Here is a 288358-nt window from a genome sequence, read left to right as displayed (position 1 = left end):
CAACTCATTTGAACTCTCTGTGCCTCACTTTTCTAATTTTAAATGGGTATAATAATAGTACTTAACCTCAGGCTTTCCTGGTGGTCTAGTGGTAAAAAATCCACCTGCCAAGGCAGGGGACATTGTGTTCGATCCCTGGTCTGAGAACATTGCACATGCCTCAGAGCAACTCGGAGAAGGCAATGGCACCCCACTCCAGTACTCTTGCCCGGAAAATCCCATGGACAGAGGAGCCTGGAAGGCTGCAGTCAATGGGATCGCTGAGGGCTGGACATGACTGAACGACTTCACTTTCACTTTTCACTTTCCTGCATCGGAGAAGGAAATGGCAACCCACTCCAGTGTTCTTGCCTGGAGAATCCCAGGGACAGAGGAGCCTAGTGGGCTGCCGTCTATGGGGTCGCACAGAGTTGGACACAACTGAAGCAACTTAGCAGCAGCAGCAGCAGAGCAACTAAGCCCATCACCACAACTACTGAGCCTGTGCTCTAGAACCTGGGAGCCACAACTACTAAGCCCATGTGCTGCAACTACTGAAGTCCATGTGCCCTAGAGTCCATGCTGCTCAACAAAAGAAGCCACTTCAATGAAAAGCTTGTGTACTGCAATGAAGAGTAGCCCCTGATTGCAACTAGATAAAGCCCATGCAAAGCAACAAAGACCCAGAGCAGCCAAAAATAAAAATAAGTAAATCTTAAAAAAAAAAAAAACCTGTCCTCAACAGGTCTTAGGAAAATTAAGTATAAAATAGATATTAAGTGCTTAGAACAGTAAAAGTACTTTATAAGGATTTACTGTTGGTGTTATTAATACCTTAACCAGCTAAAGTAAGTTAATTTCTATCAGCCACTGTCATTGAACAGGAAGAAGAATCCTCACACTGCTGCTGCTAAGTCGCTTCAGTTGTGTCCGACCCCATAGACGGCAGCCCACCAGGCTCCCCCGTCCCTGGGATTCTCCAGGCAAGAACACTGGAGTGGGTTGCCATTTCCTTCTCCAATGCAGGAAAATGAAAAGTGAAGTCGCTCAGTCGTGTCCGACTCTTCGCAACCCCATGGACTGCAGCCCACCAGGCTCCTCCGTCCATGGGATTTTCCAGGCAAGAGTACTGGAGTGGGGTGCCATTGCCTTCTCCGATCCTCTTACTAGATGGTTAAATTTAGAAAGGGGTGACAGAGACAACTGTGCTGTGCTTAGTCGCTCAGTCGTGACCGACTCTTTTCAACCCCATGGACTGTAGCCCACTAGGCTCCTCTGTCCATGGGGATTCTCCAAGCAAGAATACTAGAGTCGGTTGCCATACCCTCCTCCAGGGGATCTTCCCAACCCAGGGGTCAAACTGGGGTCTCCTGCACTGCAGACGGGTTCTTTACTGTCTGAGCCACCAGGGAAGCCCAAGAATACTGGAGTATGTAGCCTAGCCCTTCTCCAGGGGAACTTACCAAGCCACGTATCAAACCGGGGTCTCCTGCCTTGCATGCAGACTCTTTACCAGCTGAGCTTACCAGGGAAGCCCTGGACAAAGACAACTACCACTCTTTAATCAGCAATTAAAATGTACCAGGCACTTTACAAACATTATCTAATCTCCAAGACAAGTGGTAGCATTATTGTTCCCATTATATAGCAGAGGAGACCAAACCTCAGCAAGGTCATGTGACTTAGCCAAGATGACAGAGCAGATAAGTGATAGTGTCAGGGCTTGAATTCAGGTATTCTGGTGCTGAGGTCAAATCTTTTAGGCTGATTTCAGGCTTGGGTGTCATCCTGGCCTCTGGGCTTGGAGTCTCTGTAGTGAGGGGCTATCGGAAACAGGAAGATCACGTGTCATGGACACAGTGGGTGGCCTGCAGACCACCGGGCAGTCCCAGGCCATTCTCAGGGGTCCTGGTGTCTCTGGTTTCCACAAAGGAGGAAAAGGGCCTCCTTTAAGGGCCAGAAAGGACCGCAAGGTGTTGGGGAACAAACGTCACGTCTGAGGGCAGTGTCAAGTGCAAGAAAAGGCTGAGTCCCACCCCAGCTTCAGTGGCCTTTGTCCCCATGTCTGTGGACGGAAGCTGGGAAACATCTCTCCCCCACCACCCACCCAGAGGAATGGGTCTGGGTAGGCAGACCAAATGCTAGGAGGCAACTCTGCCTTCTCAAGTCAGATCAAATCTGGGGAGAGCTAATAAGTAACTGGGCTCAGTGAGATTCAATCTGCATCACCAGGGCAACCACAAGGTTTAGTAACACAGAGACCCAAGGGCTGGAACAGCCCCCCAGCCCCAGAGCTGGCAGCCCACATTCCCAGAGTGCCAGGACCAAGGTGCGTGGACTCCATCACTCTCTCCCCAGAAGCAAGGGAGGCCCTGCCAGGTCCTCCAGCAGAGATCTGATTCCCCCCACATTAAAAGCAACAACTTATGTCTCTGCCCCAAAGTTCTTACTGGTCAACTGTACCCAAAGGAGAAAAAGAACTTGTTCAAGCCTCACTCCCCAGTCTCTGGGCCTCCCCAAACATCTACAGGCTGAGAGTGTCCTGGAAAGATGGAGGCTGCCCACTTTGTGCCAAGCCTGTGCTAAGTGCTGCCAGGCTTCCAGAGATCTGAATGCCAAAGGGCAGAACAGGAGACGGGTACAGCCGAGAGGGGACAGGGGAGGATGAAAGCCTTGGGAGGCCTTGGGGGAGGCCCTTTGAGAACCTCAAAGAGACATGGCTGTGTAATCCTGCCCACCTCCTCATCTGCCACCAGGCCCTGAGTTGGTAGTTTGGGTCTCCCTCCCCAACCTGGGGAAGTGTTCCATGTAGCTGACCAAGAGGCCGTCTGGCTGGCTGTGTCAGGCCCTATCGGCCCACCCTGCTTCCAGCAAGGCGCTCTTCCCACAGAGCCTCACCCACGTGGCAGGCAGGCAGCTGGCAGCTTGTTTTATGAACATCCAAAATCCAAGGGGAACCACAAAACCACGCTGGGCTGCAGACAACCTTTGGAGAAGGAGGCTGCCGCTGGGCTCTGCCCCATACAGGGCATTGGTGGGATCCACTTCCTGTTCACCAGGCGCCTTGGCGGGCCAAGTCTCAGCATCCAGCCCTGTGAGCTGGTATACCTGCTTTCTCACCAGGTAGCAATAGCATAGTAATGAAAGTCGCTCAGTCATGTCCGACTCTTTACAATCCCATGGACTATACAGTCCATGTAATTCTCCAGGTCAGAATACTGGAGTGGGTAGCCGTTCCTTTCTCCATGGGATCTTCCCAACCCAGGGGTCAAACCCAGGTCTCCTGCACTGCAGGCAGATTTTTTACCAGCTGAGCCACGAGGGAAGCCTTCTTACTGGGAAGACTTGAGAATCAGAAACAGTGGAGGGCAGCAGAGGTGGGTGGCCCATGACATAGCTCAGAGGGTCAATAACCAAAGGAGACCACCTGGAACCTTCTCAACTATCTGGAGCCTTTTCATTGCCTGTTACTGAGGAAAGGAGTCTGGGGACTCCGGTGGCTAAAGGATGGTATGGAGGAGGAACAGGGGCAATGGTACAGAATTTCCTAAAACTGGTATTTTCTACTGAACAATAAATATGTTGAGGATACTTTTCTGTGTCAGGAGATGTAACTGCACTGTATCCATTTTGTACCTTTTAATACAAAACAATACATACTTTCAGGTGGCTTTTTCAAGCTGTTCAATTTAGAGGGTATAGAGATGGATGAACCAAAAAAGTGTTACGGCTTCTCACCCCTCTTGCTCGATTGTAGTCACAACAGTGTCACAGGTCTTAAGACTGTAAGGTCTTGTTGTTGTGTTGTTCAGTCACTAAGTCGTGTCTGACTCTTTGTGACCCCATGGATTGCAGCATGCCAGGCTCCTCTGTTGTGAGGTCTTAGCTAAGGGCGACCTTCTCCTGAGTGCCTCTCCCTAACCACTTCTCACTGGTCCTCTCTCCTCACTTGTCTTTACCTCTGTAAGGTTTTCTTTTTCCTTTCAATTACTTTATCACAATATTAACTAGACATTTTTTTGATTGTGTATGGACTTTGTCCTCCATTAGATTATCAGCTCTATGAGCTCAGGTGTATTCTAAGCACCTTGCATAATTTTAGTTGAGTTCTTAATAATGAGCACTTTCTCATAATGAGCACATATTGAGTATTTAACTCATATTTGTTGAATGAATGAATGAATACTAAGTTGAGAACGAGATGCCAAGAGACATAAGGTGTGCTCCCTACTTTTAGTCTTACTATTGGGGGAGTAAAAAAGATGGCTGTGTGGAAAAAGGTAACCAATTAATGAGAGCATTTAACAAACCAACAGTCTTGGAATAATTCAGGAATACATAACCAAAAGAATGGGCTTCCCTGGTGGCTCAGATGGTAAAGAATTGGCCCGCAATGCAGAAGGATACAGGTTCGATTCCTGGGTCCAAGAATGGTTACCCACTCCAGTACTCTTGCCTGGAGAATTCCAAGGACAGAAGAGCCTGACAGTGTACAGTCTATGGGGTCTCAAAGAGTCGGACACGACTGAGCACTTTTCTTTTTTTTTTTTTAATTTAATTTTATTTTTAAACTTTACATAATTGTATTAGTTTTGCCAAATATCAAAATGAATCCACCACAGGTATACATGTGTTCCCCATCCTGAACCCTCCTCCCTCCTCCCTCCCCATACCATCCCTCTGGAATATATCTACCTAAAGAAACTAAAGACCTATATATAGAAAACTATAAAACACTGGTGAAAGAAATCAAAGAGGACACTAATAGATGGAGAAATATACCATGTTCATGGGTTGGAAGAATCAATATAGTGAAAATGAGTATACTACCCAAAGCAATTTATAGATTCAATGCAATCCCTATCAAGCTACCAACAGTATTCTTCACAGAGCTAGAACAAATAATTTCACAATTTGTATGGAAATACAAAAAACCTCGAATAGCCAAAGCGATCTTGAGAAAGAAGAATGGAACTGGAGGAATCAACCTACCTGACTTCAGGCTCTACTACAAAGCCACAGTTATCAAGACAGTATGGTACTGGCACAAAGACAGAAATATAGATCAATGGAATAAAATAGAAAGCCCAGAGATAAATCCACACACATATGGACACCTTATCTTTGACAAAGGAGGCAAGAATATACAATGGATTAAAGACAATCTCTTTAACAAGTGGTGCTGGGAAATCTGGTCAACCACTTGTAAAAGAATGAAACTAGACCACTTTTTAACACCATACACAAAAATAAACTCAAAATGGATTAAAGATCTAAACGTAACACCAGAAACTATAAAACTCCTAGAGGAGAACATAGGCAAAACACTCTCTGACATACATCACAGCAGGATCCTCTATGACCCACCTCCCAGAATATTGGAAATAAAATTAAAAATAAACAAATGGGACCTAATTAACCTTAAAAGCTTCTGCACATCAAAGGAAACTATTAGCAAGGTGAAAAGACAGCCTTCAGAATGGGAGAAAATAATAGCAAATGAAGCAACTGACAAACAACTAATCTCAAAAATATACAAGCAACTCCTACAGCTCAATTCCAGGAAAATAAACGACCCAATCAAAAAATGGGCCAAAGAACTAAATCGACTGAGCACTTTTCAAACAAAAGAATGAAACTCAGCTAAATCTCACACTTTATATAATAATTTAAAATGTATCACTGATCTAAATGCAAAATATACAACTTTTAGAAAGAAACATGGGAGAAATTTTCAAGAGCTAGAGTTAGTAGAGTTCTTAGACCTGATACCAAATCACAATCCATAAAGGCAAACAACTGATAAACTGGACTTCACCAAAACTTAAAATTTTTGATCTGTGAATGACTCTGTTAAGAAGATGAAAAGACGAAAAGAAAATAAAAGAAGATGAACAGACAAGCCACATATTGGGGAAAAAATATCTGCAAATCACATTCCCAACAAAGGACCTATATCGAGAATATAAAAAGAACTCTTTAAATAAACTCAACAGTAAGCAGATAAAGGATCCAATTAGAAAACAGGCAAAAGTTTTTGACACTTTACCAAAGATTATGCGGATGGAAATAAGCACATGAAAATGTGTTCGATTGGAAAATGCAAATTAAAATCACAAAGATAACCACAAAGGTAACTAAACACAGCTAAAATATACATACCAACTCTACCAAGTGCTGGTGAGGATGCGGAACTCTCATACGCCAGTGGTGGAAGGTAAAATGGTCCAGTCACTCTGGAAAAAGAGCTCAGCAGTTTCTTATAAGATTAAACACACTTACCCTATAACCCAGCAATTACTCTCCCAGGCATTTATCCTGGAGAAATCAAAAACACTTAAGTTCACACAAGAATCTATATATAAATGTTCAAAGCAGCTCTATTTGTAATTGCCAAGAAGTGGCAACAACCAAGATGTCCTTCAACAGGTGACCAGAAAAACATCCCGTGATACTGCACACAACAGCACAGAAGCCAGCAGGGAAAGGAACAGATTCAACACTGTGAGGCGATCTCCAGCACTCCACGCTGAATTCAAAAAGCTAAGCTCAAGAGGCTACACACTATTCTCAAAATGGCACAACTACAGAGATGGAGAATACATCAGTGGTTGCCAGGGCTAGGGATGGGGAAAGGGTGTGACCATAAAGGAATAGCAAGTGTTGCTTTGTGTTATGGGACAGCTTTGTATCTTGATCATAGTGGTGGTCACACAAATTTCTAAAGGTGACAAAAACTTAATAGAACCACACACATACACAAACTGTACACACACATATACAAAAGTGCAGGTAAAAAAAACTGGTGAAACTTGAACAAAATCCATAGCCTAGTTAATGGTACTACACCAACATCAATTTCCTGGTTTGTCAATGTACCATAGCTTCGTAAGATGCTACCACTGGGGAAGTTCACTGAATGGTACAGCAATGGACTGGACTGCTCTGTGCTATTTTTGCAACTTCAAGTCTATAATAATTTCAAAATAAAAACTTCAGAAAATAATAAGTAAGGTCAATATTGGTTAAAGCTCCAAATGTGAAGAATGAATGTGAAAAGCTGTTCAGCTCCAGGGGAGGTATGGTGTTGGCAGTGGTTAAGAAAAGGTTCAAGCAATCTGGTATTTAGCAAGCCCCAACCCTGTGATGCATGCCAGGCATCATGCCAGACAGTGGGTTAATTTAAAGACCCTAGTCCTATATGGTAGAGATCACCATAACAATGTAACCAATTAAACTCCAATAAAAGAAAATATTTTTTAAAAGACCCTGGCCCTATTCTCAAGAGACTCTGAACAAAGAGGATAGGGAGATGGGGTCGGATGGGGAGGAAGTGCCTGTTGGTAATGGTAGGAGCTGGCAGACCCATCATAAGCTGGATCTTGGCCAGGACCCCATTTATTATGTGGACACCTATAGCCTCACCTCAAAGGGAAACTATCAGGACACTTCAGGTGTCAGTGCAGACCCTGTCTCTAACAGTCCTCAGATATCTAGGTATTCCCATTTCCCCAGTGCAGTGACCTCTCTGAAGGAAGGATGGGGGTATTACATGTCACAGTATTACAGGTTCTTTTTTCTGGAGACCAAGTCACCTCTTCAGTCAGGGGCTTTCAGGTCTAAATACTGGCTTAGGTCTGGAAACAGGGCAAAAGATTGTGTCTTTTTATTGGACCCCAGTCTCTAATTCATCTCCCTTTGATCTCTTTGGTTGGTACAAGCTAGATAGCACCCTTATCAACTATTGAGCTATTTGCCCCAGAAACATTGTGATATACCAACCCCCTCCATAACTTTCTGTCAGGCACCCTTTGCTGCCACTTCAGTTTTCCCAGCTGTCATGATCATTGTGGTCCCCTGGCTTCTGGAGTTTAAAGCACTGTCTCTGACCTCTATTATTTGGGAGATTCCATCACTACCATAGTTATTAGAGAGACAAAGTCTCAGAGAGTCGCTTTACCCTTAGTCCTGGCCTGTAAAGGAAAGCCATCACTGAACTCTGAGTGATGCTGGGGTTCCTCTCAACAGCATATCCTTTTCACACCTTGGCAACTGCTGTGTCCTCTGAGCCCTCCTGTGGAAGATGAGGCGGCAGGTGTTCTGGCTGTACTGAGTCAGTCTATGTCAGCATACCTACTCCCTGGAGTCCTTTCACCCCTTCCTCCATCATTTGCCATGGCAATTCTGGCAATGTCAACTTTGCTTAGCAAGGGATGGTCACTTTCTCTATGCCTCTGGAAGCATTCTAGAAGTGAGTCAGTACCATCTCCTAGGGTCCTGTGTCTCAGGAGAGCACACTAAAGTCAAACTCTTTCCTGCTCAGTGTTACATTCTGTTCCTTTGATTGACACCCTCAGATCCAGGCCCATGCATGCTCCCCTGGCCAGTTCCATCCTGCAACCCTGTGGGATGGGCCCTTTCCTCCCACATCCAGCCATAGTATCCCTCACTGGGTTATGCTGCGACTTAACTGTAATTTCAGGCCTAATGGCCAGGAAGGAAGGGGAGGACAAATCCTAGAGGCACCTGCTGCCTTCAGGAGAGAGATCCTTGCACTGCTGCCCAGTACAATGCTAGCCTTACTAGGGAGGGCTGGGCCACTTCTGCAGGCTCCGAAGGTTCAGCAGAACTGGAGAACTCACAACCTTCTGGGCCCCCACATGGGATGTCTGTATCCCACTTGTCAGGGTTCTAGGGTCTCGACTTCAGCATGATAGAAGTGGTTGGTTGGGCATTTCACTTTCTTTGAAGTTTAGCCACTGAACTAAACTGACTAAAGTTTGGGTCTTTGCCCTCTGTTGGAGATTATAACATCTTTGTATAAAAGAGAGAGGCACTTGAGCTTTCACATCTGCCTTTCAGTGCCTGTTACTGATAACAGTTGTCCATCATCTTTCTGTACAGCATCAGTGGGGCTGAGTAACAGCCATCCAGTCCCTTCATCCATATAGCTCCATGAAATCCCAACACCTCCATGGCTGCTGGTACGTCCTCCACTTTACCTGCAGGTGAGTTAACAGTGGGCACCATCTCATCCCAGGGACAGCCTGGCTCCACCTCCACTCATTGTCAGCCCTGGGATCAGTGAGGCTGCTCCAAACCCCAACTTATCGTGTGTTTTGCTGGACCATCCCCTGGACACACTGTCACAGGTGAGGTTCTTCCGAAGCAGACACAGATGTGGAGTTTGGAGTGCAAGATGTTTCTTAGTGGTCAGCATCTACAAAAGGAAGGAGGCAGAAGCAGAACCAGCAGAGGAGAAGAAGTCAAGCTGCAGTGCAGGCCTGTCCAGTGCAAGGCCAACCTGGCAGAAAGCTCTGGAGCCAATGGTGCACAAGATTCATCCCTGTCAGGCTGGAGGGGTCAGGCCTTTAGATCCTCACTTCCCTGGGCCACCAGATGTAGGCCACCCCGAGGAGGGCATGGCCTGGGGTGGGACAGTTCCCAGCAGCAGAGGTAGATTCTGAGGGAGTGAGGAGCTGGGAGCTGCCTGCTGACAGCCCTGACGCTGGACAGCAAGCAAGTCCTGCCTTGAAGGGAGACCTAAGGAATGAAGGAGAACTCCAATCCATTTTAAATGATGAGATACTTCTTCCCCCAGATTTGAAGCATGGAATTTCAACAGAAAATAAAAGAAGGGAGAGACTTGCCCAAAGGGAGAAAGTCTAGCGCTTTCCCAGAACAAGAGAGGGAGAGACTTGCATGGAGAAGCTCCACGGGGGATGGTGTCCCCTGAGCCTGGGAACGTGGTTGCCTTTAAGGAGTAGGCATGCTTGACACTTGCTATCTATTAGTTTTACTTTTTGGAAAAGTAGCTGAGACTATTGGTCCTGAACAAACCCCTCAGAGATCATATTCAGAAAGAGGCCTTTCAATAGTTCCAGGGGTGAGGGTGGGGGCCAGGGTCTGTAACACTAGCAAAGTTCTTGTGAGAGATATCTTTTAAAAATTGTACCAGCCACATGAAAAGATGCTCAACATCACTAATTACTAGAGAAACACAAATCAAAACTACAATGAGGTATCACCTCACACTGGACAGAATGGACATCAAAAAGTCAAAAAATAATACATGCTGGAGAGGATGTGGAGAAACGGAACCCTCCTACACTGTTGGTGGGAATGGAAATTGGTGCAACCACTATGGAAAACAGTATGGAGGTTCCTTTAAAAAGTAAAAATACAGTTACCATATGATCCAGCAATCCCACTCCTGGGCACATGTCCAGAGAAAAGATACATGCACCCCTACGTTCACAGCAGCACTGTTTACAATAGCCAAGACATGGCAACGACCTCAATGCCCACTGCCAGAGGAATGGATCATGACAATGTGGTACATATACACGAAGGATTCTACTCAGCCATAGAAAGAATAAAATAATGACATTTACAGCAACATGGATGGACCCAGAGATTATCATATCAAGTAATACAAAATCAGAACAGACAAATACCATATATGACTTATATGTAGAATCTAAAATATGACTTATGGGACTTTCCTGGAAGTCCAGTAATTGAGATTCTGACTTCCACTGAGTTCAAGCTGGATTTAGAAAAGCCAGAGGAACCAAAGATCAAATTGCCAACATCCGTTGGATCATTGAAAAAGCAAGAGAGTTCCAGAAAAACATCTACTTCTGCTTTATTGACTACACCAAAGCCTTTGACTGTGTGGATCACAACAAACTGTGGAAAATTCTTAAAGAGATGGGAATACCAAAACACCTGACCTGCCTCCTGAGAAACCTATATGCAGGTCAAGAAGCAACAGTTAGAACTGGACGTGGAACAACACACTGGTTCCAAATAGAGAAACAGAGTATGTCAAGGCCGTATATTGTCACTCTGCTTATTTAACTTATATGCGGAGTACATCATGAGAAACGCTGGACTGGATGAAGCCCAGGCTGGAATCAAGATTGCCAGGAGAAATATCAATAACCTCGGATATGCAGATGACACCACCCTTATGGCAAAGAACACTGAAGAACTAAAGAGCCTCCTGATTAAAGTGAAAGAGGAGAGTGAAAAAGTTGGCTTAAAAGTCAACATACAGAAACCTAAGATCATGGCATCTGGTCCCATCACTTCATGGCAAATAGATGGAGAAGAGTGGAAACAGTGTCAGACTTTATTTTTCTGGGCTCCAAAATCACTGCAGATGGTGACTGCAGCTATGAAATTAAAAGACGCTTGCTCCTTGGAAGAAAAGTTGTGACCAACCTAGACAGCATATTCAAAAGCAGAGATATTACTTTGCCAACAAAGGTCCGTTTAGTCAAAGGTATGGTTTTTCCAGTAATATGGATGTGAGAGTTCGACTATAAAGAAAGCTGAGTGCTGAAGAATTGATGCTTTTGAACTGTGGTGTTGGAGAAGACTCTCTTGAGAGTCCCTTGGACTGCAAGTAGATCCAACCAGTCCATCCTAAAGGAAATCAGCCCTGAATATTCATTGAAAGGACTGATGCTGAAGCTGAAACTCCAATACTTTGGCCACCTGATGTGAAGAACTGACTCACTGGAAAACACCCTGATGCTGGGAAAGATTGAAGGTGGGAGGAGAAGGGGACCACAGAGGATGAGATGGCTGGATGGCATCACCACTCAATGGACATCAGTTTGAGTAACCTCTGGGAGTTGGTAATGGACAGGGAGGCCTGGCATGCTGCAGTCCATGGGGTCGCAAAGAGTTGGACACAACTGAGCGACTGAACTGAACTGAAGCACTAGAGCCCTGAGAGAGAAGTAAAGCTCCCTTGATTTGAGAAGTGACTAACACAGAAAGGGATTTTTTTCTTTTCAATGTTCTTTCAGTTCCACTTGAATACAGGTAACTCAAAGCCCCCTTAGAACCCCTTTCCCTGCTTACGATACCCTTCCCGAGATAACCATGGTCAGTGCTGATCTTTCCAAATCTCCCTCTATGCTTATACCTATCTATATGTGTACAGATGGAAATAATTTTTGTGGAAGTGTTTTTTAAAACATATGTCTCCCTGCAATTTGCATTTTTCACACATCAACTGTCTTGGAAATCTTTGCCCAGCAGCAGTGTGGTGGCTTTATAATGCAGAGATTTCACAAGGTTGAAGGCAAGCTCTGGGATCTCCCTTCCCAGTGTGTTTCAGGTTAGGCTGGGACAGGGAAGTTTCATTCAGATTTGGAGGGCAGATGTCACATAGTGACCATATTCTTTTTAACTCTCAAAAGGTGAGAGCAGGGTTTTGGGTCAGGCATATTGCCATTGATCTGTTGACCTACAGCTGCTCTGCCCTCTCCGTGTCTGGCTCTGGGATGAAGGGCATCAGCTTCTCCTGAAAGAGAAGCTGGAGGTAGGGAGACTGATTTCAGTGAAATCCCGCTGGTCCTTGCCATCCCCCCACTCCCCACCCCCACCAGCCTCCGCACTTTATTTACATTGCTCCTGGACTCTACCTGCCTGCCTGGTGGGCTTCAAGCTCCTGCATCAGATGAAGAGACTGCAGCCTTACAAAGACTGTTCAACCATCTCTCCCAATAGTATAAAGTCAAATCTCATCTCCCATCTCCCTCTCTCTCTCTCATATGCACGCGCGCGCGCACACACACACACACAGGGTACTTCCTGGTGGTTCCACTTCTCTAACAAAACTGCTGAGAACACACGACTACTTCATTCTTCTTAACTATTATGGAAATGCCAGCATTATTCAACTCTTTCCCTGCTGAAGGACCTTTAGGAGGTTCTACTTCGTCACTCTTATAAATCATGCTGTAAGAAGCACCCTTTTGGAGACTTTCCAGGCAGTTCACTGGTTAAGACTCCATACTTCCACTGCAGGGGGCATGGGTTCAATCCCTGGTTGGGGAACTAAGGTCCCGCATGCTTCAAAGTGAAGCCCTCCCCCCCCCCCAAAAAAAATCACCCTTTCTCATGCCCCCTTTTTAAAATTACACCTGTGCTTATTTTTTAGGACAGAGATATGAAACTGATGACTCCAAAAGTTGACACATTTTACACTGCAGAGAGGCATCCTTTGCCTGGAACCAGAATAGGCAAGGAACATTCACAGGGTAATGTTAGTCTCCTCCCCAATAAGGATATAAAAGCATTTAGCAGCCACTGATCAGTCAAGGTGAAGCACTTTCCTGGGGTTCAGCAGTGTGGGTGGCACTAACACACACTGACATGGGGACCTGCAAGCCATGCAGTGAGCCTGGCAGAGCATTAAGGTACATCGCAAGTGTGGGAGATGGGGCTGCTGCTGCTGTTTGTTGTTTAGTTGCTAAGTCGTGTTGGACTCTTTGTGACCCCATGGGCTGTAGCCCGCCAGGCTCCCCTGTCCACGGGGTTTCCTAGGCAAGAATACCAGAATGGGTTGCCATTTCCTTCTCCAGGGGATCTTCCCAACCCAGGGATCGAACTCATGTCTTCTTTACCATTGAGCCACCAGGGAAGCCCCAGGAGGAAGGGCTACTGGTCTCCATTCTTTACTGTCCTACAGCTGCACTCCTTCTGAGGAGGTCTAGGAGGGGTGGGAGGGCAGAGTGTGTTTTTCCACCCTTGACTGTGGGCCCTGTGACTTAGATTAGCCAATTAAACAGTCCAGATGTGAAGTGAGAAGAAATCTGAAATATGGTTGTGCATGACTTGCTTTACATCCATGAAAACAATGTGCCTCAGGGACCTGCCAATCCAAGGAGGAAGGCAGACACATGGTGCAGACCTGGACTCAACCCACAGCCTGGAGCGAGACCCAGAGAGCCTGGCTTAGATCAGATGAACCCAGTGGCAAAGAGACAGCTCAGCATCACACTTTGCATCAGACTTTGTGAGCCTCCTTCAATTTGGAACAGGTCCTCGGCCTTTACAACCTAGATGCTTTTGAAGATTACTGGTCAGTTATTAGGGGGAATGTCTTTCAGTGTGGTTCTTACGATTAGATTCTGGTTACATGTCTTTAGCAAGAATACAGAGAAGTAAAGCTGACTGATATCCTATCAGTGGCACATGATTTCCGTCTATCCCATTGCCGGTAATGCTTTGATCATTTGATTAATGTGATGTCTGCCAGACTTCACTGTAAAATTACTCTGTTCCCTTTTGAAATTGAAAATGTCTTATGGGGAGAATACTTAAAACTATGTAAGTATTCATTTATAATTTATATTAACATGGAGTCAGGGTCTCCTAATTCATTCTGGGTTATAACTGATCACTGTCACTATTTATGTTGCTGTTTAAATGGTCCTAGATTTGGCCAACAGAAGCCCCTTCAAACTGGCTTCTTTGTCCATGTAACATTTCCCCATGATTTTTTGAGCATCTACTTGTTTTCTGGCACAAAAAGATGTTCTAGGCTGTTCTTGTACTTTCTGTGCCCTAATCCAGGAATCAGCCATTTCTCCAAGGAGTCCTAGTTTCTGCTGGTGGGAAATGATGTGAGCCAAAATGTGAGTGCTAGGTGTGGTCATTGCTATTGAAGTGTCACTGTCCCCAGGCCCTCAGTGGTCAGAGACAGTGGACATTTACATCTGTCTGTCTGTCTATCTATCTACCCTACCTACCTATCTATGTACTGAAAGTCATGAGTTCTGACAGATATCTCCAATTCTAGTCTAATACCACAGGGTTCACTTAAGTTTTATCCCTTCCATAACTGTTACTCTTTTCTCTGACACTGTGAAGCCTGACTCTCATTAGTCCTAATAAACCTGCTTATTTGATCACTCTGATGTTACCAATCTGTTATCACCATCCTTTCCCCCAGAGGCCCTTCTTACCCTCTGACTCTCATGCTGGGACAACCCACGGGGGCAAGTTCCTCACTCTATTTGGACTCTGATACCCCATAACAGGGCGTATACCTATTATGTATGTCTAGACCTCCCCCTAGGCACCCTCCTCTCCCACCCAGGTCTGTCTTCTGATCTTCCTATATGAAGTTGCTCCCTGTACCACTTGGACACCTTATTCATTTTGCCTCTTCCTTGGATACCTTATCATCCTTTTGGGTTCGGACTCAAGTCAGGCAGTCTTTATGAATAGACACCCTCCTTTCAGGCCCTGACTTCATTCTGGACCACAGGAACTCTCTGCAGACACACAATCATCAACCTTCCTCCGTCCTATCTAATGGCTTTGTGGGGAAAAAACAACTTATTCATGAAAGGATGAATTCATGAATTCATGAAAGGATGAATGGAAGGACCCTCTGCCCCTCTGGCTGCTTGGTGAAGAACAAACTGTAGGGAGGCATGAGTGAAAGGAAGGAGATGGTAGAGAGGCTGTTGTAACAATGCAAATGAGATAACAGAGACTTAGTAGCAATGGGGATGGGGCTGCTGCTGCTGAGTCACTCAGTCATGTCCGACTCTGTGCAAGCCTATGGAGTGTAGCCTGCCAGGCTCCTCTGTCCATGGGATTCTCCAGGCAAGAATACTGGAGTGGATTGCCATGCCCTCCTCCAGGGGATCTTCTCAACCCAGGGATCGAACCCACGTCTCTATGTCTCCTGCATTGGCAGGCAGGTTCTTTACCACTACTGCCACCCGGGGATGGGGAGAAATGGTCATATTCCAGATGTATTCTAAAAGTGAAGTCAGTAAGATGTACTGATGAAATAACCTGGGCATTCAACCAAGGATCAATTATTTTTCATATTGCTTACTAAAGGCCCTCTGGTTTCAAGAAGTAGAAACCCATTCAAACTAGCTGAAGCAAAGAAGATGAATTTAAGGATTCACGTATATCTCTCAGAACCAAAGGCAGGAGGAGAATCCAGGTCTCATGAGGGGCAGGAATCAGAACCTGGAGAATGAGTGGGATTCAGGACAGGCACCTTCCTCTCTCTTTGATTCTGTGGCCTCTTGTCTGTGCTGCTCTCTGCACATCTGCTCCATTCTCCTCTCTTGGCAGACCTCCTCCCTCTGTTCTCCATGCACAGAAGGTGGCAATGATGATTCACAGCTCCTGTTTTACATGCCCCTTTCAAGACTACAGGAAACCAACTACTGTCTGATTCCCAGCCCCCAAATACCCATGAGAGATAAGCTGAGGAGTCAAGCATCAATCAGCAACTTACCTCTTACAGCCAGGGGAATAGAGTCCCCTAGAATAAACTTGGCGCCCAGACCTACCTCTGATGAGGGAGGGGGCACTTCTCAGGGACTAGGGGTCAATGGGCAGGTCAGACACACTTTCAAAGTGTCACCTATTCATCTATTAAATGCAGAGGAGCCAGTAGCTCTTGTGCAGCACACAGAAACAGACAAGACAAAAGCCACATCTTTAAGCCAAGAATCTCGGAAGAAAACAGATATGAAACAGTAAGAAAATGATTCCAGACAGCCAGGGTCATATGGCAGGTGTTCCGAGAAGCACTGGTGGCCTTCAGAAATGGAAAAACCCCACACATCACCAGGTTCTGTCAACAGTATCTAAGTTTCCAAAACAGAGGATGGTGGGGGAAGCTGGGGGGAGGGGAATCTTTGGTTACTTTGCAGTAGACATGAGCAGCCCAGCAGAAGTCCCATTAGTTGGGCCGTCCTTGATTCAGCGGGCACTGGGCCTCTTCAGGGCTCCGGACCCCCTCAGCACTGATTTATGGCTTGTGCAGTCAGCAAATTTATACCCTCTGTGGCTTTGTTTTTATAGCATTGCTCCTCCAAGAGCTGGTTTCATACCTCAGACATATAAATCTGTTAGGGGGTGGTATATAGCACAAGAGGTCTTTCCCAAGTGGGCAAGATTTTGTTCTCATCTATAGAGTCTTTCAGAGCCCTTCTAACCTGACCCTTCCACCCCTCATCCCAAGCATTTCGGTTGTTCACTGGAAAAGCCAACCCAATCTACAGTTCCAGAGTAGCTGGAAGATGGGGCCTAGCTCCTTCTTGAAGCGCTTAAAAGCTCACTAAGCCATTCAGTTGTTGTTAGTTCACAACCTGGGAGAGTTAACTCAAATTCCTGCTGGAGTTAATCCTACCATCTCTAAGACCTTGGCTAAAGGGGCTACATGACAACGAAACAGAGGTGGAATCTTGTTCCAACTAATTCCAGTTGTCATTCAAATCTCACACGGCTAGGATCATATTTGCAGTCTAAAGCAATATGGTACTAGGGCAAAGAAAGAAGTGTCAGGCAAATTCTTGAAATTCCTGTTCATTTCCCCTCACCTCTTCCTTCTGGAGTGTTGTTTTGGTGGGAGGAGAGCTAAAGTGTTTGATGTAGGGGTAGATGAGGGGACGGTTGAAGGATATTTACTTCTTGCAACTGAACAGACCCTCTCTTTCCTCCAAGCCAAGTAGCATAACACCAACACCTTCTTCAGGAGAGAGATGCTTCTGTCAGAGGCATAGGGAAGCTGGTGCTCGTTTGTTTGTGGAAGAGAACTTGTTGGGCCAGAACAATAAAGCACTGTGACCTTCGGTCTACAATGATGATGAAAATTATTCTGTCCTGCAGGCTCCCTTTCCGACTCAGGGACCACGGATTTTGCTCACAAGGAAATACTAAGATAATATGAGTTCCTTGTTTTCCTCTACGTATTTCATTCTAGGTCAGCACTTTCCAGAGAGGGTTCCATGCAACAGGAGTTTCATAAAATGCTCATCAAAAAATAAGTTTGGCAAAAAGACAACCTACTGAGTGGGAAAAAAATATCTGCAAATGATATGACCAATAAGGGATTGATATCCAACATATATAAGCAGCTCATACAACTCAACAGCAAGAAAACAAATAACCCAATTAAAAAGCAAGTGGAAGAACTGAATAGACATTTTTCCAAACAGGAAATGCAGATGGCCGACAGGCATCTGAAAAGATGATCAACATGGCTAATCATAAGGGAAATGCAAATCAAAACCACAGTGAGATGTCACCTCACATGTGTCAGAACAGCTGTCATCAGAAAGAACACAAATAAAAAATGTTGGCAAGCATGTGAAGAAAAGGGAACCACTGTGCACTGTTTGTGAGAACATAAAGTGGTACAGTCATTGTGGAAAACAGTATGGAGGCTTCTTAAAAAATTTAAGAGAGAACTACCACAGTACCCAGCAATTCCACTCCTGGGTATATATGTGAAAAAAACAAAAACACTAATTCAAAAATATACATGTACCCCAATATTCGCAAGAGTATTATTTATAATTGCCAAGATATGGGAGCAACCTGAGTATCCATCAACAGATGAATGGATAAAGAAGATTTGGTTTATATATAGAATAGAATACTACTCAGCCATAAAAAAAAGAACAAAATATGCCATTTTCAGCAACATGGATGGACTTGGAGGGTATTATGCTAAGTGAAATAAGTCAGATGAGAAAGACAAACACCGTATGATATCACTAATATGAGGAATCTAAAAAATACAAAAAACTAGTGAATATAACAAAAAGAAGGAGACTCACAGATACAGAGAACAAATGGTGGTAGTGGTTTCCAGTGAGGAGAGGGGAGGGGGAAGGGGCGTTACAGGGATAGGGGAAAAGATTTACAAACTATTATGTATAAAATAACTATAAGGATATAGAGGACAATACAAGGAATAAAGTCAATATTTTATAATAACTCTAAATGGAGGATAACCTTTAAAAACTGTGAATGACTGTATCATGCATCTGTAACATAGAATACTACACAGCGACTATACTTCAATTTAAAAAAATCCGTTTGACTAATACTACTATTTATGATGGTCCCTCCTGGAATTAATACAATAGTGCGTGCAGTGCAAGAGCTGAGAGGTCCAGGGGTTAAGAAGCCTGGTTCCCTCTGCTGAGCCATTTCCCCAACCTCTCTGACCTGGAACACACACCTCCTGCCACTGCTCCTTCTTTATTAACAATCAGCATAAGGACACATTTCAGGAAGTGGCACTCCCTGCTGACTTGTCCAGCTGGGATTGAATTTGGAAGTCAAAAGGCATCATAAAATACTGACCTACTTGGTTCCATCTATGAACCAGGAACATTTTGGTTCTGAAAATACACCCTCTTCTATGAAGGCGGCCTCTGCATCTCAAAATAGATGAACGTGGAAATATTTAAAAAATTAAATGATTAAAAAAAGTTTTAATCAACATAAGCCTATCTATCTAATGTGGAAGTTGAACTTGACAAGCCAAGCAACATCAACATCAAATGAACATGTGGTAGATCCACAGAAGAACAAAAAATCTAAAATTGGAAACATCTCAAATTCAACATCTACCATGACCTTCTTTATCAGCTCAATTCACTTTGATTTATTCAAGAACTTAAGTTCTTTAAGCTTCATTTCACCTGTCCACCCTCCAGGGTGGTCAAGAGGCTCATAATGGAGTGTATGGCTACATTCTTATTGTACTGCAAGGCTCTGGACACCATGCGTCAAACGCGACTTGACGTCTTGGATTTCCCTGAGGTTCTGTGGCCAAGAACAAAATCACTGATGCATAGGAGGGAACTAACTCATCAAAACGAGACTGAAAAGGAGGTGGTCAAAAATGATTTCACAATCCTTGACAAACATCTACTCGAAGGACATAAAGGAAAAGACTGAAGAAGTTAGAAATGATCATTTCTCTGGAGAAAACGACTGGTGTGAAGAGGCATCTCTCGCTGCCATTGGCCATTAAGATGTAGCCATGAAGCTGGAGTTGGGAAAATGAATAGAATGGAGAGGAAGGAAAAGAGGGGCCCATCCTTTCTTGCCCAAAGGATTGTGGGGAGAAGACGTCAAGCAGAAGCATCAAGAGGTGCTTGATGTAGGCATGTAAGTCTCAGTTTTCTCTCGGAGAGGAGGTGGGAGCTAGACTGGGTGGGGAAAGCACATTGAGCAGGGGAGGTTCTTGCCCTACTTCTGATGCAGCTTCTAGAAGTTTCCAATACAGATAAGTGAGCCAAACAGCATGGCCAGAGGAGAGGGTCTGGCAGGCTGTCAGAGCTTCCTCAGCTCCTACAAGGGGACAAAGTCAGTAAAGAGCCAGGGGCTGAGGGTGGAACTCTTCCCCAGGGCCAGATGGAAAACCTGGTGGAGAATCTACCGAAGGTGACACAGGCAAGCAGGGATGTCCTACCAGCCGCTATCTGAGCTGAGCAGGAATGAACTCAACACACAGCAGACACCAAGGTGACCCAGAGAGAGGACTCTCAATCAGTCCTGTGTGACACCAGCCAGTTCACACCCACGGGCAGGCACAGGACAGAAGGAACCCTGAGTCTACACCGTGAATTCCCCTAAGACCCTCCCTGAACATCTTCCTGGACCAGGGAAAAGAGACTGAGTGAAACCTCAAGAGACTGTTTAAAAGTTCAGACTCCATCATAAGCTGCACTGGCTTTTTTTTTTCTGCCACCCAGCAGGCAGGTGTAGGGCAGGGGCTTCTACCAGTTATAGCCTTAAATATAGAAGTTGTACTTCCTCCCATTATTTTGCAGTAACCCTAAACAGGGTGTAGTCTATAAAAATACTGACTCATGCTACACACCTGCAACTAATATGTTGTCAATCAACTATACTTTGACTAAAAATTTTTTTAAATAAAGTATATTTTACTATCAAAAAGAAGCTACACTTTCTCTGCACAACTGAAAGTGGTGTGAACAAAATTTGTCTCTACTACAAACTAAGGGAGGTGTTTCTTCAAGGTTCTTCTAGAAATAGTTCATCATTCACTTTAAAAAAATACTTCTATTTCACAACAAACTGCCCAAGGATGGGTGACACTGCCAGGTGGGCAGTGCTTCTCCACAGGGCCTAAGGGAGAAGGAAGCAGAGGGACAGGTGTGAAACACTGCCTGCACTGAGCTCCATGCCCTGCAGTTCCCATCTCTCTCTGAGGCCACCTACTCTCCTGTAACATCAGCTCGACCTCAGAGGGCTCTTCTGAGGGATCAGTGAGATAAAGATTAGAAGCACTTGGGACACAGCCTGACCTCTATGCTCTGCAGTTATTTCTGCTCATGGGTAAGCAAGGATTTTTACTATTATTATTTCCATGTCTCTCTGCTGCTGCATTTTAAGGCACAGTGCTAACAAGTGACTTAAAAAAAAAAAAAAACAGAGGAACTTTTATGTCTAAAATGAATGTAGTTCATTCACAGTCATCTCCACAGGACTGAGACCCACACAATTAATAATGTCACAGCCAAGCCTGTGCCCCAGGATGGCATGAGGCTCTGCCAGGAAGGTGGCTGTGCATCCTCCAACACTTCATCCCCAGGGCCCCCACAGGGCCTGTGACATCGTGGGGGCAACACGGAAGCTCCCCAGTAGAGTCCTGCCCTGTGTGCCACGTTCGTTGGTTCAGGTTCTGACCAGCAGCTCTGGAGCAGCTGTTGTTGGTGCTGTTCAGTCTCTAAGTCATGTTCGACTCTGCCAGATTATAGCAAGCCAGGCTCCTCTGTCCTCCACTATCTCCCAGAGTTTGCTCAAACTCATGTCCACTGAGTCAGCGATGCCATCCAACTATCTCCTGGTGCAGTTTTGGTAGTGATGAATCTTCACCTTTGAGGATGAGCTTTAGTTTTGGAAACTGTGGGGTGTCTGGAGCCCAGTGGCAAATAACAAGTGGGGTAGGGGTTGTCAAAGAATGCTGAGCAAAACCATTTTTTGATCAAGCGAGCTAGGAAGCTGTTTGCAACATGGTGCCTGGTGAATGGGGAGCACTGGGAAGAGAACGTGCAGATATGTGTACACCGCTGGAGGCAGTGTGACTGGAGCTGAGGCCAGATTAGTTCTGTGGCCTTAGCTCAGGGAGGATGAGGGCGGGGGGTTAGGGAGGCATTGTTGAAGCTGCTACTGTGGAAAATTCTAGTTGCTTTATTAATATTTTAAACAAAAGAATATGTCATCATTCAGTAATGGGTATATGGGACATTTTTATATGACTGGACTCTCTCAGAAAGGATACGTCTGGGCTGGTGAGCGGGCCACTGGACTAGAGGGTCCAGGCATAGACTCTTCCCATAGGGTACTTGGTGCCTCTTAGAGCTTATCCTGTTTGCATGTTATTGCCTAATAGACAGCTAGCAACGACAAAGCAGAAGGAGGAGGGAGCAGCGTTCCTTTCCTCTACAATAAATATTTAACGAATTTTCTCTACAAAACAAAACCAAAAAAGTAAACCATAAAGGGATTAATAGGAAGGTAATAACCCCGTCGGGAACCGTTAACACATCCCAGGGTTGTTCGCCCCGCTGGGCCAAGAAGGACATTTCACTTCTCCAAACTGTTTAAGTTTGTGGTTGGAGAAAATATATACCCCTGACTTAAACCCACACAGTTTGCAATAAAGATAACCGATTTTACGATACTCATCCTGTAAGTGGATTTTGAAAGGAGGCCCTCTACCAGCTCCTGCCCTCCCTCTCATCTGGGCCTTTCGGCCACTCGGCCACCTCCTTTAGGGCAGGAGGGCTGGAGGAGGAGAAGCATCAGGCCGCATCCTCACCCACCCCATGAAGGCAAAAAACTGACCATAACCAGGAATGAAAGCCAGGCTTTGGGATTATTTGTAATTATTCCTAGGCTACCTGCAATTTTCTGTTTGCCACTGCTGGTCCTGGGATGAAGTGAATTGGCTTTACCTGAGCTGTTGGATCCCCAAGTTTCCCCCATGGTGGATTCTCTATCCTAAAGGAATGACCATGTGATAACGTACCACAAAGGAACCAGGGAGAGGACTTGTGTCCCTGACATCACCAGGTCCTTTCCTCTGTCTTCACGAAACAGCTGTCAGCACTGGTTTGGGCTCTACTCCTTCTCTAGGTTCAAGGTGAGGTTCCAAACGATGGGGCCTGTGGTGGAACACACTGCCCAGCCTCTGCCAACCACTGTGCCAGGCTCTCTGGGCCAAAGGGCAGGCATCTGGGATGGGAAAATGGCTCTGAGGAGCCAGAGCCAACGCGCCACAGGGGCCCTGCCAGGGACCCACAGACTGAAACAGGCACTCTGAACTGAGAACCCCGAGGATGAGGGTCCAGGCAACCACCCCACGCCTCCCAGGAGTCAAAGGCGAGCAGAGGAGATCCAAGAGACAGAGTCCTGGGCTCAGTCCTGATTCCAGTCCATTCCCATCTCTACCCCTAGACGTCACAGTATGTGATCCATACTAAGTTATTTTATTCCCCTGCTAAGCCAGAGTGTGTGCCGGAGTTTTCTACCTCTTTGGTCATGTCGGGACCAAGACCATCCCAACATGCTAGTGTACAAAGTCCAGGAGACAAAGCTTGGATTCAAAGCTGGAAAAGCAGTGGGAGTGATCCTGACCAGAGAGTATCTCTGAATTAAACCCTAGACTAACCCATCAAAGGCATCATCGCCAACATCTTCTTATCTTCTTTTTGCGGTGAAGTGGGAATACTAGATGGAAAAAGCCTGAAAAGCCTCTTAACAAGAGGGCATTAAATAGAGGTTTTACTCCCCTGATCTGGCTGCCTGTATCCCACTCCCTCCTCATTACTGAATGGGCTTTTCAGCCCAGCTGGTGGGCTCAGAGTTCAGGACTAGTCTCACAATTCCAGTGAAGTGTAAAATATTCTCTTACTAGGAACTGCAGAGCCTTCTGAAAACTCATCTAAGTCAGTAATGAGCCTGAAGACAGTGCAGGATTAACAAAATTTTCTCACTGACACCATGAAACCCTCTCCCTCAAAGGCAGGTCACGGGCAGCAGAGCTATTTGATAAGACCCAGAATCAGAGTCCTTATATGCCATATCTGACCCTCAGCCCCTCAAACCATCTCCCTGTTTCCTTGATGGTGCCAGAGGGATAGGACACTTGTGGGCACATCCCCAAATTGAACTCTCAAGTAGAAAGAAGAATGAAAGTCTAAAAAGATGCTCAATACCATTAATAGTAAAAACAAGATACAATTTTTCACCCACCAGATGGACAAAGAAGAAAACAACTGATGATATTCAATGCTAAGTAAGTTCGGAGAAATGAACATTCTTGTTCCTTGCTGAGGAGAGTGCATGAGGTTACAGCTTTGTTGAAGGCAATTTTGCTCTAGTTATCCAGATCAGAAATGTGCGAGCGCTTTGAGCGAACAATCCCCTTCTACAAATTAACCTACATAAACGTGTAACCAATCCCAAAAGGGGACCCCAAGAATTCCCCGCCCTCTGCACAGGCACAGAGGCCATTCCCACATCAAGAGCTAGAGCTTGTTTCCTGCCCCCTTGCATCTGGGCTTGCCCTGTGACTGGAGGTGACCAACAGAATGTGGCAGAAGTGACATTCTGGAACCCAGTCCCATGCTGTGAGAAACCCAAGCCACATGTAGAGACCACTTAGAGGAGAGCCAAGGTGCTCCTGACGCCAGCCTAGCTCAGTTCCCAGCCATCAGCCTACACCAGCAGCCAGCCATGTGAGTGACACCACTTCAGACCCCCCACCTTGACAATACCACCTAAGGTAAAAAACCACTCAATCCATAGAAACTTGAAGAAATAAGAAGCTATTTTAAGCCACTAAGTTTTAAGGGCTCTGTTTCTCAGCAATAGATTAAAAAAACCCCAAAATCCCAATATTCATTGCCATACAGAAACACTGGAGACAACTTACAGGTCATCAGTAGAAGAACGGTTACCTAAGTGACGGTCCAGCACAAAAGGAATGCTCCGTGGCCACTGAGAAGACTGAAGCCAACCTGAAAGCAGGGACGGGGGAGTCCCCCGGAGACAGGCTACTGAAAAGTGCAAAGTTCTGAACGATTATCTATGCCTAGTATAATTTTACGTAAAGTATGTATTATTTGGGTGAGTGCCTACACACCACTATTAACAGTCGTGCCTTCAGAGGAAGAAAGATGGGTTTGGGGTCAGAGAAGGATATAGAAATTTCTACCTTTTATTTCTGAGTTGTTTGTTTCTTACAATGAGCATGTACTCATGTATTAGTGTTACAATCTAATAAAAGACGATAAACAGATTCCTAGGTCTTTTCAACACAGTATACTGGCTTCCTGAAAGGTTAGGAAATGCCCAGTTTCATGCTAGCCGTCATTTCACTGAGCACCTACGTTAAACCAGGAAACCCATGTATTATTTACAATTCTCACAACAACCCATGTGGGTAGGCATTATTTTTCCTATTTCAGATAATGTGGACCCTCGGGTTCAGAATGGACACACAGCTTTCCAAGTGTCACTCCACTGAGTGGTAGAACCACTATTTGAACTCAGGTGGGTCCCACTCCAAAGCCTGGGTGCCCTTTCAGGGAAAACCGGGGCCCTGCCTGACGGAGCTGAAGGTCTGACTGGGGAAGAGGACCCACCCAGCTGAGAGGTGCTGCTGCTGACAGTGCCTGCGCCCACTGCCCTGGGTTCCCATTCCAGCTTCACTGCTGACGAGCTGTGAGGCTATGGACAAGTGACAGCCTCCTGTATCTTATTCAACCATCAAGTAAGCCCTTACTGAGTACCTCGTGGGTGCTGGACACTGTCATGCCAGCTCTCCAGCACCTCAGAAGGGGAAAACCCTGCCCTCACAGAGCTTATGATATAATATGGGAGCCAGATATGAAACAAGTAACCAAATAAGCACATGGTGGATCACAGAGGGTGATAAAAAAACTACGAAAGGAGAATACAAAAAATGCCTCAGTTTTCATGTCTGTAAAATGGGATACCAATGGTGCTAACTTCATGGGACTCTCGTGCTGAGTCTGTAAAATATTTCACGTGAGATGCTTAGTACTAAGTTGAGGACAGAGTGAATTCTGGTAAATGGGAATTATGATAAGGGATGATGATGATAAACCGTGTGCCTGAAAGCTCTATGCGCAGCTAAACTGTGTACCTGAAGGCTGTGATACAGAATTTTTTTTAAAGGGTGCACAACAAATATCAGTTAACTGAATGTAACAAAGAGGTAACCTACCTAGGCTAGAGCAGTCAAGGGGTCCTGCCCAGAAGAGGAATCACACAAGCCAGTGTTCAAAGCTGGAACAAGCTTTGTTTACAGGACAAGGGACTCCACCCTGCCCAGCGGCTGTGAAGTAGCCAAAGAGCAGACAGAGGCCAGGCAGCCTGCCCACTTGGGGCTAACATGGTTAGTCAGGGCCTTATCACAGGGCCTGCTGAGAAACCAGACTGCAACAGGCCTGTTGCTGCCACCACGGGGAGGGCAGTGCGGGTGGGGGCAGGAAGGCCTGGGGGAGCACCGGGCTATTTGTTATGGGGTGAAGAGGAAGCTATAAGTGGTCCTCTGTCCTCCATTAACAGCAGGATGGAGTCAGGCTGGAGCCGCCGGCTGCGGAATCAGCCTTGTTTTTTAAACACACATGGCTGGTCCAGGCCTTTTAACCCCCAAACACCCCAGGGTTCCTGCAGGAAGAAAACAGTAGCCTTTGGTCTAAAAACTCCACAGCTGGGGTGTAGCTTAGGGCATTTCTGTTCAGCTTAGAAATAAACAGAAGATAAGACTATTGTGATTAAAAAAAAAAAAAAAAAAACTGTACTTTATAATGGATTATTCAAAGTCAGGGAGTCTGGGCTGGTTATAATTCTTTATACTGTAGACTCCTCACTGTATATCCTGAAGCTGAGAGTGAATAATAAAAGTAGATTACTCCTGTCTGTGAAGAAATACAAACTATTTACTTCTGTCTCATCTGCCCTTTCAAGGGGAGGGGACAGGTATCCCACCCGCCATCCAGAGTCACCGGGAAGCTCGAGGTCTAGAAGCATTTAGGCGCTGCTCCTCTGGGTCTCATGTTCCTCTGAGACTTCTCCACCACACTCTTTGCTGAAGGGAGGGAGTGATTAGATCAGTGATGCTTCATGTTCTAGAGAAGTCCACACACCTTAGCACACTCAAGGAGGCCAGAGACCCCTCCCCAGAAAATCCCCACCACACAGAACTGTGCAGCATCAGGAATTCAAGGCTCCGCCTCAGACCCCAAGCACTTTGGCTCCAAGGACCCCAGATTCTGTCCTTCCCAGATCAGACTGACTGGTAAACTTCCTCCCAGCTCTCATTTTACAACTGCTTTGGTTCCATTCTCTACATGGGATAATCTTTAGCAATCAGAGGCTAATTACACAAAGAATTTCAGGGTTCAGAAACACCCAGTTGAGTGGGGAAGCTCAAGTTGTCAGTATGAGAACTGTTACAAGCGGGGAGAAGAGGGCATTCAAGCAAGACCCTGGACACCAACGCTGAACCCCAACTCTTACCCATGATGTTGGGAGGGGTCCTTAGGACACTCAAGGCCCAACATGACTGCCATCTGTCTCATGAGACCAACTGCTTGGCTGAGGAGGTACTGATGAGAAAGCCGGGGATCCCCAGTCCCCAGCACCACCATCCCCTCCTAGGGCCTCAACCTCACACTCCACAACGGGGTTCACAAGGTCACACTGCTGAGAAGGGAAGCCCTGCCTGACAGTCCAGTCCAGAAAGGTAGGGGCTCCCAGACCTCAGGGAAAGGGCAGAAAGTGAACACTTCATATTCGCCATAACTTGCATGCAGCCTTGACAAAAAACAAAGATCTGGCTGCATTGCACCCTGACCCAAGTCTTTCCCAGAGCCTTCCATTTTCATCCACTAAATTGGGGTTCTAAGCAATGCCCCCAACCTGTACATAAGAAACCTCCCAGACCTTCCAGAAAGCAATCTGCAAAGCAAAACCACCACCCTAAAGGCAGTCCCCTCAGAAACCAGGGTGATCAGGACAAAGGAACTCCTGTGAGGCAGGAAGATTAGCATCCACAAGCCTTTGGTTGGACTCAGTGGGAGCAAGCCAGTCCCAAGATGCGGGAATGATTACTAACAGACCATGTCCCAACCTTACACGTGTTCCACATCCACAAACTGGAAAAAATTAAATATGAATTAAATATTAAATTAAATTAAATATGAAATTAATTATAAATTAAATATGAAACAGGAAACGAAGATAAAAAGCTATGCACACAAATACACACACACAGTCTTCTAGTTAGCAGGGGAGGAAAGCCAGTGGTGGCGATTTTTAATTAGAAAGGAGGACTAATAGCTGCCTCCCAAGGCCAAGGCCTTCATCTGGGAAGCATAGGCCAACATTAACCCTTGTAGCCCCAGTGTAGGTGCTGTGTTATCAGTGGTCCCACTCTAGAGAAAGCTCCTCAGGGTTTTCTAAGCCTGGCTTGTTAGCTATAGAATCTTTAAGAAAGAGGAGGGAAGGCATGATGGGAGAAGCAAAGGGTCAGGAGAGAAGTGAGTCAATCCCTCCACCAGGATGGTGTGAGGGTGAAATCACCCGAGCCTAACAGAAATGGGCTCAACTTCCAGCTCTTCTGTTTACAGCGTGTGACCAGGGACTGCTTGCTTACTCCATCTTCTGGTCTTAATTTTCCTTGTTTGTGAGACGGAGATGACAGTATGAATTTGACAAAGTTGTGAAGATTAAATGAGATAATGTGTGAAAAGCACTTGTTTGTCTGGAATATTAAAAGGACTCAAACATGAGTCCTTTATAGTAGTGACAGCTACTATTAAATTAGCTGAATTACTACCCTTTAGTCTCCTCCATTGGAGAAGGAAATGGCAACCCACTCCAGTATTCTTGCCTAGAGAATCCCCTGGACAGAGGAGCCTGGTGGGCTGCTGTCCATAGGGTTGCACAGTCGGACGTGACTGAAGCGACTTAGCATGCACTGGAGGAGGAAATGGCAACCCACTCCAGTATTCTTGCCTGGAGAATCCCAGGGATGGAGGAGCCTGGTGTGCTGCTGTCTGTGGGGTCTCATAGAGTCAGACATGACTGAAGCGACTTAGCAGCAACAGCAGCAATCTCCTCCATGTGTCTGAGGCAGCCATATGCTACCATGAAACACAAGAGGATAAACTCCCTCCTGAAAGACTGAGTTCACAGTGTGTGGGAGGTGAGGGGAGAGTGAGTAGGCACTCCTTCCATTAAAGAGGGGATCGCCTCCTCCCCTCAACCCTCACCGAAGGTATAAATTGACAGCCTGGAGGAGGCTGTCCTTTAGGGAATCCCTCCACCCACAAAGCAAGAAACAGGAGCTAAAGCTCCTCTTCCTCCCGCCCCTTCCCCCCATCACTTGACTGAGTGGCATTTGACTCAATCACAAGCAACAATGTAGGTCCATTGGTTTTCCCCCTTTCTCTTCCCAAGACTATGTGAGCAAAACCAGGCAGAGGGTAATGGGCTTGGTTCTTTCTAAAGCAAAAGTGACCATTTACAAGTAATCACTATGGTCCTGAAAGAACTATTCAGATCTAAAAGAACATTTAAACAGCTAGTGCATAGAACAGTGCTAGGTACACAGCAGGTGCTCAATAAATATCTGCTGAACAACCAAATGGATAAAAGTGATCTGTCCCCACAGTGGCTACTCTTGAGGCACCCACACTCCAGTGAAAGGCACACGTGGAAAGAAATTCCCCCTTCACTGAGTTTCCAGGTATGGGTGCGTGCTCAGTCGCTCGGTCAGGTCCGACTCTTCGAAACCCCAAGGACTGTAGCCCATCAGGCTCCTCTGCCCATGGGATTTCCTAAGCAAGAATACTGGAGTGGGTTGCCATTTCCTCCTCCTGGGACAGGATCTTCCTGATCCAGGGACTGAAGCTATATCTCCTTTGTCTCTCCACTGGCAGGCAGATTCTTTATAACTGAGCCACCTGGGAAGTGCAAGGTCACAAAAAAGCAGTTAAACTCCAGCCTCCAAACTCATTTCTAATTCTATAAAATCAGCTTTGGAAAGAAGTGAGTTCTCATCTCTCCTTTCTCTTTAATCCCTTCACCTGTTACCCACACACTTTTACTAAGATATTGAACCCAAAAACCTGACACCACATAGTAGGTTTGCATTAAACACTTGTGGAATAAAAAGTAATTTAAAAATGCATTTACTGACATCAGGAGCCATATGCTGGCCCTATGCAATTGTCAGAGTAAGATGGCAGCAGAGCCTGGAGCAAGCCAGCCATGTGAGATTTCTTTCATCAGCATCTCCTACCAGATATTAATAGGATATGTATGCCTAAATGAAAGCACAAATCCAGACCTGCTTCAGGAGGGCAGCATGCTCGCTCACTCCACTGACTCAAGCCACATGTTTTAGAAAAGAACACTCTACATTATTTATTAGCAGTAGAACAGTGCCAATAATTCATATTTTGTGAGCATTTATATGCCCGGCCTCAAGCTGGTTGATTTACATCCAATGTATCCTTTCATTCTCACAAGAATGAAAGTAGGTTATGTTATTCCCATTACAGAGATCAACTGAGGCCGAGAGAAGTGAAATAATGTGCCGGAGGCCACACAGCCAGTCTGTGAGACCCCAGAGGGCCTTTCTACCCTACTTCTCAGCACATCTCTCCAACCCCTGCCAGCTTCCAAGCCCACCCAACTGCGCCCATTCCTCAAACATCTTGGACCTGTGTTCAAGCACTTTCCTTGGCCTGGAAAGCCCTTCCTGACACAAGACTATACTCAAATCCTGCTCCTTTCTGGAGCCTCCCTGGCCACACTCCCTTCGGCCCTGCCCCCCACAGCCCAGGAAGAGCACCCCCGCTCTGCTCTATGTCCTGAGCATCATGCCACAAGCCCAAGACAATCCAAGCACCGGTCCGGAGCCAGTGCCACTGCACCTCCAGCACCTAGCACGGTCACCTGCCTGCCCCCAAGCACGAGCACAGCACAAGTCCTGCAATGAAGTGAAATCACGCACGTCCTTCCCCAAATATCAAAAGAGAGAAACAATCCCCAACCCTGACCCGGGGACATGCCCTTCTGGTCCCTTCTCGGCTCTATGGGAAGGGACTGAACAACGGGGTATGGGTGGAGCCAAAAGAAAAAAAGAATTGTGCAGACTGCTCCCCAGACAGGGCCGGGCAGGGGTCCAGGCCCAGGGAGCGCCGGTGGCACCCCTCTCCCTCCCGCAGCAGGTGCCGGGGGGCAGGTGCCACTCAGGCTGAGGTGGCTCGAGGCCATTTGGGCTCTGGACAGTGGCGCCCCAACCCCTCAGCCAGAGCCGCAGCAGCAGCCCTCCTGCTCCTGCAGGACACTCCCTGGCCTCCCCTCTGGGGCTCTCCATGACCTCATTGCTTTTATCCCAAGGAAGTCAGCAGAGCAATCTACTTCCTGGGCTTGTCTTCAAGGCCAAGGGCTTTCTCCCTGTCAGAACAAGAGGCCATTCCTCAGAAGTCCCAGCTTTTCCTCTCTCTCTTATCAAAAAACTCTGAGCAGAAAGGAGCTGGTTGGGGGTGGTGGGGGTGGGGGGCGCATCTTCCCACTGAGACACCTGTAAAGGGCTGGACCCAGGACCTGGGAGGGAGGCACAGGGCTCCTCTTCCATGGAAGAGCCAGGGGGCTTGCTCGCTGTCTTCCAGCAACACAACAGACTAAAAGAACTATAGGAAATTCCTTCCAACCCCCACATTTTATGTTCTTTCTGGAGGCTAGTCAGAGACATCTAGAGTTTCAGTTCAGTTCAGTTGCTCAGTCGTATCCGACTCTTTGCGACCCCATGAATTGCAGCACACCAGGCCTCCCTGTCCATCACCAACTCCCAGAGTTCACTCAAACTCATGTCTATCGAGTCGGTGATGCCATCCAGCCATCTCATCCTCTGTCCCCTTCTCCTCCTGTCCACAATCCCTCCCAGCATCAGAGTCTTTTCCAATGAGTCAACTCTTCACATGAGGTGGCCAAGTACTGGAGTTTCAGCTTTAGCATCATTCCTTTCAAAGAACACCCAGGACTGATCTTTAGAATGGACTGGTTGGATCTCCTTGCAGTCCAAGGGACTCTCAAGAGTCTTCTCCAACACCACACTTCAAAAGCATCAATTCTTCGGTGATCAGCTTTCTTCACAGTCCAACTCTCACATCCATACATGACCACAGGAAAAACCATAGCCTTGACTAGATGGACCTTTGTTGCCAAAGTAATGTCTCTGCTTTTGAATATGCTATCTAGGTTGGTCACAACTTTCCTTCCAAGGAGTAAGCATCTTTAATTTCATGGCTGCAATCAGCATCTGCAGTGATTTGGGAGCCCAAAAAAATAAAGTCTGACACTGTTTCCACTGTTTCCCCATCTATTTCCCATGAAGTGATGGGACCAGATGCCATGATCTTCGTTTTCTGAATGTTGAGTTTTAAGCCAACTTTTTCACTCTCCACTTTCACTTTCATCAAGAGGCTTTTTAATTCTTCTTCACTTTCTGCCATAAGGGTGGTGTCATCTGCATATCTGAGGTTATTGATACTTCTCCCAGCCGTCTTGATTCCAGCTTGTGCTTCTTCCAGTCCAGCGTTTCTCATGATGTACTCTGCATATAAGTTAAATAAGCAGGGTGACAATATACAGCCTTGACATACTCCTTTTCCTATTTGGAACCAGTCTGTTGTTCCATGTCCAGTTCTAACTGTTGCTTCCTGACCTACATACAAATCTCTCAAGAGGCAGGTCAGGTGGTCTGGTATTCCCATCTCTTTCAGAATTTTCCACAGTTTATTGTGATCCACACAGTCAAAGGCTTTGGCATAGTCAATAAAGCAGAAAGAGATGTTTTTCTGGAACTCTCTTGCTTTTTCCATGATCCAGTGGATGTTGGCAACTTGATCTCTGGTTCCTCTGCCTTTTCTAAAACCAGCTTGAACATCTGGAAGTTCACGGTTCACATATTGCTGAAGCCTGGCTTGGAGAATTTTGAGCACTACTTTACTAGCGTGTGAGATGAGTGCAATTGTGCAGTAGTTTGAGCATTCTTTGGCATTGCCTTTCTTTGGGATTGGAATGAAAACTGACCTTTTCCAGTCCTGTGGCCACTGCTGAGTTTTCCAAATTTGCTGGCATATTGAGTGCAGCACTTGCACAGCATCATCTTTCAGGATTTGAAATAGCTCACCTGGAATTCCATCACCTCCACTAGTGATGCTTTCTAAGGCCCACTTGACCTCAGTTTAGGTGGCTACAATTTATTGTCCAAACCAAGATACTTTTTTAAATAAAAGGCATCAAACAGGCATAAACTGGGCCTACCCCCTGGCAAACTGGGATGTCTGGTCCTTTTATCGATATGGCTGAGGGCAGGCAACACTTCCCCAGAATTCAGGTTTGCCTAACTCCAGACCTGGAAACACTGTTCAAACTTTTCCAAAAGAAATAGCCACTTCTCATAAAGATTTTGGCCAACCACTTCTCTGAATACCATAATAAGATACATAATAAATTATGATGTAATCTGGCCTTTGCCTAAAGTCCTCTGGTTTCTTCTGTAGATGCTCTACACAGAGGTGCATGTCAAGGGCATTCTCTGAGCAGGACTGCTGCTGCTGCTGCTGCTAAGTCATTTCAATCATGTCCGACTCTGTGTGACCCCATGGACAACAGCCCACCAAGCTCCTCTGTCCACGGAATTCTCTAGACAGGAGTACTGGAGTGGGCTGCCATTTCCTTCTCCGCTGAGCAGGGCAGAACACCCACAAAGGAGAAGACTGATGACACTAAGTGGCCTGTGCCACTGAAGTCACTGTCAGTACTGTCCCTTTGAGGGATATGGGCGTCAGGAGAGGGGAGAGACAGGGCCTTTAACCAACTTTCCCACGTGGAGAAGGGGAGGGAGACTAGCCACTGATGACCAGGTAGAGTCCTTTTGGGTATCGCCCTTTGGGGTGCACCAACATGCTCCAGGGAAGTGGGAGTTGGAATAAGGGGGTGGTACTTAACTGTCCTCCCCCCGAGCAGAATATGGGCCTAGCTCCTGGCTCCCCTTTTCTCCGTCCCCCTGGCTCTACTGTGGGAGCTCACTGCAGCCCAGGGTTCAGTATCAGGACCCAGGGGGCTCAGGGCAGCCTGCCTTGATGAGCCCAAGCAGACACAGGGCACCCCTTCTGGCTCCCCTATTAGGTGAGGGAAACTCTGGGGTGCAATTCAGCAACCTCTCCCTTGTATTCCTGTATCCCCTCTGTCATGTGGGGACATCAGGAACAATGACCACCAAGAATCCTTGACCTCCCAGGATAGTCACCTCAGATACAAGTGTGTGTGAAACTGAAAATCAAAGAATCAGATGCTGTGGTAGAGTCCCTGCAGGGGAGCCTGTTTCCCCACATTCAGTCAGTTTTGCCACACCCCTGTAGCACCTGTACTCTTATATTCTACGCAGTCCACCAAAGCAAGTCCATTTTTAAACTGAAATACACAGTTGAGTCTTATACCAAACATAAACATCTATGAAATAATATTTTATAAGTATGTTTTTACATGGATAAGATACAAGCATTTAATGTGTATATGTATATATTTTAACACATGACTACTAAATTTAAAAAAATCTTTATGTATCTCTTGAAGTCATCTCACAATTTGGGAAACACAGATGAAAGGGCTCAGGGGCCTGAGCTCAGGTCACCAGCAGGAGAGGAGAGTGGAGCGGAGATGAGGGATTTATTCTCCAGGCTTCCTCCCTGTAGAGTCCTCTTGAGCTGGCCGGGCCCTCCCTCAAAGCCACAGCTCCTGGCAGGGATCCCCTGCACATACTACCCTTATCGGGGCCTGGTACCTGTTCCCTCTTTGCTCCTTGAGGTGCCAGAGTGCTTGGGAAGGCTGACACTCTCTGTTTGTTCCTCAAAGTGTTGAAAACTCACACTGTTGAAAACTCAGTTCAGTTCAGTTCAGTTCAGTCACCCTGTTGTGTCTGACTCTTTGCGACCCCGTGGACTGCAGCCCACCAGGCCTCCCTGACCATTACCAACTTGAGTTGACTCAAACTCATGTCCATTGAGTCAGTGATGCCATCCAACCATCTCATCCTCTGTCATCCCCTTCTCTTCCGCCTTTAGTCTTTCCCAGCATCAGGGTCTTTTTCAATGAGTCAGTTCTTCACATCAAGTGGCAAAAGTATTGAAGCTTCAGCTTCAGCATCAGTCCTTCCAATGACTATTCAGGACTGATTTTCTTTAGGATGGACCGGTTGGATCTCTTTGCAGTCCAAGAGACTCTCAAGAGTCTTCTCCAACACCACAGTTCAAAAGTATCAATTCTTTGGCACTCAGCTTTCTTTATAGTCCAACTCTCACATCCATATGTGACTACTGGTAAAAACATAGCTTTGACTAGATGGACCTTACTTGGCAAAACAATGTCTCTGCTTTTTAATATGCTGTCTAGGTTGGTCATAACTTTTCTTCCAAGGAGCAAGCGTCTTTTAATTTCATGGCTGCAGTGAGCATCTGCAGTGATTTTCAGTTCAGTTCAGTTCAGTCACTCAGTCGTGTCCGACTCTTTGCGACCCCATGAATCACAGCACCCCAGGCCTCCCTGTCCAGCACCAACTCCCGGAGTTCACCCAGACTCACGTCCATTGAGTCAGTGATGCCATCCAGCCATCTCATCCTCTGTCGTCCCCTTCTCCTCCTGCCTCCAATCCCTCCCAGCATCAGAGTCTTTTCCAATGAGTCAACTCTTCACATGAGGTGGCCAAAGTACTGGAGTTTCAGCTTTAGCATCATTCCTTCCAAAGAAATCCCAGGGCTGATCTCCTTCAGAATGGACTGCTTGGATCTCCTTGCAGTCCAAGGGACTCTCAAGAGTCTTCTCCAACACCACACTTCAAAAGCATCAATTCTTCGGTGATCAGCCTTCTTCACAGTCCAACTCTCACATCCATACATGACCACAGGAAAAACCATGGCCTTGACTAGATGGACCTTTGTTGGCAAAGTAATGTCTCTGCTTTTCAATATGCTATCTAGGTTGGTCATAACTTTCCTTCCAAGGAGTAAGCGTCTTTTAATTTCATGGCTGCAGTCACCATCTGCAGTGATTTTGGAGCCCAAAAAAATAAAGTCTAACACTGTTTCCACTGTTTCCCCATCTATTTCCCATGAAGTGATGCAGTGATTTTGGAGCCCCCCCAAATAAAGTCTCTCATTGTTTCCACTGTTTCCTCATCTATTTGCCATGAAGCGATGGGACCAGATGCCATGATCTTAGATTTCTGAATGTTGAGTTTTAAGCCAACTTTTTCACTCTCCTCATTCACTTTCATTAAGAGGCTCTTTAGTTCTTTGCTTTCTGCCATAAGGGTGGTGTCATCTGCATATCTGAGGTTATTGATATCTCTCCTGGAAATCTTGATTCCAGCTTGTACTTCATCCAGCCTGGCATTTCTCATGATGTACTCTGCATATAACTTAAATAAGCAAGGTGACAATATACAGCCTTGATGTACTCCTTTCCTAATTTGGAAACAGTCTGTTGTTCCAAGTCCAGTTCTAACTGTTGCTTCTTGATCTGCATACAGATTTCTCAGGAGGCAGGTCAGGTGGTCTGGTATTCCCATCTCTTTAAGAAAACTGACCCTTTGTTATACCCTTTGCAAACTATCCGGCTGAATGCACCATCTACATCCTGTCCGAACCTGACTCATTTGTGTAAACATCCTCATATAAAACCTCTCATACAAAATATAAAATTATGACAAAGGCCCCAAAAAATGATGAAAAAAGCTTAGAAACAGACAGCTTATAAAAAAAAATACAAAATACTGAATAAATGGTGGGCAAGTATCCAAAGTATTTAATGTATTTATATACATTAAAAAGTCTAAGGACCATGATACACCTTTCAAATCAGCAGATAGTAAACCAAAAGAGCCTCCCTAAGGCTGATCAGGCTGTGGAAAAAACGGCACCCCATCCTTTGCTGGTAGCAAAGAATGGTGTATAAGAGCGATTCAACAAAATGCTTAGATCCGTGAACCAGGTAACCAACTCCTAGGAATTCATTGAGGAAATACATCATAAAAATGATAAAAGGAAAACTGCACAGAGATCCTCCTTTGGACTTTATCAGATAACAAAAATTAAAAAGTGTGTGGATTCCCAAAAGAGTAGATTGGCTAAGTAAATTATGCTCCATCTCTTCCATGAAATATTATGCAGTCTTTAAAATCATAAAGACTTCTGCTGCTGCTAAGTCACTTCAGTCATGTCCGACTTTGTGCGACCCCACAGATGGCAGCCCACCAGGCTCCCCCGTCCCGGGGATTCTCTAGGCAAGAACATTGGAGTGGGTTGCCATTTCCTTCTCCAATGCATGAAAGTGAAAAGTGAAAGTGAAGTCGCTCAGCCGTGTCCGACCTTCAGTGACCCCATGGGCTGCAGCCCTCCAGGCTCCTCCGTCCATGGGATTTTCCAGGCAAGAGTACTGGAGTGGGGTGCCACTGCCTTCTCCGAAAGACTTCATAGAAATGTTTATAATGCATATAAAGCCAAGCAAAAAAAAAAAAGAAATAATACAGATACTGTGATTAACATCATGTATGAATACCCAAGAACAAAGACTGGAAGTACTTATTAGATTCAAGTGGTGAGATTATGAACATATTTTTTTCCTACAAATATTTTCTTTACTATTATAGTATATTTAATACACTGCTAGCACAATATTATTTTGACAATCACATGTAAAAAGGAACAATTTTAATTTCCAAAGTAGCAAATACCTTATGGTTAATAACTGTAGTTAGTCTCCTACCTTCTCTAAATTCCTGGTTCTTTTAACTGCTGGAAACAGAACACCATGATGTGGTGAGTGGAGCATGGACTTTCAGGTAGAGCTGAGCTCCTGGATTTAAGAGCTGTGAAGCCCTCGGTAAATTATGTAACTTCTCTGAGCTCCGGTTTCCTCATTAAAATACAGGATGATAATGTCTACCTACCCTCCAGGGATTTTAAAGGCAAGTGCCTAGTGCAGGAGAAGTGTTCAGCAAATAATTGCTACCAAGCCAGACAATCCACTGGTGCTTATTTCTACAAGTCCATTTCGGCTGACACTGTTTGCTACTCCACTTCCAATGTATACATGTCTTTCCCCCCAAACTGGACGGTGAATTCCTTAAGGGGCACCTCCTCTGGAGTTAGCCCTAGGATGAAGCCCACAGGACATACTCCATAAATATTAGGTGAATGATGGATAGATATCCATTGAGCCCACTGTTAATAGTTTGAAAGGGGCAAAAATAAAGGCTGGAAACATCTGAACATTCAGGAAGAGGTTGATGAAATCTATGATCTCCCACAAGAAAAGATTCAGGATGAGAAATAATGACACTACGCTCCCTCCAAAGGCTCTCCAGCTCATTCCAAGAATGGAACAAACACAGGACCCGGAATGAAGCCTCCCCTCCCCGGACCCCACCCAAGGACCTCGCCTGGAAGGAGAAAAGTCTGAGTCGTGGGTCCACTGCTGAGGTGGGTCCACTGCTGAGGAAGGGCTGTCAGCCCCATGTGGTGCTTCTAGCCCATTTCTGAAAACTTGAGGGATTACAGGTGAACATGGAGAAAATGAAGGGAGAGAAAATGTTAACCTTTCATCACACTCCATCTTCAGCTCCAAAGATGTCCTCAAGTCCTTACTTTGAAAACTGGTCATGAAAAGGAAAGAATCTAGCATTACCCCATCTTTTCAGAAGGCATTGTATTTCAGGGTAATCAGATAGTCCCACGCAACGAGGGAGAGCTTTTCTTTACAGAGTCTAGGTAATAAATGTAGAAGGAACAAAAAAAAAATCAGGAAATCACCTTTTGCAACACCAATGACATAGTTGGTTCAGGTAGGGATGGTCAATGGACGCACAGGTTTGGGGGGAACTAGACAGCATTCAACATGGGACCCAAGTCTCAACTCACAAACTGTTTGCTGGCAGCAAACTCCCACTGTGCCCTGGTCTTTACTCCTAGTTAGACCTCCCATCTTTCAAAAAGCCAACAGGAGGGCAAAGCAATTTTTTAAATATATATATCATCCTCTTTTCATTAAAAGCAAACCTCCAGGATGAATCCCTTTCTGGACCTCCACAGAATCCAGCTCAGAGTAGAAGGGAGAAGGGTGGTTCTAGACACACCCAGTGCCTGATGAAAGAAGAGAAAGAGACTCAGAGCTGGAGGCCAGAGAAGCCCTGCCTGGAGTGTCCACCACTGCTGGGCACCGATTTTGTGAGGTCAGCATCGTTCTCCACTCACAGAGAGGGAAACAGTCTCAGAGACTGTTAACTAACTTGCCCAGAGCCACTCAGCTGATGTGCAATAGACTTTAAACAGGCATTTCAGAAAGCAGAGCCTGAGTTCACCACCTGTGGAAGCTAATCTGCCTCTGCCCTAAAAAGACTGCAGGGCTGTCATCTCTACGTACATCAGCCCCACCCCCACCCCTGCCACAGGGCTCAAGGCGGGTTGGTCAGTTTAGAAGCACTGACCCCACACTTCCCAGGAACTCTAAACTGGGTTAGGCTCTTGCAAGGCTCAGAGGCAGGAACCCGGCCTCTGTCCTAAAGGCACTTAAATCCCTTTGTGGAGACAACACTGAGAAACGTGAAGGAGTAACCAACCTCACGCAAGGTTCCTTCCCCAACACCAGCTTTTGCACTTGCTTCCTCTTGCTACTGTGCATGTGATGAAGTATTTAGAGGATCTTTATCTCAGCAGTTGATGGCTATGGGCTCCTTAAGCTCAGGATCTTGTCTTATCTCTATACACTTAACACCTGCAATGCTGGGAGGTGTGGGCAATACTGAATGTGATGGGAAAGAGTGTGACAGATATGCAGAGATGGTCCCAATTCCCCACCTTATCTGTCCTGTTTGGGTCTTACTCCCCCCATCCCAATCATTCCAGAATCCCTCCAAGGAGCCAGGTTCCCTGGATTTTCTCCCCAGATGGAGGGGGGTGCTGTCACTTCTGCCAGAGCCACAATCAGATGCTAAGGACCTCGCAGAAATCTTTTCTGACTGAAGGTCAACCCCAGGCGCCAAGCTTTGCAGACTGTTCTGTCCTTAAGTAGGTGGGTACCTTTTCAGTGCTGATCCTCATTTTCCCCAGCCCCTGGCTGCTAGGCCATCCAATTCTCCTTGAGGGATGGGAACTCACCAGGCAGATGGGATCAGCTACCTCCCATCCAGCCCTGAGACCAGGAAAGGGGGCAGAGAGAGCAACACTCCCACCCCAGTTGGGAGAAAGCCTTGTCTGTGTGCAGAGCAACGCTGTTAAGACCATTTCCTGGGTCAGGCCTGCCCACCTCAGCATGTTCTCTGGGATCTGGTGGGAGAAGAGTGACACACAGCTTCTCGGTGCTCAGGCTCCAAGGACATGGGCTCCCCAAGTGCCCCTAAGCAGGTAAATAACCAGCCCAAACCTGGAGCCATTGGCTCTCTGTTGGAGGCGGTGGGTAGGCAAATGAAAATCTCAGCAACAACAGCTTCTCCTAAGAAAACCTCCCTCCCTCAACGTCCGCACCTCTGTAGGCTGGCATTTCATTCAGTGCCACATTTTCCTCCCTCCTTCCCAGTATGGCACTGCAAACACACAGTCTCCAGGCTCCCACGTGGCTGTAATGATTCCAGTTTTCCTCACCATAGGCTATTCACTGACACAGTTTCTAGATCCTACAATACACACATACTGCCAAGTACATTCTTGCCTTCCAAAGCCTTTTTTCATTTTGGTCCATCACGTCAAAATTATTAGTGTTATTGGCCAAATTTCAAGGCAAAAGAAAATCTGGAAAAGCACAAACCTGGAATTCTGTCCTTGGTATTTAAAGTCATACTCCAACTTTTTGAAACACATACTCAAATTTGAGATGGAACAACTCTGACGTTATGTATTTATACTCAAAGATATTCGAACTAAGAGATTCAGTTCAAAATAGTAAACACTTGACGCTGCATCCTAGCCCAAGATGCCAACACTCAGTGAAGCCTCATTAGTCCTGCTTCCTGTTGTGACAAATTCATATAAAACCCTTCTGACAGGGCTGCTTCCAGGACCTGCCCCCACCCTGCCCTGCTCCCAACACCAGTTTTTTTGCAAAGCTAGTTGTTTAAATACCACTGAACAAGGGCACTTTTCACAACTTCATTTTGCCCTGTTAACTATAATTGTTCTGTCTCTAAACCCTCCTAGCCAGAAAGCTTTTGTGAATGCTTCCTAATGTGCTGCATGACGGTTTGGGGCAAGTTCTGGCTTCTGACCAGGGCTGGAACTTCAGCTATGGCTTTGGGCAAGCAACTCAACATTTCTCGGCCTGAGGTTCCTCTCCTGGAAACTAGAGATGCTAACAGGCCTCAGGCTCCATACGTGGTTCACTACCAGTTTTGTTCTGCTCTTGTCCTGACTTGGCCGTTTTCCCTGCTTGCAATCCCATGCTGCCGAGGTCACAGATGGGGAATACGTGTGGGCGACAAGTAGGCAGGTGGTCTGCATGACCTTGAGGGCCAAGTTCCCCGGTGACCCAAGGGATGCTATTTTAGCATCACGACCCCCAGTCTGGAACAGACCCTAGGAAGGGACCGTAGGAAGGGAAGGAAGACTCCTCCTGTTCTTTCAAGCTCTTAAAGGTCTCCATTTCACTGCCCTTAGCAAACCCCCACCCTACAAGCCACATCATCCTGGATTACCCTTGGTTTCCACAGTTAACACCTGCCTGCACTGGGGAGGGCCTGCTTTGCCCTTGACCTCCTCCTGCAGGGTCACCCTGTGTTTTCTTCAAGGTGCCTTGAGCACAGTCCACCCGGTGAGGGTCCAGCTCTCTCTGAGAAACCAAAGTCTCTTTCCCTTCAAAGCAGAGGTAGAAGATGCTGAGCTCAGCTGGGCAGATTCAAGCCAGCCAACCGCTTGCCCTTTCAGCCCAAATCCCAATATTTGGGATGTTTCCACAACATTGCCTGAGTGGGGGAGAAGAGGGATGGGAATTGGGCCACAATATAAATATTCAATAACAGGAGATGATTAAAGTAAATTATGAAACAATCAGGTGATGGAATACGACCCACATTTAAAATGATACGACGCCAGGCAATGAAAAGAGATGCTCAGCATAGGCTAAAACTAAAAGCAAGCTAAAAAGAGTTCAACCTGCAGAGTCAAGCAGGTTGAAAGTTGTTCAAAAACCTTTCCCATGCCTGTGTGTTTATGCATCCCACATCTAGATACATATGAAAGAACCAAAAATACACTGGAAAAAGATGCACCAAAATGTACTCAGGGCAGTCACTGTGTGGTAGAATTGGGGGAAATAATTTTCTTCCTCTTTTTGCTTATCAACAGTATTTTCAATTACGGTCATGCATTACTTTTGGTAAGAGGAGGAAATTAACTTCAAAAGAACGTTTAGAATTGCCTCACCTCTAGTCTCTGGGGCTGAGAGAAGAGACGAAGCCTGGGCGGAGCTCCCCAAACATGCCTTCCTCTCCAGCGTGTGTCACTGGCGTTCCTTCCCAGGGACAGAGAATGAGTTTCTCGACAGCAGAGCTGGCCCATCTCAGGGCCAGGATGGTGCTGGCAGGAGTCACTTTCTAACACGTCCCGACATGTGTTTCCAGTAACGCTGTTTGTGGCCGCTTTCTTCTCTTATCGCTCCTCCCGTGACCTTTACTGGTTACAGACTTACTGGCTGGAGCCAGGTGGATTTGTTTGATTTTTGTTGATGGTTATTAGGAAGAGGAAGTGCCAGAAGGGATTACCTCAAGTTTAAACCTATTTCCAGCAGAGTCCCGGGCCTTTAATTACACATCTCAGGTCTGTTTGGTAAAGAGGTGGTCAAAGATGTGCTTTTTATCTCCCTCGGAATCTCCTGTGGCTGGCAGCGCTCCATGTGCGCCTGGTGTTCCTGTAAACTTCAGCCACGGGCTCCTGCGGAGAGGAGGGCGGCGGTGGATGATGGAGGCCAGTGAGAGACATTTTTAAAATCTCTGTACCTGGGACTCCTTGGTCAGGCCGTGCCATTTTGGGGCACAGTCAGCAGAGGAACTGTACCCCTGGAGAGCTAGAATTTTGTTGGCGGAATTAGACCTATGGCAGCTTCCGGAGAAGAACCCCGACTCAGCTACTGCTGAACTACAAGGATGAGGACAGTCAGAATGCAAAATGCCCAGGCCCAGTCCAAAAGCAGACTTCTTTTTTCTTCGTTTTCTTGCAGATTCGTTTTCACATCTTGACACTGAAATATTAACAGCCTGTCTGACCCTGGGCAGGCTGTAACCGTCTGGAAGGTACCACATCAGCTGTGGCGCAAAGACCAACGTCACTTCCGGTACAGGTGCGTCTAGTCTGAAAGACCGGAACCAACTGGTCCCCAAAAAGAACCTTTCCCACTATGACTTCTCCAGGCCGGTGAAAGAAGATAAGACTCCCAGAATCTACCACCGTCCACCCACTGCAGGCCCTCTTTTGTTTTACTTGCCCGTTGAAGGGATTGCCAGATGACAAAATTGCTAAAAATCCAAGACCGGGAAGTTTAACACATAAACTGCAACTTTATTGGGGGGCGGGGGGGAGGGCGGGTGGAAATGGGGATGCTCCATTACTGAGGGTCTTAGCACACTTTTGGCACAACAGTCAAGTCAGGAAATGAAGAATTACTCTTTAGCTTCTTGTATTAAAGACACAACACTGTAGGTCAAATGCACACAGAATTTCAGAAATAGAACTGCAAAATTCCCTTTAATTTATGGCCCAGAGGGTTGGAATTTGGGGAGGGACATTTGGTTAGAATGGAAATGGGAACAAATGGGGTTTGGTTAGAGGCCTCTTTCATTCGAGGCTGGGACCCCTTACCACCCAAATTCTGCCCCTGGCAAGGCTATTTCTTCCATAATCCCCAGGATCCCAACAGTTTCCTTTCAGCAGGAGCACACAGCATTGAGTACAGATTCTTGCCTCAGTCTCTGGAATCCTGCAACCCCCTCAAGGCAAGCTACGTATAATATGCTTTTTCTTGGCACCGCAGCCTCATTAGAGCAGTGAAAACAGGCCCTGAAAGACAGAAGAGCGTCTTCCCTGGCGTCAACCCAGCCACTTCTGAGGCTCCCAGCACCATGCTCCATGAGGTGGGCCTGGCCAGGAAAGGCTGCCTGGGGTGGGAGTGGAAAGGCTATTTTAGTTCAGTGGAAAGTTTAGTTTAGTGGAAAGGCTAGTTTAGTTTAGCAATTCTGCAGCAACAGAGACACACAGCTTTGACATCTTACATCAGGATTGTTTCAAGTATAGTACCCATACCCTGCTGCTGCTGCTAAGTCACTTCAGTCGTATCCGACTCTGTGCGACCCCATAGACGGCAGCCCACTAGGCTCCTCTGTCCCTGGGATTCTCCAGGCAAGAATACTGGAGTGGGTTGCCATTTCCTTCTCCAATGCATGAAAGTGAAAAGTGAAAGTGAAGTCTCTCAGTCGCCCCCGACTCTTAGCGACACCAAGGACTTCAGCCTACCAGGCTCCTCTGTCCATGGGATTTTCCAGGCAAGAGTACTGGAGTGGGGTGCCATTGCCTTCTCCGGACCCATACCCTAAGGGTACCTCAAATGATGTTAAGTGGGGCATAACATGTTTCATTTTAATGGTTATGTATTTATTTTAGTGTGAATTTGAGAAAAATGAAATTAGTACATCAACGGTTATTTCATGAATGTTGCTTAGAATGAGGCTAAGTGATAACAAAGTAATAATAAAAAAATTAAACTAAATACTAATTTAACAATATAGGTGATATAGAAATAGGACAAAAATCCCATGAAGCTGATGTTTAAATGACCAAAGTTTGGGACCATTCCGTGCCAGCTGACAAATTAACCAAAGTATATGAAAAGCTCAGACTAGAAACAGCTTTCCGTGATGCTAAGAGCTATGGAATCAGAAAGCCAAGGTTCAGATGCTAGCTCTATCGTTACGTTAGCTCTGTGACCTTGGACTAATTCCAACTCTTTAAGCAACAGTTTCTTCATCTGTAAAACAGAAATGAACATTCCTTTCTCATTAGATTGTTCTGAGCATTAAATGAGGTGAAATTAGTAAAGTCTTTAGCACAGCGCCTGGCATATAGCAAGAACTTCAAAAGTAGGAGTAAGTATTATAAATGTAAAGTACTCATTGCTAAAGCAGGCTACTCATCAATTTGTCCTGAAGAGTTCCTTCCAGGAAGATGCAACACAAATAGTACAGGAACGTTTAGCCCTTTGGGTCATGGATCTGCTCCCAGAGAAATATGCATGCAGACAGACATGCAAATGCCCAAACTGTATAAATTCTAAGGTATTCACGCTGACACCTCCTTTAGCCGTTTCCTGAGCTGACTGCAGACCTGGTCAGCTGAGATGGAGAGCTGGATTACAAGAGCTACCTCCACTACTTCTGCCCCAGGGAGGCCTGGCATCATCCCATTTTGGTTCTCTCTGACTGCCTCTTAACACAAAGGCTACCACAGGTTTACTCTCTGCATGGGCAGAATGCAAATAAGATCTCAAGGACCTACACACCCCTCTACACTCAGTAACTGGCTTGTTCTCCCCACCCTATCTCAGTGCAGTACAGCCTGGCCTTGCAATTTTTAACTTGGTGCTAATGGAGCTGGGTAAACTCAAGAGACCAGCAAATGTACATGGAAAACCAGGGGCCCTGATAAGCTGCTGATATGGTGTGCCTGTGCTTCCGCCAGTTCTATTTAAACACTGATAGACCCCTGCGCAAACAAGAAACCCTTTGTGCTCTGAGCATCTGCAACTGCCATCCAGAGTCCGTTCTGGACATGGCCAAGGCTCAGAGTAGGCAGAGTGGGGGTGGGAGAGAGGCAAAGCTTTCCTGCTGTTTATCAGACAAGTGCACACGGGGAGGACCCAGCTGATCTTCAATCCTAGGGCTCCAAATCTTTCTCTCTGCCGCCTGCCCCTCTCACAGCCATCTCTGAACAACTGAGATTGAGAAAATGTTTTCTAGAAAATTCACTGCAGATCCTTCAAGCAGGACATATGATGAGCTAGTTCAAGCCATGACCTATCCACATCACGCCAGTGGGTAAGAGATGACTGACTTATCTCACAAAGAAGCAAGGAGTGGGAAGCTGGTGAGTTTCCCCAAGTGCCCTAATATCAATCAAAAAAGGAGTCAAGGTTAAGCCCAGAGAAACTCCAAGAAAGTCAGATGCTATGGAGCTAAAGGACAGCAGCTGTTTCTCATAGCTGTTTGAATTTTGGTTTATTTAGCAAAAAAAGTTTGTAAATTCACATTTGGAGTTTGAATTTCTTTCTTGAATATTAAGACAATAAGAGCCTCACTCCTCAAAGTAGGGTTCTTCTGGATGGGTGGTTTGGGCATCATCTGGGAGCTTGTTATAAATGCAGAAGCTTGAGCCTCAGACCCAAACTTCTAAGTCAGAATCTGCACTTTAACAAGATCCCCAGGCAATGCATATGCCAGTTACAGTTTGATAAGCATTGGTTAGAGTATTTATAAAGCTCTTGGAAAAGTCTATTAAAGGAAAATAAAATATTATGGATTGTTTCTTTTCAAGTTTGCAACAGATTTTAACCTAAATATCAGTATAAAAAATAAAAGTTCAATGTAAAAGAATGAGACTAATAACAGAAGACCTGTTGATATAATTTGTTTTCAGTAATCAGTTCTCAAATCTAAATGAAGACATTTGCTGTTGTTCAGTCATTAAGTTGTGTCTGACTGTTCACGACTCCATGAACTACATACAATTTCTCACAAATAGCTCAATATATATATCAGTTGGGCAGCTTCAAACACCCTTCTCTGACATGAAAACAGGATTATTCTTAGCAGTCCAAAGATTATATGCTCTTCCCATGAAGGTTCACACCTGTACACATTTGGATTAGTGGCATTTTAAGAAGCTAAAAATGTACTTCAGATTTAGTATTAATGACAGAAGGCAAATTTTACAAAATCAGATTGGAAATGTTTCCATAATCAACATGGATTACTTTCAGAAAAAACGAAGCAGAGGAGGTTGAAGATGTATTGATTAGTGGCCAAGAGTGGCTGGGTTTGATGTGGAATCTAAATTTTAAAAAATGATACAAATGAACTTATTTAAAAAACAGAAATAGACTCAAGACATAATAAACGAATTTATGGTTACCAAAGGGGAAAGAGGGGAAGAAGGGATAAATTAGGAATTTGGGATTAACATATACACACTGCTATATATAAATAGATAAACAACGAGGACCTACGTATATAGCACATGGAACTACACTCAATATTTTGTAGTAACCTATAAGGGAAAAGAATTTGAAAAAGAATATATACGTAATATATATTATATGTTATACATATATAGAATATATACACAAAACTGAATCACTTTGCTGTACACCTGAAACTAATACAACATTGTAAACCAACTATACTTCAACAAACAAGAACAAAAAACTTGTAAGCCAAAAAAAAAGAGTGCCTAGGTTTGGATCCTTGCTTTGTTTGCTGTGTGACATTACCTAAGTTATTCAACTTCTCTGAGCCACCTCCCTCAGCGTAAAATGGGGATAATAAAACTTTTACTACTGAATTATTGTAGGATTAAAAGATTATTATGCATGAAAAGTACTATAACAGCACTTAGATACACAAAGTGCTGAATAAATGTAAGCCATTAAGAAGAAATTAGTATTGAAATACGGTCTTAAGACGTCCTTCTGTGTGATCTGAGAGACAAAGTGAAGGGCTTGTCCTGTCTCTGCCTGGTATTAGCTCTAAGAGCCTACAGGAATCACTTCACTTGAGTAGTAACTAGAAAGACCCACGTCATTGGTTAGGTCTGCCTCACTGGCTTAGACGGGGGATTACAGACTCCTGTGAAATGAGGTGGGGAGCCTGAGGCCAAGGTCAGCCACTGTTACTGTACCTTCAGGCCAGAATCCACTCCCACTCCAGCAAAGGGGAGTTGGCTGGAGTGCCTGGGGGCAATGGAACAGTAAGTGTAGGTCATGAAAGGGCAAGAGAATAAAAAGAGGGAATGGGGCAGGTGCGCTCCCAGGACAGGTGCTGCATCTTTGTCAGCAGTTCACACTCTTAACGCCACCAACCCAATCAACCTTGGCCTCACCGCTCTGGAGCTCTAGTCTGTTAACCTCCCTGGTTAAAAAGGGCCTCTGTTTTTTAAAGTATAAAGTGAGGATAATAGTACTACCCACCTCAAAGATCTGGGATGATTAAATGAGGTAATGTGTATAAAGAATGAAGCAGGGTACTTAAATGGTAAATGCTCCATAAATAGTACCCATGACTGTGTATCTACAATAGGCATCTGTAACATAGCAATCTTACAGTAGGTTCTATCCTTGGGGCCAAGGAGTTGGATGTGAATATTGGGTGAACAAAGAACTGGAAATGTTTTGGTCACACTATGAGTGAAAGACTAAGATTATGGGAAGTCTTTGTTATAATTGTTGCAAAATCCTAGTCAGTCTCCTTAGGAATGAAGCAGTGGAAAGAAGAGGCATTAGAAATTGGCTTTAAAGACACTACGTTTTAGGATTTATCAGAACTAGCTGAAAAGCAGGAAAAGGCAAGATAATCTCCACTGCAGCAAGACTGTAAAAAAAAAATTTTTTTTAATTGCTAACAAGCAGAATGGCTTAATAAGAGACCTCATCTCACCAGACTATCCTGGTGGCTAGTACTACACTATGTGAAAATGACAAAGCCACAAAAACAAGGCTGAAAAACAAAAACCAAAACCAAACAGTTGCTTTTAGGGGGGAGTGGGATTAGAGTTGAATTTTCGATTTGTTGATTATTTTTGCAAAATCAGGGTATCTTCTGAAGCCCTGTAAGATCAAGGCGGGGAAATGTATGATGGGCTGATAGTTTCAGGCACAGTGAGAGATGATGTGCTGCAGGGGGGTGGGGGGGTACTGAGGTGTGCAGTTGTTTTCAAGCCCTTTTTTTTTAAGCTATGCAACATTTTTGTAAACAAAATCTTATTGAGATCCCATCTATAAAGCAGATAGAATACTGCTTTTATTTAATAAATTCATTTATAGGTTCAGTTTCTCCTTATTCCACTTAGGTGTAAATGAGAGCACAAATGTGTATTGGTTGCATACACATTTCAACAGACATTTTATTTGATTTTTTAATGGTTAAAGATATTTTTAGAAGATAAAATTCCAAATAAAAACACAGAATCCTAGTATTTGTTGGAAGATGGTTCAGGAACATCGAGAGGATTGTGAAGATAAGGGCTAGGCAACTGCCAGGAGCTTTTCCATCAGGACCACGTCTTCCAGAGATGCATGCCTAAGTCATTTGTGTCCATGCAGAGAGGGGAGGAACAGTGAGCAGACGACACCCCAATGTCTTCTGTTTAATGACCAAACTAACACAGAGGGGCATGGAGAGGAGATGAGCCCATAAAGGCCTCATCTGTGCAAAGTTCCCCAGGTCCTACATGAAAGGAGTAAACAGTCAGGCATGTGGGGTGGGAGTGGATTGGCTGGAAGCATCTACCTGGGGACATTCAGGGATGCTAACTGGTGGGATTCAGGAAAGAAAATAAAGTATGTGATCTTGTTGGGTGGGGGCTCAGCAGGAAGGTGAAGAAGGCAGAGAGTAACTAGACACCATGGCCCAGGAAAGATGAGGAGGAAGGCAAGGAGATGGCTCTCACTACAGTGGGAGAGAAGAGACTTGTAGGGTTTGGGACAGGCAAAGGTAAAGCCAGGGAGAGTGATCCACAAAGACTGGGAACCTTGTTAGGGGGAGGTGCAGAGCGGCAGGTAAAGATCTGGTGAAGGGCGGGGAAAGTAGCAAAGAATTTAAGGCAAGTGCAGAAAGAAGTAAGGCGAAGGATAAGGAGTTCAAAGGATGCTTTGAAGACTTAAATCCACACAAAGATAGTGTATGGCAAATCTTGTCACATAATACAAATGGCCCGAGAAAAAAGGAGGCCAGAATTTCAGCCCACAGAACTCAGGAAAGGAAATGAGAATCAGAGTTTATTGGATTTATAGTGTTTTGATGTGACTGAGTGTTGAAAAATCGTTTGCCAAGGGGAGGGAGACTTTGGTGGCTTGGCAGTAAGGAACACGCAATGATCCCTTTTATAGTAATCTGTGAGGATCAAATGAACATGGATATAAATATAAGGGCCTACAGAAACACATGATGGTATTACCAGAGAAGCAAGGGTAAGTCATACTCTCATCTGGGCAGCAGGAGTCTAGGCAGAAAAGAGCAATCTGATTTATCAGGGATGGTCTAATGACAGCCTTGACAAAGTGAAGGAATGAGGAAAGGCAGAATTTATGAAAGCTATGTGGTCCTCAAAAGGAAATGAATGCCCAGGTTTGAACAACAGGTTTGGGCTTTTAATGTCCTGCCCTTGGATCCAGTGCTGTACCTAGCTGGGGAGCTGTAAAGAGCTGTCTTCTGGTGACTGGCTCTTTAACTACATTATCTTGTTTAGAACTAAAGTGGCCTTGTGAGAAAAGATTCTGGAACACAGATTAGGAAACCAAACTTTGAATAGGGCAAGCGAATGACCTAAGACCACACAGCTGGCAAGTGGGGAGCAAGTGGACTCATGAGCGCTTCTCCCATGGCAGTGGTTTTCCAGGTCCCGCTTCACAAGAGCCCGGAGATGCTTTCCCGCCCATCCTTCTTGGCTCCTCAGGTGGTAAGAGCCTCTCTCTGCTTGGAGGGTATTTGGCTTGAAGAAGATCTTTAGTGCTCATCTGGTGAAAACTATAGGGCTTCCCTGGTGGCTCAGAGGTTAAAGCGTCTGCCTGTAATGTGGGAGACCTGGATTCGATCCCTAGGTCGGGAAGGTCCCCTGGAGAAGGAAATGGCAACCCACTCCAGTATTCTTGCCTGGAGAATCCCATGGACGGAGGAGCTTGGTGGGCTGCAGCCCATGGGGTTGCAAAGAGTCAGACACAACTGAGCTACTTCACTCACTTAGTGCTCCTCTGGTGAAAACTAAGTTAGAAGCAGGTCATCATAGCTTGAAAAGTATAGTAAACTTCTTATACCTCTATGCAAATAAGGCAGAGAAGATGCTGGTGTATCATGGTTTCTTGCACAGGAAAGCACTTTGTCTTATGTGCTGCCTTCTCCCTCACCAGAACCTCCTTGTGCCCAGGGGCTCCCTTGCACAAATTATGGGTACACCATAGCCAACACAAGATCATATACATCATAGCCAACTAAGAGAAATGAGTATTTATCAAATGATGGCCTGAAACATCTGTATTCAAGAAGCCAGAGCATTTCCATTATACATCAGTCCCAGCAATCTACCGTACAGCATAGTGCCCATAGTTAGCAACACTACTGTGTACTTTAAAATCTGCTAAGAGGGTAGATCTTATGTTAAGTGTTATCATCCAAAAAAAAAAAAAAGATAATAAAGAGGCAGGAAGAAACTTCTGGAGGTGATGGATATGTTCATGGCACAGATTGTGGTGGTAACAGTTTCATAGATGTAAACCATTCTCCAAACTCATCAAGTTGTATACATTTAATATGTACTGCTTTTTGTATGTCAATCATATCTCGATAAAGTTGTTTATAAGAAATACAAATTTAAAATCCGGATCAAAAATACATATAATATATAGAAACCATATTTCTCAGAAGGTGGACTTTATCACTTCTAACACACAGGTGATTATCTAAATTTCATCTGTGAGTCTTTCCAAGGGGAATAAAATACGCAGATGGAGGTGAAGCCAAAGCCACTTGGTATGTGAGGACACAGGAAAGTGTCTTGGCTTCCCTTCGGGTATCTGATGTCACCAAAGCAGCGCTCTAGAAGGCCAGCCTGGGTAAACTCATGACCTCTGCTTTGCCCTTGTGTTCCTAAAAGTTTTATGGGAAGTTCACTAATAAACTAAGAGTGTAAATGCTTCATCATCAAATTAAAAAATAATAAACTGCTACTGAAGCTGACTTGCACTACATATTTTCTGCACAACACAAATACACCCAGCAATAAATAAAAGGCAGTAAAAGTATCCATGACTTGCTAATAAAACTTGATATGTTTTTAATGACAATTTTTAGTATACTGTTTTTGGATGGATCTGGCACTATTTGAAAATAAGCACCCAACAAGGACACAATTGAGATTGGCACCAAAGTAAAAACACAATAATTTGTCCTAGGTACAGTGTGTATACTCAGAGAATTTAAATGTCTCCCCCTAAAAGATCAAATTGCACTTTAAAATGGTCAACATACTTCAACCAGTGAGCAACTTGTATAAAAATGCCACCATAAAACACATTAGTCTTTTTTTTTTTCCTTAAACTACAGCCTAATGAATTTAGTTCATCACACGCTTACATAAATCCTACAGTGGAGGGGGGGAAAGAGTCTTTGAAATTTCAAACATTTTCTTCTCCCTTTCTTTCTCTTTTAAAGAAAATCTCTCAAGAAGGTATCCAACCACTTCTTGGAGACATAATCATATGTAAAAAAAAAAAAAAAAACTCAAATAAAAGAGAAATTTTTAAAAAAAATTTTAGTCACTCTTTAACTTTATTCTTCAATTTAGACCAATCCTCTTTTATAGGGGGCTCCCAGCAATTAGTTGGCAATCTTATCCTGTGAGTTTGAAGGATTAAAGCAGAAGCAAAGAACAAAAGGAATGGATTTGCTACACTCTTCTGCAGGTCTCCTCTCTTAACAAATCAGACTTCATTTCCTCCAGGGCCCTCCCTACCCACCTAATCTTTTCTTTCTTTCTTCCTCCCATGGTCCTTTAGGAAAAGGAGTCTTAAAGGTAACATCATGGAATGCCATCTTAACTAAAATCCTTCAGAATATGCAAAGGTTGAAAATGAATTTGGAAACTAGAGTGTGCTTTTTTGAGTCCTCATTTTGGGATTCTGACAAAGTACAATTTTTTGATTACTGGATCTTAAACTGTAGCAGCAGGTAAAAAGCCACCCAACTTAGGTTTCCCAGAAGTTTGAACACACTCCCTTCCTTCTTGCAGGCTATTTAGGACAGTGTTCACAGAAGGTCACGACATTAAAGACAGCATAGCCTGGGAACAGCAGACGTGACATCTGTCGAACTTACTCTTCCATCTGTCACGGACATGGGCCACAAAAAAACCTCTAGAGTTCTCAGGGACTTTCAGGGGCCTGCTAATCCATTCCTTTTCCTTTACCCTTAAGCCATTCCAGAGAAGGATTGACCCTATTTTTTAAGACCTCCAAGGAAGAGTCTATGATCACTCTTAGACAGCCAAATATCAGAAATTATTTTCCCTATGGCTTTTCCCCATGGATCTGCCAACACATTCCTTCCCATAGTGCTGCCATAAAAAGAAGAAAATATGGTAGCCATGGGCTTTGAGAAGACCTACATGAAGACAAAATAACTCTTAATTTTACTGAACAGTCAGTGCCATGAAAATACCCTAATGAAAAATTAACTCATAATTTTAAGTGTAGGTATACATGCTCTGGGCTTCCCTGGTGGCTCAGAAGTAAAGAATCTCCTGGAGAAGGAATAGCAACCCACTCCGGTATTCTTGCCTGAAGAATCCCATGCACAGAGGAGCCCGGGGGCTACAGTTTGTAGGGTCATGAAAGAGTCAGACATGACTGAACGACTAAACAACAACAATGCATGCTTTTCAGGTTTCTTCCATGAAAAGTAGAGGTTTGAGATGAGTACTTACCCATTATCCTTATTCGGAAGCTCTGTGGAACTGCAGCAAGAACCAAGCCTGACCATTGTAAATTCCACAGATGAGGATTAGAAAAACAAGTTAAGTTTTAATACCTAAATCTAGAGAACTGCTAAATCACAGAAGCATTTAAGGACAAAAATAATTGGGAGACCTACATACAGATTAAAATGCAGCTCACAAATATAGCCACAGGGAAAACAAATACAACTATCCCAAAAAGGGCTTTTCTCATACACATGACCACGGTTACAGGGACCCAGGGTTAGACACTCACTGAGCCAAACCCACACCCCCAAAAAAGAGACAGCTACTTTTGCTTCTGTAGCCCACCAGTAATCACTTTTTAAAAGAACTACACACACAGTACCAAATGATGCTAGTAATAAAAGGATTGGTGAAAATATTCATCTATCCAGTGGCTCACTTAGTAATTTATTGGCAATCCTAGTTAAAAAGCAAACTGGAAAAAAAAAAAATAACCCATGAGTATAAAACCCCTCAATGTCAATCGATAATCAGAGGAAAAAAACCAACATACTAAAATGACCAGAATGACATCTAAACCCAGTGACTGCCACATACAACCTAAGAAATGTTCTGTCAAAATAAAATGTGGAATCAGGAAGCAGATGGCAAAATTCTAAAATCTCACTTAAGGGGACATTTTAGGTATTTCGGACTCTTGTGCAAATGAAAAGAGGAATGTTTCATCAAGTGTAACTCTAGCCGAGTTATGATAATAGGTTGCTCCAATCCTCTTTCCTTGGCTCAGGAAGTAACTGGCTTAAATGGAGGAAGCAGCTCTCAGTAGGGGATGTGAATGCAAACCCTAACTAGCAAGGTGAAAAATCAGTGCAGCGCGGGATGAATTTCAGAAGAGAGGCTGGGTTTGAGTCAGAAGGCAGCACTCCCTTAGTTCTATAGTTTAGTTGATAATACTTTATGGCGAGAAATCAACTTCCCTATATCTGAGTTTTTTGTTTTGTCTTTTTAGGTTTTTGACCCACTGGTGAACCTTCCAGATAACTAATGAACAACAATGAATACGGACCTCTCAGCAGTTCCGCACTCATCTTTGTATAAGATTTAGGGAAACCGCTTTTCTCCGTTTTGTTGTCTATAAACCTGCAATCACATAAGGATGGGAAAAAGTCTGTGAAATATTTCATTTCTCACATAACTGGTAAAAACGAATCACTTGTAGAGCGGAATAAACACAACGCAGGGTTGGGAGATGTCTGTTTCACAAAACTACATCCCAGTTTCTGACCTGGATGAAATCCTGCATAAACATAAGATGATTCTCATTATTTAACACATTCTATATTCAGGTTTAATAGGTTTGCCTTTAAGTTTACATCTTACAAATCTGCCAACTGAATTAAAACTCTCAAAATCAGAATGCAATGCTTTTTGGTAAATAAAACATACTTTTAAGCAAAAAGAGGCATCAAAACAAAACTGAAGTAATGTGTCTATACTACAAGTGACAAAATCTGAGACTAACTGGAGAGCTGAGGGGACCAAAATGCCACGAAGCAGACGGGACGATTTCAAATTTCTAGACAGAGAAACTGTCTCAGGAGGACAGCTCTCCACTTAGGTTGTCCAAAGAGCAGGTTTTCTATAGGTTATAAAGCTGTACTTAAGAAAGGAACTGGGTTATCAAAGAACCCCTTTTTAGAATACAAAATCAGTTTCTGTAACTCCTTTCCTCCTGAAAGTCTTTTATTCTCGACCTGAACTTACCCTTCCCTTAAAGAATTTCGGTGTCTTTCTTTGAGATGTCCTGCATTTCAGCAGCAGAACACAGAGTCAATACTCAGAAGTTCCCTGTCAAACAGCACTTTTTGTGGGTGCTCTAAATGGGGACAACCACACAGTATAGAAAAGTTACACCTCCAGTACTTACCTTTAGTACTGGTGGTGCACCAAATGCTCTCACTTATCTCACCTTATCATCCTTAGAGACTGTAACTGCTCTTTAGGCTTAATAATGTGCAAAGCAAGAATTTTTTTAAACACACAAACCATCTACAGAAACATATTTGCATTTTGCTACACCTCTCACCATCCCTCAAATTGTCTTCAGAAAGCCTGAAAAGGTGAAAATCTAACTAGCTAAAAAACATCAGCCTAACTTGAAAATTATTAAGCTACATCTTATATTCATACATGGTTTTCCTGTATTCATAATTAAGGTTTCACAAAAAAACAGATTCAGGTAGGCAGTAGGACCCATATTACTTTTTCATAAATTATTCTCTCGTATTTTACATAAACGTACAGTTCTGTGTCTACCCTTGGCATGTTTTAAGTTAAAATTTGATTATCGGTGTTTACTAGTATTAGGAACAGGTGATTTTTCAGTATGGACTATCCAACCCCTCAATAAGCTCAGACATCCGTAAGAGGTGGTAGAGTTGGACTCAAAGCTGAGGCCAGCACTCCATTTGTTGGGTGTATTTTTCCTGATTCTTACCTAGAACCCTGACACCTCAGGCAACCGCTTACTTCATTTGGCCCTGAAATTCCTTTTCAGGAGTTCTTTCTACCTTTAAATATAGTGTAAGAATATAATGAAGGCCAAAAGAAATTTCATTTGGGTTACTAATAACCCACAGCGGGACACAGCTCAAGTCAGATAACTTTGTTTGCATCATTCCAATTGGCAACAGTAAGTCAGAGACAAGAGGGACCTCTGAAGTCATAGATGAGCCCCAGCTGTCCCTCAGCCCAAGGTCAGAGCCAATTTATTCCATAACCTTGTGCAAATAACAGTGGTTCCTCAGTATTCTCTCTCAAATAATTTAAACACTTCTCCTTTATCTGAAAGGGTTATTCTTAATAATGAACCCACCAAAGGGAGAGAGAAAAATAAAAAGTAATACTGCAGAACAAACATTTCCACCCTAACAGTGAGGACCCCAGGTAACTTATATATCTGCAAAGACTTGAATTTTTAGAACATTTAAGAGAGAAATCACCATCCTAATTAATTTTAAAGCATACCAACCTTAGGTTTACGTATAACAAAGTCTTAAGGACTTTGCAGAAATATGCAGAAATAAGAATTCCAAATATTTCAGCCCTCAAATACAAAGTCAAATAAGGCATAAGACCTAAAGAGTAAACACAAAGCAAAACTACAATGTTTTAGTTAATGTGATCTAGGGCCCGTCTATTTTGTCCTGTAAGATAATTTAAATAGCTCTCTCTGTTGCAATGTCCAAATTTATTCAGACTGTTAGAACATGATAGGCTATAAACGCCTCCAAAGTCTATGGTTGGTACAATCTAATTCAAAATATTAAAAAAATCTTCAGAGACTTTCAAGACTGTATCCATTGTAAAATATAACTTGTAAACAAGAACATGATGTTATATTACTTACTGTAATCAATAAATGAGTTAGAATAAGTAGTCTTTGAAACACTGTTCCAGGAGGCACTCAGTTTTCCTGTTTGGCTTTCAAATAATGCACACTTCTATGCATTACCTACTGATACCCCTGAACATTCACTTCCTAAGCTGATCCTGGATGTTCACATGCAGCAAATAAATGAACATTTGCAGCTATCATACCATGCTAGTGCTGGTTTGTGTAGTTATTTAACCATCTTGCTACATTTTTTCTTTATATATTAAGTGGAGGGGGAAAAAACCAAACAGCTGATATTATAAAAACTACTGGTCTCTAAATTTAACACAACTGAGACAAGAAGAGAAAATCAGGAGGAAGGAGAAAGCTTTAGCTTCACCTGGGCACTTGCTCACAGGACTTAAACCAGCTGATTGTGTTCAACTGAGAAAAAGGGCAAATGCAGAGAACATGCAGAAAACATTAGAAATAAATTATCTAAGATTATGTCTAAAAATGAAGCATAATTGGAATTCCAGAATGACTTGCAATCTCTACAACTCCTCCCTTATTTTAGCCCATCGTCTTTTGAAGAACTAATACATTTTTAGAAATATACTGAATATGATATGAAAGTAACATCCCGTGCTAAAAAAGAAAAAAACTGGTCCAAGAGCAGTTTTTGTGTTTATTGAATGATTGTGTATGTATCTATATGAATGAAGATTAGAAAAAACTGCCTTGGCAATTAATAAGTGCAAACCAAGAAATTAAATAGTAATCCACAGCAAAAGTTGCTACACAAGAGACGTTTATTAATGTTCTGTTGTATTTACAGCTTTAACATAGCAAACCAGGGTGAATTACCACTTGGCAGAAAGCACGTCACTCTACATTTATAACACATTGGTCTCTGCTAACACATTGTAAAAGCAAGTAGTACAGTATGTTAGGGATCATCTCAAAAGTTCCACGCTAATTCTTTCTTTGCTCCTAGTACCTAATCCCCTCTCTACTCCTAGCCCCTGGCCTAATCATCAGGAGACAAAAGAAAAAGAAAAAAGGGGGCAGGGATTCCAATCATATAGAAAGTGTCGAGAATTGCAATTTATTAGTCATTATGCTGCATTTGTCCTTGTCCTTTCTATTTTACACAATGACAACACCTTTACAATCCCTTAGGTACACAACACAGAATAAGGTACTGCAAAATTAGAATACAGACTATAAGAAATTAATACTTATTTTTTACCAATTAAGAACATATTCTTGACCACACTTTAAATGTATTTTGCACTATGATTTTGCTTCCAGGTGTTCACAGTACAATTAAATAAATTTCTAGATTAATTTTAACAGCAAAATGGATTATGTGCAGAAATGCAGTCATAACAAGTTTTTACTTTTGAGAAAACCCCCTTTTTAAATGGCCAGCATTATACATATCTTACACTAAAATATTTAATTCCAAATTCATTTTGAGATGGAGGATGAATAAAAGCAAGATTGCCCCCTACTGACTACAGGGACAAGGCTCATGCTATTTAAAATGACTACAAACAATAGATAAGGCATTATTAATACATCACAGACTTGACTGCGAGAGCTTTTTCAAACATTAACCACTAATGATTCAATGATTACAGAATTTTGCATTAACTATTAAAATTTTACACCTAGGAACAAATAGAGAGAAACGATCTTTGTCAACAGTACTTTATTTTTTTAAAGCAGGTGATGATTCCTCTGTGTTCCGCATCTTGATTCACTTCCTGCAGGTGTTCTCTTGCTTCTTGGGAGAGAATTCATAAATGCAGGAAGGCCTTCGCCAGAAAACATCTGCCAGAGAAGGATATTGAATATTGGAACTCTGGTTAGGTTGTTATTTTGGCTAAAAGAAGGATGTAGTCACAAAAGAAGGCAGGATGTTTGGAGACATGAGTACATTTTAACATAGCTTTAAGATTACTATACACTGACATCATAATATTCAAAAAACATTACATTTTTGGTTCTTAAAGTTATCAAGGTCTCCAGAACTAGGAAAGACTTCAATGCTTTCTCTAAATCCCATGAGGTCAGGGATCTCTCTCTCTCTCTCTAAACCTAACACACGAACAGAATTCAAGGAGCACTGCATCCCACACTTAACACCAATGGCAATGACTGAAACTTGGGGACAAAGAGACAGCAGAATCCAAATGCGTAGGTAACTTTCCAAACACACTTGAAGCTGTTTACCCTGCCAGATCTCACATGAAAGATTTCCAATAAGGATGCCAGTGATGTCATGCTATCCTTGGAGCACAGCAAAGTTAGAAAACAGCTGTAAACTCATAGGAACCACAGGTACTTCTTCCCAATAATTAGGGGAAAAAAAGTTACTGTATTTTGGGAGAGGTATCTCTGGTAGACAAAAAAAGTGTGTGCAGCCCCTATTCTATAAAGCAATTTATATGACTGACATAAATACTCTCAAAACAATGTCCATCTATTTATTATAAATGCAATTTGCATATAACACTTTGATGAATTTTTGTATTGGCATATAAACTGGTTTGGTTCTCATGGAAAAAATACAAATAACTCCCTGTATTAGTGTCAAAAAAAATACTCTAAAGAGATACATTATTGATGTATGGCAAAACCAATACAATATTGTAAAGTAAAAAAATAATAATAATAATAAAATTAAAAAAAAAGAGAGATACATTAACACTTAACAAAAGCTTATTGAGAAACTATGTCATGGTACCCTACACCAAGTGAAAGTTGGATGGGCTCATACCTAGGCCCTTCCATCTTTCAAAATTACTGCAAAAGCCACAAGCAGCCCTTTTATAGACCGATTAGACTACTGCATACATCTTTAAAAAGTTGACAAGATGCAGAGAAGCTACAACTCTGGAAGAAATCAACATATTCTTTTTGAACATTAATATTTTCCCAAACTCCAAATTCACTTGGTGTTTTGATCTGAAGCAAACCAATGATAGTGATATAAGAGCAACTCTTCTTTAGGGAGATTTCAGAATGTGCAAGGACAAAGACACAAGAATATAAGGATTCCTGAAGCCAAGTAGAACCAAAAATAAAATCTGTCTGGTAGGCATAAGACAAATAGAGATTTCTGCAATGAGGCTAGTTAGACTCATTACAAGCCTAAGTAAATTCACTTTTATCAGTTACCATTAATAAATAAAAATTGATATAATAATTACTATTAGGTCAAAACACTAGAGTTTTGCAAGAATATGAGATACAGTCCAGATAACTACCAGGCCACTTAGTTCACGCTATGTGCATGGAGATAAGTTAGTTTTAGCAGATCCCTCAAAGTCAGAGCCACCCAAAAGACACTAAAAAATCCATTAAGAGGTCCTACCTACTGTATAGCAAAAGGAACACTATTCAACATTCTGTAATATCCTATATGGGAAAATAATCTGAAAAATAATAGATATATGTGTATGTATAACTGAAAACAACACAACATTGTATATCAACTATTCTCCAGTATTAAAAGAAAATCCATTAAAAGGTCCTAGATAGGTCTACTGATGGGTGATCTCATTCATCAAACAAACTCCAAATGAAAAAGATTGCTATAGAGGCATTCACTGCTCTCTACAACTCAGGCCTGTTGAGATCAATTTGATTCACAGGTTGCTAAAAAAACAATGATGGAATGTAAACTGGAAAAGAGACAGGTTTTAGGGACTTTGAATATCACCACTAAGCTTTAGATTGGATCACTTAAGAAACAAGGGAATCCAACAGCCTACACAATTTCTTCTTGGACCCTGTGTGATTTTTTTTTTAAAGCAAAAATTCCACTGGCAATATTTTCTACTGTCTTGCTACTTTACACAGCCCAAATAAGTCAAACTAACCTGAGGTGAATTGGAAATAAAGATGTATTAAGGAGGAGGGGGAATATTATAGAAAAAAAGAAAATGAAAACATTTATCATCATATGCAAAAAAGGTAAGATATCTGATGCCTAGAATGTATAACTCACCAGATCACAGCAATTGCTATCTAATTATGAAGGGCCCCATCTCATTAATGCTATCAGGGCTTATACACTTTCTTCCCCTCCTATTTCAGAAGTAGTGAAGGTAACATATTTAAGATCCATTATACTTTGTATATATAAGTACTTTTGGAGTAGTGTTAGATATCAGGCTAACTGTGTTACCACCTTATAGTTACTATGTATAGCTAACTCCTCAATTATCTGGCGGTATCAGAGGAAGTGAAACTTGATGAAAATTTACTTTCCAGCTAACTGGTAAATAAGATAAAGTATGGACACTTTATATTTTTGACCATTTCAGATAAAGATGTTTCTAAAAGGGATATGTTTCTTTTCATACAACATAGAAGGAACATATTGTTTTTCCTGCTTCCTCATAGTCACACACCTCTTGATGCCACTGTGCCTCGCTCTAGCAGTGTCTTTTGGCTTTTCTTGCTGTGAGGCAGGAAACCAGATTTCCTGTATATGCTTAAATGAGCTCCAGAAGGGAACCCAAGAGCCACCCTATGACAGTAGTATATGAGCTTTAGTGTTCAGCTCTTATAATACCTACTATGGCTGGTAAGAAAGAAGATCTTTTGAGGGTATTTCCAGGTTTGTGTGTGTGTATCCCATATTTTGGGCAGCCTTGTGTGTGTGTGTGTGTGTGTGTACACTGTATTTTGGGCCGTCTAAATAGAAAAGTCACTATTCTTATACATTTTTCTAGTACAATGCCAGACCTTAGCATGGGAATTGAATTATTTTTATCTACAGCAAAGTTATTTTAGCAATTTCCTATCTGTGGCTTTCTGGCAAAAGTAAGCCCACAGCTAGCTTTTAACTAGTGATACCTCCAGTAAAGAAAGTAGAGGTCTCAGTGAAAGAAAATCTTCATATCTTACACAATGGTTTTCTACCACATCTTCAAGCTAAACTAAATTTCCTCTGAACTAGAGAAAGAAAACATTCTATTTTTGGTTCTGGATGAACAGTTCCTACCTGTGTCAATGAATAAAGGAAATTCAGTCCCATGGGATATTATAACTTTGTGGATTCCTTCTGAGGATACTGAAAATTAGTAAGGAAGTCATTAAAATTCTAAATGCTGCTCTAAGTCTCTAAACCCCTAATTTAGAGCTCTGAGTCCTCTAGGCATGTCAGGGATGATTTCAAATCAACTAGGATATCAAAGTCAGACAGGAAAGCAACGAAACCCCATTATGCCCTCGACTGAAACACCTCTAAGTTTCCGACAACTCCTAAAGCACTGTAATGGTTCTGACTCCCAAACACAGAGCACCAGGTCTATAATACCCCTTCACAGCTCCAACGCCATTACTGCTTAACTAAGGGCTGCCTGCTTCAAATCATAACTCTAAAGGCACGTTGTTTTACATTTAGAATATACCCATAAAACATTTCAGAAATTTTAGGAAGTCAAAACAATAACAACAAATTTTACAACAGGAAAACTGCCAAGTTCAGGCTTTCTCTCAACTTCCATTGTCACATCAACCTGTCCTGTATTAGATGCAAGATAAAGAAGGTATGCATCCCCTAAGGAAGCCAGAAGTTGCCTTCAACCAGATGAATGAAGTGACCAGACAGAGGTGTGGCCTCAGTCATTTAGAAATTCAAAGCCACCAATACACCAGACCTACAGAATCTGTGAAGGAAGGAAGGCAGAGAGGGAGGGAGCGATCTGTCCTCTCAGGGTATTGTGGGCACCAGTGGATGAGGGGAACTGTGGAGGTGGGTTCAGAAGCTCATCATCAGGAGAACTGTGACTACACCAAAGACTTAACTTTGAACCTATGGTAGGTAAGAGTTAAAGCTAAGGATCAGAAGTAACTATAAATTATAATCAGACACACAGAAGGAGAAAGAAGATGACAATGGTAACTACATAAACTACTAAAACCACACAAAACATCTGACAAGCCTCTTAAAGTTAGGATGTAACAGAAACATCACAGGGGTTAGGGCCCAGGTGAGCGTGTCAATGTCCATCTGCACCCAGCCTGTGTAACCCAATTCAAATTCAGGACACACCACCTCTCACGACATTTTAAACATGTAATAAAACATTCCTTTTCTTGGGGAAAAAAAAAACCAAAACAGTCATAAATGTAAGTGGTAATCTTAAAGACTAAACTGTCTCGCAAATAAAAGTACACACTCTTTTGAAGAAACTGACTTTAACCAAAAGAACATAGGTTCTTTACATGCTTTAACTTTATAAAAATGCCTTATGAATATACTCTACCACGCATGTATCTGAGCTTATCTGTCACTAATAACCTTTTGTTGTTTATACAAGCACATTGTACATGTATATGCACAAGTACATGTATAATGCTTAATTCAGTATCTGACATATTGAAAAGTTGGCATGCTTGAAAAATTTTTATTTCACTTATGAAGTTATCGTATTATTCTGTTGCTTAAAGACTTTCAACACCCTCTCACAACCTGGCAAATTAAATATGATAGATATTTTCTTTTCTAGAAGCATATAGTCTGAGACAACCATGAAATCTTCAAAACTGAGAATGCTACTCTGCATCCTAAGACCACAACAAATCTTCAAAATTGAAAACTCCACTCTTAGCATATGATTACTTACAAAAACTATGAAATAACCCAACAGCAAATACAGGCTCACATGGAATCAGCCTTGTGTTGAGCCAATATGTGACTGGGTTTAAAGGGCTGCTCTGTGAGTTCCACTGCAAATGAGCTTAGTGCTCAAGATATTTGAGAATGCTCTCAGCTTGACTTTTCAGCCTTAATCCTCAACACTCCTTTATGTTACAAACTGCTTCTTTTGAGCCAGCTGCATACTTCCCTACCTCTCTTCCTCTTCAACACTGCCTCAGGTGACTCTAAAAGGCTTCCCCACCCAAGTTTTCCGTATTATACTTTCTAGGTTTATCTCAAGGTTTATCTCAACTGTTACAACCTTCACAAATCCTTGCCTATGTCTCAACTAGCCTGGCTCTACCTGTCCTCAACAGTCTTAAGGAACAAAGAATCAGTTCCAAGGAGGCCCATCAGACCTTGTTACTAGAGACCTCTCTCTGGTGTACTCTTTCTCAAGATTCCCTGTCTCCTCCTTTTTGCAGCTGGTGATGCAAGATGGAGCCAGCCTCTGGGGAAACCCATGGGGGAACCAAACAGCCTTGGCAAGGCTTAGTCCTCCTGTTCTAGGCAGGGAAAAGGCCCTTTTCTCCCCTTCCTTTCTTTCCTTGGGTTTGACCCTCCCATCAGAATGGTAACATCAGGATGTGAACCTGAAGAAAATGCCCAGGAAAGTCCCTCATTGATTTTAGGAGATGGAAGCCTTGGTAGGCTTGTCAGTAGCCAAAAGGAGTTCCTCAAGTACTGTGGACTCTCCCAGCTCTGGATTTAGGGGCCCCACCAAACAGAGCTTAGTGATTAGGCCTGAAAGGTTCCTTCTCACTACTTACCTCTGGAACTAGTACAACCCAAACAGTGGCTTCAGGATTCATGATTCAAAGATTAAGGACCCTGAGTCCTAGTCAAATCTCTTCTGCATTGTCCAAACATGAGATAATGTCTCCTCTGGTAGTTTTTATAACTTGCCTTTTAAGATAGTTTTTTCATAGAAACACTCCTTACTAAACTAGAAACTAAAAGGCAAAGACTATGCCTTCCTTACTGTCTCTGTATCCCCTACCACAGGTTGTTAATATTCTACTCTAAATGTGAACAGTAATCTACCCATGCATCACATGATTACACTGGGACTGGAATAAAGTTTTTTTCTTTAATACCTTTAATAAATAAAGAGAACTCTGGTCCTGGGGAGATTTGAGAAATTTTCTGGCATCTTCCGAACTTTTGCATAATTGATAAATCCTCTGAGAAACAGGAGAAAGCCTAATTTAAAAAAGAAAAGTCAAGAATGAGTTTATAATTCGCATATTAAGCCCAGTCCCCAGAAATATCCCTCCTGATACCAAATACTTCATTTTTCTGTTATCAGAAAAGCTATCAAAACATAATTTCCTCTAAAAATTTCAAAGGATTTGATTTTACACCAAGTTTTCTATTTCTCAATGAGAACATACAATCTCAAGAGCCAAAAAAAAGTCTCTTTTGCGCATTCAGAATCTAATTTGTGTAAAAGAAAACAAAAAATAAGATGGGGCCAAACATTTACATCATTTACTTTTGGAAGTCTCACTGAGAAGCATCATCAAAACCTACTCTCCCTACCCACCCCAGGATCTTAGTTCCTCAACCAGGGACCAAGCCTAAGCAGTCAAAGTGCAGAGTCCTAACCAATGGACAGCCAGGAGTGCCAAAACCTTCTGAGCTCCCAAAAAGTATTCCAAGATAATTAACACGAAAAACAGAGAGGTTATAAACAGTGTTTTTCTCAAATAAAAAAATGTCATCCTTTCTTGTTATGGCTTCTTTTTTTTTCTGTCAACAGTACACAATGCTGTCCACTAGATGTCAGGCTGTCCTTACCTTTACAAGAATTCTGTCTCAACTCTAAATTCTATTTCTCTATTCTTAATTTAGGAGTCAGCAGGGAAGATGATGAGCTCCCTCCAGTGGTAGCTCACACACTGCTGGCCCTCCTCCTCCAGAGATGGCCCCTGGTCTTAAGACACATTTTTTTCAAATGGCTTTACAGAGCTATAATTTACATATCACAAAGCTTACCCATTTAATGTGTACAATTCACTGGCTTTTAGTAGTTAAAACTATAATCCAATTTCAGAATTCTTTATCGTCCCTAAAATTATCTGTACCCATTAGGTAGCCACTCCCCATTTCCTACCCTCCTCCCATCTCACCGGCTCTGAGCAATAACTTTCTTTTGGATATATTTTAAAATATACTCAAGCAGTGGAAGATGCTTTGCACTCAGTCAGAAATGATTTCTGGCAGCAACCAAGAGTCATCAGCACTGAGCACAGTGAAAACTACCCTGTTTGGCATCAAAATCATCGACAATACAACCTAACTCCAGTCAAAGGATGGGTGCCATGTGGGAATATAGGTCAGTTTTGCTAGATATTTCAATTTTAAAAAGGTAAAAAAATTCAGATATTTTATGTGAAAGTTCTTGGTTTTTATATGATGTGTGTGTTAAGTGTGTGTGTTAAATCACTCCAGTCTTGCCTAACTCTGCAACCCTATGCACTGCAGCCCATCAGGCTCCTCTGTGCATGGGATTTTCTAGGCAAGAATACTAGAGTGGGTTGCCATGCCCTCCTCCAGGAGATTTTCCTGACCAGGGATCGAACCCACATCTCATGTCTTCTGCATTGACAGGCAGGTTTTTTTTACCACTTGTGCCACCAGGGAAGCCCTTTTATAATGATAACTAAAAAAATAACTTCTGAAAGTAACTATGGAACATACAAGTCACAACTACAGGCTAGATGTAGCTTATGAGCTACCAGCTCATAGACCTGGTCTTTGCAGGAAACCATCCCCCCTTAAAAAAAAAACCAAAAACAGTAACAACAACAACAACAAAAGATTCTCTCTGCAAGGAGTTCCAAAAATGACTCAAACATTGGATCCAAATGTATGAAGTACATCTGAAGTCTCACCATTTTCTGCTTACCACTAAGCAGTAAGACAGCAAGAATGATCAATTACAAAGTACTATAAACTCATCTCCCATGAAACTTTAATATAGGAAGGAAATAAGCCTATTAGATTTTTTTAAATTATCTATGTTGTCAACAATCAACCTAAAATTATGCTTAATGGCTCTTCTTTGGCTTATTCAGGATTTGCTTAGACTTTAGGCTTGGGAGAAGATGAGGAGTCAGACTTTCTCTTAAAGATACAGTCTGGAGAATAAGCAAGTCAAGGAACTACTTCTCTAAAGTGACTCCCCTGTAGGTTGTTTTTTTAAATTATTAAGTTTCTCAGTAATCAAGACAAGAAGTAAAAATCACTATGTCTCTTTCCTTGGAATGCTGTGACTAAGAGTAGAATAAAATGATGCTACTGGGGAGGTAGGGGATGGCATCATGAATGACTTGTATTCTCTAAGTAAAATTTAGAGTCATCAGTGCATGACTCTGTTACCCAAGGCAAAGCAGGTAGGCCCTGAATATATGAAGCAGCTTTTGGTCATGGGCTCTACACTGTGCTAGCCAGACCCATTAGCAACCCTGGGAACCAAAGATCCAAACTGAGGAGATAACAAAAAGACCTGAGACAGAAGAAATGTTAGGATAGGAGAAAATGACGCCACAGAAGCAGAGTGAGACAATTATACCACCCTTAACAGCCACAAGATGCCCCTTCTATTTTCTTGTAGAATGATAGCAATGATGATGGTCTGATATTGTATCATACAAATTTTCTCTACAAAGAATGAGGAAGCCAACAGTATTCACCACACTGCTCATTTCTTTAAGATGTCTTGGAAAAAAGTTACACTAATAAGTACAATCTTAAGACCAACTACCTGAAATGGCCGGTATGTTTAAAAAAAAAAAAAAATCTTATTCTCATCAAGAGCAAACTAAAGAATTCTGGACAGCCAATGGTGGTTCTTCCAGAAGTTATGCAAGACAATATATTTTCTGTTTTCTACTGATATATTCAACTGAAGATAGGCCACATACACTCATGAGTAGTTCAGTAGGTAACAGTATACCTATAAGCAGTTTGGGGTTGAGCTTGTGAACCCTTTGAGGCAATAACTCACAAGGCGGGAAAAAATCTAAGGACTATAAAAAGTCATCTTATTGGTACACCCCTCTGGCTACATGGAAAATGTGACAAGTGTGTATGGATGGGTTAGGAAAAATTTACCACCACTAAGAGACATTCTATAAATATGTATGTTACTCTGATGGTGATAACAGCCTAACCTTTGACATATTTTTAAAATTATACTTATTATCACTAATATATTACTGTATAGTAGTAAGTGAGATGAAGGTTTACTAAAAGTAATTTTACTTCTAAAATTTAACATAATCTTTTCTCTCCTTTGTCTTTTTTAAAAGCACTTACCTAGAACCAGGAACACCCACCAGAGCCAGTACTGACCATCAAAATATCCAGGGAAGTAAGTGGAAAACTGAAAAATAAAGCAAAATACTTTAGAGAACCTCTGCAGATATTATTTCACATTTTAGCTTAAGAGTTTACAAAACACAAGATTTTACCTTGTACACAAATGCTGTTGCTCATTTAGTCTTACAAAAACTTCTAAAAATTTAGTCAAAGTATTTTATATAGTACAGATTTGAAATGATTACAATATTTGCTAATAAACTTCCTTTCGTGGAAAAGCAATCTTGAAATATGGTAGCTTTCAGCTTTACATACACCTTGTTTTGAAAGTGCTCAAACCTGTTTGTTTTTTTAAAAATATTTTTCCTCTTTTAGAAATATGTCTTTTTTAAAAAGAAATTTTATTTATTTTTGGCCTTGCGGGGTCTTCGCTGCTGTGCAGGCTTTCCTCTAGTTGTGAGAGCTGGGGCTGCTCTCCAGTTTCAGCACACGGGCTTCTCACTGTTGCGGCTTCTCTTGTTGCAAAGCACAGGCTCGAGAGCACGCAGGCTTCAGTAGTTGGTGGCCTGTGGGCTCAGTAGTTGAGTCTCCCTGGCTCTAGAGCACACGCTTATTAGTTGTGGCACATGGGCTTAGTTGCTCTGTGGCATGTGGGATCTTCCTGGATCAGGGATCAAACCTGTGTCTTCTGCATTGGCACACGGATTCTTTACCACTGAGCCACCAGGAAAGCCCCAGAAATATGTCTTGATGATACTTTCATTTTGCTTACACAGTGCCAAACTCAACTATATTTGGCCTCCTTTCTAATGATCCCTGATTTTGTTCCTGCCCTTTCAGCCATGCCTTGACCTTGGAAGCTTTACCATGTACATGATGATAATCCCATTCCTTTGCCAGGGACTATATAGGACATGATACTATTGTGGCCAGTGGGAACTAAGAGCTGCGAGGAAAGCTTCTTAGCTCTTAAAAAGAAAGGGAGAGGAAATAGTTTCCTTTCTTCTGCTGAGCACTGTTGTGTTTCTGACGTGATGCCTGAAACTGCCATGGCCAGCTATACCAATAGGTTGAGCCACCTGTCGGCTGTCCTTGATATCAGTGAAACATTTAACTGACCTCCATGTCAGGACTTATTTTCACTGGAAATAAAATTTCCCCAATGTTTTCTAAGCCATTTTTGAGCTACATGTTCTGTTACTCCAAAGACCATCCTAATTGATAAAAGCTGATTAATTCTTTTAAAAATTTAGTAAAAATAAAAAGATTGGTAACTACTTTGATCTTGCTTTCTGTTGAAGACTAGAGCTTAGCACAGTTTGAGCATTCAAATAGTTTTACTTCTTGATTAATAAGATTTAGAGAAGGAATGAAAAACTTCTTTATGGCTTGAGTTCATAACCTAAAGACCATGTTTTAGGAGAGTATATGTTAGTTGTCTAGGAGAAAAGCCCATAATTTTTATCAGATTCTCAAAGGAACTTGGAATTCTAAAAATGTTAAAGGCCATAGAATAAATAACTTTGAAAAACTCTATGGCTCAGTCAACACCCATTAGTTTAATAATGCCAGTTTATGATAAACACCTTGCTTTTATATTATAAAGCTAACAATGGCAGTAAACTTATCTCAAATCAGAGGACACTTTAAGAAACTAGATCTTTTACAACTTTAAATTACTTCATGCAATTCTAACTAACTGGTAACTCCTACATCACTTAAGATCTCTCTCTTATTTACTTTAGAGATAAGGGCCCCTAATGGAGTAGGGCTTGTTGAACAGTTCTGGCTCTCCAAATATCCTGGCATAACCAATGATGCTACTTACAACCAATCTTGGAAGAGAGGAAGGTTGAGAGGGAGGAAGGAGGGAGAAAAGAATAGAGGGGAAGAGAGAAGAAGGACTCAAACTTCAGCAGCATGAATGAGAGAAATGTCTGCTTTTGATGAGATACCAGAAAGTTAATAGACCCTTATTATAAAAACAACTAATTTCAGAACAAATACATGTAGTATCACATTATAAACATTAAAAACAGAGAAAGCAGCTGAACAAGGATAGATATCCTAGGGCCACCGATATTTTGCAGATTTGACTACAAAACTTGTGTGCATGAACCAACTACAACTGATCTAGGTTCAATTTTCTGAAACCAAAGACAAACAAAAAATCATTTTAAATGTTGAGATAATTCCGAAGTCAAATATTCAAAATTATTCCACTCGTTCTTCTCCAGAGACTATCACTGCTGGTGTACAACTTAACTTACCCTCACAATCAGGATCCACTTAATTAGAGAGAGACCAAATCCTGAAATGGCCCCATACCTTCCTGCAGCTGAAGTGGTCAGGCAAAAAGACAGGAAGAACCCAATCCAGTTAAAGAGGAATGCCACTGTAAAAGCCAAGAGAAGAAAAGAGGCAGGTCAGACACATCCTGTTATCCAAGAAGCAAGAGTTCTGAGGGTGCACTCTGGATTTACTTCTGCTTAAATGGCTTTCTCAAGGATAAACGAGCTGAGCCCACCCTCCACAATTCTTACCTCACCTCCCCAAAATGGCCATCCTCTGTCTTCCTCCCAAAAGCAAACAAGAAAGCACAGTCTCTAAATATCAGGTGTTTTATTATTACATCTACTGCTATACACTTTAAGAAATAACTTAATATCACCAAACTTCATACTTATGACTTGCACCCTTTACTGTATGTGTTATACCTGAGTAATTAAACATTATTTGAACATTAAATTAATGCCCCTAAATACTCTGATTCAAGTCATTCATCCTCTTGCTTCTGTAAACTTTGACAGCTTACATAATTCGTTACCTTTAAAAGCACTACATTTCCTTCATATCTTTTTAATACAGCAAATAGAATTTCTGAAATGGTTGCTCACTCCCAAGTCAGGCATATGGAAAGTTAAATGCAAAATAACATCAAGGGGGAAAAATCAGGCTGACTTTGATGTGTTAGAAAATAGAAGCATGCAAAACAGAATTCATCAGACAAAGGCATTTAATTCCTATTTTACTGGTCAAGAATGAGTAGGAGGAATGCTTAAGGGGTTCTGAAGATCAGAAAAATGAAGCTCAGCTCAAGAAAAATGTAGCATCCCCCATAACTGCTTTAAGTATATTTTCCATAGATATTCACAGAAATTGAAGACAGAGACAGGAAAGATGAAAGTGTACTGTGCTTTGAATGTGTCAGTAAAAGGCATCAAATACATATAATTATTAAAATATTATCTTAATTAGTTCTTTTAATTCAGTCATATTCACTCAGAATCTAAAGCACTCTGGTTTGCGGGAAGGGGCTCTGCTGTGTGTATATACTTACTGAAGAAAGTTAACATGAAAATCCCATCGTTTCCTATCCTCATCTGGTCAGGATCATCAAACTCCTCCCGACCTGCAAACTCCTCATCCTAAATGAAAAGAAAAGGTAAGTTCACAATAAATTATTTCCAGGCAAAGGAAAGACATCAAAAAAAATTGAGAAAGGGACAAAAGTGACTTCCAAGGGTAAAACGTACTGCTTTGGCTCAATTTAAAACTAAGAGCATTAAGCTTTAGTATATGTTAAATTTTTCATTGGTCTTCTAATATAAAATTTTTTTCTGAAATGAAAGGAATTTTTCACTTTCTAACCCAAGTTCTTTAACAATATATTTCAAAAATTATAAAGTTCACAAAGAACTATTCACTCTTCCTTATTCATACACACACACATATATATAAAAACATAAAGAAATATACGTATAAAGAAAAAGAAAATTCTCTTACACATTTGGCTTTAATGCTAGAATATCAGTAATCCAGGGCCTGTTTAGCCCAGAATATTAGTAATCCTGGACCTATTGAGAAAATACCATTGATTAGCTCAAGAGTTTTATGAAACTGACTTGGTGGGGGCAGATGGAAGAAGATACTGTGATCACATATGAAGAGTCTAACAGTGTTGCCCATGCTCAACTCCAGAACTATTTATACCGGTATACAGGTCTGAAACAACCTCACTTCCAATCTTACTGGCAGAGAGAATCCTTTCCATCCTAACCAGAAAACATAGTGTTGCAAGTCTAGAAGGAACATGATCTTGACCAACACTGACACCAACATATGTAGCCTACCTTTTTCTTTTCTTTTTAATTTTTAAAATTTATTTATTTATGGCTGTGCTTGGCCTTCGATGTTATACACGTGCTTTTCTCTAGTTGTGGGGAGCGAGGGCTCCTGTTCATTGAGATGCATGTGTTTCTCACTGCGGTGGCTTCTCTTGTTTCTTCTCTTGAGCACGAACTTCAGTGTGCGTGGGCTTCAACAACTGTCTTAGTTTGCCTGCATGATATGGGATCTTCCCAGACCAGGGGTTGAACCTGTGTACTCTGCACTGGGACGTGGATTTTTAGCCACTGGACCACCAGGAAAGTCCCCTACCTTTTCAACTAATTGTAGGTATGTGCTGAAATATTGAAAAAAAAAAAAAATGAATACACACTTAAAGTGGTAGACTTGTACACAGTCCAATGAGGGTTCCTCAAATGAAAAATAAACAAACAAATAAAGAAAACTTTAAGGAGAACCAAAACTTGCCCTACACAGAAAAGGGACTGGGACATTCCTAATAAGCTGTTAACTCATTCCCCTGAAGAGGGGAACCAAAGAAGAAGTGGAAGTAGCAGCTTCATCTAATTTACTATCTTTCCTCTAATGTTTGAAATTTATACAAGAATGGGTTCTTTCATATTTTTAAAAATAAGAAATACTTAGTATTCTGAATTCATAATAGCAGGAAGAACAGGCTTTGCCAAAATAGAAAGTAACTGTTTTGTGGGCGTCCCTGGTGGCTCAGTGGTAAAGAATCTGCCTGCCAATCCAGGGGACATGGGTTCTGGTCCTGATCTGGGAAGATCCCACATGCTGCAGAGCAACTAAGCCCATGAGCCCAAACTATTGAGTCTATGCTCCAGAGCCCAGGTGCTGCAACTACTGAGCTCATGAGCCACAACTACCGAAGCCCATGTGTTCTAGAGCCCATGCTCTGCAACAAGAGAAGCCACTGCAATGAGAAGCCTGTGCACTGCTATAGAGAGCAGCCCCCACTCACAACTAGAGACAAGCCGGCACAGCAACGAGGACCAAGCACAGCCAAAAATAAAGATAAATAAAATACAAAAAGAGAAAGTGTTTTGTGCATAACTATTCAAAATAAACTACCAAAATACATGGAAGTAATGCCTAGTAATACTATAAATGTTTTCTAACCATTCTTTCTATCTTGGTATCTCTAGTCCCAAAATTCCTCCTAAAATTGTCACCAGGTTAATGTTTCTAAAACACCATACTTGTCTTATCATACCCACACTTAAAAACTTTGAAGAATTCAGTGTGACCTACATGTAAGTCTAAATGTCTCAGCTTAGCATTCAGAAGATTCTATGACCTACAGTTCTGGCCAAACTCTTTGCTGAAGCAACACCAATCACTACAACCACAGAAACTGCCCTGTACTTGGCTGAATCACATCTGCTTTCCGAGCTTTCCCCTCTGGAATGTTCTTCTCCATCAAAACTCAGGGCCCACTTCAAATCCCATCTTCCCCATGATCACAAGGTTAAAGTCACAATTCTTAATGCTCACTGCTCTTGTGCTGCCCCTTAGATAATAGGTCTTTGTGGGCCTGTTCCCCAGCTGGACTTTAAGCTCTTGTATGGCAGGAGCATTGCCTTATACAAAGCCTTCTATCTATCCACTGCAAAATACATAGCAAATTATATATAAAAGTGTTCCATACATATTTGTTGAATAACAAAACCCCTTAAGAAGTTCTTAAATGTGTATATTTGTCAAATAAAACAGAGTTCTGTGATTAAGCCGCACTAATCTCCTGGTCTATTTCTATGGGACAGTTATCATAATTCAAGAGATCTAGAGAGTAGATACAAGGACTTTGGAGTCTAAAATGTCTGGGCTTGACTAACCTATGCTACTTATTAGCTATATGACTTTGGGCAATTTTTAATCTCTCTGGGTCTCAATTTTTGCATCTGTAAAATGGAGATAATATAATCTCTACCTTGCAAGGTTACTGTGAGGACTGAAAATAATATATACTATATATATAAGCACGAAACACAGTGTCAACCATGTTGTTTGCTTCCAATACATGTTAACTATATAAACACTGTTTTCTCTTTAGACAATGAGCTCCATGAGAGTTCTTCTTCCTTGCGCCTGTAAGAAGTGAATGCATGTCACCATGCAGAATCAGCGTAGACTACGCTCATCAACTGTAACTTCTGCCAATCAGTGGTTTTAGGAGTGTTACCCCTCATGGAAGATGTGACCTGCAAACAGTCTACCATCCTAAGGCCTGAACTTCTGGGCCTTGTGTCACTGCACTGCCCAGACTGAACTTATATTCTTATTCTTATATTTTACTCTAGCTTCCTGCCAGGCCTAGGGTCTGGAGCCCTGACTGCCCCATTTCCAGGGACTGGATGCCACTCTCCTTTCTCTCAGTATCAGGCCCAAGGTCCCACTTGTACCAGCTTCAACCTGAATGAATACGTGTGATACCACAATTGTATCACTTATAGGTCTGACATTATGAATCATGAGTGCCCAAAATTCTCCACTGGTTTTCATGACATCCCACCCCCACTCCCAAGAAGTAACATCAGGCCAGACAGAATCTGAATTCATTATGCCTCCACAGATGGCATCATCTGGATTGCTGGTGGCACAGGGTTCAACCAGATGATTGTTAGAGCCCCTCTGAGTTTAATATTATGAAGCTGCACTTATTTATTCTCTCCACAAATTCCTAAGCAGCTATCTACTTAACACCAAAATATTAAGTGTGCAGAATCAAGGCAAAATTGGTATATTCCTATATCAGCTCTGCTCCAAGATGTTTCAGCCATGAAAGGAGACTTGAGAAAGTGAAGGTAGTAGTAGAGATACAGGGGAAATGAGCTGGTTTGACTAGTGATTTTTCTGCTCTTTTATACTGTTTACCTCCATCATCTTCAGGAAAAGATAAGAGTCTATTATCCCAAAAGAAAAACGTATCTGATTTTAAAGATTAGTTGTACTTTTACTAATCAATTTAATCTAAGTAATATCACAAAGTTGATAACGCAAAGAACTTAATTCCCATAAACTAGTACCAAATAACAAGGTCTAAATTGGACTTACTCTTCCAGGAACCAAAGGGATAGTGGCTTCAGCTTTGGTTCTCTCAGCTTCATCATAACTGGGCAGTGTGGTAGCCACATTGTAAGATGGGGGCTTTGGAAACCCAGACTCGTCTTTGTAGTCAAAATATGCTGCAAAATAAAAAGAAGTCGCAATTACCCAGTGATTAGCTGAAATGAGGAAAAAGGATTTCTGCTAACTCTGGCAAACAAAAACCAACCATTCCTCTAAAATTTTGCTGTTCTTTTAGTCGCTAAGTCCGACCCTGCGACCCCAGGGACTGTAGCCCACTAGGCTCCTCTGTCCATGGGATTTCCCAGGCAAGAATACTGGAGTGGGTTGCCATTTCCTTCTCCAGGGGATCTTCCTGACCCAGGGATCAAACCCATATCTTCAGAATTGGTAGGTGGGTTCTTTACCACTGAGCCACCAGAGAAGCCCTCCTCAAACATTATATATAGAATAACTGAATCAAAAGATGCTTAAAGATGAACATGGGATTGGGAATAATTTTTAAACTTATTGGCTTTTCAATTATTTAAATTCCAGATTCACTTTACTTTCCCTGCCAAGTGCTTTTGAACACTTTTTCTGGCTCATTATGTGGTGGCTTCTCAGGTGGCATTAGTGGTAAAAGAACTTGCCTGCTAATACAGGAGACATAAGAGACATGGGTTTGATCCCTGGGTGGGGAAGATCCCCTGTAGGAGGGCACAGCAACCCACTCCAGTATTCTTGCCTAGAGAATCCCATGGACAGAGGAGCCTGTTGGGCCACAGTCCATGGGGTCCCAAAGAGTTGGATATGACTGAAGCAACTCAGCACATATGTGGTGTGTTCACAAAAACATACAATATTAATAATAGCATAAGGTAAAGTTTAAGCTAAAAATAATTCACCTGTGTGTTTGGAAATCTGTACCATGGTTTTCTCCCACTTATAAACATCAAAATAAACTTGAAAACAAGGTTAAAATTAGTATTTCATAGATTTTTGCACTTTGATTCTTTCACACTATTTTTACCATGGATTGTTTCCTATGACATGCCTAAGGTAATCACAGGTTCAGTTAGAGAATCGTTACTGAGTGAAATCTTGCCTCACCTCTTTTTAAATTTACATCTTTATTCTCACTGACTTCTATTATAATAGATTCAATATGTATTATTAGAACAGATCTATTTACAAATGGATTAAATTTTCTACACAATTTTTTTAAAACTTAAGAATTTTGAAAAAATTTCTATGCTTCAAGATTAACATTTTTTCTCCACCTTGCTTAACTATAATTAACTTCCAATTTTACTGTAGTATATTACTGAAATTATCAATCAATAGAATTCACCTCATTAACCAAAAATAAGGAGAAAAATTTATTGTCTTCACATGGGCAGAAGAAAGGATTGATAAAATCCTTTCATCTTAATTGATAAAATAAAACCTAAAACTGATTCCTTAATCTTTTCACAAATCTCTAAGAAAAATCGAGAGTAAGTATCATAATTAATGGTAAGTTATTAAAAGCTTTCTCCCCTAAGATTAGAAAATCAGACAAAAATGGCCCACTATTACCACTTCAATTCAAACATTATCTTAGAAGTACTATCAGGTTGGTGCAAAAGTAATTGCAGTTTTCCATGGTTGGACTTTGCTGTTTGATACTGGAAAGTGAAAGTCGTTCAGCCGTGTCCAATTCTTTGCAAACCCATGGACTATATATAGTCCATGGAATTCTCCAGGCCAGAATACTAGAGTGGGTAGCCCTTCCCTTCTCCAGGAGACATTCCCAACCCAGGGACTGAACCCAGCTCTCCCGCAATGCAGGCGGATTCTTTACCAGCTGAGTCACAAGGAAAGCCCTTGATACTGGAATACATTCTTAAATAAATGTAGTCATGTTATACATCATTTTACTGTGCATTTCTCACTTTGTTTTTTTGCTAATGATTTATTACTTGCTGTGTATTTTATATTCATTTTAGACTATGGAAATGATTTTAGACAAAAAGCAAATTCGAGCGATTTTCTTACTCAAGTCGTAAAGCAGCAGAGACAACTCATGATATCAACAGTGCATTCAGCCCAGGAACTGCTAATGAACATACAATATGGTGGTGGTTCAAGAAGTTTTGCAAAGGAGATGAGAGCCTAGAAGATGAGAGCAGTGGATGGCCGTCGGAAGTTGGCAATGACCAACTGAGAGGATCATCAAAGCTGATCCTCTTAAAACTACACGAGAAGTTGCACAAGAACTCAACATCCACCATTCTACAGTTGTTCAGCATTTGAAGCAAATTAGAAAGGTGAGAAAACTCGGTGAGTGAGTGCCTCATGAGTGGACCGCAAATCAAAAATTGTCATTTTGAAGTGTCGTCTTCTCTTACTGTACACAACAACAAATCATTTCTCAATAAGATTGTGATGTGCCATGAAAAGTAGATTTTATATGACAACCAGCAATGACCACCTCAGTGGCTGGACCAAGAATAAGCTCCAAAGCACTTCCGAAAGCCAAAACTGCACCAAAAAAAGCTCATGGTTACCGTTTGGTGTCTGCTGCCTGTCCAAACCAATACAGCTTTCTGAATTTCGGCAAAACCAATATATCTGGAGAAGTATGCTCAGCAAATGGATGAGATGCACCGAAAACTGCAAGGGCTGCAGCCAGCACTGGCCAACAGAAAGGGCTCAATCCTTCACAGGAATGCCCAACCGCACATCACAAAACCAACACTTCAAAAGCTGAATGAGCTGGGCTACGAAGCTTTGCCTCATCCGCCATATTCACCTGACCTCTTGCCAAGCGACTATGACTTCTTCAAGCATCGTGACAATTTTTTGCAGGGAAAATGCTTCCACAATCAGTAGGAGGCAGAAAATGGTTTCCAAGATTTCACCGAATACCAAGGCAAGGATTTTTATGCTACAGGAATAAACAAACTTCTCTTGGCAAAAATGTGTTGATTGTAATGGTTCCTATTTTGATTAATAAAGATGTGCTTGAGCCTAGTTATAATGATTTAAAATTCACGGTCTGAAATTGCAACTACGTTTGCACCAACCGAAGAATTGATGCTTTTGAACTGTGGTGTTGGAGAAGACTCTTGAGAGTCCCCTGGACTGCAAGGAGATCCACAGTCCATTCTAAAGGAAATCAGCCCTGGATGTTGTTTGGAAGGAATGACGCTTAAAGCTGAAACTCCAGTACTTTGGCCACCTCATGCGAAGAGTTGACTCATTGAAAAAAGACTCTAATGCTGGGAGGGATTGGGGGCAGGAGGAAAAGGGGACGACAGAGGATGAGATGGCTGGATGGTATCACCGACTCGATGGACGTGCGTTTGAGTGAACTCCGGGAGTTGGTGATGGACAGGGAGGCCTGGCGTGCTGTGATTCATGGGGTCACAAAGAGTCGGACACAACTGAGTAACTGAACTGAACTGAACTGAATACTAGTTGATGCAGTATGGCAAGAAAAGAGAATACAAGACAAAAGGATTGGAAAAGAATAAGTCTTAAGTCTATCCTTAATCATGGAAGACATAATTACATATGTAGAAAATCCAAGAGTATCTACAAACAAATGATTAGAATTAATATATGAATTTAGGAAAGTCTCTGAACACACAGTTAATATAAACCATCAATTATATTTTCATATATCAGTAACAAACAGAAAATAAAATTATACATGGACCGTTTACAACAGCACCAAAACAAACCAAATACCTATGAATAAATCTAATTAAAAAGATGCAAGAAAAAAATATGTAAGAAACAAGATGCAAGGTCTCTATATTGAAACTCACAAAATATTATTCAGAGAAATTAAAGAAAATCTTAATAAATGGGAGGGATTTAACACAGACTGGAAGACATAATATGATAAAGATGCTGCTGCTGCTGCTAAGTCGCTTCAGTCGTGTCCGACTCTGTGTGACCCCATAGACGGCAGCCCGCCAGGTTCCACCGTCCCTGGGATTCTCCAGGCAAGAACACTGGAGTGGGTTGCCATTTCCTTCTCCAATGCATGAAGTGAAAAGTGAAAGTGAAGTCGCTCAGTCATGTCCGACTCTTAGCGACCCCATGGACTGCAGCCTACCAGGCTCCTCCGCCCGTGGGATTTTCCAGGCAAGAGTACTGGAGTGGGGTGCCATTGCCTTCTCCGGATAAAGATGCTAATTATCTTCAAATTAATAAACAGATTCAGTGCAATCCCAACTAAACTTCCAGCAGAGTTTTTGTTTATTTCTTCCCATTTTATGGAAACTGGCAAGCTGATTCTAAACTGTAAATGAAAGCCAAGAAGTACCAAAGCAATCTTGAACAACAAAAAGATTAAAGGACCTAATTACCAGATATCAAGATTATAAAGCTCTGGAATTAAGACTGGAGTATAGGCACAAACAGACCAAAGAAAGTATTGAGTCCAGAAAACAGATACTCATACACATATATGGTCACCTGATTCATGACAAAGGTGCCACTGCAGTACAGTGGAGGAAAAATGGTCTTTTCAATAAGTGGTGTGGGACCAAATGGATATCTGCAAGGGAAAACAATCCTGACCACTACCTCATACTATACAGAAAAAAACAACTCCAGATGGCATGCAGACCTACCTAAATGAGAAAAATAAAATATCAAAGCTTTTAGAATAAAATAAGGAAAATGTATTATTGAAACTAAAGCTGCCACCTAATCCAATTCAAGAAACTTATTTTTCTCTATGTCAAAATAACTACTTTAACAGATGCACACATATACATGCATATATAATTTCCTTAAAATTTTTTTACTTTTAATTAAATCACACTAAAAATCATATTACAAGTTGATAGGTACAGTCTGAATTGCCCATAGCCACAGTAATTCTGAATATGTGAACAAAACTGATACCTACCACTTTAAGGAAAGCTTGTTTTGGCCACACCACACAGTTTGCAGGACCTCAGTTCTTCAATTAGGGACTGAACCCAGGCCATGGCAGTGAAAGCCTGGAATCCTAACCAATAGGCCACCAGGGAACTCTCCTTACTATCTTAAGTTGAGGGAAATCAAGAATATTTATATTTCCCTATTTCAAAGGATTTTTTAAAAATGGGATCCATCGATATAGACACCTCACATAAAATTTTAAGTTTCCATGAAAAGTTTAATGACAATGTTTTCTAATTTAGTACATTCAAAACAAAAATCCAGTATTTGTTTACCACAATTTACATACCACAAATTAAAACAGGTAAACTGAATATACAGAACAGTGATTTTTGACTTTTCCCCCCTACCAACATGTGTGCACCACTCTATTTCTAACCATCAGTCACGTACTTGCCACTCTGTCACAGTTCTGTTTCAGAGAATATGGAAGAGGTTCCATCAAAACTGCTCAGTTTTCAGCAATTAAAGCAGAACTGGTATCACAAAGATCTAATTACCAAAAGTCCTAAACTATCACAATTTTCTTTCTTCTCCCCCATCTCTTCTAAACATGTGTGTGAAAATTATAAAGATAATCTGGCATAGGATGGAAAGAAAAAAATTAATTAAGGAGGGTCTGAACTATGAGGAAGAAAATGGGAGACTTCTAGCTTTTTTTAATTAAGGATTTATCAGCCTTTTATTTATTATAAAAGAAATCGAACATATTATATTCCAGGTCATAGGTACTAGAATCAAAGAGCAGAACAACTAACAAGAAAACTATAAAAAGAACAAGAGAAAAAAACGTGATCACTTGGTTTCTGAATTCTATCCTTATATTAAGAGTGTTGAAATGAAATTAAGTTCCATAAAAAAGTCACATTGGAATGGGGCCTTTATCTGTTTTTCAGAACAGTAACATGAGTTTTTTTCACCTCAGGCTACACACTACAAATAATGTTAAAGACTTCTTACAGAAAGCTGAAGCAAATACCAACACCAACAAATACTTAGTAGCCAAAAGTCTCTGGCTAATGCATTTCAAGAGCTCAGCAGTCATCTCACCCTGTTACCTACCTGCACTCTCTGCAGAGATGCTGCTGTAAGGTGGAGGAGCATCCCCTGCAGCCTGTTCAGGTTCTCCAGGCTCTTCTTCATTCTGCAACTAAATAAAAATTTCACATTTTAATGCAAGCATAAGGGCAATTAGAGAAAAACCTGAAAACTGGAATAGCTTTTCTGGAAAGCTATTTGGCAGTGGGTTTCAAAAGTGTTAAAATGTGCAGATCCTTTACGAAGTAGTCTACTCCCAGGATTTATCCTAAGGAAATAATCAGAAAGAGGCAAATAAGGTAGCAAATAAATGCTATTCAGGAACAACCTAAATACCAATCACAGGGGACTTGTTAAATAAATTACAGTTCACCTCACAAAGGATTACTAAGTAACCACAAAAATGAAAATGAAGAAAATTCGATGACTTGAACAGAAAGATTTGTGTTGTACTGTTACATAAAAAAGTTAAATTTATCAAATCATGCTGCTGCTGCTGCTATGGCACTCAGTCGTATCCGACTCTGTGTGACCCCATAGACGGCAGCCCACCAGGCTCCCCCGTCCCTGGGATTCTCCAGGCAAGAGTGCTGGAGTGGGTTGCCATTGCCTTCTCCTATCAAACCATATGAATCACATAAGTTGGTTTTGAAAGACAGTTACGTGATGGAAAGCAGGTCTATGAATAGACATCTACAGTTTACATTGTTTATCTCAGGAGATGCATCAGAGGAGATTTTTTTTCCTTGTGTATACGTATGTTCTAATGTTTTGTAATGAACATCTATCACTTGTATAATTTTTCCAGTTAGAATAATAAAAATCTGTTAAGACAAAGACAAATCACAGTAAAACCAAGGTTTACTCAGTTTGCACAGATTGTATCTTAAATAATTGAGATATTTTCAAAAACATAAAATTCTACATACAATCTCTGTCAATACATCTTCCTCTTCTGTATCAGTAACTTTCTCACTGGCCAAATCTATAGCTCCAGTTACTTTACATAGCTGACACTGAAAGTGTCTTTCTGCCACTACCAATCTACCCAACTCATCTTCATAAACAAAGACGAGTGATTTAATTTTCCACTGTGACAACAGAATACAGCTCATTTAAAAGATGAACTGGCTAAGAGTCAGTCTACTGGTGGGCAGATGAGAATATGCTTCAGAGGTGATGGAAGTACTGTTTCCTGATCTGGGTGTTGGTTTTGTGGATGTCAACTCCATTCATGTTTAGTAAATGCTACGTAAATATATGCGATTTATTCAGTTTTCTGTGTCTATATTTTATAAAAGAATTTTAAAGAAAAAATTAAAAACATAAAAAAAAAAAGATTAACTGGTAGAGAACGGGAGTCAATCTATAAAGTACTAACATAGTATTTATCAGTGTAACTGACCTGGGGGTCTGGGTACCAGATGTATACCATCAAGCTATATAAAGCTGGACTTGCCTGGTGGTACAGTGGATAGGAATCCGCCTGCCAATTCAGGGAACACGAGTTCAATCCCTAGACTGGGAAGATTCCACATGCAGCAGACAACTGAGACCGTGTGCCACAACGACTGAAGCCTGCACTCCTAGAGCCTATGTTCTGTAGCAGGAGAAACCACAAGAAGAAGCCCCCACAAGCTGCAAATAAAGCCAGCATGCAGCAACAAAGACCAAGTGCAGCCAAAAAGAAAATAATAAATAAAATTATTTTTTAAATGGCCCATATCTTTTAAATTAAAAAAAAAGACATATAGAGCCAACTGAGCCAATGATAAAATACAAATCCTTCTAAACCAACTGCTGCAAAGAACTCTATCTTGAATTGAAACCTAAGAAGAGAAAGGCTGACCTGTCCTCACATGAAGCAGATATTAAATCTGAAAGATCTCAGTCTCCAATTCCCACGCTGTTCAAAATTAGAAGCAAACAAAACCTTTCTGATTAATACTGCAAAGCATGTGTGCGTTTTAAGTTGCTTCAGTCATGTCTGACTCTTTGTGACCCCACGGACTGTCGCCCACCATGTTCCTTAGTCCACATGATTTCTCAAGCAAGAATACTGGAGTGGGTTGTCATTTTCTCCTCCAGGGGATTTTCCTGACTCAGGGATCAAACCTGAGTCTCCTCTGTTGGCAGACAGGTTCTTTACCACTAGCGTTACCTGGGAGGGTAATATTGCAAAGCATTCAATTTCAAGTGAATTCTGCCAAATTTTCATCAACATCTACCATTTGGGCACATTTTTTTTTTTTTTAACACTAGCTATCTAACATTAAACTTAAGGCATTCCCAAAATAATTGCATTGTAATGTAAGATGAATTTTCTTTTCAGAAGTGGTGCATGCATGTATGCTCAATCTATGTGACTTTCTGTAACCCTATGGACTGTAGATTGCCAGGCTCCTCTGTCCATGGGATTCTATAGGCAAGAATACTGGAGTGTGTTGCCATTTCCTTCTCCAGGGGATCTTCCCAATCCAGGGATCAAACCCGCATCTCCTGCATTGACAGGGAGATTCTTTACCACTGAGCCACCTGGGAAGCCCTTCAGAAGAAGGGCTTCTGGGCAAAATAGCTACAGTAAATCCAAATGTTTCTGGGAGACCAAATCAGTAAATTATTCAAATAGAGTTCCTGGGGCCAGGTTCACTTGGAACAGTTTTAACGCCTGCATACCTCCAGACGAAGCATTCTCAGTTTACTCCCAACCTACCACTCTTGTGCACTGCAGAAAGTGCAAAAAACCCCAGCAAAAACAAAGCTGCAAAAAGCAGCAAAAGTCAGCAGCAAAAGCAAAGGCAAATAAGAGTTTTACGAATGTCGCCTTAATTTACTATAGCCAGTCATGTTCTTTATTTAAACCTAGCTTCTCATTTTTTATTTGATTTTTTTTCTATTTCTTGAGGTTGGTCAAATAATCCCGTTACCTCTGCATAATTAAGATTTTAGAAAGAAAGCATGACAATTCTAAGAAATACAGAATTCTAAGAAATAAGGAGTTTTAACACCTGTATCTGCAAGCTACGTTGCTTGTCTCCTAGCAACCTGGAAATGTGAAATTTGATCATCCCACACCAGGGTAACAGATAACAGAGCAAAGAAATTCCAAATGAGTCAGAAACCCCCATTTTCTCTTTAATGAGGAAAAAAGAAAACATTTCCAGGTAAAATTTTTTACTCCATTAAAATTCAACACTTTTGAATCATTAATTAATAAATAGTAAGTAATTATTAGTAACCAATCATACTAATATTATTTCTAGCTGAAAAAACAACCAACAAAAAGACACCTACTACGATTAAGGAGGCTTGCCGTATTAGGAAGATCTCAGGACCTCACTGTAGGGTTTGCAACTCTGACTTCCTTTCTATAATGCTGGTGATAAATTTAGGCTCCATCAAGAAAGGTGTTTAAAATAAAACACTACAATGTTGGAGAGAAAGAGGCAATCACCTTCAAGAAGTATTCAGTGACCACCAGAGTGTGAATAAAAACATGCTATACAACAGAATCCCTAGGTGTACATCTTTTTACACTTTGGGGGTATCTACTGCCATTAATTTGGTTCTGCCAGCCAAACAAGCCAGACACTCACTAACAGGGATTGTGGGGGGACTGGAAAATACTGCACTAGAGCCCAGGGATGGGGGAGCCTGGTGGGCTGCCGTCTATGGGGTCGCACAGAGTCGGACACGACTGAAGCGACTTAGCAGCAGCAGTAGCAGCAGCAGCAGAGCTCATAAGGCTGTGAGACTGGTTACATGGTTTCATAACGTATTCTTAAGGTTCTTCTTTTCCATCCTTGGAAACCTTTCCTATGCAGTCCTCCCTAACATATCCCTGGGGCTCGGGGATCCTCAGGCTCTCCCAGGGCTCTCTAAGAGAACAAGTGTCATTGTCAGTTTGAGGCTGCCACTGGAAAGATGCCCAGTCTCTTCTAGCAACTGGGTCAGTGGAAGCCTGATTACAACCTACCTGTTGCAGATTTCCTTTGTAGGGATTATGGACAGACAAGTTTGAAAAGTGGTGGGACTTCTGCCCTCTCCCTGCACTATGCTCCTGCAGGCTGCTGCCGCTAAGTCGTCTCAGTCATGTCCGACTTTGTGCGACCCCATAGACAGCAGCCCACCAGGCTCCCCCATCCCTGGGATTCTCCAGGCAAGAACACTGGAGTGGGTTGCCATTTCCTTCCCCAATGCATGAAAGTGAAGAGTGAAAGTGAAGTTGCTCAGTCGTGCCCGACTCTTAGCGACCCCATGGACTGCAGCCTACCAGGCTCCTCCGTCCATGAGATTTTCCAGGCAAGAGTACTGGAGTGGGGTGCCATCGCCTTCTCCATGCTCCCGCAGGGGAGGGTGGTTAATTGTATAATTGTGACAGTTAATAAATACCTTTGGGGCTCTGGATTCTTTTCTGTCACATAATTTTTTTTAAACAATTCTCATCAATTTTACTTATCTCCAAATAAGATTTAAACTGTGGTTTTCCCTTGGTTACACGATTACCTATACATGCCATATAAAGTACTGAGTACAAAACTGCATCTTCACTGCTGATCAAGGAATAACTGAATCATGTGAAACTTCAGATGGTCTTTCTCTTCACCACACTCCTGACAGTGCCCTCACTCCTATTTCCTGATTACTTGCATTCCTCCTTATACCATGAGCAGAATCTGTTATGGCTCCCCAGAAGATCCCTAAAACTCTTCCACATCCCCACTTTATATGGTACAATCTTCTAGGTACTTCTTAGCCTTGATTGTTGTTCACTCATTAAGTCGTGTCCGACTCTTCAAGACCCCGTGGGCTGTAGCACGCCAGGCTTCTCTGTTCTCCAGTACCTTTCAGAGTTTGCTCAAATTCATGTCCATTGAGTCGGTGATGCTATCTAACCATCCTCTGCAACCCCCTTCTCCTTTTACCTTCAATCTCTCAGTTTAAAAAAAAACAAAACAAAAAAACACCTACCAACAGGTGCTGAAATGTTTTGTCCTGTATATTAAGCCTATGAAATACAGCACAACTAAAACAAAGGATGTTTTTTCTTGTTACTACCTTCCTCTGTATCCTAGCCACACTGTTCCTATCAGAAATAAATACATGGTGTTTTAAACAACAGAATCTCCCATAAAGAAATCATACATAACTCAAGTTCTAACAGAAGCATACTTCAATTAACAAGTTTAAAGACACAAACCCTACAAGTTTAAATTATTTGAGCTCCTGCCATAGTAAAAAGGTTTCTCGCTACCCTCCCAAAAGCAGTTCTGAAGCAAGTGTTGGTAGCTCACTCATGTCCGCCTCTTTACAACCCCATGGTCTGTCCATGGAATTCTCCAGGCAAGAATATTGGAGTTGGTTGCCATTTCCTTCTCTAGAGGACCTTCTCAACCCAGAGATCAAAACCAGGTCTCTTGCATTGCAAGCAGATTCTTTATCAACTGAGTCATCGGGAAATCCCAGTAGTTTTAAAGATGAGCTTCAATTTAGAAATGAGCTGTTTTTAAGCAACAGAAGAGCAAGGACTCAGATTAGGCCAAACTAAGGTCAACATTTACAACTGTACAGGATGGCAGTACCTAAAGGCACATAAAGTCATTCTTGGATTCTCTCTACTAAGAATGGAAGAACAATTTAAAAAAAAATTCTACTAAACATCAAAGAGAAGATCAACCCCAAAACTCATAAATCCATGAGAAGAGCTATCAAAGTATACCTCATAATTCACACAAACATAACAAGTATGTGGAAAATAATGCTGAACTTATCCTATAAATCCATAAAGTTACAGTATTTTCATGACTCATTTTTTTCTTGGGTGAATCCTATTTAAACAGCAAGAAAATTCTGATAAGTTTAGATACCTCCTTTAAGTAGTAACAGTCTCAGAAAATCCTTAACTTTAGCTTTAAATGCTATTTACACTTCTAATTTTAGCGTTAATTTCTAAAACATTTACCTTAAAATGCAATATTTTAAACCTCTAATGATCAACCCACTATTTTTGCATACTCTTTAAATCCCAACAAATGAGACAGTATATTTACCAGAAAGTAAAAGCACATTTCTCTAGGTAAACCACTGGGGGTGCTATTTTACTCTGTTGTTCAGAAACAGTCAAAGTTTGTGAGAACTAAAAATTTTCTATTGTATATAGACTAGTTTTTTTTTTTTTTAATTGAAGTATAATTGACATTCAACATCATATATTAGTTTCAGGTACACTTTATAGTAATTCAATATTCATATACATTTCAAAATGATCACTGATATCTAGTTACCATCTGTCACCATTCAAAGTTGTTATACTACTACTGACTGTATTCCCTATGCTATATATCATTATATCCCCATGACTTGAACTCTGTACCCCTTAATCGTCTTCATCTAATCACCTGCCCCCCAATCCACCTCCCCTTTGGCAACCACCAGTTTGCAAATCTTATATTTGTATATAATATACTGACTATAAATTATTCCACCACCACCAAATTCTATCCATTCAAGAATAGTTTTCTACTAACTTACTATTAACTAGGGGATGATATTTATATAAGGTAATTTTGACAACAAAATTCAATAATTAAAAAACCATCTAATTTTAAAAGACATTTCTCCGAAGAAGATATATAGCCAGTATACATGAGATGTTCAACATTATCAGTCATCAAGAAATGCAAATGAAAGCCACAAGATATCACACTGCACCCAAGCATATGGCCATAAACAAAAGGGAAAAAAAATCAAAATCAAGTGGTGCTGAATATGCACAGAAATTAAACACTCATACACAAGATGGAAAATAGTTTGGTTGTTTCTCAAAATAAAGTTAAACACAGAATTAAAAAAGGATCCAGCAAATTCCACTCCAAAACATATATTCAAGAGAACTGAAAATATATCTTCACAGAAAAACTTGTATATAAATGTTCATAGCAGCATTATTTATAATAGTCAAATTGTTCATCAAATGATGAATGGATAAATAAAATCTGGTATATCCATTCAAAACGAAGGGCTTACCTGGTAGCTCAGATGGTAAAGAATCTGCCTGCAATGCAAGACACCCAGGTTCAATCCCTGGGTTGGGAAGATCCTTGTAGAAGGAAATGGCAAACCATTCCAAAATTCTTGCCTGGAAAATGCCATGGACAGAGTAGACTGGCAGGGGGTGGGGGCTACAGACTATGGGGTTGCAAAGAGTCGGACACGACTGAGAGACTAACCACACACTTTCAAAAGGATGGACAGAAATAAATAATCCTAACCAAAAAAAAAAAAAAAAACCAAGAAACAAAAACGATGAAGCACTGATACATTCTAAACCTGAGTGAACTTTGAAAACATTATGCTAAGAAAAAGGAGCCAATCACAAAACACCACATAGTGTATGACTTCATTTATATAATTTCTCCAGAAAAGGCAAATATAATAGAGACAGAAAGGCTGGCAGATGCCAAGTGCTAGGGAATGGACAAGTGTGGAGTTACTGACTGCTAGTACTATGTTTTTTTGGGGGGTGATTCAAATGTTCTGGAATTAGACAGCAGTAACAGTGGCAAAACCTGTGAATACGGTAAAAACCACTGACCTGTACACTGTAAAAAGATGAACTATATGGCATGTGGATTACAACTCAAAAAAAGGAAGAGTATTTTCTAATATTAAAACTGCAAACCTGTATAATGTATAATTTATTTAAAAGGACACTGAAAATCAACTATTCCAAATGAGTACTTCCTTGCTAAATCAATGTCTATGTCCCTTAATGGGAGGGGGTGGGTCCTGATCCCATCAATATCTTCAGAGTTTAACACAGTACACCTATAAGTGAATGGATAAAAATAATAAAGGAAAATAACACATTGAGTTGCAAACTAATCACACTTTTAAAAAATCCCCTAAAATTTTTTTTCCCTGAAAAGAAAAATATTAGGATTAGGTAATTAAAAGAGAGTTTGACCAACAATGTCTTTTAAGAGCGAAGAATAAACATTATTTTTTTCTATTGTTTACCTGAAGATAATTTAAAAAACAAATCACCACCAGATCTAGACTATCCGTAACATATTTAATGGCGGAGGGAAAAGACAAAATGCAAATCCTCTTACTAGGAAGATAAAAACACAATTAAAAAATCAAAATTCACCAAAGCAAAGGAAAAGCAAAGTAATTAGGATAATGCTTTAAATAAGACAATGGCAATAACAGATGAAAAGAATACCACAGTAAATTTCCTTAGAACGGCCACCAGTTTGTAAAGCTTTCTATTTAAAGATTTTTGTGGTTATCACCATTAACATGTATAAAAACAACTGATGTCTCGTACACAGGGTTATTGTTACCATCTTTCTAAATTCCATATATATGCGTTAGTATACTGTATTGGTGTTTTTCTTTCTGGCTTACTTCACTCTGTATAATAGGTTCCAGTTGGGGCTGGTGCACTGGGACGACCCAGAGGGAGGGTATGGGGAGGGAGGAGGGTTCAGGATGGGGAACACAGGTATACCTGTGGCGGATTCATTTCGATATTTGGCAAAACTAATACAATATTGTAAAGTTTAAAAATAAAATAAAATAAAATAAAATAAAATCCACAACTAATGTAAGTATATGATGCTATCATATACTTATATACATTAGTGTGAAATTATACATATATATATGTGTATGTGTAAACTATAAAATAACATTAAAGAAAAAACATAAAATAAAGCAAACAATGATTTGTATTTCAAAAAAAAAACAACTGATGAATACAATTTGGTTTGGAAAGAGAGAAAATATTCCAAGTCAATATTTACGTTAGTCCTTAGAAATGAGAGCAAATGCTACGAACTATGGTCATCAATTCGATGGCTTTTCTTCTATTTTTCACCTGAGGTCCAAGTAACACGTGAAGGCATACCATGGAGAGAGAAAAGAGGAAGGCAAGATGGTAGCCACTCATCTCCAACTTCAACTTTTTAACAATTCTTTTCTTTAATTAATTTAGCTGCAGCACACAGGATCTTCGCTGCAGAGCACAGACTCTCTCTAGTTGTGGCGCATAGGTTTCAGAGCCTGCCTGCTCAGCAGTTGTTGGGCACAGGTCTAGGTGCTCTGCATAATGTGGGATCTTAGTTCACTGACCAGGGATCGAACCAAGTCCCCTGCATTACAAGGTAGATTCCCAAACACAGGACCACCCGGAAGTCCCTTCAACTTTCTTAAGAAGCCAAGGCACTAGGAGAAATAACTCCTCATTCATTTAGGCACTAAACTGGCCAACTATGGCTAGGATAGTGGCACTGTGAGATTTCTGGGTGGCACCAGAAAACTGCCATCAACCTGTCCACCTCTGGGATCCATATCTTCTCTGTGCGCTGTCATGTTCCAACTCTTTGCAACCCCATGCACTGCAGCCCACCAGGTTCCTCTGTGGGATTCTCCAAGCAAATATACTAATATGGGTTGCCGTTTCCTACTCCAGGGGATCTTCCTCACCCTGGGATGAAACACATCTTATGTCTCCTGCATTGGCAGGCAGGTTCTTTACCACCAGCACCACCTGGGAAATACATTGTGAGATTTTTGGGTGGCACCAGAAAACTGCCATCAACCTGCCAACCCCTGGGATCCACATCTTACATCCAACTGAAATATTTTCACCACTGATGGCTTCATCAAGACCCTGTCAAGTAAATGGTGTCCAATGTTTCCGGTCACCTAGCTTAGGCAAAGTCTACAGCTAAGAAGGAGCCTTCCGGGTTAGCGATAAGTGCCCCCCACTCCTTATCACTCTTCATGATTTTATAAAGATTGGGGAAATACGGAACAATCACACAGCTTTCAATTAGTTAAGCCCCTCTACCTCTGAACATAACATCCTTTAAGAAGTGGCATTCAATTATGTCTTGAGTCTTACCTCTTCTCCACTTTTTAGTTCCATATGGAAACTCGGTTCTTAGTTCAGAGCTCCAGAACCTATTTGGAGAAGGAATTAAAAGTCCCAGAAAAGATAAGTTGAATTGGAGACTAAGCTCCTGGCCTGTTGTCCTTGCCTTTGACAGGACGGTTCATCTTTTGGTTACAGAATAAACAATATGAAAATAGGAATTAGACAAGAGTCATTTTAAGATGGGCTTCCCTGGTGGCTCAGACAGTGAAGAATCCACCTGCAATGCGGGAGAGCTGAGTTGGATCCCCGGATTGGGAAGATCCCCTGGAGGAGGGCATGGCAACCCACTCCAGTATTCCTGCCTGGAGAATCTCCATGGACAGAGGAGCCTGGCGGGCTATAGCCCATGGGGTCGCAAACAGTAGGAGACGACTGAGCAACCAAGCACACATTTTAAAATAATTTATATAAAATCTAGTCCGTGAATGGTAAATATTCTTTTGTGTTTTTAAAATCCTCATGTTGTCTTCTCTCTAAAATACCATCATGAAATAAAAAATGAACTCTTAATCATTCATCATTTAATGTATTAAGCAATGCTTTATGAAAAAAACTTTGTCCCAACAGAATATGGATTATAACTGGCATCTATTTAGATTTCAAGAACAATTTTAAAAAATTATTTGTTCCTATTTATAAACTCACAACAGAAATGAAAGGATTCTGGACTTGGCATACAGAACATTTCTGGTCTCCATTAAGATTTTATACACACACATATATATAACCAGAACTCTCAAACTTGGAACATAAAGTTGTAGAACCACTTTAGAAAACTGTTTAGCAATATCTACTAAAGATGAATTTATATATACTCTACGACCTAGCAATTCTACTCTAGTTATATACCCCAACAGAAACACATACATTCACCAAAAGATGTTACCAGGGTATTCAAAGAAACACTATTCATAATACTGGAGACTACTCAAATGCCCATTAACATCAGAATGGGTTACTAAATCATGTTAACTTCACACCATGGAATATCACACAGTCACATAAATAAACAAACTATAACAACATATAATATCACAGGTGAATATCATAAACATAATTATGTTGAGCAAGAGAAACCAGACACAGAGCTTTTATTGTGTGACTACACTTTATATAATAAAGATCAAAACCAGGCAAATCTAATCTGCCAGTTGAGTCGTTACCCTGGGCAGGGGCCCAACTGGAAGGGCACTTGAAATGAGCTTTTGGAGTGCTGGTAATGCTGCTGCTTGAACTGGGTACTAGCTAATGCGAGTGTTTAGCTTGTGAAAGTTCACTGAGCTACAATACACACTTATGATTTGTGCATGTTTCTGCAGATAAATCACACTAACAATTCCAGAAAGGTTGAGAAAAGGAGACTAGCAGAGGATTTATGAAACTGAGTCCCCCTAAAACTGAGTGCCTCTGCTCAGTTTATGATTAATCTCTCTCCTAAACTTTATCTATTCCTCTCAGAATTGAGGGCTATCAAAAAAAGGGGGGGGAATGAAACAAAGCGGGACCCTGTGGGGCCTTTCTAGATATAAAAGCCCCTCTCTACATCCTGTTTCTTATTTGTAGAAAGGTTTCAGTCTCCCAGATCTTCCCGAAGTTCCAAAGACCAGACTCAAGCATTTAATGATTAGGAGAATAGTCAAAGGACTCCTAGTTCCTCCTGAAGGAATATAGATAACAATCTGATGCATACCTTTGAGCTGTTCTGCAGAAACTAGTAGAGTTTAGTGACTATGACATTAGAGTTTGTGGTAGTAGACCCCAAACCAGTTGGAACAAGAAGGTTGAGATTCCCAAAATATCACTGCTACCTCACGACCAACCAATCAGAAGGAGATCCAGGATCTCATCACATACATATCCAACCACCCTCCTACCCAACACCTATCTTTAAAAAGCCTTGCCTGAAAGCCATCAGGGAGTTTGGATCTTTTGAGCATGAGCTACCCAGTTCTCCTCGCTTAAAACCTGTAAATAAACCTTTATTTTTCTGTAAACACCTGCTGTCAGAACCTCAGTTTCTGCACCACAGGAACATGCACCCTTGCTTGATTAACAGTTAATAGAGTAGACTGTCAGCCCTCTGCAGACTGGGACCTTTGCATGGTTCACTACTGTATTCACCCCAGCACTTAACAGGGAGTGGCAACAGCATGGATACTTTATTAGCACATGCTGACTAAATCAGGCACGGAGGTGTAGCTTTAACAGAAACCTACCTAAAGAAATGACAGCTAATCTTAATGCCATTTTAACTTACTAGTTTGTTTAAAAGTATTCATGCTGCTGCTGCTGCTAAGTCGCTTCAGTCGTGTCCGACTCTGTGCAACCCCATACACGGCAGCCCACCAGGCTCCCCCGTCCCTGGGATTCTCCAGGCAAGAACACTGGAGTGGGTTGCCATTTCCTTCTCCAATGCATGAAAGTGAAAAGTGAAAGTGAAGTCGCTCAGTCGTGTCCGACTCTTAGCGACCCCATGGACTGCAGCCTACTAGGCTCCTCCGTCCATGGGATTTTCCAGGCAAGAGTACTGGAGTGGGGTGCCATCGCCTTCTCTGAAAAGTATTCATATTACTTTACAAATCACCAAATAAATACAAAGCCAGGTATTAAGCCATATGGGGCTTCCCAGGTGGCTCAGCAGTAAAAAATCCACCTGCAATGCAGGAGACACAGGTTTGATCCCTGGGTCAGGAAGATCCCCTGGAGGAGGGCATGGCAACCCACTCCAGTGTTCTTGCCTGGAGAATTCCATGGACAGAGGAGCCTGGCAGGTTATGGTCCACAGGGTCGCAAAGAGTCATACATGACTGAAGCAACTTACCATGCATGCAACAAAAATAGAAACAAAGGAGAAATAACCTCTCCAATCTTTGGAAATAAAATATTTACCATAGTGTATTGGGTACAACTAGGTATTCAATAAACATTTGTGGTACATATGAAGGAAAATTGGTAATTAATCACACTGTAATTCCTGGAAAGTCTTCTGTTCTAAAAACCACCAATTGGTATATCAAAAAATGGAATTAAATTAAAATGGAGTCTAAATTAAAGAGTATAGTCAAATATACAAACCCTGAAAGTGACAGACATGTCCAGAATCCAGAGACTCATGCTAACTGCAGCCTTCCTGGCTCTGCTGGCCTCATGAGCTACCAGAGTTCTCTCAGTTATGCTTGCTTACTATCAGATGACGCTTAGAGTAGAGCACAATGGGGCAGAGATTATGGATGGGAAAAGAGTTTGCTGTAATTTAGGCCTCGTCTGGAGTTTCCCTTCTCTTGGAAGAACAATGAGAACCAAGAGGGAAATGCATTAAGCATTTCATATCTTTCCTTTTACCTCATCACAGAATGTTCTACTATGCAAGTGTGTAACTGCTTGCATTTTATAATCAACATCATTCAAAGACTTTATCAGGCCATGACTGATGCTTTTGACCTCATTAAACCAAAAACTTATCAAAGAAATGATAATCAAAAGAAGTAATTACAATCATAAGGTTCCAGTTAAAAATTGAACACATAGGTCTGTCTCTTATCCCTTCAAAAAAAGTGCAAGTGTTAGTCGCTCAGTCATGTCTAACTCTGCGACCCCATGGATTGTAGCTCGCCAGGCTCTTCTGTCCATTGGATTCTCCAGGCAAGAATACTTAAGTGGGTTGCCATTTCTTTCTCCAGGGGATCCTCCCGACCCAGGGATCAAACCTGCATCTCCTGCACTGCAGGCAGGTTCTTTACCATCTGAGCCACCAAAGAAGCCCCTTTATCCCTTCCAAAACCCTCTCAAATGCAAATGTTAGTCATTTTTTAATTTCTTTTTGCCTCAAATTTAACAAAACTTTACTAACAGGAGAGGAAGCAGCAATAAAATCATGCAAGTTAGAAGCAGGATAGGTGAGAACTTACACAGCAGACCCAAGAAACCTGAATCCTAAACCAGGAAGCAGGAAAGCAACCTCTCTTGCACTGTACCCTCTCAAGGCTTAAGAACTGGTGGCAGCAGGTACCAGAGAAAGTAAGAGTGAAAATGAGATTTAAAAGCAGAAAGAGAAGTTGGAGACCCAGTTAAACACACCCAGCTCCCAGAATCCCCATTAAGAGACTGGAGGTTTACTCTCTGGAGAGTGTGAGGCAGTAGAAGTCTGGACCAGAGACACCAGAGATTTGGATAAAGAATGGACTGTCGGAAAGGAGTGATTAAGTGAGAGACTTAGTTACTAAACCTTGGAATCTCCTAGTCTACCTCTGCCAATCAGCTCTTAGAATAGTAGCAGCCAGGCCTAAGCTCTGGGGAGAGACAGAAGAGAGACAGAAAAACACTGTCACTTAAAGAAACAATCTAGTTAGATTAAAAGGTAATAAGGCCTGTCAAGAAGCTCCATCACTCATAGTGAGCTTCCAAATTGCTCTACCAACTGTGTACTTTTAACCAAGCAGGCAAAGATCACCTACTTCTAACTCAAAGATCATAAAATACCAAAGCAAGGAGAATAAACGCAACACAGACGAAAGAATTATGCAGGAAAGCATAAACTTTAAAAAGAAAAACATTTCAATAATTTCAGAGAAACAAGAGAAAAAAATTAAAACCATAAAACATGGACAGTGTGCTACTAAAGGAAAGATTCTAACATTTACTGAGCATCTACTATATGTTGAACTCCATTCTGTCCTCAGACAGTCGTGTCCGACTCTTTGTGATCCCATGGGCTGTGGCCCGGCAGGCTTCTCTGTCCATGGGATTCTCCAGGCAAGAATACTGGAGTGAGCTGCCATTTCCTGCTACTAAAAAAAAAAGGGGAGGGGGCAATTAAAGAGTTTTGAAAAATTTTTTAAAAATATTAAAATTTTATCTAAGAGTTATAAAATTGAGACTATCCCATAGAAAGCTGAGAAAAAAGTGAAAAATATGAGATTAAAAAAATTTTAAGAATCAGTATAAAAGAGTCAAGATCCAAACAGAGAAAGGGTGGTGGGGGGAGCACAGCAAAAAAAGTCAACCAAATACTTTTTAAAATTTCCCAGAACTGAAGGACATCAGCTTTTAGACCAAAAGGGCTCACTGAGTGCCTGGCAAGACGGACGTAAACAGATCTATACCAAGGTACACAGTGAGATTTAACAACACTGGGAACAAAAGGAGTTCCTAAAGGCTTCCAGAAAAACAGAAAGTAGGTCACATTTAAAGAATCAGATGTCACAACTGGCTTCAGTCTTCCTAATAGTGGAACCCAGAAGGCAATGGAACAAATGGCTTCAAAATTCTAAAGGAAACTATTTTCAACCTAAAAGCCTAGAAATCAAGTAAGGGTACAGACTAAAAAAAAAAAAGTCTTAGATGTTCAAAGTCTCAACAACAACAAAAAAGTTTAACTCACACATTCTTTCTCAGAAAAGTACTAGAGGGTGTCTTCTATAGAAATGAGACAATAAATCAAGAAAAAAAAAAGTGTGAATCAAGGCAGGGGACTTCAATTCTAAAAATTGGAAAAGGAAGTCTTAGGATGACAACTAAACAGCAGACCTTGAAAGCAGTCTTATAGTACAGGTCAAAAAAACAGGAAAGAGGGACTTCCCTTGCAATCCAGTAGTTAAGACTCCATGCTTCCACCGCACAGGCCTGGATCTGATCCCTAGTTGGGGAACTAATACCCACATGCAGCCAAAAACAACCCAAAAAAGAGCCACACATCCCCCACCCAACAATGAAATCAATAAAATACCTGATGTTTGAACATATCAAAAAATTAAGATTAAGTGAGAGTCTGAGGATGATTCATGCCATAAGCAATTTATGATATATACCCAGAAAATTAGGCAAACAAAAAAAATTGTGGTTAACTTTAGGGAAAATAAGGTACTGTTAAGCAAGTAAAACTAATCACAGCATACAATATATCTCAGCTGTAAACATTATTATTTTAAATTACTGTAAATACTGAATATTGATCTAACTACAATATGGATATAACTATACTAGAAAGATGGACCTTTGTTGGCAAAGTAAAGTCTCTGCTTTTGAATATGCTATCTAGGTTGGTCATAACTTTCCTTCCAAGGAGTAAGCGTCTTTTAATTTCATGGCTGCAGTCACCATCTGCAGTTTGGAAGGAATGATGTTAAAGCTAAACTCCAGTACTTTGGCCACCTCATGCGTAGAGCTGACTCACTGGAAAAGACTCTGATGCTGGGCGGGATTGGGGGCAGGAGGAGAAGGGGACGACAGAGGATGAGATGGCTGGATGGCATCACTGACTCGATGGACATGAGTCTGAGTGAACTCCGGGAGTTGGTGATGGACAGGGAGGCCTGGTGTGCTTCGATTCATGGGGTCGGCAAAGAGTCGGACATGACTGAGTGACTGAACTGAACTGAACTGATACTAGAAAGGTACAGAGACAGGAAATGGAAGCATACGCAGTTGTGGTAAACCAGAGCTAAACCCTTAAATCTCCTAGTGGTCAATTTTTAAAATGCTGAAAACTGAAATCAAGAAGTAATATCTTATGGTTTTTACCTTCACAAATAATAACAAAACAGCAAAAGAAAGAGCTAAGAAACAGGCAAAAGTAAGCAGGAGACTGCTGTCTTTGGTAACAAGCCTGTAATATCTGATTCTAACCTATATGTAAGAATAACTGTATGTAAGATACGAAAACAAAATATTTAGGTTGGTGCAAATGTAACTGCAGGGCTATATTCTTGCCTGGAAAAACCTATGGACAAGGGAGCCTGGTGTGCTACAATCCACAGGGTCACAAAGAACTAGACACAACTGAGCACATACACACAAACGTAATTGCAGGTTGGGACTGTAGGAATTTTAAATTATTGTAACCAAGTTCTATATAGTTATATGTCATTATAACTATGACAAACCTAGACAGCATATTAAAAAGCAGAGACATTACTTTGCCAACAAAGATCCATCTAATCAAAGCTATGGTTTTTCCAGTAGTCATGTATGGATGTGAGAGTTGGACTATAAAGAAAGCTGAGCGCTGCAGAATTGATGCTTTTGAACTGTGGTGTTGGAGAAGACTCTTGAGAGTCCCTTGGACTGCAAGGAGATCAAACCAGTCAATCCTAAAGGAAATCAGTCCTGAATATTCATTGGAAGGACTAATGCTGAAGCCAAAACTCCAATACTTTGGCCACCTGATGTGAAGAACTGACTCACTGGAAAAGACCCTGATGCTGAGAAAGACTGAAGGCAGGAGAAGAAGGGGATGACAGAGGATGAGATGGTTGGATGGTATCACCAACTCAATGGACATGAGTTTGAGCAAGCCGGGAGTTGGTGATGGACAGGGAAGCCTGGCATTCGGCAGTCCACGGGGTCATAAGGAGTTGGACATGACTGAGCGACTGAACTGAACTGATAACTAAGTTCAAACACACCTTTATTAATCAAAATAGGAACCATTATAATCAGCACATTTTTGTCAACGAAAAATAAGTTTGTTTATTCATGTAGCATAAAAATCTGTGCTTTGGGATTTGGCAAACTCTCGGAATGCATTTTCTACCTCCTGCTGTTTGTAGAAGCATTTTTCTCTGCAAAAAAGTTGTCAAGATGCTTGAAGAAGTGGGAGTCAGCTGACAAGAGGTCAGGTGAATATGGCAGATGAGGCAAAATTTCATAGCCCAATTCATTCATTAGGAGCATTGGCTGTGTGACATGCAGTCAGGCGTTGTCATGCGGTAAAACTGGGCCCTTACTGGGCCCAGCATCTGTTGACCAATGCTGGTTGCAGGCATTGTACTTTTTGGGGCATTTCATCGATTTGCTAAGCATACTTCTCAGATGTAATCATTTTGCTGGGATTCAGAAAGCTATAATGGATCACACCAGCAGCAGACCACCAAATAGTGACCATGACCTTCTTGGGGTACAAGTTTGGCTTTGGGAAATGCTTTGAAACTTCTTCTAGGTCCAACCACTGAGCTGTTTATCACTGGTTGCATAAAATCCCTTTTTGTCACAAGTCACAATCTGATAGCGAAATGGTTTGCTGTTGTTGTGTACAATAAGAGAAGACAATACTTCAAAAGGACGATTTTTTTATTTGCAATCAGCTCATGAGGCACCCACTTATCAAGCTTTTTCACCTTCCCAATTGGCTTCAAACGTTGAAGAACCATAGAATGGTCAACACTGAGCTCTTCGGCAACTTCTCGTGTAGTTGAAAGAGGATCAGTTTCACTGCTTGCTCTCAGTTGGTCGTTGTCAACTTCCGATGGCTGGAAACTATGCTCCTCATCTTCAAGGCTCTCATCTCCTTTGCAAAACTTCTTGAACTACCATTGCACTGCACATTCATCATCAGTTTCTGGGTCAAACATGTTGCTGATGTTGTGAGTTGTCTCCAATACTTTATGACTCATTTTGAACTCAAATAAGAAAATAGCTCGAATTTGCATTTTGTCTAACATCATTTTCCTAGTCTAAAATAAATACAAAATAAACAGCAAGCAGTATCATTAGCAAAAAAATATAAAGTGCAAAATGTACATTAAAATGATTTATAACAATCACATTTAAGAATGTATTCCAATAACAAACAGCAAAGTCCAACAATGCAAAATTACAATTACTTTTGTATCAACCTAATAAACAGAAAAAAGGTTTAAAATGTGGTTACAAAATGTGTCATGAAAGGGGAATCTAGTATTCATGGGAAACTAACCAGAGAGAGGGGAGGAACTCAAACTCCCCTTAGGACAGACTACCTAAACTGAGAGGGGCACTGGGAAGAAGGCAGCATTCCAGGTAGAGGAAGAGGAGGGTTCCTGGCCAGAAAAGGTGATAGGTGATTTTTCTAGCAAGTGAAACAAGTTCCCCAGGGAAACAACAAATCATGAGAGTCCATCTCTACCCGCTTCTCCCAAGTCCTGGTCTCCCCACCTACCTCTTACCCGTCCTTCAAGGCCAAGCTCAAGCTCCATCTTCTCAGAAGCTTCCTGCAAGTCTCTGGAAGAGATGATCTCTTCCATCTCAAAATGATGCCATTTATCCACTATCTTATTCTCTTAATTAATGTAATTAATATTACATACCATAATACATTCTCAGGGATTGAAGTCATTCAACAGGTATTTAATGAATAGTTACTATATACAAAAAACTGTGCTGGTCACTAAGAGTAAGGGAAGGATGAAAAGGAAGGAAAGAAAACAAAAAAAGCAGGAGTCTTCAGGTGCAATGAACACAGACTGTGGTTTCTAACATCATTCTCCAATAAAAGGAACCAGGGTTCTTTGAAGAAACAGCTGATCCCAGGATGGTTCAGGAACTATACATGGTAAGTCTGGTGCCAAAAAGTTAAGAAGTGCTTTAAAAACCACAAAGATGGAGCTCTGTCAAAGGGATACAAGTACCAACTGAAGGAGATCCTAATGGCAAAAGCTAGAACAACCTAACAAAATAGTGCTGGCTTATAATTCAAATAACATTAATGAGCCCATACCAGTATTAATGAATAAATAAAGTAATGAAGAAGAGACAAATGTCCCATGCAGAAAAATCCCAAATAACTTAATGTAGACACATTACCCTCAATGAGGTGGTGGAACTTAACTCCCCAATCCTTAAGTATAAGCTGTACATAGTGAACACAGTGATTCCTTCCAAAAAGCACAGTACAAAAGGGGAGGGGGAAGGTGGAGTCATTTTATGTAGAGAGATTTGACAAACACTACTTTAACCAGGTGATCAAGGTCAACATCAACCATGATAAGTTGTTGATATTATGTTGACAGTATGCATTCTTGATATGATGTGATGAAAACAGCAGTTTACCTCTGTGTGGCTTCCTCCCCAAATCTAATCATGAGAAAAGCATCTAACAAATCCCAAAGAAAGGACATCCTACAAATAACTGACTAATACTTCTTAAAAATGTCAAGGTCATCAAAAACAAGGAAAACTTGAGAAACTGTCACAACCAAGAGAAGTCTATGGAGATATGACGACCTAATGTAATGTGGAATCTGTACAGACTCCTGAAACAGAAAAAAAGACATAGATAAAAATTGAAAATCTTAATAAAGTATGGACTTTAGTTAATAATTGGAGAAGGAAATGGCAGCCCATTCCAGTATTCTTGCCTGGAAAATCCCATGGACCGTGGAGACTGGTAGGTTACCATCCATGGGGTCGCAAAGAGTCGGACATGACTGAGCAACTTCACTTTCACTTACACTTAGTTAATAATAACATATCAATATTGGTTCATTGCTGCTGCTGCTGCTGCTAAGTCGCTTCAGTCGTGTCCGACTCTGTGCGACCCCATAGACAGCAGCCCACCAGGCTCCCCTGTTCCTGGGATTCTCCAGGCAAGAACACTGAAGTGAGTTGCCATTTCCTTCTCCAATGCATGAAAGTGAAAAGTGAAAGTGAAGTCACTCAGTCGTGTCCGACTCTTAGCGACCCCATGGACTGCAGCCTACCAGGCTCCTCCGTCCATGGGATTTTCCAGGCAAGAGTGCTGGAGTGGGGTGCCATTGCCTTCTCCAATTGGTTCATTAATTGTCAACAAATGTACCATACTAAAATGTTAGTGGGAAAACTGGGTCTGGTGTATACAGAAACTATACTACCTTCAATGTTTCTGAAAATCTAAAAATGTTACAAAAAGTAAAGTTTATTTAATATTTTTTTTTAAGGAAAGGAAAAAAGCCTAAAGAACACACCCCAAAGGTGCAAAGCAGTCAGGCCTCTGGGGAAAAGAATGGGAGGGAAGTCAAGCTTTCCTTTACAAGTTACTATTTGACTCTAGAATATGAAGAATGTATCTGTGTGCTATTCTGTAACAAGAAATGTGCAACGTTATTGCCACATTTAAGTACTGAATGACAAATAAAATGAAATTGTTATTAAACAGAAACCACTCCTTAAACCTTTGTACTTTATTTATTTGGCTGCATCAGGTCTTAGTTGCAGGAAGAAGTATCCTCGCTGCATTATGGGAGATCTTTCGTTGTAGCTAAGGGCTCTAGTTGTAGCCTGCAGGCTCAGGAATTTCGGTGTGCAGGCTAATCCTACAGCATGTAGGATCTTAGTTTCCCAACCAAGGATCCAACACGCGCCCCCGGAATTGAAAGGCAGATTCTCAACCACTGGACCACCAGGGAAGTCCCATCAACCTTTATGTTTCTATTCATAAACTATCCAATCTCCAGAAAGACCTCCAAATCACATTTAAGCCACTGATTAACTACCAACTGATAATACTGCAATACACAAATTTAAAAGAAAAACTGTCAAAGATTATACTAAACTGCTAGGGGAAAATATATAATACAGTAAGAAAATATTTCACTAGAAATGTTCTTAAATTTGATCAATACTGAGAGCTAGTATCTAAAACTTTAAATTGTGGTACTCAAAAAAAAAATGAGTCAGTCTAATTGTAACAGCAGGACGTGCAAAGTGAAGTCTGTTAACAGTTGGTGAAGGCAACAACATACACTATACATCTATCTACACAGCCATGAGAAGCAATTAATTACAATTGGACTGTGTAAAATTCAACAGATTCAATACATGATATTCACCAACTGCCTGGTATACTGGCAAAAGTAACCTGAGAATAAGGATGAGATCACCAAGTTGATTCTTTGCATCAATCTCTAATTAAAGTGTTAAAAGTTGTTTTATCTAAATGAGCATTATCCATTACTACAAGAATATGGTTCCACTAAACAGTTATACTGTTCAAAGATAATATAAGAATAAATTATTAAGAAACTGAAGTAATCATTTTAAAGCCCTAAGAACAAGTAAATCAGAGAATGGCACTTGAATTTCTCTAAGTCTTTCCTCTTTTAATTAGCAAAATACAATATTACTCTCATGGTAGGGTTATTTTATAATCTAATTTAATGTAGAGTAATGTTATATTGGTGATGTTCAGGATAATGTAATTTGAAGTTATATGCAGGGAAACCAATGGGTGGCATCAGTTTAGACAATGCCAGATTTTCCTAGAGTACTTCACCGAGAGTTAGATACAATGGAGAGTTGAAGATCTGCAGCTCCTGTCACTCACAAATCCTGGTTCTGCATTCATGACAAATTATACAAAAGTGCTTTCATGATGTACTTCCTCATGTGATAATATATGCTTAAAATATCATACCATTGCCTTTTAGAGTTACACACAGAAATATTTATGGATGAAATGACGTGATTTCTAGAATTTGCTACAAAATAATAGACAGTATAAATGAAAAAGTTAACTATTTGTTGATTGTTGAAGCTGAGTGATGGGTGCATAAGTTTTATTACACTAAATTTTTGTATATGCTTGAAATTTTACAAAGTAAAAAGTTGACAATATAAATAAATACTAACAAATTACTCTTAGAAGCAACCCAAGTGCTCATCAACTATTGGGTTAAGAAGACGTGAGATACAAACACACACACACACCCCCCACACCTTCTTAATATATACACACAACGGAATATTATTCCACCACAAAAAAGAATGCAATACTGCCATCTGCAGCAAGTAGGTGAACCTAGAGAATAATATGCTTAGTGAAGTCAGTCAGATAAAGACAAATACTGTATACCACTTACATGTGGAATCTGAAAAATAATAAAAAAGAATGTAAATGCCAACGAACAGACTCACAGATTTAGAAAACAAACTTGTAGTTACCAAAGGGGAAAGGGAAGCAACCACAAACTAGGGGTGTGAGATTAATAGATACAAACTACTATATGTAAAATAAATAAGCAACAAGAATATACATATACAGGGAATTATACTCATTATCTTGTAATAACCTATAATGGACTATAATCTGAGAAAATACCAAACCACTATGCTATACACCTTAAACTAACACAGTATTGTAAACCAATTACAATTTTAATAAAGAAAGAAATTACGCCTACAACTCAGTAACAAAAAGCAAACAATTAAAAAATTTGAATGTTTGAATTTGCCCAATTCAAAAATTGGCACAGGATCTGAATACACATCTCTCCAATATGTACAAATGGCCAAGAAGCACATAAAAGATGTTCAGTTTCACTGATCATTAGGGACATGCAAACCAAAATCATTATGAGATGCCACTTCACACCCAGGCTTTATCAAAAACAAAAACAAAACACAAACGGAAAGCATACGTGTTGATGAGGATGTGACAAAACTGGAATTCTTATGCATTGCTGGTGGGAATATAAAACAGTGCATTGCTATGGAAAACAGTATGGCAGTTTCTCAAATAATTAAAAATAGCAATACCATAGTGAAAGTGAAAGTCACTCAGTCGAGTCCGGCTCTTTGTGACCCCATGGACTGTACAGTCCATGGAATTCTCCAGGCCAGAATACTGGAGAGGGTAGCCTTTCCCTTCTCCAACAGATCTTCCCAACCCAGGGATCGAACCCAGGTCTCCCGCGTTGCAGACAGATTCTTTACCATCTGAGCCACCAAGGAAGTCCAAGTAAAGTGGAGTGGTAACCTATCCCTTCTCCAGGGGACCTTCTTGAAGCAGGGAACAAACTGGGGTATCCTGCATTGCAGGTGGATTCTTTACCAGCCAAGCTACCAAGGAAGCAATACCATGTAATACCAACAATTCCACTTCTGCATATATATCTAAAAGAACTCAAAGCTTGGACTCTTTTGAAACTTATTTACCCATTATTCACAGCAGCATTATTCACAATGGCTAAAATGTATTGACAGATGAAATAAAATATAGTATACACATACAATGGATATTATTTAGCTTTAAAATGAAATGAAATTCTGACACATGACACAATGTGGATGGACCTTGAGGACATTATGCTAAGTGATATAAGCCCGTCACAAAAGGATAAATACTGTATTACTCCACCTATATGAGGTACTCAGAGTAATCAAATTCACTGATAGAAAGCAGAATGGTGGCTGTCAGGGGGTTGGGGAGGGGGAAATAAGACAGTTACTGTTTAAGGGGGTAAGGATTTTCTGGAAATGGATGCTGGTGAAATTAAGGCTGCACAACTAAGTGAGTATACGAAACAAAATAAAAATTAAAAAAAGAGCCACAGAGGCGCCATTCACTCCTTCCTCCAGAATCATGACATCATTTTACACTTGAACATGCAAAATGTTTGGCCTGCCCGAGAGGAAATTCTTTCCCTCATTTCTCAAAACCTTCCTTCACGATCCTGAAAGAACGTACCCAAAGCCGATCTACAACGCCAGCAGACTACAATACAGACTTATTAGTGATGCCATAAGCAACTCACTTATTTAGCAGGCAGAGAGTCATCTAAAACAAACATTCTGCAGCCTGTTTTTAAGCAGATCCAGCAGTGTCATCATTGCCTACTTTCACTGGTTTTAAATCCAAATATCTCTAAACATATCAGGAAGTAAGTATTTGGGAAGATGCACGATATAGCCCACGATTTACTACAGTGAGGCAAACGCAGCTTGGAATGGATGAACAGGGTAAATGGCCTCAGAGAGGGCAGCACACAACAAGGTTTTCAACACTAGGCCTCCCTAGAGCTTTCTGAAAGCGCGTCAGAAGGTATGGCCACACAAGCTCATGTTTCAAATCGCAAAAAGAGAAAAAAATAAAGCCACAGGAAATTTATGAGCCCCAGCTATCTGTGTGGTCTGGGGTGATGCTAAATTCCAATTAGGGACATACTGCTCTACCAATCAAAAGACCATAAAGGCAAAACAATTGGTTGCAATTATGAATGAATCATAGTTTTCTCCTACATTTACTTCATTAGAAGACCAGCTCAATTTGACTAACCATATCAAATAGAAGTCAGAGGTCCCTTTGTGACACCCAAAAAGTACCATGCTATCAGGCTGCCTAGACAATTTAATAACATTCCATAATTCGAAAGCCTTTTAAATATGTATATTCTCTGACCAAGCATTTCCACCCACTAGAAATTTATACTAAGGAAATAGTTGAAGATGTATGTAAAAGAAACTTTAGTGATTGAAAAAAATTATAAACACCCTTAGAGACCAACAATAGGCAACTGATTAAATTACGGTCTAGCCATACAATTGCATGCTATGCAGATGTTAAAATATGAACCCATCTCATTATACAGCTACAGTGTCTGCCTTTCTACACACAGGTGCTCAATACACACACATGCAAACTTGAGAAGGCAAATGTGTTTCAGAACATGTGGGTATGTAAACACACATGTACACATATGCACAAAGTGTGTGAAAGTATCATCAGAGGCCCATAAAACTGCCATGTATGTACAAAGATGTGCCTGTGTACGTATGTATGGGTGTATAAGACAATACAAATGTATATGTATATATCTGCTAACGTACATGCTTATATTTGGGCCATAAGCCTGTGTTTAAGTAGTTGAGTGTGTATTTACCCTTGTAATCACTGCTTAGAAGCAGTGACCTTGAGCAAGTTACCGAGCCTCCAGAGAGTCTTGACTTCGTCATTTAACGTCATCTATACAACATCAAACACTGTCTCAAAGGGGTTCTGTGAGGATTAAGTGAAATAATGGATGTAAAGTACTTAGTACCATGACTGGCACAGAGTAAATGCTCAATCAATATTAACTTTCCTTATCTGGACACATACACTGATCTACCCTTGTGTATATTTACACAGCTGTAAGTACACAAAGATACACAAAATATTAACTTTGGTTATCTATAGGTGATAGGTTTTTGGTGTGGGGTTTTGGTTTTGGGGTGTTTTTTTTTTGGCTTTCGTATTTTGCGTATTTTCTAGGAATGTCAGTTCTTTTTTTCATTCTATTTTTGAAGATTTCTTCAAAACAATGATTTTTTTTTTAAGTAAAAAAGATGGCCTGTCCTTAAGATACCTCAATTTTGCATATTTAAAGCTATTAACCACTACACCAAGAAATACGTAATTTTAATACTTCACCATTTTTTGCTTCTAGCAGTATGTCAACATTACCTAATAGCTCAAGAAGATGGCAGTAAAAAGAAAAGCCTCAGCTTTTTGCTTGTTTGCTTTATCCTAGGCAGGATGAAAGAATGAACTAGATCACAATATGCGATACATGTGACCTGTGAACACCTCGGTGACAGTTAAGTGATACCTGTCATTTGTATTTTACTAAAGCAGAGAGGAACCCAGGGCCTTGCCCAAGGTCATACAAAAAAGCACGTAGCCCAGGCTGTGAGAGAATTAAGGACTAGACTGCACTGCCACAATTTGAGCGTGCTTATGAAACCAAAAAGCTAAATTCTTAAAATTAGTCATATGAGGAGTCAGGCTGTAGGAGGGAGGAAATTACAACACTGAGCTGATGATAGCAAAAAAACCCAGCAACTGGCCCCACCAGGATTAATCTACATGTTTTAATCATATTGGTTTTCCTCACTTATAAAACATAAAACTGTAGATCATCTATGATAGGACATTTAATTTCATAAAAGCACAATTCCATTTATATGCAAATTAAACTGAAAGCATCTGAAAAAACTGCACGCAGATACCTGCGATTCCAGTCAACATCAGTTAGCCACCTGGATCAATTCCCACAATTACGATGCGTTAAATACCTCTAAAAACCCTGCAAAATGTCTCCCTCGAATTTCCGAGGGAAATCAGGCTACAGACAGGCGAGTAAAACAAGCAGCTTTTTTCCCTAGGGCTTCAATTAAGAAATTATACCCGAGATAATAATCCACCCATCCCCTATACATTTTCTCCCCAGCTATGCTATTCAATTTCTTTAAACGTCATTTCCAAGCTTGGAAAACACACAGCCGGGCACACGCCCTGCAGCCTGCAATGTTACGTAGTTCGACATTTTAGGGGCATCACTAGTTAAACATCGCGTTTTCCAAATCTATTGCGAACTGGGACTTGTCCCTCGTATCATTTTGTCTTTAAATGCAAGCGAGGGGAATGGGTTTTGACGAGCAGACTAGGCTCTGAAACCCTGAGTAATCGCATCTCACTGCGGAGAGCTGTCGGCAGCAGCAGCAGCGATTTTAATCTTCTCTCCACGTAATTTCCTTTACATTTCACGTTTTTGGCTTGGTGTTTTTTTTTTTTCCCCCTTTTCCAGTGACATCAAATTCAACGTGGAAAAAGGCAAACTGAATGCCCTCAGGTCAAAGCCTCCGGAGGGTGTCGGGTTCTGACTCGGCGACCCGCCCGCCGTGGGAAATGCGGAAAACACTGCAGGGCGGAGGTTTTTCCACCGTCCGACTCCCGCCCCGCGTCGCGGAGGGACGGTCCCGGCCCGCGGCCGCCTCGAATCCGAGCCCGGGGCCCGCCCGGCCGGCCCAGGCCCAGCGCGGCCTGGCAAGCCGCGGAGTCGAGTTGGCTACAGGCGGGGCCGGAGAGGAGGCCTTAAGCGGCCAGCGGGCAGGGCCGGGCCGGGGTCGGGGGTGGGGGTGGGGGGGCACTTGGGCGCTGCTCACCTGCTGGTACCGGTTGCCGCAGGCTGGCTCCACCGCCGCCAGAGCCGCCAACGCCAACGCCATGGCGCAGCCGGCTGCAGGGAAGGAGGGCGAGCGAGCGAGCTGAAGGGGCGCGGGCGCTGCGGCCTGGGGGCGTCGGGAGGCCGACTGAGACGCGCCTCGGGTGGGTCTCGGTGGCCGCCGCCGCTACCAGGCCAGCCGCTCTCCTCGGGTAGTGAGCGCCGCCGCCGCCGCTGAGGCTCAGACGCGGCCCCTGGGGAGGAGGCGGGGACAACGACGACGACGCTGCGCCGCCGCCCCGCCCCCGACTCGCGCAGCCCGGCCCGTCAGGCCCGGCCTCGCCCGGCGGTGCAGCTGCCAGCCGTGGGCTCCGCCCGTCGTTCCGCTCCCCGAGGCTGAGGCGTCGGAGTCGGTTCCTTCCAAAACAGGTTGCAGGTCACCGCAGAGAGGGCGACGCTGATGATGGGTGCCTGGTTCTAAGCACCAAGCTTTCTCTGCGTGCTACTTTGAACCCTCCTCACACACCCCAGACAGAAGCCACAGCCCCATTTTAGAGGTCGTTGGTGCCCAGGGAGATTGACAGTCTCCCACAGCAGCCATCTGACCCCTAGTATCTATCTGGCTGCAGTATCTCAGTTCTTATCCACTTCCTTCTTGTCTGCCATCCTCCGTAGACTAGTGGTCAGTTCACTACAGGGCAGAGGCTAAATCCGGTTCAATGACTGTGGAAAGCATGTGTATTTCACCTTTCTGTGTCTATAAATTGTTTTATTTGGAACACAGCCGCTCCAGTTTGTTTACTATGGCCTGCAAATCCTAAATTACTTATTATCTGGCCCTTTATCGAAAAAGTTTGCTGACCCTAAATCCTGGAAAACTTCTTGACCCCTGGGTGATCATAATAGCATCCCCTATTTTTATGTAGTCCTTTAGTGTTTTAACAGCCTCTGTGGATATAGACACGATGTTTTCTGAACCAAAGCTCTCTGAGGTGGTGTCATGAAAGGCAAAACTTCAAAGATATAGACTTGTGAAGAGCTTTCCAGGAGGAACATATATGCAAAGACGGTGAGGAAAGTGAGAGGTTGCCTTGTGGAAGAACGGAAAGGAGGCAGCAGAAGGGCCGTATAGGAGATACAGTTATTGATGTTTCACAGATGGGGGGAGTTATGCTTGAAGACATTAGATATTTTATGCAAGAACGCAGAGCTGGTAAGGGGTAAAGTTGGGTTATAAACTCATCAAGCTAGCTTTCTTAACCATTATCATACAATCAAATTATAAACTTTGAAAAGATGACACTATTTATCTTTGAAATATTTTGGTATCTCACATAGCATCTAGCACAGTATAGTTATTGATCCTGGAACAGGCATTTGAGGTCTGCTGTTTCTATCATATCCAGCCACCTGGATTGCTTCTACCCACATGGCCAACACAGAAAAATACTTGATCTCTGAAGCTTGTTGTTATTCCAATTTCTTCTTGATTGCCCTTCCAAGTTGGCAGTCTAGAGTTGGCACTACTATCACTATTGTTTTATCTTCCAATATTCAAATTTAGGTAACTACATGTTTTAAACCACAACTGTGTGTTTTGAGCCTACCCTGAGGTCTCTGTTTGTAGGAGCCAGTCATAATCAACAAAAATTCTGTATATTTCTTATCCTCACTTCCAATTCTGTGTGTGTGCGTGTGCACATGTGAGTTGTTTGTGTGCTCAGTCGTGTCTGACTCTTGCTACTCCCATGGAATGTAGCCCACCAGGCTCCTCTGTCCATGGGATTTACCAGGCCAACAATACTGGAGTGGGTTGCCATTCTCTTCTTCTGCAGGGGATCTTCCCAACCCAGGGATTGAACCTGCGTCTCTTGCGCCTCTTGCCAGTATCCAAACTCCAAGAAGTCAGTTCCTATTTCCAAGCACTGGTCTCACAAATTTTCACTGTGGGAGAGTGAAAAAATCCAGCAAAATGCCAATCTGAGTGTTTCCAAGTGGTCTGCTCCTTAGTCTGTCCCACAAATATTCTTTTTTATCTGGAAAAACAACTTTCAAATGTAATGATGTACAGTGAATCAATCCAAACATAATCCTACCTTGTGGTCTTATATAAGGGGGAAAAAAAGTCTAATTTGAAATTTTAAAAAAATCTCATCAATGGAAAGTAGAAATCCAGACTTCTTTGCCCAGATTTTCTAAATTTACATGTAAGAAGGAATAAAAAAAGAAGATGTCTGTGCTGAAACATATGGCTATTGGAACAACAGCTGCCATCTTCATGCGTGTCTGCAGCACTTTTGTGGCTTTTGTGGAAAAGAAGTTGCTGTCCTTCTCATCTATCTCTTTCCTAAATTACTTTCTCCTTCAACAGCTATTAATATATACTCCCTGCATGTGGACATACATATTTATCATAAGGTAAATACTGGGTTTTCTCACAGGAATATTTTCTCTCAAAAGAAAAAAAAAAGAGTTGATATTCAGCTTCCAATCTCCCTTTCCTACTCTTTTTCTCATATCCTGAACCAAGATGTTTTGTGTTAACCATTAAGATATTTTTTTTTTCCTCTGAGTTCCCCCAAAGCCCTTTGTGAGTAAACTGGGAACCCCCTGGAGATCCAGGGGTTAGGACTCAATGCTCTCACTGCCAAGGACCCAGGTTTGATCCCTGGAACTAAACTCCCATAAAAGGAGCACAGTGTGGCAAAAAAAAAAAAAAAAAGAAGCCTTTTGTAAGTAAACTGAGGTGATGTGTGTTGATTCAATGGCTGGGTGAGCTGGGGAATTGAGAAATTGAGTCACCGCGGTAGAAGGTCTGCAGTTGGCAGGCAAACTGTACAGTGAAGGGAAAACTCTGAATTTCTGACTCACCGATCCATGCCTGCTGCCAGCCGAGCAGACAGAAAAGATAATCCAAGGCTGTAAAAATTGCACTCTTTGGCTTTATCTCGAGGTGTTGTCAAGAGAGTTTCCACACAGAAAGTTATTAATTTCATATTGCTGCACTTAGAAGCTTATTTCCCCACAGAATAGCAGTAATACTTTCCATGTGCAATACTTTTTATGTGAACTGCTGGCTCTGAATCATCCATCCTGAGAGAGAAAAGAAAGATTATGGACAAGTAAGAACACAGCTCATGTCTGTTTCCCTACCCCAGTTGGACAGGGAGGCCTGGTGTGCTGTGGTTCATGGGGTCGCAGAGTCGGACACGACTGAGCGACTGAAGTGAACCCCAATTTGAACAAAAATTTCCACGATATAGTCTTCTGTCTTTCACCTGAGACCTGTCCAAGGCAGTACTGAGCTCAATGAGTAACCAAGAAGGGTTTGTTAAATTTTAAACAAAGTCTCACTGGTCTAATATCTCATTTCAGGCCTTGAATATCTCCAGTTAATCTTTTCAGGGCTCCAGCTGGACAATGCATTGCCATTTCTACTGACTTACTATTTCTTTTAATTCTCACTACATCACTATGAGTTTCCTTAAGGGCAAAGGTATTGTCTTGCTATTGCAAATAAAGAAATTATTCACTGATAATTACTACTGCTTGTGGAGCACCTCCTGGGTTTTGGACCTTTTCATACATCATCTCTGATGTATGAAACATCAACAATCATCAACATTCATAGCTAGATCAGATCAGATCAGATCAGTCGCTCAGTCGTGTCCGACTCTTTGCGATCCCATGAATCGCAGCACACCAGGCCTCCCTGTCCATCACCAACTCCTGGAATTCACCCAGACTCACATCCATCGAGTCAGTGATGCCATCCAGCCATCTGATCCTCTGTCGTCCCCTTCTCCTCCTGCCCCCAATCCCTCCCAACATCAGAGACTTTTCCAATGAGTCAACTCTTCGCATGAGGTGGCCAAAGTACTGGAGTTTCAGCTTTAGCATCATTCCTTCCAAAGAAATCCCAGGGCTGATCTCCTTCAGAATGGACTGGTTGGATCTCCTTGCAGTCCAAGGGACTCTCAAGAGTCTTCTCCAACACCACAGTTCAAAAGCATCAATTCTTCAGCGCTCAGCCTTCTTCACAGTCCAACTCTCACATCCATACATGACCACAGGAAAAACCATAGCCTTGACTAGACGGACCTTTGTTGGCAAAGTAATGTCTCTGCTTTTGAATATGCTATGTAAGTTGGTCATAACTTTCCTTCCAAGGGGTAAGCATCTTTTAATTTCATGGCTGCAGTCACCATCTGCAGTGATTTTGGAGCCCAGAAAAATAAAGTCTGACACTGTTTCCACTGTTTCCCCATCTATTTCCCATGAAGTGATGGGACCGGATGCCATGATCTTCGTTTTCTGAATGTTGAGCTTTAAGCCAACTTTTTCACTCTCCACTTTCACTTTCATCAAGAGGCTTTTGAGTTCCTCTTCACTTTCTGCCATAAGGGTGCTGTCATCTGCATATCTGAGGTTATTGATATTTCTCCCGGCAATCTTGATTCCAGCTTGTGTTTCTTCCAGTCCAGCGTTTCTCATGATGTACTCTGCATATAAGTTAAATAAACAGGGTGACAATATATAGCCTTGACGTACTCCTTTTCCTATTTGGAACCAGTCTGTTGTTCCATGTCCAGTTTTAACTGTTGCTGCCTGACCTGCATATAAATTTCTCAAGAGGCAGATCAGGCGGTCTGGTATTCTCATCTCTTTCAGAATTTTCCACAGTTTATTGTGATCCACACAGTCAAAGGCTTTGGCATAGTCAATAAAGCAGAAATCGATGTTTTTCTGGAACTCTCTTGCTTTTTCCATGATCCAGCGGATGTTGGCAATTTGATCTCTGCTTCCTCTGCCTTTTCTAAAACCAACTTGAACATCAGGAAGTTCACGGTTCACGTATTGCTGAAGCCTGGCTTGGAGAATTTTGAGCATTACTTTACTAGCATGTGAGATGAGTGCAATTGTGCGGTAGTTTGAGCGCTCTTTGGCATTGCCTTTCTTTGGGATTGGAATGAAAACGGACTTTTCCAGTCCTGTGGCCACTGCTGAGTTTTCCAAATTTGCTGGCATATTGAGTGCAGCACTTTCACAGCATCATCTTCCGGGATTTGAAATAGCTCACCTGGAATTCCATCACCTCCACTAGCTTTGTTCGTAGTGACGCTTTCTAAGGCCCACTTGACTTCACATTCCAGGATGTCTGGCTCTAGGTCAGTGATCACACCATGGCGATTATCAGGGTCGTGAAGATCTTTTTTGTACAGTTCTTCTGTGTATTCTTGCCACCTCTTCTTAATATCTTCTGCTTCTGTTAGGTCCATAACCCTCAGCAAATGAAGAGATTTAAGAAATGTACATCACTTGCTCAGCTAAGGTGTTGTGGAACCAAAATGCAAACTGAGGTCTGTCTGACAACTAAACTTGAGCACTGCTCTGTGTGTGGAGGGAAATACAGGACCCAGAAGAACCTTGGAGTCTTCACAATGAGATAGAGAGGGTAGGAAACACATATTCAAGACATATTTTTAAATATAAAAATCTCAAGTTGTGTTGGCCTATATTAAACAATGCCAAGAGTTGGGGAAGAGAAGTGTGTAACCAGGTGTGATAATAAGGTAAGGATTGAGGAGAAAGGTTTTGGAATGAGAATAAGGAATGAGAATAAGGATTAGTCATGATGGGAAGAGGGAAAGGCATAGCAAGTCATGAATATGCTAATACAAAAGCTTAGGAACAGGAGTACACAAAATAATAGTAATATGGGCTAATAAATATTTGGGGCTTTGTGACAAGTTTTCTGTCACAGCTACTCCACTTTGCCATTGTATCATGAACACAGTCATAGACAATACTGGACAAATTGGTGTGGCTACATTCCAATAAAGCTTTGTTGACGGACATCGAAATTTGAATTTCTTATTATTTTCACATGAAATACAAGATATTCTTCTTTTGCTTTTTTTCAACTATTTAAAAATGTAAAACCTATTCTTAATGCAAGTCATATAAAAGCAGGTGGTGGACTGGATTTAACAATCAGGCAGTTGTCCAATCCCTAGCTTACAGTAGAACAAAAAAAAGTTTCTGTGCTAAGAACTTGAGTAGGAAGTTTAAATCACAGAGTAATGCAGAAGACCTAATGGGGAAGAAAGGGAAAGAGTGAAGAGGATGGGAATTCATAAAAAGCTTTTAAAAAGTAAATGTCTTATGCAAAAAAGTAAGTCAGAAGAAAAGGGTTAGTCAAGTAGGAATCTAACATGAGATATACTCCTGATTCCTTAGTTTACCTTCCGGCCACTAGAATGCAACTGGTTGATTCATTCAACAAATATTAATTTAGCACTAATATGGGCAACTACTGAGGCTTTCTGCCTAGAACTTGAAACTATAAAAGAATAGTTTTTAATTTATTCTCTAAAATGATATTAAGAAATGCTGCTGCTGCTGCTTCTAAGTCGTTTCAATCGTGTCCTACTCTGCGCGACCCCACAGACAGCAGCCCACTAGACTCCTCTGTCCCTGGGATTCTCCAGACAAGAATACCTAAGTGGGTTGCCATTTCCTTCTCCAATACCTGAAAGTGAAAAGTGAAAGTGAAGGTGCTCAGTCGTGTCCAACTCTTAGCAACCCCATGGACCCGTAGCCTACCAGGCTTCTCCATCCCTGGGATTCTCCAGGCAAGAATACTGGCATGGGTTGCCATTTCCTTTTCCATAAGAAATGCTAAGAGTGGTTATTTACTTATTTTAGTTAACAGCTAATAAGTTTTGGTATGTTCTGGCTTTATTTTCGTTCATCTCTAAGGATTTTCTAATTTCTCTTGTGATTTCTTGGACTCATTGGTTACTTAGAAATGTGTGGTTTAATTCCTTATAATTGTGCATTTCCCAAATTTCTTTCTGTTATTGATTGCTGATTTCACTCCACTGTAGTTGAAGAATATACTTTACCTTATTTCTGTCCTTTTAAATGTATTGAGATTTGCTTAATGCTGTGGCACATGGTCTATCCTGGAGAATGTTCCATGTTTATTTGAATGTATATTCTGCTGGTGGTGGGGGGAGTGTTCTACAGGTGTCAGGTCTAGTTGGCTTACAGTTAATTCAGACCCTCTATTTCCATGTTAATCTTCTGCCTAGTTGTTCTAGCTATTATTAGAAGTGGATTACTGAAGTTTTCAAATATTATTGCTGAATTGTCTCTCTTTTCAGTTGTGTCAGTTTTGCTTCGTATATTTCAGTGCCTTATTGTTAGGTACATAAATATTTACAGTATTCACTTATTTTTTACAGTCTTGATCTAAAAAGGATTTAAGTGGTTATGGTATAGCAAGAACTCATAGATTAGAGTAGATGAGAAAGAAAAAGCAAGACAAGAGTAGCAACATGAAATAGAATTTGCCTTCTTGTTCTCTGATGTCTCTGTGTGAACAGAGCCTGATGCATAGTAGGCCCTTGTAGGATTGAAATAACATCAAGAACGAGGATGTCCCAAAAATGAAGTAATACACATTTTATAGGTGAACCATTAATTTGGCATCCAATTATAGTGAAGATTTCATTGCTTATACAATTGATAGTAAACCTGAGATAAACAAACAAAAGATATTGAAACCAATGGAAAAATTCTCCCAAGAGCCTTCACTAATATTTAATTACAAAGATGCTAAACTGGTCTACCCCTCTGTCCTGAACAGAATATATGCTTTAAGTTTGGGGAATCCTCCCTGCTATGAATGATGCTACAGCTGGTCCATGTATTTACTGTCATACTCGACTGTGCAAATTGTGCACTGCCCCACTTCAGGAATGGCCATCCCATTGTATTCTATGCAATTGACACCCTCACCCTGCATTTGGGCAATATACAGTCTGTGCAACCATAGGAGGTGACCCCACAAAATCTTTGAGTGATCCCTCCCCTGGCAAATGGCTCACAATTTATTTAGGGGCATTGTGGGTGGCAAAGGAATGAGGAACAGCAAAGCGTCCACAAGGAAATCAAGTGACTGATCCTCATCTTACAGTGTACCAATGAATTGCATGAACTAGTTCCTTGAAGAAGAGAATAAGGTGATTAGGGAAATGCTTAAATCTCTAACCCTCAGGCTGATTGGGAGGGTAAGAAAAGGGCTTCTCACATTTCCCAGGCTAGTTGTTTCCTTACTGTGTTTAGGGAGTATCATAAGAAACACCATTACACAAGGGGAATACTAAAGCTCATATTTATGCCTGTGGTGTGTCAGGGGAGAAACAGTGTGTGCTAATTATGACAAAAAAGAGAAGCGACCTGCGGCGGCGGGGGAGGGGGGGTGGCCCTCTGGAAGACACTGATGTTGGTTTAAACTCAGCAGCAGCTTGTGGGCGTGCATGCTGGTTCCTATAGGTCTTGAGGAAACTTCCCAGGCAATTTAGAGCAGGCCTCAGGCAAAGTACAAGAGGGAATCTCTAGTTCTAAATTAGATTACGTACAGACCTGGGAATAATACCTTGGTTTTTAAGCAGTGTTGACATCCTGGCCAAATTATTCAGGAACTCCTCTCTAACATTATTCCTGTGTGGCTCTCGCCCACACCACCACATCTTCAGTAACAAAAGCCTGTAGATAGAACAAAGACAAGCCACCTTGTATGCCAAATTCCTTGCCTTGTGTCAGCAGTGCTCCAATAGGATGGTGGTACTAGGTGGGAAGATACGCTGGGAATACAGCCTTTCCGGAATTGATGATGACAAAATAGGTCACAAAACCTCAGATTTTGATTTTAAATGGTCTAACTGGCTGTCTACAGGTGGTGGAACAGAAGCTGTGCTGTTGACTCTCGAAACACCAAATATTCTCTTACCTAGTCTTTGCTTTACTTGTTAAGCCAGTGTCATTCCACTGGCAAATATGTTCAGTATACTCATCTGTAGGCCATCCAAAATACTAGCTTAAGTTCCCACTGCTGTTTGTCACCATAAAAAGTCTTCAGGCACACTTTTTATTGTCCACTGGGCTAACAAAACTCCCTGTGACGTCACTGTTCACATGAACATTGCTTTAATAACATTTATTGAGTATTGATTTTATGCTAGGGAGTATGTCAAGCATTTACATTTATTATCTTTTTTTTCCCTTCCTGACCTTCAACGTGGGATAGCTCCTCTAGGCCCTCTTGTGCCCGCGCAGCCACCGCTCCTTGGACATGGGGTTGGTCCTCCCGGCCTCCGCCCCTGGCCTTGGGTGTGGGGTTAGTTCTCCCAGCCGCTGCCCCTGGCCTCGGGCGTGGGGGCGTTGAGGGTCAGGAAGGGCAGCAGTGAGGAGATACCCCTCGTCCAAGGTAAGAGAAACCCAAGTAAGATGGTAGGTGTTGCAAGAGAGCATCAGAGGGCAGACACATTGAAACCATACTCACAGAAAACTAGTCAATCTAATCACACTAAGACCACAGCCTTGTCTAACTCAATGAAACTAAGCCATGCCCATGGGGCAACCCAGGACAGGCGGGTCATGGTGGAGAGATCTGACAGAATGTGGTCCACTGGAGAAGGGAATGGCAAACCACTTCAGTATTCTTGCCTTGAGAACCCCATGAACAGTATGAAAAGGCAAAATGATAGGATACTGAAAGAGGAACTCCCCAGGTCAGTAGGTGCCCAATATGCTACCGGAAATCAGTGGAGAAATAACTCCAGAAAGAAAGAAGGGATGGAGCCAAAGCAAAAACAATACCCAGCTGTGGATGTGACTGGTGATAGAAGCAAGGTCTGATGCTGTAAAGAGCAATATTGCATAGGAACCTGGAATGTCAGGTCCATGAATCAAGGCAAATTGGAAGTGGTCAAACAAGAGATGGCAAGAGTGAATGTCGACATTCTAGGAATCAGCGAACTCAAATGGCCTGGAATGGGTGGACTTAACTCAGATGACCATTATATCTACTACTGCGGGCAGGAATCCCTCAGAAGAAATGGAGTAGCCATCATGGTCAACAAAAGAGTCCGAAATGCAGTACTTGGATGCAATCTCAAAAACGACAGAATGATCTCTGTTCGTCTCCAAGGCAAACCATTCAATATCACAGTAATCCAAGTCTATGCCCCAACCAGTAATGCTGAAGAAGCTGAAGTTGAGCGGTTCTATGAAGACCTACAAGATCTTTTAGAACTAACACCCAAAAAAGATGTCCTTTTCATTTTAGGGAACTGGAATGCAAAAGTAGGAAGTCAAGAAACACCTGGAGTAACAGGCAAATTTGGCCTTGGAATACGGAATGAAGCAGGGCAAAGACTAATAGAGTTTTGCCAAGACAATGTACTGGTCATAGCAAACACCCTCTTCCAATAACACAAGAGAAGACTCTACACATGGACATCACCAGATGGTCAACACTGAAATCAGATTGATTATATTCTTTGCAGCCAAAGATGGAAAAGCTCTATACAGTCAACAAAAACAAGACTGGGAGCTGACTGTGGCTCAGATCATGAACTCCTTATTGCCAAATTCAGACTGAAATTGAAAAAAGTAGGGAAAACCACTAGACCATTCAGGTATGACCTAAATCAAATCCCTTATGATTATACAGTGGAAGTGAAAAATAGATTTAAGGGCCTAGATCTGATAGATAGAGTGCCTGATGAACTATGGACTGAGGTTCGTGACATTGTATAGGAGACAGGGATCAAGACCATCCCCATGGAAAAGAAATGCAAAAAAGCAAAATGGCTGTCTGGGGAGGCCTTACAAATAGCTGTGAAAAGAAGAGAAGCGAAAAGCAAAGGAGAAAAGGAAAGATATAAGCATCTGAATGCAGAGTTCCAAAGAATAGCAAGAAGAGATAAGAAAGCCTTCCTCAGCGATCAAGGCAAAGAAACAAAGGAAAACAACAGAATGGGAAAGACGAGAGATCTGTTCAAGAAAATTAGAGATACCAAGGGAACATTTCATGCAAAGATGGGCTCGATAAAGGACAGAAATGGTATGGACCTAACAGAAGCAGAAGATATTAAGAAGAGGTGGCAAGAATACACAGAAGAACTGTACAAAAAAGATCTTCATGACCCAGATAATCACAATAGTGTGATCACTGACCTAGAGCCAGACATCCTGGAATGTGAAGTTAAGTGGGCCTTAGAAAGCATCACTACGAACAAAGCTAGTGGAGGTGATGGAATTCCAGGTGAGCTATTTCAAATCCTGAAAGATGATGCTGTGAAAGTGCTGCACTCAATATGCCAACAAATTTGGAAAACTCAGCAGTGGCCACAGGACTGGAAAAGGTCAGTTCATTCCAATCCCAAAGAAAGGCAATGCCAAAGAATGCTCAAACTGCCACACAATTGCATTCATCTCACATGCTAGTAAAGTAATGCTCAAAATTCTCCAAGCCAGGCTTCAGCAATATGTGAACCGTGAACTTCCTGATGTTCAAGCTGGTTTTAGAAAAGGCAGAGGAACCAGAGATCAAATTGCCAACATCCGCTGGATCATGGAAAAAGCAAGAGAGTTCCAGAAAAACATCTATTTCTACTTTATTGACTATGCCAAAGCCTTTGACTGTGTGGATCACAATAAACTGTGGAAAATTCTGAAAGAGATGGGAATAGCAGACCACCTGACCTGCCTCTTGAGAAATCTGTATGCAGGTCAGGAAGCAACAGTTAGAACTGGACATGGAACAACAGACTGGTTCCAAATAGGAAAAGGAGTACGTCAAGGCTATATATTGTCACCCTGTTTATTTAACTTATATGCAGAGTACATCATGAGAAACGCTGGACTGGAAGAAACACAAGCTGGAATCAAGATTGCTGGGAGAAATATCAATAACCTCAGATATGCAGATGACAGCACCCTTATGGCAGAAAGTGAAGAGGAACTCAAAAGCCTCTTGATGAAAGTGAAAGTGGAGAGTGAAAAAGTTGGCTTAAAGCTCAACATTCAGAAAACGAAGATCATGGCATCTGGTCCCATCACTTCATGGGAAATAGATGGGGAAACAGTGGAAACAGGGTCAGACTTTATTTTTTGGGGCTCCAAAATCACTGCAGATGGTGATTGCAGCCATGAAATTAAAAGACGCTTACTCCTTGGAAGGAAAGTTATGACCAACCTAGATAGCATATTCAAAAGCAGAGACATTACTTTGCCAACAAAGGTCCGTCTAGTCAAGGCTATGGTTTTTCCTGTGGTCATGTATGGATGTGAGAGTTGGACTGTGAAGAAGGCTGAACACCGAAGAATTGATGCTTTTGAACTGTGGTGTTGGAGAAGACTCTTGAGAGTCCCTTGGACTGCAAGGAGATCCAACCAGTCCATTCTGAAGATCAGCCCTGGGATTTCTTTGGAAGGAATGATGCTAAAGCTGAAACTCCAGTACTTTGGCCACCTCATGTGAAGAGCTGACTCATTGGAAAAGACTCTGATGCTGGGAGGGATTGTGGGCAGGAGGAGAAGGGGTCGACAGAGGATGAGATGGCTGGATGGCATCACCGACTGGATGGATGTGAGTCTGGGTGAATTCCGGGAGTTGGTGATGGACAAGGAGGCCTGGTGTGCTGCGATTCATGGGGTCGCTAAGGGTCAGACACGACTGAGTGACTGAACTGAACTGAACTGAACTGATTTTTTTTTCCACCTACAGTAAATACATGAGGTAGAGTCTATATCCATCTTTTCTATGGATGAGGGAACAAGTTGCCTGAAAATTATCTTGCCTGTGTGTGTGTCATAGAAGACTGGGGCTAAAAGGACTTTAGAAATCATTTGACTTGATGCTTCACTTTACAGATGAGGAAAGTGAGTTCAGAGAGGTTAAGTCCTATGCCCATAATCACATAGCCTGGAAGTGGCAGAGCTGATACCCGATACAAGATTCCTTCCATGTTGGAACTATACTATCTACCATTTGGGGTTAATACACATCACCTTGGCCTCTCTGTGAGTCTGAGGCCCAGTCTTTTGTGATTTGAGAATTTGTGCCATCTCCAAGTGTGCTGTCATCATGCAACCAAATATGATTCAAAACAAGGCTGGGGGCGGGTGGGGGTGGGGGGCGTTTTGTTCTCTCTGTGCATCAGATTGATGATGAAGTCAAACTTCATGACTCAGAATACGCAGAAGCTCTCCAGCCCTTAACAACTTTCCCCACAGGAAAACTGCCAGGTGCTTGGTTACCTTTTGAGTTCTTTGTGGGTGGCAGAGAACGCCTCTAAAAATAGATTCGTCCTCAACTCTCCCAGAAGAGGCTTGCAGCCTAAAAATGTCACTCCCTTTTCCCTTCCAAACACAGACATCACTACCCCAGGTATAGCCCTTCCTTACTAACCCAGCAGCTGCCTAAACAGAAGCCTGCCTCCCACCTGGAGTCTAGATTTCCCTTATTGGGGAAGGGACAAAAATGTCTTGAAAGCAGGAGGAAACAATCTTTCACATGAATTTTGGCAAAAACTGCTCTTCTAAAACAGACAGATTTCAAGGAAAAAGGTGTGGGTCTCTGGCTTAGTCTTTTACCTCCTGAAGATCAACTAAAAGGGAAAATGTATGTAAAAGTGCTTTGTGAAGGCAATGGCACCCCACTCCAGTACTCTTGCCTGGAAAATGCCATGGATGGGGGAGCCTGGTGGGCTGTAGTCCATGGGGTCGCTAAGATTTCAGGCACGACTGAGTGACTTCACTTTCACTTTTCACTTTCATGCATTGGAGAAGGAAATGGCAACCCACTCCAGTGTTCTTGCCTGGAGAATCCCAGGGACAGAGGAGCCTAGTGGGCTGCCGTCTATGGGGTTGCACAGAGTCAGACACGACTGAAGCGACTTAGCAGCAGCAGCAGTAGCAGCAACCTGCAAATACCAGGGACTATCATGGGGCCCTGCCTGTGTTCCCCGCAACTTCAGATCTGCAGTGAGTGGAAGAAATGACTTCTCTAGCGATACCTCTGGTGAGACAGATTTTCCAGCCACAGAGACCCAGGGAGTTTCCCTGGCCTGTGCTTTCGATGGCTAACTCCTTGTGTGCTGAGATGAGATTAAGACCAATCATTGCAAAAAAGCAGTCCTGAGGCTGGCTGATGCCAGCTAAAACAGGGTGCAGGCGGCCGGAAGGAGTAAGAATGAACTTCAACCAACCAGCAGAACTGAGGAGACAGGGAGAGAGCCTTGCTCAGCTGTGGGCAGACCTCCCAACTGAGTCTCTGCTGCTGCGTTAACCTGGAACTGGTCTTAATACAAAGACGTGTTTGCTAGCTTCTTGCCAGAAGCATGTGATGCTTGAGCTCCATGGAACACCTTGTCATGTTAGAGCTGTTTTTGGTTCTTTTATTTTATTCATGTATTCATTTATTCAGTAAATAGGTTGTTAATTCTTACTTCATGGGCAGCTTTCTCTGTTTCAACAAACCCTTTCATTTCCTGCCCACATACAAAGCCCACATGCAGTGGGTATAGTTGAAGGTAAACAGGTTTTGTTTAAATAAAAAAGTAAAGATGTGCTCTGACCAGCACACCCAGTCCATGCCACCTTCCTGGCCCCCACACCATACACTAGAGGTCACTTGGGGGTATTTTCTGTGTTTGGGAACCACTCAGCTCCTGGAAAGCACAGGTTTCAGAATGCCATCATACTCTATTTTTTTTTTTACAGCATCATTACAGTATTTGTTGGGCACTCTTGTACATAGCTCCGTGGGAGATTCTGCAGGAATATAAAAGCAATAACAACAGCAGCAACACAAAGATATATCACCAAGAACAAGAAGTGTAGGGATTTCCCTGGCAGTCTAGTGGTTAAGACTTCGTCTTCCAATGCAAGGGGCATGGATTTGATCCCTGGTCAGGGAGCTAAGATCCCACATGCCTTGCGACCAAAAACCGAAACATAAAACAGAAGCAGTATGGTAGCAAAAGTCAAAACTTAAAAAAAACAAGAAGTTTAAGATATGGCTCCCTGAGCTTTAGGTACTTAGAATGGGATACTCAAAGGTAGACGAAATGCAGTGACTCATGCCACCATCTGCAGGCCCAGACAGTTAGTGACAATCAATTCCATCACTCCCACCAAGGTCAACACAACTCAGAATCCTCAACACAGTGCTCTGAAGATACAACCCATCCACCTCCTTTTTCCACCCCTGTGTTTCTGATCAAGTTCAACAAGAGTTCAGGAGAGGAAGAAATGATGGTATGTGCTAGAATGGTTGGGAAAGATACCACAGGGGAGGGAAATTTTAGCTGTACCCTGAAGGACTGATCCAATTTGAACAGACTGAGTAAAAGAAAAGAGAGAGGAAGGCTATATGCTGTATTGAAGTTCTTTGCATTTTTTAAAAATGTAGTCAAATCTGTGTCTCCTTAAAAAAAAAACAACTTCTTGCTTTAATTTAGGAAGATCTTTCTCACCCCCAAGATCATGAATACACTCACCTATATTTTCTTCCAGTACCTTCATGGTTTTCTTTTTAACATAGACCTATCTGATCTAGTTTAATTTACCTGGGAACAAGGAATACGGTAGAAATTCAGTTATTGTTGTTGGTGGTGATTTTTAAATGGCAAGCTAAAATCTCATACCATTTTTTTGAATAATCATTTAAAAATTCTCCTTGAGACTTCCCTGGCAGTTCAATGGTTAAGACTTCCAACTCAGGGGGCACAGGTACCATCCCTGGTCAGGGAACTAGATCCCAGGTGTTCTATGGTGTGGCCAAAAAATAAATAAAATTTGGAAAAAAAATGTTTTAAAACATCTCCTTTATACAAAATCCCATTATATACATACACTTATTTCTGAACCCCTGGTTCTTTTTTCAGTCATCTATTCAAATGCTTATTGTTAATTCTGCGTTTCAGAAAACTCAGTTCACAAACTCAGCACACAAATTAGATAAACTAAGGAGATAGGATTCTTCAAGCTATAGATAGCAAGCTACCCTAATTATCCCTGAAATGATTCAATTTTTCAAAAGCTTAAATGTATACATCCCTTTTAAATGTAACAGCTTTATTAACATCCAACGCGCATACCATACACTTCATCCATTTAATATGTACAATTCAATGATTCTAAGGATATTTGCAGCATGAAACAATTTTACAACATTCTCAGATCTCTAGTCCTGTGCAACCATTATCTATTTGCTGTCTCTACGGATTTGCCTATTCTGGATATTTCATTACAAATGTAACCATACAAATGGAATCATACAGTAAAAGGCCCTTTATGTCTGGCATCTTTCACTTAGCATGTTTTCAAAGTTTATCCATATTTTAGCATATATTTCTACTTAGGTTTTTTAAATTGATATATTTATATAACATGAAGTTAACTTTTTAAAATGTACATTTCGTACCCTCACTATGTTCTGCAACCATCACAACTATCTAGTTCCAGAACATTTTCACCACCCCAAAAGGAAACCCTGTACTTAGTAAACAGTCACTCCTCACTTCTCCCCCACCCCTCACAGCCTCCAGCAAACACTGATCAACTTTCCATCTCTATGGATCTGCCTAGTCTGGACATTTCATATAAATAGATCATAAATGTGACCTTTTGTGACTGGCTTCTTTCACTTAGCATGTTTTCAAAGTTCACTCATATCATAGCATGTGTATCCTTACTTCATCTCTTACTGTTAGTGAATATTCCATGGCATGGACATAACACAGTTGGTTTATCCATTCATCTGTTGATAGACATTTTGATCATCTTCACTTTTTGGCTATTAGGAATAATGTTGCTAAGGGATTCCCTGGTAGCTCAAAGGGTAAAGAGTCTGCCTGCAATGCGGAAGGCCCAGATTCGATCCCTGGGTTAGGAAGATGACCTGGAGAAGGAAATGGCAACCCACTCCAATATTCTTGACTGGAAAATCCTATGGATGGAGGAGCCTGGCAGGTTACATACAGTCCATGGGGTCACAAAGAGTCGGACACGACTAAGTGACTTCACTTTCATTTTTTGTGTGTGAACTCTGCACTTCTTTTAAAAGGGGCATTATCTTCTGTATAAAGTCCTATTAAAGTGAAAGTGAAAGTCGCTCAGTCATGTTTGACTCCTTGTGACCCCATGGACTACACAATCCATGGAATTCTCCAGGCCAGAATCCTGGAGTGGGTAACCTTTCCCTTCTCAGGGAGATCTTCCCAACCCAGGGATCAAACCCAGGTCTCCTGCATTGCAGGCAAATTCTTTACCAGCTGAGCCACCGGGGAAGCCCAAGAATACTGGAGTGGGGAGCCTATCCTTTCTCCAGCAGATCTTCCCCACCCAGGAATCAAACTAGGATCTCCTGCATTGCAGGCAGACTCTTTACCAACTGAGCTATCAGGGAAGCCATATAAAGCCCTATACTTTCTTGTCATACTAATCCCATGCACCATCTTTTCAGGATATCAAAAAATTTATTTCCCCTGAGCCTTGTTTCTTTCCTTTGGCTTTCAGGTTCCCTGACTAGGGATCAAACCCAGGCACACTGCATGGAGGTGCAGAGGCCTAACCACTAAACCACCAGGGAATTCCCTAGCCTCATTTCTTTAAAGCCAAATATAATTTCATTAGCAGAGGCCTTGATCTTGTCAGTCTATGCTAATCTGAACCACCACTAAGCAAAGGAGATTTAAGAAAGTAATTAAGAAAACTGCAGTCTGGTGAAGGACATGGCTAGGTGGATTCAAAAGGATATGGTGATAAAGATGGGGATGATGCTGAAGTACAGTGTACAGACTTACTAACACTACTGCTTTTAAGTTCTTTTCTTTGCAGGAACAGGACCCAGGTACCTTCATTCACTTATTTATGTACTAGAGATTCAAATTTTAAACTAGCTTAAACATTCAATAGGTTTTGCCCATTAAACCTGCTATGAGCAGGATTGCCATAGAAAGTTTCGGGGAAAGAAATCAAACAAGCAAAACAAAGGTAGACACAGTTTATTAACAGAACCACTCTTCCGTTAGACTCTTAAGTGCGTAAAAACAAGGGCTGCATCTTTGTGGTGGGAGCACTATAAATGTACTATATTTGTTAAGAGATAAATGTACTATATTTGTTAAGAGATAAATGTACATTTATGAGCACCATAAATGTACTATATTTATTAAGAGAAAGAATGAGAGAAGGTGCATCTAGAAATAAGATTTCTAGCCTTTGTCCCATTCACTTACTCCCATCATGCTGTTTATGCTCCCCTGGAGACCCTGGCTTCACCCAACTCTAAGGGACAAATCATGGTCTCTCCAAGGCAGGGGAGATGCAGGATTATCTCTAGCATTTTCGGGAAGGGATGGGGCACCCATAGTAGAAAATCAAGCAACCCTGCTGACTCATATCTTTCAACTGCCAATTTTGAAAGGAGAGGGATTTTGTTGTTGTTGTTATCCTTTGCTGTTAGTACTGAGAAACAAAAATAAAAGCAAACAAGAGTTTAAATACTAAATCAAATCGACTTGACAAAATCCCAAAGGTGCCTCTGGAGGTGAACAGACCTAGCCTTGTAAGCTCCCAAACCTCCTCCCAGGGCTGCCTGACCCCTCGGTGCTGGCTAATTGTAGCTCTGGGAGAAGCAGGATAAACAGACCACTCAGTGCTGCTATATTAAGCAGCACTAAGTCCAGTTAGTCAGTGCTGGCAGCAGGCAGCGCAAGAAGCACCTTCATGGTCCAGACAGCCATGTACTCCACCAGACACACTGAAGAAAAGCTGCAGCAAAGTCCAAAAAGTCCCTTTCAGGAAATGCCTCTTTGCCCTTAGTGAAACCTTGGCAGTCTTGCCAGGCCAGAGGTGACATGTTGACCTGGAAGTGCCTGAAAAATCCCACAGTACCTCAAGTTGAAGCAGCAGTCACGCTGCATCAGTGGCTGGCTCCCTTGCATTACTGGCAATCAGTTCAGATGTCACCTCTTCAGAGGGGGCTACTCTGGTGCCTCACACATACCTGGAGACCCTAGAGATGAAATCGCTGGCTCAGCTCACACAGCACTCTAGTTGGATCTCCTTCCTGATCAAAGAAGCTCACTAAAGATGAGGGGTATGGCAGGGCCACTATCTGAAAGGGGGGTGTTGGCCCTTTTGATTAGTTGGTATTCAGGTTTTCTCTGGCTTTAGCTCCTATTGGCGTGAAACAATGGTGATTTTCACCCTGTCCTAAAACAAACAGAGCTGTGACTTATGTTTCCCAGTGTTCACTACTAATTTCATGCACCATCGGGTTTCGTGTTCTCTCATGTTTCCATTAAATCTAGATTCTCCCCCTGGGATGTTGGCACATTGTGCGGGGCACATTGTGGTGAGCACATCGTGATGGGCTGGCATGCTGGGTGTTGGGAAGAGGCTAGAACTAACTTCAGGAGAACTTGTCCCTCAGCGACATCCACCCATGAAATCTGCCCTCCTGACTCCCACCCTCACCCCCAGGGCAGCCATGGCTCACCAATCACAGCCAAGCCGGACACAGCCTCTAAGTTCTCCCCCATAAGATTAGGGCAGCCACCACCACTGAACTTAACTGGCACTTTTTGGCTGTCCTGCCTGATTTATTACAATAATTGGAAAAGAAATAAATAAATCTGTTCCCCAAACTGCATTCAGTTACACTGCTTCTCAGATTGTGTTCATTTGGATTGTTTTATGAATTTTCCCATTCTTTTAATCAAAGTGTTAGTCCCTCAGTCATGTCCGACTCTTTGTGACCCCATGGATTGTAGCCCATCAGGCTCCTCTGTCCATGAGATTCTCCAGGCAAGAATACTGGAGTGGGTTGCCATGCCCTCCTCCAGGGGCTTTTTCCAACCCAGGGATCAAACCCAGGTCTCCCAAATTGCAGGCAGATTCTTTACCGTCTGAGCGACCAGGGAAGGAGGAAGGACATCTGTCTGGAGAGATTTTTTAAAAATAAGTTTGAATATTTTTTAAGCATGGACAAGTGCAGAGGAGAAAACATTTAATGACCCCTATTCTCACTGTCTAGATCACTCCTGTTGATATTAGCTAATTATTATAATATTAGACTAGTAATACATGTATAAGGTTCAAGATTATAAATATTAAAGTATAAAATAATACAAAAGTATGAAAATATAAAATATAGAATAACAAGTGATAACTTCTGTTCAGCTTTTCTAATGGTAACAACTATTCAGTTCAGTTCAGTCGCTCAGTCATGTCCAACTCTTTGCAACCCCATGAATCCCAACACGCCAGGCCTCCCTGTCCATCACCAACTCCCAGAGTTCACTCAGACTCACGTCCATCGAGTCAGTGATGCCATCCAGCCATCTCATCCTCTGTCGTCCCCTTCTCCTCCTGCCCTCAATCCCTCCCAGCATCAGAGTCTTTTCCATTGAGTCAACTCTTCGCATGAGGTGGCCAAAGTATTGGAGTTTCAGCTTAGTATCATTCCTTCCAAAGAAATCCCAGGGCTGATCTCCTTCAGAATGGACTGGTTGGATCTCCTTGCAGTCCAAGGGACTCTCAAGAGTCTTCTCCAACACCACAGTTCAAAAGCATCAATTCTTCGGCGCTCAGCCTTCTTCACAGTCCAAAGCATCATTACAAACAAAGCTAGTGGTAACAACTATTAGCTATTAATAATTTTTATGAGTCCTTTCAGAAAAAGTATCTGTATGTATACACACATTTTTTTTAATTTACCAAAAAAAGGGAGAGAAATAATGCTCTATGTTATGTTCTGCACCTTTTTTTTTTTCCCTTCTTACTAAATAATACATCTTGGCATTCTTTCCTGATTCACCCCATTCGTTTTGCATATGGTTTTCCAACATATGGCCATGTCATAATTTAATCAGTACCCTATTAATGGCAAAACATCTTTTAATGACTTCAGTGGGCCTCTTGGCAGTTGATAAAGCTATTCAGCAAAAAGAAAGGAGGGACGCTTATTTCATTCATTCACTCAAACTATAGATCCAAAGATTATTTCAGCCTGGTCCAAAACATCTGGCAGATACAACTACAAAGCAAAGCATCAGCAGAACTGGGGGTGGGGGAATGGTATGAAAAAAACCATCTGTAATGCACCAGAGTGAAGATGACTTGCAAAGATCACAAGCAGGAAACGGTGACAATCCTAGAAGACTCAGCCACCTGACGGGGCCAGGTGGGGTCACTCTGGGTGACATCAATGCAGCACTGCTTCACACAGACTTCTGACTAACATGTCTCAGAAGTCTCTGGCACTGAAAATGCTTTATTTTATTCATAATGAGTTATTCATGACAACTGCTGAGTCTACCGAGCCAGCTGTGCTTTCCTATCACCAAGGTGCCTTGATAGTATGGCAATCTATCTATTATCTATCTATCTACAGTTTTTAAATTCTCCAGGCAAAGAGACTTTTGCTTTGTCCAATTCTAATTCTGCCAGGGAGGTATTTGGGATTCTGCCAGTGATTTGGGGTGGTTGGTTCAGGTAAAACTGAAACTAACCTTATTTTACCACTTGCTAACTGTGTGTCCTGGGGCATGTCACCTAACTATCCTAAGCCTATGAAATGGAGATAATAATACCCAACCCATCAGTTCAGTTCAGTTCAGTTACTCAGTCGTGTCCGACTCTTTGCAACCCCGTGGACTGCAGCACACCAGGCTTCCCTGTCCATCACCAACTCCCGGAGCTTTCTCAAACTTATATCCATCGAATCAGTGATGCCATCCAACCATCCCATCCTCTGTTGTCCTCTTCTCCTCCTGCCTTCAGTCTTTCCCAGCATCAGGGTCTTTTCCAATGAGCTAGTTCTTCACATCAGGTGGCCAAAGTATTGGAGCTTCAGCTTCAGTCCTTCCAATGAATATTCAGGACTGATTTCCTTTAGGATGGACTGGTTTGATCTCCTTGCAGTCCAAGGGACTCTCAAGAGTCTTCTCCAACACCACAGTTCAAAAGAATCAATTCTTCGGCACTCAGCATTCTTTATGGTCCAACTCTCACATCCTCACATGACTACTAGAAAAACCATAGCTTTGACTAGAGGTTGTTGGAATGATCAACTGGGATGATTTATATCTATAGGAAAACACATGGTCTGCTCCCACTCATGTATTTAAACACACATCTAATATGTGAATCTGCAAAGAGAGATGTCTGGGAAGATGTTTACCAAAATGCTAATCTTGGTTTCTTCTGGGGTTGAGATTTCTTTTTCTTTCTTTTTAACATTTATTTATTTGGTTGCACCAGATTTTAGCTGCGGCATGTGGGATCTTTAGTAGCAGCATGTGGGATCTAGTTCCCTGACCAGAGATCAAACCCCAGCACCCTACATTGGGAGTGTGGAGTCTTAGCCACTTGACCAACAGGGAAGTCCTGGGATGGGATTTCTTAAGATTTTTTTCCCCTTATTTTTCTCCATACTGCTTGGGCCGCTTTGTTTTGGGGATTTAAGGGGCTTTTTTGGTGTGTGTTACTTTGTTTTTTACAACGATTAAGAATATTTATTAAAAAACATATCTCATAAAATGAGATAATGCATTTAAAAATCACATACAGTAAGTGCTTCTGCTGCTCCTGCTAAGTCACTTTAGTCGTGTCTGACTCTGTGTGACCCCATAGACGGCAACGCACCAGGCTCCCCTGTCTCTGGGATTCTCCAGGCAAGAACACTGGAGTGGGTTGCCATTTCCTTCTCCAATGCGTGAAAGTGAAGTCACTCAGTCATGTCCGACTCTTCGAGACCCCATGGACTGCAGCCTACCAGGCTCCTCCGTCCATGGGATTCTCCAGGCGAGAGTACTGGAGTGGGGTGCCGTCGCCTTCTCCGACAGTAAGTGCTTAATCAATGATAAATGTTTTACTGTGAAAATCTATCTTGAAAAGATAGCTTTTTCAATTCCAGAAAAATCACAATTTAACTATATTTAAATCTCAGAAAGCCTAATTTTTAGGAAATTAGGAATTAGTCAGTGCTGGGTTTAAATCTTAGTTCTATGTCTGTTTTTCCTCCTTTCAATCTTTTTAGATGATATATCTTAAGCAAAACACTTTGCCACTTATAACCTTGGTTTCTCCATCTGTGAAATAAAATGCTTTTCCCCTAATCCAATCACCCAAAATTCTACACAAACTTCAGAACATTTTGTGTTTCCATTTACCTTGAACACACAGAATACCTAGAGTAAGTGTGACTGTCACTCTTCAGAGCCTATAATAATAGAACCTTGCCATGCCAACACAGCTAATTCACTACATAATATCTACTTCCCTTTCTGTTTACCAACAGAACTTGGATTTTATCCAGGGCAGCAATGCGCCCAGTTAAAAATGCTCACCTCAGACTTCACTGGTGGTCTAGTGGTTGAGATTCCATCTGCCAATGCAAGGGACATGGGTTCAATCCCTGGTCCAGGAATATTCCACATGCTGTGGGAACTACGGCAAAGCACCACTACTACTGAAACCCGTGTGCCCTAGAGCCCGTGCTCTGCAACAAGAGAAGCGACCTCAATGAGAAGCCCATGCATGGCAACTAGAGAGTAGCCCCCACTCGTTGAAACCAGAGAAAGCCTGTGCACAGCAATGAAGACCCAGCACAGCCAAAAAAACTCACTTCTCAGATTTCCTTGCAGTTAGGGGTAGCCATGTGACCCAGTTTGACCGAAGAGATATAAGCAGTACTCTTATGTTTCTTGTATATTACAAGGAACTTCTAAGAAAATTTGCATATACCTGATCAAAAGGGAGATACTCATCTGATATACATTCTCTGCCCTTGAATATTCCCTCTGTTCCCACCTAAAGCATGGAAATGACATTTAGAGGAGCAGTAGCCATCTTTCCAGCTACAAGAGCCACACATTAAGAATGATAGAGCCAGAAAGCAGAAAAAACCAGATCCTTGCTGACTTCATAGAGATGCTGTCCTAACCCTGGACCTCATACTCTAAATTTCATGTTGCATTAGAAAAACAAATCTTTAGTGGGTTAGGCCACCATTGTTGGGATTTAGGTATATGCAACCAAATGTAGTCTCAAGTAAATATACTATCTTATGGGGTTACTATGAGAAGTCAGACAAGATACTGTTTGTCAAGTACTCAGCCCAGTGCCTGAAACATGGGCATAACTTAATATTATTTGACAAGTTCCAATCTTCTTCCTAAAGAGAGGGAACTGGAAATCTTTCAGAGAGCATGAATTCATAACAGAAAGCTAAGAACTTTATTTGTTCATCTGTAAAGTTCTTAGTGGGCTTCCCTGGTGGCTCAGTGGTAAAGAATCCACCTGCCAAGCAGGAGATGAAAGTTCAGTCTCTGGGTTGGGAATATCCCCTGGAGAAGGAAATGGCAACCGACTCCCATCTTCTTGTCTGAGAAATCCCATGGAGAGAGGAGCCTGGCGTCGCAAAAGAGACAGACATGTTAGCGACTAAAACAAAGCTCTTAGAATGATGCCTGGCACGTAAGAAGCACTTTATAAATATTTGATCAAAAAATACAATCCTAAAAAATGAATACTGAACGCCTGCAATGTACCAGGCACTGTTCTAGACACTTGGAAATACAGACATGAAGACAACGTTCCTGCTGTTAAGGTATCTTCATTTTAGAAGGAGCAGCAGGAGAGGAACAATATAGAAGAAATGGTCATGAAAATAAAGAGGATGATGCGCTAGAGTTACCAGATCTCCTCAGGTGGCGTATACAGGGAAGGCCTCTTGCAGGTGGTGACCTTGGAAGTAAAATCTGATGTGTAAGGAGCCAACTCTTTGGAGATCTGGGAGGGGTGGGATGGGAAACATTGCTGATAGAGGGAGGTTTATCAAAAGAAAGCTCTGAGGTAGTTAGTTATGAGTCTGGCACTATGGAGAAAAAGTCAAATGAACTTATCTATGAAACAGATTCAGGCTCACATAGAGAACAGACAAGTGGCTGCGAAGGAGAGAGGGAGGGATGGAGCTGAAGACTGGTTATTAGCAGATACAAACGATTATACATAGAATGGGTAGACAACAAGATCTTACTGTATGGTACAGGGAATTATATTCAATATCCTGGGATAAACCATAACAGAAAAATAACATTAAGAAAAAAATGTACATATGTATAACTGACCCACTCTGCTGTAGAGCAGTAATTAACATAACACTGTAAATCAACTACATTGCAATAAAAAACAATAAAATTAAATTTTAAGAAAAAGTAGATTGAAGTATAACTTATTCAGATTCTTTTGGTAGTCAGAAGCCTACTGAGTTAGAAGGAGTGAAAAAAGTTGACATTTATGCTAAGAATCCAGGATGACAGGACCCAAGGATGAACATCCAGCTGGACCAAATCTGTACTGCATCCAGAGACTTAAACACTAGTAGGACTCCCCATGCTTCATCTACCTCTCTAACATGGACATGTGTTTCATTCTTATCTTCCTCCTGGAAGATCAGCTCCATCTGCTCTTCTGAACCATAGGGCAGAAAACCATGACCACTCATGTTAGATGGTATAGCTCCAATCACGAGCTCCTAGTCCAGCTTCCCAGGGAAGCTCACTGATTGACAGACTTGAGTCAGGTCCAGAAACAGCACCAGGGCTTCTAGGAGGCCACTGAACTGAGGTCAAGACAAAGGTAGTCACTTGGAAAAAGGGGAATCACTGTGAGCCAGGGACAAACCCAAGAGGCGTCTGCCTAACCTGTAGAGCAGCAGTGCCCAAGACAAATACAGTATCAGACACAAAGGTAAACCACACAGGCTATGTAACATTTTCTAGCAGACACATTAAAGAAGTACAAAGAAGCGGATGAGATTAATTTAAATAATATAATGACTTAATCCAACACACCCCAAATATGATTACTTTAACATACATAATACAAAGATATTTACATTCTTTTTAACATACTAAGTCTTTGAATCCAGGGCCTATTTTACAATTGAGGCACGTCTCAATTCACATCAGCCACAAGTGCTAAACAGCCACACCTGGCTGGTGGCTAGCACAGTGGACATGCAGGTCCAGATTTCTTGGCTGAGATCTGGTGGATGCTGCTACCCATGTCCATCCGGCAGGCCCAAGGCTATAATGATCAAGCACAATCTTCTCTTGCCTTCTGCGGTTGTCATGATTGCGTGTCTGCTCTTGAACTCAGATAAATGTGCAGGATTAATCATCACTGGCTTTTAGAGTGCACACAGCACAAGCACATTTTGCTGCCAAGTTGCAATTACAGAGTTCTTTCTCTGATGGATTCAGAGTTAATGTCTTTGCACTTCCTTTATTCCAGAAATGAAATTAAAGCCACTCAAACACACACACACAAAAGGCCCACAGCAACCTGCAGCTCCATCAGCAAATTGTTCAGCCTTGGTAGGAAGGTCATTAGATGGGTTTTAGATAGAACCCATAAAGCATTAGGAAAACAGATAAATGTCAAAATACTGGTTGCTCAGCTATACTTCAGCTCAGCCTACCCAAAGATAATAAATGTATCTCTCCAAAGGGGGTCTGCTTTCTCTTCGCTTTGCTGTATCTAGGTACTATAATAACCCTTTTTCATTACATACATGTCTCCCCCAAGTGTTAGGCAACACATATGTAAATAGGTCAGGTCTGTTTCATGTCACTTTGATAGGTTGGTTTCTCTTCTATCTGTAGATTTTTCAGGTGCATTTTGTTGAAAAGACCGGATGTGACTGATTTAGAAGTCTTTTATTTCTCTGTCTGGAGGCAATTTGTAATGGTGGCCTCATAATTTGGTAGCTACTACACATCAAGCTGACATGAACTTGGGCAAACTTCGGGAGATGGTGAGGGACAGGAAGGCCTGGTATGGTGCAGTCCACGGTGTTGCAAAGAGCTGGACATGACTGAGCAACTGAGAAACAACAATACATCGAGCACTTATCATACACCAGGCAACATGCTAAATGCTTACATGCACGATGTCGTTTAATTTTTGCAATGTCACCATACCTATGTAATATTATTAACACACCCCCACTTTCCAGCGAAGGAAAGTGAGGTTTGTGAAAGGCTAAGCATGTTATTTGAAGTGATATGGGTACAAAGTAACACAGCCAAGATTTGAACCCAAGTTACCTGACTCCAAGGCTGTAGCTGTTGATGTCTGAGCGTGAATTTGGCATGGTTTTTGAGATAAAAGTCCATCAGGTCTTGCTTTCAATGGCAAGCACTTTTTACCAAAAGGCATCTTTGAAGCAGGGTATTCAAGAAGAGAGGACAATTGGAATGGGGTCACCAGTGGACAGGGCTTGAAGGTAGTAAAAGGAAACTCCTCTCCTGTGGGAAAAATAAAGACAGATGTGCCAATGCCTTTGAGTGCATTGGGAGAGTGCAGTTCACCAATTCTGGCAAAGAAGAATTGAACTCCAAGCCTCCTCCAGGGTAAACCAGCTCTGACCTTACTCCCTACAGCCTCAAGCAAAGCCACGTGGCTCCCAGAGATGTAAAGATAATGGCTCTGCCAGGCCTCCCAGAAGACCAATTTGGATTAACTAGTTAATGGTTATACACTAGTTTGAATAGGTGAAGGGCCCAATAAAATCTCTACTCAGGCCTTTTTAGCACAGTACTGAGCCCCTGTTGATGACAAATATTAAAGTCAGATTAAGCTCTCTTTAGTTTATGGCTTAAATTGAACCATTTGGAAGTACTAGGCCAGACAAGCAAAACACAGTTGGCTGTTTAATGCCCACATTAAACAGCCAACTCAACTCTGAGAGACAACACCAGTAATGTTCTCAGATTCTGAATTTTTTTTAATTTATTTATTTATGGCTGTGCTGGGTCTTGTTGCTGCTCAGAATTCTCAAGTTGCAGCAAGTTGGCGGCTGCTCTTTGTTGTGGTACACAGGCGTCTCGTTGAGGTGGTTTCTCTTGTTGCAGATCATGGGCTTTAAGGCGTGTGGGCTTCAGTAGTTGCAGTTCCCAGGCTCTAGAGCACAGGCTCAATAATTGTGGTGAGTGGGCTTAGTTGTTCTTTGGCATGAGGGATCTTCCAGGTTCAACGATCTCTTGCATTGGCAGGCATATTCTTCACCACTGAGCCACCAGGGAAGCTCAGATCCTGAATTTAATGTTGGTAATTTTCAGTGGAGGGCAGGCAGCAGATCAACATCTGTCTGATAACTAAATACAAAGATTTGATGTTTATTCAAGCACCTACAATGTACCACACAATGGATTACATCTCTCTGATCAATATTTTGCCTGGACACTGGGAATGCTGCCACACCAGTCTGAACATGGATTTCTCCAACAGTATGTGCAAAACGAGCAGTAAAGCAAACCAGCAAACTATCAATCTTGCTTGAGAGCGAACTATCAATTTCATAGAGCAAAAGAGAAACCGAAAATCCAACAATTGCTCTCTTGAAAGGATGACCCTGGAAGATGGAAATCTTCATTTGCCAAACATAGGGTAAGTAACAGAATTTTTAAGAGCTATTTTGATAACAAATATAAATTGAAAAAATACAGAATATTTTCATTCTTTAAAAGGACCACATCTACTCAGATTTCCACAAGGCAAGAATAATAACTTCCAGTTAGAGATGGAAGTCACATGTCAATAACCTCTCCCTCCCACAAGTTTTTTTTTTTAAGTGAAGGCAAGTTTATCTAGAGAGAGAAACATTTCATAGGCCAAATGTGGTCCATCTCAGAAGACAGGCGTGGCCCTCCAACTCTTACCTACAAAAATGTGAAATGTGCAAGTTTCTGTACAAATAACCAGGCAATTGTCCAGCTGGTCTCAAAAGCGGCTAGACCTTGTTAATCATCTAACACCTTACCTCATGTGAGATAAACACAAGAGAAGTCAATGTCAGGCTACAGTATTGTCTCAAACCATGTTTTATTCATTCATTTATTCTTTTACTCATTTAACTAAAATATATTGAGGGTCTACTGTATGCCAGTACTGTTCTAGACATCAGTGAAGAATGAACAAAACAAAGATCACTTGTCTTCCTGGAATTTACCTTTTAGCAACTTCTTTCAGTTCACCAACAGAACCCAAGGACACTTCAGTTTGTAGTTTAACAAAATGAAATAGCCCTTTAGGTAGTATTCAGATTTTTTTACATTGATATGTCCTTTCAGCAAATATTTACTAGGTTACTGGGCTACTCTGGAGCAATACAAATGTGAATGAAGGTAGCACTCTCTGTCTAGATGGGAATGTCAGCATTTATAGAAAAAAAATTAAGGAATGAAACACCATGAACTAAGCAGAAAGAATGCTGTGGTAAAATCAGAGAAGAATATTCAGCTTCATGGAGGCGGTAACTAGGTGGCATTTGAATTAGGATTTAAAGGATGAGTATGATTTGCACATGTAAAATGAGAGGAGAGGTCAGCATATTAGGATGAAGGGCAGTCTGTAATTGACCAAAAGTAACTGACCTTATTTCCTAATATACATTGTGGTAAAACAAAGTCCAAAAGCTGCTACAGACTGAATGTTTCTGTCCCCCAAATTCATATGTTGAAGCTCTAATCCCCAATGAGATGGGGGCTCTGGGAAGTAATGAGGTCCCGTGAGTGGAGCCCTCATGATGGGATCAGTGCCCTTATAGGAAGAATCCTGAAAGGTATTATTCTCTGCTGTATGAGAAGACAGCAAGAAGGCACCATCTATAAGCCAAGACGAGAGCCCTCACCAGAACCAAATCATGCTGGAACTCTGGTCTCAGACTTACAGCCTCCAGAACTGAGAAATCTTTGTTGTTTAAGCCACCCAGCCTATGGCCTCTTGTTCAGTTTGACTAAGCAGCTATATAGCAGTCTAAACTGACTAAGACAAAACCAAAGATTTCAAAGAAGTTTTAAACTTCTTTATCCAAATGAAGTTTTAGAGCATCTGGTACCCTCAATTCAACTACACACTCAAGGTCTACCTACAATGAAGTCAAAGAGTGGAAAATTGATTTCGTCTCATATGCCCACTGTGAAACTGGCTGCTAGAAGTGTTATGTTATAAATAATCCTAAGGCTTTATTAAGGTTCAGCAGGAAAGGTCCTGTGATTGATTAGTGATGTCTGCCTCAGGCACAGGATTCAGACATGGCTGTTGACTTGCTTGCCATCCCCGGGTTCAGGTCACACACCTGAATTACCCAGTGAGGAAAGCTCTTAATAGAGGTTTTGAAGCTGTTTTAGCATCAGAACTCTTTGTGAAGATGAAATCTTACTCAATGTTCCAATTTTTTTAATCTTTTTTTTTTTTTGACTGCACCTCACGGCATGTGAAATCTTAGTTCCCCAGCCAGGGGTCAAACCTGTGCCCCCTGAAAACAAGAAGTCTTAACCACTTAACCAGCCTTAACTACCACCAGCCAGCAAAGTCTCGACATTCCAATATTTTGGAGTGGGGCTGCCCTCCCTGAAACAGGGAAGGGAGTAGTCTAGAGCCCCACCCACTCGCCCTCCTCGTCACTCATCAGAGAGGTACTAGGAGCACAGCCTGAACCATCACCACTTCATGAGACTGTGGCTTTCTGTGTTACCAGAGAGCATTTAGCAATTTGTTCATATTAAATTCCACAAGAGGGATGATCATCACCATTTTATAGATGCTGAGATTCAAAGAGGTGAAGGGCTAAGCCCCAGGATCCTCCCTCTTATTTAGGCTGGGGTCTCAAATGTCTCTCGCTCTGCGGCTCCATTAGAGCTTGTCTTCTGAAGAAGAGAGCTGAGTTGAACCGAAATAAATGTAAGGAAAAGGGGGGATGATCCTGCCCCTCTGTGTCAAATTCTGTCTCACTCTACCTTCACCTGTGTATCAATTCCACAAGCCCCTTCATCAGTGACACATTAGAGGTTTGCAATCCGGAGCCACTCGGGATCTAGCATGACTCACATTTCCTCCTCACTGCAAGAGCTGAGGCAACTCGCACAACCTTCCTCCCCTCTCCTTGGCTATTCAAGAGAACCTGTCATCTCTACCCAGAGGAGAGCGTGGGGTGGAGCTGCAAAGGGCTGACACGGTGGTCAAGGTGAGTCCCCACGTAAGGCGTTGACAAATGACAGCTCGTTTGTTATCTCACCACGCTCACGCATCATCCCCACAACACTTCCAGCCTGGGCCTCAGCGGGACCTCCCCTCCCACCTCTTCTCCCCTCCTACCTTTTCTCCCCTCACCCACGCTGGCCTCTCTGTAACCCCTTCCATTTTCTGCACTGCAAGCTGAGATCTTTTAATAACATACGTCTGACTGGGTCACTCCTTTGCTCAAAACCCTTTAACAGCTTCCTGTTGTCCTTGGTACCTGATGGAAAGAGTACTTACTTGTGAGAGTGTGTGGAAGTGTGCGTGTGTGAGTGTATACACACACACTCCTGCAAGGGAAGATGGTTTATGGTACTTAAACTGAGACATTACAATAGTATAGGCTCCATTTGATGCACAGCAGGGTATACGTCTTGTTCATGTATATTAATGTAGGTCCTGACTCACTCCACCAAGGGACTGGAATGGCTGGGTGTTCAGTGTGCTTCCTGGGCAGGCAACAATGGGAAGCATTCTCAGCTATGCTTTGAAAACATCAATCCTGTTATATAAACCAACTACAATGCAAAATAATAATAAATGAGTATTTTATTATCCCAAAAACTTGGACAGTAAACTAAGAAATGACCTGCCTGAAGAGGTGCTCTGTCACAACCTCCAGAAGATTCCTGGATCAATGAAAGAGTATTCTGAGGAGCACTGGGAGAAATTGAGTCATTACCTAAAGCAGTCACGTTCCTGCTCCAGCCCTCCTCTTCACGTTACTCAGGGACACTTGTTTATTTTTAGAGATCTTCATCATTTTCAATTACACAGGAACTATACCACTGGGGAGCGGGAAATTTCTCCTTCTACCCCTCTTGAATTCTTGTGGCTGGACTAAAAATAAAATTCACAAGAGAGATTACGGGAGAAGAAGAAACAAATTTCAATTCATGCACATGGAGGTCCCATAGAATTGGGACCTAAGAAGTGGCCAAAGCAGGCAGCTTTTATAGGTTTTAGACAAACAATAATGTGCAAGGAACTGACAGGACAAAGAAAGTAGGTTTGGGGTGATCAATTAGTGAAGAATCTAAAAAGCCAGTTTGGACTTGGGGCAGTAAAGGAGTAACACGGTTTGTATATACAGGCTTCTTAGCCTGACCTTCTATCTTTGGTGATAAGGGTGTCCTTCTACCTCCAGATGCAGGGAGGGCACCTTTCACGTGAGATGGATTTCCTGCTTCCAGGGAGACAAAACAGGAAAGTTAGGGTGTCCCTCTTGCATTGAAAATGAAAGTCGCTCAGTTGTGTCTGACTCTTGGTGACCCCATGAACTATACAGTCCATGGAATTCTCCAGGCCAGAATACTGGAGTGGGTAGCCTTTTCCTTCTCCAGGGGATCTTCCCAACCCAGGGATCAAACCCAGGTCTCCTGCATTGCAGGCAAATTCTTTACCAGCTGAGCCACAAGGGAAGCCCAAGAATACTAGAGTGGGTAGCCTATCCGTTCTCTAGCAGATCTTCCTGACCCAGGAATTGAACCAGGGTCCCCTGCATTGCGGGTGGATTCTTTACCAACTAAGCTATCATGGAAGCCCCTCTTGCACAGACTGCTTCTAAAGTAATTTTAATTCAAAAGAATCAATATGCCATAGAGGTACATTTGGGGGTGACCTTTTCTGGATTGCAACAACATGAATATATTTTTTGCTAAAAAAAATGTTAAACAATATCCACTCTCTACTCAGAAGTACCCACAGTAGCCAGTTTGGTATTTTGTGTCTTTTGTTTTATGGGGAAGTTGTTTTTGCTGTTTTCCTACAGGGGATGTATTCTCAGTACTCTACAATCTGCTTTTCTCATTTGACATTTTTGTTTTGGCCTATTTCCCTTTCCAGGTACGCAGATCTACATTGTTCTCTGTAATCACCACATTCTGATTCCACTGAATGGGTGTACTGTACTTTATGGATGGGTTTTCCTCTGAATGAACATTTAGGCTGTTTCTGATTTTTTGTTATTACACCCAATGCTGTATGTGAAAACTATGCACAGGTAAAGACAAATTCTCTAAAACAGAGAAGAGGAATTTTTGAGGTAAAGCATATATATACACATTTAAAATTTTAGGAGATACTCCCAAATTACCCTCCAAAAAGAAAGTTCAGGGATCTCCACTAGGCAGTGACATGGTTATACAGGACTGCTGTGTTCATACTCTTGGAGATTGTGTGGCCTAAAACTGATATAATGTTCACAAGCAAAAAGAGGCAAGCAAATTCATAGACTAATACAAACTCTAAAAAATAAAGCACCATTTTCACTGTCATTAGGGATTGGGGGCAGAGAATGGGGAGCATAAAGGATTTGTCAGAAGAACAATCCCTTCCTCACCTTTTCCTCCACCAGGCTCTGCTCCTCTTCCTTCCCATTACCTGGTTGAATAAACCAATATGAAGGGAGAGGGAGAGGGGGGGCTTCAGACAGGGCAATTGAGAGCAAAAATTGGTATGTGCTGTAACACTGACTTTGGGGCTTCCCTGGTGGCTCAGTGGTAAAGATTCTGCTTGCCAATGCAGGAGAAGCAGGTTTGACCCCTGGGTCAGGAAGATTTCCTGGAGAAGGAAATGACAATCTACTCCCATATTCTTGCTTGGAGAGTTCCATGGACAGAGGAGCCTGGCATGTTGCAGTCCATAGCGTCACAAAGAGTTGGACATGACTGAACAACTATACAACTAACACTGCTTTCAAGAGGCTGCCATCACCAGACTCTGTGAGCAAACTGCCAGTGGCTGATTGTACTGACCCAGATGGAAGTTTGCATGCCGTGAGCATCTCTCTGGAGACGCTCTGCTCCTCAGCTTGTGATGTAATAAAATCATGAGCATCCTGATTTCCCCAAGTCTTCTAGCCTTCAGACATTATCTCTTCCTTCAATAACCAATAAAAATGGCTGCTTTCCCCATTTCACATCCTGTGGCAAAGACACCTCCCTTCTCAGGATCTCTATGAGTTCCAGAGTTGCTTATGTGTCCCTGGTTACTTCCTGTCCCTGTCCTGTTCCTGAATCTGCTCCTGGCCTCTCGGCTCTCATACCTCTCTCCATGCTCATCACTGCTGCTATTCCTTCTTTAGTTTTCCCAAATACCAAGTTCTTCTGCAGTTTGTGGGTAAAGGAGAAGGGTCACAACACAATGTCAAACAGAAAACATTACAACAAATACCACCAGGCACCACTCTTCTGAACAACTCCTTGACCACTGTTCCCTGGGGGAGCTGCTGACTGAACTTCTCAGGCCCTGGCCTCATGCCAACTTGCCAGGTCACCTCCTCTCTCCGAAGGCCCTCTGCCATGTCCCCAGATTTCTTTCAATTTCACCATCCAGCTGTTGAGAACAGCTTCTCAACTCCTACTGCTTTCTTATTCAGCCGCATAGTTGACCTCTCCTGGTCTTGTGGAGTGCTTGACAGGCCCTATCTGCTCACATCCAGGCTCTGCTACCTCTGCCTATTTGGCCCTCGGCACAGTACTCAGCCTCTCTCAGCTCCAGTTTCTTAGTATGTGACAGGGATTGCACCAAAATGTATTTGAAACACTTAGCACAGTCCCTGGATGTGCATCTGGGCATCCATCATGACACCATCTCTCGTGCTGGGAAATGATGCATTGAGGCCTTTACGGCTCAGAAGAGCTGTTACTGCCCTGAGTTCTGCCACCACCCTGGGACATGTGCTGTGCTGTGCTTAGTCACTCAGTTGTGTCTGACTCTTTGTGACCCCATGGACTGTAGCCTGCCGAGCTCCTCTGTCCATGGGGACTCTCCAGGCAAGAATACTGGAGTGGGTTGCCATGCCCTCCTCCAGGGGAACTTCCCAACCCAGGGATCAACTAGCAGCTGGCTTTTTAAATACTACTTTCTTTCCTATTAGTTGTAGAAAAGCTTCCTTCAGTTTAACTTCTTAAAGATCTTACTTGCGAAATGTACTAGTTCTCAGGGGTTTCATGAAGAATGCTAAAAGAGGTACTTGGGCAACTTAAATGCTCTTCTTTCAGGCCACAAGGCAGAGATTCAGTACAACCTTCCCCCTCTTTGCCCTCTGCTATCCACCCCTTCACAGATGGCACCTGCACCCAGCCAGGAGTTCAAGGCAGATACCTGGGAAGTCCATCCGTGAGTTCACCTTTCCCTTATCTCCTCTCCCCACCCCCACCAAACCCCCAGCAAGCCCTGTTGGGGCTTCTCTATACATACCCTTCCCTCAGGCCAGCCCCATGCACTGAGGCCACTGCAGCCAATCCTTGCTGGACCCCTGGCTTCTGCTCTTGCCTTCCTGCATTCCATTGTCTAGCAGGCTAGCAAAGCCATTTGAAAATCTAAGTCAGATCACTTCCCTCTCTTACTTAAAACCCATCAGAGCTTCCTGTTGCCTTCAGAGTACAATCCAGGCTCTGGGGAAAGGCTGCCTCTCAAACTCCATCCCCCGCTGCTCTCACAACTCACTTCCTTTCTCCTCCTCTAAAACCCTGGAACATTCCTCATACCCTGTGACAACTCCATGTATCTTTCTCAGCTTGACAATTTCTGCTTAGAAAGACCTTCCCTGACCACCCACTCTAGCTCAGCTGACCCCCTCCAACTGCTCTGTATCATCTTGCCCGTTTACCACCTTCCAAGCCTCTCTGTACTCATTTGTTACTGTCTTCCCCCCAGAAAACTGTGAGCTCCCTGAGGGCAGGTGCTATGTCTTGTTCACTGTTTTGCCCCCTTCCCCTGGCACAGTAGGCACAAAATATATATTTATTGAATGAATGAACAAACATGGATGGACAGATCAACCAGGAAAATGAGGAGGAAATTTCCAGGAGAATGTGTGGTCTATGGACACACTCCAAGGGTGGGGTCCCCAGGGAGCTCTCTCTCCACACGGGAGCCTGGTTCCTCCCTGTGAGACAGGTGTAGATGGGAGCCAGGAGTGACAGCCCTGAAGTCTTGGGGGCCTCCAGCGGCTTCCGGAGAAGGCAGAGGGAACGGCTTGCCTCAGGGAAAGGGCAGAGCTGCTGTCTCCAGTGCTGATTACCACACAGCGGCTGCCTTCCTCCACCCACCAGAGAGCCCACTGAGTTGCCATAGCAACAGAGGACTGTGCCAGAGTCCAAACAGGGATGTCTGCGTCTCCCAGCATGTCTTCTAAGGAGGGCCAGAAGGCGGGGCCGAGGGTGGCGGTGGGGTTGGACCACAGTCGTGCCCTGGTTCTGCCTCTGGTCTGTCCTGGTCTCTAAGCAAATCACCTCCTCTGCCCCTTACCCCCACCTCCCCTCAGAGCCTCCTCCTCTGTGTGTTCTCTCTTCTGCAGGGGAAGGAGAAGGGAGGGATGGCCTCATCTTTGTATCCCATCCAGGCCCACATATTGGCCAGAAGAACAAAGGACAAGGGCTCTGTGAGGGCTCACGGCTCTCAAGACTGCTTTAAAAACGTTTTCTTTTTAAACACCACTTTGTTGGTCTAACTGGTCACCTCCTGGAGTTTTTGAGGCTTTGTTGGCTGCCTATTGGGTATCCCTAAAGAAGCAAAACCTCGCTTTTACTCCCCAGAAGCTAAATGGCCTTTGGAGAAGCTGCTGAGCAGCAGTTTGTGTCACGTGTCAAAAGGATGACAATAGTATCTACCACTCGTTGAATGTGTGAATACATCTCTTCTCTCAATCCTCACAACTGCCCTGGAGAAAAGGTGCTATAGCCTCTCTTTACATGTAAGGAAACTGAGGCTCCCTTGTTCCTGGAGTCATACTGCTGCTAAAAGGCCAAATTGTCATCTGACCACTGCCCTTTTGGATGCTGAAACCCAAGTCGTGGCCACTACTCTATACTGGGAGGTACCAACAGCTCCAGGAAATGACCACAGTGAGTTCCACCGGCCCCAGCCAACCCCCTTGGGTCCTCACGTGGCCCCATCCTGGCCCCAGCACTCAGCACTTGTTGGCTCAGGCCCCAAGTCACATCACCCCCACAGGGATCTTGACGGCAACTCGCTCAGAGTGGGAACAAAGGCAGCTTTTTTAGCCCCTTCTTTAGAAACCTTGACTCCAAGCACAGAAGCAGCCCCTCAGATTGGCTGCTACCATGGCAACTGGCTGCTGATCTCTGTCCAATTATGTCAGCCCAGAACTGCAGTGCCTCCGTGTCCATTTCCTGTCCAGCTCCCCAGCCTGCTAGCCCAGCCCCTCTGACCTCCAGGCAGCTTTGAATGCCTACGCTTTCTAATTACAGCTGCCTTTCAGTTCCCTTGTCCCGGTGGAAACCTTTGTAATCTGCATTAAAGGACTCCTCCTCCCAAGAGCCCATTTTTCATACTTGGCCTCTGGCTCTTTATCTGTGGTCTATGAAGCACTGATTGTATTACCCAGCCTGGCCCCCAGCATATGCACTCAGTCGATGCTCAGAGAGCTTGGACACAAATTTCAACTGAATTGTCTGGCACCAAGATCTTTCTGCTGCAATCGTGATCTTGTATGGGTTTACAGTGGCTTGATTTCAAGTCTGATTTCTTCATTCATTCATTCAATGAGCCATGAACACCTACTACATTCTAAGCAATAAGGTTACCATATTAAACAAGACAGAATGGAACTTTACATTTTTCCCAGGGGAGAGGGATGATAAAGCAAACAAATAAACAAATAAACAAAATTTGTGGAAGCAGGAGCTGTGATGCAGGAGCTAAGGGGCTCCAATCCTAGGCTGGACGTTTCCCTTTGTCCTCATCTAAGCTCCCAACTTGTGGAGGGAGGGGCCCTCCAGAGGAGGGGGTGGGCAGATGGTATTTGGTGTCCAGTGGGCACTTCTGGATGGAAGTGGCAAAGACCAACCTCAGGGAGAGGGGTTCTTTAGGTAGTGACACAGCTGCAGATCTGAGGCCTGGCAGTTACCAGGACTCCATTCTCACTCTGTGTCCTCTCAGGACATCAGCATCTTTCTTTCTCATTGCTGTGGCTTTTCCCACAAGTCAGGAAGTGTGGCTGCTGACATACCTATGAGTTTTACTTTTCACAGCCTCAGTCATGGAAGACAGCCTGACCTCAAGCACTCTTCCGTTTCAAGACCAAAACACCAAGAGCAGAGACTCATTGCCCCAGGTGAGAGGTTCCCAGGCCTGGTCTAACCAGAGAAAGCCAAGGATGGGATCAGAGTATGACAAGGGGACTCCTAAGTTCCAGTTTAGTGCTCTGTGGTTGGGGGAAGGCAGACCATTCCAGGGTCTTCTAAACCACTCTTACAAAGTGAGACCCACCACAGTGTGTGCCCCGCTCCACTCCCTCACCCTCACCTCACCCCACCCCATTTCATATTCTAATGGCCTCATCTCTGTTTCACAGAGGAAGCTTTGTGGGTTGTGCCCCAGTTCAGTCCCAGCTCTTAAGGCAACCCTCTGATCTGGGGGCTTCTCTGCCCGCCTCACCTGTGTTGCCCTCATGTGGAGTCCCACACACTTCATGCATGAGAGTAAGTCACCATCAACACTGGCAGGGACAGCAAGTATTACTGAAGGTCAGAGGGTAACAGAGACCAAACACCCCACTGCTCAGAATAAGAGCAACCTGTGGTTTGATTCTCATCATCTTCTATCCTTAGAGCTCAGTCTGAGGGTCTTATCTGGTTCCCCTCCCTCCTGACCTCACATCGCACACTGAGCTCACAGTAGGCACCTGCAATTTCCTTATTACTTTCTACTGCAGAGGCGTTCAGCTATCTGCTTCCACTCAAATCAGGTTCCCAAGCCAACCCTGGATATCCTAAGAACACACTAAGGTAATTTGTTCAACTAAAAAATCTCCATGCTGAGCCTACCTAGGACAGGAGAAGCTTTGGAACTGCAGTTACTGGTTTAACTTATCCACTCTCAAATGCTTAGGGCTCTCATCCCCAAGGACCAGAGCAAGGACAGGAGGTGGGGGCAGAGGAGTTCACCTGCAGACTCTGATTTGACCCTAGGATAAGGCCTGTCCTCCTCAGTGCTGAGCTCTTGTAAGGCTGACTGGGAAAATTTACATACGGTATATTCCACTAGGCCTTCTTTGAGGTGACATCTTAAAAAAGACGCACACCATGAGAGTTGTGAGTTAAATTTTATTTGGGGACAAAATGAGGACTGCAGCTGTGGAGCAGTTTCTCAGAGCTATCTGAGGTGCATCTCCCAGGCTGCAATCCTCATTTTGTCCCAGATAAAACTTAACTCACAACTCTCATGGTGTGCGTCTTTTTAAGGTGACAGAGGTTAGATGGGGTCATGTGCTTGGATGCCTGAGACTTCAGGGATGGGCTAGCAGGTCACACGCTACTCAACACCCAGAGGGGGACACAGAGGAAGGACCAGTGGCTCCCAGACTGCAGAAGTTGGGGTCGCCTTAGCAAGGGACACAAGATTGCATTCAGGGAAGAGAAACAGTAACATGGCTTTGTTACCAGGGTTATTGCCCCAGAATCATAGCCCCCCTTCCTCTTATCTAAGGTTCAGGAGGAAGCTACAAAGAGGAAAAAAACAACTGGTTAGAACCAACTAAGCCCAAGATGGCAGAAGACTTGACTTTCAGTAGTCCTTGAGCCTCTATATTCTCATTTTAATACATTAGCATGCTAAATGACATATCTGTCAGTACCACAACAGTCGACAATTGCCATGACAACAACTGAAAAGCCCGTAGAGGGCTGAAAAGGAGAGCTGCCTTCTGGATCCAAACCACACTCCTGTTCTCAGATAACTCATGAATATTCCCCACTCTTTTTAATTCCCTCCCTTTTACCTCGACCCTCCCATATTTGGTGGCTCCACCAGAAATGGGGTGGAAGTTGATTTGTGAGCTACGTTCCTGCTTTTCCATTCTTTGGCTGCTGAATAAAGCTAGAGCTGCTCCAGTCTCAGCATCAGTTTCATTATCAGCTACATGTATCTGATCAGAAAAAGAACCTCCTGGATGGGACAAAGGGTCTTGGTCTGGGCTAGGACCCCAGCACGAGTCCAGTCGACCAACGCAGTAACAGATCCTCTCTCCCACTATCAGTAAGACTGCCAGCTGAAAAAGTTCAAATCCATGCCTGAGTTTCCAGGGCCTGCACTTTTCACCCTCAGTGCCATGGGGCTCAGTAAATGCTGGCCGACTTGCCTCCTCTGCAGCTCTCTTTTGGATTTGTGAAGATTCAAAGATGACAGTCATCTGGGAAGATGTGCCTTACATGTTTCCAGCTGCCTGAAGCTGTTTCTGTGAATAATCAAAGACTTCCCTGTGACCTCAAAAAATCTGTGCAGAGGTAGACTGCCCACAAAGGGCCCTCGTGCTCAAGTGCCTTGACTTAGAGGCTATTTTTAATCTTCTGGAAGGATGAGGGGCAGGGATGGGGAAACCAGTTGCCCATGCCACTTTTCTCCTGTACTCCCCCCTGGAGAGTTCATATGAGGAGTTACCAAGATCCTGGTGCTCATTCTGTAGAAGGCTGCTTCCTTCTCATCAGCTCAGTTTCCTAGAGTCTAGTTTTATTATGGACCCCTCCAGACTTTGTGGCCTGAGCAGACTGAAGGAGGTTTCTGGAAATGCATCTGACTTTGAATCCAGGGGCTAGAGACATGGCCTTGAGATCACTTTCCCTCCTTACAAGAGGGAAGAGCAGGTTAGTGGAAGGGGCAGAAAGCAGGCAACTTGGGTGATCTGTCCTAGCTCTGAGGAAGTCTGATGGTGAGCAGGTCATCGGCATCTCAGGATCTTGCTTTGTTCATCTGTCATAAGCATGGCTTGAGAGTTTTCTAAATCATAGACACTCATCTCCACCTTCATACTTTTTGTCACACCTGTGTATCTCCCGTCCTATTATATACTTAATCTCTTTATTTCTGAATAATAACTTGGCTCCACGCTAAGCAATACATCCATGAAACCACATGTTTATGGTGCCAGTTTTATTTTTTTGACTATGTGCTAAAACAAATATTTATTTTTAATCACACTCACCTGTAAAATCCCTGAAACCATCCTGAGTACCAAACACATGGAACACCCTTCAGAAACACTGGATTAGAGCATCACTTTGGTTCCTGATATCTTCATCCCTATCGTGAAATTCTAATAATCCCACAAAGGAAAAGCAATTTCAGAAAGAGAAAATATATTATTCCTGAGCCAACAGTCAGCATGATGCTTGAAACAAAATTGCTGTTGTTTTGACAGCTTCTCTTCTCCTATCATGGTTTATAGCACCCAACTCTTAACTCTAACTTCCTGAGTCTGAGAGTATACTGGGCCCTGGCCTCTACACTTCTCTTGGAGTTCCACGTGGTTTACTGAAGGCCTCAGTGCCAAACAGCCCCAGGCCTGCCCCTGTGTCAGGCGGTGGGATTGCTGTGGCCCAGAGGGAAGGGGCTAACTCTCCCACTCCCAAGGGGCTTAAGGGTTGGCCTTTCATCCTGATCAAGCGATCCCAAGGTTAGAGCAAGTGTTTGGTGGGTTGGCAGCCTCATCTGACTTCCTTCACACCATCAGTGCTTCCTGGAACACTGGATGACATAGTCAAGGGGATCCTTGGCTGGGAACTCTCTTCTCTGGTAAGAAATTGGCAAGTGTGGGAGAGGAGAGCTAGGCAGCCAAGATGCGGAATACAAGATGCTTCCCTGGTGAGAGGAGTTGTCTCTGACACCTGCACAGAGAAACAAAAGCTGAGCAGATCATCAGCCAAATCACCCAGGATGATCTTTTTGCCACCTTGCTGCTGCTGCTTCTGCTAAGTCGCTTCAGTCGTGTCCAACTCGGTGCGACTCCATGGACTGCAGCCCACCAGGCTCCTCCGTCCATGGGATTTGCCAGGCAAGAGTACTGGAGTGGGATGCCATTGCCTTTGCCACCTTAGGGGTTCTCAAATGTGGCTGATCATCAGAATTACTTGAAGGATTTTTTAAAAATAAAGTAAAAATGAAGTTCAATGCTGTTACATAACAATTATCCTCCTAGGTGTTTACTCATGACAAAAACATATTTATAGCAGCTTTATACATAATAGACAAAAACAACCCTAAAAGTCGCCTCAGTAGGTGAAGAGAGACACAAATCAAGGCACTGCCTGCCATATGGTGGATACTCATGCATGCACACCTGCTCGGTCGTGTCCAACACTTTGCTACCCTGTGGACTGTAGCCCGCCAGGCTCCCCTGTCCATGGGATTTCCCAGGCAAGAATACTAGAGTGGGTTGCCATTTCCTCCTCCAGGGGATCTTCCTGACCCAGAGATTGAACCAACATCTCCTGTGTCTCCTGCATTGAGGTGGATTCTGTACTGCTGAACCATGGGGGAAGCCCCATGGTAGATACTACTCAGCAACAAAAAGTAATCAACTGTTGATGTGATCCATGCAATAGCATGAATGGATCTGAAAAATACTGAAAAGTAAAAGAAACTGGATACAAAAAAGTGAATACTGTATGATTCTGTTGATATTCAAGAACAGGCAAAACTCACCTTTGGTAATAGAAATCAGAACACCGGAATCTATGCAGGGTGGGGATTGATTTAACTTTCTAGGATCATGGAAGGACTTCCCTGTAGCTCAAGTGATAAAAGAATCTGCCTGCAATGCAGAAGACCAGGGTTCAATCCCTGGGTTGGGAAGATCCTCTGGGAAAGGGAATGACAATCCACTCCAGTATTCTTGCCTGGAGAATTCCATGGACAGAGAAGCCCGGCGGGCTACAGTTCGTGGGGTCTCAAAGAGTCGGACACAACTGAGTGACTAACACACACACAGGACCATGGAAATGTTCAATATCTACACATTTGCCAAAACCCATCCAATTATACTCTGAAGATCTGTGTATTTCACTGTAGATAAATTTTAGCTTAATTTCAAAACAAAACTAAAAAATATATCCCCCGACCCCATCCCATTATCACTGAATCAGAATCTCCAGAAGTAGAATTTGGAAATTTATATTTTTAAAAACATCCCTAGGTGATTCTGCTACACAGCCAGACTTGGGAATCTTTGGCTTCACAAGCTTTGGTTGACTCTCTCGTTGTTTACCAGATTTAAGGAAGTTCTACTGCTGCTACTATAAAGACTAGCTACAGTAACAGCTATTGCTTATTGAGCACATATTATGCTCTCAAATTCTTCCAAAAATCTAGTAAAGCAGGCATCATTTTACAGATTAAAAAAAAAAAAAACTGAGAGCAAGAAACTTGTTCAAATCATACAGCTGATAAGTAGTAAAACCACTTAGCCCAAGTCTTCTTTACTACAAATACCTCATTCTTTCCACCATTCATTCATTCATTCAAACAATCACAAACAAATTAGTATGGTGTGCCTTCCCAGAGCCAGCCCATCTGCTAGGCATGATGTGGTACCCAACCTCCCTGAGAAGTCTCTAAGAAGGAGTGATGGGTGAGTGAGACGAAATCTGTAAGGCAGCATTTCCCTTTGCTCTGAAGACTTAAGGAGGAAAAGCGATCCCAGGCCTCTTTTGATTTTAATTATTTAGGTGGTTTGGGGAAAGGTAGGAGGTTTATGGCTATATAAGCGGAGCTAAAGGAAGCCTCTGTTGCTTACTTTGGGAACTTTCCAGAAGCTAACACCAATCGCCAGTCACGTTAAAAATGGGTTAAAATCATTATCGGATTATGAATAATTCACAAGGCACCCCCTGTTACCCATTACATTTTGTTCTACATAATTGCCTTCTGGAAATCTGCTCCCAGTGAAGGGAATTGGGAGTATGCATGAAATTGAATATTTCTTCCTTTGACAAGTAAATTTAAGCCAAATTGTGAATCAGTTTCAGTCCACTGCTGCCTACCTCCTCTGAGTTGATAAGACTGGTCTTGTACTCCTGCAAAATAACTGAGCAAGGAGAAGAGTCCAGCTTCCCTGAAAGGAGAGTCAGCTTCAGCTCCTGTTCACATCAGGCAGTGTCCCAAGGGTTCTAAATATTGCATAGGATTCAGGGTGGGATGGGGAGCTGGAGGAGGGATGTCTGGGGAGAATCAGAGCTAAACCACAAAATGAACTCTGGATGGTATGATTCAAGGATGAGAATAACTGAGGTAATAATCTTTTTTTTTTTAATTGATGTAATTCATCCTTTTAGAGTATACAAGACATTGTACTCTGGCCTCTGGCAACCATTAATCCACTTTCTGTCTCTATAGATTTGCCCGTTTCAGGCATTTCATATAAATGGAATCACGTAACATGTGGCCTTTAGTGACAAGCTCCTTTAACTTAGCATAATAGTTTCAGAGTTCAGCCATGTTGTAGCATGTATCAGTACTTCATTCCTTTTTATTGCTGAATAGTATTTCATTGTATGGATATACTATTTTTTTTTTATCCATTCATCACAATAGAAATTGGTTTGTTTCTCCTTTTTGGCTATTATGAATAATGCTACTATGAACAGTCATGCACGCGTTTTTGTGCAAGACTTATGTTTTCAGTTCTCTTCAGTAGATATATAGGAGTAGAACTGCTGGCTCATGAGGTAACATATGTTCAGTTTTTTGAGGACGTGTCAAATTTTTCCACTGTGGCTGCACCATTTTACATTATCTGCCCCCTCCTCCCCCCCAGCAATGTACAAGGGTTCTGCCCTTTTCTAGCACTACCTTTCTTTTTCTAGCAATACCCTTACATTATCTTTCTGGTCAAAAGTTATCTGTTCCAAGTACTAGTCACAGCTCATCTAAAAACCTAACCTACATTACTGGTTTAATGTGTCATCTCTCTGGATAACATTCACAATTTAAGAAAAGTTTCCCAGAGATACAATAATACATTATTCAGGACACATCCAAATTCAAAACATCTGAAGCAGAAAGATGATTTATTTACTTGTATAGCTGGGAAGATAGTGAGGCAGCTTACAGACTCTAAGGGAGCGTTACAGGAACCAAAGCTTCAGCTTCAAGGTGAATCAGTCAATCTCTCTCTCTCTAATAACCTAACAGAAAGGTTATTCCCACCTCCAGCTTTCTAAGTCTCCCTCTTACTTCTTTGGTTCCCTCCTTCCATGATTCTCTCTCCATATCTCGACTCTGTAGCCTTAGCCTGGTCTCGTTCCACACCAGGTTCTTTCCGTGTGCAAGAATGATGGCTGCCAGCAACTCAGACTTCCATCCTCCCAGCTTAGCAGCTCCAGGGACAGTTTAGATCTAGGGACAGGGACTCTCTCCTAGCATCATGTGTATTATTTCCATCTGGATCAGTCATGTGTCCAGGAAAATGAAATCTAATATTTGGCCTACACTTGCTTCACACCTACATCTGTGGCCAGTTCAGAAGGGGAATAGGGAAATAGATGAATAGGGTAGGAGGTGAGAGGGACATGCTGGGCAACCAAAAATAATCACTGCCAAAGACCTTCATTCAAAGGGGAGGTGCTAGTGTTAGACATTTCTGGCATCATGGAAATTCCAAGATCATAGGCAAATAGGTCATCGTTGGGGAGGAAGGACCTGACAACAACCCCAAAGCTTATTCTGTGTCAAGAGCCAGCCCTAGTCTGGACAGTCTCCTGGGGTAACAGAGGACACTGCGTTCCTGGAAAGCCAACAGGCACTTTTCAAATTACAGGGCAATACATATCACTGCAGCCCACGCGGAGACTGGGGCAGACCCACCACTTAACCTGATTACTGCCTCCTTGGTTATTTCATTCTGTTGTAATTTTACTTTTTCCAAATGAGTGGAATGGAATCTTTTTTAGAAAATGGAGGAACAACTTCAGTAATTGAAAACATTTTCTATTTTACCCTCGGTGGGTTCCAAAATCTGAAAAAAACTCTCAAGGGACTTCCAAAACCTCTCAAATAAAGTTGTTAAATGGCTATTAGGGCCTACACGTTCAAAAGAGAAAATGAGCTGAATCCTTAGATGTGAAAATTGGAAGACCCTGTGGGGACCACCTAGTCCCCCTACTCATTTTACTCGGGGCCCAATTGAGGCCCAGAGCTTGTAAGAGGCCTGTCTGGTCATACAGATAAGAAGCGGCAGAGCTACTAAAACCAGCGCTCCCCCCGCCCATGCCCCTTCTTTATCAGGCCTCCTCTTGTCTGCAACTCTCCCTTATGAGCACAAACTTAAAAAAAAAAAAAAAAAAAATTAGCATTTCCCCAGTCAGATCAGATCAGTTGCTCAGTCGTGTTCAACTATTTTCGACCCCATGAATTGCAGCACACCAGGCATCCCTGTCCATCACCAACTCCTGGAGTTCTCTGAGACTCATGTCCATCGAGTCAGTGATGCCATCCAGCCATCTCATCCTCTGTCGTCCCCTTCTCCTCTTGCCCCCAATCCCTCCCAGCATCAGAGTCTTTTCCAATGAGTCAACTCTTCGCATGAGGTGGCCAAAGTACATAAGAATCTGCCGGCTAATGCAGGGGACAAGGGTCTGATCGCTGGTCCAGGAAGATTCAACATGCCTTGGAGCAACTAAGCCCCTGCCACAACTACTGAGCCCCTGCACACTAGGACCTGTGCCCCCCAACAAGAGAAGCCACTGCAAGGAGAAGCCCATGCACCACATCTAAGGAAAGCCCTTGTTGCAATGAAAGACCCAGCAAAACTACCAAAAAAATGGCTCCAGATACATAATAAAGGCATAAGAAGGAGGTGCTGAATGGTTGCAAAGAATTTCCAGTTTTAATTCTTTCTTTGGGCATTGCAGGAATCCAATCTATGCCTGGAGGAGGCTTCTTGCTGAAATAAGCACTGCGGGTGCCATTTTCCAGCTGTGAGTCACAAACAGCACAGGAAGCATCTTAATGAGGTTTTTCTGAGTGAGAAGAGAGTTCTTAAGGGCGAGGAGAGGAAAGAGGTGCAGACATTTTTGAAACTGCAATAAACAGCTGAAATGAACAGAATCCACTTGAGTACTAACCACGTGTAATGTCCTATGGGCAGAACAGAGACATTTCAGACACAATTCTCTCCTTGCACATTTAGAATCCAGTCCCCCAGGAGAGGAGACATGCTTCTGGGACACGTTTTGCAGTGTGTGTGTGTGGGTGTGTGTGTGTACATGTGGGCACACATGTGAATTTGTAAGAGCCCTTTATGCTAAGAGCTCTTAGTTCCTGTCTATCTCATAAGCTGCAAATATTTCTCTCCTGCTTTCATTTGTCTTTTGATTTGTTTTTCTCTTCTGAACTATTTCATTTTCATATGTGATCATATCCATCAATCATTTCTTTTGTGTGGTCTAAGTTTTTGTGTGATGACTCAATATCCTTCTCTACTTCAGTATTCATCAGAATTTTTTCCTAATACTTTTGTACAGTTAAATATTTAAACTATGTGGAATTTCTTTGGGTGTAAAATGTGAGGTAGGGATCTAATCTTTTACTGGGTTGTTTCCCCCTAAAAATAATTAATCAGTTATCACAATAACACTTGTTGACTAATTCCCTTCATACCCAGTAATGTTTTAGAGAGTTACAGGCTGGGAGGATATATACTTCCTTGCTGTTGCTATTGAAAAATACATGCGCAAATTTATGACCCTCTTCCCTTCAAAAGATAGAATTCTCCTCCTCTTGAGTGTCAACTGCATTTGTTAACTTTTAATTGAATAAAGTGTTTTTTAAATTTTCAGTCCCACTTATTTAAGACTCTGACCCCTGAAGCCCTTGGAGAAGCATTGTCTCTATGCAAACCATCACAGGAGGCCAAGAGTTCTTCTCAGCCCCAGAGTAGAGTGCTTCCCAGGGTTTGGGGGTATAATTGGCTGCCCCTGACTACTACTGGATCTTCATATAGATTTGCTTTTCCCTGAATCTTGCAAAGTGCCTCTTGAATTGTTTCATCAGTGTCTTGCTATAAGCCCCCTCTCTTAGGGTGCTCAGGTCCAGGTCAAAGGAGTGGACAGGAGGCACAAGCCCTTCTATTTACTTACAGACACTTATTCTCCCTTCACAGAGCTAATGTCCCACATAAATGGATGGAGACCTATAGGGACTACTGGGGGTGTGGATTATCAGCATGAATAGAAGCTAAGCACAGTGCTCTGCCAGCCCCATTCCTAACCTAACCTGAGAGCCATCTGGTCTCTCTCTTTGAGTTAGCATTTGTCTTGTCCTTGTTCCAAGTATCCTTGGAGTATCCAAGTATCCAAGTATCCCAAGAGTCCTTGGGAACCCAACAGCTCTCTCTCCCTGCCCCAAAGGAACATGACCTGGCTGTGCTTTTGCATTATAGATGATCCAGCATTCTTAGGGAAGCAGTGCCTTCTGCACTTTAGATCTAGGAAGGAGTAAGTTGTAGAGAGGATTCTCTTTCCTCTAACCTTCAACTTGGCATTCATTGATAGCAAGTTTTTGTTGTCAAGGGTGGAGAGGGAGCTGCTTAGGGTGACAATCTGACAGCCTAAAAATCATGCATATCAGTCTTTTAACAAGCAATTCCATAGTTAAAGAGACGGAGCCAAAACAACAAAAGAATTTAAGTTTTCAGTCCCACTTATTCAAGACTCTGACCCCCAAAGCCCTTGGAGAAGCATCATCTCTCTGTAAACCATCACTGGAGGCCAAGAGTTCTTCTCAGCCCCAGGGCAGTGTTTCCTGAATTGAACAAAGAATGTTCAAACTACCGTACAATTGCACTCATCTCACACACTAGCAAAGTAATGCTCAAAATTCTCCAAGCCAGGCTACAACAGTACGTGAACCGTGAACTTCCAGATGTTCAAGCTGGATTTAGAAAAGGCAGAGGAACCAGACATCAAACTGCCAACATCCACTGGATCAAAGAAAAAGCAAGAGAGTTCCAGAAAAAAATCTACTTCTGCTTTATTGACTACACCAAAGCCTTTGACTGTGTTCAGTTCAGTTCAATTCAGTCACTCAGTCATGTCCGACTCTTTGCGACCCAATGAATCGCAGCACGCCAGGCCTCCCTGTCCATCACCAACTCCCGGAGTTCACCCAGACTCACGTCCATCGAGTCAGTGATGCCATCCAGCCATCTCATCCTCTGTCGTCCCCTTCTCCTCCTGCCCTCAATCTTTCCCAGCATCAGGGTCTTTTCCAATGAGTCAGCTCTTCGCGTCAGGTGGCCAAAGTATTGGAGTTTCAGCTTCAACATCAATCCCTCCAAGGAACACCCAGTACTGATCTCCTTTAGGATGGACTGGTTGGATCTCCTCGCAGTCCAAGGGACTCTCAAGAGTCTTCTCCAACACCACAGTTCAAGAGCATCAATTCTTCGGCGCTCAGCTTTCTTTATAGTCAAACTCTCATATGCATACATGATCACTGGAAAAACCATAGCCTTGACTAGATGGACCTTTGTTGGCAAAGTAATGTCTCTGCTTTTGAATATGCTATCTAGGTTGGTCATAACTTTCCTTCCAAGGAGTAAGTGTCTTTTAATTTCATGGCTGCAATCACCATCTGCAGTGATTTTGGAGCCCAGAAAAATAAAGTCAGCCACTGTTTCCCCATCTGTTTGCCATGAAGTGATGGGACCAGATGCCATGATCTTCGTTTTCTGAATGTTGAGCTTTAAGCCAACTTTTTCACTCTCCTCTTTTACTTTCATCAAGAGGCTCTTCAGTTCTTCTTCACTTTCTGCCATAAGGGTGGTGTCATCTGCATATCTGAGGTTATTGATATTTCTCCTGGCAACAGATTTCTCTCAACCTGCGTACAGATTTCTCTTTGACTGTGTGGATCACAACAAACTGTGGAAAATTCTAGAAGAGATGGGAATACCAGACCACCTGACTTGCCTCCTGAGAAATCTGTACGCAGATTGTCAAGAAGCAACAATTAGAACCAGACATGGAACAACAGACTGGTTCCAAAATGGGAAAGGAGTACATCAAGGCTGTATATTGTCACACTGCTTATTTAACTTATATGCAGAGTACATCATGAGAAATGCTGGGCTGGATAAAGCACTAGCTGGAATCAAGATTGCCAGGAGAAATATCAATAACCTCAGATACATGGATGACAACCACCCTTATGGTAGAAAGCGAAGAAAAACTAAAGAGCTTCTTGATGAAAGTGAAAGAGGAGAGTAAAAAAGTTGTCTTAAAACAACATTCAAAAACAAAGATCATGGCATCCAGTCCCATCACTTCATGACAAATAGATGGCGAAACAATGGAAACAATGAGAGACTTTATTTTGGGGGGCTCCAAAATCACTGCAGATGGTGACCACAGCCATGAAATTAAAAGACGCTTGCTCCTTGGAAGAAAAGCTATCACCAACCTAGCTGCTGCTGCTGCTGCTGCTGCTGCTAAGTCGCTTCAGTCCTGTCCGACCCCATAAACGTGAGACCCCATAAACGGCAGCCCACCAGGCTCCCCCGACCCTGGGATTCTCCAGGCAAGTACACTGGAGTGGGTTGCCATTTCCTTCTCCAATGTATGAAAGCGAAAAGTGAAAGTTAAGTCGCTCAGTTGTGTCCAACTCTTAGTGACCCCACGGACTACAGCCCACCAGACTCTTCTGTCCATGGGATTTTCCAGGCAAGAGTACTGGAGTGGGGTGCCACTGCCTTCTCCAACCTAGACAGCATATTAAAAAAGTAGAGACAGTACTTTGCTGACAAAGGTCCGTCTAGTCAAAGCTATAGTTTTTCCAGTAGTCATATACAGATGTGAAAGTTGGACCATAAAGAAAGCTGGGCGCCAAAGAATTGATGCTTTCGAATTGTGGTGTTGGAGAAGACTCTTAAGAGTCCCTTGGACTGCAAGGAGATCCAACCAGTCCATCCTAAAGGAAATCAGTCCTGAATATTCACTGGAAGGACTGATGCTGAAGAATACTTTGGCCACCTGATGCGAAGAACTGACTCATCAGAAAAGACCCTGATGCTGGGTAAGACTGAAGACAGGAGAAGAAGGGGACGACAGAGGATGAGATGGTTGGATGGCATCACTGACTTGATGGACATGAGTTTGAACAAGCTCTGGAAGTTGGTGATGGACAGGGAAGCTTGGTGTGCTGCAGTCCATTGGGTCACAAAGAGTCGGACACGACTGAGTGACTGAACTGAACTGAACTGATAGGTTATTAGAAGATACTGGGTGTAATTCACTGTGCTATGGGGCTTCTCTTGTGGCTTAGTGGTAAAGAATCTGCCTGAGCAGGAGACGGAGGTTTGATTCCTGGGTCAGGAAGATACCCTGGTGAAGGAAACGGCAATCCACTCCAGCATTCTTGCCTGGGAAATCCCATGGACAGAGGAACCTGGCAGGCTATAGTTCATGGGATCACAAAAGAGTCAGACATGATTTGGCAAATAAAGCAAACCAAAATGAAAAGCCCTGTGCTATACAGTAAATCCTTATTGCTTATCTATTTTATGTACAGTAGTTTTCATCTGTTAAGAACCAGACATCCTGGAATGTGAAGTCAAGTGGGCCTTATAAAGTATCACTATGAACAAAGCTAGTGGAGGTGATGGAATTCCAGTTGAGCTATTTCAAATCCTGAAAGATGATGCTGTGAAAGTGCTGCACTCAATATGCCAGCAAATTTGGAAAACTCAGCAGTGGCCACAGGACTGGAAAAGGTCAGTTTTCATTCCAATCCCAAAGAAAGGCAATGCCAAAGAATGCTCAAACTACCGCACAACTGCACTCATCTCACACGCTAGTAAAGTAATGCTCAAAATTCTCCAAGCCAGGCTTCAGCAATACGTGAACCGTGAACTTCCTGATGTACAAGCTGGTTTTAGAAAAGGCAGAGGAACCAGAGATCAAATTGCCAACATCCGCTGGATCATAGAAAAAGCAAGAGAGTTCCAGAAAAACATCTATTTCTGCTTTATTGACTATGCCAAAGCCTTTGACTGTGTGGATCACAATAAACTGTGGAATATTCTGAAAGAGATGGGAATAGCAGACCACCTGACCTGCCTCTTGAGAAATCTGTATGCAGGTCAGGAAGCAACAGTTAGAACTGGACATGGAACAACACACTGGTTCCAAATAGGAAAAGGAGTACATCAAGGCTATATATTGTCATCCTGCTTATTTAACTTACATGCAGAGTACATCATGAGAAACGCTGGACTGGAAGAAGCACAAGCTGGAATCAAGATTGCTGGGAGAAATATCAGTAACCTCAGATATGCAGATGACACCACCCTTGTGACAGAAAGTGAAGAGGAACTCAAAAGCCTCTTGATGAAAGTGAAAGTGGAGAGTGAAAAAGTTGGCTTAAAGCTCAACATTCAGAAAACGAAGATCATGGCATCCGGTCCCATCACTTCATGGGAAATAGATGGAGAAACAGTGGAAACAGTGTCAGACTTTATTTTTATGGGCTCCAAAATCACTGCAGATGGTGACTGCAGCCATGAAATTAAAAGACACTTACTCCTTGGAAGGAAAGTTATGACTAACCTAGATAGCATATTCAAAAACAGAGACATTACTTGCCAACAAAGGTCCATCTAGTCAAGGCTATGGTTTTTCCAGTCGTTATGTATGGATGTGACAGTTGGACTGTGAAGAAGGCTGAGCGCTGAAGAATTGATGCTTTTGAACTGTGGTGTTGGAGAAGACTCTTGAGAGTCCTTGGACTGCAAGGAGATCCAACCAGTCCATTCTGAAGGAGATCAGCCCTGGGATTTCTTTGGAAGGAATGATGCTAAAGCTGAAACTCCAGTACTTTGGCCACCTCATGAGAAGAGTTGACTCATTGGAAAAGACTCTGATGCTGGGAGGGATTGGGGGCAGGAGGAGAAGGGGACGACAGAGGATGAGATGGCTGGATGGCATCACTGACTCGATGGATGTGAGTCTGAGTGAACTCCGGGAGTTGGTGATGGACAGGGAGGCCTGGCGTGCTGCGATTCATAGGGTCGCAAAGGGTCAGACACGACTGAGCGACTGAACTGAACTGAACTGAATCCCATACTCCTAATCTGTCCCTTCCCCACCTGCATTTCCCCTTTGGTGACCATAAGTTTGCTTTCAATGTCTGTGAGTCTGTTTCCATTTTGTATACAGACTCATCTGTATTGTTTTTTTAGGTTCCACATATAGGTGATATCATATAGTATTTGTCTTTGTCTGACTTATTTCACTAAGCAAGTATTCTCTAGGTTGAAGATGCCCTTTATAACATAGTTTACAACAGTGAAAAATTGCCAAGAGCCTAAATGCTCAAAAGTAAGGGGATTTCCACACCTATGGTCAATTTATCTTAAACCAAGGAGGCAAGAATATACAACGGGGAAAAGACAGTCTCTTCAGCAAGTAGTGTTAGGAAAGCTGGGCAGCCACATGCAAGTCAACTGAGAACATACTCTTACACCATACACAAAAATAAACTCAAAATGGCTTAAGGACTTAAATAAGAGACACAACATCATAAAACTTGTAGAAAAGAACATAAGCAAAACATTCTCTGAGGTAAATCATACCAATGTTTTCTTAGGTCAGTCTCCCAAGGCAATAGAAATAAAAGCAAAAATAATGTGGGACCTAATCAAACTTTGAAACTTTTGCACAGCAAAGGAAACCATAAATGAAATGAAAAGACAACCCACAGAACAGAGGAAAATATTTGCAAATGATGGGACTGACAAGGGGCTTCACTTCCAAAATATAAGAACAGTTCACACCAAATATAAAAAAAAACAAAAAACCCAAACAAAAAAATGAGCAAAAGACCTAAACAGACCTTTCTTCAAAGAAGACATACAGATGGCCAATAGATCTATGAGAAGATGCTCATCATGTCTTATTATTGCTGCTGCTGCTAAGTCGCTTCAGTTGTGTCCGACTCTGTGAGACCCCATAGACGGCAGCACACCAGGCTCCCCCGTCCCTGGGATTCTCCAGGCAAGAACACTGGAGTGGGTTGCCATTTCCTTCTCCAATGCATGAAAGTGAAAAGTGAAAGTGAAGTCGCTCAGTCGTGTCCGACTCTTAGCGACCCCATGGACTGCAGCCTACCAGGCTCCTCTGTCCATGGGATTCTCCAGGCAAGAGTACTGGAGTGGGGTGCCATACCACCTTGCACCGTCACTGGAGAAACAGCAGTGCCATGTCCACGACCCTACTTTAAGAAGTTACTCATGCCAGAGGCTTCCCTTGGGCCAGATTTGGGTTTTAAACCTACTTTTCATTAGATCACCGACCAGTAGTCCCTGTGGGCCTTAGTCTCTCCGGCTAAGAAATTTACAAAGAATTTACCTTAAAGGTTTGTGTGAGGATTAAATGAAACAAAATGTGTAAAGTTCTTAGTGCACAGGACCCAGTAAAGGCTCAATAAATACTGGCTGTTATTTATTATGCTTTACGTAGGTATCCTTACTTATTGTCCCTGTTCTTTTCTTTCTTTGCTGTGGTGGTAAAATATACATAAAATCTATCATTTTAATCATTTTAGAGTAATTAGTTCAGTGGCAATAAGTACAGTCACACTGGTGGGCAAGTATCACCAGAATCCTTATGCAGAACTTTTTCCACCTTTCCAAACTGAAATTTCATACCCACTAAAAATAACTTTCTAATTCTCCCTTCCTCTGGTCCCTGGCAACCACCATACTACTTTCTATCTATGGATACTACTTTCTATCTATGGATTTACAAGTCTAAGTACCTAATAGAAATGGAATTATATATTTATCTTTTTGTCACTGGCTTATTTCACTTAGCATAATATCTTCAAGGTTCATCCATGTTGTAGCATGTGTCAGAATTTCCTTCCTTTTCAAGACTGAATAATATTCCATTATATGTATATACCACATTTTGTTTATCCATGGACAGCTGGGTAGTTTCTACCTTTTGACCATGGTGAATAATGCTGCTACAAACATGGGTGTCTAACCATCATTTCAAATCCTTGCATTTAACTCTTTGGGACATACACCAAAGGGTGGAATTGCTAGTCCATACAGTGATACCATTTTTAATTTTTCTGAGGAACTGCCATACTGCATTCCCATAGCAATGCACCATTTTACACTCCCACCACAAGAGTTCTAATTTCTTCCCATTCTCACCGAAACTTACTACAGTTTTTTTTGTTAAAGTAACCATCCTAACGGGTGTGAGCTGGTATTTCACTGTGAGTTTGATTTGCATTTCCCTACTGGTTAGTGATGTTGATCATCTTTCATGTGCTTATTGGCTATTTGTGTATCTTCCATGGAGAAATGTGCATCTAAGTCCTTTGCTCACTTTTTAATTTGAGCTGTTTGTATTGATGTTGAGTATAGCAAGGTGTCTTACATGAGTTTATTCCTTTCTTCCCAAAATGCTGCCAGAGCCTCCTCTTAATGCCCCAAGGCACCTCAGACTGATAAATGAAATCTGCAACAGCAGCTAGAAACATGAAATAAACAAATGCAGAAAGGAGGGAAGGGAAGGCCAGCTAAGAAGATAAACAAACCAGCTCTAATTCTCTCCAGCCAGTCCTTACTAAATTAGCCACAAAATGTCAGCACCTCAGATTCAAATGTGAAGTGATTTATATAAATTTCACCTTTGAACTTGACAAGAGGAATGAGTCTTTGCACATTAGGAGCACCCTCCCTCCTCTCCCCACAATGGAACAGCAGCAGCAAGCACCAGAAAACACGAGAAAAAGAGTGAGGAGCCTGGAAAGATGTTAGGTCCTGTAAAGCAGCTTTCAGGGTGCAGAAACACATCTGGGGGATGAAACAGAAAGAGTGATTGCTCCCCCATCATGTTCTCCAGAGACGGAATCTTAGAACACAGCGTAGAAAGGTAATGTTAATAAGGCAAGTGAAGCCATGATGAAAAGTTGTATAGGGAAGACAAGTGAGAATAAAATCAGGAGATCCCCTAAAATGACAGCCATCCACGAGACACTTTTTAAGCATACTTGCTCTTCTGATAGTAACCCCAGCCCTGCCCAGGTTCCTTCCTCTAGAATTTGAATAAGACTATAACTCTACACTAAGAATCACTAAATGCAGGCTCCCAGGCACCGTATTCCGAGATGCATCCTTTGTGGGTCCAAGTGGGGCCTGGGGATCTGTATTTTAGCTCCGCTGTCCACGATGAAAGCTGTGTCGATGGCTAGAGACCATATCTTGAACCCTTCTGGATACTCTCAGTGGCAGAGATTCCCCTGGGCTATACCCAGTCTGTGGGACAGCCATCATAGTCTCTATTCCCCTTTTCCTCCCCAAATACTGGGAATGATTCCTGAGATGATGAACAGAAAAATTAGGGGACAATGACTTATTATCCCATGACCCAGGATTCTTCCTTCCACAAAAGAATTTTCTAAGACATGTTTTCACTTTTCAGGTACTTGTAAGTGTTTGTTTGCCAGATTAAGAGTGTAAGTGAGAGAGTTATTTCCTAGGCAGGTTGATACGGAGTCTAGGGGTCCCCAAGGAGAGAAGGGTCTGGAATTCTCAAGGAGGAAGAAAGGACAAACTTTATTCTTTCTCCACATTCTTTAGGATTATATAACAATAATGTATCCTGCCTAAGGACAGTCTTTGGATTCAACCTTCTGTTATCTTAAAATGTTAATTATGGGAGTAGACCTGGTCTTTACAAGGATGTATCTTGCCTGAGGACAGTGTTATCTTAAAATGTAAATTATGGGAGTGGGTCTGATGAGGTCTTTACAACCTCCAGACATTCTTTGGATTATATAACCTCATTGTTAACACTAGCAAGGGGGTACTCCTTCTACCCCCTTCTGATGCCTATGTCAGAAGCTTTCTCTATCTCCTTTATACTTTAATAAAACTTTATTTCACAAAAGCTCTGAGCCATCAAGCCTTGTCTCTGGCCCCGGATTGAATTCTTCTCCTCCGGGGGCCAAGAATCCCGGTGTATTCGCGTGATTCAACAACAACCTTTCCTAAGAACTTTGGCAGATGGCATTCAGGGGAGAGATGGAGAGCATTTAAGATCCATGGCAAACTGAACCTCAATGAATAATGAAGATAATATGAGAATCACAAGCCAAAGGTACAGAGACAGAGAATAGGATTTTGTTTGCACGCTTGTCAAGAACACATCCGTTTGTAATTGTAATAATAATGACTCTTGAGCCAGGCCCTATGCTAAGTACTTTACTTGATTTAAACATATATTTATATAAGTAAATATGAACAAAAGAAAAACTGAGGCTGTATTTACAGATGAGTACAAGTCAGTTAAGCAACGTAGTCTTGTGTTTTAGCACGAGTTCTAGACAGCCTCAGGTTCAAGTCCTGGCTCTGTCATTCATTAACTGTATGACCTTAGCAAGGAAGGTCTCCAGGTCTGAGTGGGTACATCTGAGAAATAAGGCCGCATGTACATCACAGGACTTTTCATCCAATTAAAGAAAATGATATGTGCAGAGCTCTTAGCATAGTGGTAAAACCAGCTTATGAGTATTTTTAACGGTTGCTATTATCATTGTTGCTGCCTGAGTAGAGTTTGAGTCCCCTATACTAAAGGAGGGCAAGAGTTGAGTCTATAGCCAGTTCTGACTTCACACATTCCCACCAAGATGCAAAGGAATACAGGGGACACTACCAGGCCAGTGTTGTCACCAAGGTGTACCCAGAGCTGGAAACAACCTATCACCAGTTATTCATGCCGGATAACTCCCCCTGCACAGAGAGTGCATCCTAGAAACTGCAGAGATCCATAAGGTAGACGTGAGGTCACTTCAAGAATGAAAGGAAGTATAAGAGAACCCAGTACTGAGCAAATATTCAACCATTATTAGACACTGTTATATCTCTAATAACATTGTTATTAACCTGGGCAAGGCTGGAGTTACTATCAGAAGAGTAAGTATGCTTAATTTATAAGATATCTGCTATGGTGTCTCTAAAAACATGACCTCATTAATAGTAATTCGCATTGAGCACCTACCCCAAGAGCCATCTCCTGGGTCTGCATGCCAAATACCTTCCCCTTTTCCTGATGAGAGCGTCTTTTCTCTGGGGAGCTTCCTCCCTCCATCCTAGTAGGTAGACCATCGGGTGGCTCTAGTAGGGCTGCCCATCACAGTGCTCTATTCCAGCTTCTGACAGTCATTACTAAATCACTCCAGGGCTTCCCTGGTGGCTCAGTGGTAAAGAATCTGTCTTTCATTGCAGGAGACACAGGTTCAATCGCTGATCCAGGAAGATCCCACATGCCAAGGAGCAACTAAGCCTGTGCACCACAATTACCGAGCGGGTGCTCTAGAGCCTGGGAGCCACAACTACTGAGCCCATGTGCTGCAACTGCCGAAGCCTGTGCACCTAGAGCCTGTGCTCCCCAGCATGAGAACCCACCACAAGGAGAAGCCCGTGCACAACTAGAGAGCAGCCCCTGCTCGCTCCAAGTAAAGTCCACGCAGCAATGAAGATCCAGCACAGCCAAAAGTAAACAAATAAAATTATTTTTAAAAAATCAAAACATAATAGTTCCTGGCTAACCAGCCAGAGGTCACCAAGCAGCGAGGTAGGGCATCCAGAGGACCTCAGGAAGGACTGCAGCTCTTCTGTGTGAGTTTTGGGTTCCAGCTGAAGGATTCCAAGCAGAGTCGAGGAGAAGCGAGAATCAGTTCTGGACTGGTTGCTGTTTTGGTCTCAGGATTAAGAAAAGCAGGGGTTAACTAGGGATGGAGTGCTGTCATGAGGTGAGGGCTCAGAGCAGTTAGTTATTCTCAGTAAGAGATGAGAATAACAAAGCAGGCCTTTGCTTTTGCCTTTTGTCAGAAGTCAGAAAGCAGCAGTCATCCCAAGAGAGGTCCTTGCGGCATGTCACAGCTGCTGCCCGACTGTGGGAGAAACAAAAAGCTGTGGCTCTGCAGCTGACTTCATCTTCCCTGTCCTCCCAGCCGACTTTTTTACTTCACAGTCCAAGCTGATCTTCACCATCAGCCCCAACTGTGACTTTGTACAAAGACACCCATCCTCAAAACATTTGACTGTCATTTGCTAGAAAATTGCCCTAATGAGAATTCAATCCTCTGATGACTATGATGTGAAGGAAACCCCTGGTTGCAAAGCTCAAGCTGCTGTGATAAGGTAGAACTCTGCCACACCAACAAGGGTTGCAGCTGGATCGTCCGAGGCAGAGCCTCAGGGGAGGCCCCGCTACAAGCTGCTGGGGCCGAGCTGCTCATCACCGCCTGGCCTCTCCCAGCCTCCCAGAGGACTGACTGTTTAAGCTATTATTTCCATTCCAGGAACTATCCCAGTCTTTTTCCAGTAATCTTTATTATACCAAGCCACTGAGTTACTGTTTCTTGCCACCCTAGAACCCTAAGTGGCCTATCTCTGTAAGCCCTGTGTTGGCTGCTGGGGATAGAGAGGAATAAGATGCAGGCCTACCTGGATGTGCTCACTGACTTCTTGTGACTAAAGGGAGTGATTATTCTCATGACAAAAAAAGATTCTTCCCTTTGCAAAATAATTCACTTCTGGGTCTTCCCATCCCTTATTTTGTAAACTTCATGATGGCTTACTCTATCCCCAGTGCCTGGCCCACAAGAAGCCCTCAGTGGATTCACTGAAAGAATGATGGATGATGTGATCATCTCCATTTCTAAAGATAAGGAAAAAGAAGCTTATAACTCATTTGGTGGTGGTTTAGTCACTAAGTCATGTCCTACTCTTGGGACCCCATGGACTGTAGCCCGCCAGGCTCCTCTGTTCATGGGATTTTCCAGGCAAGAATATTGGAGTGGATTGCCATTTCCTTCTCCAGGGGATCTTCCTGATCCAGGAATCGAACCTGGGTCTCCTGCATTGTGGGCAGATCCTTTACCAACTGAGCTATGAGGGAAGTAGATGCTGTCAATAAGTGGCAGAGCAGAAATTCAAAACCAGATCAGCTTGTGTCTTCCCTCCACTACACCACACTATGTTTCCCTTATCCACCCAAAAATGGAGCTCTCCCCTTCTTAGATAGGAGACATTCCAAGATCCCAAGGAAATATTCTAATTTCAAAACATCATGCCATGACTTGGCAGGTCCTCTAAGAGCTAAGCAGGATTACCATATGACCCAGCAATCCACTCCTAGGTATATACCCAAAGACCTGACAACACCTACCCAAATGAGCACATGTACACACATGTTCACGGCTGCACTATAGCCACAAGAAGGAAACAGCCCAAATATCCACCAATGGATGGATGGGTAAACAAACTGGCAGATGCATGCAATGGAATCTGTTATTCAGCCATAAAGAGAAATGAAGCACTGACATGTTGCAACGTGAATAAAGCTTGAACATATACGGTACAGGAAAGACACCACACAGCAAAGGTCACATACTGTATGATTTCATTTATATGAAATAGCCAGAGTACATAAATTCACAGAGATAGAACACAAGAGTTGGGGGTTTTCAGCGTTGAGGGGAGGAGGAAATGGAGAAAAACTGCTTCATGGGTAGGGAGTTTCCTTTCGAGGGGATGAAAATGTTTTGGAACTAAATAGAGGTGATGATTACATAACAAGATGAGTGTTCTGAATGCCACTGAATTGTTCACTTTAACACGGTTAATTTTGTTATGTGAATTTTACCTCAATTTTTAAAAAAATCATATTCCAGGAGCTCTGAGGGCACTCAGGAACACCAAATGTTTCCCATGGCACTTATGCTTGCTGCTGTTCATGTGCTGGAGAAGTCCTCTTTTGGAGGAAGTTTGGTCAAACAGCTGGAGTACAGACAGCCTCAATTCAAACCCCAGATCAACTACTTATGTCATGAACTTGGGTGAATTTCTAAACCTCTGGATGCTGGTTTTTTCATCAGTAAAACTGCTACCTCGTAGGGTTGTTTTAAGGACTAAGTGAGATAATAATGCATGCAAAGCACTTGAACAATTCCTAGGACATGATAAATGCCCAGTAAATATCAGCTGCTATAATGATGATGATGGTCTGCTAAAGTGAGTTCACTGCTTCCAACCCCTCCATTTTCCAAAGTTTTCATCATATTTGCTCTCTAATACATTTTATGCTACAGAGATGTTTCTGCCAGGAAAGGAACTATTCTCCTCAGAGCAGACTGACTCCCAGCGAAGAGATCTCCAGCAATGAAATTCCAAAAATGTTCTGGAGGACCCTTCCCTCCTGGAAGTGAGCCCGACACAGAATCATTAGAGTGGTCCCTGTGCCCTCTGGCTGCCTGGGTAATTTAGTGCATTTATTGCTAGCTCTATTTCTCGGTGATTTGCTACGTGGGATGACAATGCTCCCCTCCTAGCACCAGGCTATTTCCTGTGCTCTGTGATGTGGCGATTTGGAGCTGTGGGAGACATCCCACGTAGCTGGTTGGCCAACTTCAGATATCCACCCTGGTCCAGATGGGTCACTAGGCTCAAAAAACATCCTGTCCACACCCTAATTATATCAAACCTGTGCCTCTCATCAATGCCTTAGGGCATACATTTGATTTTTTAAAAATAATCATTTGAAAAATGAAGCTACTTAGCAGCAGCAGCAACAATATATAAAAGAATATGCCATGAAAAGGAAGCCTCTTCTGCTCCCTGCCCTTCAGCCTCTCAGCCTTTCAGTTTTTCTCCTCCAAAATCATCATGACTGTTTCCTGTACACCCTTCCAGAGACAGGTTGCTCATACAAGAACATATATTTATTCCTCCTTCTATGACGCCCACGCATACTCTAGCACAAATGATACCATACAAGGAGTTGCCATCTTGTTTTCTTTTTTGAATACCATAACATTTATTAAGGAAATTAAATTCTTTTTTCAAAAGGCAAAAAAAAAAATCTTCCCAGAAATACAACTACAGGTCTGAATGGCCTCTCTGAGGAATCCTTGCAAATATTTAAGTGATACACTAATCATCACATCTTGTTTTCTTTTTAAAAATTAGCTATCACGGTAGTATTCATATTAGTTCATGGAACTCCATCTCTTTTTAATGGCTGCAATGTATTCCATCTAACAGGTATCCAAAGATTTATCCAGCCAGTTCACGACTGATTGATATTTAGGCTGTTTCCAGTATTTTCCTTTAACAAGCAGGCTACAATGAATGCCTTCCTAGAAGGAAATGAGAATTCAACTTCCTTCTGTTGAGGTGTGGCTTCCTCCTCTTCCCTTAGCACTTTGCTTATACAGTTGCCTATGGAGAAGGCAGTGGCAACCCACTCCAGTGTTCTTGCCTGGAGAATCCCAGCGGCGGGGGAGCCTGGTGGGCTGCCCTCTATGGGGTCACACAGAGTCGGACACGACTGAAGCGACTTAGCAGCAGCAGCATACAGACAGGACACGTTCATTACTTTGTCCTGTGTCCTGTACTGACTGTTAGGACACCCTGAATGTCTTGTATACAGCTTTTTTCAATAAATTACCAAAATACGTCACAGCTATTTTTCCTCCACAGTAATTGGTGCTTGAATCACTTAAATGGCAACACCAGCTGAAAAACGTATCTCCACAAATAAAGATTCAGGCAACCTCTTATGATCTCCTGCAGGTTTAGCGGAAGGAAATAAAACGGGTCACTGAGAATTAAATGTATTTATTTGCACATTCAGGAAAGGAAAACACTGTTCTTTGGCCATAGTCCCATGCCGTGAACAGTAACCACCGTTAATAAGAAACAACTGATTTTTTTCCCCTGAAAACCAGCCAATCAGCGACACCCTCACTTCAGTAACTATGCTTCTGCACGTGAGCAAATCCAGGCCGGCCCAAGCCTCCAAAAGCCAGCCAATCAGTGACAGTGTCCATGCTCCTAGACGACAGCCAATCAGCAAGCGTCTCACTCCCAGGACCTTTCTGGAAAACCAGCCAGCCAAAGGCAGCCTTGCTCCACGGATACATTAACACAGCTGAAAAGTCCTTACCTCCTGAAATCCTTTCTCTTCTGAAAATCCACTAGACCCCGCTCCCGGGCTTGGGCTTCCCAAATCAGCTCCGGCTTTGCTGGGGGGACTTTGCCTTAAAAGTGCAGTTCCCACTTTTAGGCAAACAGGAAGTTCACCTTAAAAAAACAAACCAGACGTTAAATCCAATGTATGTTAGTTTGCAGTTTTGCAGCCCTTTTAACGGTTGGACCCAGCTGTTTATAGTGAGAGTTTGAACCTGTGAATGACGGATGTACTCTCTCACAGCTGTGAGATTATCAATCTCTGATTCTTGCAGTGGTTTTTATTACTTTTTTCAACCTTCCAGAAATATTTTTTTTTTTCTTGAGGTGTAAGAGACATATAACATTAGTTTCAGGTGAGCAACATAATATTTTCTATTTATAAATATTGCAAAATGATCACAAGTCTAGTCAACAACTGTCAACATATAGTTAGAAAATTTTCTTTGTGATGAGGACTTTTCAGATTTACTCTTAGCAACTTTCAAATATGCGATAAAGTTTAAAGGCATCAGGCTTTACCTTACATCTCCATGACTTATTTACTTTATTGCTAGAAACTTGTACTTTTTGGCCCTTTTCACCCATTTCTCTTAATCCTTACTCCTTCACCTGTGGCAACCACCAATCTGTGCTCTGTGTCTGTGAGCCTGGTTTTTTGTTGTTTTAAATATGTGTCGTGGGCTATTTTGTCTTTGTTTTATTTCAGTTAGCATAATGCCCTCAAGGCCCATCCATTTTGTTGCCAATGGCAAGATTTCATTCTTTTTATGACTGAATAGTGTTCCATTGTGTAATCTATGCTGCATCATCTTTATTCATCCATTGATGGACACACAGGTTGTTTCTATATCTTGCCTATTGTAAGTAATGCTGCAGTGAACACAGGGTTGCATACATCTGTTCAAATTAGTGTTTTCATTTTCTTCAAATAAATACCTTGGAGTAGAATTGTGGGATCATATGGCAGTTCTGTTTTTTATTTTTTGAGGAACTTCCATACTGATTTCCATAATCGTTGCACCAATTTACATTACCACAAACAGTGCATGAGGATTCCCTTTTCTCCACATTCTCAGTAACATTTGTTGTTTCCCACAATAATAGTCATTCTGACAAGTGTGAGATGATACCTCATTGTGGTTTTGATTTGCATTTCCTGTTGATTTAGTGGTATTGAGTATCTTTTCATGTACCTATTGGCGATCTGTATACCTTATTTATAAAAAATCTATTCAGATCCTCTACCCATTTTTAAAAGGGGATTGTTTAGGCTTTTTTGCTATTTAGTTGTATGAGTTCCTTATATATTTTGAATATTAACACATCATCAGATATCTATTTTTGTGTATATGGTGGTGGTGGTGATGGTTTAGTTCCTAAGTCATGTCTGACCATTTGCAACCCCTTGGACTGTAACCTACCAAGCTCCTCTGTCCATGGGATTTCCCAGGAAAGAATACTGGAGTAGTTGCCAGTTTCCTTCTCCAGGGGGCCTTCCCAGCCCGGGGATCAAACTGGCATCTCGATATCTCCTGCACTGGCAGGAAGGTTCTTTACCACTAGCACCACCTGGGAAGCCCTCTTTTATGGCAGAGCCAAAAGCAAAGAATCACAGTGCAGAAATTATTTTTGTTTTGTGCAATATTTTTCTCATGAGAAAAGCTTGTATATAAGGCAATTGCAAGTAGAATTGCCTTCCAGATGAGACTTCAAAAACAGTAGCAATTTTTTGCAGACAGTCTTACTGAGTTGAGTTGGTCACACACACAGACACACACACTAAAACCAAAGGGACACAGGAAATTTTTGGAGGTGATGGATAAATGTATTAATTGTGATGACTGTTCCCCAGGGAATACATATGCCTATACATACTCATCAAACATATACATTAAATATGTAGTTTTTGCATATATATTAAAAAGTTAATAATACAAACCAAAACCACAATGATCTAGAAGTAATCTAAGTGCCTACTGATAGATGAATGGATAAAGAAGTGGTATATATGTATATATAATGGATATTATTCAAACATAAGAAAAGAATGAAATCTTGCCATTGGTGACCATATGGATGGACCTGGAGGGCATTATGCTACTTCAGACTGAGAAAAACAAATACTATATGATTTCAATTATATGTAGAATTGGAATCTAAAAGCAAAAGAAATGAACACACTTAACAAAACAGAGTCATAGACACAAAGAACAAAAGGTGGTTGCCAGAGGGGAGAGAGGTGAAAGAATGAGAGATATAGGTGAGGAAGATTAAGAGGTATAACTTCCAGTTACAAAATAAGAATCATGGATATGAAATGTACAGTGTGAGAAATATAATCAATAATAATGTAATGTCTTTATATGGTGACAGATGGTAACTAGAGTTATTGTGGTGATCATTTTGTAACATACAGAAGTATCAAATCACATTGTTGTGTACCAGGAGCTAACACCGTGTTGTAGATCAATTGTACTTCAAACAAACATGTGCACACTACTATATATAAAACAGAATCAACAGGGACCTACTGTATAGCACATGGAACTCTACTCAATACTCTATAATTACCTATATGGGAAAATAATCTGAAAAAGAATGAATATATGTATATGTATAACTGAACCACTATTCTCTACAACTGAAACTAACACAACATTGTAAATCATACACCTGAAACTAACAGCATTGTAAACCAACTACACTCCAGTATAAAAGAAAGGGAAGGACTTCCCTGGTGGTCCAGTGGTTAAGACCCCATGCTTCTACTGCAGGGGGCATGAGTCCTATCGCAGGTCAGGGAACTGAGATACCCATAAGCTGCACAGCCAAAACATGAATTAATTTAATTTTAAAAACTTTTAAAAATTCAAACTATCTTCCCTCTAACAAAAAATAAATTACATGTGAGTGACAAGCAATTCCAAGATCATTGCTAATTTAGTAAACACATCATTTTTATCATGAAGCTGTGATTCACCAAAATACATATTTCTATTGACACAACAACAATTTTATCTTCAATGCTGGATATTTTAACTAAATTTATAATTGTGTTTACATTACACTGAGCATGATTTCTCCTTAGCGAAAGTCCAATGGCCAAGGACAAGTTAACTTGGTTGTGACCACTACGGAAATCACATTAGAATGTAAATAGGACTTCCCTGGTGGTCCAGTGGTTAAGAATCCGCCTGCCAATCCCACATGCTGCAGGGCAACCAAGCCTGCTTTCTGCAGCAACTGAAGCCAGACCACCTAGAGCCCATGCTCCACAAGAGAAGCTGATGCACCACTATGAAAGAGTAGCCCCTGGTTGCTGCAACTAGAGAAAGCCAGAGCGCAGCAATGAAGACCCAGGACAGCCAAAAATAATATGTAAAATTTTATAAATGTAAATGAAACATGCCTAGACCATCACTTTTGGGAATTTTATAAGAAAATCCTGCAAAGCAACGACCTATTAAGATCCAAATCACTGGGGAAATATAAAGAAAGAAAGAGGACTCTAATTTAGACGCAATTTATTTCAGATAAACAAAAAATATGCTTTTAGAGACACTTATCTGGTGGTACAGGAGGTAAGAATCCGCCTACCAATGCAGGGGACATGAGTTCGATCTCTGGTCCAGGATTCCACATACCAAGAAAACACTAAAGCCACAACTACAGAGCTCACATGCTGTACCTGCCAAAGCCCATCAGTTAGAGTCTGTGCTCTGCAGTAAGAGAACCCACTACAAGGAGAAGCCCGTGCATCACAACTAGAAAGCAGCCCCACTCCCTGCTCCTACAGAAAGCCCCACGCAGCAACAAAGACAGCGCAGCCGGTAAAAAAAAAAAGCTTTTAGAGTAAGTATATCTCATGGAGGATTTTCTTTTATCTCAAAGTATATATGCATAAGAAAGTAGAAATGATTCAAATTTAATTGGGTATCCTGTTTATATTTCTTAAATCTGGAAACACTATTCCTTCAGCCTCTGTGGCTTCCTGTTTCTGGTCATCTCTGTCTATAATGCCACCCTCCTCCTCTTCAGTGACCAAATCCTAACTGTTTTTCAATGCCCATCTCAAAACTCTAGTAATAATAACAACGATCCCTTAGTGACAGCTAACTCAGTGCGAGGCACTGTTCTAAGTGCCTTACATGTATTAAATCATTTATTCCTCCCTGAGGTAACTACTCTTGGCAATCATAGTACATACCATAAGGTAGGTGTTATTTTTCCTATTTTATGGATGAAGCAATTAAGCAGAAAGAAATTAAGTGACTTCCCAGAAGTTACAATCAGTAAGTGGTAGAGCTGGGAATCAAAGTCAAACAGTGGCTCTGGCCTGCATTCCTGGACATGCCCCAGGTCTCTCCAGCTTTGATCTATGCGGCTCTCTTGGGACTCTGAGCTGCTTTCTCATCTAATATCTGAACCACATGATCATGCAGCTTATTATACTGTCATCCCCTTGTGAAGGAGCCTGAAATTACTAAACTTGTCCACATTTCTCCACTTAAAAGGAATTCTGCAATAGCCAAGAGGTAGGAGCAACCTAGTGTACCTGGAGAGATTAAAAGATATGTATGTATATATGTGTATATACACAACACACACACACACAATGGAATAATTTTCAACCTTTAAACAGAAGGACATTCTGACACATGCTACAATGTGGATGGAACTTGAGAACATATGCTAAGTGAAATAAGTCAGTTGCAAAAAGTCAAATGCCATATAATTCTTTGTATGTGAGGGAACAAGAGTAAATGAATTGGTAGAGACAGAAAGTAGTGGCTGCATGGGCTCAGGGCAGGAGGAAATGGGGAGCTGTTGTCTAATGGGTATGCAGTTTCAGTTTTGCAAGATGAAAGAGCTGTAGAGACGAGTTGTAAAACATGAGTGTACTAACCATACCGAGCTGAACACTTAAAAATGATTAAGATGGTAAATGTTATGCTGCTTTTACCATAAATAATTTTTTTAAAAACAGAGAAAAAAGAATTTTGCATTTGCCTTCTTAGTCACTCCCTTCTCACCTGCTCTCTAGGAAGCCAGTTTTTGGCAGTATCATATCTGGGTTTTTGGAATGAGAGAGAGAGGAAAAGAGAACAACTGGGAAGCCAAACTCTGGTATCTGCATCAAAAAAGACAGAGAAATTTACTGTAAGGTAAAGGAGAATGGACATTAAGTTGAAGGAAGGGTGAGGCAGTCACCTGCTTTGGCTGGTTATGTGTGATGGGGTGTTGGGGCAGATTTTTTCAGTTAAGAATTTAGAACAAGCAGTGGAAAAAGGTTTTCTGGTTAGCAGTAAAAGGAATGAGGCAAGGAGAATTTTAAAAGGTGCTCTGAGTTCTGATTTGGATTGTCTTTGATATTCCTCTAGAGACCTTAACAACAATTCTAATTGCTTTTGGTCACCAGACTGTTTCTCTGTATATAACTCTGGTGCAAGAACAACAACAACAATAATAATATGGGATTAAACTATGTAAAATGGACAGTATTTGGTTTCTAATCCATAAAAATGACAATTTTTGTATGATTCAACCTAATAAGTGATATTTATGGAGCAGCTGCCATGTTCAGGCATAGTTCCAAATGCTTTACACGTGACAATCTATTTTAAACCTCATGACAACCCTATGAAGAAGTTTCCCTACTTCACAGTTGAGGAAACTGAGGCACAGAGATTAAGAAAACGTCCCAGCTAATAAGTGGTTGATCTAGTATCTGAACCCACTGGGCTCCACAGCCAATGTTCTGAAACATGTGGGGCTTTGATTTTATATGCAAGGTACTGAGCTAGGTGGTATGGGAAATGCAAAGATCAGTGAGAAAGTAGTGAGATCAGAAAGAAAGTGAGAAAGAGCTATAGGAAATGGAGATTAAGACATGGCCTCAGATAATGAGAAGACAGCAAGTAACAGCAGAAGCCTGTGAAGCAGGGGATTCACAAACACAGCAGAAGGCAGCACAATGTGGGAAGGTATGGCCTGAGGAATGGAGAGTCATTGGTGGGTCAGACGATGCACCTCCAGGCACGGGGGAGAGAAAACAGGGGTTGGTTGATCTCTTGCTCAACATTTATCCCACCTATGGAATTTTCCTGAGTGTGTTAGATATCTACTGCAGCATAACAAATTACTTTATAATGCAGCAGTTTTAAACAACAAATGTTTATTTCCTTACAGCTTGGGTCAGGAATTCAGGATTGACTTAGCTGAGTGATTCTGGTTCAGGATCTCTCATGAGACTTCATTCAATATACTACTGATCAAAGTGGTGCACTTGTTACAAGTGATGAACCTACACATTATAATCACCCAAAGTCCAGTTTACATCAGAGTTCACTCTTGTACATTACAAGGGTTTAGACAAAAGTACAATGAAGGACATGTATCCATCACTACAGTGTCATATAGAATAGTTTCACTACCCTATAATCTCTGTACTCCACCCATTCATCCCAGCCTCCCTGTTGTTTCCATTGTTTCCTGTTAATTCATGGAAAACATCTTTTTTACTGTCTCTGTACTTCTGCCTTTTCCAGAAAGTCATATGGTTGGAATATTAAAATATGCAAAAATCCTCAACAAAATTTTAGCAAACAGAATCCAACAGCATATTAAAAAGATCATACATCATGACCAAATGGGCTTTATCCCAGGGATGCAAGCAAGGATTCTTCAATATTTGCAAATCAAGCAATGTGATACACCACATTAACAAACTGAAAGATAAAAACCATATGATTATCTCAATAGATGCTGAGAAAGCCTTTGACAAAATTCAACACCCATTTATGATAAAAGCTTTCCAGAAAGCAGGTACAGAAGGAACATACCTCAACATAATAAAAGCCATATATGATAAACCCACAGCAAACATTATCCTTAATGGTGAAAAATTGAAAGCATTTCCCCTAAAGTCAGGAACAAGACAAGGGTGCCCACTCTCACCACTACTATTCAACACAGTTTTGGAAGTTTTAGCCACAGCAATCAGAAAAGAAAAAGAAATAAAAGGAATATTATAATACATAGTCTTTTCAATAACACACATTTTAAGTTTCCTCCAGGTCTCATGACTTGACAGCACATTTCTTTTTAGCCCTTATTGTAATTATTGTTTTCAGCCACTAAGTTTTGGGGTAATCTGTTATGCAGCAATAGATACCTCAATATTCTTCCAGAGTATCCCATAACTAACCTCAGGGGAAAAAAGATGTTTATTTTTGTATTCAGTTATTCACCCAACTTAAACCCAACAGAGTGTATTTGGCTTCGGATATGGTTAGATCTAGACAGCTCAACTGATGTCAACAGGGCTTTGTGTCTGTTTTCTATTGTTTCCACATCCCTCACTGACAGCTCTAAACTTTCCTGGATTTTATTAGAAGAAAGATTCATACAGAAGAAAAGTATCTTCTTTCTTCTGACCTGAGTCATCTGCTATAACAGTGAGTCATGTTTTTGATCTTAAGTCACAGAAAACTCTACCAGCAGTGGCTTAAATAAATATCCCACAGGGATATTTATTATTTCCTTAGAAGAAGTCAGGAGTAGGAGGTCTGCTGCTGCTGCTGCTAAGTCGCTTCAGTCGTGTCCAACTCTGTGCAACCCCACAAATGGCAGCCCACCAGGCTCCTCCGTCCCTGGGATTCTCCAGGCAAGAACACTGGAGTGGGTTACCATTTCCTTCTCCAATGCAGGAAAGTGAAAAGTGAAAGTGAAGTCCTCAGTCATGTCTGACGCTTAGCGACCCCATGGACTGCAGCCCACCACGCTCCTCCATCCATGGGAGTTTCCAGTCAAGAGCACTGGAGTGGGGTGCCATTGCCTTCTCCGGTAGGAGGTCTGCTGCTGCTGCTAAGTTACTTCAGTCGTGTCCAACTTTGTGCGACCCCACAGACGGCAGCCTACCAGGTTCCCCCATCCCTGTGATTCTCCAGGCAAGAATACTGGAGTGGGTTGCCATTTCCTTCTTAATGCATGAAAGTGAAAAGTGAAAGTGAAAGTGAAGTCGCTCAGTCATGTCTGGCTCTTAGCGACCCCATGGACTGCAGCCCACCAGGCTCCTCCATCCATGGGATTCTCCAGGCAAGAGTATTGGAGTGGGGTGCCACTGCCTTCTCCTAGCACTTGTCAAATATCAAAGACTTAAGTTCTTTCTATCCTCCAGTCTAGTTTCATGCTCGTTGCCTCACAGTTATAATATAGTTTCCCCTGCTCCAGGCATCACAACTGCCTTCATGACAGGAAGAAATGACAAGGAACAAAGATTATATAGATGAACTCACAAACAAAAAAATTGGGGTAAGGGGCGTACTCACAATTCTTTTAATTAGACAACTTTAGTTCTAAAACAAGAGGATGGGAGGATGAGTATAGGTAACAGTTTAAACCCAGGCACGGAGTGGGAGGAGTCCGAGGAGGGCAGAAGGTTAGATTAGAGAGTATTTAATTGCACTCATCTCACACGCTAGTAAAGTAATGCTCAAAATTCTCCAAGCCAGGCTTCAGCAATATGTGAACTGTGAACTTCCAGATGTTCAAGCTGATTTTAGAAAAGGCAGAGGAACCAGAGATCAAATTACCAACATCCACTGGATCATAGAAAAAGGAAGAGAGTTCCAGAAAAACATCTATTTCTGCTTTATTGACTATACCAAAGCCTTTGACTGTGTGGATCACAATAAACTGTGGAAAATTCTGAAAGAGATGGGAATACCAGACCACCTGACCTTCCTCTTGAGAAATCTGTATGCAGGTCAGGAAGCAACAGTTAGAACTGGACGTGGAACAACAGACTGGTTCCAAATAGGAAAAGGAGTACATCAAGGCTATATATTGTCACCCTGTTTATTTAACTTATATGCAGAGTACATCATGAGAAACGCTGGACTGGAAGAAGCACAAGCTGGAATCAAGATTGCCAGGAGTAATATCAGTAACCTCAGATATGCAGATGACATCACCCTTATGGCAGAAAGTGAAGAGGAACTAAAAAGTCTCTTGATGAAAGTGAAGGAGATTAAAAAAGTTGGTTTAGAGCTCAACGTTTATAAAATGAAGATCATGGCATCCGGTCCCATCACTTCATGGGAAATAGATGGGGAACCAGTGGAAACAGTGGCTGACTTTATTTTTGGGGGCTCTGAAATCACTGCAGATGGTGATTGTAGCCATGAAATTAAAAGACGCTTACTCCTTGGAAGGAAAGTTATGACCAACCTAGATGGCACATTGAAAAGCAGAGACATTACTTTGCCAACAAAGGTCCGTCTAGTCAAGGCTATGGTTTTTCCAGTAGTCATGTATGGATGTGAGAGTTGGACGGTGATGAAAGCTGAGCGCTGAAGAATTGATGCTTTTGAACTATGGTGTTGGAGAAGACTCTTGAGAGTCCCTTGGACTGCAAGGAGATCCAACCAGTCCATCCTAAAGGAGATCAGACCTGGGTGTTTATTGGAAGGACTGATGTTGAAGCTGAAACTCCAATACTTTGGCCACCTCATGAGAAGAGTTGACTCACTGGAAAAGACCCTAATGCTGGGAAAGATTGGGGCAGGAGGAGAAGGGGACGACAGAGGATGAGATGGCTGGATGGCATCACCAACTCGATGGACATGGGTTTGGGTAGACTCCGGGAGTTGGTGATGGACAGGGAGGCCTGGCATGCTGCGATTCATGGGGTTGCACAGAGTCGGACACGACTGATGTGACTTAGCAGCAGCAGCAAAGAGTCGGACACGACTGAGCGACTGAACTGAACTGAACTGAAGGAGGGGAGGAGGAAATAAAGGGTATCATGGATCTGTGATAACATAGTCAGCCATCGGTTTCCCAGGGGATTGCTTCAAGGACCCCCACAAATACCAAAATCCACACCAGCTCAAGTCTCTTACATAAAATGACACAGTATTTGCATATAACCTATATACAACCTCCTGTATATTTTAATCACCTCTAGATTATTTATAATCCCTAAGACAACCTAAATATTATGTAAACAGTTGCCGGGCACACAGCAAAACAAGTTTTGCTTTTTTAGGAACTTTAAAAATTGTTTTTCAAATATTTTCTATCCAAGTTTGGTTGAATTTGTGCATGTGGAACAATGGACATGGAGGGCTCACTGTATTTCATTTAATGCTCACAATAGCCACATGAGGTCAGTATCACTTAATTTCCACTCAATCCCCAAGTTCCAGAGAAGAAAATTAAGAACTGGGGAAGGGGAGTCATTGGCTTGAGTCACTCACTCAAGAAGTGGATATTGGCAAGAACAGAATTCAAACCCAGGCGTTTCTGATTAGTTCCCATGCGGACTCCAGAGTCTCCAGAGTTAACAGATACCGGCACTGGTTCCCTACAGAAAGCTTAGTCACTAAGCTGTGTCTGACTCTTGTGATCCCATGGGCTATAGCCCGCCAGGCTCCTCTATTCACGGGATTCTCCAGGCAAGAATACTAGAGTGGGTTGCCATTTCCTTCTCCAGGGGATCTTTCTGATCCAGGGATCGAACCTAGGTCTTCTGCATTGCAAGTCCTTAAAGATAAGGACTGATTAAGGCCCAATTAAGGTCACTTCCTAGACCTTTCTGAAGGCAACTGACCAGCTGCTGACTAGCAGCCTATTATCTGAAGTATTTGGAATAGGGTGGGAACCTCACTAAGAAACATCTGCAATCCTCAGTCTGAGATGAGATTTCTAACTAAATTAAAAAAATAAAGCAAAACAAACAAACAAAAAACCCTACACCAACAGTGAAGCCAAAGAACAAGTACCCAGAACTTGTGTTCGCTGCACAGTCCCGGCTCATCAGGGTCTCACCAGAAGATGGAGCCGCAGCGGGGCCCAAAAGGAAAGGGCGAGCCGAGTCAGGGGAACTGCAAGACATGGGCGCCCAGCTGCCTTGGGATGGCCCGTTTGGTATGTTCTCATTTCTGTAAAATATAAGGATCTTAACGAAAATTCACTGAGGATGTAGTCTAAACTGTTAACATGATCTCAGGGTGGAGGAATAGAGGAGACCAAGAGTTTACGTTTTTCTCTAGTTTATACTGCTGCAAAGATTGATTTTTTTTTTCCCCCTAGAGGTAGAAAAAAATCCAATTATATTGAAAACAAAAAAAGCAGTACTATCTAGGTAAAGAAATGACATCTAAAAAAATAAAGGTCAGAGGCAAGCTCAGCCCTAGAGAAAGAGATTCTACTCTTCCTTCCCGGCCTCACCCCCAAAACTGAAAACCTGGTCCCAGAACCCCCGCCCGGGGGACTGCATCCCTGGGAGCAACCTGGGACCCCCCCTCCCGTCTCTCTCTTCCACCAAACCAGTCTCCGGGTCCCGTTTCCCACCCACCCTCTCCGCTGCCACCCAGGCCTACTCAGCCCCGGAACTCAAATGAGAGTGGGCGGCCCCTGGCCGGCGGGTCAGACGCTTCCGCGGAGCCGCGGCCCCTCAGAATCAGCCCCGACGACCGAGCGCGCCACCGCGTGACCTGCAGCCACATGACCCGCGCGGGGCGGGGCTGCCGGCGCAGTCGCTGCAGCCGCCGCGGGAGGCATCTGTGTAAGTGGGGAGCGGGGTCCGCAGGGACCCTCTTCGCGGGCGAGGTCCGGGTCCTGCCCAGCCTCCGGCACCCCGGGGCCGGGATTCCCAGCAATCTGCTTGGACCTCCTCCCTGGGAGGGCGATGGGATTGCCATTGGGGGGGGGGGGAACCCCATGAATCGCAGACCCAGCCACCTCAGCCTCGGGCCTTTCCACTCTGATTTGACCGCAGCTGGGGGAGGAGTAGACGCCCTAATTCCTGAGCGATTGCCTTTACCCGGTGTTCTTTGGTGGAAACAGGATTCACAAAGCAAAGCACCCCTCTCTGGTACTGAAAGAGAACACACCTCTCCAGTCCGTCACCTACTCTAGTGATCCAAGATGATCCCATGACCTGTTTAGTGAGTTGTTGTTCAAGGGTAGAGCATAGCATCTAGCCAGGTGAGGGTCGTCAAGAAAGGGAACAGGGGCCTGGGTCGAGCTACAAGATACTAGCCAACATATTATGTTGAATACTATGTGCTTTACAGGCATTTTCTCATTTAATATTCACCATCATGAAATCTCTCAGGTAGGTGCTGTTGTCCCCATATTCAAGTTAAGAGAAAACAGGCTCAAAGAACTTGGATCCTTAACCAAGGTCCTGCAGTGATAAATAGAGGAACCGAGATTGGACCCCAGGTCTGTCCCGCAGCAGCGCCTCCTGCTGGGTGGTGGAGGCACTTGGCCCAGCTTTTTGATATTCCTGTGAACTGAAAAAGCCTTCCTCTTCCTGGCTCAGCCTAGAGAAAGGGGCTTACCCCTCCATCACAACCACCTCCACCCCTTTCTCCTTATGTCTTACTAATAATTGTTTCTGTCACCTGCCTCTGCAGGACACGATGAAGCTCATCATCCTGGACCACTATTCTCAGGCCAGTGAGTGGGCGGCCAAATACATCAGGAACCGCATCATCCAGTTTAACCCAGGGCCAGACAAGTACTTCACCCTGGGGCTCCCTACTGGTGCGTTGTGGGATGGGGAGAGTGGGCAAAGGCATTAGGGGCTCTCAAGGGTCCAGGTAGGTAGGCTCATTCAGACAAGGAACTGCAAGGAAGGCTCTGAGGTACTGCCCCTATGAATGAACAACTCCCCTGCGCCCTGGGCATACAAAACAGAGGACCTAGCTTCCTCTGGCGGAGAAGGCAATGGCACCCCACTCCAGTACTCTTGTCTGGAAAATCCCATGGATGGAGGAGCCTGGTGGGCTGCCGTCTATGGGGTCGCATAGAGTCGGACACGACTGAAGCAACTTAGCAGCAGCTAAGCTTCCTCTGGGGATTGTTTTGTTGCTGCCTGCTCCTGAAGAATCCTGGAGTAGAAGGGATCTTGGTTAGGCACGAAAAACTTTGATTTTTAGGCTATATTCTAAGTCAGCCCTGGAAGCCAAGTGTCCTTAACAGAATTAAGTCCAAATACCTTAAGACATACATTTTATGTAATGAAGTAATTTCTCTTCTCTGCACCTATAGTGCTAATAACTAAGCACCGTCTTTGGGAGAATTGAGTCACTCAAAGCAATTTCTGTAAGACTTAATTAAACATAGAACCTAAGTGAAAAACAGTCCCAATTTCTTCGGGGAAAAAATCAGAATGCTGCCTTTATTGGAGGATATTTTGATTCTAGCTCGTCAAGGCAAATGTTCTGATTTCAGAGATGGGGTGGATTTGCCTCAGTGGCCCATATACTATTGGTTGAGTCTTCAAGCTTTTTCTATATACAGCCAAATAATAAATATTTTACACTTCACTGGCCATATAACCAGTGACTGCAATCACTTAACTCTGTCCTTGTAGCTCAAAAACAGTCCTAGACAATACATAAATGAGCATGCTGTCTGCCAGTGAAACTTTACCAACACTGAAGTTTGAGCTTATATAATTTTCATATGTCACAATATTCTTTTGTTTTTTAAACTGTCCTTTAATTTATGAATGCTACAAAAACAGGCAGTACGCTAGATCTGGCCTGTGGGCTGAAGTTTCCCCATCTCTGCTCAAGAGGTTTGTGGGGAGAGTATATGCAGGTGCCTGTGAAACCACTAACATCTCAGACTAGGACGGGGCTGCACTAACATCCTGTTTTCTAACTGTACAGCCAGACTAGGCTGGAGTCTGGGCTTCTACTGAAACCCCTCCCCATTGCCGCGTCATTTGCAAAATAGATCCAGCCCCCTCAGAGTGGTATTAGGGCTGTCGAAGACCTGGCCCCTTCCTTACTATCACACTTGAACCAGCACAGCATTTCCATGTGGGTTCCTTGGAATACTCCTATTAGATGAAGCACCAGTCCGGGTTTTGGGTGGAAGCTACCAAAACCTACTCTGGCTAATTTAAGAAGAAAAGGAATTTATTGGCTAGATATTGGGGAGCTCAACAGGATCAAACCAGTCAATCCTAAAAGAAATCAACCCTGAATAGTCACTGAAGGACTGATGCTGAAGCTGAAGCTCCAGTACTTTGGCCATCTGATTCGAACAGCTGACTCATTGGAAAAGACCCTGATGCTAGGAAAGATTGAAGGCAAAAGGAGAAGAGGGTGTCAGAGGATGAGATGGTTAGATAGCATCACTGACTCGATGGACATGAATTTGAGCAAACTTCAATAGATAGTGGAGGACAGAGGAGGCTGGTGTGCTACAGTCCATGGGGTCGTGAAGAGTCAGACACAACTTAGTGCCTGATCAACAACAACACACAGGATTGATGGGAAGGCTAGAAGTTTGGAAAATGTACATGACAAAATTCAGGGGGAGGACAGGGAAGCTGTGTAGCTCAGGCATAGCTAAGACCATGTCACAGAGACAAGCTGGTTATTTTGTGTGAATGGGGCTGCTGCCATTCATTCAGCAGATATTTTTCGAATACCTGCTATATGCCAAACTGTTTTCAATGCTAGAGATACAGCAATGAATAAAAAGAACACAAATTCCTCCCTTCCTAAAGCTTATAGTGGGAGAAACAGATCATAAACAAGTGAATTAGCAAAATACAGAGTAGACTGGATGGTGATAAGAGGGAAGGAGAAAATGAAGCAGGGCAAGTGATAGGGAATGTGGGAAGTTCCCTAAGGAAGGGGTGGGAGTTAGTGTTGGATATGGGGACAGGGAAAGTCTCTGAGTAAAGGCCCTAAAGAGGTGAGTTGGCTGTGCAGATACTGGTAGGGTAGCAATGTTGGCAAAGGGAACAAACCCCATGTGCAAAGGCCCTGAGGTGAAACTGCTTGAAGCAGGATTCCTGAGGCGGGCGGGAGGCAGCCAGGGGCCAGGTTACACAGAGCCTGTGTTAGGACTGGGTATTATTCAGAAGCCATTAGTGGGTTATGAAAAGAATGACTTGGTTTGGGTGGGGCTTTTTTCTTTCCATCTTTTTATTTTTAGCAGTTTCACATATTCAAAAAAGCTGAAAGAATAGGTACCGTTTATCTGGATTCACCAGTTAACATTTTGCATATTTACTTTCATATCTTGTGGCTCATGTTCTGTCTATACATACACACACACTCCTTATAAGCCACTTGAAAGGTCCAGAGATCCTCTAAGTCTTTTACCTCTAAGCCCTTTAGCACATAACTCCTCAGAATAAAGACATTCTCTTATATAACCACAATACTACTATCATACCTAGGGGAATTAAAAATCATTTCACAATATCATCTAATACAAACTATATTAATTTTCCCTCTAATTGTTCATTTATTATTTGTAGTTTTTAAAAAATTAATCCAATGTCCAGTCAGACTTCATGCATATCTAGTTTCTTAATCTACAGTAGTCCTCTTGCCTCTTTATGGGTTTATGACTGACTTTTTAATGAGACTGCACTCAAGAGTTTGCTGCTCTAAGGGGAAGTCTCCCCAAACCCACAGGCTAGCCTGTACCACAGCTGACATTACGTGGTGTAATGTGTCCCCTCTTCTAGACAGTGAGCTCCTCCAGGGTGGCTGCTGAGTCTGTCACTTCTCCACATGCCCATAATGTACCTCTCACGTACTGGTTGCTCAGGGAATATCGTGTTGGCAATTAAGTCTGACATTCACTCAGGTGCTAATCACAGTCATTTCAATCGTCAGTGCTTTAAGTGCTAGGGATTCAGCAGTGAACAAGACAAACATAGCCCTGCCCTCCTGGAGCTTGCAGTCTAGGGGGAAAATAGGTTATTAAACCAGCAACTTAATGGATGGCAGTTGGGATTGAGCATTGGGTAGGACTTCAGATCTGACAGGTATTCCTAGTGAAGCATCCCTGATTCATTCCTGGTTGCCCTCTGGGGCAGTGAAGGGAATTCATTGCTGTGGCCTCTCTTGCAGGGAGCACCCCACTTGGCTGCTACAAGAAACTGATTGAATACTATAAGAATGGAGACCTGTCCTTCAAATATGTGAAGACTTTCAACATGGATGAGTATGTGGGTGAGTCTTTGTCTTTCATGGTCTTACCTGATTCCAGAAAAGTCATACTCCTCGCCTCACAGTATCAGCCAGGAGAGGTCTGGGGACATCTCGGAACCAGTGACATTTGGTGGTAGGCTCAATTGGTGATACCACATCCTCCAGGCCTTGGTTTCTTCAGCTATGACACGAAGCTAATGAAGCTGACTTTTTGGGCTGTAAGCATTAAGTGATATAACAGATGTGGAAGCTTCTGTTCTATAGAAGCAGACACTTGATAAACTTTAGCATATTGCCCCCTCTGTCTCCTCCCCAACTCCATGCAATTTCTTTCTGGAACAAATGACTGCAAAGGGGATCTGGGGTCCCATGGCTGGGGCATGTCCCCCCACTGTCTGTGTCTGGACTTTTTTCTGTTCATCTTCCAGTCCCCTTCCTGCCAAGTATACTGGGAGGGTAGCTGAGACTGGTGTCTTTAAAAGTGGCACCTTGGACTCCTGTCACCCTCTGTACTGCCTACCATCATCTTGTAATGGTTTCACTTGAAAGGTTCTTTTTTTTTAAATTGTGGTAAACTACACATAAAACTTACCATCTTAACTGTCTTTCTGTGTACAGTTTGGCATTAAGTACTTTCACACTGTTGTGCAACCAATTTCCAGAACTCTCTTTATCTTGCAAAACTAAAACTCTAGCTATTAAACATCAACTACTCATTTCCCCACTCCCCCAATCCCTGCTGCTGCTAAGTTGCTTCAGTCATGTCCGACTCTGTGTGACCCCATAGATGGCAGCCCACCAGGCTCCCCCGTCCCTGGGAGTCTCCAGGCAAGAACACTGGAGTGGGTTGCCATCTCCTTCTCCAATGCATGAAAGTGAAAGGTGAAAGTGAAGTCGCTCAGTCGTGTCCGACTCTTAGCAACCCCATGGACTGCAGCCTACCAGGCTCCTCCATCCATGGGATTCTCCAGGCAAGAATACTGGAGTAGATTGCCATTTCCTTCTCCATACCCAGCCCCTGAAACATGCATTTTAAACATTCTTCTTGACTGAAAAACATGCTTTTTGGGAAGCCCTGAAATTAATTCTCGCCAGCCCCCTGGTGTTCAGGTTGGGGTTCAGGCTGAGCAGGGTGTAACTGGGAATGAATGGTGGGGTAGGAGGCATAGGGTAAGGGGTATGCTTGCTTCCTTCCCTAGATGGACCCAGTCGTTGCCCCCCAGGAGGCTAGCCCACCTCTAGAGGCCCAGAATGACCCTAGCCTGCAGCCTCTGGCCATTCCCCTGTGAAAGGAGATCAGAATGAGGGCCTAGTCCCATGGTCATGAGCAGACAAGGATACCAGCTCAGCCTATCCTGAGTGGCTGGGGGTGGGAGGGCTGGGGCCCCAGCCTCCCTGATAGGCTCTTCCCTGAAAGTGTCTCTGGGGGTCAGGAGGTATCCTGGCATCTTTGGGAGGCGGACTCTGGCTCAGCCTGGTGTGACTGAGTGCAGCCATGGCCCCACAGGCCTTCCTCGAGACCACCCAGAGAGCTACCACTCCTTCATGTGGAACAACTTCTTCAAGCACATTGACATCCACCCAGAAAACACTCACATCCTGGATGGGAATGCAGCTGACCTGCAGGCTGAGTGTGATGCCTTTGAAGAGAAGATCAAGGCTGCGGGCGGGATTGAGCTATTTGTTGGAGGTGAGCTCGACACTGCAGCAGGAGTCCAGGGTGGCTGGAACACATGAGAAGGAGGACAAGACCCATGCCTGTCTCCCAAACAGCTTCCTGTCTATGCCAGTGGCAGGGGTCATTTGTTCGCCTGAGGTGGCAGGGAAGGCACAGAGCGGGAGCCCCTGCTGCTCAGAAACTGATCTGGGGCATCTCCTCTTCTTCAGTGTCTTATCTAAAGTGAGGTATTTGGATTTGGACTCAGATTCTCTCCGTTTCCTAGACAGAGTTTTATGGATCAGTCACGGGAACTGGCTGATCAGTTAAACATTAAAAATCAGACTCATGTAGTTCTAAAAGATTCTACCATCAACCCCTGCACACTATAAATAGCGACTGAACCCCAGAGAAGTTTTGTGACTTGCCCTGGGTCAGCCAGCCAGAGCAGCAGAGAGAGGGTGGGGACCTAGGGTCTCCCTACCCTGAGTTGCCCTCTTACACTTCCGTCTGTCATGGCCTCTGGAGTCACCTACAGCTGGTGGAGGTGGGAGGCTGAAGTTGAAGTTTTTTACTGCTCCAGATTTAACCCTTCTTTACTTCCAAGTGGGGAGGAAGAGGCTAGGAATGCTCATGTTTTGAGATATTATAAACCTGGCAGCCCCTTTCCAGGCCTTGTATATGTTTTATTCAGTGTGACTGTCCAAGCAGCGGGACCCATGACTAGTGGCAGACAAGAGAAAAGTTACACTTGGATGATCTGGGGGGCAGAAGCTTTTTGAATTGCTCTCTCCTTAGCTTTCTGAGGGGGTTAGCAAGTTAACAATGTGTGTGTATGCCTCAGCTAGAAACAAGCGGGAAAGATCAGATGCTTAAAGTGTTATCTTAATTGAATGAGGTAAGAGACACGGTTTTCAAGGATTTTTTTCAGACCCTAAGTGGGGAAGGAGGAATTGTCCATTCTTGAAGTCTTGGATCCCTGGTATCAACAGGGCTGCCCCATCTCTCTTGGGCAGGCATCGGCCCTGACGGACACATTGCCTTCAACGAGCCGGGCTCCAGTCTGGTATCTAGGACCCGTGTGAAGACGCTGGCCATGGACACCATCCTAGCCAATGCTAGGTTCTTCGATGGAGATCTTGCCAAGGTGCCCACTATGGCCCTGACGGTGGGCGTGGGCACTGTCATGGATGCTAGAGAGGTAAGGGTGCAAAGGATTCATAGGCCTTTCATTGGCCCGGGGGGAGGGGGAGGGGGGGCGGAGCTAGACATGTCTTTTTGCTGCTAATTTTAACTATACAAGTACCACCTGAATTCACTTTTATTAAAAATGAAGACATTATAAATAAGGCTAAAGTCCCAACTGAGACCCTTCACTGTTCTCCTTCTCTGGAAGTAACCATTCTTCCCAGTGTGAGGTGAAACCTTTCGACAGTGACTGCCCAGAAAGCTGCAGGCTCCTAGTCTCTGCTTACCCAGCATCACTAATGTCAGAATATGAATTTGTACCTGCCCAGGTACTGAGGGGGCCCTCTGGTTCCCTGCAGTTGGTGGCGGTCAGTCACTGCTTGAAGGGAGCTCCCCCTGCAACTGCAAGATGCTTGTGCTTATAGCCCTGTGTGTAGAGATTCATAAATGTGGAGAAGTGTGATAGAAATAGTATCTTGACCTGAATTTAGTAAGTCTTTCCATAGAAATCTGGGTATCATTAGAATTTTTTGGTGGCTCCAGTTTCCTTACTTTCATTAGAAGCTTTTTCTCTTCATTTCTGATATATTCAGTGAGAAGCAGCTACAGAAATTTTAGCTTCAACTTTTCCTTGCCCAAGTCTGTAAACAAACATGTAAATCAGTGAAAAAGATTTCCTGTCTAAAATGAACTTTTGTGAAATGGCAGCAGATTTCTGTTGGGTAACCTTGAATCAGTACCTAGGGAGATCATTTTGCTGGTTTTGGTAAATAACTGTGGTTTGAGGGCTGTTCCTGCAGTGTGCAGAAAGGACCTGGGGCTGGAAATCTGGAAATTCTCTTTTTGAAAATGAATTCTGGCGTCCAAGTCACATTTCTCTTTGTGCCTCTGTTTTTTCATCTTTCAAGCAAGGAACAGTAGATCCTGCTCACAACTCCATGATACAAGTGAATTACAATGAAAGGGTATATGGAGAGCTATTTATAATCACTTTCCAACACTTGACATCTTGATATTTTAAGCGTTGAGGGGAGTCTGTGCCTGTTTTACTTAGACAAAAAGCATTACTCCAAGTCACATGAGCAGGTCTAATACTCTGAATTGAAAAGTGACCAGATTAAGGGGCAGCCTTATTTGGATTCAACCTTAGCAGCCACACAGATAACTCTCACCATTGCTTCCAAGGCCTCCTTGTAGACAGTGCCAATTGTGACCCCTCTTTTTCAGTTTGTCACTGAAAACTCACCCACCCTAGAAGCCCTGGGACCTAGCGTCAGAACAGTTGGGATAAGGTGTGGGCCTCGGTGTGCATGTGTGAACACGGCACATGTGTTCACAGGGCACTTTCACAGACATCATCAGAGGTGCCAGAAGGCACAATTACGTGGTGGTCAAGAGCACGGACTCTAGGTTAGAAACGACCTGGGGCAGGCTACTTAAACCCCCATCACAGAACCTACTTCCTTATCCTAGAAGGTAGGGATAATGATGCTCCCCACTTCAGGCTACTTGTGTGATAAAGCGCATAGAGCATGGAGCACAGTGTGCCCCATGCTAACGACTTACAATGACATATAAAAACAGTGGTCCTTACGATCACTTTGGGTGGCCAGACTAGAATTCAGGTGTCTGGACTTCCAGTTTTGCTGCTCCTTCTCCTCCATCACAGGCTTGTCTTCTGATCCCCAGGTGATGATCCTCATCACAGGTGCTCACAAGGCGTTTGCTCTGTACAAGGCCATCGAGGAAGGAGTGAACCACATGTGGACCGTGTCTGCCTTCCAGCAGCATCCCCGCACAGTGTTTGTGTGCGACGAGGACGCTACCCTGGAGTTGAAAGTGAAGACTGTCAAGTATTTCAAAGGTGAGGGTGAGGTGGGTCAGAGAGTAGGTAGCCAACTTCAGACATGCCAGGAGTGAAGAGTGGATCTAGCTTGCATGCTCTGACCACTGTAATTCACAACTGTGATTTAAAAAAAAAAATCAAACCCTCCTCCCAGAATACAGTGTTTTCTTCCCATCCATGACTGTAAGGGTCCATTTTTGGAGACCTACTTGCTCTGAGGAGGAGAAAAGAATGAAATCAAAGTTGGAGTTCTAGGGCAATTTGGTAAACTCCTTGCAGTGATACTGAGCCTCAGGTTTTTTCTCTTTTCAGATCTCATACAGGCCTTTTCCTTCTAGTCAAGGCACTGAACTGTCATGAAGATCTTTTTTCTTCTACTTAAAGAGGACACTCACTGCTTCAAACATGAAAATTCTCATTTACTGAGCAGGCGAATAGGAATTGGTTCTTTGGTGAACAAATGGCCAACTGTCCTAGAGACTGAATTTATAAAAGTCCCATGGATTCTAGCATTCAATAGGAATAACAAATTCTTTTCCTATTCTTAAGATGTTTATCATTTGGGCCCACAGAAAAATGATGATGAGTACCAGTTCTAGGACAAAATTTGAGAGCTCCTGGATGTTACTGTTGATAATGGAACTCTGCCTCTACCTGCATTAACAACTTTTGTTTTTAATTTTTTGTAGGTTTAATGCTTGTTCATAACAAATTGGTGGACCCCTTGTACAGTATCAAAGAGAAAGAAATAGAGAAAAGCCAGTCTTCTAAGAAACCATACAGTGATTAGCCTGTGCTAATCCTGGTATCAAGTACCTCATTGGGACAGGCGGATCTTTCTGGAAATTGTCTTTAGGATGACAGAATTGTATTTCTTTAATCTAGTATGGTTACTCCAGATAAGTGGACAAACTGTTCTTGGCTATGCAGCGTGGAGTTTGGTCATGGAGTTTAGCTACTTGTTTGTAACTTACTCTTAATCAGAAAAAAAAAAAGGAATCACTCCATAATTCTGATGTCTGCCCCACTGACTAGGGGTTTTTAGCTTTTTGTTCTGTCTGACACTGTTCGTATGTATAGTACATTCCCATCAGTAAGTTCTACCATGTGCACTGCTTCTCAACTGGGGACGAAGTTAAGGGCTTATATATATTGGATAGAACCTCTCTGGAGAGTCTTGAAAGTCCCTCTTGAACAGAGCTGCCCCTTATTTGAGAATCACTGTTTTAGATTAAGGAATAAACACTCTGTGTCTAAAATCAGTATGAGGAAGCAGTCCTTTTGGTCAATAACAGAGGCCATGGGAAGGAGACTATCCCTTACTTTCTTTTCCCCATTTTTTTTTTTCCTGCTCTTTCAGTTGGCCCTTCCTTGAACTCAGAGGACTCTGAGAGAGGATTTGGGTGGGTGGGGCTAGAGAGAAGGCTTTCTCTGATAAACTCAGAGCTTCAAGGGACCCAGCCACCTCAAACTCCCCTCCCACAGGGACCTTCCAGCACTGGGAGGCGGAAACATTTTTCCTACGGGAGTCCTGTGTTTTGTTCCAAAGTCTCACTGTGGAACCTCTCATACACATGAAGGAGGTCCACAGGGGCAACAGACACTGTCAAGTTCAAAGCTGTATTCAGCCAAGGTTATGGGGCCAGGGCAAGCAGCTCAGTTTAGAAACACACAAGTGACATGTTCTACACCCCTAAGAGCTGAGCACCAAAAATATACCAACTCTGGAAGTTGCCTAATATCCTTTCCCCACATAAAATACCCTATCCTTCTAACCCTCCTGGGCTCCTGTGGCATGGCCTCATGTTCCCAGAACATCAGGAAACACACTGCTTTTGCCCCTTTGTCCTTCGTTCCTTGTTCACAAAATGAGTCTACTGCTCTGCTTTCCTCTAACTTCTATGCCTTGACGGTTTGGATGCTGCCTCCTCCTCCTCCCTGTTTTTGTGCCAGTTGGAAGCTGCTGCCACCTCTTTCCTGGGAAAGATCTTTCAGAGCCTGGCTCAGGCCTCTCTTTAAGCACTGTGTTTGGTACCAGTGTTTTACCTTTAGCTTTTATACGTGATTGTACTGCCATTCTGTTTTAAGCTAATGGATCAATGAACTTGTTTACAATGTGATATTTTCTATTAAATCCAGTATTTTCAAGTAAAATGTGTCATTTGTGGATTTCCTCCCCCAGAGGTCAGAAGCTGGCCTGGGTTGATATTTCTATGTTTTGAGAACAGCTAGTGAGTAAAGCACCACACTCACTCCTCATAGCAGCTCAGCAGGAAGTCAGTCACAGCAACTGTTGATCTCTTCTTCGAACACCAGAGAGGAAAATAACCAAAATAGTTCACAAAAATGAAGTGCCTGTGTGAAAAAATGGTAGGAATGAACAGATGAGCGATGAGCAATAAATGGTCAGCTTCTGGCTCTGCTTGACACCCAAATGAATATATGGCTGTTAAATAGAATAAGGCAGACTTGTGACCAGGAGGGATGTATCAACTGCAAGGTACAGAAAACAGGTTTTAAGGTTTTTTTAGTTAAAAGTCAATACAATGGAACATCTTGGGTCAACATAATCAACTGAGGTATGAGTAGAAGTTGAAAGAAGGGTTTACTTTTTTAACAACTGTTATTAATATATGTGCCCATATAAGTCACTTGTTTTAAATATAAACTCAATGATTTTTATTAAGTCTGTGGAGTTGTACAGTTCCTCACCACAGCCCCTTCCATCACCCCCCACAGCTCCCTAATCCCACCCCAGCCCAGGTGACCACTCATCTGCTTTGTCTCTATAGATTGACCTTTGTTGGACGTTTCGTATATAAATGGAATCATACAGCGTGCCATCTTTTGGGTCTGGCTTCTTTCACTAAGCATAGTATTTTGATGTTTATCCATATAACATGTAGCAAACTGTCCATTCCTTTTTATTGCTGAAGAGTATTGCATTGTATGGATATACCACATTTTGTTTATTTTGTAAAGAAGGGATTACATTATAAGTAGGCATGTTAATAGGAAAAAAATCTGAATGAAATGAGAAAGGATTTAGTGATGAATGCTAAACGGAGATGTCTGTATGAACTCAGGATCTTAAAAAAATCTGTCACGGGAAAAAAGTCTAAAAGAGTGGGTAGATGTATATGTCCCCTTCATGGATCACAGCCTTGTCATGGTGAAGGGGCTTGCATAATTCAATGAAGCTATGAGCCATGCTGTGCAGGGCCACTCAAGACAGATGCGTCATAGTGAAGAGCTCAGACAAAACATGGTCCAGTGGAGTAGGAAACGGCAACCCACGCCATGGAGAAACCCAGGGACAGTATGAAAAGGCAAGAAGATATGACACCAGACGATGACCCTCCCACCCCAGGTCAGGAGGTGTCCAATATGCTACTGGGGAAGAGCAAAGAGCAATTATGAATAGCACCAAAAAGAATGAAATGGCTGGGCCAAAGCAGAAATGACACTATGTTGTGGATGTGTCTGGTGGTGAAAGTCAAGTCTTATGCTGTAAAGAACAATATTGCATGGGAACCTGGAATGTTAAGTCCATGAATCAAGGCAAACTGCATGTGATAAAGCAGGAGATGGCAAGATTGAATACTGACATCTTAGGAATCAGTGAACTGAAATGGATGGGAATGGGTGAATTTAATTCAGATGACCATTATATCTACTACTGTGGGCAAGAATCCCTTAGAAAAAATGGAATAGCCCTCATAGTCAACAGAAGAATCCAAAATGCAGTATTTGGGTGCAATCTCAAAAATGACAAAATGATACCAGTTAGTTTCCAAGGCAAACCATTCAAAATCCTAGTAATCTAAGTCTATGCCCCAACCACTGATGCAGAAGTTGAAGTTGACTGGTTCTCTGAAGACCTACAACACTTTCTAGAACTAACACCAAAAAAGATATTCTTTTCATCATGGGATTGGGATGCAAAAGTACGAAGTCAAGAGATACCCGGAATAACGATCAAGTTTGGCCTTAGAGTACAAATGAACCAGGGCAAAAGCTAACAGAGTTTTGTCAAGAGAACCCGATGGTCATAGCAAACACCCTTTTCCAACAACCCAAGAGACAGCTCTACACATGGACATCACCAGATGGTCAATACCGAAATCCGATTGATTATGTTCTTTGCAGCCAAAGATGGAGAAGTTCTATACAGTCAGCAAAAACAAAACCTGGAGCTGACTGTTGCTCAGATCATGAGACTTTATTGCAAAATGCAGGCTTAAACTGAAGAAAGTATGAAAAACCACTAGGGCATTCATGTATGACCTAAATAAAATCCCTTATGATTATACAGTGGAGGTGATGAATAGATTCAAGGGGTTAGATCTGGTAGAGTGCAAAGAACTATGGATGGAGGTTCATAACATTGTACAGGACGCAGGACCAAAACCACCCCAAAGAAAAAGAAATACAAGAAGGCAAAGTGGCTGATTAAGGAGGCTTTACAAATAGCTGAGGAAAGAAAAGTGAAAGGCAAGGGAGAAAGGGAAAGATATACCCAACTGAATGCAGAGTTCCAGGGAACAGCAAGAAGAGATAAGAAGGTCTTTTTAAATGAGCAATGCAAAAAAAAAAAAAAAAAAGAGGAAAGTATCAGAATGGGAAGGACTGAAGATCTCTGTAAGAAAATTTGGAGATACCAAGGGAACATTTCATCAAGGATGGGCACGATAAAGGACATAAACAGAAGGACCTAACAGAAGCAGAAGAGATTAACAAGAGGTGACAAGAATACACAGAAAAACTGTACAAGAAAGGTTTTAATGACCCAAATTACCATGATGATGTGGTCACTAACCCAGAGCTGGACATCTTGGAGTGTGAAGTCAGGTGGGCCTTAGGAACCATTACTGTGAACAAAGCTAGTGGATGTGATGGAATTCCATCTGAGCTATTTAAAATCCTAAAAGATGATGCTGTTAAGGTGCTGCAAATTTGGAAAGCTCAGCATTGGCCACAGGACTGGTAAAGGTCAGTTTTCATTTCAATCCCAAAGAAGGACAATGCCAAAGAATGTTCAAACTACCATACAGTTGCAATCATTTGACATGCTAGCACTATGCTCCAAATCCTTCAAGCTAGGCTTCAACAGTATAACAGAACTTCCAGCTGTACAAGCTGGGTTTTGAAGAGGCAGTGGAACCAGAGGTCAAATTGCCAATGTTTGTTGGCTCATGGAGAAAGCAAGGGAATTCCAGAAAAATACCTACTTCTGCTTCATTACACTAAAGCTTTTGACTGTGTGGATCAGAACAAACTGTCGGAATCTCTTAAAGAGATGGGAATACCAGACCACCTGATCTGTCTCCTGAGAAACCTGTACACAGGTCAAGAAGCAACAGTTAGAAGCAGACATGAAACTGGTTCAAAATTGAAGAAGGAGTACATCAAGACTGTATATTCTCACCCTGCTTATTTAACTTATGAATCACAAACTGGAATCAAGACTGCTGGCAGAAATATCAACAACCTCAAATACGCAGATGATACTACTCTACTGACAGAAAGTGAAGAGGAATTAAAGAGCCTCTTGATGAAGGTCAAAGAGAAGATTGACAAAGTTGGCTTGAAACTCAACATTAAAAAAACTAAGGTCATGGCATCTTGATCCTATCACTTCATGGCAAATAGAAGGGGGAAAATTGGAAGCAATGATGGAATCTATTTTCTTGGGCTTCAAAATCACTGTGGACAATGACTGCAGCCATGAAATTAAAAGATGCTTGCTCCTTGGAAGGAAAGTTATGACAAACCTAGACAGCATACTAAAAAGCAAAAACATTACTTTGCTGACAAAGGTCCATATAGTCAAAGCTATGGTTTTTCCAGTAGTCATGTATGGATGTGAGAGCTGGACCACAAAGAAGGCTGAGTGCCAAAGAACCGATGCTTTGGAACTGTGGTGCTGGAAAAGATTCTTGAGTCCCCTGGACTGCAAGGATATCAAACCAATCAATCCTAAAGGAAATCAACCCTGACTATTCAATGGAAGGTCTGCTGCTGAAGCTGAAGCTCCAGTGCTTTGGCCACCTGATGCGAAGAGCTGACTCACTGGAATAGACCCTGATGCTGAGAAAGAATCAAGACAAAAGAAGGGGCAGCAAAGGATGAGATGATTAGATAAAATCACTGACTCAATGGACATGAATTTGAGCAAACTCTGAGAAACAGCAGAAGACAGAGGAGCCTGGTGTGCTACAGTCCATGAGGTCACAAAAAGTCATGACTTAGTGACTGAACAACAACAAATATGTATATATAAAGCTGATTCACTTGCTGTACAGCAGATATTATACAGCTGTACAGCGCATTATAAATCAACTATAAACACCAGTAAAAATTTAAAAAATAGTAAGAATAAATTTTTTTTTAAAAAATCTGTCTTTCCAAGGCCTGTTGTTTCCCAGCAGCAGTGTCATCATGCTTGAACCAGCTCTCATGCAGATCAGGTGGGATGTATACTCCTGGGCCAGACTGGGCCTCTGATGCTACTCAGGGCTTCTTGGAGAGAAGCAATCATTAATGTACGTTTTGGGCAGCGATCACAGTAGGCCTGGTATATTTTGTTGCCAGAAAACAAGGATGCTTTAAGAATGGCCATCACCAAAAAGTCTACAAACAATAAATGCTGGAGAGGTTATGGAGAAAAGGGAACCCTCCTGCATTGTTGGTGGGAATGTCGATTGGTACCATCATGGAGAACAGTGTGGAACTTCCTTAAAAAATTAAAACAGAATTACCATAAATTCCAGCAATCCCACTCCTGGGCATATATCCAGAGAAAACCGTAATTCAAAAAGATACATGCATCCCAATGTTCACTGCAGCACTATTTAACAACAGCCAAGACATGGGAGCAACCTAAATGTCCACTGACAGAGGAATGGATAAAGAAGGTGTGGTACATATATATAATGGAATATTACTCAGCCATAAGAAGAACAAAATAATGCCATTTGCAGCAACATGGATGGGCCTAGAGATTTTCATACTAGTGAAGGAAGTAAAAGAGAAAGACAAATATCATGATATCACTTATATGTGGAATCTAATTTTTTAAAATGACAAATAACTTATTTATAAAACAGAAACAAACTCAGAGATTTCAAAAACAAACTTATATTTACCCAAAGGGAAATGTTGGGGTTCTTGTTCAGTTACTAAGTTGCGTCCAACTCTTTGCAACCCCATGAACTGCATCATGGCAGGCTTCCCCGTCCTTCACTATTTCCCAGTTTGCTCACTCACGTCCAATGAGTCAGTGATGCCATCCAACCATCTCATCTTGTCACCCCCTTCTCCTCTTGCCCTCAATCTTTCCCAGCATCAAAGTCATGGTAGGGAGTTCTGACAAAATGTGGTCTACTGGACAATGAAACAGCAAACCACTTCAGTATTCTTGCCTCAAGAACCCCATGAACACAGTGAAAAGGGTCAGGGGATAAATTAGGAGCCTTGAATTAATATACACACACTACTATATACAACATAGATAACCAACAAGGACATACTATATAGCACAGGGAAATCTACTGACTATTCTGTAATACCTTATATGGGAAAAGAATCTGAAAAAGAATGAATACATGTACAACTGAATTACTTTGCTGCACATCTGAAACTAGCATAACATTGTAAGTAAACTACTCCAATAAAATTTTTTTAAAAATAAATAATACAGCTAAGTAGAAAAAGGTGAATCTATAAAACCCTTAGTGTGATACACAAAAAGGAAAAGATAGTATATATATAATTTGTATTTCAGGGGTTGGATGGAATGTGCTTAAAATTTCATTTAGTAAAAAGCAGCAGCATGCCAACAAATGGGTGTCATGCCTCCTATTAAATACATGTTTAGAAACTGCAGATGGATACAAGAGACTAGCCCACTATCTACACCCAACCCTGGTTGATATATCCATGGCTTACTCCCTTACTTCTTCAGGCCTTTTGCTCAAATGTCATTTATCAGAGATATCTTCCCTGACCCTCCAGTGTAAAGTAGCAATCCTGATTCCCTATGCCTCTCTGGGATACTTTCTGATGCCTCTTTCCTGGGAACTAACATCCTTACTGTGATGAGATGCTAGTGAAAGGTGCAGAAGTTTCCAATAAATAGACTGACAGAATCTTCGATTATGAAATAATGGAAAAATAAAACAACTCAGTAATTTGGACCTCAAGAGTACCCTTAACAACTATTTTCCACTAGTCCTTTCAGTCTCCTTAAAGAGACCTAATTCATAATGTCTCAGGCCTCTAATCCCTCTTCCTCCAGCTTTTCTCTGACCTTGAAAATAGAAGCAAGTGGTAAAGAACTTGCACAGGTTCCCACCACCACGTACACCCACCTGCTAGCCTTGCCCTCAGTTTGCCCTCTTCCTGTGGTTTGTCCCTTGTCCAATCCCTCTATTTGTACACTAGATCCCGTTTCTTGCCTCCTTGAGGGCATTGCTCCTGCAAGATTCTCCTTTCACACCGACAGCATCAAACTGTCCTTTTTTTTTCCCCCTGAATCACCCCTACAAGAATACAAAACAAGCTTTAAAAACAAAACTCTTTACCCTGTTTGTCTCCTCCTATAATAGCTTCATTGTGATTCCCTTTGCAATAAGAAAGTTCCTGGAATTATCTATATTCTGGCTTCAATCTCTCTCCAATTCTTTCTTTATTCTCATATTCCCATTATGCACATTACACACCTTTTGCAACTGCCTCACAGCTAAGAGTCGGACCTGACTGAGCGACTTCACTTTCATGCACTGGAGAAGGAAATGGCAACCCACTTCAGTGTTCTTGCCTGGAGAATCCCAGGGACAGGGGAGCCTGGTGGGCTGCCGTCTATGGGGTCGCACAGAGTCGGACTCGACTGAAGTGACTCAGCAGCAGCAGCAGCACAGTTCTTAGATACTCTGTACCTTTTCTGTATCTTTTGTCTTTCATTCCTTTTCCTCTTTAAATTTCAGTTTTTCTATTGACATATCTTCAAGTGCAAGGTTCCTTTTTCAGCAGTGTTAAGTCCACCCATGAACCTATCAAAAGCATTCATTTCTGATAGTTTTTATATCTAGCATTTCTTTTCCATTCTTTTTTGGAGTTTTCCATTTTTTGCTTATATTCCTCATCTGTTCCTGCACGTTGTCCACTTTTTCTATCAGAGACTTTAGCATATTAATCTTAGTTGTTTTAAATTCCCATTCTGATAATTCTAAAATTTCTGCCACATCTGAGTTTGGTTCTGGTGCTTGCTTCATCTCTTCGGACACCAGCAATTTTCCTTGAGGGCAGTCTTCTGTCCTGGAAACAAAGCTCTGGGGTTATTTCAAAAGTTACTCCCTGCAGCCCACCCCCCACCCCCAGCCCCCCACCAGCCAACACCTGACAGAAGCAGATTCTTCTGCCATCCTCAGAGTGACAAGAGAATTGAGCTCCTGGCGGTAAAACCCACATATGGGTGGGTCCCCTTCAAGTGAGCTCCCAGGAGGTTTCTTTTTTTAAGTTGCAATAATTTATATGGTATGTGTTACAAATTGCTCCCCATAGTTTTAAACTCTCACTAATCCACACTCAGCCCCCTAGCAACTCATTTAAAGCCTAATTATTGCCTTTAGCAACTTCTACTTTGGGAAAGCAGACCTGTATTTTCTGCATTTTCCTGTCTTTCTAGTTTTTGTGGAAGTTTACCCTGTGACCTCAATTCTCTGGTGGAGCTAAGAAAAGTTGATTTTCAGTTTGTTCATTTTCTTTATTACTGTGAAGATACTCCATTCTTTCTCAAACACATTCCAGATTTTCATCCCCTCCATTAAAACAGCACTTGCCAAGGTCACCAATGGACCTCTAAATGGATTTCCAAGTCAATTCTCAGAGCTCATATTACTTGATTTATTTGCAGTATCTGACACAGCTGACCACTCTGTCCTTCACATCTGACGTAGCTTCCAGGACATCACACTCTGATGATTTTCTTACTTCACTGGTCACTCTCAGGCTCCTTTGCTGGTTCCTCCTCATCACCCTGAATTCTTAGCATTTGGAGTGTCATAAGATGCAGTCTTTGGACCTCTTCTCTCTTAAAACTCACTCTCTCGGTAATTTCATCCAATCTTACAGCTCTAAATACCATCTATACATTGACTCCCATATTTACATCTCCAGCTTCCCATATTTATATCTCTCCCTTGAACAGCAGAATATCCAACTGCTCACCTAACATCTCCACTGAGATAACCATCAGACATAGCAAATTCATCTGCCCACAACTCAAGTCCTCTGGCAAACCTCAGCTACCTATAGGTTTCTCCATATCACCTATTTACAAAGACCTAGAAATCGACTCTGTTGTCTCATCTTCTCACATTCTATGTCCAATCTATCAGCAAATCCTGTTAGTTTTACCTTCAAGGAAGTACAGAATCTGAACATCTGTCAAGATTCCAAGTGCTGGTACACTGGTCCAAGGCACCTGCACTTCTCACCTGAGTTACTGCAGTCATTTCATAATTAATCTGTTTCTGCCCTTGCTCACCCTGTTCCTCAACACTAGACACTATCACACTTCAAAGTCCTCCAAGGGCTTCCATCTCAGAGTAGAAGCCAAAGTTCACCAGAGGCCCAAGCAGTCTGCAGCACCACCTAGTCCCATCTCACCTCTTAATACTCTCCCCTTCTCAGTCTGCCTAAGTCCTTGTTGGCTACCATGCCATTCTCGGAGTCCTCTAACATGCTCCTATCCCAAGGGCCTTTGCTTCTGCTGTTCTCTTTGCCTGGACTCTCTTCTCACATTGCCCACAAGGTTCACTTCCATCCTGCCAAGGCTTTGTTCAAGGGCTATGCTGATGAACTCCTCTCTACTCTTTAAAATTCCAACATCACTCAGCCTCCCCTAATAGCCACCCCTATTCCTTCTTCCAACTTTTCTCCATGGTGCTTATCTTCTGATAAATCATGTAATTTGCTTAGTGTCTGTTTCCTTCCACCAGAATTTAAGTTTTACAAGGGCAGGGAGATTTATATCTGCTTTAATCACGACTACATTCTCAGCCCCTAGAAAAAATAGTAAGGCCTATTTTGAGGTGTTAATATATTCATTAAATGAGTGAACAAATACTAGGAAACACAACAAGTTTGTATTGGAATAGGATTGACATTAAGACAATCATCTCTTAAATTTATATGCATTTAGGTTATATTACGGAGAAGGCAATGGCACCCCACTCCAGTACTCTTGCCTGGAAAATCCCATGGATGGAGGAGCCTGGTGGGCTGCAGTCCATGGGGTCGCTAAGAGCCAGACATGACTGAGCGACTTCACTTTCACTTTTCACTTTCATGCACTGGAGAAGGAAATGGCAACCCACTCCAGTGTTCTTGCCTGGAGTATCCTAGGGACGGGGGAGCCTGGTGGGCTGCCGTCTATGGGGTCGCACAAGAGTTGGACACGACTGAAACGACTTAGCAGCAGCAGCAGCAGCAGGTTATATTAATATTAGTTTAGTTTGTTGATTCAATGAAGAAAATAAAAGAGTCAAGGAAAAGAAATAACTACGCTGACTTTGTACTTAACTTTGGCATCAGAATCTCACTAAGTTTTCAATGAGCGCGATACTCTTCAAAGCATCCTCTGGCTCAGAGAAATACAGTACTATTTGGAGTGGTAAATCTTCATGCTACTTGAGTAATTATGCAGACACTAGACTATAGGTGCTCAAAGTTGATATTATAAACAGCTTTCTGACCACAACCTCTCAACCTGGCCTGCAGGCCAATGTTTACTTTTAATGAGCCAAAGTTCAGGGAACACACTACTTAGCTACTCTCACGATATGAGATGGCACCACAGTTTAAAATTCCTTGGTCTTACTTACTCATATATAATTTAATTTCTTCACTTCAGTGGTTTCAGGCAAGCACTACTATCAGGGGTGACACTTTAAGGTCACATCACAATTGGAGGTCAACTATGGTTCAAGTACAGTTTTAAATGGCCTTATAGTCTTTGGTAATACTGCTGTTCCTGCCTTGCTGGTATCATCAGATGTTATTCTACCTAACAAGGTGTATAACAAAGTGTAATGAAACACAATGAGAAAAATTAAAATCCCAGAAATACATCTGCTTCTACAACAAAATACTACCCCTGTCATAACCAGTTATTGCATTTATACCATGGGAACTACTGCCACCTGCTGGTGATGCTTATGACTTACTTTAGAAATTAATATGTGGTAGGCTTCCAAAATTCCAGTCCAAATTTTGAAATTCCCTTCTAAATCAGGCAACCACATGAAGGACTTTATGATTATCAGATTTGATTTTCTCTTAAAAATAAAAAGTAGGTATATTAATGAGTATCTAATGGAAATGAGAACCAAAAAGAAATAAAAGATAAAAATTAAAAAAAAATGAGAACCCTCTTCTACTAAAAAATGACCTTGCTGACAATACTATAGGTCTGAGAATATGGCTGCCAACTGTTTTCTCTCTCACCCATCTCCTCAACAGGAAGGTGGGCAGCCACTAGATGCTCACTCATTGAATTCAGTATTTAGCTGAGGTGGCAGGGTTCATCTTCTCACAGTAGTGCAGAGGCTCTGTGAGTCCAGATGACCCACAAGTCTGATCAACTTGTCCAATGTTTAATGATTTCCTCATGAAGCTGAGCATAAAAATGACCATAACAGGCACACAGAGTAAAACTCCAGAGATGGCCAGTGTCCTCAGAAAAAAATAGAAAAAGACCTCAATCAAAAAAGAATTTTACTGATTTTCTGAGCCTACCTGGAACAGGTAATTAGTCTTCGGGAAAAAATTTTTGGCTTCTGACCAATACAGGTGCATCAAGATACAATGTTTATGTAATAGTACTAATAAAAATGTGATAGCCAAGAGGAGTCTAAGGAGACATGATGACTAAAAGTAATATGTGGTATCCTGAATGGGATCCTGGAACAGAGAAAAGTCTCTAGGAAAAAAAAAACTAAGGAAATTAGAAGTAGAGAGACTAGTTACTAACACTGTTCATTAACTGTGACAAATGTATCATAGTGATATAAGATGTTAAGAATAAGGAAATGTTTCACCTTCCAGTGCAGGGTTTGCAAGCTCAACCCCTGGTTGGGAAGCTAAAATTCCACATGCTCTGAGGCCAAAAAACCAAAACATAAAACAGAAGGAATACTGTAACAAATTCAATAAAGACTTTAAAAATGGTCCACATTAAAAAAAAAAAAAAAAGAGTAGGGAAATGGGTGTAGAGTAGATGGGAACTCTGTACTACCTCTGCAATTTTTCTGGAAATCTAAAACTATTGTAAAACAAAACGTTTACTTTAGAAAAAATGAATAAGACAAGATTTACCTTAAGTGACAAAAGCAGGCCCTTAAGGTGATTCAATCCCAAACTTTAAAAGTCACAAAAGCTTTATATTCACTTAAAAAGTTATTTAGCAGGTTGTTTTACCAGTTCTAGATCCAAATCTTTGCTACAAAATCAAGGGATGCACCCTCTTCAAACTTGCTTTAGCAATCTTCAAAGGGATCCTCCTCTGCTCTCTCATTCCCATCAAAAGGACTCATAAGGTCCATGTCAATTTATGGCAAATCTCAGCCCAATTGTAAAAAAGGCCTTCATCCTGAAACTAACACAACATTGTAAATCAACTATATTCCAATAAAAATTTTTTAAAAATTCAAAGGAACTTAACAACTCATAGAATGAAAATTTCCAAAAATTATATTCGTTAGTAATCAATGTGTATGCAAAAAATTTTTAATTGTGTGCCATTTTGCCCTATCAGATTGGCAAATTATAAGTAAATTAAATACATAAATAAAAATAAGACTTTATAAGTCCTACTGTCTTTGTGAAAATTAAAGGGTGAAGATCTTGTACCTAAAGAAAAAACACTCAGTTGAACAAACAAGTCTTTGAGGCTAAGGACCTGTTGTGTTTTTTTTTTAAACCATAGAGAAAAATCCTGTCATTTCTTTCACGAAACTAAGACGTCTTTCCTACTTTCAATACATCATTAACATAATGTACAACAGCCCCAAATAACCCCTAGCAACATCAATTAGCCCATGAACCTAAGAGCTTCTGAGAGGCTACCAGTGAAAGGTATGAAATGAACTCCTACCCAATCATTGAGAAGAGCTACTATTCTTAAGTATGTACTATATATAATTAGTTGTTTTAATTTTCATTTCTTATCTTCAACTTATTTTTTAAGTTAACTTTTGTTCTTATATAAAATGTGCTGAACTGAAGTCCATGTAGATTAAACAAAATATGGGGCCCAAATTCTAAGTTTAGTCACAAGCTTAGGTAAAAGAGGAGACGCTGTTCCATGACTTTCTTCTGCTCACTTTAAGAATATGTGTTATACGCCATATAGTTTTTAAATGTGATAATTGCCTTGGTGACAGCAACTCTGCTCTGATTATAAGACAATTTTTAAATAATTTTTATTTTTTTAAGATTTAGCATCCTCATTGACAATCCAGAAACAGTCCGTGCTCTTTGGATACACACACATAAAATGGTTAAAAGTGATTCCCCAGTTTTCTATGACAAGGTAGAAAAAAGAACATGTTCACAGCTATAGCTGAATTCTTCTGTCCTTTTTACCCAAAATCTTATTTTGCTACCAACCCACTCACCAAACCATAAAGGAAGGCAATTTTTCAAAAAGCCAACAAAACCCAAGAACAGGGATCTAGGTATCAAGCCAAAATCATCCCCTGAAACAGTGCTGATGCCAAAAAAAAAAAAAAAACAAGAGAGGATAGGGAAACAAATTTCCATAGTGCATTAGAGAAGCCCTTTCAAAAAGAATTCAGAAACTTAGCACTGGAACTATGGTGGTGCAGTGTTCAAAATGCAGATAATTAAAGTTCAGCTTGGGAATATATTAGGTTTTCTCCTATCCCAGCAGGGGAAATAAAAATATGAGCTGTTGCAGCTAAAATTAAAATTGTCCTTACCAATGAAAGGTAGGGCAAGGGTCAACCGGAGAGAATGTAGAACAAAAGGTAGCAAAGACAAGTTGTTCTGAATCTAGGCTCTACTGCCTAGAAGAAACAGGGAAATTTAAAAGGTCTGAAATTCTTCTAAGCCACTGTCAATAAATTCTAGACTTGGCTCAAAACCAGTGGACTATAGACCACTGATAAATATATCAGGTGACCTACAGTGTTTACATACTAAAAAATATTTTTTAAATTATCTGTAAATTTCTATTCTGAAAAGCAGCAGATCAAAATGACACTGGGCCATCCATCAGTTAGAGAGTAAGGGGCTTCCTCCAAACAAAATGAGCAGAAATTCAGGTTGGAAAGAATGTAATATGGAGTAAGTAAGATCAGGCTCTCGGCACAATTTTAGTAAGGCTTCTACCCACCCAAGGTGTTAAGGAGTACTACTGACAGAGCTCCCACAGAATGTCTTAGAGGGATGCTTCTCAGAGATAAAAAGGTCTTTAACTCTTGACCCCTCTCTCTTTCCCTAAAGCTTGGAGAAGAAAATAAATATTTAACTTTTAACTATTCAAAGCTTCGGGCACATTGTAATATTTAATATTTTCTAGTTTTCATTTTCTGAACCTTTGGCTTAATACTTCCTCAATTATGCTGCAATGAAAAAATGTATACATGTGCCTTAATCAGTAGTAACACGTGAAAATAAAACCTTGTTCTTCCATATCTTCTACACAGGAAGACTGAATCAACGGCACCCTAAATATCCTGCAAAGTTACTCTGTATACTTGACAAAAGATTAGGGCAAACCATTCCACTTCCATATCTTGAGCAGTAGAAGTTAACTAGTCTTCAATCTCATCTTCCCAAATATCTCCATTAACATCCACAGCATGGAACAACCTGGACGCATAAAACAAGGTACATTTTAATATACCTGATAGAAACTGAATATAATTTCTTTCCTTTTTTTAAATATATTTTCTGCACTATTCTGATAGTATCTTTTCCTTTCCTTTAATTATTCTACTGGGAAGGCTGAAATGTGAATCCCTCCAAACAAGCTGCCTTAAAGTTTATAGGAACAACCCTTTCTTAAGGATCCAGACAACTCTCAAGGGCCAAGGAGAAACAAGAGTGGGAGACAGGTATCATAAAAACTAACACTCAATGTGTATAATATGTGGAATAAGTCAAGACTGAAAAATTCATGCAGTCAAGAAGCTGCACTCCTTCAAAACACTGTAACTTTACTACATACTAATCACCCCATCCTTTCCATCTTCACCTTGTACTCTCCAGCAGAATACTCTCCAGAATTCTACTCTCTAGTAGAATGTTTTACAGTTGCCAATTTCTTTTCCTCCTCTTATGTTACTTAAAATTTGTATTTTCAATACTTTTATTTCCAGTGGTTCATAGGCACAGCTTGTTTCTTCAACTCATAGTTTCATAACGTCAAGAACTGATTGTAGGTACCCCACAGATGTCTATTAACAAGGATTATCAACTGATGTTGAAACTGAAGCTGGTGGAGAATAGGATATTCACACTGTGCCAAGGAATCCTCCCACAGATCACTCACTAACAACAAAAGAAAAACCTTACCTTTATATGGAACAAATGATAGAACTGATCATGCTAATAGTGAGAGAGCCTGACATTATGGATCTGACGTGATACAACATGAAGTACACCACCTCTTGTTAAGTATTCCTGTCAAAAATGTTACTCTAAATCTAGCCAAACTCCATTCTACAGCTAACACTTTTTCCACTTTACAGAAAATAGAGAGCAAAGAGAAACAAACTAAAAGGCACCATGGAGAAACAAAACTCCAGGAGGTAAGGTTACATAGGACAACAGCCTGGACTCTTCAGAAGGTCGACATTCCGCTCAATACAGACAAACAAAAAGTGGGTAATACTTTGCTTTATTATGAAACAGAATCAAATAAAATAATTAAACTTGATTAGATCCTGGTATAATAAAACAGCTTTAAAAGATATTTTGGGGAATAGCTGATAAGTCTTAAATATTTTATTAGATGACAGTATGCCACTGTTAAATTTTTTGAGGTATTACTGTTATGTACAAAACTTTTCTTATCTTAGGAAAGATGTGTGGAAGTATATAGAGATGACTCATCATGTCTCCAACTTATGGTCAAGTAGTTAAGCAATAAATTTATAAAACAAATATGGTAAATATTATCAATTTTTCATTTTGGTGAAAGATATTATAGTCCTATCCTTTCAACTCTTCTGTACGTTTGAAATTTTTCACTAAAAAAGTTGAGGATGATAATAAATTAAAGAAAATCTTCAGATAGTATATTTTCATCATAAAACTCATTTTCAAGAAAATGCATATATGAGGAACATATATGAAAAAATATATGAAAGAAAAATATGAAAAATATATGAAAGAAAATATAAAAAATTTTCTAAATAAACAGAGCTAAAATTTACTGGGCTTGTGGTCTGCAAATCAAGTACCAAAAAACTGCTGAGAGTAGGAGTTCTGTGCATACGTACCGGTTAAAACATGGGGAAGCAGGATCAGTGAAATGTTTATAAGGGTTTGCTCTGGAAAGAGAACCCATGCAAATCCAGCAGAAATATTGCATACAGCCAGTACATGTCATCTTGTTACATCCATCTAATTTCTGGTGGGAAAGAGAGAAAAATATCAAGGCTGTAAAAGCAAAAGAGAAATGCACTTGACAAAATGATTTGGTGCAACCCTCTCCTTATCGTCTCCCTTTTCTGATGCAGGGTTGAGAAACACAGGTTAACACACACTGATAAATATTAATGCCTAAACTCTTTGGCATTACAAGTGAAATACAGGAAATACTTAGATACTAAGCAAAATCTCTTCAGATAAACAGTAAATACAAACCAAACATGTATATGTGAATTATGTAGTTAGATTGATTATGAAGATGTTTGGCTTTAATATGTGGGATTTAAACTTTTTACATAAATCTTAGTAAACATTTGGTACCCAAGTCTCCCATTTTATCAGAGCTGAGGCATGTCAAAGTGGTTAAATAGAAGGCCAGTTTCCTTAATGGAGTAATTGGGGCATCATCATCCAGGTTAGCTCAGATATAATGGATTGGAACAACAGAATCAAATGCAAAGACATGTATTTTGATTTTAAAACATATTAAGGTTTTGTCAAGAAGCAACAGATTTATCTATTTTGACTTATATCTGTATTTCATAAGCAGGAACTTGTTAAAAAGATGTGTTAAATTCCAGGATAAATAGTTTTGAGAAGTCAGCCTTTTTTAAAAAAAAAATAATATAGATGAGTTGAGTTGACTATAGTTCTAACATGGCCTCCTCATAACTCATTCAATTTTGAGGTAGATACAAGCTGAGAAAAACCATCACTGTATGGAAGCACTGTATGAAAAGGGACATCTACATATATTTAATACCAATAACAATAATTAGTAGTAAATTTGAATCTTCCAAGAAGGTTTAATAAATACCAATATATGTTTTCTTAATTAGTTCAAAATTAAAAGGCTTCTTGAGGAAATCATAACATGCTTGCAAGTAGGGAGGCCTCCAAGTCTGTCCCCAAACTTTTACCTCAATGGGAGTTCCACAACATGGGCAGCTCTTTGAGTTCTTTTCTAGCCACTCCTTACTTTCCATCTCTTCCAGTGCCTTCTGAATCACCCTCTTACCATACCTCTGTTCCAAAAATCTTTTATTGGCCTCATCTGCTTGCAGGTACTCATTTCGTAAGTCCATTAATTTCTCTAGAAGGTGAAATGGAAAATTAACTTTTATACAACTTGTTAAGCTCATTAAAAACCATTAAAAATGATCGTAACCTTTGACCATTCAATAATGTTATTCCTTGGATTTTATCATAAGGAATTAATCCAAAGTAAAATTATATGCAAAGAGACGCATATAACAATGGCAAACAAATTAAATGTCCAAGGGAATAATTATGTGTGGAACCACTTAATGACATAATATTTAGTTATTAAAACTTATAATTAGGATGGCTACAACTCAATTAAAATACTCATTACAGAAGCCAGCAAAAAATATATTTAGGTTGTAACTAGGTAAAAATTACACATGCATGAAAGACAAAGAACAGACAGGAATTCTCCAAGTAGAAAAGCTGGACTTCTTAAATGTGACAGAATAATAGCTTACCTTTTTCCTTTGATTTTAACTTATTAATGTTGATATTTTTGTGCAACTAGTACAACTAGTAGTACAGTTTAAAGGCTGACTTATCAAATGACACAGAGGTTGAAACAGACACTGATTTTCTACTAAGTCAGCATCATTCACCATTTAATAACAAGACCTGCCAAACTAAACAAAAGCACCTTTGATTTAAGGGCAAAGACCAATGGTTCAATTCTGCATATATAAGAAAAAAGCCAGTGAATAAAATTTACCACCAACAGATAAAGGAAAAGTCCTTTCTACCAACTTTTCTGCTTAATACTCATCAATCTGGTTTCTACTGCTTTATCACTTAACTCAAATGGAATGGGCAGCTATTTCCAAAGGCTTTATTTGTCAACAAAGGCTTTTGCTCACAATTCTATTACCTTAACTTTTCAACACAATTAATTAAAGACCTCTCTCAACCATGTTCTGGCTCTTTTATTATTTTACCTTCCTCATATTATTTAGAAGTAGACAACTTCTGGAGCAGAATTATAACTGGACTTTTCCTTCACCTATGAATTCTTTCCCTGTGTTGTTCATTCCCATGACTTTAACACTTCTACTGAGATGCAGCAGACATGTATTTTTAAATCCTGTCATTTGAATTTCCTCTACTAGTTCAAAGCATTTTTATATTCCGAGACATCTTAAGGACAGAGGTTCCTGCTCTAATGTTCTCAAAATAATAAAATTATTAGTGTATTATATATTTTGTATGGTAATATTTAACATATAGAGACTAAGAAAGAGATTCCCAATTTTGCTGAAATCCCCAAGTCTATCTTTGATTTACTCCCCAGACATTGTGAAATACCTGGAAGGTATTTCAGCCTCTCAATGATAAGGATACCAAAGTCTCAAGTAAAGGCTTATATTATACTCTGGTGAGTTCTCCATCACATCTGCCCATAACCTCTACAAGACTCTGCAATAGGTGACTGGAAATACTCCATTTACTCATTCTCCTGTCAGGGTCCTTTCTTGGAGATGACACTCTGCTAACAATCAGTAACTATAGCAATATTGGCATTAATAGTTAACATTTTGTGGTTTGAAGACTTAAATCTAATGCATAACACCATAAAACTTTCAGAAGAGAACAGAGGCAAAACATTTTCTGACCAAGGTAATAGAAATAAACAAAAATACACAAATGGGACCTAATCAAACTTATAAGCTTTTGTTCAGCAGAGGAAACCATCACTAAAAAGAGATGGTTTGGGAGAAAGTATTTGCAAATGATGTAACTGACATGGGCTTAATTTCCAAAATATATCAACAGTTCATACAACAAAACAGTTCAACAACAAAAACAAACAACTCAATGGAAAAATGGAAAAATAACTATTAATAAATAGACATTTCTCCAAAGAAGACAAACAGATGGCCCAACAGGTACAGAAAAGATGTTCAATGCAATAAAGCCATCTGCAGTAACATCGATGCAGCTAGAGATTATCCTACTAGTAAAGTCATAAAGAAAAAGACAAATACCATATGATACCACTTATATGTGGAATCCAAAATATGACACAAAGGAACCTATCTACAAAATAAGAACAGACTGGTAGTTGCCAAGGAAACCAGGAGTGGAATGGATTGGGGAGGTTGGGGTTACACAAACTGTTATATATGAATGGGGTCCTACTGTATAGCACAGGGAACTATGTTCAACATCCTGTGATAAATCATAATGGAAAAAAATAAATATAAAAAAGAATGTACATATATGTATAACTGAATCACACTGCTGTACAGAAAAAAATAGCACAAATTATACATCAATTATACTTTAATAATAAATAATATACAAATTTTTTAAAAAGTTACCATTTTGCATTTCACATGCAAAATGCCCATTCTCAAACTTCAGTGGAGAACCAGATTTTTCCTCCCACTCTGTCAAGGACCAATACTTTTGCAAAATATAATCAAATGAATTATTATAAAAATGCATAGAAAGACAAAAAATAATCCTAAATTTTTATTGTATTTGACTGACATAAAATTTAGTCAGTGGCCAGCAATAATGAAATTGCTGTAAAAGTTTTAAACCCTGACTCCCAATTTCTGTATTTACCCTGTCACTGACCAGTATAACAACTATAACAACTCTCAGCAGCACTACAATAGGTCATTTCAAACTTACGACAACCTTATGAAGTAGCTATTATCATCAGCCCTGTTAATTTGAGAAACACTAAGTCACCAAAGCCTAGTAAAATTGATGTTAAGGGCCTGATTTCTCAATCCTTATCTAAATCAGAAATGGCTAACAGGTTTCACTTCCTGAGCCTACCTCAATAGAGGGTGGCTTTCTAAAGTACTGTGTTGAGGAAGATTCTGAGACCTCCTGGGCTCACTGAGAAAGCACTTGATCAAACGTGTGCACCATGGAAACAACAGTGATAGCTCAGATGCTCTGCATTTGCCAGGATCTACATTATTCCATATTCATAGATAGAAATTACCCTGTCATTCCTTCCATGGAATGCTCCCCCTCCATATCTGCATGGCTTGTTTCCTAACTTCCTTCAAGTCTACTCAAACCACTTTGCCTCCACTGGGTTTTTCTAAATAAAGTCCCAAACGTCTTCCCCTTCAGAACACTTTATAGCTTGTCTCTGCTGTACCTTTTTTTTTTTCCTCTTCAGCATTTACCACTATCTAATATTCTTATTTATTTGGTTTGCCTATCTCTCCCATTAGAATGTAAGTTCCATGAGGGCATTTGGTCACTGCTATATTCCCAGAATGTAGGTAGTAACTGACATAAAAATATCTGTTGAACCAACAAAGAAGAATACAATTCTTCCAAATTAAGAATTGAAGTGATAAGTCTCTTTTCTAGGGGGTGGGGGAGGGCTGGGAGACTGAGATCACACGGTTACAACCTACCTGCTGTCACCTTACATGGAGAGACCCCGTGGTAGGTCAGTCTGCACAGGGTACAGAAGGCGAAATTGCAGCTGGAGCAGATGCCCATGGTACAGCCAGGCTCCTGCATCACAGGCAGCTGGCAGGATGGGCGGGGGCAGTATACCACATCGGCCATCAGGTCCAAGGTGGACTGGAGGAGAAGGCGGTCATAACGGGCAAACAACTCTGCTTCCACTAGCTCTTTGACCTGGAGGGAAATATAAAACATCGTTAAGTTTGATGATTTCCCAACCAGTTCTGATCCTAAAGGAGATCTTTAGGAAGCAAGCATAAAAACCAGATGAATAGAAAATAATGATAACCCTGTATGTAAGACAGCAAAAGAGACACAGATGTATAGAACAGTCTTTTGGACTCGGTGGAAGAGGGTGAGGGTGGGGTGATTTGGGAGAATGGCACTGAAACATGTATATTATCATATGTGAAACAAATAGCCAGTCCAGGTTCAATGCATGATACAGAGTGCTCAGGGCTGGTGCACTGGGATGACCCAGAGTGATGGGATGGGGAGGGAAGTGGGTGGGGGGTTCAGGATGGGGAACACATGTACACTTGTGGTGGATTCATGTCATGTGTGGCAAAACCAATACAATATTGTAAAGTAACTAGCCTCCAATTAAAATAAAGTTATATATAAAAAAAATAAATAAATAAAACCCTCTATCTCACTTCAAAATCAAACCAAGTATGAGTGAGTGAATGAGTGAAAGTGGCTCAGTCATGTCTGACTCTTTGCGACCCCAAGGACTGTACAATCCATGGAATTCTCCAGGCCAGAACACTGGAGTGGGCAGCCTTTCCCTCCTCCAGGGAATCTTCCCAACCCAGGGATCAAACCCAGGTCTCTCGCATTGCAGGTGAATTCTTTACCAGGTGAGCCACAAGGGAAGCCCAAGAATACTGGAGTGGGTAGCCTATCCCTTTTCCAGAAGATCTTCATGACCCAGGAATCAAACCAGGGTCTCCCTGCTTTGCAGGCAGATTCTTTACCAACTAAGCTAGTATGGGAAGTTTATATCTTGACTGAGATGGTGGTTACCTGGGTCTACCCATTTGTCAAAACTAAGCAAAATGTACACTTTAAATGAGTACATTTATGCCTCAAAGGAGCTGATTTAAAAAAAAAGAAGAAGAAGAAGAAGAAGAAACAACCAAGCAGGCTATCTTTAAAGTCTGTAAACATTTGGTTAATCATCGCAAGGGATAAGCCCTCCAGATCCCAACCTCACACAGACTGGGTAGTAGTTCCCCCTCCTAGCAGATAATACAGAGTAAATCACCAGAATTATTTTTTTAATGCTCATCCTTGCCAAGGACCACCCATTCCAAAGCCAGCAAAGGGAGCATTTACATTTGTTTAAATAAAGATCATGGACACAATAAAACTGGTGGGCTGGCTCCAAGGTCTCAGACTGTCCTAACGAGCCCTATCAAGAAGTTCCTGAGAGAATGCCTCCCTTTGGAGAATTGTGAGAGAATTAGGGAGCAGCTGTCGGAGGAGTGAAGAGTTACCTGACCAGGAGTGGCCACTGAAGGGCACTTGGGTTCTGGGCAGTTGAGGCATTGAACTTGGCCATCTCTGATCTGGATTTCAAAGTAGTCCTTGAGACAGGCTTTGCAGTACACATGCCTGCACTCCAAGAAGTACATGCACTCACTACCCAGTTTCTCACAGAAACAGATATTGCACAGGAACAATTTACTATTAAAGCATTTTATCTGCTGAGCTTGATCAAAGTCCAAGATTTCCTGGATCAGACTCGACAATGATTCCACATCCTGCACGGCTCTCTCGTCCACAACTTCCTCTTGGTCTATGTCAGATCCAGTGGCTCCTCCAAAATCTAGCTCTGTGTTGGAAGAAGCTTGAGCCATCCTTCTCTGAACCTTTTTCTGAGAACCCATCGTGAGTTCAAAAGGAGAGACAATATTCAGGTATGCTAAGGTCTCTTCCTTAAGAAACTGCATCCAGGCAAAGAGGACCACGCTGCCACGGTGTTCTTCCCACAGGTTGTCTAAGTGCTTGCAGAGAGCAGATAGCTAGGGGAAAAACACATGAGGATGCTGGTGAGTTTGGAAAGATGATGCTGTCAACTCCTAATTTCCCTTGAAATCTTTTTAATTTAGACCTTTATACTTCCTGTTAGGAAGCAGAAAGTATTCTTTTCACTTCTGTGATAAACTGTGCTGCACAATAGCATCAGCGTTCTTATCAAAGCACTTCTTAAACTATTCAGCAACACGAGCCACAGACACAAGGTCAGAAGCTAAAAGAAGTCCCATAAAACCAGAGAGACAATTAAGAGTCTACCAGACAGAGAACAAGGTTTACACATGGGCTACTGAAATGGAGGGCCTTTTCTGTTCTTTATTTTTCTTTACTTTAGTACTGCTATCTATCTCACGTAGGAGAAGAGATCTAGTTTTAAAATGAACTATTTCTATTCCTTTGGAGTACTAGCCCTGTTGGTACCCTACAATAAAGATTAGCAAAAAACAATTTAAAAATACCAACCAAGCTTTAAAATTAATTCTTTCAACTGTATCAAGAAGCCAACTTATGTGAAAAAAATCACTAACAGAATCTAATCTCAGAGTCCTTGTTATTCCAATTTATAAGCTGATTTTAACTAGGCAATCTGAGCTTACACCAGATCCAGGTTAATAGAGGAAAGCAGACTGATATTGAACCTGGACATGATTACAAGCCCTTAACATGATTTGACTGCCATAGGCAAAGCTCACATTTCCTAAGTTAGGCAACCAAAATTTAAACTATTTTGACTTTTCCTCCTTAAAACTGGTCTGTTCAATTTGAAAGGCAAATATAAGAAGATTTTTAAGTAGAGCTCAGGTTCATAAGCAGCTTTTCTTTTTAGGTAAACATCAAAGAATAAGCCTTCCAGGTGCAAATAAATTTTGTAAATTTGACATTTGAAGTAAAAAAGAACCATATTTTCCTCCTTACACTGCATAGTGCTATTCACTAAACTCTATATGGGCACAAAATTAAACACTGACTGTTCAAGACTGGACAACAAATGCTTTTACACATTTGCATAAATGTGCTTTCATGATCAATAAGAAACCGGATGAAATCTTTAAAATGTAATAAATACTAAAAGGGAAGCTCTGAATGTTTGAGTCACCAAATCCAAGGAAGAAGTCATCCTCCTCCATCCTCTTTTCTTCTCGTCCCTTCTCTAAAGAGGTATCTGAGATGTACATACATGTGAGGAACGAGGGAAGCAGAAAGAGAAGAGCATGAAAGACACTGTGTGTATGTATATATTGGAAGAGAAATAGGGAAAATACTAGAAAACTAAACCCACTTCTATCTATCAATCAAATTCAGTGAGGAACAGGTCCATGAGTCAACTTCATTATCAACAGGAGCAATTCATAAAGCCAAGGAATCAGGGCCCAGTAACAAATAAGAATTGAAGGAAGAAGGAGCCTAAGAGACAGATTAAAATGCCAATTATATGGACAAAAATTTACTTGACAGAGAGTCCTACTGTAATTTTAGCTATGTAACATAAAATAATGAGCAACTCTCTTCTCTCTATACCCTAAAAGCCAGCATTAAGTAGATGCTATTTGGTTGGAATCTGCAACTGTACATGTATACACATGCATGAACATAAAGTATCAAGAGCTCTGTGGAGAAATGGACTATAAATGTCTAGATAATTTAATCAACTCTCAGTGATCTAAATGTAAATAATCCACTGTCTTGCATGTGTTACCTCTGACAAAGATATTAAATGCAAGGTGAATCTCCTTTTTATTCTACATGTATTATTCTTTTTTTTAAATTTTAACTTTGTCTTTAAACTCTAAGTTCAATTTTACAAATGCACTCTCATCCAAGGATCAGCCTGGTGATGAATGAACAGTGGTGGGAATGAGAATTACATAGCCAAAAAAGAAAAACTGACAAGCTGTTCCTTGAGGTCAAGTAACTCTGACAGCTTTTGTCTTAATACATCAGCCTATCAATCTTCATCATGACTTCTAGAAAAGTAACTGCTATTGATCCATTATCTATTCCAGAATACATTATCTTAGCTTCAAGCCATATTTATGTCTCAATCAAGAGCTGACATTGTTACTAGAAAAGGATATACGACCCAGAGGAAATGAAAGCTCGTAATATAAGATCTCAAGCCTTAATGAGATATCTACAGGAATCATATGCATTTCTATTTGTGTGCATTCACATTATGTGAGCTCAGTCAACAACTGTTGCTAATACACAGACTTTTACAAAGGCGCTCTTATGTGTTCTTAAGGAATGTTTATTATAACTACATTAGCTCAATTTTAGTCCTAATTACAATTAAATCTTTCATTTAAGGAATGTATAAAAGTAATAAAAAGCAATACCAACATCTGAGGAAAATGAGGAGGACCTATAGTCTCCATTATAATACAGATTCAATGGGAAAATAGCAAGAAAAGGAGACAAACAATACACTTGATTAAAAATTACTCCTACTGCAATTCAAAATGATTAATCATTCTAATTATTGCCATTCCTTTCTAAAACACCAAACATTTTCAACTTATTAGCATTACAATTCATGAAGGGGAAAAAATTACAACATCAAACCCATTTGTTCTTCATGCACTGAATTCAAGATCATCAAGGTAGTCTTCAATTAAAGATGATTTTTTAAGTTTCTAAAAATGGATAGAAATTAAGTTTCGGGTCTAACCTGAGTTGGTGACAGCCATTTGCCACTAAGTGTGAATGAAGGTGGGGAGGAGGATGGATAATCTGGTGGCAGTTCAAAGTTCAGCACAAGTGGAGGCAGAAAGCAAATGGTGTATTCAAAGCCACTATTCTGGAGACACTCATTTGAATTGCCTGAACCAAAAACAAAGATTAGAAAGGATCAGCTGGTCAACACTTGAGTGTCCATTACTGCTGAGCAGTGCTCAAGAAAAACGTAATGCTTTGGTTGAGGGGATAAAAACCCTCCCCCAAAGCACTTTCTGTTCTTAATTTTACTTTGGAGCCACCACCTTAAAAAAATCTTAAAAGCCCTTAAAAAAATCTACTAAGCATCATGAAATTTAAAATGAAGATACACAACTTATTCTTGCTACACTTCTGAGTATAATTCCTAACACTAGTGAGCAAGTAATACACAATGTTTTCTTTTGTTGTTTTTTACAGTAGATAATTAAAGACACAATCTAGAGAAAAAGACATTATTTCTATCAAAAAGCCATGACCTACTTAGATAAGCATGTGCCAACTCCAATGAATCAGAGTTGGGAGAATTTATGCCAATGCAATGATCTCAGGCTGAGGGCAAGCTACAACACATACACCCTCACAATCAAAGTTTCATTTTCAGTTATCACACTTACTTTCTTTACTTAAAGCTGTTACACTAGAAACATATTGAGAAAGTATTCATAATGTCTTCTGTGAATACAGTATCAAAAGTACTAGTTTTTAAGTTTTTTCTGAAGCAAAAGATCACAGAGTAGTAGTGTCATGTGTTTATGGTGGTTGAAAAGATTCTAGAAACCAAATAGTATTAACAACAACCAAACCTTTCCAAGTGTTTTCACATTTATTATTTCATTTTCTATTTTATTACCCCTATTTAACAGCCAATGACTCATGGCTGATGAACTGCTAGTTAGATGATTAGGAAGCATGAAATATGCAGGATAATATTTGTGATCAAAAAGGCAGAATTAAATTGAAAATTGTTCACCCTTTATTTTCAATTAAAACAGAAACAGGCATTAAATCTGTAATACTACCATGTATCACTAATGCCTATAAACACAAGATGATAAATAACTTAGGGTACACTAAGAAATTGAGAAGAACCTTTATCGAGAAAAAATCTGTTTAAGAGAATATTAACTAACCGCTCACAAATATCTTGAAATTTTGTGGTAAGTCCAAATGGATCCTGGTTTCTCCACCTTGGACAGACTCTGCTTTTCTAAATTCATCTCCATCATAAATACTTGCCAGGGCCAGCAATTCATCCTCCTGAGCTTCTCGGTCTTCTGACGACATTTAATTTTCTGAGGAGCTGAAGATAATCATTCAAGTCAGTTAAGAACAGAAAAGGCACAGAGTCTTGAAAAGTCTAATGGCCCTCCCCGCAACAACCCCATTCCCCCCAGAAGAAAGTTCCTCAAAAACAACTGCAAAGAATTAATCAATATTCTCACTTTTCTATCTAACTAAAAGTGACAGGCATATCTAATATTCCAGTAGATCAACACAGTAACAGCCTTTTTCAAAAAGGACAGCTGTGGTTCTTATAATTGCTGACTTTTTCAGTTAGGTATGATATGTGTGGATCACAATAAACTGTGGAAAATTCTGAAAGAGATGGGAATACCAGATCACCTGACCTGACTCTTGAGAAACCTATATGCAGGTCAGGAAGCAACAGTTAGAACTGGACATGGAACAACAGACTGGTTCCAAATAGGAAAAGGCTGTATATTGTCAAGGCTGTATATTGTCACCCTGCTTATTTAACTTATATGCAGAGTACATCATGAGAAACGCTGGGCTGGAAGAAGCACAAGCTGGAATCAAGATTGCCAGGAGAAATATCAATAACCTCAGATATGCAGATGACACCACCCTTATGGCAGAAAGTAAAGAAGAACTAAAAGGCCTCTTGATGAAAGTGAAAGTGGAGAGTGAAAAAGTTGGCTTAAAGCTCAACATTCAGAAAACGAAGATCATGGCATCCGGTCCCATCACTTCATGGCAAACAGATGGGGAAATGGTGGAAACAGTGTCAGACTTTATTTTGGGGGCTCCAAAATCACTGCAGATGGTGACTGCAGCCACGAAATTAAGACGCTTACTCCTTGGAAGGAAAGTTAGACAGCATATTAAAAAGCAGAGACTTTGCCAACAAAGGTCCGTCTAGTCAAGGCTATGGTTTTTCCAGTGGTCATGTACGGATGTGAGAGTTGGACTGTGAAGAAAGCTGAGCGCTGAAGAATTGATGCTTTTGAACTGTGGTGCTGGAGAAGACTCTTGAGAGTCCCTTGGACTGCGAGGAGATCCAATCAGTCCATTCTAAAGGAGATTAGTCCTCGGTGTTCATTGGAAGGACTGCTGCTAAAGCTGAAACTCCAATACTTTGGCCACCTCATGCAAAGAGTTGACTCATTGGAAAAGACCCTGATGCTGGGAGGGATTGGGGGCAGGAGGAGAAGGTGACGACAGAGGATGAGATGGCTGGATGGCATCACCAACTCGATGGACATGAGTTTGAGTGAACTCCGGGAGTTGGTGATGGACAGGGAGGCCTGGTGTGCTGCGATTCATGGGGTCACAAAGAGTCGGACACAAATGAGCAACTGAACTGAACTGAACTGAGAAAAGAAAGCACAATAAAAATTTTTTCAAGGACAATTCACAAACTACTTTGACTTGTTCTCTAAACTTAGAAAAGTGCCTTGCTCACAAAAGCAGTCAAAGTATATTTGATATACTTCTTAAAAATAAATGAATTTTTTAAATCCACAGGAATCTCTATGGCAGGTTTTCTCAGCCTCAGTGCTACTGACATTTTGGAACAGACAACTGTCGTGGGAGGCTGTCCTGTGCATTAGAGGACATGAATCTGCATGTCTGGCTTCAACTTACTAGATGCCAGCAGCATCCCTTTTCCTCAAGAGTTGTGACAATCACAAACATCTCCAGACATAACCAAATATCCACCACACCCCTGCCACTGGGGAGGGGGAAGAAAATTGCTCCTACTTGAGAACACCCTACTCTAGAGACTGTTACAAGGATGATAACATGTAAGACAGATAACTGAGGAAGCAGCAAAATAACATTAAAATTTTGAAATAATACCAAATCAATTTTAAGATTTATCATTATTCTAGGTAACACCAACAATGAAAATATGCTATAATTAAACTGTACAAATGCTTTTTAATTACAGCAACTGAAAGATACACCACACTGTCAGATAATTCAAACATGCAAAAAATATGTAGTGAGAATCTGTGAAAATTAGTAAAACCACCACCAAAAATTACCATTCTATTGATTAAAATACTAGACTATAACTGTGCAAATATGCTCCCTCTTGGCTGAAATATTTTCTAAATTGGAATGCACAAAGAAAAGTTAGGACATGGTTTTTCATGTTATTAAAAAGTGACACTGCAAAACTCAAATTCATTTAAAATAATTCCATTTTCAAAAAGTACATTTTCTAGCAGATGATAATGGTTCTGCTTAAGCTGTGTCCCTACCTAAGACACAGTGATATATTCTATTTAAGGTCAGTTAGTACCTGTTAATAACAACTAGAAGAAAAGGATATCAGCACTGGAGTTTGTATTTCAGCCCCAAGTTTGGAACTCATGCAAATCTCATTTATTCTTAAGATGATGGAGATGAGACTGCTGAAGGTGGATAAAAGGCCAAGATGTAGAACACATACTAGATATACTAGAGAAACCCTGCCATCTGCAGAAAAAAAATACAAAAGATGGTGTTAGCACCCTCTCCAAATTTAAATTCTGAATTTCCGTAACGATCACTTAAAATCAAGCACATCCTAACACACAGTCAATCCTAGTCTACAGCTGCATACTAATCACCTAGGTGAGTCTAACTGAGCCATGTGGTTCAAAGGATATTTGCATGTTCCCAATAATCAGAGTGCCCTTCTTATCTGACCGCCTTCAGCCCTGGGAGGAGCTAAGAACACCAAGGTCATATGAGATGACAGCACAACATGCCCCCATAACAAACCGCTTCCTGCGGTTTTCTTGTTTTTGTTTTTCCTTTCCTCTTCCACTTCTTCTATTCCTTCATTTCCTACCCCTCCAGTTGGTCCTTTTGTCCACTAACGAATTAATCCTGCCAGGGACATTCAACATTAGGTTAATTTAAGGAAGGTAGCAGGGTATTTAAAAACAAAATAATAAAAGTGCTCACACACAAACATTTAAGTCCTATTCTAAATGCTTTACCAGGCTTCTTCAACAGGGAATAAAGGAGAAAGGGAGACTGGTCCATAGATGGGTTCTGGAGAATGCTATGAATACCTTAAAATATGCAAAAAATATAAAACAGTAATTTTAAAGCCATGTTTTCAGATGTGTGACTCCCAAATAAGCTAACAATGAAATTTAGATCAATTTACATGTATCGAGTAGGACTACTATGGACTACATATTAAGTGTTTTCACATCACCTTACAGAACTGTAAATGCTGTAATACACGGTGATAATGTAATTAAGCTTTTTGTTTCTTCCTGTTCAAACATTATAAATGAGGTGAAATCAATTTATACCCAGGCTGCACCCCAGAGCAATTCAGACATGGGTCATCCAAGTTCACCATGTTATTCTAATGTGCAGCCAAGATTAAGAAACTCTACTCCAAGCTGTTTCCCATTGGCAGCTCCTCATGACCCAACTCACCAGACCCCAGCTTCTGAAGCTGCCATAGGTCCCAGTCCCTTAATTAAAATTGCTGACATGAATTTCTTTTTCTATTCAGTCTTCAAGACCCATCTCCAAAACCCCCATTCCATGTAAAACTTCCAATTAGCATGTCTTTCTTTAAAAATTCAGAAAACCATTTTTTTATTGTAACTTTCCTATGACATTGTCACACCCCACCTTGCATTACAGTTTTTCCTCTGAACTTGCGCTTCCTCTCCTACAAGACTAAATTAGTTCCTTAAGGGCGACGATCAAGTGTCTTGCCTCTCTCTATATTGCTCTCAGAATCTAGCAGTGCTTTAGGTTAGACACTGGAAAAAGTGAGAACTGAACTGGGGTGAGATGTGGTTGCTGCAATGGCGGACTAGAATCAAGGTTCAGGGACTGCACTGCCACATCCCACCAGGAGCACGTTGGGTTGGTCGTCACAATAACAGCAAAAAGAGTGAACTCTTACCATGTGTCAGGCATTGTTGTAAGCCCTTTAAATGCACTAACCCGTTAGATTCCCACAACCCCATGAAGAAAGTCCTACTCCTATTTCCACTATACACAGAAAAAGGACATTTTAAGTCCACGCTGGCTCAAGGTCACAGAGCTAATATAAAAATAAAACGGGGTTCAGATCACCTTGTTTCTTCAGCTGTTAACACAGGAACAAGAATAAACCCCGGTGTCAGGAAAAGAGAGAATTCAAGTTTAATATGACTTTTATGCAAACCGGAAACCGCTACAAAAGTGAGGGAAGCCCCTCCTCCGCCGGGTTTCCCTCGGGCCTGGGAAAATCCTACTCATTCTCCCAGGCCACACCATGAAGGTTTCACCCATGGCCGGGAGGCAGGGGGTCAGCACACCGCTGCCGTGTCTCCACGGCTCACTGCGCGGCGTATGGAGTCGTCGTTTGTGCGACTCACCTACAGCTGGGTGGCAGGCCCGAGCCCTGCTACCTGCCCCAGCGCTTGGAAACGAAGGACGCTGCGCGCGTGTGAGCCCGCCCAGGGGTCCCGAAGGGGCAGGGCCTTTCTCCTCTGGGCACCCCGCGGACCTTACCGGGCCGGGTCCCGGGTCCGGGGAGTTAAAGCCTGCTAAGCAAGCAGTCCCGGCCCGGCCGCCCTTCTCTGCCTCGCGCGCCTGGAGCGCAGTTCCCACCGTACCTTCCGGTTGCCCCACCGCGCCGGGCTCGAAAGTTCCGCCCTCCAACCTAGCTCCGGGTCCCCTCACCTCCACTCGCTGGCCCCGCCTGGAGACGCCCGGCTCAACCGGCGGACTGCCTCTTCCGTCTTCGGAGCTGTCAGCTGAGCCGGGCGGATCTGGCTGGGAGGCCTCGGCGAAAGAAGGGCTCTGCGCAGACGCCGTGACCGCCGCGGCCTCTCGGCCGCCCCCCGCAGGTCAAACCGGCGCTGCAGCCGCGACCACCGTCACCGTACCGCTGCCCACCACACTTAAGTATGCCTGTGGAGACGATGACACAAATGCAGATTCTGGGGCCCCTGCTGGGAATGTGCCTCGGAATTAGAATTTCTACCAATCACTAGAGGTAAATCACGAGGCAGAAAACTACCTGGGGTACACCTGCTCCCCCAAGTAGAGAAGGCAAGCCTCTTCCTCCCGGGACTCCGGTCTCAGAAATGCTACCTATCTTTCTGGCACCTCCACTATGAAGGCATTCGCTCATTGGTCATATTGTAACAGTAATAACTACTGTTTATTAAGTGTTTATTAAGCGTAGGGATGCTTCAAGTTCTGTACTCATGGTTTTATGTAAATTTTCACTTCATTATAACCTTAAAATTTAGATACTATTTGTTATTCCTGCTTTAAAAGTGAAGAAATTGAGAAAGGTTCAAGAATTTACCAAAGCGTATAGGCTGAGTGGGAATTAAAATTACATGTCCCCTACCTCATGCCATATGCAAAAATTAACTCAAAATGTATCAAAGACCTAAATATAAGCAGTAAAACTAAAAAATCTCTTAGAAGAAAATGTTGGAGTAAATCATGAACTTGGATTATGCAATAGGTTCTTAGGAACAAAAGCACAAGAAATAAAAGAAAAATAGATTCATCAAAATTAAAAACTTCTGTACTTCAAAGGACATTATCAAGAAAAGACAACCCACAGAATAGGGGAACAAATTTGAAAATCATATGTCTGATAAAGGTTTAAAAGCCAGAATATATAAAGAACTCCTACAACTCAACAACAGAAAGACAAATAACTCAATTTAAAAATGGGCAAAGGATTTGAATAGACATTTCTCCAAAGAAGATATACAAATGTTTAGTAAGCATGTGAAAAAAAGGCTCGTCTAAATTAGTCATCAGTTCAGTTCAGTTGCTGAGTCATGTCCAACTCTTTGGGGCCCCATGAATTGCAGCACGCCAGGCCTCCCTGTCCATCACAAATTCCCAGAGTTCACTCAGACTCACGTCCATCGAGTCAGTGATGCCATCCAGCCATCTCATCCTCTGTTGTCCCCTTCTCCTCCTGCCCACAATCCCTCCCAGCATCAGAGTCTTTTCCAGTGAGTCAACTCTTTGCATGAGGTGGCCAAAGTACTGGAGTTTCAGCTTCAGCATCATTCCTTCCAAAGAAATCCCAGGGCTGATCTCCTTCAGAATGGACTGGTTGGATCTCCTTGCAGTCCAAGGGACTCTCAAGAGTCTTCTCCAACACCACAGTTCAAAAGCATCAATTCTTCGGCGTTCAGCCTTCTTCACAGTCCAACTCTCACATCCCTACATGACCACTGGAAAAACCATAGCCTTGACTAGACGGACCTTTGTTGGCAAAGTAATGTCTCTGCTTTTCAATATGCTATCTAGGTTGGTCATAACTTTCCTTCCAAGGAGTAAGCGTCTTTTAATTTCATGGCTGCAGTCACCATCTGCAGTGATTTTGGAGCCCCCAAAAATAAAGTCTGACACTGTTTCCACTGTTTCCTCCATCTATTTCCCATGAACTGGTGGGACCAGATGCCATGATCATAGTTTTCTGAATGTTGAGCTTTAAGCCAACTTTTTCACTCTCCACTTTCACTTTCATCAAGAGGCTTTTGAGTTCCTCTTCACTTTCTGCCATAAGGGTGGTGTCATCTGCATATCTGAGGTTATTGATATTTCTCCCGGCAATCTTGATTCCAGCTTGTGCTTCTTCCAGTCCAGCGTTTCTCATGATGTACTCTGCATATAAGTTAGATAAGCAGGGTGATAATATACAGCCTTGATGTACTCCTTTTCCTTTTTGGAACCAGTCTGTTGTTCCATGTCCAGTTCTGACTGTTGCTTCTTGACCTGCATACAGATTTCTCAAGAGGCAGGTCGGGTGGTCTGGTATTCCCATCTCTTTCAGAATTTTCCACAGTTTATTGTGATGCACACAGTCAAAGGCTTTGGCATAGTTAATAAAGCAGAAATAGATGCTTTTCTGGAACTCTCTTGCTTTTTCCATGATCCAGCGGATGTTGTCAATTTGATCTCTGGTTCCTCTGCCTTTTCTAAAACCAGCTTGAACATCAGGAAGTTCACAGTTCACATATTGCTGAAGCCTGGCTTGGAGAATTTTGAGCATTACTTTACTAGCGTGTGAGATGAGTGCAATTGTGTGGTAGTTTGAGCATTCTTTGGCATTGCCTAGTCATCAGGGAAATACAAATCAAAACCACAATTAGAAGCCACTTCACACTCACTGCTGCTGCTGCTAAGTCACTTCAGTCGTGTCCGACTCTGTGCAACCCTAGTCACACTTACTAGAACCACTGTAATAAAAAGAAAAAAAATTTTTTTAATCTCATGATACAGAGAACTGTTTGATGGTTGTCAGAGGCAAGAGGTGGCAAGTGGGTGAAGACACAAACTTCTAATTATAAAATAAATAGGTCATTGGGATGTTATGGAAACCATGGTGAATATAGTACATAATATTCTATATATGAAAGTTGCTGAGAACAAATCTTAAATGTTTTCATTACAAGAAAAAAATCTGTATGTATGTACTACACTCACTGTAGAAATCATTTCTCAATACATACATATATTGGATTATTATGTTATACACCTGAAACTAATATAATGTTGTATGCCAATTACATCTCAATAAAGAATTTTTAAAAAGAAGACAGATTATAACAAGTGTTGGTGAAGTGGCAAAGAAATTGGAATCCTCATATATTGATTCTGAGGATGTAAAATGGAGTAGCCACTCTGGAAAAAAGAGGTCTGCATTTTCATTTTGCACTGAGCTTCACAAATTACATTGCTGGTCCTGAATGCAGGAGAAAGGAAAAGTCAGGTGGGAAAAAATTGGGTACTGGAGGGGCTTCCTGACTGCCACAGAAGGGAAATTTTTGAAATGCAAATAATCAGTCCTAATCCTCTGTACTATAAATCTTGACTGTTACAGAGTACAAACCTAACTATCCCTGTAATGGACATCAAAACCAGAAATGTACTCCTTAAAAAGACAAAGGAAGGAAGAAGAATCTCTGAAGTCATCCACTAATATTGTTCATATTCAGCCAAAAGAAATAAAACCAAGAGTGAAACCCCACTGCAGAGTGCTTGGAGATGAGCCCATGAATGCAGCCGGAGATCTCCCAGCTGCTAAAAAGGAGGGAGACAAAGAACCAGGTCAGGAAATTCTCACAAAGTCAAAGTAAAAGGTGATTGTGACATCATGTCATGGCTTCATGTCAGAGGTCACAGGACAGAGGGAATAGAAGAATTTCAAAGCAGTGTTAAAAGTTTGGATGAAAGTTTAAAGTGAACTAAGCAGAGTCCACTTTGGAGGTCAGGTTTGGATAAAGAGAGTTTTTTACTTAATTTTCTTCCTAGACTCTGTAAGATTTTTGTAGCTTTGGTTTTAATGTGCCTGGTTTTGCATCATTTAGTTTAAATTGAGCTTTCCCTACATGCCTAATCCTCTGCTGTGCTAAGCATTTTACATGCATTGTTTCATTTTAACACCCAGGACCCCATGACCAAAGTAATTGTATCTCCCCATTTTACAAATGAGGAAATTGAAGTGCTAAGGGGTGAAATGATTTTACCAGTGTTATTCAGTGGTGACCTATAGTATTAGGACCAGTTCCTCATCAGTCTGACCCTCTCATATAGCTTGTAAAAGAATTAGGGTTTGTTGAAACAGAAATACAGACAGAATAAAGCCGTTCTGGCTTTAAGAATTAAAAGAGAAGGCCCCAGGGAAGTCAGGATTACAGTTTATGATGTCATGATAGGTAGAATGAAAACACAAAGAGAGAGAAAGAGATTTAACTCCATACCCTGTCCTCATGAACACTAGATGATGATGGAGTCCAGGGCTAGGAGAGAATGGGTTGTGTGACCTAGACCAGAGATCAACAACCTGCCATTGGGTAGAGAAGCAAAAGTGAGTCACAAAATATGTCTGGTCTTGCAGGGACCTGCAGGCCTTCCATCAGGACCTGCACTGGTTCATCCATCACTGGCATCCAATGGTGTCCACAACCTTTGCTGAGCTCACCCCACCTGCCCGGGGGGGCCAGACTCCTTTTCAACGGCCATCCCTCTCAAGCATTCCTGAAACAAGCCTTGACATATAGAGGGGCAGTGGTGTGGAAGGGAAAGTCTTGCCCCAACTCTGGGACAGGACTGGATAGTGGCAGGCCTCATCCCAGTACAGAAGTTTCACAGCTGATCTCCTGTCGTTATATACTTCCTCACTCTGTGGATCTCAAAAAATTTACTACTATCACCTGGAAATCTGAAAAATTGGTGTTTCTTTAAAACAGGGGCTTCATACTCAAAAATAAAAATTGAGAGCTAAAAGCATAATTATAAATAATTAACAAGTAGAGCACTATTCATGTCCCATGCGCTATTCTAAATGTTCTGCATGGAGTAAGCTAAACGTGACAGTAACCCTATAACATATTACCATCATCATCCCTGTTTTAAAGCCAGGGAGACTGATCACAGACAAGTTAAGTGGCTTGCCATGGTCACACAGATAGGAAATTACAAAGCCAGGCTTTGAACCCAGGCAGTTGGAGTCCTGAGCCATGTTATTAACCCTAATGCTATGCTTAAATCAGGTTAACACTTTGCCCAAGGAAACTGCTCAGATCTGTAAGGAAAAATAGCCAGACTAACCAATGTGGCCAGCTTCCCTGGTCAGTACAGCTCAAACAATACCTCAGGTCATCCCAGGGTTATATAAAAACAGACTCCTAAAAAGGCTTGCAGTGGCTGACAGTATAAAAATGTTTTCTGTGCTTCTGATCCAAGGCAAAATTTGATTTACAATAATAGGCACAGAATGATCATGTTTATACTTGCAACCTGGCACTTTATTATTATTCCCCTGAATAACAGTGAAAAGAGTTTTGTAACCCCAAGGTAACATGGCACTGTAAGAAGGAAAGAGGGGTGAGATTTAGCAGCAGCTGCCATCATAAATCAGCGTATGGCTGTTTCTCTCGGAGCTCCGGGCTCAACTCTTGGCTGTCACAAACTTATAAAGGGGAGCCCCATGAGAATTTATGTAACGATGGGAAGACTCATTTTCCTTCCTGCAAGAATCTTTCTGAAGCAAGGTGAGAATTAAGCTGATTGGATTCTATGTGAAGAAAGAAAACCAAACCAGTGGTTTAGAGGAAAGGAAAATATGGGTCAACTTTAGCTATTTAGCTACTTCCCTTGCCAAAAAAGCCTGACCTTGTAAATGGAGAAGAACATGCTGAATTCCACCCAATAAATGAGTGACCAGATGACCAAATTAATTAATGAATGTGATCCAGGCCTCCAAAGGGGTGGTTCTTTTAGTGTGAGAACAGTTACATCCTACAATCACCCAGAAATGCTGAATACATAACAAGGCCAATCAACAGAGTCAGCCACTGAATATTCATGCACAGATGATGCTCCCAGTCAGTATGTTTGATTTTTGTGTTTACTGATAGATTTTCAAATTCATTGTGTAAACCAAAATTCTAAAAATAAAAAGAAGAGGAAAAAGGAAAACAGAGAAGAACTTGTGGTGAGGTCATACTTAACGTCTGGATAGGATTGCCAGATAAAAATACTTAAAGTTTTTTCACTATCTGAAATTCAAATTTAACAGTCACTCTATATTTTTTTTTAATTTATTTATTGGTTGTTCTGGGTCCACGTTGCTGCACGGGCTTTTCTCCAGTTGCGTCAAGTGGGGGCTACTCTCTCGTTGCGATGCTTGGGATTCTCATTGCGGTGGCCACCTTGTTGCTGAGCACGGCCTCTAGGGTGCTCGGGCTTCAGTAGCTGTGGCTCCCAGGCTCTAAAGCACAGGCTCAGTAGTTGTGGCACAGGGACTTAGTTGCTCCACGGCATGTGGAATCGTCCCAGATCAGGGATCGAACCCATGTCTCCTGCATTGGCAGGCAGATTCTTTACCACTGAGCCCCCAGGGACGCCCCCACCCTATACTTTTATTTGTTAAACCTGGCAACCTACTTCTGGGCTAAGAACCCTAATTAGAAGAGAGGGCTGAAGAGAATATTTGGTGGACATGCCCACACCTGGGAGTCAGAAGGAAGGCAAACCAAAGGGAGAATCTAAGAAGCAGGCAGAAGAGCCTGCAGAAATATGGAAGAACCAGTGTGCACAGAGCTTCTGCTGAGCACTGATACAGACATAGGAGAGAGGTGGGGACCAGGAGGATGCTTGGTGAGAAAGGCCTGATGGCTATAGAGTTCGCCCTTACTAGGCTGTTAGTGCTTCTAAGAAGCTCTGTGAGCCCGTGAGCTACAACTACTGAAGTTGTAGTTGCACATCTGAGAGCCTGTGCTCCGCAGCAAGAGAAGCCACCATTATGAGTAGCCTGCACATAGCAACAGAGACCCAACACAGCCAAAAATTTAAAAAAATAAATAAAAAGTTTAAGACGCTCTATGTCAGTGGTTCTCAATGAGGTTGGGCTGGAGAAGGGGTGTGTGGTAGAATGACCTATCAGTTCAGTTCAGTCGCTCAGTCATGTCCGACTCTTTGCCGACCCCATGAATCGCAGCACACCAGGCATCCCTGTCCATCACCAACTCCCAGAGTTCACTCAGATTCACATCCATCGAGTCAGTGATGCCATCCAGCCATCTCATCCTCTGTTGTCCCCTTCTCCTCCTGCCCACAATCCCTCCCAGCATCAGAGTCTTTTCCAGTGAGTCAACTCTTCGCATGAGGTGGCCAAAGTACTGGAGTTTCAGCTTCAGCATCATTCCTTCCAAAGAAATCCCAGGGCTGATCTCCTTCAGAATGGACTGGTTGGATCTCCTTGCAGTCCAAGGGACAAGAGTCTTCTCCAACACTACAGTTCAAAAGCATCAGTTCTTCGGCACTCAGCCTTCTTCACAGTCCAACTCTCACATCCATACATGACCACAGGAAAAACCATAGCCTTGACTAGACGGACCTTTGTTGGCAAAGTAATGTCTCTGCTTTTGGATATGCTATCTAGGTTGGTATAACTTTTCTTCCAAGGAGTAAGCGTCTTTTAATTTCATGGCTGCAGTCACCATCTGCAGTGATTTTGGAGCCCCCAAAAATAAAGTCTGACACTGTTTCCACTGTTTCCCCATCTATTTCCCATGAAGTGGTGGGACCGGATGCCATGATCTTCGTTTTCTGAATGTTGAGCTTTAAGCTAACTTTTTCACTCTCCACTTTCACTTTCATCAAGAGGCTTTTGAGTTCCTCTTCACTTTCTGCCATAAGGGTGGTGTCATCTGCATATCTGAGGTTATTGATATTTCTCCCGGCAATCTTGATTCCAGCTTGTGCTTCTTCCAGTCCAGCGTTTCTCATGATGTACTCTGCATATAAGTTAGATAAGCAGGGTGATAATATACAGCCTTGATGTACTCCTTTTCCTTTTTGGAACCAGTCTGTTGTTCCATGTCCAGTTCTGACTGTTGCTTCCTGACCTGCATACAGATTTCTCAAGAGGAAGGTCAGGTGGTCTGGTATTCCCATCTCTTTCAGAATTTTCCACAGTTTATTGTGATGCACACAGTCAAAGGCTTTGGCATAGTCAATAAAGCAGAAATAGATGTTTTTCTGGAACTGTCTTGCTTTTTCCATGATCCAGCACATGTTGTCAATTTGATCTCTGGTTCCTCTGCCTTTTCTAAAACCAGCTTGAACATCAGGAAGTTCACAGTTCACATATTGCTGAAGCCTGGCTTGGAGAATTTTGAGCATTACTTTACTAGCGTGTGAGATGAGTGCAATTGTGTGGTAGTTTGAGCATTCTTTGGCATTGCCTTTCTTTGGATTGGAATGAAAACTGACCTTTTCCAGTCCTGTGGCCACTGCTGAGTTTTCCAAATTTGCTGGCATATTGAGTGCAGCACTTTCACAGCATCATCTTTCAGGATTTGAAAGAGCTCAACTGGAATTCCATCACTTCCACTAACTTTGTTCGTAGTGATGCTTTCTAAGGCCCACTTGACTTCACATTCCAGGATGACCTATAGTATATCAGAATTGAAGCCTACATGCTAGAGGTAGCCCTCTTCTCTTCTGAAGATTAGGGAGAGAGACATAAGTGTAACCCTTATTAACTCAGAATTTATGTGGTCTAGTTTTGGGGCTGTGTTGTGGTAACTAAAGCACAAAATAAATTATAAATCCTTTCTTGCACTTTTCTTGAAAGCCATGAAGGAGAGTCACAGTTTACAACTATCCATCAGAAAGTCCTTATCATCAACCTACTTTCTTCACAGCCTCGGCTATTCTCTAAAGTACCCCTCCACAATATCCTCAACCTTCACCAATTTCCCTCCCCCTCATCTATTTTCCCTTTTATTACACAGATCAATTAGGCCTCTCTTCCCAGCAAAAAGGTCTAATCGACTTACCCAACTTGGTCCCAAATGATCTGAAAGATGAAGCATTTTCAAAGAGAGAGAAATAGAGCTGGCAATTATAAAATTCTCTTTGGCAGTCCAGAAAAAAGAAAAGTATGAGTTGCCCTGTTCCTGGTATTTTGAAAAGCTTTTCAAGTGACTATGATACGTGGACCCTTTTGAGAGATACCACTCTTGATCAAGACACAAAACCTTTCCACTTCCTGAAAAGTCCTCTCTTGGCAAATTTCTCCCTGCCAAGTATTATTCTCTCTACAGTGGGCCCAGAAATCCACCCAGATGGGTGGGATTGGACATCTGTGATCTGCCCCCAACAGAGACCACAAACTGTGGGGCAGGAACAGGTGAGCCAGAACAAGTCCTTGAGTCTCCCAGTCAATGGCCCAGGCTAGAATGCCTCCAACTTCAATAAGATTTTGCTGGAAAAAAAAAAAAAAAAAGAGGCAACTCTTAGGTGGTCCAGTCACCTCCCCAACCAGAAAGGTTTTGAGAATGAAGCCTCCCAGCTTCATCAATGTTGCTTTGGTGGTGCATTGATTTGGTGGTGGTTACAGCAGTGGCTAGGCAGATTCACAGGGAGCCCTGGGGGTGGGCAGCCAGCCCAGCAGGACCTTCCTAATGTGGGGAAATGATCTTAGCCTTCATCCAACTGGTCTGCAAGTCGCTTAAATGTCAGAGTCTCACCCTGCTGGTCTGAGCCCTCAAGATTCTTCAGGACATCAGGTATTTAAAGAGATCCTCTGATCCCTGACCCTTCCCACTTCAGTCTCCAACCTCTCCCTATAGAGATGGACCCAAGTGTGAGCAACCCAAAGGGTGGTGGTGAACAAGGCCTCCAAGCACCAAGCCCAAGCCTGACCTCTTTTTAAAAATATTTCAGACTTAGGGATTTGAAACAACTATTTGAAACAACTTCTGCTTCTTTGAATCTATTTTTAAGATTCAGGACGATGTAGGCTTTCCAAACAAATTCCAGTTTTACCCCTTGACATGTGGCTGCTAAAGATCAACTGACCCTGCAGCCAAAAAAGAGGAGGAAATATTACTAAACAGGGACCTCATTCCTAGAGACAATAGCCTTTAAAAGGTCTGGTGCTTCCTTTGCTGCCTTTGGATTCTTAAAGTGTTGTCTTAGCTTCCTGCCCCCAACATGAGTAAAACAAACAGAGAACAATAATAAACCACCTACGAAATCCAAAGGTTTTCATGACCTGAGTCCATTTTTTGCATCCATGGGTCCCAGTCAAGGCCACACACACACATAAACATGCCCTTTGAAGAATACTCAAATAAGGGACTTCCCTGGTGGTTCAGTGGTTAAGACTCTACTTTCAATGCAGAGGGCACAGGTTCGCTCCCTGGTTGAGGAACTAAGCAGCATTCCCCTGCCAAAAAAAACCTCAGGTAAAATCTTGAATTCTATCACCCCTCTCTGTGGGTGTTCAGCCACAGTTGGCTTCTCACTAGGAGAAATGATTATCACCTGGGTATAGGTCCTTCCGCTGTGCTGCACACAGCACAGTAACAGGGGTCTGGAGCTGTGCTGCTGCTGCTGCTGCGTCGCTTCAGTCGTGTCCGCCTCTGTGCGACCCCATAGACAGCAGCCCACCAGGCTCCTCTGTCCCCGGGATTCTCCAGGGAGGAATACTGGAGTGGGTTGCCATTTCCTTCTCCAATGCATGAAAGTGAAAAAGTGAAAGTGAAGTCGCTCAGTCGTGTCCAACTCTTAGTGACCCCATGGACTGCAGCCTACCAGGCTCCTGCATCCGTGGGATTTTCCAGGCAAGAGTCCTGGAGTGGGGTGCCATTGCCTTCTCCCTGGAGCTGTGGACATTTGTGAACTCCAGCCACCCACCTCCCTGCCTCTCTGCCTTTGGCCACCAGATGGCGGTCTGGAAACGTTCTCCGCACCAGAGCTTCCTGCACCAACGCTCCCCTGCATTACTCCTAGCTCTTTCCTCCCTCTTCTCTGTTCCTTTGATCCATTTCCCAGAGTGCAGCCTGTGGGGCTTTCTGGAAGGCAAATGTACATGATCCTGGGCAAGTTCAGATCAGATCAGATCAGTTGCTCAGTCGTGTCCGACTCTTTGCGACCCCATGAATCGCAGCACACCAGGCCTCCCTGTTCATCACCAACTCCCGAAGTTCACCCAGACTCATGTCCATCGAGTCAGTGATGCCATCCAGCCATCTCATCCTCTGTCGTCCCCTTCTCCTCCTGCCCACAATCCCTCCCAGCATCAGGGTCTTTTCCAATGAGTCAACTCTTCGCATGAGGTGGCCAAAGTACTGGAGTTTCAGCTTTAGCATCATTCCTTCCAAAGAAATCCCAGGGCTGATCTCCTTCAGAATGGACTGGTTGGATCTCCTTGCAGTCCAAGGGACAAGAGTCTTCTCCAACACTACAGTTCAAAAACATCAGTTCTTCGGCGCTCAGCCTTCTTCACAGTCCAACTCTCACATCCCTACATGACCACAGGAAAAACCACAGCCTTGACTAGATGGACCTTTGTTGGCAAAGTAATGTCTCTGCTTTTCAATATGCTATCCAGGTTGGTCATAACTTTTCTTCCAAGAAGTAAGCGTCTTTTAATTTCATGGCTGCAGTCACCATCTGTAGTGATTTTGGAGCCCCAAAAAATAAAGTCTGACACTGTTTCCACTGTTTCCCCATCTATTTCCCATGAAGTGGTGGGACCGGATGTCATGATCTTCGTTTTCTGAATGTTGAGCTTTAAGCCAACTTTTTCACTCTCCACTTTCACTTTCATCAAGAGGCTTTTGAGTTCCTCTTCACTTTCTGCCATAAGGGTGGTGTCATCTGCATATCTGAGGTTATTGATATTTCTCCCGGCAATCTTGATTCCAGTTTGTGCTTCTTCCAGTCCAGCGTTTCTCATGATGTACTCTGCATATAAGTTAAATAATCAGGGTGACAATATACAGCCTTGATGAACTCCTTTTCCTATTTGGAACCAGTCTGTTGTTCCATGTCCAGTTCTAACTGTTGCTTCCTGACCTGCATACAAATTTCCCTGGGCAAGTTACCCAACCTCAATGCTTAGCTTCTTCACCCATGGCCTGTTGTGAGGGTGGCATGGGATGATGTATGTAAAGCACTCAGCACAAGGCTTGGCAGGTAGCTCCTGTTTTCATCATGCAGCTCAGAGCCCTTCCAAAGCTCTCCAGGGCCTACAGGACAAGGTCCAAGTCCTTAGCATAGGGCCCCAGGCCCGCCACCATCCGGAGGCCCCCGCTGATATCCCCAGCCCAACTTCCTCTTCCTCTGTCCACAGACCCTCCTGTAGGACCATAAGGAGCCAGCTCACCCACCTCAGGCTTCTTCCATCCTGCTCCCTCCCCCTGCCTTGCCTCCCTGCTGCCCCCCCACCTCCTTTGTCTCACTCCTCCACATCCTTCCGGGTGCATCTAAGGGGCTTCCGGGAGGACCTGATTCCAGAGCCACTCCACTGGACCCACTTCTTTCATTTTCCCACCCTGACCTGAAACTACGAGTCCCTTAGGGGACACTGTGTCCTGCTCACTGCCTTGCACACAGCAGGATGAGTGAGGGTCAGGCAGTGGAGCCACTGTACAGGCTACCACCAGAGGACCTGGGGCCCACACTGGCTCTCTTTGCAGGACAGGTAGCCCTGGCCTGCACTCAAGCTGAGGACACCCTGGGAAGTGAGACTTCCTGGCGGAGAAGACAGAGAAAAAAGTGAAGGGACAAATGCGAGACCATCTTTACCATTTGCACTCAGGGTGTAAAGCCTGGCAAATAATACCAGGTAAACTAGACCCTTGCAATGAGTGCTTTCTCTGTACCAGGCGCTGCACTGAGCCTTCACTTGTATTAGCTCACTGAATCCTTACCAGAAACTCAGGAGATGCAGGATAGCCATGCTTTACTAGAGAAGGAAACTGGGGCCCAAAGAGGTTATGTGACTTGTGCTATGTCTTGAAGCTAGTGAGTGCTCTGTCTGTCTCCAGAGGCAGGGAATACCCCCATTGAATTCAGACCCTGTGCTGTTGGGAATCTCCAGGGAGTAGAATATGAGGGGGTAGGGTGTGGAAAAGAAAGTACAGAGGGGAGCACAGGTGATGCTTAGGCCAAGGAGGTCCTCATCACGCCATCCAAATGGCCACGAGCCTCCAGGCCAGTGGCCCGACTGGAGTCACTTTTGTCCCAACAGGCACCTCCAGCCCTAAGGACCTACCTAGGCAAAGTTGGCCCTTAACTCCCATCACATCAAATGCTTTACAAACCTCTGGACTCAACCTCAAGGTAAAGTGCAAGACTGGACAATGGTGGGGCAGCAGCGGCAGGAGGAAATGAGAAGGAGCAAGCCACCTCAAGGCCACCCAAGCCAGTTGCCCCCTTGGCCCCCTCCTGGGTCTCATCTCTGTGACAGGACTCTTGGACAAGAACTGCAGTGGGGAGTGAAGAATTGGAGAAAGGGAGGGAAAGGGAGAGGAAAGTGTGGGAGAGGGAAAGGTATAAAAACCTCCAAGACCAAGGAGTGGGAGGCTGGGGGATTCCCCGGGATAGGCGCTCAAGCTGGACCAGATGTGGAGAACAATGGGCCGGGAGGCTGGGGAGCCACAAGGGAAGGGGGAGGGAGGCTGCACCGTCAGATCAGAGAGGTCATTGTGCTTCAGGAGCCAAGGCCATGGGCACCTTTACGGTCTGGTCTGTGTGGGCAAGAGACTGCCACGGCCAATGCAGGAGCCAGAGGCAGTCCCAAGACAGGCCAAACCATGCAGATCACAACCCCCACCTCCAATAACAATGTCATTGCTCATGACTCTGGGCCAGGCTTTCCACGCACATTCCATTTCATCTCCAAGATTTCCGCCTGAGAGGTCTACTGTTCTTATTCCCATCTGCACTCTCAAGATGAGGCCCAGAGAGGTTGAGTGACTTGTCCCACATGACCCAGCTGGGAGCCTTCAGGGTCAGAATTTGAACCCAGGCAGTTCAGCTCTGATGGCCACTCTCTTAATCAGCTCTGCTTCCCTTGAGACAAAAATGGGTGATGGGGGCAGAGTCAAGACTGAGAGGTAGACAAGGGCGGGAAAAGAGGAATGGGAGAGGAATAACGGGAGACGAAGGAAACAAGGAGAGACAAGGAAGGAAGAGAGGCCGAGGCGTGACTCGTCCAGCAGGGGCTCTGGCTCTCTGCTTACTTGGCCACAGCAGGGGCTCCCCTCCCCTCAGCAGCCGCCTTGCCACATGGACAGCACCTTCCCATCCGGCCTGTCCCCTGCCGCATCCTCCTCAGCGGCAGTCCACTCAGCTTCACGGAAACTCTCTTTCTCTAATTGGCATAGAAACTCACAGCCCTCCCTTTTCCTGTAGGTGGGGTTTCCATAGGAAAAAGCTGCTTCTCTGTTTCCCTGGCCCAGCAACTGTTTGGAAGTCAGATCCCCACATCCTGCTTCACTGGGTCAAGTTCCTCTTGGACCGACTCTTGTCCATCACTGGCTCACGGGGACCCACAGTGCCCCTGTACCAGGGCTCCCCTGGCAATTTTACCTCATCGGTCCTTGCACCTCTCAAATCTCTTCTGATGAAAATGGCCTTTCCTTCTGTTAGTTCCATTATCTAATGATGGGACGAGGCTGTGCCAACAGGTCTGGGGGCAGGAGAACGGGGCTAATCAAGTCCCTCAGGAAACACTGGAGGACTCGCCCAGCCCCTGAAGAACTCTAGCGGTTTCTGGATCTAGCGCTCTCTGGCGGTAAGCATGATGCGATTTCTATCACTTCTGGGACTTTTGGGGCCCGGTGGCTACTTGTTCCTATCAGGGGATTGTCAGGAGGTGGCCACTCTCACTGTGAGATATCAGGTGGCAGAGGAGGTACCGTCTGGCACCGTGATAGGGAAGCTGCCTCAGGAACGGGGCCGGGAGGAGGAGCCTGGCCAAGCAGGGGCTGCCTTCCAGGTCCTACAGCTGCCCCAGGGACTCCCCATCCAGGTGGACTCTGAGGACGGCGTGCTCAGCACAGGGAGGCGGTTGGACCGGGAGCAGCTTTGCCGGCAGCAGGATCCCTGCCTGGTGTCCTTTGACGTGCTGGCCACAGGGGAGCGGGCGCTCATTCACGTGGAGATCCAGGTGCTGGACATCAATGACCACCAGCCGCAGTTTCCCAAAGGTGAGCAGGAGCTGGAAATCTCCGAGAGCGCCTCTCTGCGCACCCGGATCCCCCTGGACAGAGCTCTGGATCCAGACACTGGCCCCAACACCCTGCACTCCTACACTCTGTCTCCCAGCGAGCACTTCGCCCTGGATGTCATTGTGGGGCCCGATCAGACAAAACACGCAGAACTGGTGGTGGTGAAGGAGCTGGACAGGGAAATCCACTCATATTTTGATCTGGTGTTAACTGCCTATGACAGTGGGAATCCCCCTAAGTCAGGCACCAGCTTGGTCAAGGTCAGCGTCCTGGACTCCAATGACAATAGCCCTGTGTTTGCTGAGAGCTCACTGGCCCTAGAAATCCAAGAAGATGCTGCCCCTGGTACTCTCCTCATAAACCTGACTGCCACAGACCCTGACCAAGGCCCCAATGGGGAGGTGGAATACTTTCTCAGTAAGCACGTGCCTCTGGAGGTGCTGAACACCTTCAATATTGATGCCAAGACGGGCCAGGTGACTCTGCTCCAGCACCTAGACTACGAGAAGAATCCGGCCTATGAAGTGGATGTTCAGGCAAGGGATCTGGGTCCCAATCCCATCCCAGCCCACTGCAAGATTCTCATCAAGGTTCTGGATGTCAATGACAACGCCCCAAGCATCCACATCACATGGGCCTCCCAACCATTGCTGGTGTCCGAAGCTCTTCCCAAAGACAGTTTCATTGCTCTCATCATGGCCAACGACCTGGACTCAGGAAACAATGGTCTGGTCCACTGTTGGCTGAGCCAAGAGCTGGGCCACTTCAGGCTGAAAAGGACCAATGGTAACACATACATGCTGCTAACCAACGCCACACTGGACAGAGAGCAGTGGCCCCAATATACCCTCACTCTGTTGGCCCAAGACCAAGGACCCCAGCCCTTATCAGACAAGAAACAGCTCAGCATTCAGATAAGTGATGCCAATGACAATGCACCTGTGTTTGAGAAAAGCAGGTACCAGGTCTCCACTCGGGAAAACAACCTACCCTCTCTTCACCTCATCACCATCAAGGCCCATGATGCAGACCTGGGTGTTAATGGGAAAATCTCATACCGAATCCAGGACTCCCCGGTTGCTCACTTGGTAGCTATTGACTCAGACACAGGTGAGGTCACCGCTCAGAGGTCACTGGACTATGAACAGATGGCCAGCTTTGAGTTCCTGGTGATTGCAGAGGACAGCGGGCAGCCCCAGCTCTCATCCAGTGTCTCTGTTTGGGTCAGCCTCCTAGATGCCAATGATAATGCCCCAGAGGTGATTCACCCCATACTGAGCAATGGGAGAGCCAGCCTCTCAGTGCTTGTAAATGCCTCCACAGGTCATTTGCTAGTGCCCATTGAGAATCCCAATGGCCTGGGCCCAGCAGGCACTGACATACCACTACAGGCCACCTCCAGCTCTCGGCCATTCCTTTTGGTGACTATCATAGCAAGAGATGCAGACTCAGGGGCAAATGGAGAGCTTCTCTACACCATTCGGAGCGGGAATGAAGCCGGTGTCTTCGTCCTAAGCCCCAACCTGGGGCAGCTGTTCATCAACGTCACCAATGCCAGCAGCCTCACTGGGAGTGAGTGGGAGTTGGAGATTGTGGTGGAAGACCGAGGCAGCCCCTCCTTGCAGACCCGAGCCCTGCTGCAAGTCTTGTTTGTCACCAGTGTGGACCACTTGAGGGATTCAGCCCGTGAGCCAGGGGCCCTGAGCACATCAGTACTCACGGTGATTTGCCTGGTCGTACTGCTTGCTGTCTTTGGGTCGATCTTGGCTCTGATCACGTCTATCTGCCGGACGGAGAAAAAGGACAACAGGGCCTACAATTGTCGGGAGGCTGAGTCCACCTACCGTCACCAGCCCAAGAGGCCCCAGAAACAGATTCAGAAGGCAGACATCCAACTTGTGCCTATGCTCAGGGGCCAGGTGGATGAGCCTGGTGAAGTCGGGCAGCCCCCCAAGCATGTGGGCGAGGAAGCAATGATGGAAGCAGGTTGGGACTCCTGCCTGCAGGCCCCCTTTCATCTCACACCAACTCTGTACAGGACTCTGCGTAACCAAGGCAACCAGGGAACGCTGGCCGAGAGCCGAGAGGTGCTTCAGGACACTGTCAACCTCCTTTTCAACCATCCCAGGCAGAGGAACGCCTCCCGAGAGAACCTGCACCTTGCCGAGCCCCAGCCTGCTGTAGGCCAGCCCCGCTCAAGGCTCCTGAAGGCTGCGGGCAGCCCCACAGGAAGAGTGCCTGGAGACCAGGGCAGCGAGGAGGCCCCACAGAGCCCGCCAGCCTCCTCTGCAACCCTGAGGCGGCAGCGGAATCTCAATGGTAAAGTAGCCCCTGAGAAAGAGTCAGGCCCCCGTCAGATCCTGCGGAGCCTGGTCCGGCTGTCTGTGGCCGCCTTTGCGGAGCGGAACCCTGTAGAGGAGCTCACCGTGGATTCGCCTCCTGTTCAGGTACCTCTCTCTCTGGTCACCCCTGGATCACCATGAACAGCATCAGACCCCATTACCCTCACATTCATTCCTTAGGCTCACCAAGCACCTTAGGATGCATTGGGTGCAGTGGTTCAGCTCTGGAGTCAGAAGAATTTAGCTGTGTGGTCCTGGACAAATGACTTGCTGTCTCTGAGCTTTAGTTTCCTTACCTATAAAGCAGGGATGGCAATAAGAGCATCTGCCTCACAGAATTGTCACTTAATTCCTATTGAGCACTTACTCAGAGCACCTGGCACAAGCAGACACACAGCAAAGGCAGTGAGCAACAGTACCTGCCTTCATCTCATTTGGGCAATTTTCCCTGTGAAGCAAGCTGGCATGGGCATTACTGCCCCCGGGTCTCAGGGGCTGCCTGAGACCCCAGAGCTTGCCGGCTAGGCCTGCTGGGTAGGGCAGTGGAAACAACCTTGGGACTTGGGAGTTAGGCAGATCTAGGTTCCAATTTTGGCACAGTCACTTTAGGAGCTGGGCAACATTATCTTATTTTCTTCATCTATAAGATGGGAGTTGTGATACCAGACTTACCTGTGTCTACCTCCCAGGGGGTTGAAGATTAAATGGGATGATGAATGGCTGTGTCCAGTGACCTAGGGTTTACTGGACACAAATGGGAAAGCTTTTTCTGGGATGGGGCCTGATCTCACATCCATATCGACTCCTCTGAACCCCAGATCATTTCCCTGTGCCCAAGGCACACTTCTGTCGTGAGCCAGGCCATCAGCTCATGTTTCCTGCAGAGCAAGGACACGGCTTCCTTCCCCCACCTCTTCCCCAGGAAGCCACCTGGAGGCGGCCCAGCTGCTCTTTCAGGAGTCCTGCCCTGGCTCTGTGCAGCCCCAGAAGCGTTGTCCAGAGCCATTCATTCATTCACCCATTCATTCATCAAATGTTTATTGAATAAGCTCTTTGTGTCAAATATGGTGCTGGTGGTTGCCAGAGACAGCAGAGAGCAGGCCCTGCGGGTGACCCTATTGAAAGAGAGAAGGGCACCCAGGTGAGTTCGACTTAAAGGTAAGAGGCAGCTTGCCTAATACTTGGTGTCTTTCCAGTAGCATAGAGCTGCTGTGGAGTCAGATCTGGGTTCAAATTCCATCCGGCCCTGCCTCTAATTGCTAGGTAGCCCCTGTGTGCCTCAGGTGCCACATCTGCAAAATGGGTATAATAGCATCCTTTTCCTTGGGTTACTGAAGAATGACATAAGATTAGATACCACTGGACAGTTAGTAAGTGGTTATCCTGAGATCTATTACTAAGTGATTTATAGACTTTCACTCATTTAATCCTCATATCCACAACCAACACATGACCTGGGTCTTGTTATCATCCCCTGTTTTACTGCTGAGGAAACTGAGCCTCAGGATTCCTTAAGGTCACACAGATGGGAGATGGAGCAAGGAAAGATTTAGGATTTGAACCTGAGTCTGACTCGAGTCTGACTCTAGCTGTGAAATGACCCTGAATGACGGCACATCACCTAGGAACTGGCACTCAGGGAGTGTCCCTGAAGTATCGGCTGTCACTCGAGAAAAGGGTGGCAGGTGCCTTAGGAGGGCTTCTGGGCCTGGGCCAGGAGGTGGGAACGGCCCCAAGGCGGGCAGTGGGGCCCTGACACTCCCAAGTCACAGTGAAACCCCAGTCCCAGCCACCTCCCCTTCCAGACCTCCTCTGAGGTCGGCCCTTTCTGTCACAGCTGTCCAAAGAGCAGAGGGATCTCCTCGGAGGGGAGGTGAGCTGGGCCCCGGAGGCAGACACAACATTTCTAGGAGTAACAGCCCAAACCCCTCGACTCTGCGGAGCATTTTAAACTTTAAAACCACCTAATTAATCCTGACAAGCCTGAGAAGAAGGCTGGGTAGTATTTTTAGATTCACCTTAGAGATGAGGAAACTGAGATCTGAGTACATCTAAAAACCTGCCTGTCATCACACAACAAACTAGAAATGACTTTGACTTGGCCTGTTGCCTCCCTCATAAGAGCCTGTGGGACTCTAGCCCTGAACATCTCACCCACCCCTGTCCCATTCACCAGCCTTTCTGAAACTCCACTGTCTCCTCTGGCCTTTCAGCTTGAGTACCTTCTGACTGAAACTCCTTTCACCCCTCACCCAGACTCTCACCCTCTCTCCACTTGCTAACCCTCTGTGGAAACTCCAGGTCTCAGTAGAGGGGCCTGTGATGCAGTATGAACTCAGAAAACATTTGTTGAAATAAGTGAATGACTTCCCTGTAGCCACACCCCACACACACACAACTCTTTCCTTGCTCTAAGTTGGGTGAGGGGCTTTCATCTGCTCCACTTGACCTCTATCCTTTCCCAACTCCGATGTAACCCCCCATAGTAGCCCACATGCCCTGTCTCCCCTGACTGTCCTCCCAGGCAGACTGAGAGTTCCCTGAGGGCAGCGACTGGGCCGTGATCTCATTCTTACTCCCATAGCAAGCACAGGCCCTGGCACAAGCAGGCCCTCATTAAATACTTGTCGAGTGAATGAAAAGATGAATAAATGATTCAGAACACCCTCTGTCTTCTTATAACATAGTTACATCTGACCCACCAACACTGGCTGAGTGTTTGAATACTGCTGAAGAGGGAGATATAACACTTTAAGATGATCCTTATTGAAGTAATAATACATTTATAGTCAGGAAATGCCTTTTCCACCCCCATCTCACAGTGTCCACCAGGAGGAGGTCTCATGGGGGCCCCCAGAGGGCCATTATTCTTTCTCTCAGACACCCAGGTCCCGGGAATCTGTAGTTGACACAAAGCCAAGCAGGGAACCTGCCTGCACACGTCCCTGCCTCCGTCACCATCTTCACCATCCCCCATCCGATCCACAAACATCTGAGGCTGGAGGAAAGACTATAAAAAGAAAGCGCCGGCATTGAGGGAAACATCCGGTAAGGAAGTGTGCTGGGTCGGAATTGTGTGGAGTCAACAGATTTTTCCTGTCTTGTAGCAAATCTCCCAGCTGCTGTCCCTGCTGCATCAGGGCCAATTCCAGCCCAAACCAAACCACCGGGGAAATAAGTACTTGGCCAAGCCCGGCAGCAGCAGGTAAGCAGCACGTAGCCCCAACTCTGGTTTCTCAAGCCCCCTCCCCACCAGCTTGCCCTCACCCTTGCAGCCTCTGTGCTGCAAGGAAGGGTGAGCACATTCCAGATGCTGCTCCCCTGGGAGACTGCAGTGACCAGCATCCATCCCCCCACCCAGACAGCTTGGTCCTGGAGCTACTACTGTATTAATAGTATTTACAGGACCCAGGGTCAATAAGGAAATGACTTCATCCCTGAGGCTCTATCTGTCCTCTGACTTCAGAGGGACTAGACTATGGACTTTAAATCTGTAACGTTCAGCCTTCGTGCTCTTGATACTTAAATATAATATGAAGGTTCCTGGCTAAGGATATGGGTATGTGGGTGTGTTTCTTTGGGCTGTCCTAGAATTAAAGAGACCTCAAGAGGACAACTAATTTAACTCCCTCTTGTTACAGATGGAGAAACTGAGGCTCTAAGTAGTTTGATCCTACCCAGCTACGTAAACTTGAGTAAGTCAGATCAAGCCTCAGGCCTGCAGTTTCTCATCTGTGAGATGGAGGTCGCCACTTCCTTGTAGTGATGGGGTAAGAATTTAGTGACCACAAGTGTTCTAAGCCTGTGGCCCAGTGCCTGGAACAAAGGAGGTATACAAACAATGCTAAGTCCTTTCCCCTTAAAGTGACTTTGTCAAATAACCAGTGAGTGGCAAAGCTGGGACTCGCTCTCAGGACACTGACTTCCAGTTCAGTGCTCTTGCTGTGACAACTTACAGTCATTTTGTTTGGTTGGTTTTTGGCGAAGATAGCTAGAAACACTGTACAGTGGGGGTGAGCACATATACTCCAGAGTCACCTCAGCCTGCCTTTGAAATCTGACTTCATCACTTAACCTGTGGGAACCTTGGGCAAGATGCATAATCTTTACAAGTCTTAGTTTTCTCATTTGTAAAATGAGGATGATAACAAGAGAAGCCCTTACAGAAGTGAAAGGTTTGATGAGAAGGGGAATATACCTTGCAAAGCATATATCTGACTCAGAGTAATTACTCAATAAACATTAGTTGTTGTCATTACTTGCAAACTTGCCACCTTCCTGCTGAAATGGCCATAGAGAAAAAGCAGCAAGGACCCCAGGCCTTAAAGGCTGTTGGGGAGCCTTCCCAGATGCTGGGATGAGAAGCCAGGCCTACCCACTGTGCTGAGGTAGTCCCAGGAACTGGCCTCCTCAGTGATAGAGAGGGGCCATGAGAGGGAGAGGCCAGGGAGACAGCAAGAGACTCCATAGTAGACTCTTAGTAGTTTTGGGATGCCTTACCTCAGCTGCATCCTCTATTGACCTGCTCTTCTGGTCTGGGATTTAGCCTCAAACAAGGAGGAGGGAACATTCAGTCATTCAGTCCACCAGGTATTTATTAAGCACCTACTATGTGCCAACCTCTGTTCAGAGCACTGGTGAGAGAGCAGGGAATGACACAGACAAAAATCCTTGCCCTTGGAGACCTCCCTGATGGTCCAGTGGCTCAGACTCCATATTTCCAATGCAGGGGTCTCAGGTTAGATCCCTAGTCAGGAAACTAGATGCCACATGCTGCAATTAAGACCTGGAATAGCCAAATAATAAAAATAAATACTAAGAAAAAAACCCTGCCACCACTGGAACTCATACTTGGCTGGAGGGATGGAGAGATGGAAGGGTGACTGCACTGGATCAACCAAGGTTTACTAAACTTCTACTCTGTACCAGGTAACGAGAAGGAATGGAGGGACAATGGTGAATAATATCTGTGCATTCACTTTTGTTTGCTGAGTGCTTAGAACACTGTGCTAAGGCCTTTACCTGTGACACCTCATTTTACCCCCACAATGCCCCGTGAGGTGGTTGTTATTTATTGCTTTCATTTTACAGATGAAGAAACAGACTCAGAGTAGGCAAGGGGGCTGGGATCAAGAAACCCAGGTTGGTCTGACTCTGAAGCCTGGGCTGGGAACCTAGTTCACTTTGCAGATGAATGAATGCTGGCATGAATAGCAGAATATTCATAAGCAGGAATGAATGAATCTGTGTGTGAATTTCCTCACTGGTGGAATGGGTTGGCTTCCTCTGCAGGAGTACAATCCCAGACACAGATGGCCCAGGAGCCAGGGCTGGTGGCCAGGCAGAACCAGACCAGGAGGAAGGACCCCTGGACCCTGAAGAGGACCTCTCTGTGAAGCAGCTGCTAGAAGAAGAGCTGTCGAACCTCCTGGACCCCCACACAGGTAGGGACTTCCCAGGGTCACCCTGACCCCACTTCTGCCCCTACAGTCCCTTCCTGTGCCCAGGCTTCAGAGGGCTGTTCCAATCCACTGCAGGGAAACACAGCTAGTCTATTTCTGGAGAAGACTATCAGCAACATTTATTACTTCCCCTGGAGCTTCAGGTCTTCATTTGTTTAAAGACCAGATTTGTCTTTGATTATGCATTTAAAAAGTCATCAAAGAATAGTGAACAATTACTGAGCTCTTGGTGTGTGCCAGGTACTAAGGAAGCCTCTTGGAAGGCATTATCTCAAGTTAAGCTTCCACACAGTCTTCTGAGGTAGACATTAGGAGTTCTAACTTAGAAATCAGCAAACTGAGGCTCAGAAAGGTAACACAGCCTTCCCAGAATCACCTAGCTCATCAGTGATGGAAGGGAAGTCAACCTGGGCCCACCTACCATTAGGGGACCTCTCTTTACCTCCTAAACCACTCATCTGCATTTCTTATTGTGTTTGAAGACCTCTTTACCAGGAGAACTCAAGAATCTGCTGGTCACCCCCCACCTCCCCCCAACACACATCAGTCAGCCTCTTTCAAGTAACACACACTAAGTCTGACCTATGCTGTGGTTTTCTGTTGCATAGTTAATAATCTATTTCTCATCTGGTCATATTCTGTATGCTGAAAGCATGGCAGGGATTTCCCTTTGCTTGGTTAAAAAAATATAGCTAACATTTATTGAGTGCTTTCTGTGTGCTAGTCCCTCTTCTAAGTGCCTCATGAGAAAATCTTCTGAGATTGGGACTATTCATTATTCCCATTTCATAAAGAAAAAAAAAAAAAACTGAGGGACCAGGGTTTTAATAATTTTCCCAAGGTTGTGTAGCCTATGGTTATTAACCCAGGCAGTGTGGCTCTAAATTAAAATTAAGTAAAATGAAATCTAATTAAAATTAAGTAAAATGAAAAATTCAGTTCCTCAGTCATACCAGCCATGTTTCCAGTGCTACATGTGGCTAATGAATATTGCTTTGGACAGCACAAATACAGAGAACTTTATAGGACTGCATTGTCTAGAATGTAGAGCTATGAGGTCCATTCCAATAACCAATAGCCATGTGTGAAAATGGCTGGACCAGCTGAGATGTGATAGAAGTATAAAACACACTCCAGAGTCTGAAGACTTAGTATGAAAAAAGAATGTAAAACATATTAATAATTTTAAAAATATTGATTACATGATAAAATGATATTAAATATAAAAAACTTACATAAATTAATCTCACCTTTTCTTTTTACTTTTTAAATCTGGCTATTAGAAAATTTCAGATGACCTCAGTGCTGGTGTTATATCTCTATGTTCCAGCTTTGTGCTGGAACCTGTGGGCTTAGTTCCCATGTGGTCCTGATTCCTCATAGCACAGAGGGCAAGGAACACAGCAGGATGGTAACAAGTTGGAGAACGAATAGCACAGCAATGGTAGCAGAACCTGCACTGCCCATAGGGCTGGACCGTGATGGGGCTACTGGTGAATGGGCCTGACACTGGGGTCTCAGTTGCATCAGGTAAAAGCCCCACCAGAGGATGTGATGATGATCATATTTTACTGGCTGCATGAGCTCATTGCATCCTCATAGCCACCTACAAGATAAGTGCTACTATCTCACCACTTTATAAGAGAAAAAAAGAGCCTCAGAGAGATTAAGCAAGTTTTCCAAGTTGACACTGCTCATAAGATGCAAAGCTAGGAAACCAAACCCCGGTCTGCCCAGTGCCCACCTGCCTCGGAGTGAATTCACCATCATGTTTCAGCCATTCTCCTACACTCCACTGATTTTCTCATTGCAAGCTTCATTCCTTCTGAAGCCCTCTGACCCTTGTACAAGGAAAAGCCTGATTCTGTAACACCAAAAGAGTTCCAACCTTATTACCCCAGAGTCTCAGGGAACTAAGGTTTACATTTCCCAAATGTCCAGGGTTAATATTTATGTTCATTCAATCATTCAATAAACGTTCACTGAGCCCTGGGCGTGGCCTGGACTAGTCGGAAAGGGGCTGACCCTGCCTCACAGCCTGCATAGCCCCACACTGACAAGGCAAGACCAAGACTCATTTATCAATAGAAACAGCATTTAGCTGTATTTTGGAATAACTTTTCAAAATCACAAAAGTAATATTTGGTTAATAGAGACAAATGTAGATAAACAAAAAGGGAATAAATCATTTCTGCCCAGGGCAATTTCAGCAAACACTTTGACTTATCCCTTTCCAGTCTTTCACTCTATGCACAGATTTTAAACCCGCTCACCTTAAGCAAGTATTAAATACATGTTAAAGTAGATGTTGTGCTTTTTTTTTTTTCTTTAAAGATACAGATTCTTAACCACAAGGCCTATGCTTTGTCTCCTCAGCCCTGGCCTCTATCACTGGGCCTGGGACTGGTTTCCTAAGACAGGATTTTCTGTTGAAGAGATGCTAAAAGGAGAAGTGTGATAGTGGGATTCGGGGTCAGGGGGACACTTTGTCACTGCCCCGTCCCTTTCCTGGGACAGCTCTTAGGCAGCCAGCCCCTTCACAGCGTTTCCCGCAGCTTGAGAGGCAAAGGTAGCGGTGTGGAGAGCGTGCGGTATTGAGAGCAGGTGACAGTACAGCCCTTAGCGGGCCAGGGAAGCCAGAACCACAGGTGAGCACCTAGCATCCAGGGAGAGAGGAAGGGCAAGTTCTCCAGACAGTGGGTCTCAGCGGTACAATCACAGGGGGCTTCCAATCATCAGACCCGGGGATCAAATCTGGGCTTGGGTGCCTAGTAGATGAATGACGGAACTTCCCGGAACTCGTTTCCTCATCCATAAAATACTCTTGACTTCAAAGGTGTGTGTGGAGGTTAAATGAGATAATTATGTAAATTGCTTGGCACAGAAATACTTAATAAGCGGTCACTATTATTAATATTATGAATTGGAAAGGAAGGCAGCAGCAAGCCAGGAACTACAGCATTGGCTAAAAAAGGGAATCCCTCCAGCGGCCCCATCCTCAACTAGTGGTGTCTGTCCTGAGGGAGTGAAAATCCTGGCTGTACAGGGATGGATGGAGGCCACCTAAACCCGAAACACCCCCGGGGACTGGGAGATGCTTTAGAAAGAGGCCAATTTCTAATTCTAGGCCTTCCTCCTCCCGCGGCCGCGTCCCGACTCCAGCTCACGAGAGAACCTCAGTCGCTGCCTTCCTGCCCGGCGCGCTTCCTCGTCAGGGCCTCTTCCTTCCCGCCCCTCTCCGGCCGCCCCATCTGTCCGCCCCACCATTTCCCTTCCCTCCTTTGTCTGGCGCCCCGCCCGCCTGCCCGGGGCTCCGCCCTCACCGCGTCCCCTTCGCCCCCTGCAGGCCTGGCCCTGGACCGGCTGAGCGTCCCCGACCCGGCCTGGATGGCAAGACTTTCTTTGCCCCTCTCCACCAACTACCGTGACAACGTGTTCTCTCCGGACGCTGCGACCTCGGAGGAGCCCAGGACCTTCCAGACGTTCGGCAAGGCGCCCGAGCTGAGCCCGACAGGCACGCGGCTGGCCAGCACCTTCCTGTCGGAGATGAGCTCGCTGCTGGAGATGCTGCTGGAGCAGCGCCCCGCCGTACCGGTGGAGGCCGCCTCCGAGGTGCTGCGGCGGCTCTCTGTCTGCGGGAGGACCCTCAGTCTAGACCTGGCCACCAGCGGGGCCGCGGGCTCCGAAGGCCTCACGGGCCTAGCTGGGAACAAGGGGGCCGAGAGCAGGACCAGCAGCGGCAGCAGCAGCAGCAGGGGCCAGTGGATCCAGGAACCGGGGACCCTGGGAGATGTTAGGAAGCCCAGGCCCTGAGGATTCTGGGACAGGAACTAGTGTCTCTAATCTTTGAACTCACTGACCAGAGGTGGGCTGAGAACTTTAGGGTGACGGATGCTGCCCCACAGAGGAGGCAGGAGCCCCAGGACAAAAAGCTGGCTGACCAAAGCAACCCCATGTTAAGTGCTGGCTCTACCTGTGGAGTTTTTGGAGGAGGGAGGCAGTTTGTGGCTAAGTGTTTGCTGGTAAAACACATGGAAGAAGAGCACAGAGGGTTCATCCTCTTTGCAAAAGAGATGCCAAGGAGCATCCCAAGCAGGAAGGAGGGCCTGGTTGCACCCTGGAGGGTTGGGGACTGGATCCTGGGGCACCAGGCAAAGCCCTCTGACCTACTAATAAAGGAAATGCAGTGGGTAGTTACCCTGTTTGCACCTGTCAGGAGGGACAGGGAGGAGGGAAGAGTAGGGTGAGGGTTCTTTGTCATCCAGTCGCTGGCTGGAGTGTCATTGTGGGCCTGGATGGGAGGGTGCACAGTGTTAGGTCAGTGGTGATGGACATAGGTACACTAGACCCTCACTCCCCCATTGCTACAGTATCAAATAATCCGCTTCCCAGGTGAAAATTAAAGCTAAGAAAAGCATGAGTATTTATAGAGTATTAACAGGGGCCTTTACAATAGGATTTAATTTCATTTCCTCACAACCCAAGGAAGGGAGGTGTTATTATCCCCATTTCACATACAAGGCCATGAGACTTGGGAGAGGCTGAGTGTCTTGCCCAAGATCAAGCAGAGAAAGGAGGCAGAGCCAGAAATTGGAACTAGGCTTGTCCAACACCAATATCCATGCTCTCGACTTTGGCCCTAGACTGCCAGCCAAGGAAAAGAAAGGAAGAGCTACCACAGGTGGGCTTTTGCCAGAAGTGGGCTTGCCTGAAATCCCCTGAGGAAAAATATTGAAAAGAATATTTCCAAAGCCTCTCAGGCTGCGCATCTCTGCTCTTCCGAGCGCAGAGTGAGGGAGACTTATCATGGACCTGATGCAGGCTGGGCCTCTGCAAACTCCTGTCCTTCCCTAGCAAGCAGCCCTTCAGGTGCAGAAGTCATCTTTCCAGACCCACTGATCGTGGGTAAATCTTCCTCTGTCACAGCAGTGAATTCAGGCCCTAGAGGACAGTGTGTGAACTGGGTCTATGAAATCAACACTGACAGCAGCAAACCTTCCAGGGGAGGAGGGGATGGAAAAAAACAGCAAATATTTTCCCAAGGTTCAGCCTTATAATTTTCCTGGAAGTTTCCAAGCAGTCTATTCAGCTTCTCAACAATGTGGAGGCTCTCCCTGATACTAAAGAAAAAATTTCTGTGCCTCTCCTTTCATCCTTTTCCGGAACTCAGAACACATGTTCACTGTTCGCTGAAAGGTGCCAATCATGCTCCCATCTAGGAATAATGAAAACCATCCATATAGTGATGGTTTTACTATGTAGTGATATAGTGAATCACTATATATAGCGAATTCACTATAGTGATATAGTGAATGTAGTGAGGCATCATTATTCCATTATCCCATTTTACAGGTGAACAAAATGGGGCCCCCAAAGTGCTTCTGGAGCTCAGGGAGCAGGGTCTCTTGGTCTCTGATATATCACTCCAGGGCAGAATAACGTCTTTACAAGATCTGTGATTTGCAAGTTGTTTGGTTCCCCCAGCCAATGAAAGAGGCTGGGGGACACCAAGCAGGTAGGGTCTCCAATCTGACCAGCAAGGCACCTGGCCCAAGGCAACACTTGAATACTTGTTGAATGGAAGAAAAAAATGAAACAGTGGGTACAGAAATGCTACAGGATTCCCTTTTCTCTATACTGGAGCCCCAGGTATAAGACTTCATTAGAAAAGAGAAAAAAAAAAGGTTCCATTACGTGAAAACAGACTGAAAACCATAGCACTGGAGTAGACAGTGCTGACCCCCAATCACTAGTGGATTTTCAGTGCAGAGCTGATGTTGGGCGATGGAGAGAAGAGAAGAGGAGATGACCTAAGGAAACTGGAACCATTGCTCACAATTGGATCACTGCCTCCCTCTAGTTCAAAAGACCTAAATCTGTAGTTCTAGGAACCCCTGCATACTTGGCAAAATTTTGTATACAGGCTTTTTTCCTAGGCAGAAGATACAGAGTTAGCAGATTTTCAAAGGAACATGTGACCTATAAAAAAGGTAAGCAGTGCTCCTCAAGTCACTAAACCTCCACAGACAGGCAGTTTTAATCACAAGGAGTCTGAACGCTTTATTGCCAAAGAAATGGCAAGACAGGAAGGACTGACTGGCCCAGAGCCACACAGCAGGTTTGTGGCAGAGCTAGCATCTACATCTGAAATTCAGATGATGTTCTTTCTGATATATCAAGGGTCCTTAACCTGGGGTTCCTGGTCGAGCTTTGGGATCTAAGGACCTGCTGAATAGCATGCAAAATTGGGAGGATGCATACTTTTCCATGAGGAGACAGTGCTTTCATCTGATTCTCAAAGGGGTCTGTGACCTAAATAAGATTAAGGACCACTGTGATCCTTGATTTCCCACAGAATCTGGAGAACTCGTAGGTAGAGCTGTTTCTGAGGCAACCGACCTTTGATCAGGGCTGGGGTGTATATTGGTGAGCCTTGGTGCTCTTGCCCAAACCTGGCACCCCCTCCAAGGGCTGATGCCAGCCCTTTCCCCCAAGAAAGTTGAGAGTGAGACAGTGTGTATGCTGACAGAACTGAGTGTGCTGAACGGAAAGGTTACAGAAACTTCTTGACATCAGCTGAGATGTCAGAGCTGAAGCTTTGGACATGCTCAAACATCTTCCACCAAGATGGGCTCTGTCCCCCGGGAGACTGAAGGAGCAGGCGAGCCAGCGAGCACTCTGTTAAATGTCGTCTTAATTTGGAAAGCGCAGGGGGACATTTTTTTATCAATAGTCAGCCATTCTCCAGCACTAGGAGCGCCACAACGCAGTGCTCACTTGGAGCCCGGGGGCAGTTTCGAGATTGACAGGCAGCCTCCCTGCCTGTCACCCAACTTCAGCTTGGCAGCTCACTGACCCTACCTCTCCTCTGACTGAAATGAGAGGGATATGGCAACTACCACCCTTGGGACTCTGGAGAGAACCGAATCCCCAACATAGCAAGACAGGAAGGGGAGAGGAAGAGTTTCCGCACAGGATCAGCCTGGCACACAGTGTGCACCCAGAAAATAGGTCAGTATCTTCCAGTCCCTGCTGAGTAAGTGGGTACAATATAGTGGGTCAGGGGTGGGAGGCATGATCAGAAACATTCATTCAACAAACATTTTGTATTTATGAATAATAACTAAGGGTCAGAAGTAGCACTAGGAATGGCAGTGGCGGGAGGGGTACACAGACTCATTTAAATATTTTAAAGCAATTCCTAGGTGTTGAGTAGTCTTGGCACTGGCTGATGTCAGGTGGAGAGAAGATAATGCATAGAATCACTCATTCACTGAATGAAATTTACTGAACATTTGCTAAATGCCTTGCACTGAAAATATAATGAACCAAACAGCGTCCGCAGTGTCAGTGGAAAGTTAAAGTGTTAGTCATGTCTGACTCTTTGTGACCCCATGGACTATAGCCCACCAGGCTCCTCTGTCCATGGAATTCTCTAGGCAAGAATACTGGAGTGGGTAGCCATTCCCTTATCCAGGGGATCTTCCCAACCCAGAGATTGAACCCTGGTCTCCTGCCCTGTGGGCGAATTCTTTACTGACTGAGCCACCAGGGAAGCCACAGTGGCAGGGCCCTCTGAAAACAGCATCTCCAGATAAGGAAACTGAGGCAGCAGAGCCTTGGCAAAGGGCTCACTGCTGAGGGCACCAGGGCTCCAACGCTCGGTCATCTGGATCCAGGTTGGCCCTGCTAACAGGGCCACCTCCCTAGCCTCCCCTCACATTTCCTTTCAGGGCACTGACAATGAGTCATTAACAGCGGAATTTTAATGGCAAAAGCACAGCAGTTCCAGGGGCTGCGAGGAAGCCCATCCCCTGGGGCTGTACAGAGACCGCAGGGACTGAACAGCTAAGGATTTTTGGTCCCTTGACAACATTCGTCTCACGACTATCCATCCTTCCTTCTCCACAACGGGAGCTTAAAAACATCCCCTCTCTGTATCTGGCGTGCCAGATTGGATTAGCACTTAATTTGTAACAACCGAGGGGGAGGGAGAGCCCTACCTGGCCATCACTACAGGAGGCCCAAGGTCCCCAGACTGTCTGAACTGCCCCTTGGCCCCAGGCATGACCAGAGAAGCTGATAATCAGAGAACCCCCAGTGACAAAAGGAGGGGAAGAGGCTGGGGAGCGTGGCTCCACGGGAAGGCAGGAAGTGACACTTTACACAGGGGGTGCCCCAGGAAGGTTTACCAGCTATCTGAGGGGAGCTGGGCTCTGTGCCCAGCTCTATGAGGGGAGCACTCGGTTAACCAAGTTCTTTACTGCAGGACTTCTTGGAACCTTGAATATGCTGATGTATATTGTGAATCTATAAAAAGGGGATGTCTAGTGCAGCGTTTCCCAAACTTATCTGACCACAGACCTTTTTTTTTTTTTTTGCAGAGATGAGTACGCTGCACAGCTTAAAACCCTGAGCTTTAACCAGTGAGTGTCTTGAGCCCTTACCTGCACAACGGGGCCTCATGCTAAGTGCTGAGGATACTGGAATCCAAAGAAAAAGTCCCTGCTTCCAAGGAGCTATCTGTGGGAGGAAGCCACAGGAGGGGACCAGGCAGGTGAGGCCCGTGTTCAGGGCAGCCCTGGAAAGGGAGTAGAGGGCAGGGGAGGCACGGGAGCTGGAGGAAGCTTAGGGCTCCAGTGGCGAGACCACTAGAAGTGGGAGGGGGTGCGGCCGGCAGAGAGAGAAATGTGGAGAACTCCCCTCCTCAGATCCTACCCACTTGGAGCTAGCCATGCTGGGTGGTCTTTCCCATTTGAACAGTTCCTAGGGGCTTGGTCCTCAGTCCTTCCCACCCCGCACCCTCAACCACATCTCTGCTATTGAACTTGGGCTAACATCCAGAAGCCGGGGAACAGCTATGCACAAATTCAGTAATTGGAGTCATTAGCGTTGACTCAGAAATCATTTTTTTCTATGTCTCTCTCTTGGAGAAGCTTTTAAGACCCTTTAAATTGGTTAATGGAGAGTTTAGATATGAGGATGGAGCCTCGGCTTTCAGCTTCCCCTGCCCGTCTCCCTGGCTTTCCCCAACATACTCAAGGGCAAGAGTGATGAGATAATCTCCAGTATCTCTTTTATTAAACTCCCATCCATTTCTGATACAAACCTTTCACAAACGAGGATCTCGAAATCTACACTCTCTGGTACCAAGACTCCGGGGCTCAATCTCCCTCCTGTCGGCAGGACGATAATAAGGCTTTCACATAAAACTGCAGTGACAACTGTACAAAAGGGCCCTGGGCCAGGGGTCAAGAGGCAGGATTCTAGTCCCGGCCTGATGACTCACAAACCCATGGAAACAGGGCATCACTCTGCCTCCTGGGGCCTGAGTGCGCACCAAGGTCCTTTGGCAGTGAAATGTCCCACCTCAGCCCTGGCGGGTAGGAGGGCAGACGCCGCTGCCCTTGGTCTACAGTTGAGGAAACAACACAGCGAGTCAAGCCACTGCTTCGAGGGGATGTGGCCAGAACCTGGGTCTTTATACACTTCCCTCTTCTTGACTGTGCTGGCCAGGTACTTAAGGTTCTTTGGGGAGGCAGGTGGATAACTGGCCTCTTCTTTGGGATTCAAGTTGTGGTATCTCTCTGAGAACTCGCAGGCTCCATCTTTAGGGCTGAGTGAAGTGTGAAGGCCTGAAAAAGTCAAACAGTTACATCAGGCCTTTGGACACTAAGCTCCTTCCTTCCAAATCAAAGGTGAAATGGAGACAATCATGGATCTAGTGGAGATGAACAAAAGCGGCATGATTCAGCGTTTCCTGAGCTGTAGGCGTTCACGGAAGCACCCCTTTGGATCTGTGCTCCTTTATGCAATGTCACAAGGTTTTTCTCGAACTGGATTCACTATTCTTTAATATCTGTGAGACTATAATATGCTAATCACATTTTATGATATAAACAATACAAATACTAAAATAAAAAAATATTAGCTTGAATGCTACCTAAAATCCTCTTGCAAACCACCAGAGGCACACACATCAGATGCTGGCAAAAAATTATGTAGTCTGAGCCTGAGGAAACTGAGGCCAGGCAAGGGGGAAGGGAAGTGATTTCTCAAAGACAAAGGCCAAGGCAAGGACCAGGGTCTCTGGCCCCTTCAGTATAAAGTTTTCCCCAGGTCAATGAAGGAATCTTTTATGCATAGATGAAATGACTGTGAATGCATCCACAGCTCATTTGTGGGCCTATGAGAAGTGATCGGAGTCATCTATTAGCCATGTACTTGAAATGGCTCAAAAACCTAAGCTCCCATGGAATTTCCACCCCAGAAAGGGATACTGACACCCTATTTTTGTTGCCATCTCACCTCCTTCCTGCCCGCCCCTCCCTCCAGCACCAGTGAGAGGTCCTGGTGACCGCATCTTATCTCACCTTAGCCAAAACCCAGTCTGACGAGACTCCTTTCCAAGGGGTAGGGGTGTTGAGGAATGGCCCTGCTGGGGGCTCCAGGGCTGGTTCGGAGATGCCCGCTTCTACAGAGGAGGCCAAGGTTCCCTGTGCTTGAGGCATGTGGCAGGCAAGAGGCTCCTGCCAGCAGGTTCCTGTTCAGGCTGCAGAGAGAGGGGCTGGAAAACGACTTCAGTCCTCTCACTGCTAGGTCGCTGGGCCCTGGGGCTGCGAGGAGAGGGGAGAGCAACTCTTACCCTGTGTTCTTGGACTTCTACTTTGGAGCAAGGGTTTCTTAAAGGACTTGGCTCCCCTGGCATTGTTCACCAGGTCAGCCAAATTGAGTCAGGGGTGAGCAGGGCTCCCAGAGCCCTAGACTGTAAGTCAGGGCCTGGAGGCAGCCTCAGGATAGTGTCCCTCCTGATGAGTCATCTGAGAGGCCACCACATATTCAACACCTACTATGCGCCAGGCTATGCTAAGCCCTTGGCTGTGATCTCATCTAATCCTCAATGAGTCTCCAGAGATTGATTCCAAGATGGCAGAGTAGAAGGACGTGCCCTCATCTCCTCCTGTGAAAGTACCAATAACTAGCTGTTGAACAATCATCAACAGGAGGACGCGGGAACCCACCAAGAAAAGATACCCCACATCCAAAGACAAAGGAGAAGCTGCAATGAGATGGCAGAAGGGGACACAATCACAATAAAATTAAATCCCATACCCTCCAGGTGGGTGGCCTACAAACTGGAAAATAACTGTATCACAGAAGTTCTCCCACTGTTGTGAAGGTTCTGAGCCCTACATCAGGCTTCCCAGCCCAGCGAACTGGCAAAGGGACTGGGGATCCCCAGGAAATCTGACTTTGAAGGCTGGCGGGATTTGATTACAGGACTTCCACAGGACTGAGGGAAACAGAGACTCCACTCTTAAAGGGCACAAACAACCTAATGAGTTTTCAGACGTGAAGAAACAGAGGTGCAAGAACATGCAGTCCAAGTTCAGTGACAGAGCAGGAGTTAAAACTCAGGTTTGATCTGTCAAACTCAAAAAGCTGGGCTCATACCCACCACGGGAGCAGGAAGTAACAGATAGACAGAAGGCTACCGTCACCTGCTTCTCTGTTGCAGGGTACTAAGCTCAGGGAGGGACCTGATGACTGTGATTCTCGTCTGTACCTGCTGCCTCCGTGGAGAAGAGGGCCCGCAGCCTCTCCTGGGCGGGCGTGTTCCCCAGAGCCGCTGACTGCTGGTAACATCTCATGGCCTCTCCCAGACTCTTCTGTACCCCAAGGCCCTTCTCATAGCAAATTCCCAAGTGGTATCTGCTCTGTGAGTCCTAAAGGAAGAAACGGACAGACACACAGATGCACACACACGAAGGACTGAGAACTGAAATGCTGGGAGGAATGCAGGAGGAAGGCACAGCAGTCAGCAGGCTGGTGCTTCACCCCCGCAGGGTCAGGCCCAGCCCCGACTCCCTCACTGGACCAAGGGGTCTCAACTCTGAAGAGGCAGAGGCCCAGAACAGAGGAAACAGGGATCCCTCCACCCAGAGCGATTCCAGCCAGAGCAGTGTGGAAACTTGCTGAGGATGGTACTGAGAGTGTCCAGAAGCGAAGTCTGCGAGAGGCACTCAGTCCTGCTATGGGAGCACAAGGAGTCAGGCCCCTAGGTTTGCCTGAAAGAGTCAGGAGCTGTTTCTCCTGGTAGAGGGTAGAGGCTGGGCTTCTGCAAGCCCTATATGCCTTCCTGATCTCTGCCCAAATGGTTACAAAGCCTATGTTACTGAGAACATGTTCCTCCTCCTTTGAAAGGTTAAAATGCTTTTATCCCTTTCCCTTTGGCTCTGGGTCCTCTCTCTCTCTCACTGAGAACTAGCAGTATCAGGTAGGGATTAGGAACCCAGTCTGTACAGCCAGATGTCTGAATTCCAGTCTTGGCTTCGCCACTTCCCAGCTGTGTAACTTCAGACATGACAGTCTATGTCTCTGTGCCTGTCTCCTCATCTGTAAAGTGGGACTAAACAGCACCAACCTTATTAACCCTGTGGTTAAGATTAAATGTGTCTTTACATGGAAAGTGTCTAGATTAGTGTTATTGTTATCACACTTGTCATTGCCCACATTGTTAATCTCTCCCTCTCTGTAATAAATATTTTCATTATATTCAGCCTCCCAATCATGGTTCCATTTCTCTTCTGCCCTCTAAAGTCAAATTTCTGGAAAGTTTCTGTAACATGTAGACCAGAGTCTATGTAATAAATATGGTAGACTCATGGCTACAGGCCAGGTTAGAACACAGTCAGGTCAAAATACCCATGCTGTTATGCACATACGTGTTATACAACATCCCTTTGTGTACTTTTCCACCTGGCCTGCTGGGTGACTAACACAGGCCAGGGTGTCCCCAGGATTGTCCCTCATACGGTCCCGAGGCCCACCAGCTCTAGGAAGGCTCTGCAGCTATTTCATGGAAAGGCAGGCACAGAGGCTAGTACTGTTTGATGACACTGGTCCCCTTTTGACGGCTACTACAAATACTTTGGGCTTCCCATGTAGCTCAGTGGTAAAGAATTCGTCTACCAATGCAGGAGAGGTGAGTTCAATCCCTGTGTTGGGAAGATCCCCTGGAGTAGAAAATGGCAACCCACTCCAGTTTTCTTGCCCGGAAAATCTCATGGACAGAGGAGCCTGGCAGGCAAGTCCATGAGGTCACAAAGAGTCAGACATGACTGAGCATGCATGCCACCACTGCAGATACTTTGGACAACACAGAGTGAACGGAGTGAAAAAGAAGTATTCTGATGCCCAAGAGTTCACTGAAGCCATCACCATGTTGGCCAGAAAGCAAAGAGGAGCATCAGCCCTTATGCAGGGAAATTCTAGTACATGGCTACTGCTGGCTTTAATTCAGGGCTCCTGGTCCTTCAAGATACAACTCAAAAAATATATACACTGGTCAGAGACACTTGAGGATACAGCAGACCCACAGATGTCTTTTCAGTGATTCACAGTGACATAAAGCTCTGAAATTTCCTGCATTAAAAATATCTGTTTAACTCAATATTTCCTGAACCTATCTGAACATTTTTTCCTTTTATTATTTATGCTAATGCTCTCTGGAACAGACTCTGGGTCATGCTACCTGGATGCCAATCCCTAATTCATAGACAACCAGACATCCTCTACCCCCCAAACTGCTCAATGTCTTCATCTCACGTGTCTTCTGACTTCCCTGGACTAAGTTCCTTGTGATGGTACACCTTTTATGTGTGTGCTTTACAAAATGCTTTCACACTTATTATCTCAGTTAGATTCTGATCCTTACGACAACCCTGTGAAGCGGTAGGCAGGTCAGGCAGGCATTATTACTCCAATCTTAGAGATGAGGAAAACAAGTGACCAGCTCAGTAGTATGCTAGTAAATGTCTAACAACTAGCTCTCTAAGGAGAAAAGCCCTGCTATGTAGCATTTGGCAATTCTGTGGTGCTAATGCTCCTCCCACAGCTGATTTCAAGCTAATGACAATTCTTCTACGCTGGTGTGAGCTGACATCAGCACACTACTGCCCAAGGGGCATACAGTAAGTTAGCGAGAGTTAAGGCTTGAAGCCAGCCCAATGCTCCTATCAACCTTCTTCTAAGCATGGTACCCATTCCCAAATCCCTTCCTCTATCCGATTTGACCCCCATCATGCCTGGATATGGAGACCTCATACCCCATTGTTGGCTGCAAGCCAAAGATATTTCACAGCTCTCCGCTCGTCCACGTAGGGCTCCTTGGTGAAAAGCACCCCGAGGAAAGCTTGGGCCTGCGGTCAAGGAGGAAGGAAAAAGGTATCCTGGTTACTGCCTAGTTCCACATGCCCCAAGTACCCAGGAAAGACCCTACCAATGGCACTCACCTCTCGTAAGCCTGAGTCTGCAGCCCGCTTCAGCATGGACACTGCCCTCTGCCGCTCAGGGTCCCACGAGGAGCCTGGGTCTTGTAGCAGGCACCTTGCATAGCGGTACTGAGCCAGGTTGTGGCCCTGGCTGGCAGCCAATTGGTAATAAAAGGCTGCCTGGGGTGAAGGGAAAAGTAGCCAGTCAACTGAGAACTCTGTAGGCTGCCTTTTTTTGGAATGAAGTTTTAAAAAGTTATTTTAATTAAATAATATATAATCATTGTATCAATAGATTAGTCAGAAAATACAAATAAGTCAAAAATAGAAATAAAATTCCAAGAAATCCTACCTTCTGAAGATCGTTCTCAGTTAATATTTTAGTGTACAGCCTTCCCCCATATGCTATAATATTAACATATATATACACATTATATATGTATTCACACACACATATCTAAGTGTGTGTGTGTGTGTATGTAGGGATAGAGAGAACTACACTATTTTGTAACCTATTCTTTTTTCACTTAACACTACACCCTGGTGGTTCAGTGATAAAGAATCCACCTGCCGATGCAAGAAATATAGGTTCGATCCCTGGTCAGAGAAGATCCTACATGCTGCAGATCAACCAAGCCTATGCACCACAACTATTGAGCCTGCACTCTATAGAGTCCTGGAGCTGCAATTACTGAAGCCCATGCACCCTAGAGCCCATGTTCTGCAACAAGAGAAGCCACCACGATGGCTTTGTTGTACTGCAACAAAGAGCAGCCCCCGGTCTCTGCAACTAGAGACAAGCCCATGCAACAATGAAGACCCAACACAGACAAAAATAAAGAAATAAAATAAATAAAACTGTTTAAAAAGCTGTTAGTTTAAAAAAAGTAGTACACCATGAATACCTTCCCCTATAAATAAATATAGCTATAGTACATCATTTTTAAGGCCAACATAGATGTTACTAACCAATTCTCTATTGAAGGAACTTCAAATTGCTTCCTTTTTTTGGGCCATCATATACAATTCTAAGAAATAACATTCTTATGTACAGCATCTTTGCCTACCCTACTTATTAGAATTAATTAATCCATTCATCAAGGTAACATTCTAGGTCATGAGGATATAGCTGCAAAGAAGAAAGACAAGGCCCCTGGCCTTCCTGTGTTTGGAGTTTAAATTCTGAGAAGCTGGAGACTTATTTATTTTTCCCTCCAGGCTTGGAGAGAGAAGCTGGACTTTCCCAAGCCCTGCCCCCTGCTCATTTCTGCAGGTCACTATGGGCAACGCAGCACAGCAATGGGTCTGGGGGCAGGAGGAGGTGCGGTACCTTGCTGGGGTCCCTGGGGGTGCCCCTGCCATGCTCGTGACACAAGCCCACGTTGTACTGTGCTTTGCTGTAGCCGCGGTCTGCTGCTTTCTGGAAATAAGAAAAGGCTGCCATGTAGTCCCCATTCTTCATGTTCTCTGTCCCTGTAAGAAAGCACAGGGTGTAAACACAGTTTCCTCTGTGAACTTCCCTACATCCTCAGTCAGATACCCAGAGGCTCCTTCCTTTCTTTTTTGTGCTAGACACTTTGCATGTATGTATTTCCATCCTCTGAGTATTTCCATCCTATACTCCATCCTTCTCTTGGGAACAGCATCCTAATTTCCCTTTGGGAACAGGCCTCCCCGCAGTGCTGTCAATCAGTGTGTGTCTGCTCTTCCCAACCAATGAGACCCTCTCTAAGGAATCTGAATCTGAATCTTGAATCTGATCTCTCCTGTTGCAACAGGATAGAGAACATCCCCTGCAGGTTATTCTGATGGCAGCACTCTGCAGACACTGATGCTCAGTTACTACCCTCTAGATTTCTGGAGCCTCTCTGATTCCTGTCCTTTCTGATTCCTTGGCAGGAAGCTATAGATCCCAATAGATTCCTTTTGTGCTTAGGTTAGCCAAAGTGGGTTTAGGCTGCTTGTCACCAATGTAAGATAACTGATAGAGCTGATACTGTTAATCCTGCTTTATGAGAAAACTGTGAGAGAGAATATAAGAGAGCCCAGCTCCAAAGCCCATGTTCTTTTTATCATCCGAACAAAAAGGAAAACAGGGAAGAGGCTGGGCACGGCCTACTCTCAACTCTAAGCCTGTTTTTCCTGCCTGGGATGCCTTTTTCTGCCTCCATCATCAGGCCGTCCCAACCTGCTTCTGCTCTAGAATCTTCAGACCACACTCAAGCTTTAAACACTCTTCTGGCACTTACTTCATATATAAGCCTTTTTCTAGGAACTAAACTGTTTCGAGAGTACAAGCCCTGTCTCCTCAATTAGACTGTAAAATCCCGGAGGCAGAAGCAGAAAAAGAATGTAGAAGAAATAACTCTGCATAGGGTGAAAGCTCTATACAGATGCAAAATATGATTATGGCTTACGCTCCCTTTGTGCTCTGCCACAGTGCTGAGCACTTGCTGAATAAATGAATATGTATATGAAGGAAGGAATGGGCAAGAAAATTCTCAGAAGACTGTCTGCCCATCAAAAATCACAAAAAGCTAATGAGGTGGAAGCTGGGTTCCATTCAGCTAGCAGTGAATGAGTCACCTCCTGACTGCCTGAAAACTCACTGTCAAGGGTTCACAGAGCCCTCTGTCCTTGAGGAGGAGACTCCAGAGGGCAAAGGATTCTACCCTGTCTCCATTCCCCACACTGGCTCCTCTGCCTCTAACCTAGACCAAGTCACTATCACATTTTGTTTAACCCTCAGCTCCAAGCTAGTTTCCTGTTTCCCTTCTGGCATTCCTATGATCCACATCTGTCTACACAGCAGGCAGAAATTTTTTCTTTTTTTTTTTTTTAATTTGGCTGTACTTACATCATGCAGGATCTAGTTCCCTGACCAGGGATCGAAAGAAGGCTCCCTGAATTGGGAGCACAGAGTCTTTACCTCACTAGACCACCAAGGAAGTCCCACAGGCAGAGAGATCTTTGAAAAAGTAGATCAGATCTCATCACTGCCCCCGCTTCCTGCTGCAGTACAAAAGCCCTCCAGTGGCTTCCTGTCTTACCCACTGTGGCTCAGAGGTCTGATCTGATCTGGCCCCTGCCTGTTTCTCTAATTTCATCTCTTTCTACTCTCCTGGTGATCCCTGAGCTCCAGCCACATTCACCGTTTTTTCCCTTTAAACAAAACTCAATCCTGCCTCAGGACCTTTGCACTTGCTATTCCCACAGCTTGAAAGCTTTCTCCAAACAGAAACAAGACTGGCTTATTTTTGTCAGCCAGGTCAAGGATCTTTCCATCTATGATTCAGTCAGATCAAGGCCTTCCAAATCAGAGCTGCTCCTTGCCCAAGTCACTAATGCATCCCCCTGTGTAATTTTCTCCATAAGATTTATTATCAACTGAAATTCTCTTTTTTGTTTGTCAATTTTTGTTTTTCTCTTCCTCAGCTCACACAACAGCTCCATGAGAGTAAGGACTTTGTCTTGTGAATCACCGTGTCTCCAACAACTAAAACAGGGCTTAGCAAAGGTGACTGTTTAATACATCTGTACTGAATGAATCCCAGCCTTTTACCCACAGGCTCATTAGACTCCAAGAGATGCTGCTGGGGGTCTGGGTCTCCACATGAGAAGGCCTGAAACAAGCCAGGTCACTGTGGTGAATAGGACAAATGTTGAGAGGTATCTGGGTCTCCAGATGTGGGTAAGTAAGGGCACTTGAGGGCCTGCACCAAACCTCAGGAGACTGTCTTTGCCTAAGTGTGGCAAAAAATTCAAGGTATCATTGCAAGATTTTTCTCCTTCTTACACAGTAACAGAATTTCCAGGTAAGCACATGGTCGTTCAGCTAATGACTACATTTCCCAGGCTCCTCTGAGACTAGATATAACTTCAAGTCTTCATTCTGGACAATAATCTGTGCAACTTCTAGGTTGGGAAGGAGTGGTTCTTCAGCTTTCTCACCTTTCCCCTTCCAGCTGGATAGTATTTGCATATGAGGCAAATGGGACCTTTAGCCTGTTTTAAGAATGGCAGAACTATTGGACTGAGACTAGGTCCCTGACACCACTGAGCCATTATGCCAGCTTTGGTCGACATACCTTGGAGAAAACAAACTCTCTCATGTTTATTTCGGAGAAGGCAATGGCACCCCACTCCAGTATTCTTGCCTGAAAAATACCATGGACAGAGGAGCCTGGTAGGCTGCAGTCCATGGGGTTGCTAAGAGTTGGACTCAACTGAGTGATTTCACTTTCACTTTTCACTTTCATGCATTGGAGACGGAAATGGCAACCCGCTCCAGTGTTCTTGCCTGGAGAATCCCAGGGACGGGGAAGCCTGGTGGGCTGCTGTCTATGGGGTCACACAGAGTCAGACACGACTGAAGCAACTTAGCAGCATGTTTATTTATGTTATTATTAGGCCATTTGCTGCCCTGACCTTATTTGACCTACCCCATATCTTTCCCATTTTCCCATCTGCCTTCCTTGAGGCAGGGTCCACCCAGTTACCTAGGAAGTTGAAAGCGATGGAAACACTGAGCTGGAAGAGCTGCTGAATGGAAGTCATGGCCTCCTCGAGGGAAAGACTTTTTGATTTCTCTTGTTCCTGGGGAAGAAACATAGACTCATCATGGGACAGTTCCCTGGGAGTGCTGCCTGTCTAGGGAAATGTTACGGGGATCCAGGTGGCCACATCTGGACAATACCTGCTTTTCGTCAGTGGGCTGAGGTTGGGCCGGCTTTGCCTTGGACTTGAAGCTACTGCTGGCATGCAGGAAGCTGATGTCACTGGGATCTGCGAGGGAAAGGGCAAAGGAGGAAGGTGTTATTTCTTTTTTCTCCCACTCTCCCAGTGCCCCCAGCCTTCCAGCCAGCACCACCGCCAAGAACCAAAATAATTCCAAATTGCCCCAGAAAGCATGAGGACTCACAAGAATGACAATTCCCTTAGCCGGCATATGCAGCAACAAAAGTCCATCTGCCCAATTCCCCACCCCCACCCCACCCCACCCCACCACAGATCTTCTGCTTTTAGTAGCTGGGGCCATACCTTCCTCAGAGGGATCCTGATGCCTGGCTGCTCTCAAGGAGCTGGGTGAAGCGACGCTTTTAGGCTGAGTGGAGGATTCATCCTGGCCCAGCCTGCATTCCCCGAGATCAGTGTGCCTGGGAGCTGGGCTATCAGGGCTGGGCAGAATGTGCCTCCGCAGTGCTAGAAAGAGCCAGTGAGAACAGTCACACCAGAAGGGGATCAGTTCAGGGCTTCCCTGGCCATCCAGAGGTTAAGACTCTGTGTTTCCAATGCAGGGGGCGTCGGTTCGCCCGGTTGGGGAACTAAGATCCCACATGTGATACAGCCAAATAAATAAAATTAAAAAAAAAAAAAAGAAGAAGAAGGGGATCGGTTTCCTCTACTGGGACTGACTGAGCTCTCCCTGAGATTTTAGGGGCCAAAGGAAGAATCTGGAAACTCCTGAGATATGTCCATCACATGCCTCCTCCTCCATTTCCTTGGCTGGCTTCCCTCCACTGGGGTGGAAAGAGGCCCACATTTCTGCTGATACCCACATCCCTCAAGCATAAATCTCTCCTTGGCTTGAATTCTTTCAGCCGCAGGGAGGCATCTACTTTATTCACTCTTCTAGCCCGGCACTTAGCACTTGGTTTGATGGTAATATTGATAATGATTGTAGTCATAATAATAAAGGCAAGAACTTAAAGTGATACTTACTGAGTGCTTACTACATGCCAGGCACTGTTCTAAGTCCTCCACATGTATTGACTCATTTAGTCCTTCCAAGAAACCTATGGGGTGTGTTTTATTATTTCCTCATTTTACAGGTGAAAAAACGGAGGCACAGGAAGTTAAGTGATTCATCCAGGGATTGCCCTGGTGGTCCAGTGATTAAGAATCCACCTTCCAATGCAGGGAACACATGTTTGATCCCTGGTCTGGGAACTAAGAACCCACGTGCTCTAGGGCACTGAGTACTGCAACTAATACCAAACATGGCCAAAAATAAGTAATTTTTTTTTTTAAGTAATTTGTTCAGGGACACAAAACTAGTTTCAGCAGTTCTGGGCTGGAATCCTGACAGTATGACTCTAGACCTGTAACCATGACACTGCACTGCACTGCCTCTGTTCCATGGCACATGATAGCCATTCAATAAGGTGGCTCAGTTGGTAAAGAATCCACCAGCAACTGCTGGTGGGTACTGCTTGCAATACAGGAGACCAGAGCTCGATCCCTGAGTCAGGAAGATCCCCTAGAGAAGGTAATGGCAACCCATTCCAGTATTCTTGCCTGGAAAATCCCATGGACAGATAAGCCTGGCGGGCTATAGTCCATGGGGTCACAAAAGTTGGAAACAACTTAGCAACTAAGCCACCACCACAAAGATTCACTTTTTAATGAATGACTAACCAGAGAATAACCTAAATGGCTGAGAACTGGGCAGAGAGCCACACCTAGAATCTAAAATCTCCTGGACCCCTGCACGGCTCCCTCCATGGAAGGTGAGGGGAGGACCCTGGAGGCAGGTGTGGCCCACACCCTGGGTGGATAGAACTTCCTCCCATTCCCCTTCCTCTGACTGCAGATAGGAAAGGCAAGGAGCCTCTGATGGCTCTTTTCCTGAGGTGTGTCCAGAGATGCTTCCTAGCCCAGAGAAACTCCCAGCCCAGCCATTCCGTCCCTGGGACCGAGAACTCACAGGAACAAGGGTGCCTCAAGGGAGATGAGAGGAAGCGGTCCAACGGACTGCACCAAGAGCAGTGCTCCACTCGCCAAGGTCCTGCTGGCAGGGATGTCTGGAAGTGGATCTGCCTCGCCAGCTGCAGGGCCAATACGGCCAGAGTGCCCTGGGGAAGACAGCATATAATGGACACAGCTCTCCATCGATCAACTCCTGCAGTCCAATGCCACTCCCTTGAGAAGCCTTTCCTGATTTCTGGCTGAGACCGATTGCCCACCACACACTCTCACAAGCACCCAAACTTCCCCTGTGGAGCCCAGATCACACTGGTACTTAAACAGTCATCTCTGCAATTATCCATCAAGGTCTGTCTCTCCTGTTAGTCTCTAAGCACTACAAGGGCAGGAACCATGTCTGTTTTGCTCACCTATGTATTCCTAATAGACCATAGATATAGTCTAGTAGATATAGACTTATCTATCCATCTATCTATATAATCTAGTAGATACAGGCACCTAATAGATACAGCACTAATAAATAAATGTTGAATAGATGAATGAGTGAGTGACTGAATAAACAAGGTCAGGCTTTTTCACATGCGCAGTAGTGACAGAGCTCAGGGGTGACATCAGGACCCCTGAGATCCAGACCCAGTTTATAGAAGGACTCACTACAGGATCACCCTAGGGTTCATATCATTGACACAATGGGAAAACACCCCCTCTCCAGGATGTGTTGTGCCCCTAGGCCACAGCTCCCCAGCGAGAAGTGCCCTTGGTGTGGAGACATTCCAGGCTCAGCTCTGCTGATGACACCAAATTAAAGATTAGAAATCTGAGGCTCAGAGAGGTCAAACCTCGTGCCCAAAGTACATAGCATGAAAGGGAGAGGGATGAGAAATGATGGACATGAGAATGATGTGAGTGCCAACTTCATTTAGAGTATCTTAAAAACAGAACCTGAGAGGCAAAGATTCTGCCCTGATAGACCTCCTGTCAGCTCATGTTACTAAACCTCTGTCTTTACAGATCAGAGTCAACAAATATTTACTAAGTAACTGTTACAGGCCAGGATGTGTACTGAGTGCTTTCACAAGCTATACTAGATACAGCAACCAAGGCACAGACCATAGTAGCTAACAGCATGAGCTCCAGAGTAAAATCTGGTTCTTCTACTTAATAGCTGTGTGCTCTTAAGAGTGTTACCTAAACTTTCAGAGCCTGAGTTTCCTCATCTATAAAATGAATATTATATTTCCTCTGTAAAGCTTTGTAAGGATTAATATACAGAGAATCTATTAATAAATAAAAAGTTAGCTATTTAGTAATATTTAGTTGTAAGCGTCATGAAGGGAAGAATCATATCTACTTTGTTCTCTATGTCCCTAAGGCATAGCAAAAAATGCCTGGCTCAATGAAGGTGTTCAATAAATCTTTACTGAATAAATGGAGGATTACATACAAGGGGAGCAGGGGGAACAGGATCAGCAATATCTCCCCAAATATGCTCCAACACCATGGGTTACTCAAATTTTGAGTGTGGGCACATTGATGCCCTAGCTCTTGTTTCTAGGCTACACTTCCATACAGGATCATTCTCATCCACAATGAAGGTCAAGGAAAGGACTGGGGAAGCCTTACCCATGATATGGCATCCCACAATGTGTTCCGGGAGCCACGAGCAGACATCCACTGGAAGGCATCCTTCCATCCATGGGACTTTGGGCCCCTGCTTGTGCCTGGGCCAGGGCAGTGGGGGCTGGACCTAGATGTAACAGAGGCTATCAAGTTCTGGCCTAAGTGAGGGTAGAGGGAGGCCAGGGAGCACATGGGTGACAGAATGGCAGTATCTCACCTGTCAAAACTGGGCACAGGAACCAGCAGGTTGGAGGAGGTAGCCTGGGGCCCATCTGGGCTCGAGGACTTGGGGGTCACCCCACGAAGGCCAGGTCCCAGCAGACGGGGAAGAGCTGTACAGGGCAAGGATCAGTCACTTTGACATGAACGGGATTGAGGCAAGGACGTATCCACCAGTCTTCCCTCTGACCCTTGACAGAGCCCCACCCCAGGAACCCAGGAAACACTGGCACTTGCTTCTGCAGAGCTTCTTTAACAAGGATACACGTAAGAATCTTTTGCCTACAACAGATTCCAGCGTGCCACCCCAGAACCAAACAAACCAGGATCATTCAGGGTTGAGCTATTTTGAAAAAGTTCCCTGGGTGATTTCTAGTGCCCTTCTGATAACCACTATTCTAAAAAGACCATTCATTCAAACACAAACTCTCGCTCACAGTTTGGAGCGCTTTGTCTCTATAAATCTCGCGTCTTTCCATTGGCTCCGCCCACTCTGCTGCTCATCTTTCCTGTACTCTGCGCACTAACTCCGGCTACTTGACTCCTCCCCTTCCAATAACTCCACCAACTCCTAGGCTCTACGCTCCACCTTCTTCCCACTAACCACTCCCACACCTCAAATTCCAAAGACACCCCCCCGCCCCCGCCAGACACAGATTGTAGCCCCGCCCCTTACGACGCTACCTCTCCTCCGCTCTAGCACCGCCCACTATTGCTTTTGGCTTGATCCTCCTGGCCGCACACTCCTCAGTTTCAAGTCTCAGGTGCCGTTTAAGATCCGGGGCTCCGACGTCCCTTACCTCGGCCCAGGAGTCCCGGCAGCCGCCACATGTCGTCGCCAGCACCATAGAGCTCGCGGCCGAAAGAGGGAGGCCAAACCACGGGACAGCGGCTAGAGTGGCCGCTGTGGCGCCCTCCGAGTGGCCAAGTCCCCTAGAAAGCTCCCTGTCAGCCAATTAGAGGGGAGCCCAGCCGGAAGCACGGCAATCAGCGAAAGGAAGTGGGAGTGTAGGCGTATTTGGGGGTAGCGGAGAGGTGAACTGCGACAAGGGCACGGGGATGTTGCCCCAGTATCCTGTGGAAGAGGTGTCATTTGCTGGCTGCACAAGAATGGGGGGATCGCACAGAGACACGGGGTGGCAGGTGGCGAAGCTGAACCGCCTCAGAAACAGGACCGTTGAGAAGCAGGGCGAGAGCGGCCTCTGTGGTGCTGGACGACCTCGCAGACCCCGTGGAGGCTCAAGGGAGAACAATCTTCCCCAGGCCCCGAGGCTAGAGATGGGAGACACCAGACCCAGTGGGTGGAGGAGAGGAGCCTTAGGGTGCGACGGAGTAAAACAGTAGTCCGAGCTTTCCGCCCGGGGCCATCAGCTTGGAGTTGGAGACCCGGCTCGACTTGATAGGAGATGAAAAACTGCACGTGGGGTTCCGATTCGACTCTGGCTCGGCTTTGTCTCACTGTATACCCTCCGGCCGAGCCCTTCCTTTGTCAGTGCCTCAGTCTGCCCCATGATAGGGTCAGATGGAGTGATCTCACCTGGTCCTTCCTGGTTTGACGGGAACAAATTTCTGGTTTGAATTGCTGCTTTCAAAGAGGAGACTGGCCCCCTCCTGGCCGCCTGTTAATCAGAGCTCTTATCTTCAGTCTAAGCCAGTGTTATCTGTGTATTCTTTCGTTGGGCAAAGAATCAATCCTCTTTCCCCACAGTTGAATCCATGAAATAAAGGATCTCAAATTCAAATGTAAGTTGCTCACACTTTCTCCCTCCTCCCCTCTCCCTGGCAGGTGACTTCTGGGTTGGTGGAAGTCTCTATCTGAGGTAAAAGAGTACCTGGGGGCGGGTAGTGGGGGGTACCTACCTTTAGACCCAGGCATGTGTTATGACAGGTATGTTGATTTGTTTGGCAAATTTTGAGCCATGTGTCAGCCACCATCCTAGAATCTGAGAAGACTGATGAGTAAAAGGTATTTATAGCCTCCAGGAAGACATGGTCTAGTATTTTAAGAGTGGCCTCTGAAGCAGCCCACTCCAGTACTCTTGCCTGGAAAACTCCATGGACTGAGGAGCCTGGTAGGTTACAGTCCATGGGGTCCCAAAGAGTGGGACAGGACTCACCGACTTCACTTTCACTTTCTGGAGTTCCACAAATGGTTCGAAGCCCAGCCTTCTTATTTCCTGTTTCGTATTCTTGGGCGGTTTACTTAACCACTTTAAGCCTCGGGTTCTTGATCTATAAAATAGGAAAAATAATACCTCATGCAGTTGTGAGGCTTAAATAACACATTTTAAATGTTTAGTTCCCAACAGATAGTAAAAGCCTAGTAAGTGTAAGTTGGCGTTAGTACAGCAGTAGAGGAAGTGAATAGGCCAAAGGCATAGATATGTTCCAATAGAAGCATGAGCACTGGATTATTGGATACCATGGAAGAATTCAGAAAAGTAGTGCATTTGAGCTGGACCTTTAAATACGAGTAAGAATTCACCAGGTGAAGGGAGAAGGGAAAAAGGATTGCAAGCACAAGAAACTGATGAAGGCCTAGAAGTGTTAATATTGGGAAACTTCAGAAATACGCTTGCTTTGGAATTTGGGGCAGCCACCTTTCACATTCCTTGTGTTGCTGCATCAAAGTAAAATAACAAGCATGCTGGTTCAGGTCTCTTCTTCCTCCTAAGAACTTCTGCCTCCTTCCTTTCAGCGAGAGATGGGGAGGGGGAGTTGGTTTCATTCCTCAAGGCTCAGCCACCTCCAGTTCTTTAGTGACAACTCCTCAACTGTTCGAGCCCTTGCTGTTCACTTTTCCCAATTCCTGTAGCACTTAGTTTCTTACCACACAATTTAGCAGTAATTATATGTTGTCCTGTTATTTAATTATCTCATTTGTGTAAGTCTAGTCTCCCCTGTTCTCTCCCTCAGGGCAGGGATGGCATTTTCCCATTTTGCGTTCCACATAAGGCTTGACACAAACTGTCAATCTACAGAAGGTGTTCGAAAGATACCCATTGAGTTGACTAGACACTTTGTGCTGATGATTACTTCAGATAAGACCACCAGACCTCAGTCATGGGATTTATTGATTTAAGCGGAAATGTATTTATTCCACATACACTGAAGGCCCTCCGTGTTTAAAATGAGTTGAAAAATTTTGAAGATGATGTCTAGTCCTATTTGTAGAATGGTATTTCGGTGTCCCTTGTCTCTAGAAGCCCGTGAACACTAACAGACCATTTGAGTGAGGGGTACTTGGCGAGGGCAGCTGTCGTCCTCACTGATAGGCCAGATCACCTGTTTAGCACTGCCCAGGGGAGTACTATCGGAGATGACACCTTTGTTCCCTTGCCTTTACCTTGGCCTGAACTTCTAGGCCCAAGCCATTAGCCTTTCTCTTCTGCTCCCAAGGTTGCTCTGTGTTGCCTTGCAGCTCTGCAAATCCTTCTACAAAGGTAAGCTATCTCACTTACATTGGGAACTTACTGCCCAAATGTCCAGTTAATCACCTTTTGTTGATATCAATGTATAGTCAACACAGTGAATGTTCTAGACATTTGTTGTTGCCTTCATTCTGTAGACGTTCTTAATTTGCATTCATCAAGTATATGAGAGCTTATTCTGTGTTGGGGAATGTCCTGAGTGTATAACAATTTTTAAAAACTGGATGTGACCCCTGCCTTCATGGAGACAGTAGTCTGGCAGGGTAAGCAAATTCATAGACAATTAAAATCCCAAATTGTCCTTTAGTTATATATTGCAGCACAGCAAACTCTCCAAAATTTAGTGGCTTAAAACAATCATGTTATCATCTCTTGCAGTTCTGTGAATTGACTGGGCTCAGCTGGGCAATTTTGCTAGTCTCACTTGGGGTCTGTCGTGAGGTGGCAGTCAGATGGCAGCTGGGGCTGGAGTCATATGAAGACTCAACTAGGCCTCTTTCTTCATGTAGTCCCAGGGCCTCTCCAGCTGGGTAGCTGAACTTCATAAATAGTGGCTCAGAGCTTCTAAATGTACAGAAGTGGGAACTGCCAGGCTTCTTCAGGCTTAGGCCTGGAACCTGCCCAGGGTCACTTCTTCACTCAGTTGGTTAAAACAATTCACAGGGTCACCCGAGCATCAGTGTTTGAGGGGAAGACAAAAGGGCATGAATACTAGGGAATGTAGGGGAAGTACAGAGTGCTATGGGAACACCCAGGGGAGGCTCATAACCTAGGTATGGAAGTCAGGAAAACTTCCTGGAGGCAGTGACCTCTAAACTCCTGCTGCTAAGTCACTTCAGTCGTGTCTGACTCTGTGTGACCCCATAGATGGCAGCCCACCAGGCACCCCCGTCCCTGGGATTCTCCAGGCAAGAACACTGGAGTGGGTTGCCATTTCCTTCTCCAGTGCATGAAAGTGAACAGTGAAAGTGAAGTCACTCAGTCGTGTCCGACTGTTCTCGACCCCATGGACTGCAGCCTACCAGGCTCCTCCGTCCATGGGATTTTCCAGGCAAGAATACTGGAGTGGGGTGCCATTGCCTTCTCCAACCTCTAAACTGATGAACCTGAATGATGAGGCATGGAAACTAATCAGATGAAGAAGGGATGGGAAAACACAATTCAGGAAGGGTAAACAACCGATGTAAAGGCCCAGGGAGGCAAAGAGAGCAAAATTTAAGATCTATAGGCTATAGCTAGGGCAGGGATGGTATGGGATAGCAATAGCCCTATACTCTGGAGAGGTAAGTGAGACCAGATCACAAAGTTTTATATCGTCCCCACCCCTACCCCATGTCTCGACTCTGTCTGGAAAGCATCAAAGAAGGAAGGATAAGCATGATCAGGCCTGCTTGTAGGATATTAAAAGGCTGTTGGCTGCTGTGTGGGGGACGGTTTGAAGAAAGTCAAGCCCTCACCGTCATCCTGTCCCTTCTAGCCAATGACCTCACCCTCATCACTGAGAAGGCTGAGTCATCACCTCAGCCCGAATACCAGTTCTTTTCGCTTTTTGTTAGTAGGAATTTGTATTATTAAAAAAACGCAAACTCCTTTGTGTTGTGCAAGTTGGGTTTTTTTTGGCCATGCCTTGTGGCATGTGGGATCCTAGCTCCCCAACCAGGGATCGAATCTGTGCCCCTGGCATTGGGAACACAGAGTCTTAACCATTGGACTAAAGAGACATTCCTTTGTGTAAGTTTTTTTGTTTTCATTTTGTATTAGAAAAACAAACAAACAAAAAGTCACAGAAAGCCTGCTATTCCCAGTAGGATCTGGACATGAGGTTGGCCAGGTCATCAACCAGTTCATACCTAACTAAGTGTGAACTGTGTTAAGGAAGAGTTTGTCTGCTGAGAGCAGGGACTGTGCCAGGCTCAGTGGATTCTACCCCTCACTTAAGAAATGGTCTATTAAAGAAGAGCCTACTCCAGTAAAAAACGGTGTTTATATAGCTTATAACAAAACCCTGCAGACCCATGCCACACACAGCTCTCTACCCTCTCACCCTACTACCTAGAGGCAACCATTTTCAACTTAAAATTTCAGGAAGAGCACAGAACAACACTGGAATGGGACTGACTGGCCTCCAATCCATCTCTCCTACTTATCAGCCAAGTGACCTTGGTCAAGTGAATTGTAATCTTTTATCTTGGTTTCCTCATCTGTAAGATGGGAATGATAGTTGTACCCTTCTCATGAGGTAACACATCATTGACTGGCACATGGTCAACAAACGGTGATATGAAGAAGGCTCTAACTTGAAGAGCTGCTGGGAGCACAGATATGGATGTTTAGCTGCACACTGTCCAGATAAATGTAAGGCATGAACGTGAGTCGAAGGAAATGACAAGAACACAGACTCATTTGAAGAGGTCTGTCTCTTTTCTTTGTCTTAAGGCCAAACTCTGTTTGTTCCTAGTTCCATTCCCTTCCTATCTCTTCTAGAACCTTGTCTCTATAATTATCCTGACCCTCATGACAAGCATTCATCTATTTTTTCTTTCTATGAAATATACACAGGCCTTTCCCATCTTGGAGAACATCCTTTATTTGATCCTCCTGTGTTTTTCAGCTCCTATTTCATTCTCTCCACTGTCAGATTTCTTAATTAGCACACACATTGCCTCCCATTCCTTCCTGACTCCTTCACTTTTCAGCTGCCTCCCAGCTTCCATTGCTGTTCTTCTGACACAGCTGTCACCAGGGTCATCAAAGACCACCTCATTAACCACCTGTGGGCCTTTGCTCAGTCAGCCTCCTTGACCCAGAGCATTTGACTCAGTTCACCATCCACTCCTTAACTCTCACATACCAAACTGCTTCATCATCTCTCTCTCTTATTTCTGTCAACTGTATCATTTCCCCCAACCATTCAGGAATAAACCTTGAACTCAAGGTTCATTCAGCTCCTTTCTCTGCCCACTCTCACATTACTTTTGAGTCTTACTGCAAATATTAGAAACTCGTTGAAGCTAGCTTTTTAGAAAAGTCTAATCAGAATATGGAGGAGTGGGGGACAGCTTAATGGAGCCCCAAAGACAGGATGCAGCTGGAGCCCAGGAAAGCCCAGGACAGTAGACTTGGAGTTAATGAACTGAGTTCTCTCTCTCTACGTTTCTCCAGAAGGAGACTTTTGGGATGATCTGCACCCCGGAGTGTCAGACACACCCACACCCAGCTAGTCACAAGTCCTGTAAAAATTGCCATCTTTTGTGTCAGGTCCTTGAATCTGTCTCCTCTCCAGCTTCCCTTGTACTGGATCTCCTGTGTTTGTTTACCTCCTGATTACTGTTTCTGCCATTGCTTCTTCCTCCTGACAATGAGTAACAGCATTGACCACATTTCAGTTCTCTGTCCATTGCTCTTTGTTTGACTATCCTTCTGGGCTGCTGACTCCTAAACAGGAGTAGAGTGGTTAAGAGCGTGAATTCCTGAGTCCTAATGGCCTGGGTTTGAATCCCCTACCACTTTCTGTGTTGTTGTTGTTTGTATTGTTTGTTTTTATTTATTTATTTTTGGCTGCATCTGGTCTTAGTTGCCCCAAGGCATATGGGATCTTAGTTCCTGGACCAAGGATTGAACCCATGCCTCCTGCAGTTGGGGCACAGAGTCCTAACCACTGGACCACCAGGGAAGTAACCCCCAACTCCACTTTATAGTTGAGTGAACTTGGCAATGTTACTTGAATTTTTGAGCCTTAATTCCTTGTCTGTGAAATGGGATAATACGGGTCCCTTCCTAACAGCGCTGATGTGAAGATTCACTGGGCAAGCACACATGAAGTGCTTACCCCTGCACACAGAAAGGAATTGATAAATGTCAGCTATTATCAGCCTTATCCTTGTTCTCTTTCCCAACATCACCAGCTAGTCTCTTCCATTGGATATCCTGCTGTGACCTCAGGTCCTCCTGTCAGAATTTGCAGGAGCCATTGGCAGGAGCCATTGCTGGAGGAGGGGCAAGCTGAAAAAGAGGAGTGGTCTCATCAGATCCTTGAAGGAATTCTGACCTAGCCTCAACCAGGCTCAAGCAGATAAGACTGAAGAACAGTTCCCCTGTAACCCTCCAAAAGCTGGCTGATTCTTGGAATCTGGGAGAACAGGCAGGGCTGCCTTTAAGAAAGTAAATGAAGGATGTGAATCCAACCTTTAAAAAAAAAGCCCTGGGGGTGGTGAGAGGAGAAGTAGCAGGATCAGTGGAGCTTCGGGGTGGGTGTGAAAGGTGAGAACAACACCCTCAGGGCGCTGAGCCGGCTTAGGCTGGGGCCTCCCTCCAGAGCTGGCGTTTGGCAGCACAGAAGCCAGAGGCGCTCCTGTTTTTAGCTGAGCTGTTGCACGTCCCCTTTGCTGCCCTGCGAACACTCCTCATTAAGCTCTTGTGCGGAACAGGGTGTACGGCTTTCACGTGCCCCTCAGCCTGGTGCTCCCACCTCCCTCTCTGCTGCTTGGGTGGCGGGATTAATACCAGCAGGAATGCCGTGAAGGGCAGTGCCCCACTGTCACTTGGTCCGGAACCAGAACTGGGGTCGTGGGCAGGAAGAGTAACCTCACTGAGAGCCCTTTGCTCTGAGGCAGAAGGCCAAGTAGTTAAGAGCTCTGGGCCTGAAGCAGAATGCACCCCTCTTTGAATGCCACTTCTGCCATGGCTATCTTTGGGATCCCAGGCAAGCTGTTTAACCTCTATGCTTCATCTGTACAATAGGGATGATAACTGCTCACTCGCTCAAACATGTCCAACTCTTTGCAACCCTTTGGACTGTAGCCCACCAGACTCCTCTGTCCATGAGAGTTTTGACTCAAGAATATTGGAGTGGGTTGCTACTTCCTCCTCCACTTCCGGACCCCGGGGGTTGAACCTGCATCTCCTGCATTGCAAGAGGATTCTTAGCTGCTGAGCCATTGGTGAAGACAGGGATGATAATAAGCCTATCTAATAGTTGTGAGTTTTAGTAAGATAATGCAGGTCAAGCATGAAGCTTAGTCAACTTAGACCACCTGGAACCAAGGGTCCTATCCTTATAGACACAGTCTTCCCCATCACCCCCACACACTCTGTTGTCTCTACCCTATCTGTGTTGTCCTCTATTTACATGTCTGTCTCTGCTATCAGACTATGAGCTCTAGTAGGTCAGCAACGGAATTGTATGAATCTGTGCCCTTGGTGCCCTGCTTAATAAATACATTTATTGTTGAAAGGAAGTGGTAAAATAATATAGAAGATTCAAGATTCTCTGGTCTCAGAGTCCCATCATTTCACCACAAATAGAGTGGTGTCAGTCACTGTCCTGGGGGCTGGGGATTCCACAATGAATGGAACAGGTTGAGCTCCAGGCCTCATGGTATGAACTGTCCAGGGAGTGACAGACATTAAAGATATAACCAAAATGATGATATATTACAACTGGAGCATTGCTAGTAAGAAGCCTGGGCTGTAGTATAAGAGCAGAGACTACATTTGAGGGTGGTAATGGAGAATCAGGAAGTTTCCTGGATGATGTAACAAGTAAACTGAAGCCCTAAGAATGGGCAGCCTGGGTTGAAGTGGAAGGTGGAAAATAGCCTTCCAAGCACAGGAAACAGCATGTGCAAAGGTCCCGAAGTGCAAGGGAGCTAGGCTGCTGTGCAGAACTTAGTGACTGGTGCCTAGGATGGAGTGGTCAGTGGCTTCTCCAAGGCCAGAAAGCTGGGAGCATGGATTATGCAGAGCCTTGTAGGTTATGGTGAGAATCTAAGCCTTTATCGTGATGATAATAGATAACATTTATTCAATTTTATGTGTGTTTGTACTGAATAGAGCACTTTATGTGTGTTTTCTCATTTACTTTTCACAGTCCCCCAGGAGGGTGGTGATATTATTCCCATTTTGCAGATGACGAAACCCTGGCTCAGAGGTTAACTTGTTCAAGGTCAACCAGTTGGCAGTGACCGATATGGGATTTGAACCATCAGGATGCCAATGCTTGCCCTCTTAATCCCTGTGTGGCTCAACGTATGGGCTAAACGTCGCCTTCAGTCCGTGCGCTTCATCCTCAAAGCCTGCATTTTACTCTCAGCATGTTCCCAGTCCTTCTCCCGGGAACTGGAGGAACTCACGCAGAGGCTCGCCCGGATGAGATGAGCTCCCTGGCGGCGGGCCGGACTGCGGGTAGGGGCGGGCACCCAGCCGCCTCTGCGCAGGCCTCCTCCACCCACGTGAGGGGTCGGGGCGCGGTCGCCTGGAGTCGTGGAGCGCGGCCGCAGTGCGGTGGGCACTGGTATGTATGCTAGCGTTGCCGCGGCGGCTGTGAAATCTGGAGGTATCGGACCCCAGAGAGCCGCGGGGGTGTGGGGAAGGAGGGGCGCCCCTCGGCGTCCTGCCGAGGGCCCTCTCTCCCGGCGATGCCCCCCGTAGTCCGGATCACGTTCCCTCCAGTCTTGAAGGAGAAAACAGCGTTCATTTCTGATTAAAAAATGACTGTTTTAAAAATGGGTTTTATTTTTTCTCTCTGTCCTCTTCCAGAGCTAGAAAGGGGCGGAAAGCGACAGCGAGAATCCATTCCAAATGAGCAGCCAAGAGGAGACGCGGCAGCTCCCAGATGTTGATGTTTTGTTTTTTGACATAAATCTTTGCACTCATATGGGAGTTTTCATTGATTTATGTTTCCATCTGCTGAATTTCCTTTTATTTATTTAATACGGCTTTTTGGGGAAATCTTGCTCGGAAGCTCTGGAGGAGCATAAACTGTGCCCACCGCTGTACCCCTCCCCCCTCCTCCAAACCTTGGTTGCCAGGAGGAGGGGAGTGAGTGGCACCCCGTGGAGAAGGCAGCGGCAGGTCCTCTTCTGAGGGGGCGGGGCAGGCGCCCTAGGTCCCCGTCAACATGGCTGTTGCCCTGCTTGGTGCCTGCAAACCCGACAAAGAAACGGCAGGAGAGACTCCAGTCTGTTCCTTCTCCCTCCTGCCCACCCACAGTACTGCCCTCCCTTCACGCCAAGACACTTACTCTCCATCTAACAGTGGATGTCTTATTAAACAAATTAAAGAGTATCTCTTTCTACACCCCACCTCCGCCCCTGCACACACCACCCCAGTAGTGATTCTTAGAGCTTCACTTCTAGAGTCAGACTGCCTGAGTCTGAATCCTGACTTCACTTTGCATAGTGAATTCTTGAGCACCTTAACTACTCTGAGCCTCTAAAATGAGCCTGTAAAACTACTCTGAGCCTGTAAAATGGGGATGATTATTGTTTCTTCCTCAGATACAGTTACAGTTTACAGATGAGACATTGATGCTGAGGGTAGTTAAGAGATTTGCCTGACTAGCTTGGAGCCAGGACACATTCCTATGTCTTTCTGATCCTCACCCTACTCACTCCCAACTCTTGCCCCACTGTTCCTCCAGCTTTCTCAGGATAGGCCATTTGCAGCAGAAAGGGGGCACCCTCTTTTCCATGAGGCAGAAGAAAAGATTAGTAGTTATGGTTTAGGATGTCTGACATCTTAGAACAATATCCATCTAACCTTAGAACACAGGCCCTGATTTGGGCAGCACCCACAGGTCATCTCATCCTGTCTTCTACCTAATCCATTCAGACTTTCCCCACAGATACAGAAAACTCACCTCCTTACAGCCCCTTCTATTTGAGGGCGCCTCTAGGTGGCTCAGACGGTAAAGCATCTGTCTACAATGCGGGAGACCCAGGTTCAATCCCTGGGTTGGGATCCTCTGGAGAAGGAAATGACAATCCACTCCAGTACTATTGCCTGGAAAATCCCACGGACAGAGGAGCCTGGTAGGCTACAGTCCATGGGGTCGCAAAGAGTCGGACACGACTGAGCGACTTCACTCACTTTCTAGGTATCAGGAGACTCACAGACCCTTTGAATGTAACAAACCACGATTTCCACAGACCAAGCGCCTTAAGACCCCTTGTTGCTCAGAGGGAGGGATTATTCAGTGTGAGATTTTTCCTTAGCACGTGAGAGTTGGACAGTGAAGAAAGCTGAGTGCCAAAGGATTGATGCTTTTGAACTGTGGTGTTGGAGAAGACTCTTGAGAGTCCCTTGGACTGCAAGGAGATCCAACCAGTCCATTCTGAAGGAGATCAGCCCTGGGATTTCTTTGGAAGGAATGATGCTAAAGCTGAAACTCCAGTACTTTGGCCACCTCATACGAAGAGTTGACTCATTGGAAAAGACTCTGATGCTGGGAGGGATTGGGGGCAGGAGGAGAAGGGGAAGACAGAGGTGAGATGGCTGGATGGCATCATTGACTCGATGGACATGAGTCTGAGTGAACTCTGGGAGTTGGTGATGGACAGGGAGGCCTGGCGTGCTGGGATTCATGGGGTCGCAAAGAGTTGGACACGACTGAGTGACTGAACTGAACTGAACTGTGAAGGACATTCCCTCCCTATGTATATTCCATCCAGTCCAAGTTTCTCTGCATGTGTTCTGTGGGGCTCTCCCTGCAGGGCAGGACATGGCTACATATCTGGGACTCTGTGATTGATTGCTTCTAAGCTCACTCTGTAGGTGCACATGTCCTTAACTCTTCATCCACACGAGCTGTTTTCTGAAACTCCCTTATATGATAAACAGACATGCTTGATGTCTCTGTATGTGCTCAGTGCGTTACAGGAAGTAACTCAAAATAAGATTATTAAAGAGAATGCGATGGTATAGGAGGGCACTTCTGTTCACTTTGCTCAGCAACTACCTGAAAGCGAAAGTCACTCAGTTGAGTCTGACTCTTGGCGACCCCATGGACTGTATAGTTCATGGAATTCTCCAGGCCAGGATACTGGAGTGGGTAGCCGTTCCCTTCTCCAGGGTATCTTCCCAACCCAGGGGTCAAACCCAGGTCTCCCGCATTGCAGGTGGATTCTTTACCAGCTGAGCCACCAGGGAAGCCCAAGAATACTGGAATGGGTAGCCTATCCCTTCTCCAGCAGATCTTCCCGATCCAGGAATCAAACCGGGGTCTCCTGCATTGCAAGAGGATTCTTTACCAACTGAGCTATCAGGCAAGCCCCCTACCCCCGCCCCCATTACCTTCTTCTTGAACTGAAACCTACTACTTGGTTACATAATTTATCCTTGAGATTGCCATGAGACAGAAAAGAAGAGGAACATTATTAGTAAGGTAAGCAAGGAAGAAACAACTCTAGAAATAATGGGGGGAGGGGAGGCAAAACATTGTGGTGAGGAGGCTAATTATCCACCAAAATCCATCTTCCCCCCTGTCCGTGGTAACAGATTTGAGCTGGGATATGTCTGTCTGGTCAGTCTATATTTTCCACCATCCATCACAGCTAGGTATAGCCAGGAGACTAAGAAGTGATATAGAGCACTTTCAGGCCAAATTTATAAAACCTTACATGTACATAAAATCTTTCTTAATTTATTCATTTGGCTGTGCTGGGTCTTAGTTGAAGCACATGGAATCTTTAATCTTTGTTGTAACGTACGGGATCTTTAGCTGCAGCATGCAAATGCTTAGCTGTGGGGAATCTAGCTCTGATCAGGGATCGAATCTGGGCCCCCTGCACTGGGAGTGTGGAGTCTTAGGCACTGGACCAGTAGGACTTACACATGATTCCACTCTCTCGCCAGCTGGATCTCGAACATGGCAGCAATCCGGCCTCAACCACGTATTTCATGACAAAGTCCTAGAGTAACCTTGATTTCTTAATGGCTTGTAGAATAGAACTGCCTACTGATCTGAAACATTCCCTTCAGACCGTTATATGAGAGATTTATATTTTTAACTACTGAGTTATTACTGGTTTTCTAGTTACAGCAGTTGAGTATACCTTAATTAGAGCAGAGGGTAGGTAGTGAGCTGGTTAAGAGCCTGACCTTCAAAGTCAGATCGACGTGGTATAAATCCTAGCTCCCCTCCACTTGGAACCAGTGATCCTGAGCTACTGATGAGTATCCATGTCCTCATCAGTAAAATGAGAGGGATAAACACAACATAAAACACAACCACTTTGAAAAACAATCTTTGGGATTGTTCATCACAGCTGAAGATACTCATATTCTATGATGCAGCAATTCCATTACTAATTATATATGTGCTCTAGAGAATTATGGACCCATGTACACCAGAACTCATGTACAAGAATGTTTGTGTGGTCTGAAAAGGAGAAACAACCCCAATGCCCAACTATAATGAATGGAAATATAAATTGTGGTATTTCATATAGTGGAATATATACCAGTGAATACTAGTTACCTTCAGATATGTGAAACAACATAAATGAATTCTACATAAATTCATGATAAGGAAAAACCTTTAGAGGATATATATTGTATTATTCCATTCATGTATAGTTTTAAAAGAAACAAAAGAAAACTATACAATTTAGTAATGCATGTAAGTTGCTTCAGAAGTGTTCAACTCTTTGCGACCCAGTGGACTATATATATATAGCCTGCCAGGCTCCTCTGCCCATGGGCTTCTCTAGGCAAGAATACTGGAGTGGATTGCCCTGCCCTTCTCCAGGGGATCTTCCCAAGCCACCACTCTTATGTCTCCTGCATTGGCAGGCAGGTTCTTTACTACTAGCACCACCTGGGAAGCCCTAGGAATGCATGCTGCTGCTAAGTTGCTCTTCAGACTCTGTGCGACCCCATAGATGGCAGCCCACCAGGCTCCCCCGTCCCTGGGATTCTCCAGGCAAGAACACTGGAGTGGGTTGCCATTTCCTTCTCCAATGCATGAAAGTGAAAAGTGAAAAGTGAAAGTGAAGTCGCTCAGTCATGTCCGACTCTTCGCGACCCCATGGACTGCAGCATACGTGGGTAATAAAACTATAAAGAAAAATAAGGGAATGTTTACCACAGATACATGTGATAATGATACATGATCTACCAATGTTATAATATTGTTATTATATTAATATATTATAGGGGACAAGTATGTGTCAAAGAGTTCATATATATGTTTTAGACATCTTCTGTGTATCTGTTATATTCTACAATTAAGCTTCTAAAGCATGATATACCTGGTAGAGTCCTGTGAGGATTGAACGGGGTAATGCACGGAAGTATTAAGCTGTTTCCTAGTGTATAGTATGTGCTTAAAGGAAGTGACTTTTTTCATGTTGAGGGAAATATCAGGGGCCTTGGAGAAATGCCACGTAATTAGCCAGTAATAAAAATTTTAAACGCTCTGGTTTTTCCTTTGAGACACACTGTCTTCCTATTTTTGTGATATCTGGTATGTAAATATAAGTCTGTGGGGGGTGGTGGTTGGTGATTTAGGGTTAATTGACAATCATAAGCTTAGTGCAGAGCTGGGAAACTTCACTCGCCCCCTCAGAGAAGACACAGAGGGAAGGGTAACCCTAGGGAGCCTGGATGGGAGGGGTAAGAGCAGTGAAGAGAAAACTGCATTTTGCAGGCCTTATCAGAGAGGTCCAGGCGTGAGGCTCTGGCCATCTTCTGGCATGTCTCACCTACACCTTCTGGGCTCCATCATGCTTCCTGCAGTGTGGTGGGGCCTCAGAAGTCTGCACAGGAGACAGCAGGATGGCTCAGGCCCAGCTGAGTGACAGCGAGGAAAGCCACTCTGCTGACAGTATGCTTGAAAGTACCGTGGAGGCAGCCACCCAGCCAAAAGGCACTGGGCTCACGAGGCTGGGAAAACCTGGCCAAGTCTTCCAGCCAAGAGATGCCAACAGAGGTGTGTACCTCTAGATGCCATGTTTGAGGGCCCCAGAACCAAAATTGCTGTCCCCAGGCTTGGCCAGGAGCTCCCTAGCTGTGTGCCTTCCCATGGGGACCCTAATCTGGGTCCTGGGGAAGGCCTTTCCCAACCAGAGTGTGCTGGTTTCCACACCAGGGAGGATACACTTCATCACGCAGTGAAACTCATGGAGAGATGGGAGTTGAAACATTGGATGCACTACCATGAAGTGATGGGACTGGATGCCATGATCTTAGTTTTCTGAATGTTGAGCTTTAAGCGAACTTTTTCACTTTCTTCTTTCACTTTCATCATTTCATGGCAAATAGATTTGGAAAAAGTGGAAACAGTGACAGGTTTTATTTTCTTGGGCTCCAAAATCACTGTGACAGTGACTGCAGTCACGAAATTAAAAGATGCTTGTTCCTTGGAAGAAAAGCTATGACAAACCTGGACAGTGTTATTAAAAAGCAGAGGCATCACTTTGCCAACAAAGGTCTGTATAGTCAAAGCTATGGTTTTTCCAGTAGTCATGTATAATGTGAGAGCTGGACCATAAATAAGGTTGAGTGCCGAAGAATTGATATTTTCTAATTGTGGTGCTGGATAAGACTCTTCAGAGTCCCTTAAACAGCAAGGAGATCAAACCAGTCAATCCTAAAGAAAATCAACCCTAAATATTCATTGGAAGGACTGATGCTGAAGCTGAAGCTCCAATTCTTTGGCCACCTGATGCGAAGAGCTGACTCATTGGCAAAGACCCTGATGCTGGGAAAGATCAAGGGCAAGGGGAGAAGGGGGCAGCAGAGAATGAGATGGCTAGATAGCATCACTGACTCAATGGACATAAGTTTGAGAAAACTCTGGGGAATAATGAAGGACAGGGAAGCCTGGCATGCCACAGTTTGTAGGGTCAGAAAGAGTCTGACATGACTTAGCCACTGAACAATGAAGCAATGAACAAAAGGAAAAGCTTAGGTCCTGTGGGAAAGTATAGTCAACAGGAGACTTAAGACGGTTTCTCAAAAATATGTACCTGTACCTGCATCAGGCATCTAAGGTCTTTGCAGAAAATTCAGATTCCTGGGCTTCCTACCAGATCTACTGAGTCAAAGACTCTGAAGGTGGGGCCAGGAATCTGCTTTTTTCTTCATCGGAGCAAAATTTACATAACAAACAATAGCTTTAAAAGTATACATTGCAGTGGCATTTAGCATATTCACAACGGGGTGCAATCACAACTTCTGTTTAGCTCCAAAACATTTTCATCACCCATCAAGCAGTCATTCCTCATGTTCCCCTCCCCCCATCTCTTGGCAACCACTAACCTGCTTTCCATGGATTTACCTATCTTGGATATTTTATCTGAATGAAATTACACACATACGACATATAACACTTTGTGCCTGTTTTCTTCAACTTGTAATATTCCTGAGGTTCCTCCATGTTGTGGTATATGCTGGCACTTCATTTCCTCTTATTGATGAATAATATCCCATTAGATGAATATACTATATTTTGTTTGTCCATTCATCCATCGATGGGTATTTGGATTATTTCCACATTTTGGCTATTGTGAATATTGTCGCTGTGAACATACATACACAAGTATTTGAGTATCTGTTTTCAATTTTCTTGGGTATATACCTAGAAGTGGAATTGTTGGGTCACATGCTAATTCTATATTTAGCTTTTTAGGGAACCACCAAACTGTTTTCCACAGTGGCTGCACAATTCCACATGCTCACCAGAAATGTACAGGGGCTCCAAGGTCATCACATCCTTGCCAACAGTTGTTTTTTGTTTTGGTGAGTTCGTTTGTTTGCTTGCTCTGTTGGTTTTAGTACAGCCATTCTAGGGGATGTGAAGTGGTATCTCATTGTGGTTTTGATTTCCGTTTCCCTGACTAATGATGTTGAGCATCTTTTCATGTACTTATTGGCTACTTGTACAATCTCCTTTGGAAAAATGTCTATTCAAGGCCTTTGCTCATTTTTAAACTGGGTTATTTGTCTTTTTGTCGCCAAGTTGTAAGAGTTCCATATAGAACCTTATTGGAAATATAACTTGCAAAATGTCTTTCCACTTTCTTAATGGTGTCTTTCAATGCACTAAAGTTTTAAATTCAATGATGTCCAATATGTCCATTTTTTCTTTTGTTACTTGTGTTTTTGGTGTCACATTTAAGACCGTTGCCAAACCCAGGTCATGAAGATTTGCTGTTATGCATTCTTCTCACAGTGTAATAGCTTTAGCTCTTATATTCAGGCCTTTGATCCACACTGAGTTAATCTTTATGTATAGTGTAAAGTAGGGGTCCAGCTTCTCTTCTTCTCTTTCCTCTTCTCCTCTTTCTTTTTGCATAAGGATCTCTGGTTTTTTCTGCACCAAGTGTTGAAGAAACTATTCTTTCTCCATAAAATATTCTTGGCATTCTTGTCAAAACTCAATTAACCGTAGATATATGAGTCTATTTCTGAACCCAATTCTATTCCACTGATCTATATGTCTATCCTTATGCCAGTACCACACTATTTTAATTATTGTAGCTTTATGGTAAATTTTGAAATCAGGAAATGTGAATCCTCCAACTTTGTTCTTTTTCAAGATTATTTTGGCTAGTCAGGGTCCCTTGTAATTCCATATGAATTTTAGGGTCAGCTTTTCCATTTCTTCACTGAGTCAAAACCTCTGAAGATGGGGCCCATGAATCTGCTATCTGAATTTTTTAAATTGTGGTAAAATATACATAATATAAAATTTACCATCTTAACTTTTTAAAAAAGTATACAGTTCAATAGTGTTAAGTATATTCACATTCCTGTGCAACCTATCTCCAAAATTTTTTCATCTTGTAAGACAAACTCTAAACACATTAAAAAAAACTCCAGTTTCCTTTTTTTCAAGCTCCTAGCAACTCTATATTATTTTTCATCTGTATAAATTTGACTACTCTAAATACCTCGTATACATGGAATCATATAGTATTCATTGTTTTGTCACTGATTTATTTCACTTAGCATTAAGGTCCTCAAGTTACATCCATATTGTTCAGTTCAGTTCAGTTCAGT

General features: G+C 43.2%; 5 protein-coding genes and 3 long non-coding RNA genes across 20 annotated transcripts; 5 read left to right on the top strand and 3 right to left on the bottom strand.

Moving 5' to 3' along the window:
- Nucleotides 1-24065: 24065 nt before the first annotated feature.
- On the top strand, nucleotides 24066-24892 carry LOC112447553 (uncharacterized). Its single transcript, XR_003035755.2, has 2 exons — nucleotides 24066-24376; nucleotides 24507-24892. It is a non-coding gene; the product is annotated as an uncharacterized lncRNA (long non-coding RNA).
- Nucleotides 24893-49153: 24261 nt separating this feature from the next.
- Nucleotides 49154-54839, top strand: LOC112447445 (uncharacterized). Its single transcript, XR_003035641.2, has 2 exons — nucleotides 49154-50402; nucleotides 54427-54839. It is a non-coding gene; the product is annotated as an uncharacterized lncRNA (long non-coding RNA).
- Nucleotides 54840-57587: 2748 nt separating this feature from the next.
- NDFIP1 (Nedd4 family interacting protein 1) lies at nucleotides 57588-186105 on the bottom strand. 2 transcript variants are annotated; one of them, XM_059888770.1, is made up of 13 exons: nucleotides 182515-186105; nucleotides 171127-182098; nucleotides 140040-140197; nucleotides 135385-136434; nucleotides 111272-111493; nucleotides 90936-90994; nucleotides 81047-81134; nucleotides 75047-75177; nucleotides 71184-71271; nucleotides 70114-70238; nucleotides 67841-67907; nucleotides 64615-64720; nucleotides 57588-58632 (listed from the first exon to the last, which is right to left on the bottom strand). In XM_059888770.1, the coding sequence occupies exons 6-12, from the start codon at nucleotides 90957-90959 to the stop codon at nucleotides 64617-64619; spliced, it is 627 nt and encodes a 208-aa protein (XP_059744753.1). In that variant the 5' UTR covers nucleotides 90960-90994; nucleotides 111272-111493; nucleotides 135385-136434; nucleotides 140040-140197; nucleotides 171127-182098; nucleotides 182515-186105; the 3' UTR covers nucleotides 57588-58632; nucleotides 64615-64616. The 2 variants fall into 2 exon arrangements, with proteins under 2 accessions (XP_059744753.1, XP_002689314.4); XM_002689268.5 differs by lacking the exons at nucleotides 90936-90994; nucleotides 111272-111493; nucleotides 135385-136434; ... (1 more) ...; nucleotides 171127-182098; nucleotides 182515-186105 and adding an exon at nucleotides 108402-108656.
- Nucleotides 182692-193980, top strand: GNPDA1 (glucosamine-6-phosphate deaminase 1). The gene is made up of 7 exons (NM_001080287.3): nucleotides 182692-182724; nucleotides 183581-183710; nucleotides 187055-187156; nucleotides 188643-188825; nucleotides 189809-189993; nucleotides 191670-191844; nucleotides 192516-193980. The coding sequence occupies exons 2-7, from the start codon at nucleotides 183587-183589 to the stop codon at nucleotides 192614-192616; spliced, it is 870 nt and encodes a 289-aa protein (NP_001073756.2). The 5' UTR covers nucleotides 182692-182724; nucleotides 183581-183586; the 3' UTR covers nucleotides 192617-193980.
- Nucleotides 193981-206287: 12307 nt separating this feature from the next.
- On the bottom strand, nucleotides 206288-224748 carry RNF14 (ring finger protein 14). Of its 11 annotated transcripts, none has more exons than XM_059888347.1 (10): nucleotides 224686-224748; nucleotides 222987-223061; nucleotides 222302-222477; nucleotides 219882-220051; nucleotides 218705-218856; nucleotides 215496-216023; nucleotides 213942-214170; nucleotides 210432-210604; nucleotides 209361-209491; nucleotides 206288-207726 (listed from the first exon to the last, which is right to left on the bottom strand). In XM_059888347.1, exons 4-10 carry the CDS (start codon nucleotides 220033-220035, stop codon nucleotides 207669-207671), a joined length of 1425 nt encoding a protein of 474 aa, XP_059744330.1. In that variant the 5' UTR covers nucleotides 220036-220051; nucleotides 222302-222477; nucleotides 222987-223061; nucleotides 224686-224748; the 3' UTR covers nucleotides 206288-207668.
- A 14001-nt stretch (nucleotides 224749-238749) lies between these two features.
- On the top strand, nucleotides 238750-251519 carry PCDH12 (protocadherin 12). Of its 2 annotated transcripts, NM_001098111.1 has the most exon segments (4): nucleotides 239057-241969; nucleotides 244972-245069; nucleotides 247157-247308; nucleotides 250673-251519. In NM_001098111.1, coding segments are annotated over 4 exon segments (3594 nt in total). In that variant the 5' UTR covers nucleotides 239057-239092; the 3' UTR covers nucleotides 251140-251519.
- Nucleotides 251520-256386: 4867 nt separating this feature from the next.
- Nucleotides 256387-271376, bottom strand: DELE1 (DAP3 binding cell death enhancer 1). The gene is given in 13 exon segments (NM_001024535.1): nucleotides 256387-256961; nucleotides 257700-257942; nucleotides 258893-259052; nucleotides 261435-261527; nucleotides 261621-261779; nucleotides 262930-263072; nucleotides 266099-266195; nucleotides 266296-266384; nucleotides 266640-266801; nucleotides 268306-268453; nucleotides 269928-270051; nucleotides 270142-270256; nucleotides 270944-271376. Coding segments are annotated over 12 exon segments (1563 nt in total). The 5' UTR covers nucleotides 270975-271376; the 3' UTR covers nucleotides 256387-256961; nucleotide 257700.
- A 7984-nt stretch (nucleotides 271377-279360) lies between these two features.
- On the top strand, nucleotides 279361-282274 carry LOC104969197 (uncharacterized). Its single transcript, XR_001500680.3, has 2 exons — nucleotides 279361-279866; nucleotides 280112-282274. It is a non-coding gene; the product is annotated as an uncharacterized lncRNA (long non-coding RNA).
- Nucleotides 282275-288358: the final 6084 nt, after the last annotated feature.

The sequence above is a fragment of the Bos taurus genome, chromosome 7 (genome assembly GCF_002263795.3).
Source record: "Bos taurus isolate L1 Dominette 01449 registration number 42190680 breed Hereford chromosome 7, ARS-UCD2.0, whole genome shotgun sequence".
Taxonomy (NCBI): domain Eukaryota; kingdom Metazoa; phylum Chordata; class Mammalia; order Artiodactyla; family Bovidae; genus Bos; species Bos taurus.
The sequence above is the reverse complement of the archived record's forward strand: the minus strand, read 5'-3'. Positions and strand labels throughout refer to the sequence as shown.

Coding starts and splice junctions, on each gene's coding strand:
- RNF14 (XM_005209480.5), bottom strand. CDS start 220,035: ATGTCGTCAGAAGACCGAGAAGCTCAGGAGGATGAATTGCTGGCCCTG. Junction 216,024..218,704: donor AATGGCTGTCACCAACTCAG/GTTAGACCCGAA, acceptor TTTTTCCCCTAG/CTATCTGCTCTCTGCAAGCA. Junction 214,171..215,495: donor CAGTGGCCACTCCTGGTCAG/GTAACTCTTCAC, acceptor ATTTCCCTCCAG/GTCAAAGAGCTAGTGGAAGC.
- PCDH12 (XM_010807361.4), top strand. CDS start 239,093: ATGATGCGATTTCTATCACTTCTGGGACTTTTGGGGCCCGGTGGCTAC. Junction 241,970..244,971: donor TGGATTCGCCTCCTGTTCAG/GTACCTCTCTCT, acceptor CCTGTCTTGTAG/CAAATCTCCCAGCTGCTGTC.
- GNPDA1 (NM_001080287.3), top strand. CDS start 183,587: ATGAAGCTCATCATCCTGGACCACTATTCTCAGGCCAGTGAGTGGGCG. Junction 183,711..187,054: donor CACCCTGGGGCTCCCTACTG/GTGCGTTGTGGG, acceptor CCTCTCTTGCAG/GGAGCACCCCACTTGGCTGC. Junction 191,845..192,515: donor GACTGTCAAGTATTTCAAAG/GTGAGGGTGAGG, acceptor AATTTTTTGTAG/GTTTAATGCTTGTTCATAAC.
- NDFIP1 (XM_002689268.5), bottom strand. CDS start 108,464: ATGGCGTTGGCGTTGGCGGCTCTGGCGGCGGTGGAGCCAGCCTGCGGC. Junction 75,178..81,046: donor CATCTCTGCAGAGAGTGCAG/GTAGGTAACAGG, acceptor TTTATTTTGCAG/CATATTTTGACTACAAAGAC. Junction 70,239..71,183: donor TTTCATGTTAACTTTCTTCA/GTAAGTATATAC, acceptor TGGCTTTTACAG/TGGCATTCCTCTTTAACTGG.